At 36.7% G+C, this 288,358-nt stretch overlaps 12 protein-coding genes and 2 pseudogenes across 16 annotated transcripts; 6 read left to right on the top strand and 8 right to left on the bottom strand.

Moving 5' to 3' along the window:
* Positions 1 to 8,208: 8,208 nt before the first annotated feature.
* LOC121736505 lies at positions 8,209 to 10,970 on the bottom strand. The gene is made up of 5 exons (XM_042127738.1): positions 10,837 to 10,970; positions 9,995 to 10,452; positions 9,559 to 9,710; positions 8,806 to 8,992; positions 8,209 to 8,391 (listed from the first exon to the last, which is right to left on the bottom strand). The coding sequence occupies exons 1-5, from the start codon at positions 10,904 to 10,906 to the stop codon at positions 8,209 to 8,211; spliced, it is 1,050 nt and encodes a 349-aa protein (XP_041983672.1). The 5' UTR covers positions 10,907 to 10,970.
* Positions 10,971 to 12,489: 1,519 nt separating this feature from the next.
* On the bottom strand, positions 12,490 to 24,940 carry LOC121739831 (annotated as a pseudogene).
* Positions 24,941 to 25,992: 1,052 nt separating this feature from the next.
* Positions 25,993 to 67,417, top strand: LOC121736511. Its single transcript, XM_042127753.1, has 14 exons — positions 25,993 to 26,115; positions 26,514 to 26,606; positions 29,743 to 29,904; positions 38,229 to 38,345; positions 38,707 to 38,874; positions 46,689 to 46,892; positions 47,155 to 47,343; positions 49,889 to 49,966; positions 50,371 to 50,463; positions 51,483 to 51,644; positions 64,820 to 64,936; positions 65,383 to 65,550; positions 66,526 to 66,729; positions 67,012 to 67,417. Exons 1-14 carry the CDS (start codon positions 26,062 to 26,064, stop codon positions 67,204 to 67,206), a joined length of 2,004 nt encoding a protein of 667 aa, XP_041983687.1. The 5' UTR covers positions 25,993 to 26,061; the 3' UTR covers positions 67,207 to 67,417.
* Positions 35,351 to 35,465, bottom strand: LOC121740165 (annotated as a pseudogene).
* On the top strand, positions 56,745 to 58,511 carry LOC121740031. Its single transcript, XM_042132726.1, has 2 exons — positions 56,745 to 58,055; positions 58,088 to 58,511. The coding sequence occupies exons 1-2, from the start codon at positions 57,199 to 57,201 to the stop codon at positions 58,455 to 58,457; spliced, it is 1,227 nt and encodes a 408-aa protein (XP_041988660.1). The 5' UTR covers positions 56,745 to 57,198; the 3' UTR covers positions 58,458 to 58,511.
* Positions 67,418 to 67,949: 532 nt separating the features above from the next.
* On the bottom strand, positions 67,950 to 85,543 carry LOC121740030 (protein ERGIC-53). Its single transcript, XM_042132725.1, has 12 exons — positions 85,331 to 85,543; positions 82,622 to 82,776; positions 82,031 to 82,203; positions 80,162 to 80,277; positions 79,382 to 79,546; positions 72,497 to 72,609; positions 72,294 to 72,422; positions 71,815 to 71,925; positions 70,992 to 71,077; positions 70,149 to 70,304; positions 69,151 to 69,273; positions 67,950 to 68,425 (listed from the first exon to the last, which is right to left on the bottom strand). The coding sequence occupies exons 1-12, from the start codon at positions 85,536 to 85,538 to the stop codon at positions 68,389 to 68,391; spliced, it is 1,572 nt and encodes a 523-aa protein (XP_041988659.1). The 5' UTR covers positions 85,539 to 85,543; the 3' UTR covers positions 67,950 to 68,388.
* On the top strand, positions 74,123 to 78,070 carry LOC121740029. Its single transcript, XM_042132724.1, has 9 exons — positions 74,123 to 74,481; positions 74,635 to 74,709; positions 74,820 to 75,528; positions 75,602 to 75,943; positions 76,103 to 76,526; positions 76,776 to 77,149; positions 77,223 to 77,430; positions 77,520 to 77,686; positions 77,792 to 78,070. The coding sequence occupies exons 1-9, from the start codon at positions 74,369 to 74,371 to the stop codon at positions 78,011 to 78,013; spliced, it is 2,634 nt and encodes an 877-aa protein (XP_041988658.1). The 5' UTR covers positions 74,123 to 74,368; the 3' UTR covers positions 78,014 to 78,070.
* Positions 85,544 to 88,696: 3,153 nt separating the features above from the next.
* On the top strand, positions 88,697 to 94,091 carry LOC121739902. The gene is made up of 8 exons (XM_042132504.1): positions 88,697 to 88,933; positions 89,225 to 89,322; positions 89,460 to 89,828; positions 90,948 to 91,078; positions 92,138 to 92,228; positions 92,709 to 92,797; positions 93,762 to 93,953; positions 94,000 to 94,091. Exons 1-7 carry the CDS (start codon positions 88,797 to 88,799, stop codon positions 93,942 to 93,944), a joined length of 1,098 nt encoding a protein of 365 aa, XP_041988438.1. The 5' UTR covers positions 88,697 to 88,796; the 3' UTR covers positions 93,945 to 93,953; positions 94,000 to 94,091.
* A 6,381-nt stretch (positions 94,092 to 100,472) lies between these two features.
* Positions 100,473 to 128,829, bottom strand: LOC121736517. The gene is made up of 34 exons (XM_042127765.1): positions 128,627 to 128,829; positions 128,328 to 128,534; positions 127,943 to 128,161; positions 127,632 to 127,755; positions 127,219 to 127,337; positions 126,160 to 126,327; positions 125,423 to 125,546; positions 125,059 to 125,129; positions 124,783 to 124,917; positions 121,912 to 122,050; positions 120,291 to 120,417; positions 119,382 to 120,163; positions 117,589 to 117,840; positions 116,488 to 116,688; positions 114,663 to 114,822; positions 114,244 to 114,450; positions 113,256 to 113,504; positions 111,378 to 111,585; positions 109,658 to 109,749; positions 108,892 to 109,019; positions 108,083 to 108,178; positions 107,869 to 107,948; positions 107,479 to 107,615; positions 106,958 to 107,122; positions 106,470 to 106,542; positions 106,090 to 106,252; positions 105,522 to 105,579; positions 105,215 to 105,434; positions 104,074 to 104,214; positions 103,733 to 103,794; positions 103,362 to 103,495; positions 102,844 to 102,914; positions 101,071 to 101,195; positions 100,473 to 100,713 (listed from the first exon to the last, which is right to left on the bottom strand). Exons 1-34 carry the CDS (start codon positions 128,750 to 128,752, stop codon positions 100,578 to 100,580), a joined length of 5,499 nt encoding a protein of 1,832 aa, XP_041983699.1. The 5' UTR covers positions 128,753 to 128,829; the 3' UTR covers positions 100,473 to 100,577.
* Positions 128,830 to 130,757: 1,928 nt separating this feature from the next.
* Positions 130,758 to 154,044, top strand: LOC121739901. Of its 4 annotated transcripts, XM_042132500.1 has the most exons (14): positions 130,758 to 131,002; positions 143,730 to 143,795; positions 146,175 to 146,342; positions 147,545 to 147,617; positions 148,522 to 148,587; positions 149,435 to 149,545; positions 150,332 to 150,391; positions 150,744 to 150,824; positions 151,278 to 151,346; positions 151,425 to 151,531; positions 151,739 to 151,871; positions 153,122 to 153,204; positions 153,298 to 153,359; positions 153,399 to 154,044. In XM_042132500.1, the coding sequence occupies exons 1-13, from the start codon at positions 130,923 to 130,925 to the stop codon at positions 153,329 to 153,331; spliced, it is 1,131 nt and encodes a 376-aa protein (XP_041988434.1). In that variant the 5' UTR covers positions 130,758 to 130,922; the 3' UTR covers positions 153,332 to 153,359; positions 153,399 to 154,044. The 4 variants fall into 4 exon arrangements, with proteins under 4 accessions (XP_041988434.1, XP_041988433.1, XP_041988436.1 ...); XM_042132499.1 differs by having other exon boundaries at positions 153,298 to 154,044; XM_042132502.1 differs by having other exon boundaries at positions 149,438 to 149,545; positions 153,298 to 154,044.
* A 3,604-nt stretch (positions 154,045 to 157,648) lies between these two features.
* LOC121739900 lies at positions 157,649 to 161,651 on the top strand. The gene is made up of 8 exons (XM_042132498.1): positions 157,649 to 157,779; positions 158,145 to 158,253; positions 158,509 to 158,661; positions 158,953 to 159,280; positions 159,768 to 159,950; positions 160,468 to 160,607; positions 160,675 to 160,738; positions 161,439 to 161,651. Exons 2-8 carry the CDS (start codon positions 158,150 to 158,152, stop codon positions 161,619 to 161,621), a joined length of 1,155 nt encoding a protein of 384 aa, XP_041988432.1. The 5' UTR covers positions 157,649 to 157,779; positions 158,145 to 158,149; the 3' UTR covers positions 161,622 to 161,651.
* A 1,314-nt stretch (positions 161,652 to 162,965) lies between these two features.
* LOC121739904 (40S ribosomal protein S21) lies at positions 162,966 to 164,144 on the bottom strand. Of its 2 annotated transcripts, XM_042132506.1 has the most exons (4): positions 164,051 to 164,144; positions 163,905 to 163,963; positions 163,390 to 163,581; positions 162,966 to 163,034 (listed from the first exon to the last, which is right to left on the bottom strand). In XM_042132506.1, exons 2-4 carry the CDS (start codon positions 163,952 to 163,954, stop codon positions 163,025 to 163,027), a joined length of 252 nt encoding a protein of 83 aa, XP_041988440.1. In that variant the 5' UTR covers positions 163,955 to 163,963; positions 164,051 to 164,144; the 3' UTR covers positions 162,966 to 163,024. The 2 variants fall into 2 exon arrangements, with proteins under 2 accessions (XP_041988440.1, XP_041988441.1); XM_042132507.1 differs by lacking the exon at positions 162,966 to 163,034 and having other exon boundaries at positions 163,386 to 163,581; positions 164,051 to 164,114.
* Positions 164,145 to 166,558: 2,414 nt separating this feature from the next.
* On the bottom strand, positions 166,559 to 183,239 carry LOC121739903 (syntaxin-1B-like). The gene is made up of 8 exons (XM_042132505.1): positions 183,045 to 183,239; positions 179,802 to 179,897; positions 173,046 to 173,139; positions 172,534 to 172,782; positions 171,857 to 171,930; positions 170,452 to 170,589; positions 170,007 to 170,117; positions 166,559 to 166,784 (listed from the first exon to the last, which is right to left on the bottom strand). The coding sequence occupies exons 1-8, from the start codon at positions 183,078 to 183,080 to the stop codon at positions 166,713 to 166,715; spliced, it is 870 nt and encodes a 289-aa protein (XP_041988439.1). The 5' UTR covers positions 183,081 to 183,239; the 3' UTR covers positions 166,559 to 166,712.
* A 4,200-nt stretch (positions 183,240 to 187,439) lies between these two features.
* On the bottom strand, positions 187,440 to 200,663 carry LOC121739864 (silk gland factor 3-like). Its single transcript, XM_042132453.1, has 8 exons — positions 200,586 to 200,663; positions 197,064 to 197,111; positions 190,979 to 191,109; positions 189,868 to 189,957; positions 189,635 to 189,713; positions 189,212 to 189,511; positions 188,745 to 189,130; positions 187,440 to 188,646 (listed from the first exon to the last, which is right to left on the bottom strand). Exons 1-8 carry the CDS (start codon positions 200,638 to 200,640, stop codon positions 188,449 to 188,451), a joined length of 1,287 nt encoding a protein of 428 aa, XP_041988387.1. The 5' UTR covers positions 200,641 to 200,663; the 3' UTR covers positions 187,440 to 188,448.
* Between the last annotated feature and the right edge of the window lie 87,695 nt (positions 200,664 to 288,358).

Genomic DNA, 288,358 nt, shown 5'->3' on the forward strand with positions numbered 1-288,358 from the left:
TGACTTTGCTGCTTCATAAAAGCTCCTTTTAACCTGTCCAATTCTTCATTGACGTTGCTTCATTATTATAAAGCCTACCTTCCAGACAAATAGTATTTGTAACAATAAAACTTCTAAACAATATTTCATATATAGACGTGGTACAAAAAAAATTGTAAGACGGAAATATTTTTACAAGTAATGTTGCGTCAGCCGTCACCCATCGTTGTTATTGTAATTCAATTTCAATAGATACAATCGATTTTCAACGCATCGCTATAAATTTTCTCATGTGGGGTCATGCAATCTAAGCATCTATATTTTTATTTATTGTCAATTTGTAAAAAAAATTAAGTGCGAAAATATAACATAGAGACTCGATGGGGAAATAAGAAATCGGTATCTGGGTGTTTCAATAGCCTTCGAAACTTTGTAGAGCACTGAAAGCGGCATATATTATCTAAGTGAAATTAAATAACACATTCTGCCGCACTCAGAGAGGAATATTAACTACTTAACTCTAACTTAACTTCTAATTCAATTAAGATTTGGCAGTTCTAGATGCCGAAAACGCTATAAGTTTAATCATCAGTGGCATTAGGCATATTAAGATCTAATAATAATAGTAGTGTATATTCTGTGAAGGAAGAGGTAACCGGGGGGGGGGGGGGGGGGGTCACAGGGGACATGACCACTATTGAGTGACACCCCCCCCCCATTTCAGGCTACGACCGCGCCTGTAGGTAACAGTCACTCTTGAATAGAATCGATAAGGCAACTTATAACAGTTGGGTTCTCTATTTAACGTTTAATATACTCGTAACTCTAAAAAGGCTACCCTAAGCGCAATAAACAAATTCGCCAACGTCTCATACAAACAAAAGATTCCAAAAAAGTGCAATGTTGTAAAGTAATTATTATAATTAAGCGATGCTCAATAGAACAAAGGCGACCCCAGTGCGGTTATAATGTTTGCCGCCATGTCGCCCGACGACAATTAAAATCTTGTTAATAGTTAAAATAACAAATGTTATTTATCCCCTAGGACCTTTTGTGGGGAACCCTTGTTGTATTCGCGGTACTGACTCAGTATTCGACATTGTGTGGGTGCATTTACTTAATGCAATACATAATATTATCTAGCTAATACCATAGACGAATCGATGCTAATACTACGTAACGTTTTTTCGAGGGTCTATGTCGCTTTACAGCCCCCATAGACAAGTGGCAAAACGCTAACGCTAACGTTAACGCTAACGCTACAAAATGTATGGATTTGACATTAGTATTCGCTAGCGAAGCGATGACTTATGTCAAATCGCATACATTTTGTAGCGCTAGCGTTAGCGTTAGCGTTAGCGCTTTGCCACTTGTCTACAGGCCCTGAACAACCAAAGTAGAGAAATATTTTTTATTTGCAAAAAATATTACCTGCAAGAATATTTACTAGCAACAATTTTTAATAAACTTATGAACAGGCTTTAGAATAATAATACTATGTATCACATGCATTTTAATACATGGTTAAAAATACATTGACACGATGATCACCCAGCACCATTACATATACCAACTTTATTATATTGTGTTCTGAATAAGTGTCGAATCTCATAACCAAAACTGAATGAAACTGAACAGAAATGTTCTTTAATTTTTGCATGTCCATTAAAAACAAACCGTGATGGTTTTATTGGGCGCAGTTATGACGCGGCATTCTATCACTTCTCGTTATTGTTTCAGCAAATGTCGTTTCCCACTCTGCCTTAATGATTTCTGTAAGAACTGATAATATTAAGAGGCTTAGTTTTTTTGTGAGGTCACTAAGTGTAACTTCATGTAAAACTACTTCTCATGGTTCTTATAGTCGGGCCGGTAAACCGGTGGTGGTTTTATATAGTTGACTCTTCATAATATACGAATTTTATTGTACTAACTTCTGTTGTTGAGTTTTTACGACACAGTTTAGGTCTGTCGCGGAGAATTTTTAAATTTTGGTGGGATTTACGAAAGGTTGTTTCTACAAAATATCGTTGATCCCTTAAGCATAAAAAATACGCCATTTACTTCATTCAGTCACACGCTAATCAGTTTAGGAGGTGGATGTGGGCTGGGTCGTACCAGTTTCCAGTCAGAAACGAAAGAAAACCGTTTTATCACAAGACCCCCAATTTAATGCACTTTTGGTGTACTTAAATTATCCTACTCGTGGCAATAATATCATGTTGTTATTTTGAATATCGGTAGAGTTTTGGTTTGTTTATAGTTAAGTTAATGTGCTATAACTTTAGTGCACGTAGTTTTTTTTTAAAGATTATTTTTCTCGCAAATTCCAATTTTGGTGGGTAAATTTTGGTGGGTAAAAGGGTGTCTACAACATTATTTTTACAAAATACCATTGATTCTTAAAGCACAAAAAATACGCCAATCACTTCATTCTGTCACAAGCTAACTCGTCTAGGTGGTGGTTGTACCAGTTTCCCGTAAACACCTAATCCTCAATTTTGGTGGAAACAAAAATTTCCACCAAAATTATATAAAAAATGCAAGTTGTTGAAATCCACTCTATTATAGTTTTATTTCAATACTACAATAATTGATAAATTTATAATATGTTTCAGAAGAATAAGTTTAAAAATAGTACCAAAGTTTGGAAAAGATAAGACATTAGCAAAGTTTTTCTTTTGCTTGTGTTTTGTTTTTGTAAAATAAAAATGAAAGTTGTTTCTTATCATTGATCAGCGAGATGAGTCGTGTGTTTCTTTTGTGGCGCACAATAAAGCGAACGACGCGCATTGCTGCGTTTGACAAATTACAATAATAAGTCCCCATCATTTTGGTAAAATGACGGACTCCACAGGAATAAGCCGCAGAGATGCATTAAAATTAAGAGTCAGATTAATATCTTCCTAGAACGACAGAACTATTAGCATGGCTAATACCCAAATCTGTGCATATGGGACTTATGCCTGTTTTCACCAACCGCCTCCTAACGCTAAGTGGTCCCCTAGCGGCCATTAAGGGTACATATCCTTCAAGATTTCACGAATTTTTGTGTGTCACGTTCGTCCTTAGGGCGTAAGAACTTTTGCAAAACATTACTTTTTTTAAAAATGTGTTTGTTTTATAAGATCGCTAGGGAACACTTAGCGCTAGGAGACCGTTGGTGAAAACAGGCATTAAGGTACTAAATAACCTCGCAAACTCCAGCTTCAACGTTAATATGTACTTAGGTACTTAATATTTGTATCTAAAAGGTTCATGATTAAAATTTGATTTCAGTAAAACTGGTATTTTTCGGTTTTACTGGAAAAATACAAATACAATAATTAAAAATTGCATCTTCCAATGTTAAAATTTTATAGAATATTATCAATATCTTTTTTGTTATAAGTCTACTATGTAACTAAAATCGTGGTAACCCCATTCCTCGGGAGCGTGCAGCACCGCCGGATGCGCCGCGCCGGAAACTGCCCGATATGTTCTCTGAAACTCCCTCCTAGTTTCACTCCGAAAAAAAGTAAAATTTGTACCATTATGTTGTTTTATGCAATTCATCCATATAACTTTCAGATACTTCAATGTAGAGTTAACTTAAGAAAAAAAGCAATAGTATTTTCAACTATTCTCTGTAAAGCCTTTGCATAAAACAAAAATTTTATGAAGTTAAAAAATAATTATTATTTCATATTTCCCACTATTTACACTTGCTACGTCCATTGCTACGGGCTACGAGCTACGGCGTTACGGCGTAGCACGCCGTAGCGCATTAAGTTACGTAGCGCGTAGCACCTGCTACGTCATACGTAGCATGATTTCAGAATCCTGTAATACAAGCTTAGAATTTAGAAACTGTTTAATGTAAATATTGTATGTATTGCTTTAATGATTTTATAATTACTTTTAAAGTTAATTTTGCAACTGTTGAAACGTGATTTTCAATGTAAGAAAAAAATACTACAACTTTATACTTTTCCAAATGTCTCGCAGTCAAAATTATGAACCTACAAATCGCGGGAACGAATCACGTACCCCCGGTAACATATAAAATATACGGGGAACAAAGTATGTACGGATGATAAAATCTTAAGAAGTTAGCAGTATGTAAATGCGGGGGGCGCTCAATGACTCGTGGCCGCGTAATCGCGGGGGAGTCGCGGGGCGGTGGGGTCGGAGAGGGGGCGGTGAGGGGGCGGAGAGCGGGGGTGATTTACGACCACTATCTGTCTGGGGAGGATTGCTATGTTTTTGTACGGAGTTACATAGGAGTTATGTAATACATAGACTTGATACATAGTTGTTGTTTTGTATGATGACAGATTTGATTGTGTTATTGTTGTTTGGTGTTATTGGATGATAGTAAAAGATTTATTACGTAATTTGTAGTTAAAGGTCATCATGATTAAGTAAAACTCCTAATTACTTTTTAAATCCAAAAATGTTACTCCCATTAGAATGTTAAAATAAAGAGATGTTATAAATATAATTATTAGTACCTGGATGACCGAGCTTTGCTCGGTATAGCAAACACTCATTGACTTCGTGTTACTTATCAACGCCATCTGCTGGAATAGCTTTAGCTGTTGTTGTGTCGTTAACGACAACTAATTGCTTTAAAGCAATTAGTTGCTCATGAAATAGTATTATTATTCGCCAATAGATGTCAGGAAGAGTCATATTTTTAGTTTATCGATTATCGATAAAACACGAATAAAATGACATTTTCTAAAAATGATTCCTAGCTAGATCGATTTATCGCCCCCAAAACCTATAACCTGTACATTTTGTGGTACACTTTACGGAAAAACTATCACGCCTATTGATTTGTGCTTTAACATAGTAATTTTTATTTATATGTTTAGATGTGTCATCAACACATAATATTAATACTTCACGTTTTGGAAGCTGTCTTGTTGTGTGCTTATTGCTATTCAAATTCAAAATATGTAATTGCCGAATAGATGATCCAACAGTGTTTTCAGAATGAACTTAGCCTGCCACGGATTCGGAAAACTAGCCGGATGAGAAGAAACGGGGGCGTGTAAACTCGCTATGATATGAAACTTTGAAACCATTTTCAATTTTTTTTGTAATAAGGGGGCAAACCAAAATGTGTTCGACTACATTCAAGAATTTTGAAAAATTCTTGAATGTAGTCGAACACATTTTTTTTATTAGGGTTCCGTACCCAATGGGTGAAAACGAGAACCTATTCATGAGACTTCGATGTCTGTCTGTCCGTCTGTCTGTCTCCAGGCTGTATCTCAAGAAATTTTAACAGATTTTGTATATCTGTTGCCGCTATAACAACAAATACTAAATGCAAAATAAAATTAATATTTTAAGGGGGATCCCATACAACAAAAGTAATTTTTTGGTCTTTTTTACTCGATATCAATAATAGCAACAGGTAGGTACTTGATATTTTCACAAAAGCCTTAATTATTTATATGTCTACTTCAATATTTAAGAATAATATTAAAATAAAATAAAAAATTAAGGGGGGCTCCCATACAAAAACACAATTTTTGGTCTACTTTTGCTCTATAACAGTACGGAACCCTTCGTGCACGAGTCCGACTCGCACTTGGCCGATTTTTATTTCTATAAAACTATACTATTGTCAGCATGTTACAAGCTGTATTTTATTTTCATCATTATTGAAACCTCAAAATATGGTTATGCCAAAACCCCAAGCCGTAGCTTCGGTGCTTCAGTGACTATAATGACTACGATCATTTTATCCAGTACATATTCATAACTAGCTAAAAGCCGAGATTTGCCGTTTTATTGCGTGGTAATAATCTTTTAGACAGTTTATTTTTATTTTAATAGTAACCAAACCTTGACTAACCGATGATAACACATCTACATAAAAAATACTATGTTAAAGCACAAATCAATAGGCGTGATAGTTTTTCCGTAAAGTGTACCACAAATTGTGCTCAAATTGTAGGACATACAAGGGCTCGCTTTGCTCGCCCTGATAATTCCTGTCATGATAATACTGATGCCACTCACAAGTTATCGAAACTTTATCTAGATAACTGATGTGTACAACAAACATTAATTTGGGCAAAAACTTTCATTGCTTTATATTCCCCTAAAAACTTTACATTTAATAGTTATCCATTTAAATCGAGAAATGAAAAAGTTTTTAATAAAATCATTACAGTTAGGTCGTTACTCGTAATAAAGTTATTTTATTGCGACGCGACGAGAGGGTCTGGCGCTCAGTGGCGCGGAAGAAGCTAAGTGCGGGGTCGGGGTTCGACTCCCGATAACTGAGATTTATATCTCGCCTCATTCGATTACGTTTAAACGTCGACAGATGGCCTGATGACGCTGTTTCATTATGAACGTTTTAAATTTCAGTAATTGTGAGTTATATTTGTGTATTTTCGGAATGCTTTTAAGAATTTGCGAATAGGTTTCTATTGTTATGGTGTTGATTAAAGATATTAAATTATTTAATTAATTTGCAAATTGCTGCTCATAATTTATATGGAAACGATACCATATAAATTCCACCATCCCCGCGTTACACTTGACGTTAAAAACGATCAAATCGCTCAAAATAGAAGGCATTTTGAGCGTATTGAGCGTTTTAAACGTCAAGTGGAACGCGGGGAATATGTGCAATTATTGTATGTGAACACAGCTTAATGCTTTTTCTTTTGCGATCCTTGCGATTGAGTTCCTACATCAACTATGATAGGTTTTAATGAGAATGTAAATAACAGTAACAAAAGAGATATTTTACTAGAATAAATTGAATCTTATTCAATCTTAGTTACAGTTCAATCTTCTAAAGACGCTAATGCTTACTTGAATTGGAAACCATTCAGAAAATTATGCTTGATTATATTATAGCTATACCGAATATCGATTGATTTCTATTATTATACATATCCTTTGTTTTTTCAGAATTTACAAAAAGAGGTTATTGACCTCGACCCTAGATTGGAGACAGTCGTGTCTCGTGTCTAATTACATTTGTACGATTTATATTTATTGGACAGTCCCATCCGCTACCCGATCTTATCTCCAGTAATTGGACTCCATTAACTCGTCGTTTCGGCCGGACTATAAAAGTCAATCGGTTGGCGTAGTGGGTAGTTACGGCTGCATTACGCAATGAATACGAAGTCTGCCAAAATTTTAATGAACAAGAGCAGCTCTTTAAATAATTATGCCGCCAAAGGCAGTAACGAGCCAAATACCAAGTTACTGAATTATTACGCCTTTCATTGCGTAAGATTTTGCTGCTCTATTATTAAATTTTTAATAATTTGGAATCTCACATTACTTTCACATCCACAATCATAATATTATGAGCTTCTATCCTAACTTAAACTTTATAGCAATCCAAGAAAATTCAATTAATGATTTTGAAATCGAACATCTAGATACGACCTAAGCTACGAGTATTTGAGGCTTAATCAAATACATCATAATATTATATTTGAGGCTAGAGCCCCAGTTATAAAATTGAAGTCTAACTACACATAGCAGGTGGGTTGGCCAGGGACCGGCCGGGGTGCGGGGGTGTCGCGGAAGTCTGCCAATCCGCGCACACGACAACAGGTGGGCGAGTGCCCGCCATCTTGGCGCCGCTAAACCTGAAACTTCATCTTTCAGAACGCCATTTTCATATTCAATTTTTAAATAAATATTAAAAAAGACTAGTATTTTAAGTTTACCCGCCACCATCTCTTGCCATGTATAGGTCTACCGGAATCTGAAGGCAAAAAGTGAGAAAATAAATTGACTCTAGCAATACCGAGTTAATTGGAATAAAACATTTTGATCCTTTTTTTCTCCTTATAGCGGCTGATTCTATGTGTGAAACATGCAAATATAAAAATTTATCGAATGATCAAGGATATTTTTTGAAAATCTGTCATCCAAATTTGCCATCAGATCCTGGTAGACCTTATAGGTTAAACGTATGTTTTTTGTTTAACTTAAAAGAATAAATAGCTCGATCCACTATTCTTTTAGTGATTTTTATGAAGTACGTGTAAATTATATGAAATAAGTACTATTTATTTCTAACTTTACTATCTCGTTGACTACTTACTTTGGTAAGAGGTTATTAAAATAAAACTGCGAAAAATAATTTATCGATAAACAGGTATTGAATGGTCTGTGCAAGTCTGAGTCTAACGTTTGCACTAAAAAACACGTTTTACCACAAGTATTTTACTAAAATAAATAAACAGAAAACCATCAGCAATGAAACATTACAATCAGCACGGATACCACATTGAACAGTTGCGGCCCCACGTTGGGCGCCACGTTACACCAGCTGCCGGTGCACACGCACGCGTGAAAACGCGCGTACAGCGATACTCCGCGCGACAGCGGCACTAGTGTCGCCATGGGACTCACGATGCAACCGTTGTCCACCATCTATAAAATTTAAAAACTTAGAAAGAATCTTCATATTTTTTTGATAATTTTTTTAGATAAATATTACTTAAATTAATACTTTTATTACAAACATTAAAGATATGGAAGATGTTAAAAGATTTTGGCGATAAAAAGTTCACAACAAGTAGGTATAATGGTGGTATTCACTTCAGATTTACGGAGAACTTATTGTAAGTGAATTTTGAAAGTTAGGTTATATTTTGTTGAATACTATAGGGAGTAGTAGGTACTACTATGTAATAACATGGAACCTGGCCCTTAAAGTTCAGAGCATATTATTTAGGAAGCCGTAACTTAAGCCGATGGAATCAACATAGTATCTCATTTTTCTTTAGGTTTAGACTTTCGTTTGTTTCACAATATGTATATTAATAAGCTAGAAAGCATAGGTACCCATAAAGCCCTCTCCAGCTTAGCCATGCGTTTGCTGCCGTAATGCTGCCCGACGGACGGTGCCAGGCGGCTGCGGCAGGTGCGCTGCGTGTAGATCCCGCTGAGGTCCACCCAGCGGACCGCGCACCCGCCCGTCCACCGGCCGAAAATGGACCGCGTGTCAGACGAGTTGTACGCGAACCCAGGACTGCAAAATAGCCCCTAAAGCCTAGACTAGGCGACACTACGCTGCCACGGTGCGACACGTCACGGCCACATATACGTAAAATCGTATGAGCTAAGCCGCATTACGCCGCAGTGGAGCTCGCGACACTAAACGTCAGTGATATAATATTATGGAACTATATATATTTGCCTAGTGCGAAGAACCATAACTAATATAAATATTAGTACAGCAAATAATTACTCAAGGTCCGATTGTCTTTGTCTGACATGTTGTAAAGGGCATAATATGACAGACAATAGGACGGCCCTTGAATAATAATTGTACCTGCGTAAATATTTTATTAGTAAGGGGATTAGTATTGCTCCGCCACAAAGATATGTTTACATATTATATTATATTATATTTAAGCCCCGCTGACAGTTATAACGAAACCAATTACCTTATTAATCAAGATTGCAATGGTATTTTTATCGTTCCAATGAAATAAAAATAGTTACCATATAATTTCAATAGTGAATATGATTATCCTTCCTTATGACTTCATTAACATACACGAGTGACCCTAGATATTATAAAACTTTACCTACATATTTTGATATTTGCAGTACTTTCTGAATCTGGATATTTTTGATTTGGCAGTGGGATCGACGGGTACAAGTGGTAGGAAGTCTCCAGCAAAGGCGTCGCCGCAGTGCGCGTGCGCCGGCACCCCGCGGACCTCCAGACCGCATACGAAGCACTACAAAAAGACAAACCAAAGTTATTCAACAAACTAAAGAGTTTGTAGTCAAAAATCAAAATTCGTCTGTTACGACTTAACTTACGAGGGAACTGAGCATTTTTTCCGAGACAATAATTTATTATTAATGATTTTCTGGACATAAAAGTAATATCAACGAAAATATTAATTAAAATCAATCTAGCGGCAGCAAGAGGAGTTAACGGACAGATACACAAAATGTATAGTATGGATTTAAAAACTACCGTACATATTTGAGTGGTTCTTAAAAAATAATATCAAACCTTTGCTACGATAGATCCAGTGTAATTAGCATCATACTCTGAGGTCGTGGTTGGTACTGTTGTGGGCGTACCGCACGTCGGCAAAGACATTCTCTGCAACGTCTCGTTCAGTCTCATTGTTAGATTTGACTCGATATCACTCGTCAGGTTCATTATCAAATTCATCAAAGCGGGTACGTCTAGAGCAGCTGAATTCATCGTATCCATCGTAATTGTATCATTTGGTATTATAATTTCAGTAGTTGGAATAGCAGTACTAGTTAAATCAGCCTCTTCATCGAGAGTTGTATTAAAAATAGTTTCATTTTCATTGTTTACTGTAGTATCTTCTAACTCGGTATTGGTTCTCAATATCAGCTCGTGTTCGGCAAACTTTGTCGTTAGTTTTTCTACGTTATCTTCTGATTCTTTTCCTGTTCTATACACAGGTTTCCATGGGATTCTGTTGTTTATTTCTCCTGTTAAATTAATGTTATCTCAACTACATGTATATCAAATGCCTTATAATGTGTTACATATTATAAGGTATTTGAGAAATATAATTTGTATTCTACTCGGGTAAATGTACAATGATACGGCTCCTACAGACGTGAGCGTTTTCTGCGCAGAAAACGTGCACGTCTAAACACACCCTTAAGCGTTGTTAGTTAAGTTCCATTAAAGATGGGCCCAATGGTTTACCATTTTGGGCAACTTAACCTCTTAGTAATTTTTTTAATACATTATACTCAGTTTCAATTACTGTACAGTGAGACAGACTATTTTGATAATCGGTTAAGTACTATACTTTTATTCAAAAGTTATATGCAAAGCTTTACAATATTGATTAGGGAAAAACTAACGGTAGTTATAGGCACCAACTGCCGTAGATGTCTGAAGGAGAATTAAACAGACGATCATCAACAGCAACATGGTTCTGCACTCAAGAATTTTTAGGACATAATAAAATATGCAGAAAATCGTTTAAAATGGCATGTTAAACATTCTTGATTTTGTGTACAAATAAAAAGCTGACAGAATAATCCATATGTTTATGATAGCTGTCTGTTGTATAGTTTTTTTCAAATAAAATATAGCAATGAATTAGAACGTCCTTTTATTGAATAACATTATATAATTGGCAAATAATTGGGCTCCAGGTGGAAAAATGGGCTGCTATTAATATATTGTAATGTGTATCGTAAAAATTGAGGTAAAAATAAATTGGTTTGATAAAATTGCAAGGTTACATAATTTCATATTAAGAAAAATCTAATGTAAGATATTTCCGAGCCGCCTCTGCAAAAACAGATTTAATGTGATAAAGTTATTTAGTTCGTACATTTGTGGATGGAAACCGTGAATGTAAAAGTTGGGCGATAACCGTAAATTAGCAATAATAGGCTGAATAGGAAGCTCCGAAATACTTCGCCTCCACACCGCAGCCTGGCGCCCGACTGGAAGGCGCCAAATTTTCTTTCGCGCCGTACTAATGCCTTATAAACTACGAAACTCATACCATTCTGGGCCATAACTCTACGACTTAGAAGCGAGTTTCCCTCACTGAAAGCTACGGGGAAAATATTGACGTTTTGCTACATCACAGTTTCCTATTATTTTGTTTGTATCCAGCTAAAACTCACTCAGCGCCGCACTCTGAAAGTGTATTTCAGCTTGCGCCGTCCGCAGAACGGTTGATATTTTACTGGCGTTAGGCGTAGCGATGTCTGGGTGGCGCCAAAAGTAACCGAATTGTATTTATTTTATTTTGAACCATAACGGCAACTTTATTAAGATTTAGTTTCAAAATTTTCAATTTAACTTTATATATAAATACTCGTAAACTTAAACCAAGACAATCGAAATAAAGAAACTTACTTTTATAGGCGTAGGTATGTCGTTGTGATATAAATTGCTTAGGAAATATCCAGGCATGCTCAATAGAGACCGTTAAACTCTAGAATCTAGATTCTAGAAAGATCGACATTCAGAGCAAAACAGAAAACTTGTCGTTAAATTTTGACCTCAAGTAATATTATCTATATTCTATACTTACTTAATATTATAAAGCTGAAGAATTTGTTTGTTTGTTTGAACGCGCTAATCTCAGGAACTTACTGGTCTGATTTGAAAAATTCTCTCAGTGTTAGATAGTTCATATTTTATCGAGGAAGGCTATACATTATCCCGCTAATGTCGGCACTACATAATATTGTTCCAGTAGTTCGTGAGATAGGTTTCATTTGAAAGGGCACTTATTTCACGAACTACTGAAATAGATGGAAAATGTGAAAAAAACGGGGAAAATTATTTAATTTCCTTCGTTTTTTCCACATTTTCCATCTGTTTCTTCGCTCCTATTAGTCTTAAGTCTTATACTACATATAGGCGAACGCGTTGGCCGGCGCGTTGGCCCAATGTGTAGAACGGGCTTTCGCGCGTTGGCGGTAGGTATTTCGCCTGTTGATGATGACGATGCCGAGAATACTTACAAATACTAAAATAAAACAAGTAGGCAATAGGCATTCCTCAAAGCACAACCACCAATATTTATTTCATTCAATTACTGCTTTTCAAACGGATAATACGTAGAGTTGCTCCACCAGATCGGGTTGACGCATCGGTAGTGGACGTCGAAGGCCTTCAGTTGGTCTCTGTCCTGCTGGTCCAAGCTGAAGTCGAAGATGTTGATGTTCTCTTCTATACGCTCCTTCTTAACTGACTTCGGGATCGGCACCACGCCCAGCTCGTGCTGTAGTATGTTTGAAGACGTGATTGAAATAAACATTATATTTTAGTAAGTTGTGTCACGTAGATCATATTATTAGTTATGTCTCTACGTTTCAACTTTCATAATAAATTGTATATTAATAAGATGACACCCGCAAACTAAAAATTTGTTAATCGCCTGGGAACATACATTTTTCCGAGATAATATAGTATCCTATGTCCTTTACCGGGACTCAAAGTATTTGCATTCCTTTCAGCAAAATCGGTTTAGCGGTTTGGGCGTGAAGAAGTAACAGACAGACAGACACACTTTAATATGTTTTATAGCATTGGTATGGATAGACAAAAAAAAATAGTCAGTTTTTTCCATATAATTTAAAAACAGATAGTATCAATACTTTCAAAATTTCCAGAGTCTAGAGGTGGATTAATCGCAAGAAGTGAAGGATCGTTGAACGCAGATTTTTCTTGAGTTCCTAATATCCATTTTTTGTTCTCTTTAAAGTTGTTTGTAGCCTTTATTATAGCAGTCAACAGTTGTTGCCTATAAGGCATAAGCATTGAACGTCCATCTAGTAGTCTAGAAGGTCGGTACTCGGTTCGTAAGTTCCATAGTCCCTTACCAAATATCTCAAGATGACTTGTGCGACAGTCTTCTTGTGTTTCTTAGCCAAGTCCTGCAGCACGGGGTCGGAAGCGCGCGGCGGGGGCGGCGGGCCCACTGAGTAGGACTTGGCGCCAAACACAGAGCCGAACGGCGTGTAGCCCATCACGGCTATGTTATGCTCGCGACAGTACTGCAGCAGCTGCGGCTGTTGCAGGTTCAGGTTTAGCTGAAAGAGAAAAACAGTTTTGTACACACGCGTGAGTTTGCCAACACACGATTGCCAACTTATTAAATATTATATAATATTCAGACTAAAGATGTCATTTAAATTTCGTCATAATATCAGCTATTATATTATGCACTATAAAAATGAACCAGATACAAATCGTTGAAAAACTATTGATTGCTTCACCCGGGCTAAAGCAAACAGGCGGTCGAATGCATGCCGAAACGAACATAGGCCTTGTTGTATAATATTATTTATTTAATTATACGTTAAATTAATATAATAAGTAGGTATATTTTTGAAACATTGCAAAATATTGTACTGCAGGTATAGTTTAAATACATTTAAGGCTGCGTTCACATTAATGCACGAGCGCGGCTGCCGCACTACTCGCGACTTAATGTGAAGGCAGCCTTAGTTAGTAATAATATCACAGAAGTTACTGACCTCCACTTGTAGAACAGCGGGCGCGACGGAGGTGCTATCTATGAGGCGCTGTAGGAAGGCCTCGTTGAAGTTGGCGACGCCGATGGACTTGGCCAGACCGAGTCTCCGAGCCTCGATCATCCCCTGCCACGTCTCCAAGTAATCGATTTCCTTGGGCAAAAGTTGACGGGTTTTCTACAAATTATTAACTTACGTGTTATGATGAAAATGTTTGTTTTTATATAAATGGTAAGTAAGCAGTGAGATCACAAGACTAAAAGATCTAGTAGAAAGTAGAAACTATAGACAGGGTTACTGGACATGAATATACCCAGCTTTTTATAGTAGTACTAGCTGTCCCAGTGAACTTCGTGTCACTTTAAAACCTTCCCTGGACTTCAACGAATATTTTAAGACTAAAATTAGCCCAATCCGTTCAGCCGTTTTCGAGTTTTAGCGTTACTAACACATTTGAAAATCCATTTTTATATATATAGATATATTATTAGGGAACGATCTATAACGTAGACGCAAATGCTTGCTTATTTAGAGGGACAGTCGAAGACATAACGTTTTCCCGCTTTTCGACTTTTCTTGCTAAGATGATGATTTTTTTAAATAATTTTAAACGTTGCAATGGTTGTGAATACAGTGCAAAATATTAAGAAGGTAATAAATATTTATTTAACATGCACTCACAGAGGAGCTGATAGGCCAGTGTATGAGGTAGAGGTCTACGTAGGACAGGTTCAGTTTCGCCAGAGACTCTTTCAAGGTGGGCACCACGTCGTCTTTGGCGTGCGCGTCGTTCCATAGCTGCGAAAGATTTGTTGCTAATTTTAAATGTATTAATTACGGTAAGGAAAGGAGTTCCTAAATACGGAAACAGATAAAAAGTAAATAATTATGTACCTCTACAGTTAAAGCAGTAAACTGTAAAACTATACATAATATGAGTATTTGTATAATTTTAAGTCATGATTATAACAAAGGCAAATCTAATGGCTGGTTTCTGAGTTTTTTTTACAGGAGTTTATCTTTTCACTAGCGTTGTTGATTGGTTAATTTTTTGACGCTAGCCAATGAAAAGCGATAGTGAATAGATAAACTGTGTTTAAAAAACCTCAGAAACCAGCCATGAGTCGGACTCTAATTTAATTAAGTTGTATTTTAAAAGCACAGTCGCAGAAAAACAGGAACTTTACCATTCAGTTAAAAATTTTTGTATCAATTTCTATTAAGTATATTATGAAGTTGTACCTTGGTCGTTACGAAAATATCTTCTCTAGTGATGTCTCCGTCTGTGATTTTTTTGTTAATAGCTTAACCTGACAAAAAATGTAATTTATACTTAATAATACGTTAAACTTACATTGTAAATAAGTATATTTAAGACATGTATAAAACATAAACACATATTCATTTAAATGCATTTCCTTTTTTATTGTTTCGATAATTATGTATTTAAACTGCATGGTACCACTTTATTACTTTGTAAGTATATAAGTAAATTGCTCATATTTTAAATTGATTATGTTGTTGCTGTAGTATATTGTGAGTATACGTTTGTTTCTTAAAACAAAATTTTCTATACTTAAGTCTACCAGAATCTTATTGCAAAAAGTGAGAAAAGAAATTGACTCTTAGCAATACCGGGGTAATTAGAATAAAACATTTTGATCTTTTTTTTTCCTTAAAGCGGCTGATTCTGTGTGTGAAACATGTAAATATAAAAAATTATCAAACGATCAAGGATATTTTTTGAAAATATGCCATCCAAATTTGACATCAGATCTTGGTAGACGTATAAACGGATTTCGATCTTTATCATGGTAGTAGTTTAAGCTCTAGATCAGATATACTTAACCTGCGGCCCGCCGGGACTTTGTCAGTAGCCCGCGTGAATCGATCATATTATTGAACAACATTATTTTTACCCTATTAATTTTGGTTGCGCTTCGCGACACCAGAACTAAAAGATGTTTGTGGCGCGTATTAAAAAAAGGTTGAATACAGTGGTATTATTTTCAGTATAAATACCTACTGTGCCTACTATGTTAGTCTGGAGCAGTGGCTCCAGATTAACACAGTAGGCCGCTATTTATACTGAAAATTTACAGTGCTCCCATAGGATACTCTTATAACTGGACTGACAGTAAAATAGCAATTTTCACCTGCTTTTCAGTATTGTAAAGTGACGCCGTGTCGATGTGTCGGTAACCGGCGTCGATGGCGCTCTCTACCGCCTCCTTTACAGCAGCGGCTTGAGGTTCCTAGAAGAGATAGGAAAAGAAGAATGGCTTGTACCTATACAGAATACATGTATTGCTTAAACATAATAAATCTAATCCCGTAAGATGGCGATTAGCGTTACATGATAATACATAATATATCTGTTCCTAAAATATAGCGGTTAGAACATTTGCCGCTAAATAAGAAACCGTGTCAACGATTCCATACAAATACTTAATATGACCTTGTGTCTATACAAAAAATGCAAATTTGTCTTGCAAAATTTTTGTTCAACAACTTAATACTAAAATGTTTAAAATGGGGTAGGTATAATTATGTAAGTATTTGGTAGGTAAGTTCTTGCTACACTTTTTGCTATTGAGTTATTGATTATAAAACTAATAAAGTTTTTTCCTCGTCTTGGTATGTACCGGTTACTTACAAATGGTTTTGTGGGGTCAGCGTCGCTAAGCCATGTGCCAAGGCCGAAGCTTGGCATTTTCCGTCCATCGTTAAGCTCGATCAAATTTGCTTTGCCCTCTGCCACATCTTTAGCATTGACCTTAGAAACAGAAATAAATACTTAGTAAGTACAATTTTTTTTTTAATGCCAACGAGCAAACGGGTCACCTGAAAGCAACTTCCGTCGCCCATGGACACTCGCAGCATCAGAAGAGCTGCAGGTGCGTTGCCGGCCTTTTAAGAGGGAATAGGGTAATAGGGGAGGGTAGGGATGTGAAGGGAAGGGAAGTACAGTAGGGAAGAGAATAGGGTAGGGGATTGGGCCTCCGGTAAACTCACTCACTCGGCGAAACACAGCGCAAGCGCTGTTTCACGCCGGTTTTCTGTGAGAACGTGGTATTTCTCCGGTCGAGCCAGCCCATTCGTGCCGAAGCATGGCTCTCCCACTTAAAGATTATTACTACATCCATACTAATATTATGAATGCGAAAGTGTGTCTGTCTGTCTGTCTGTCTATTTGTTACCTCTTCACTCACAGGCGGTCAAACCGATTTTGCAGAGTATGTAGATACTTTAAAAGGATACTTTTTATCCCGGAAGAATGTACGATTCCCGCGCGCTAAGCGAATTTTGGCGCAATGGAGTTGCGAGCGTTATTCAGTAACCAGTATCTAGTATATAATCATATACTTAAAGATATCATTAATTAATATTAGACCGGGCTGGAAAATATATCAAACCACGCTAGCCCCGCCTACACACCCCGCTATCCTTTAATCGTCATATAATGATTCCATGAATCGTGCCTGCATGAATTGTACTTTGCGCTACAGCTAATAGTGAACAATATCGCGTAACGACGGTTCCCGCATTATAGCACGAAAGTAAAGGTCGTAAGTCCCAAAAATGTTTTTGATGATTACTTAAAAATTAAATACAATACTAATATTTCCTTTAGCCATTATTTTATAAAGTGTGTGATTGTAGTAGTGCAAGTTATTTTATGATAGTAACTCAATCAGTGTAACAGATATTTGTTGAAAATCCCAGAAAGATTCATAATTTCGAAAAATAAAACTATCGAGTCAAAGTAGGTAAGTGAATCGTGTTTTCCGTTAGGCAAATATCAGATAAATATACAATGATTAAATAAATCTCAATTTCATCAAGTCAATCGTCTTCCGGGATCGTAATACTTATTAGAAAACACAGCAAAATTTTAATAAGTGCACGCACATAATATTACAGTAGAAATAGCTGACAGTGCACTATGTAAAGTTACCTACACGTAGGTACCATCATGTACCATCGAGGAAATTGATTCCTAGGCAGTTGACGGACCTACGTCAGAGTAGACAGAATGATAGAGTATACCGACTTAGAACTGATGTTGAAATTTTTCAATTTGACGTATTATGACGAAAATCGGCGCTAGGGTTGTTAACTTGTTACATACGAATTTAAAACTATGACATATTCGATGGACGTGTTCCTCTTTGGTCGTATTGTTGTTTGTGTTTTGGCACATTAACACATGTGATTAAAATTGTCAGAATCCAATTTTGAAAACTTTATTTTTAATATTTAAAAATGTATTATTCAGCCAGCGCGAGGCACATTCCGTTCATAATCCTAGTGAAACCCGACGAATTTGACAGATATTGAAACCTGTCCGTCTCTTTGCAGTCGAACTACTGGTCGTTATGTCTATTGTGCCTACGTCGTTTGGTCGGCTTATGTCAATTCAATGTTAGCAGAGCCTGTGATCGGTCGTACATGGGTTTGACATAACGCGACCAAATTATGTACTTAGGTCCGCCATCTGCCTAGGAATCAACTTCTCTGATAGTACATGACCGAAGACAGTCCTATTGTGTAATCGTTTTGAGATACTCCGATACTCTTCATAATTTTATATCATGCTGTAATTTATTTACGAAGATTACCTATAATCTGCTTGCAGGGTGATAGGTCATTGAAAACAGCTAGATGCGATGCAAGTAAACTTATTAAGGGATCTTCCTTATCAACAAAGCAGTCGTATAACTCATAAAATACGAACTAAAAGCATTTATAATGGTACAGTACGTTAATTTGACGTTACGGTCAACTGACTTTAATGAGCGGATATGTAAATCAGTTTTTTCTACTAACTTAAAAGATAATCCCACACTTAAAAACAGAAACTGTACAATAGCATTAAAATAATAACATCGCCGCACAAGGCCCTATTTACTTCAGAGGCGGTGTAAGCCATGGGCGGTGTGGGCGACCGCCCACGGCCTCGCGGTTCTAGGGCCACTAGACAGCGCGTTTTTTTAGGATTTACGAGTATCAAAAAAGTATTTCAACAAAATCAGTCGTCTTGCCCACATAAAATTTAATTCTTGCGCCGCCACTGATTTCGTTATTGTAATTTTGGACAAAATGTTTTGATTTAACACGTGCTAGATGGCGTCCGCAAGTCCGTTGCGCCAGAATTCGTTTATCTCGCGGAAACCGTACATTTTTCCGGGATAGAAAGTATTCTAGCTATGTCCTTTCCCGGGACTTAAACTAATTGCATACCAAATTTCAGCAAAATCGGTTCAGTGGTTCGGGTGTGAAGAGGTAACAGACGGACAGACGGATCGACAGACACACTTTCACATTTATAATATTAAGTATGGATAAACTTTTGTGCATTTCTGGACTGTATTTCTCTGCAAGTTATGATTTTGCTGGATATACAATATAGTATCCATGTTAAAAATCGAGACCTATTAGTAATGGCTTATAGGTTAATAGGCTTTTACTAAATATATTGCGCGGTTCCGAGTCACACTTGGCGAGTACCTATTTTATATATGTTACGCTCAAAGACCGGAATCGCTCAATGCGAAGCGAAAAAATGGCTCACAACGCGTTGTGGTCACAGTGAAACAGCCACGACGCGAAATTCGCGTCGTGGCTCTGATGAAAACGGCCACGACGCGTTCTGGCTGATATATGCTATTCGTTTTTCTTGATTTGTTCTTGATTGATTAATCCTCCATAGGTATGGAAGATTATATTTGAATTACCACACGTACTACAAAATATATATTTTTTACTTAATCACTGCATAACGTGTTTATCATTATTATTTATAAAATATCCATAATTCCATACTATCCGTACTAATATTATTACTGTATGTCTGGCGCAACGTAGTTGCGGGCATCAACTTTAATATATTATTTAAATTACTTATATAAATAAAAATAAAACTATTTTTTTATAATTTATTAAGATCAGATTACCTACCTTATATTAAAAAAACAACAACAAACAATAAGGCGTTGCGCCAGACAGACAGACAGTAATAATATTAGCACGGATATTATGTAACTATGGATATTTTCAAATAATAATGAAAAACACGTTATGCAGTGAATTAGTAAAAGAAAAAATTTTTTGGAATACGCGTGGTAATTCAAATATAATTTTCCATACCTACGGACGATTAATCAATCAAGAACAAATCAAGAAAATCGAATAACATATCAGCCACAACACGAATTTCGCGTTATGGTCTTTTTGTGATTGACAGAACGCGTCGTGGCCGTTTTCACTAGGGCATTTTCTCCCCCTAACAAGCCTTTTTTTCCAGTAAAAAGTATATAAAATTTATTTTTTAAGTATCTGTATATAAAATTTCATTACAATCGGTTCGGTAGTTTTGGCGTGAAAGCGAGATAGACAGACAGACAGACAGACAGACAGATATACTTTCGCATTTATAATATTAGTGTAGATTTTTCCATACAAAGGTAAAAAAACTTAATCTTTCAGCGCTACACACACACGTAAAACATTCACACCCTAAATTATTATCACTTAGATTTGTTACACCCTGTATAATAAACGATTAACTTTAGTTCTAGTTATTGTAGCTAGTAACTAGTAGGTATTTTTTTTCGTTACAAAATTAAAAACTTTCGAAGATTTTTCTTTTCAACTATCGTTCCTTTGATAATAATTGAGAATTTAAAGTTTAATTAATTCTCAATTAAGTATCTAAACTTGCAATAGGTGTTTTTTGAAACACTTTGTGCCACCTACTTCACAGTTCACATCACACATATTATTATGATCATAGACAAGGTGTGCTCGATCTAGACTCTACTAGCTACATCTGACTTCAATGACCTCACGTGGATAGGAATAAACCGACAGCAATGTAAAAAATCCGCCAAGTGCGAGTTGGACTCGCGCAGGAAGGGTTCCGTACCACTATAAAGCATAAATACTAAATAGGCTAAACATTGTGTTTTCTGTATGGGATTTTTTTTAAATTTATTTTAATTTTATTATTTATTATTAAAGTACAAATACAACTGAGTATTTTTGAACATTTCAAGTGCCTATCTATGTGTTGCCGTTATTGATATCGAGGAAAAAATAGCAAAAAATCACGTTTTTTGCATGGGATATTTAATTTATTTTGTTTTTAGTAACTATATTATGTTGTTATAGCGGCAACAGATATTATACACATTACACAATCTATTAAAATTTCAGAAGTGTAGAGTTCGGTTCTTGAGTTACAGCCTGAAGACAGACAGACAGACTGAAAAATAGACAGACGGACAGACATCGAAGTCTTATTAATAGGGTCCCGTTTTTACCCCTTTGGTACGGAACCCTAAAAACAAGATCCTCAACGTTACGATACTATAATATAACATACTTTGTAACCTATCAGCTGTATTATAACTTACTAGCTGTTTCCCGCGACTTCGTCCGCGTGGACTTCAGTTTATAGCGCGCGATGTCAACAAAATTGGTGTCAAAAGCTTTTATAAAAAAACCCTGGTACCCCTTAAATCAATACAGCTGTGTAGTGTGCACACAATAAGTACTTTATTTTTTATATTAAACTTTATATTTTATGCCAAATTTCAAAGCATATTTAGCCCCCCAATTACACAACTTTACCCATAAACTATTTATCATTGATAGGTTTAGCCCCAATTTCACCAACGTCTGTTAGTGTTAACAGCTTGTTGTTAGTGTTAACAGCTTGTTAAAATGTCCTGTCTTCTCTTTCATTCATATGAAAAACGAAACAGCTAACGTGATACTAATTCGATCATTAACTTTAACAGTCGTTGGTGAAATTTGGTCTTAAGGTTACGTCACTGCCTGCACAGATAAAGTATTGAGTTATTTAATACCGTAGAATAGATATAACAATCGAAAAAAATCGAGACTTAAATGTAAGATGATACCACCTCTTATAGAAAGACTTTTGAGCAAGCGTCAGCGCGATGTAGAAGACGCACGGCGCCATCTATTATGAATTTTTTGAACAAATTTACGACCCTTACAACCCTTTTTTCCAGTAAAAAAGTAGCCTATGTCCTTTCTCAGGCTTTAGACTATCTGTATACAAAATTTCATTACAATCGGTTCGGTAGTTTTGGCGTTTGGCGTGAAAGCGAGACTGACAGACAGACAGAGATACTTTCGCATTTATAATATTAGTATAGATTATGTGCACACTGCACAGCTGTTTTTGGGTATTTTGATTAATTAAGGGCCGCGCTACACCGGAATGGCAGCGGCGAGGCGAGCACTTTCAGCGCTGCCATTCCGGTGTAGCGCGGCCCTAAGAGGGGTACCACTTACCAGGGTTTTAAAAAGTTTTTAAATTTGACACAAATTTTGTTGACACCGCGCGCTATAAACTAAAGTCCACGCGGACGAAGTCGCGGGCAACAGCTAGTTTAAAATAATGAAATATTATGTGCACCCTGCACAGCTATTTTTGGGTATTTTGAATAATTATTAAGGGGTTACCACTCACCAGGGTTTTAATTTTTTTTTAATTTGACACCAATTTTGTTGACACCGCGCGCTATTAAACTGAAGTCCACGCGAACGAAGTCGCGGGCAACAGCTAGTTATGAATAAAAACATATTATAATAAAGTATGATTAGTTCTGTTACAATAAAGTGAAATATAAAACGCCATCTGTTTTCCTATATTAGAACTAAAATGTTCATTGCATTGATATTTCTGAATGAAATATAGGCTAACACGGTACACTCCGCGTTATCTGGAAATGCAGTAGGAATAGATAAGATAGATTATACCAAGTGATAATATTATTAAACATAATATTCTAACGTATTAAAAATTATAAAAAAAACATTAAGTATGATTAATTCTATATTACAATGAAGTAAAACATAAAACGCCATCTGTTGTCATATATCAGAACTAAAATGTTCATTGCATCGATAAATTATATTTCTGCATGGAATAATAGGCCAACATGGTACACGTACTCCTTTATTTTAGAACGCCATCTGGTTTCATATTTTGAAACAGCAGTAGGAATTCATTTTATCGTTATTTTCATGGAAATGAGATATTTTCCCTCATCAAAATGTAGCCTATGTCCTTTCTCAGGCTTTAGACTATCTGTGTACAAAATTTCATTACAATCGGTTCAGTAGTTTTGGCGTGAAAGCGAGACAGACAGACAGACAGAGATACTTTCGCATTTATAATATTAGTTTTTGGCGTGAAAGTGAGACAGACAGACAGACAGACAGACAGAGATACTTTCGCATTTATAATATTAGTATGGATTAGTATAGAAGTATAGATACATAAAATATATTTAAGTAAAAAATAAAACGCCATCTGTTGAATCGTATTAGAACTAAAATAAAATAAAACGCCATCTGTTGAATCGTATTAGAACTAAATTGCATCGATATATTTCTGGATTTTTTATAATATTATACATATTATACATAAAATATATTTAAGATTTTTGAAATATTATTTTAATACACATCCAAGACCCAGGAACATTGAAAACTTGTTCCGCCTGCGGGACTCGAACCCAGGACCCCCGGGATGAGCGCTGGCCTGCGCAATGCGAATAAATTTTCATCGATATTTTCATGGAAATAAGATATTTTCCCACATCAAAATGTAGCCTATGTCCTTTCTCAGACTCTAGAATAACTGTGTACAAAATTTCATTGCAATCGGTTCAGTAGTTTTGGCGTGAAAGCAAGACAGACAGACAGACAGACAGACAGACAGACAGACAGAGATACTTTCGCATTTATAATATTAGTATGGATTAGTATAGAAGTATAGATACATAAAATATATTTAAGTAAAAAATAAAACGCCATCTGTTGAATCGTATTAGAACTAAAATAAAATAAAACGCCATCTGTTGAATCGTATTAGAACTAAATTGCATCGATATATTTCTGGATTTTTTATAATATTATACATATTATACATAAAATATATTTAAGATTTTTGAAATATTATTTTAATACACATCCAAGACCCAGGAACATTGAAAACTTGTTCCGCCTGCGGGACTCGAACCCAGGACCCCCGGGATGAGCGCTGGCCTGCGCAATGCGAATAAATTTTCATCGATATTTTCATGGAAATAAGATATTTTCCCGCATCAAAATGTAGCCTATGTCCTTTCTCAGACTCTAGAATAACTGTGTACAAAATTTCATTGCAATCGGTTCAGTAGTTTTGGCGTGAAAGCAAGACAGACAGACAGACAGACAGACAGACAGACAGACAGACAGAGATACTTTCGCATTTATAATATTAGTATGGATTGTATAACTTATCATTTTATCTTGTGATGAAAATTCTTCTGTTATTAAATTACGATTGAGAATATTAAATATACAAGGTGTAACAAAAATAAGTGATAATATTTTAGAGTGTGTATGTGTTCCTTATAGAGAGTTCAATGTGAAAGTAGCAGCGCTGAAAGACCAATTTTTTTTTTTTACTTTTGTATGGGGAAACTCGTGACGCTCGGACGCTCGCCTGTACAAAAGTGAAAAAAAAATCGGTCTTTCAGCGCTGCTACTTTCGCAGTGAACTCTCTATAAGGATAAAGGAACACATACACACCCTAAAGTATTATCACTTATTTTAGTTACACCCTGTATAAATACTTTACTTACCCATAAATAATATTCTCAATCGTAACTGGAGGCCTAGATATGCTCGAAGAAATGATTTTTCTCTGAATCGGAATGTAATTCATAAAAATGTTGGCAATTTTTTAATTATTTTTTCTAGGTCAATTAACCAGGCTCATAAGATTTTTTCGTGAATACGGAAGCTCTAAAATATATTATAACAATTACATACCAACAATGCACATAAAAGAAACACACAGTATTGAAACATGCTGCGCGCGCGTTCAGTTGCTTACTAAATAAATTGAGCTCTACAATTATACAACTCACGCGGTCGGTGGAGTTGTATAATATCTAACAACTTGTTATAAGCTTCGGCCCAAGGCCGCGATTGCAAAAAGCATCTTTATGTTTTTATAAAACATTGTTATCGAGTCACAAATTCGTACAATACAAATCTAAATCACGTCTCATGTGACACGTCTGTCTAAATTTTCGATTTTATATTTCATTTTTATACTTGGAAATAAGCCCCGAATTGTTTCATTTTCTAAAATTAGATACTACATTATATTTCCAAAAATTCGATCTGCGCAAAAACACGATATCTTAAAATTTTCTTGATAGAAAAAAATCACAAAAATGCATCTAATTTTCACAAATTTTTCATTTATTGCCATAACCGTGCATTGAACTAAGTTAATATTTTAACACAACATAAAATTCTATCATTGAGAAACCGACCTAGCGGATTTTTAATTTTTTTTTTTTTTATGAAATAAGGGGGCAAACGAGCAACGGGTCACCTGATGGAAAGCAACTTCCGTCGCCCATGGACACTCGCAGCATCAGAAGAGCTCTAAACTATTTTAATACCGAGTTGCAGAGTCCTATATCTATACAAATACTCTAGGCTGAACTCATACAGAAATATCTAGAGATCGTTGCCGTTTCAAATGATGCAACAGTGGCATACACACTTAATACAGTTTATTATATTTACTTTTTAAATTAAATAGGATGGACCATGAAAGACAGTCTTTCTTCCGTGAAATAAACCTATCTAGACGGTAGAGCGCTATATTACATGTTTACAACACCTTTTCTTTTAAGTTTAACCTCGCTCACAGTGGCGTAAGTCGTAATTATAAGGTGGCAGGGTTGGAAAAATGACCTTAAAAGGGCCCCGGCCCAAGAGGCTGTGAGGTCAGCAATTTTTTATACTTACATTGTTTTATTATTAACGTGACGATTTTTACTGTAAGGGCCCCGTCAATTTGCCACGGGCCTCGGATATGTTGCTAGTTACGCCACTGCTCGCTGTTCTTTCAATTAAAATAATAATCATGTATCGGACTCTATACATATTGATTGAATTATTGATAGCAGCACTGGCGTGAAGCGATAGCAGTATATTGGCTCAGTTAGCTCGTCGTAGGTCAAGACACTGCAATGTTTTACTTGCGAATATCTTTGCTTCTGTTTTTAAATCTCATAATTCCTCATGTAAGTGGATTTTAGTATCTTTTAGACCCAGTTTTGCTCTGATATTCTTTATTATTTCTTAGTTTTCACATTAGATATTAGTTATTACTGTAAATTAGTTATCCAGATATCTATTTCTGTGAACTCTTCTCTATTCAATATTCTTCAATAATTGACTATTAATATTATAATATGTTATGTATCACAATTCACATATGAATTTGTTAAATTTTTGCCAACTTGGCGGTTTTCCACGGTGCTACTTATTATCACTTAATAAGTTTTTAAATTACTTAATAAGTTTTAGATATTATAGGAATCTTCTGTTCGTGTGTGTGTGATTGTAAACTCGTTTAAAGAAGTGATCGAATTTGATGAAATGTTTCGTGTGTGTACAAGTTAGTTCGTAACAATTTCAGGAGGCTGCTGTGGTGGTGCCGAGAGTGGAATTAAACGATGGCAGAAAGATGCCCGCGATCGCCCTGGGCACCTGGCTCGGTAACAACGCACAGGTGCATGTCCACCCATATAGCTATGGCACAGATAATAATTTAATTTCGATTAACAACATATATGTATAATTAAACATAACACGGTTTTAAGTACTTACTACAGAGGCCCATTCACGGCAGGACTGAATGGGCCTCACTGATTGGTTCACGCTCGGTGTTGCCGGCTGGAAACACCGAGTGTGAACCTATCAGTGAGGCTCACTGCACGGCAGTAATGCCGTGAAGTCCTGCCGGGCCTCTTAAGTGAATTTCTACTTGACAAATACAATTTAAAAATACATGTGGCATTCGGGGAATATAATAAACTAATGCATAGCATTTTTTTAAACTTACCTACTTGTACAATTTTTTTTAGCCTGTCCAAGCCGAATCGCCACCCCATTTATTACATTCTACAAAAATCGCCTGTGCCGCCCGAGATGCTCGCTACAGTGCTGACAAACTATGTATTTGCAGCAAGCGATTGCTTGCGAAGTTGCGACTGAGCGTTTGCACGGTCGACGGTCAAATTAGTTCCATGCGGCGTAGTCGAATTGCCATTTAGACGGTCGATTTTCACCGTGCGGCATAAAATGCATGATTTACGCCGCACCGTGAAAATCGTTTAGTCACCCGTGTAAATCCAGCTGGTGGTTAAAATACTTTTTATTTCTGTATTTAGGTTATTGATTAGCTTAGGTATTACATACTCGAGACAATTTTTACTTAATTAACTTAATTAATTTGTAAACTGTTCCTCAGTTTACAAAAATCATACGGTAAAAATTGTCTTGTCTTCTAATTTTGCTAAGTTGGCGCTACGAGTATTGTATGTATTTTGTCTTAGAACTTGAATATTACTGTTGAAGAATTGTTCGACTAGTAGACGATATTTTATTTTGTTTTGTATATGAATAATTTTACAATGATTAAACAGACCATCATATCATTGCCATCATAGTTATTATGAAATTTTTATAGAATTTTGAATGGAACAACTTTTTTTAATATTCTTAGTATTTAACTAAGAATAAAAAAAAATCCATAAGCCGTAGGAGTAAGCTCCTACGGCTTAACTTCACGTTCCTTAGGCCATAATCAATAATAGATTCACCTAGTGCGTTATAAAGGGTTAATAAGTTTTTGTAAGAGATTTTCCATCTAATTATGGAAAAGGCCTATGGGGGATTTTGTATGGACCCCGTCCCCACCCTTCAACAGTCATGGGATGCGTCTCGAAAAGTCTTAAGTACCAGTGTCAGTTTCAAAATCAATTGGGTTTATTAAAAAAATAAACTTTTCTCCAAAAAAAGGTGTTTATTTTTTAACAAAAAAAAAAACACTTTTTTCCACAAACAAAAAGCATATATGGGGTTCCGTAGTCAACAAGGAACCCTTATAGTTTCGGTCTGTCCGTTCATCTGTGTGTCTGTCTGTCTGTCCGCGGTTTTTCTCAGAGACTATATAGGGCCTGCAAAGCTTCGGCATGTATGCATATTATCTTAATTATTATGGCGACAAAATGGTATATAATTTTTTTTTATGGAACCTACCAATACACATCAAGCGGGGGTGATTTTTTTCCGCGTCCATCCTATCGTGTGGGGTGTCGTTGGGTACGTTTTTAAAAAATATTATTCAGAGTACCTATTCAAATATCATTTTCCGATTTAAGCCCGTCACAGACTGAGCTATAATATATATTAATATATTTATAGCTCGGCATATTAATATATATTTTCTATACTAATTTCGCGTGACCACACACTTTTTATTTCTGAATAAATTTGAATCAAATATTTTCAGAACGTTGAACTACATGTTGCCTACCACCGGTTCGGGAACTAACCCGGCGAGAAGAACCGGCGTAAGAAACTCGCACGGGGCCACTATTTAGTAAAAAAGTAGACAATTTGTCTTTTAAAAAAATAAAATTTACAATGTAAATAACTTAATCTAAACAATATGAATACACAATTGTAAGTCACATAATTATAATAAATGTAGAAGCAGCCTTGCAAGCAGCCATCCTACTCCCAAGATGTGCTATCGTTTAGGAAATCGTTGACCGTATAGTATAGGCTTTGGCACACAAATGTTCTTTAATTACTTTTTTAAATTTATTAATTGATAGATTTTGAACGTTTTCCGGGATTTTATTGTAAAGGCGTATACATTGACCTTTAAAAGATTTACTTATTTTGCTAAGTCTGATCACTGGTATTTCCAGCTTGTGCCTATTTCTAGTGTTTCTACCGTGACTATCAGTTTTAAATTTAGTTAAATTCTTTCTAACATACAATACATTATCCAAAATGTATTGAGAAACAACAGTTAGAATACCAATTTCTTTAAACTTTTCTCAGAGATTCAAAAGCTGACATTTTATAAATTGAGCGTATAGCTCGCTTCTGCAGCACAAAAATTGTATTGATGTCGGCAGCGTTTCCCCATAAATAGTCTTGCCGTGTCTTCATCAGAAATTTCCCTAATTTTTCTGACTGCATGTGCTGCAGAACTGAGCTTACCTGCAAGATTAGCAATATGAGGACCCCACTGTAAATTACTATCATAAGCTGAGTAATAACTCAAAAATAGTAAATATTCTCGTATGGGAAATGATCTTGGTATTACGTTTGTATGAGAATTTCGATGGCACCCGGACCCTTAAATATAATAAGTTATACCATGCAAGGGCGTCGCCAAGGGGGGGCAGGGAGGGGCAGCTGCCCCCCTTAGAATCTCTAGGGGGGGCCCTAGAGAAAAAAAGTTGCCAAATATGATGCAAACAACGACCACTATAATATTAAAATCTGGTACTTAATTTAAAAATAAAATTAAAATACGCTGCACACGCTGTACACTTATTCAAATTCAAACTCCTTTTTTATTGCATAGTCAAGAGCTCGTGCTCGTGTAGCTTTACACATTGGACTCTGTACTGTCACAAAATATAATTATTATAATATTATGTATATAGTACTAAGATAGGTACTGTTGTTATTACAATCGCTGTTGATGTAAGGCTCGTAGTACAAGTGAAAATTACAATTCATACCTACTTTTCTCATTCATTAATCTGTGGTTATACCATTGTCTTGAAGACAATGAAAATCGAAAGATATACTTAAATATAAATAAATCTTTCGTTTTTCAGGGGCCTATTCAGCCAGTCGGGGACGAGGTGGAGAAAGCCGTGACTTGGGCACTGAAGGCGGGGTACCGGCACATAGACACCGCCTGGGACTACAAGGTGGAGGACCAGGTCGGCAGGGGATTGAACGGGGTCTCTAGAGAGGAACTGTTTATTACAACAAAGGTATGTATGAAGCATACCGTGTCCCCGCCAAGCGAGCCAAGCGAAGCGCAAGGTCACTTACCTTTTCTCGAAGTGTTTCATCGTTTTTTTTTTAATCCCCATCTAGAGTTGGTTTCCGACGTACCTACCAGATAGTTTTTTTTTTTCTCAGGATATGATTTCAATAATAGCTAGACTTATTAAACATACAAAGTCTCAATTGAATAGCGCTCTCTAATATTTTAGATTTTATTGATATCTAAAATACACCGATTTCGTCACACGGCTACTTCCAGAAGTGCTAGAAAGCTGAAATTTGGTATGTAATCGAAGTTTAGTATACAACCAACAAAAAAATCATAAGCTAAACAAAACTAAATAAAACCGGCCAAGTGCGAGTTGGACTCGCCCATGAAGGGTTCCGCAGCAGCAATAAGGTTTATTTCTATGAAATTAAAAGGTTTTCGATTTAATTTTAAAGAAAATTAAATTAAAGAAAATTAAATTAAATTAAGAAATAAAAAAAACCCCCACCAAGCAACTTTAAAAAGTAATGAAATAATATATTTTACTGACTTTAAGTTTAAATAATTCGGTGTGTCGGGGGACCGCCAACAGTGTCTTTTGCATTTTGTATCGCCATGTCACTGATTGTCTCGATTTGGTTCGCTGAAAACTGATCCTTAAACTATAATGTTGTGAAATCAAACATCTACATTAGCGGTCCCCCGACACACCTTGACAACAATTGTGGACTTTACACTTAGGAATTATTTAAACTTAAAGTCAGTAAAATATATTATTTCATTACTTTTTAAAGTTGTTTGGCGGGGGTTATTTAAATTTCTTAATTTTATTTCATGCTTTTTAAACTTGTGTTGGTTATAGTGCAGAATAATTATGTTCTGTTGATAGAACAGGATCATAATATTATATCCCAATGAATACCATCTAGGAATGTCCTTTTGGATGAGGCCGTCAATATGAGTTCTAGCATGAAACCTCCACTTTGGGTTCATATGGAGCTCGGCTCCTATAGAATCCAGGTGATGCTGCAGCAGCAGCATCCAATAATTTATTGGTTATCTACGTCTTACTAGTTGTCGCAATTAAAATGAGCCCAAACACGAAACCATTGCTCTTAGTTGGTGAGGAGCTGGGTATCCTATTGATTACCAGGTGATGCTGCAGCACCAGGTCAACTTTCCATTAATGTGTAAATATTCATAAATGCGTGACATTTATGAACTAGAATGCAATAACGCCCACCAAACGACTGCAAGTTGCTAATCGGCCCTTCACGAACCAGATGAACCGCGATTTTTCAGCACGGAGCCAGCTGATGATGATGAACTATAGCTAAGAACACTCTCAATTAAGTCAGCTTTCAAACAAAAAAAACTAGATCAAAATCGGTCCACCCGTTTGGATGCCACAGACAGACAGACAGACAGACAGACAGACAGACAGACAGACAGACAGACAGACAGACAGACAGACAGACAGACAGACAGACAGACAGACAGACAGACAGACAGACAGACAGACAGACAGACAGACAGACAGACAGACAGACAGACAGACAGACAGACAGACAGACAGACAGACAGACAGACAGACAGACAGACAGACAGACAGACAGACAGACAGACAGACAGACAGACAGACAGACAGACAGACAGACAGACAGACAGACAGACAGACAGACAGACAGACAGACAGACAGACAGACAGACAGACAGACAGACAGACAGACAGACAGACAGACAGACAGACAGACAGACAGACAGACAGACAGACAGACAGACAGACAGACAGACAGACAGACAGACAGACAGACAGACAGACAGACAGACAGACAGACAGACAGACAGACAGACAGACAGACAGACAGACAGACAGACAGACAGACAGACAGACAGACAGACAGACAGACAGACAGACAGACAGACAGACAGACAGACAGACAGACAGACAGACAGACAGACAGACAGACAGACAGACAGACAGACAGACAGACAGACAGACAGACAGACAGACAGACAGACAGACAGACAGACAGACAGACAGACAGACAGACAGACAGACAGACAGACAGACAGACAGACAGACAGACAGACAGACAGACAGACAGACAGACAGACAGACAGACAGACAGACAGACAGACAGACAGACAGACAGACAGACAGACAGACAGACAGACAGACAGACAGACAGACAGACAGACAGACAGACAGACAGACAGACAGACAGACAGACAGACAGACAGACAGACAGACAGACAGACAGACAGACAGACAGACAGACAGACAGACAGACAGACAGACAGACAGACAGACAGACAGACAGACAGACAGACAGACAGACAGACAGACAGACAGACAGACAGACAGACAGACAGACAGACAGACAGACAGACAGACAGACAGACAGACAGACAGACAGACAGACAGACAGACAGACAGACAGACAGACAGACAGACAGACAGACAGACAGACAGACAGACAGACAGACAGACAGACAGACAGACAGACAGACAGACAGACAGACAGACAGACAGACAGACAGACAGACAGACAGACAGACAGACAGACAGACAGACAGACAGACAGACAGACAGACAGACAGACAGACAGACAGACAGACAGACAGACAGACAGACAGACAGACAGACAGACAGACAGACAGACAGACAGACAGACAGACAGACAGACAGACAGACAGACAGACAGACAGACAGACAGACAGACAGACAGACAGACAGACAGACAGACAGACAGACAGACAGACAGACAGACAGACAGACAGACAGACAGACAGACAGACAGACAGACAGACAGACAGACAGACAGACAGACAGACAGACAGACAGACAGACAGACAGACAGACAGACAGACAGACAGACAGACAGACAGACAGACAGACAGACAGACAGACAGACAGACAGACAGACAGACAGACAGACAGACAGACAGACAGACAGACAGACAGACAGACAGACAGACAGACAGACAGACAGACAGACAGACAGACAGACAGACAGACAGACAGACAGACAGACAGACAGACAGACAGACAGACAGACAGACAGACAGACAGACAGACAGACAGACAGACAGACAGACAGACAGACAGACAGACAGACAGACAGACAGACAGACAGACAGACAGACAGACAGACAGACAGACAGACAGACAGACAGACAGACAGACAGACAGACAGACAGACAGACAGACAGACAGACAGACAGACAGACAGACAGACAGACAGACAGACAGACAGACAGACAGACAGACAGACAGACAGACAGACAGACAGACAGACAGACAGACAGACAGACAGACAGACAGACAGACAGACAGACAGACAGACAGACAGACAGACAGACAGACAGACAGACAGACAGACAGACAGACAGACAGACAGACAGACAGACAGACAGACAGACAGACAGACAGACAGACAGACAGACAGACAGACAGACAGACAGACAGACAGACAGACAGACAGACAGACAGACAGACAGACAGACACGTCAAACTTATAACACCCCCCTTTTGCTAGATCTCGTTCGAACCAATTTTCGTTGGCAGTTTTTAACCCCCGACAAAAAAGAATTTTTTGTCGGGGGTTAAAAAATGCATATTCAGAAATGTCACGAACTAGAATGAAATATAAAACCCATCAAACGAATACAAGTTGCTAACGGCCTTTCATGAACCAGATAAACCCTGATTGTTCAGCACTGAGCAGGCTGATGATGATGAATTATAGCTAAGAACACTCTCGATCATGTCAGCTTTCAAATAAAAAAAAACTAGATCAAAATCGGTCCATCCGTTTGGATGCTACGATGCCACGGACAGATACACACAGAGACAAACAGACAGACAGACAGACAGACAGACAGACAAGTCAAACTTATAACACCCCTCTTTTTTGTCGGGGGTTTAAAACTGCCACCGAAAATTACTTCGAACGAGACCTAGCAAGTAGTTTTTTTATAGTCATAAATAGTAAACCTTAATTAACCCCCGACAAAAAAGAGGGGTGTTATAAGTTTGACGTGTCTGTCTGTCTGTCTGTTTGTCTGCCTGTCTGTCTGTCTGTCTGTATCAATATACGTATACACATATTAATGGAAAGTTGACCAGGTGCTGCAGTATCACCTGGTAATCAATAGGATATCCAACTCCTCGCCAACTTAGAGCAGAGGTTTCGTGTTTGGGCTCATTTTAATTGCGACAACCAGTAAGAAATAGATAGACACTAGACAGTAAATATTTACATGCTGCTGCTGCAGCATTACCTGGATTCTATAGGAACCGAGCTTCGTATGAACCCAAAGTGGAGGTTTCATGTTTGGGCTCATATTGACGGCCTCATCGAAAAGGACATTGATAGATGGTAAATACGTTGATAGGAATTATTCTGCACTATAACCAACACAAGTTTAAAAAGTATGAAATAAAATTAAATTAAGAAATTTAAAAAAAACCCCGCCAAACAACTTTAAAAAGTAATGAAATACATTACTATAAAAATAAAATTTTATTTTATTTTTATAGTAATGTACATCATATTTTTTTTAGAATTATCATGCCCTTACTTTCTTTTTTTGTTTCAGTTGGGGACCCCTAAAATTTTAAATATTTTTTTCATTTTTATATCAAAATCTTAATGCGGTTCACAGACTACATCTACCTACCAAGTTTCAATAGTATAGCTCTAATAGTTTCAGAGAAAAGTGGCTGTGACTTACGCACGGACAGACAGACAGACCGACAGACAGACAGAGACAGACAGACAGAGACATACATGACTAATCTATAAGGGTTCCTTTTTTGCCATTTGGCTACGGAACCCTAAAACCTATTAATAAGTACTTACAAGAACCAACTTACAAAAAGAAATGTAATCCCACCAAAAACATTTAATGTAAAATGTTGCCAAGACGACCACATAAGCCCTGTGAAAAACATATTATCTCATGTAGAGCCAAGCTTCTGAATCTAAACGGCATAACTCTACTGACACTAACTTCAACAAATTCTGTACCTATGTCAGTAAATATTAATGGTTATTGGCTTGGCTGTTTTGTTACTTAGTTAAGATCAGAAACTAAATATTCGCATTACCTCCACGACGGTAGCGAAACAGCGAAGCCATACATATTTACTGCAGATAATATGTAGAAATTGTTGAAGTTAGGGTCAATTTATACTAGCGCAGAGTCGAAGCGCATCGAAGCGAATTATTAAAACTGAATATAACAAATTCAACCTTAACTCTAAAGCGTTAACCTTATTACTTCTGAGAATTTAAAAAGGCGCGCGTGTCAGAAATGGCTTGGGCTTGCAAAATAAAAGTATTATATAAATCATAAACACCAGTAATAAGACATGATTTATTACACTAGGAAATACAATACAAACACTTTAATACTTTACAAGTACAATTCACTTAGCTTTTCCTCATTTTCATAAGCAATCAAAACAACTTTTCTGAAAAACCAATTATTAAGCTGAAAAGAACAGATATTAGCACTTTGATTTTAGCCAAAAGGCCTAGAAGCGTTTAAACCAATAAAATACTTTAAATACTTAACTTATAACGATCTTTGTTCGAAGTACTCAGAGCCAATTCACATTGACAGGAGGCAGAGTGACAAGGCTTACGACAAGAGAGAGAGTGAGCCCCTCCATCAGACAACCCGCCTTATTTATAATCCCAATGACGTGTCACTCCGCCCCGCGTCTGACTACCCAGGATTTGCATCTAATATCATAAACACAATGATTTGTAGTTGCAATCATCCTGAAAAATTATCATAAATCAAGTACCTATTCAATTATTAGATTTTTAATTAAATAATTTACTTTTTGTAACAAAAGTATCATAACCGGAAACCTTAATTAATATTGTCTGTTTAAAGATAAAATGTTATAATATTATATATTTTGTCGTCCAAATATCATTAATTTATTAAATAAGGACCATTGTTACCATAAATAATTATTTCTTTTAAGACTATTATTGAAATAACAGCCATTCATATTCATAAATATGTTCAAAAACGGATAATATCTCACACGCGCATCCTCACAAATTCTAGTCGATGCGCCCGGCCAACGCTGATTGGCCTCGCAGAAGTAATATTGTATGCGTTACGCTTTGGAGGAATTCGCTACGCTTCGACTCTGCGCTTTAGCTTAGACCCTTTCGAAAAAAAAAAAAACGACTCTGCGCTAGTATAAATTGACCCTTAGGGTCGGTAGACGGTAGAGTTAGGCCGTGTAGATTCAAAGCTTGGCTTTACATGAGATCTGATATCTTTTTCACAGGGCAAACCTTATATGTGGTAGTCTTGGCAACATTTTACATGAAATGTTTTTGGCGGGATTAGATATATAATTATAATTATTATTCAGAGAAAGTTAAACCGACAAGTACAGATTTTAAAACCATTTCAAGTATATCACCGTAGCAGAGTTTCACTTGCATTAGCAATTATGGCCCAAGATCTGCCTGCTTGATCTTTAATTTCAACAATTTATCATCGTGAGCAACGATGTTGCTGAGAATTGGACGTGTCGCTAATCGGAAACTTAAAATTTGATTTCTTTTTAAATGCTACTCCCTACAATAGGGAATATGCATGATTTTTTTTAATGACTTTAATTAGTACTTTATATATCTATAAATGAGAATAAAACAATAAATAGGCTTCAAAATATTCAAATTATTCTTTAAATTGAAATTTAAAACATTGATTATATTGGTACCGTTCAAACGCCGGCATTTAGCGCGCCATGTTGATGACGTCAGATGTTATGTCCCGCGTTTGTTTCCTTTAGTGATTCAGTTACTTCGTACTTATTTTCGGGTTCCAATTATAAGAATGTACTCTATGTTTTCGGGTTTATTTGCTATTGAGATCATGGAAGAGGCTAAAAAACCTTCTTACAAGTATTGTGTGATACTGAAGTGCAAAAGCATTACTAGAAACACACCTGACAAAGTATTTTTCGTATTCCAAAGGATGTAAAAATACGAGAACCATGGTGTAAGATGATGAAAAGCGAAAATGTATTTCCATAATCGTGTTTATTACTATTGTGATGATCATTTCAACGTAAGTATGCTACGTATATACCATACTTATGTTACTGTTATACATCTTCATGCGATTTAGTCAAAAGTAAATTAATTTTGCAATAGAAGATCTAAAACAAACAAGTAGCTACTTACGTATATTATTCATAATAATTGGAATATCTAATATACATATAAAAATATAAAAATTCTCGTGTCACTGTTTGTGCGTGAACTCCTCCAAAACGGCTAAGCCGATTTTGTTGAAATTTTGTATACTTATACATTTGTTAGGTCTGAGAATAGGTTTTTATTCACTTTTAAATTTATACTAGAAATAATTTATATGGCAAAACAACTTTGCCGGGTCAACTAGTCTAATTAAATAAAATCGTAAAATCAAGATTTGATGCAAGATATTCTTACATCATAAATGCATTTATTTTCGGTAGATAGTCCGATTGTGCTTTGATAAAACCTAAGCTAAGCTAAGCTCCCACACCGGTTTCGGTGACGGTGGCCGGTTTCATTGAAACCAGGCCAGCTACGCAGGAGTAATTTTATGGTGCCCAAGTGTGTGCGCAGTACACAAGAGCACTCTCTATTCCTTTACTCTCATAACCCAGTGGGACGGAAGACCGACACGACCGGTGAGAGATCAGGCGCAGGACCGACTTTTTACATGCCCATCCGACGCATGGATCATCTTACTTGTCAGACAATCAGGTGATCAGCCTGCATTGTCCTAACCAAACTTGGAAATAACATGTTTCCAACGCGGGAATCGAACCCACGACCTCCGAGTCAAGAGCCGCGCTCTATACCACTAGACCACGGAGGCGTTAAACCCTAATATACTCATATATAAAACGTAACATACTCATATAGATTCACTATAAATATAGATTCACTAGAAATCACCAGTTTTAAACTATTTTTCTAACAAATACTATAACCACAGTATGAATATCGACGCCGATATGTAACATCTGACGTCACATTTCGTTTCGACCAATGGTGGCGCGTTTAGTAAGTTTGAATTTCCCTCCATAAATTTTCATTTTTTAAATAACATTTTATGGGTTTAAATGATAACTAATTAAAAAAAATACCTTTTGATTATAATGTGAGGATGTTAAAGATTACAGAAAAATATATTTGAGATGGAATTATTTTTTTTTGCATATTCCCTATTCTTAAAGGGTAAACGCATAATAAAGTTACGTTTATTATGCGTTTATTACAGTTGTGGAATGACGCCCACGCTCGCTCAGCGGTGGTGCCGGCGCTGCGGGCGTCGCTGGACAAGCTGCAGCTTGACTACGTCGACCTTTACCTCATTCACTGGCCCACGGGACAATATGTAAGTACCTGAATATATCTGTAATTTATTCCAAAGGTTTTCTTTTCAACCCCTGACGTAAACAGGGGATTATTGAATTATTTTTTATACCTATTATGTCTGACTATTTGTGTGTGTTACTGTCCGTGGCATAAGGCATTCTATCTTTTAAAATTTGATCAAACGGGTATTTTAACTAGGTCTTTTAAACGGGTGGCCCAAATTTGATCTATGTGTTTGTTTAAAAGCTGATTTTATTAATATGTATTATGATCAAGAATGTTATAATCTAAATTCTAAGTCATAATTATTAATCATCATTAGCTTGCTTACTGCTGGTTTTTTTTTTAATTCCTTAATTTATATCTACTTATTATTTTAGGAAAATGGTACGTACGACTTGACCGACTATTTGGAAACTTGGCGCGGCATGATGGAAGCGAAGGAGCTGGGACTGACCAAGTCTATTGGGCTGTCCAACTTCAACCAGGACATGATATCGAGAATACTGAACAACGGCTTGGAAAAACCTGCCGTCCTGGAAGTTGAGGTAAAGTTCTTCTATGCTATATTGTTAATATCCATACTAAAATTATAAATGCGAAGGTGTGCCTGTCTGTTTGTCTGTCTGTCTGTAACCTCTTCACGCCCAAACCACTGAATAGATTTTGCTGAAATGTATACTTTGAGTCCCGGTAAATTACAAAGTATCCTATGTCCTTTTTATCCAGAAAATTGTACAGTTCCCGCGCGATAGACTAATCTTAGCGCAACGGAGTTGAGGCTGTCATCTAGTATAAAATACAGTCTAGGCCTATCAAGCAAAGACTTCTATTTAAACTGAGGTAGACGGGCCATACGCACCAAATGTTCCGCCGCGCCGTTCCAATAGAGCTAATTCACACCGTTGCAGTCAGTGTTCACTGGCGCGCTGTACGCGACGGTCGTATGCGAGTGTGTACGATTACCAAGGAAATTTTTAAAACAAACTTAGTTTTATTTTCAAATACTAAATGTAATCAAAGGGCAAAATGCTAACTTGTGTTATAAGATTTTGTAAAAAATATACAAATAAATCTTCAGGGATTACCTTTCACAGGTAACTATCATATTTGTTCACTGACTACAGCAAAGCAAAAAGTAAGAGTTATGTGTCTCACAGGCTATGTATGTATGTGTGTATGTATGTATGTATGTATGTATGTATGTATGTATGTATGTATGTATGTATATATGTATATATGTATATATATATATATATATATATATATATATATATATATATATATATATATATATATATATATATATATATATATATATATATATATATATGTATGTATGTATGTATGTATGTATGTATGTATGTATGTATATATGTATGTATGTATGTATATATGTATATGTTACCTTTAATTTGCGTAAGCCAGTTAGAGTACAGATTAACGCGGTATTCTGCAGATTATCTGGGTGAGTCAGTTAAAGTGCAAAAAAATTGATTATATTATTACATTACTAGATAATCTGCAGAATATCTAGGTAATCTGCAGACTACCGACCATGCATAGGTACGGTAAATTGCATAAAACAGGTTCTTGTTTGAATAAATCATATTATTTAGTTGTAGGGATAGGGATTATTGAATATAATTTTTAGGACTTTAACAAAGGAATAATAATTACTTATTAAAATTTAAGTAACTAAAATAGTTTTGCACTGATAAAATATAACAGATCAAATCAACTAGAAAAAACCAATAATAAACAATTAAAAATAGTATAATGTTAGCCATACACGCAACGGTCTACCGGAGAGGTCTACCTGTGCAGGTATGCCTGCGCAAGAAAATCGGAATGTGTGTGGGAATAGACCTGTGCAGTTGCTTGGAACTTCGCATTCGACCGGCGCAAAATCGAAAATCAATTCTTTCGAGTGACACCTGCGCAAGCATACCTGAAGGTGACCTCTCCGGTAGACCGTAGCGTGTGTGGTAGCCATAAGGTTAACAATATGCTTGTCAATTTTTTTAGGACATAAACGAAGGAAGAGTTTAGCCTAGAATGTGAAAGAGTGACGTTCATGTGTTTTGTATTAATTTCCTAAGATTGTTCTGGGTTTTTAATGTATTTTATTGGTAGAATATTAACCATTAGATATTATTATCATGCACAAGTGTAGGCCAGTGATACAACTTCCAGAAACGTGCCTCTTGTGTTCCCTCCTATAAACTCCATCGAAAGTTTTAGTAAAGCGTCTACCATTTTACTGAATCGACCGACTTGAGTCCTTGACTGTGTTGACTTTGACTTTGACTAGACTTTGGACTTTACCAAATAGAAAATCGATGCTAAAAATTGTTACAAGAACATAGTTTTCTCGCTACTTAGGTATTTGACACTGGCCATGGTTATAAAGCTGAAGCGCCATAATAAGAAAAAAATAAACAAAGTATAAAATATTCAATATTGACTTCAATGTTGTTGTTGTTAATGTTACTCCACTGATAAAATATAACAGACCGAATCGTCGAACATAGGAACAGAGGGGTGCAGTCCCAGCGGAGGAGCGTAACAAAAGTGTTTAGTTCACTGTCTTCCGCAATTCAACGATCTACCATTCGTTACTATGCAAACTAACTAGGTAAAGTACAAAAATTAGCGTTTTTGATTTAAATTTCACACTTTACGAGATGGTATCAGGAAATCTGCAGATTACCTAGCTAATTTGAACATTAACGTATTCCGCATTCTAACGCTTCACCCTGACCTCACCCGCGCATGCTCTTCGTAGGTACTATTAAATACCAGTTAATAATTGTAAGTTGTAGTTTAAGTTTAATTAATATTATTACAATATTATTATAAAAATAAAACCGGCCAAGTGCGAGTCGGACTCGCGCACCGAGGGTTCCGTACAAAGATCTAAGTATTTGATATGAATTTCAACTTGATAGCTCTACGCGTTCATGAGGAAAAAAGTAATAAGTTTATATTTATTAAAAAATATATATTTTGTAATGTAACTAAAAATTTAAGGTTTTCGGAATTTTTCCTTTATGTGTGCTATAAAACGTTGCTTCATGCCAAATTTCAAGATTCTAGGTCGACTGGAAGTACCCTTTAGGTTTTGATTCCCTTGCGAGTACTTGCGAGTTTCAAAATATGCAGCTTAAATTGCTGTTTCTTTTGATTGCGTTGACATAGAAGTTTGATTTTGTTACAGCTTAAAGGTATTATAGACCTGAGTATTTGGTATGAATTTCAATTTAATACCTCTACGCGTTTATGAGGAAATGGGTAGTAAGTTTAAAATTATTAAAAAAAAATATATTATGTGATGTAACTAAAAATTTATGGTTTTCGTAATTTTTCCTTTATCTATGCTATAAGACGTTGCTTCGTACCAAATTTCAAGATTCTGAGTTCACGGGAAGCACCCTGTAGGTTTTGATTCCCTTGCAAGTGTCGAAAATTTGCGGCATAAACGGCTGTATCTTTTGATTGCGTTGGCTTAGAAGTTTGATTTTTTCACAGCTTCAAGGGACAGTAGACTTGAGTAATTGATATAAATTTCAGCTTCATACCTCCACGCGTTCCTGAGAAAAAGGGTCTTGACAGACGGACGGACGGACAGACAGACAACAAAGTGATCCTATAAGGGTTCCGTTTTTTCCTTTTGAGGTACGGAACCCTAAAAAACAATAAACTTAATAACAAAAAGAAAATGTTAATTTGTAATAGACTTTTTTCAGTCAGTACTTGCGGGCGTTTGACGGCTATTCTCCGGTTTGGCATTATTTGCCTAATTACCGTTACCATTTTGTTTCTTCGCTAATTTGACTTAAACTCATTAAAATATGAAAGTAATGAAAGATACGAATACAATAATAAATTTGGCGTGATACAGTTAATTATAGATTTTTAGATAATAAGACTTAAAAATTTTATGGGTATGGTAATTAGACAAATGTAAAATGTTATGTAACGGTAATTAGAAAGCATTATAATTCTATTTAAAACATCATAGAAAAACACTGATTAATAAGACGTTTCACATGTATAATTGTCACAAAAGGGGTAGAATTAACGATGTCCTATACAACCATAACCTGCCAATAGTAAAAAATAGACACTTTCAAATAAAATCTGAAAAATGAGAAAATAACAACAAACATTGTTTTAATCGGTAGATATTTATTAAGATCCAGGTACGATGAACCTAAAAATAATTATATTCTAAATTTATTTGGACAGAAAAGCAACTCAAATGTAGTTCACAGCTTTTACAGCTCGAAATTTACTTATTTTTTTTCTCGTAATTTTACAAGTTTATCTCTATTTATGAACACTAATTTCTCGATTTTTTTTCCATTTTTTTCTTTTCTTTTTGTCTTTTGTAATAAGCTCTAAAGTTTAACTCACTTCTTTTTTGAGTTTTCTTCCGCCGTTTTGTTGGAATTTCGCTCATAAGCAGTATTTTCTTCTATTAAGTATACCTTTCTTTCACTTTTTTCTTTGATCTCTGATATAAAACTGGATTATTTCAAATTTTTACTCGACGTTTCCAAGGAACAAGCCTTCTTTTCTCCAATTTCTTCTTCGGTCATCCAAAAAAAAATGTATATAATTTTATGAATACTCAGCATATAGATATCTAAATATTATATATATCACAAAGGGACTAACTGACATAGTCATGTATCAACGCACAGCCCAAACCACTGGACGGATCGGGCTAAAATTTGGCATGCAGGTAGATGTTATGACGTAGGCATCTGCTAAGAAAGTTTTTTTTATCAATTCTACCATCAAAGGGCTATGAAACATTGTAAAATTTAATAATAATAATAATAATAACAACCATTTATTTCGGATCACAGGAAATCCATAGTGTTAGTAGAAAGTACAATTAAAATTTAAATTATGTTAGTACATTACATTGCAATTCTTATAGTATGAAATTATTTATAATGAATGGTAAGGCATTGAAACTATGAATGAAACTTAATCTCTATCTAACATGCACCTCTATCCAATGCCTTATCAAATCATCAAAACTGTCAGTTAATACCCTTAGAATGCTGTTATGACTATTTCTGACACGCTGCATCAATGACGCCACTCGTTTCCTTATTATGGCGTTACAGCCATCAGTGCGCATTTCGGCAAACATACCTGAGGCACTACAGTACCTCGGTAGTCCTAACAGCATTCTAAAGATATTATTGTACTGAACACGAAGAGCATTTATCGCACGCTGGGTGTAGCTCGCCCATAGATTGCATATGTAAAAGGACTGACAGTAAGCTTTAAATAAAGTCACTTTCACCTCTGTAGATCATCTTGTAAATCTACGAGCTAACATGTTCTCACGTACGGCCAACGCCCTTCGCTCTCTCTCAATGTCTACTTCGTCAGTAAGCGTGTCAGTTACCCAATGACCCAGGTATTTGAATTTATTGACTCTAGCAAGTGGAACTTCATTTAGAAACACGGGTGGTATTGTACTAACTTTGTGTTCACGGGGTTGAAAAATAAGAATTTCACTTTTCTTAGAGTTATACCTGAGCCCTTGGGCCTCGGCATACGCTTGACACTTGCCTAGCAGTTTTCTGAGGCCACTGATCGAGGGACTGAGCAACACCATGTCATCAGCATAACTAATGTTGTTCAGCATTACTCCGTCAATGGAACAACCGACATTAGTGCTGCTCAGCTCCTCGATCAGCTTATTTACGTAAAGGTTGAACAGACGAGGAGATGTTAATCCACCTTGTCGAACTCCACACCTTAATTTATACTCGCTAGAGAGAGCCCCAGACCACTTTACAACATAATGTTACGGTACATGGTATACGGACACGTGGTGCCATCTAGCGACAAACCAGCGAAACTTACCGAGGGAGCACAGGCAACATAAATCCCCTACTCAATACTAGATGGCATGAGGTGCGCAAGTACATACTCGAACCTTCTAGAAAGGTCCAATGTGTGTTTACGTGTTTTAATTTAGACCTTATGACTGAGTCCATAAAGTCTAAATTAAATTTGCCAAAAAATTCAACTTACTGCACTTATCGTAAGGACGGCAGTTTTATTGTGGTACATGCTCGAGCCTCCTAGAAAGTTCCCACGGTTGTTTACTTGTTTACGTGAATCGGGAACTTTCTGGAATTCGTCTCGCCATATAAAAAGCCGCAGGCAGGCCCGGCGAGTCAGTTCAATCTGAGCGATCTTCGAGGCGACAACAAGTTATCAATAGTAAGTGAACCAGTGAAACCTGCGACTTGGCTACGACCTAGGACAGTGATAGTGCTTAGTGATTGGAGCTAGTGATTAGTTTTTGGACTTAGTGCTAAGTATTGTGACCTAGTGTTTAGTGCAGTGTTAATAAAGTCTTCAAGAGAGTAACCAGGGCTTTCTCTCCAAATCCTCGAACCCTAGCACGTAACAATAATTTTAAACCGATCGGGCTAACAATTTCCATGCATAAAACTACTATGACGAAGGCATCCCCTAAGAAAGGGTTTTGATAAATTCTACCTCTAAGGGGATAAAATAGGGGATGAAAGATTGTATATAATAATACTTTTTAACGCGGGCAAAAGCTAGTATTATTAAAGACATTCATGATAATAATAATCTGTGAAAACCGCGAGAAAACTTCAATTGATAAAAAAGTACGTATCAACAAGTTAGATTTTCTTGAAAAATTTTAAAAACCGTGTTTTTGAAAAAAACTATGTGTTTGCAAAAACTTGCTTAGGGCAAAGTACGTAGGCCAAATTACTCTCTAGATTGACATGATCAACATACAATCTTATTTAAAAATCAAGTAGCAAAATAAGATTACGGTAATTAGAAAAGTTCGTTACCAAAGCTACGGTAAGTAGATACTCTCTTGCTTCATCGGCGGCACACTAACATTAACGACGTGGGACTGCTGATGGGCCGTGGAACACGCTAAGGAGAAGTGACCCGTGCACTTGTAATGGGCCAAATCCTGTTATTTTTGGGTGGGCAACCGAAAACAGCATGCGTTACGGTGATTAGAACTTTTGATAGGACAAGCGAGTATTTCATGATAACTATTTATAGGCTGGGCCTATTGAGTCGATATTTTCCAATGCGATAACCAATGTTTATGAGCATTTAAAACGATGAATAGATCATGGTTAATATGTATGTTATAAAAATTACAAGCAAGTTTCGAGATCAAGTTGGCGTGGGGACACGTCACGGTAATGAGAAAAACATGATTTTTGAACACGACTTAAATTAATTTCGTCTGAATTACTTACATTAGAAGCCTGTGTTCAAGTTTGTAGCTAGTTACGGATGCTATCTACCGTTTAAAAATATTGCATACCTAAATAAGATAATAGTACAGAGTATACAAGCCCGGGACACTTAAATTTTGCTCTCCTGAGAATGGCCGTTGATCTTTCGGGAAGGCTTGCGTTCGGAATGCCATAGGCCTGCATCCTTGTCACTCTTGTTACCAGCTTCACCAGCTCTAGGATTGTTTCACCCTCCCTCAGGGCTTCGTTGCATTTGTTTTTCTTTGTTGTGGGGTTGTTTCTGTAGTGGCCCTTTTTTATAATTTCGAGCCACATTGACACAGGTGTAGCCGACTAGGTGAACTAGGTGAACGTGGATCTAAAATATAAAAAAGACGGGTAAGCTGGCTTAGAATTAATGAACAGATATCATAACGTCTAATATCATGTTATTATTTAATCTCAACTGCTGCCTAGCAAGACTTAAGCATAATCACTTGAGAAAAGTAAAAGGTGCTACGATCGAAAACGGTTTACACTTTACAGCCTTTCTTTTATTGCCCAGCTGTACCTTATATATATATATATATATATATATATATATATATATATATATATATATATATATATATATATATATATATATATATATATATATATATATATATATATATATATTTTTTTTTTTTTTTTAATAATAAAAATTAACTATGTCATTTATAAAGATTTATGTTGATAAAAGTAAAAATAAGAATTGCTTAGGTACTTTATAGTATTAACAAAATAGGTTGTACATGGTTGTACGAAGCTTTTTGTTACTTTTATTCAGAGTTATCAGCATTTTTCAAAATTTTTTAATTATTCGAATAATATTCGAAGTTTTGTAAAATATTCGAATTATTCGAATAGTAAATTTGTCGAATAATAACATTCCCCTGTATTTTTTAAATAAAAAGCTAAGGCGAATGAATGCCAACGTTGGGGTTTTCCCCATTTGTCTTTGACGAGCTGGATCATTTTAGTATGGACTGTAAAATGTACTCACAACTTTTTCACCCATTACTATCTACATGTACTCCTTTCAGTTGAACCTAAACCTGCAGCAGCCGGCGCTGCTGTCATACTGTCGGTCTCACAACATCACGGTGATGGGCTACACGCCGTTCGGCGCGCTGTTCCGGCACAAGGCGCGGGCGGACGCGCCGCCGCCGCGAGTTGACGACCCACAGCTTGTGGCCGTCGCTCAGAAATACCACAAGACCGTGCCACAACTCGTGTTGAGATACCTGGTATGAGTGTGCAGAGAACTTGATATTTTATATTTGGTCGTGCTATAGCATACAGATCACTACTAACATTGAAATAACGTACCCCGACCAAATGATGTAGATCTACTTCAAAATAAAAACTGCCCATGTCCTTTTCATCTTTGCCAAATAGTCTAAAAAGTTTTGCGTGGCATATACGTGTTAATACTAGATACACGTAAAGTTTTGATATTTATAGTCATATATAAAACTGTTTTTTTTTTTATTCTAATTGTATTTCCAGGTGGAACTAGGCGTAGTGCCAATACCAAAATCGGTCACCAAAAGACGTATAGAGGAGAACATCGATATATTTGATTTCCACCTGCAGGACGAAGACAAGGAACTGTTGAGGAGCTATGACAGAGGGTACAGGAACATACCACAGCTCGAGTGGCGCGACCACCCATACTATCCGTTCGAAAGGACAGCTGTATAGTAACTACATGCCGTTATGGTATCAGAGAATCAAGGTGGGCCTATAAAATTCGGTCGAGCTATGACGAAACTCAAACCGACCCGACAGATTACGACCCATTGTTTGATATAATCCAACTAAATAACCTTTTTCCGCCAACTACTTTTTTAATTTCTCTGACGATATTGAAAACAAAATTGTAATACAGTAAAAACTATTTTCGAAACTAAGTACATACATATCTATATATTATATGATAAAACAAAGCCGCTTTTTTCCCTTATGTCCCTTTGTTCCCTTTAATCTTTAAAACTACGCAACGGATTTTGATGATTCTTTCAGTGTTAGATAGCCCATTTATCGAGTAAGGCTATTGGCTATATTTTATCACGCTAAGACTAATAGGAGCGAAGAAATAGAGGAAAATGTGGAAAAACGGGGAAAATTATTTGAAAGGGCTAACTTGAACGCGCTAATTTCAGGAACTGTCCGATTTGTAAAATTCTTTCAGTGTTAGATAGCCCATTTATTGAGGAAGACTATAGAAAAAATATAGCCTATAGGCTATATTTTTCGACCTTTTCCTAACTCGATAAATGAGCTATCTAACACTGAAATAAGTTTTTAAATCGGACCTGTAGTTCCTAAAATTAGCGCGTTCAAGCAAACATACAATATTAAGAGGAGTCGCCGTTTTTCTATACAAACGTTGTCCCCTGTTTCCTCCCTGGATAGTGCCGGTACAGTTATGATTTTTTTCCTGAATATCTATGGCCACTATTAGCATGTCCTATGTTTTCTTTTTTTCATAATTTTATTATTAAAAAAGATAAGAACGTCCAAAAACCCAACAAAATGGCCAGATTTTCCTCTGTGTTCAAACACCCAGAAAACAAAACTGGCTAGAATATACAAAAAAAAAGACATAGGAACACAGCTCAAGCCTTTGCTTTAATTCTTAATGAAAAAAGTACTTAAATCGGAGAAGGAATTAGCGGACAACGAATCGAAGATTTTCTGTTCTTTTATCAGCTGCAGATAATTTAAAAAAAATGCTTACATTTAAAAATATTGTCGCTGCAACTTACTTCTCAGAAGTAATGTCAAATGTGTGCCTTACGCTCTGGAGTTAATGTTGAATTTGTTAATTCAATTTTTGTGTCATTGGTGACCCTGTCGTGGTAATGATGATGATGACGATGAATGTAATTTGCATAGTAGCATATGCTTTCAGTTCTTAAAACAGCGCCTAAACCCCCAAACTTGTATCTATAAGGAATCCGGAGTTCTCTTAGTATCTTCGGAACCATAGTATACCTCGATGCAAAATCTTGCGTTTTGGTAGCATATGCTTAGGATGCTTCTTCTAAAACCAAAATCACCATATGTTTCCATATAAATTTCGAGGAGTTCCCTCGATTACTCATGGTTCCCATCATCAGGTCACCACTTTTGTGAAAATGGGACCAAATTGGAGTGAAACCTCATACAACAAAACGAAAATTTCGAAAATCGGTTCACAAACGGCGGAGTAAGCGTTGAACATACACAAATAAAAATAAAAATAAAAAATGTCCACAGCCGAACATATAACCTCCTCCTTTTTGGAAGTCGGTTAAAAAGATAATAAACACCATAAATGGTTAGTATAGTTAGGTTAAGCAAGTACTATAATTTTATTTCATAATATTTGTGGTTATGGATAATGATGGAGGATCGGCTGACGGGCGGCGCCGCGCCCCTCTTGCCTTTCCACGGCGCACCAGGGCGCCGCGGCGCACTGTTTGGGAACCCATGCTCTAGGCTGAACTCATACAGAAATATCTAGAGATCGTTGCCGAGTCAAATGCAACAGTGGAATATACAGTTTTTTTTTAATGAAATAAGGGGGCAAACGAGCAAACGGGTCACCTGATGGAAAGCAACTTCCGTCGCCCATGGACACTCGCAGCATCAGAAGAGCTGCAGGTGCGTTGCCGGCCTTTTAAGAGGGAATAGGATAATAAGGGAGGGTAGGGATGGGAAGGGAAGGGAAAAAGGGAGGATAGGGAAGGGAATTGGGCCTCCGGTAAACTCACTCACTTGGCGAAACACAGCGCAAGCGCTGTTTCACGCCGGTGAGAACGTGGTATTTCTTCGGTCGAGCTGGCCCATTCGTGCCGAAGCATGGCTCTCCCACGTTAAAAGTTTATTGTAATATACCTAATATATTAATTACTACACGCTTATTCAATTAAATAGGATGGACCATTTTCTTTTCAGTTTAATCTCGCTCACAGTAAGTATAGGGTGGCAAGGTTGACAAAATGGCCCAAAAGCTGGCCCCGGCCCAAGAGGCTGTGAGGTCAGTAATTTTTTATACATTGTTTTATTATTAACGTGACGATTTTTACTGTAAGGGCACCGTCAATTTGCCACGGGTCTCGGATATGTTATAGTTACGCCACTGCTCGCTGTTCTTTCAATTAAAACAATAATCACGTATCGGACTCTATAATACCTATTGAATTATTGATAGCAGCACTGGCGTGAAGCGATAGCAGTATATTGGCTCAGTTAGCTGGTCGTAGGTCAAGACACTGCAATGTTTTACTTGCGAATATCTTTGCTCCTGTCTTTAAATCTCATAGTTCCTCATGTAAGTGGATTTTAGTATCTTTTAACCCAGTTTCGTTCTGATATTCTTTATTATTTCTTAGTTTTCACATTAGATATTAGTTATTACTGTAGATATTAGTTATCCAGATAACTATTTCTGTGAACTCTTCCAGTGCAATATTCTTGATAGACTATAATTGACTAATATACGCAGCATTAATGTTATGTAAGTATCACATATGAATCTGTTAAATTTTTGCCAACTTTAATTGGCGGTCTTCCACGGAGTCAATTAATATCACTAAATAAGTTTTTAAATTAATAAGTTTTAGATATTATAGGAATATTCTGTTCGTGTGTTAATGATTGTAAACTCGTTTAAAGAAGTGATCGAATTTGATGAAATGTTTCGTGTGTGTACAAGTTAGTTCGTAACAATTTCAGGAGGCTGCTGTGGTGGTGCCGAGAGTGAAGTTAAACGATGGCAGAAAGATGCCCGCGATCGCCCTGGGCACCTGGCTCGGTAACAACGCACAGGTGCATGTCTATCTGTATAGCTATATGGCCTATGACACAGATAATAATGTAATTCCGATTAACAACATTAAAAATACGTGTGGCACTCTTTTTCAACTTATACAATTGTAATTCGCATACGTCTAGTCGCACGCACACAAACACCGTGCCAAAGTCACTGCATTAGAACTAAATTTCCAATTAATTAGGAGTATTACGACGCTTATTTTTTAATTCAAATCTAATCTTTAATGGGTGACACTGATGTTTCGGCTAATTTTGTTTTTTTTTTAATGAAATTAGTGGGCAAACGAGCAAACGGGTCACCTGATGGAAAGCAACTTCCGTCGCCCATGAACACTCGCAGCATCAGAAGAGCTGCAGGTGCATTGGCGGCCTTTTAAGAGGGAATAGGGTAATAGGGGAGGGTAGGCATGGGAAGGGAAGGGAATAGGGGAGGGTAGGGATGGGAAGGGAAGGGAAAATGGGAGGGTAGGGAAGGGAATATGGTAGGGGATTGGGCCTCCGGTAAACTCACTCACTCGGCGAAACACAGCGCAAGCGCTGTTTCACGCCGGTTTTCTGTGAGAACGTGGTATTTCTCCGGTCGAGCCGGCCCATTTGTGCCGAAGCATGGCTCTTCCACGTATAGTTCGTATACATATGTTTTCTTGTTTTGTTACACCACTTTATATATCACAACATCCCACGGGAACGTGTCATGTGATAAAAGGTTTTCTGCCTGTCTCCAATTTTCAGCTAAATCGATTGAGCCGTTCGCTTGAGTTATAAACAGTTTAATAAACACGGACATATTTAATAAATATACCTAGAAGAAAAAGACATACCTACCAACAGATATAATATATCTGTTGGTAGGTATGTCTTTTTATTATTAGGTACTCTGTATCCGTTGTACTTAAAAATAATAAGTTAAACCATAGTCCATACCTTAATCTGTGGTTAAAGGGACCTAAGTACTTAAAGACAATGAAAAACGAAAGATATACTTAAAGATAAATAAATATTTCGTTTTTCAGGGGCCTATTCCGCCAGGCAAGGACGAGGTGGAGAAAGCCGTGACTTGGGCACTGGAGGCGGGGTACCGGCACATAGACACCGCCTGGAGGTACAAGGTGGAGGACCAGGTCGGCAGGGGATTGAAAGGGGTCCCTAGAGAGGAACTGTTTATTACAACGAAGGTATGTATGAAGCATACCGTGCCCCGCCAAGACGAGCCAAGCGAAGCGCAAGGTCACCTACCTTTTTCTCGAAGTGTTTCGTCGTTTATTCGAATCCTCATAGAGTTGGTTTCCGACGTACTAGAATATACTTAATAATCGATCACTGCGTGCACTGTGTACTTTGTACTCTCTCCTTTACTCTCCTAGCGCTCCTCCATATTTGTCGTCCCACCTTGAATTCTTCAGTAATACCCATAGTACGGAACTACGATCATCCAAAAACTTGCGCCTCCACTGTCCTTCTCATAATTCCAGCATTGTCCACTCTTCCTTTCTTGTACAGTCCATCCTCCTTTGGAACGCCCTCCCTCAAGAAATCAGGATGTCCCCTAACAAAAATATCTTTAAACATAGAGTTCGTCAATTATATTTACAAAATCAGTTGAATGATAATAAGTAATTAGATTTAGTTTCCACAGGAATTCATATTTAACAATTTTTTCCATATTTTCTTTTGGTAATTTAGTATTTTATTATGAACATATATTTTATGTAGGTATATTTTTTAATTATTTATTTTAAATAATTATGTATGGTTTTATCATAATATTATAGTGTGTACTAGTATGTAATAGGTAAGTACGGTATAAGTAGGTTTATTATAATAAAATGTATTAAAATAAAAGTTATCAGACATTAATGTTTATAACACTATTTATCACGTCATATTTTAACTAAGTAATATTGTTTTAGAATGCGCCTATTCAACATTCTCATCATCACCCTAAGGTTGGCTGGTAGAGAATGCCACTAGGCATTAAGCCCGCCTATGTAAATATTTGCATGAAGTGTTTAAATAAATAAATAAATATACTTAATAAACATACAAAGTCTCAATTGAATAGCTCTAATACTTTAGATTTTATTGATATCTAAAATACACCGATTTCGTCACTGACACACTAATGATCATCAAAATGTTTGGCTTTTGGCTACTTCCTGAAGTGCTATGTAATGTCAGTTTAGTATAAAACCAACAAAAAAATCATAAACTTTATAACTTTCGCCCCCCATCCCCTAAAATGGGGGGGGAGGGGATTTTATGAATTGGGACATGAAAGTTTACACGGGACTGTAGATAGTAACTAAAAAACCTATTAATAAGTACTTACAAGAACCAACTTACAAAAAGAACTGAAATCCCACCAAAAACATTTAATGTAAAATGTTGCCAACAGTCTGGGTTTGCGCCCGTCACGTTCGGACGCGCTCCGTGTTACGATCTCTGTGACGTCAATTTTCATTTCATATTTGCGAGTTTTTTTTTGTTTCCGAGTTTAAATATTCTAAAGTATGATTATTTCGTTTATAATTATTAATAATTATCAAATCAAAAGTGAACTTGTGTGAATAGTTTTGTTTCCTTAACAAACTTTCGTATTATTATTTTTTTCGATCTACCCGCATTGTGTTGTAATTATGAGTGAACCTGAGGAAGAAGGTACGATGGAGCCTGCACTCAATGAGATGGCTGCGGAGGCTGTTAACATAATAGTGCTGGAATCTGGAGAATATGAAGGAGAGGTAGACTTAGAGTGGGATGATGCAGGTATGTCAGTAGGTCATAATAATCTCGACGATGTTGGAAGTGAAGCGATGTTGCAGCCAGGCAACAAAAGGCGACTAGCAGGTAGTTCTCCAGAGCCGCTAGCTGATGATGGCTTTACACTGGTCACGAGATATAAGCGCAGGAACCTGCAGAGAACCCCTCCATCTGCATCACCTAATCCGCCAGCTAATTTACGTAATAATTTTGAAGTTTCTATAACCGCCAAGACCGATTTTCTACCGAAGCAGTTAGCGTTTGCAAAACTATTGGCTAAATACAATATTCAGGGCATAGAAACTATCAAATATAAAAGTCCTTTCAAACTTTTAATTAAATTTAAATCCGAACTAGACGCAAACAATTTTCTGAATAATAAGATTACACAAGATTATGAGTGGGTTTGTAGAAATACTAATGAGTTGCATTACTGTTATGGCGTGGTCCGGGATATTGACATTGATATAGAAGATAAGGAATTGAAAGAGATTTTCGAATGTGACACGAAGATTTTATCCATTAAGAGGTTGTTACGGAAAGATTCGGATGGTAAATGGATAAAGTCTGAAACCGTTCGAATAGGGTTCGAAGGTTCAAATCTTCCAGAATTTATAAAAGCTTATGGGTGTCGAATGGCCGTAGATTCTTACATGTATCCTGTGACTCAATGCTCTAAATGTTGGCGATACGGTCACGTCAATCAGATTTGTCCATCTAAGACCCCAATTTGTCCTAAGTGTAGCGGGAAACATGAAAACTGCGAAACGAAAAGTTATAGATGTGTTAACTGCAAAGGGAATCACTTATCTTTTATGAAATCTGCTTGTCCTGTATTTAAGAAAGAAAGAAATATTCGGATGTATATGGGAAATCATATGTGCTCTTATAAGTTTGCATTAAATAAGATGAAGGAAGAGACACTGAATAAGACTTCGACCAGATTGGAACCCGAGATGCTTTTTGTTAAACCTATTATTTCCCACGCCAGGACCGACGGGGCTTCGGCTCCCACTTACAGAGATGTTACTGTTGGCGACTATGCAGCCGTTGACACTTTACATGATAGTGATGATGACATTTTGGAATTAGATGAGTGTGTTTCTTCGTTGCCTAATCAAGAGTCGTCTACCACAACTGAGTTCAAGAAAAAGAACAAAAATAAATCAAGGAAAAAAAGTCTAGACGTCAGACGCGATAACGAGGATGTTTTTCATACATTTCAGATAACTAGTGCTGAAATCCATACTGAAAATAAGCAAGTTGAAAAGTCTAGCTCTAGTACTAATCGTAAGGAAAGGAAACGTTTGCTAGAAAGGATTTTAGATAAAATAAGAGAAGTTTTTGTAGCAGAAGGAAGTTTAAAAGATAAGTTTAAAATGTTGATTGAATTTTTCTGGTCCGAAGTAGTAGATGTTTTACAAGAATATTTGAATTTTGAGACGGTGCTTAAGTTTATGGGAAGAAACAATAATGGCCAGTAATATCAATTCTTTACACAGCGGTATCAACATTTTTCAATGGAATGCTAACAGTTTAAAACGTAAGGCCAGTGACTTTGAACTTTTGATGTCACAAGACAAAATACATTTGGCTTTTGTGAGTGAAACGTGGCTTTCATCTAGTGTAAGCCTGAAATTTTCTGGTTATAATATAGTGAGAGCAGACAGAGACGATTCATATGGTGGTTTGTGCGCCATAATACATAAATCAATAAAATATTCTGAACGAGTTTCTAATATTTCTAACTCTGATATCCAGATAATCAATATTGAAGTTTTTAACGTACCTACATTAAAGCACGTGATTGCTGTGTATTGTCCGCCTTCAATTTCTACAAGTCAACAGGATTGGGATGCGATTTTCAATACATTTAAAACAGGTTGTCTTATAATCGGAGATTTTAATGCGCATCACACTCTATGGTCTTGCAAGTCCGATAGAAGAGGTGAAGCTGTTTATAAAGCTATGTTTGAAAATGATTTTATATGTCTTAATGACGGTGCGCCTACTAGAGTGAAGTGGGTTAACGGTAGCCTTCAAAAAACCTCGCCTGATATATCATTTTCTTCCACAGACATTGCTGTCAATATGAGTTGGCAGGTTACAAATGAATCCTTAGGCAGTGATCATCTAGTGTTAAAGTTGAGTTGCGGTTTTTATAAAACGAACAGATACATTAAAAAAAGAAATTATAAAGCAGCTAACTGGGTAGAATATACTAAAGAAGCAACGACAATGTTTATTCATGAAGAGGTGAATGATGTCCAAACGAGCTATGATAGTTTTACAAATCAAATTAAATATTTGGCTGATAAGCACATCCCTTGGATTAAAATTTGTCAAGACCCCACATCTAACTTCAAACCCAAAAATTATTGGAATAAGGATCTTTCAAAGGCAGTTGCTGAACGGCGTCTTGCATTGGCGCAGTTACGGCGTAATCCTACACCTTCTAATTTGGTTCTATGGAAAAACAAAGTATCCCAAGCCAAATTACTTATAAGAAAAGAAAAATCTAAGTCGTGGAGAGAATTTTGTTCCAGTATCAACCACGAAACATCAGCATCCGTTATGTGGAGAAAGATGCGATGGATCAAAGGCAACACTGGACGCAGAGATACTGTAGATCCTGTTAATGCTGAAAAGCTATTGCATTCCTTGACCCCTGATTATGTTGCCGAGCAGGAGCCAACTTTGCCAGAAAGACAACCTTCCATTATAGAATCACCCATTACTCTTGCGGAGCTTCGTAATTGTTTAAAAAAGAAAGATACATCTCCAGGAATGGATAATATATCATATACTATGATCTATTATCTTCCAAATAATGCTAAGTGTATGCTTTTAAAAATTTTCAATTTAATTTTAATGTCAAGTAATGTACCTGATCAGTGGAGAGACATACAAATAGTCCCTATTCTTAAACCGGGAAGGGATCCCACTCTTGCCTCCTCATTACGTCCTATCTCATTAATGTCTTGTCCGTGTAAGATATTCCATTTGATTCTATTAAGAAGATTGGAGTGGTTTATTGAAAGCCAGGGCCTCCTTCCCGGCACGTCGACTGGTTTTAGACGTGGACAATCTTGTGTTGATAACCTAGCTTTACTTACATCTCATATACAATTAGGTTTTGCCAGAAGAGAGCCAACAATCGCTTGCTTCATAGACATTGAGAATGCCTACAACAATGTAAATATAACTGCATTAATTCATATCTTGCAGGAAATTGGAATCGGTAATTTTATTTGTAAATATTTATTTAATTTTTTGTCTAATCGTCGTTGTACAATTGTTTTAGATGATCTTAGTAAAGTAGTAGCATTATTAATTAGATGTACAAACCAGGGACTAGCTCAAGGGGACCCCCTTTCTCCTAGTTTATTTAATATTGCAACTAGAGGTATTTCTAGAATTATTGTAAATAATAATGTTTATAACTCCCAATACGCTGATGATTTTGTGTTATACAAAACAGTTGTAAATGGTAATACTCTAGAAGCAGTTTGCTCTCTTAAATTAGCTATAAAGGCCGTGATTAACTATTTAGATAGTATTGGTCTCCAATTATCCGTATCTAAATCTAATATTTGTGTATTTAATAGAACTAGAAGAAGTTTTAATATTGATATTGAGATTAACGGTTCATCTCTTAACGTGGTGGATAAAGTTAAATACTTAGGTTTATGGTTGGACTCGTCCTTAAGATGGAGTCTTCAAGTAAATGAATTGTGTGCTAAAAACTATAAATGTTTGAACGTCTTAAAAGTTCTATCGGGTAGGTCGTGGGGAGTTCACCCTCAATATATTCGCCGTCTTTATATTTCTCTTGTAAGGAGCCGACTGGACTATGCTAGTTTTATATATGGTAGTTGTGCTAAAACACATCTTAAAAAGCTCGATATTCTACAAAACAGAGCGTTGAGAATATGTGGCTCTTTTATACGTAGCACTCCAGTGTTTGTTATGCAGAGTGAACTCTCCATTCCTCCCTTACATATACGTAGGTACGTGTTGGCGAGTAGATTCTTGTTTAAATTTAAGTCTAGACTAGGCAACGATTTGTTATATTATTTAGATCAGTTAAATTTAGTACGAAATTATTTTAGGAATACTAATCTCCCAATTCTAGCACAAATTAACTCTGAATGGAGTAATATGAATGTATATGTAAGTGAAAAGTTAGAGGCGTATTCGTTAAACACATGGGTGTCTTCAATAGATGTCGAAGAACTCATTGTCGATAAAGTTGGCGACATGGCTCCAAAACGGAGCTTATCTGATTGTGAACTTAAAAATTATTTTTTGCAATTCATATCTGATAATTATTCTGATTGTTATAAGTTATATACGGATGGCTCTAAATGTACTCAAGGTGTCGGAGCTGCCTTCTTCGATCCCCAATTAGACGTTTCACAGAAGTTTAAATTACATAGAGATAATAATATAATGACTGCTGAACTTCTTGCTATTAAGGAATCACTAACTTATGTTAATAACTTGAACAACAATAACAGTATAGTTATTTTATCAGACTCGAGAAGTGCTCTCCAACACCTTCGTCGGTGCGCCACGAAGCAACGTGGCTCTCCGATAGCCTTCGAAGCTTTGGATTTACTCCGGCATGTTTCTGGAAAAGTTTCAATTAAACTGCAATGGGTTCCTGCCCATGTCGGTTTGATTGGAAACGAAACTGCGGATGCGCTTGCCAAGAGTGCAGTTATGGATGGTCCCGTGGTCTGTTCTAAACCTTTTGTAAATGAGCTTCGTCATCAGATTAAGGAAAAGGCGCTCGAGAAATGGGAATACCATTTCGGCGAGGAATTACAATTTTTTTTTTTATTAAATTACAAAAATTACAAAGAGGTGTTGGAGTTTGGTACGGAACCATCCAGAATAAACCAGTATGGGAGCCTTGGTTTATTTCGTGTAATTTATCGAGAAAGTTGTTGGTGTCAGCCTTTAGATTACGATCTGGGCACATTCCAGCAAATAAATTTTGCTACTTGGTTGGAATTAAGCCTTCGCCTAATTGCGATGTGTGCGACAAGCCCGAAGACCTGTATCATGTTTTGCTGGAGTGTGCTCGGACTGCAGAGCTAAGATCAAGGCTCTTAGGTGACTTTGGCTGCCTGCACAATGGACGGATCAATAGTGTACTTTCGGAGCCGTTGTCCCCAGAGGCAATAAAATTATATAGTTTTTTGGATCTGTCCCTTATGTAGGGAACACTGTATTCACCTATGAGGCTGACATTAACACTGAGTGTTAAAAGCCTCTGTAAAATAAAAAGATTAAAAAAAAAAAAAAAAAAAAAAAAAATGTTGCCAAGACGACCACATAGGGGAAGCCAGCCCAAAGTGGCCACCTTAACTGCCAATTTAAAAAAAAGACGAAATATTATATATTTAAAAATAAAAAATGTACTACCAGATAGTGTATTTATTATATTTCTGTTATGTATAATTCATATTGACCCTAATCTTAAAATTAGCTCATGATTTACATATTACGACAATCTGTCAAAAAACCGCTTTGCCCGAGGGCCCGCCTAAAGCGGCCATAGGGGTAAGGGCAAAGTGGCCAGCCCAAATGTTCACAAGAAATGGATTTTTTTTCTTATATTTAAATGTAATTTTTTGGTAAAATGAATACAAAAAAGGTAGGTAGTAAAAATTTTTGGGGAAATTTCGTTAACAAATTTACCCCACTGGGGTTATTTCGAATGTTTATTAAAAATCATAGCTAGAGCAACATAACCTATTCTTAGGAAAGCAAAAAACGTCAAAGCTTCTTTAAAACAAACAAAATATTACGTAACTTACCTAATTTCTGTGTAAAACAAGTGTGGGGTAATTTCGATAATTTCGAAAATCCCAAAAAAATCATAAAATTGCACTTGGCGCGAAAAAATGAACTTAGCGCACATACACTGCCGGCTGACGGCTCGAGGGAAAGGAAGTGGGGGAGGTGATTAAATTGGCGTCTCGGTTAATGTAGCCAGAGCTCAAAATTACTTTCTGTTTGGTAATTATTTGCCATTTTCGGAATATCCCCATTTTTTTTTTCTTCCGAAGTTACCCCAATGCACCTTAAATATATTTCCATTGTCTGGTACCTGAAACACAAGTCCTTAAATTACATAGCACGGGGCCAGACTGACGTGGTGTGAAACGTCCATAGATATTATAAAAAAATTTAAATATAAAAATTATCATAGAAAACTATATATAATGGTGGACCGGGCAAAGCGGCCAGGTGGCCGCTTTGCCCGGTCCACTTTGCCCTTTGGGAACAGCCCCTCTATCATGAGCTCTTAAAGCCAGCCAGAATACTGACTGGCTCGCATTTTGGTACCATGACCTCTATTTTCCAGCCAGTCAGTGGTCACGTGACACAAAACTCACTTCTCCATTGTTAACTGAGTAATAATTTCGAATCATGACAACACTTCTGACATAAGCTCGCTTGCTTTTACGTCAAATACAGCAATTCAATAAACACCAACCAACGAGTAGCTTTTACTGAATAGTTTACATTTTAGTAATTTTATTTATTAATATTACATACTTTTTAGTCTTAAATTATATTGCTATTTAGTTGGTTAGTTACTTAATAAGTTATATTTTAGTCTATAGCATATATTTTAGTGAAAATAATTCGTTATTAAAAACAAAAAACTAAACATTCGAAGTGTCCAAATTTTTGGAAAACGATTAAGTAGGTATTCTCAAGTTAATCACGAAGTGATACATAAGAAACGTAGAGACCTTAGTAATCCATTTAGTGTTAGTGAGGTTTCAGAATAATAACATAAGTGAGGTGTAGTATACCTATATGTCTAGTCAACAATAAGGTTTGCATTTGTGCGATGAGCTAAGACTGCATTGATTTAGTACACAAGAAACACATACAAGGTATAAGGAACACAACTCACAAGTGTTGTGTATAATTACTTACTGTAAAACAAGTATGAATTTTCACCAAAAACCTACAGGTACAATCTTATAGTTGCATTGTAGGTTTTTGTGTTATTTCACAAACTATTTCCTTGTAAATCTGAAGTATTATTGGTATGATGATAAACACTGAACCAAAGAGGTAAATTCAATATTACTTACTTTTAACAAGAATTTTCAGAACACAACCTTTTAAACTTTAGATGTATGTATAACATGCTCCGGATAAACATTGACACACCTAAACTTCTAGAAAAGTTAAATAATTGATAATATCATAGAATCCCAATTAGCTAAATTCTCATATGAGCACTTTTTCATTTAAGTATAACTTCTTCTCTTGACTACAATATGGTATTATATGATGGGAATAGTGTAAATCACTAAATTTTACTCAAAAACAAAAACCTACATTATAGTACTTTTCCAAAAAAGACTTACTTAATAAGAATTGCATAACAAACATATGGAACTTATTGTTCATAAAACATAATATTATCATAGGAACATATATTATTATGTATTACCAAAAATACTTTTGTACTTACCTCAATAATAATAATAAGTATTAGTTTTATATTAAATTAAAACTTAAAATACATGAGGACTTACTATGTACTTCTTAGGAACCTATCTTAGGAGCATTTCGTACAATCTTTTGATTGCAGTAGGTCTTTGTGTTATTTCACAAACTATTTCCTTGTAAACCATGCATGATAAACGCTGCACCAAAGAGGTAAATTCAAAGGTATTACTTTCTCAATAACAAGAATTTTGAGAACACAACCTTTGAAACTTTAGATTCATGTATATTCACGAATAAATATTGACACACACACATACACCTAAACTACTAGAAAAGTTAAATCATTGATAATATAAAATCCAAATTAGCTAAATTCTCATATGCACTTTTTCATTTATAACTTCTCTTAACTACAATATGATATAATATATAATGGGAATAGTCACTAAAACTCAAAAATATAATCCTACATTACTTATAGTACTTTTTCCAAAAAGACATAACAAAAATTGCATAACAAACATACTTATTGTTCATAAAACATAATATTTTCATTGGAACTTATATTATTATTACCAAAAATTCTTTTGTACCTCAATAATAATAATATTAGTTTTATATTATTACATTAAAATTTAAAATACATTTTAAATTTTAATGTAATAAGGACTTTAGTAAGTCCTCATGTATTATACATTTTAAAAAGATGTGGTCGTTTTAGGGACCTATCAGACAGAGTGGTCACGCATTGAAGCATTTGCGTTGGAGCAGTCAGTGTGTGACTGAGGAGCAATTCTGACACATTCAGAACTCCTCCTGTGTGAGTATATAGAGATACTCACACGGGAGGCATTCTACAACATAATACAACACAAAGAACACAAAACCCTTGACCGCTCTCTGTCTGAGATATCCCAGGCAATTTCCCATAGTTGCAACTTGCAATGCAGTTTCTAATTGTTATTGGTTTGCCAAATAAAAGTCTGAAATTATAATATTGTTTTTATCTTTCATCAAAAGTTGGTATTTGAACTCCTTTAATAATAATAAATTAATATTTACACAAGGGATATTTGATTCATCTTCTTTGATTTTAAGTGACAAGACCTTGTTTAAGATTTCCGCTGTATAAATATTTTTATAAGTATAATATAAAAGAGATTTAACACTTGCCTATCTGATACTAGGTTGATAATAAGGTTTAAGACAAATGTAGTACCTATTGATGAAAGCTGTGTATGAATATGTATCTAAGGTAGGTATATTTAAGTGAGAAAATAAATAAAAAAACATTTAAAAACGAGTATTTATTAAATTTCTTTTAATTAAAGCTTTTGAGTGAATATATATTATCTTCCTAGGACTTCGTCATCATTACACTTGCAATTCTTTATTATAAAATGTAGTACTTATAGTATCTCAGTGTTAGCAATCATCCTTTATCCTGAAAAATATTTGGTTCAGCGTACACAGTACTAATAATGTAAAATGCCTTACAAGGCACGAAAAGGGGATTATTAAACTTATAAATTGCCTGTTTATGTTACAATAATACCTATTTGAAAGCTCAAAAAAACGTAGGTGTTCAAGAATGAGTTCAAGTTCAACAAACTATGTTCAACTCATGACATCAACTCTGTTGTAATGCATGTAATTGTAATCCACAAGTTTGATGCATTTCTAAGACTTTTTCATGGTAGATTATTTAGCGTAGGTATCAAATAGGTATAGGATATAATAAACTTATCAATTTCTTGCTTAAAACATAATCTCTATAAACTTAATAACAATATCTAATTATCTTTTTTTTTTGTCTCCTTCTTCTTCTCTTTTTTAATTGCCGACTCAGTTAGTTGCCAATGTCAGAGAATTCTTTCTCCTCTAGATCGCCATGCTTGTGATAATATAAACATGAAGGAGTGTTATTTTCTCAGTGTTTTCATAAAGGGCTTATAAAATACCAAAAAATATAAATAAAACCATTTACACATTTATAATAATTACCTTTAAATACAATAAATCGGTGCAAAAGTAACTATTCCTACATTGACCACGTTATATATTAGAAAATAGTATATTTTATAATAAAAAATATCAATCTTTTTTTAAACTATATTTTCATCTTGATTTACAATTTTTCCGTTAGTCGTTATGGCTAAGCCATTTCAATTCCTAAAAAAAAAAAACAATTCCGTTAGTCAAATTTGACGTTCGTGTTTGACATTTCTTAATCCAGTTCAGAGACAAATATTACAGGTTAAAACCATTCAGAAGTTAAAGTGCAAATGATACCGAAACAGAACCACTCACTTTACAACTGTTTACATACCTGCACGGATTAGCTCAGGTTTTGACAAAGTTAATGATAGGGGTCCTGTTCTGTTTTAAACATAGTTTTCTCTCACATTTTTTATCATACTCAAGAATAAAAACAATATACATAAAGCTTAATAGATAAGAAACGACACCGGGACAACAGAAGCATTCAAACATACAAAAAAAAAATGAAAACAGGAAGAATTTACCTTGCATTTTTTTAATAAAACGTGCAATTCTAATGTTTTAGTCACAACAAGCGCGAGCCTTCCCCAACCGCTCCCGCGTCACTGCGCGGGGCGGGCCGGGATGTTCACAATGCGTAAGAGCGGAAACGTCGCACTGCCTTCACAAATAACCGAAATATTAAGGGTGGCCACTTTGCCTCCTATGGCCACTTTGGGCTGGCTTCCCCTAAGGTTTTTACTGTGAAAAAGATATCATCTCATGTAGAGCCAAACTTCTGAATCCACACGGCGTAACTCTACTGACAATAACTGCAACAAATTCTGTATATCAATAAAGTAGATGTCCCGCGCGGCTTCGCCCGCGTAAATTAGGAATTTTACGGAAACCGTACATTTTCCCATAAAAATTGCTTATGTCCCTACTCCCTTCACTTGGTCTACTCTAGATCTGTGCTTAATATTGCCATAAAAACTGCTCCAGTAGTTCGTAATTTCTAATATTTCCCCCGTATTTCCCACATTTTCCTGAGTTTCTTCGGTCGTATTAGTCTTAGCGTGATAATATATAGCCTATACTTCTCTAAGTCTTACTCGATAAATGAGCTATCTAACATTGAAATAAGTTTTTAAATCGGACCTGAGATTAACGCGTTCAAGCAAACATACTCTTCAGGTTTATAATATTAGGTAGGTATAGATTTTTTAATTATCGCTTGCCAAACTCGAGTCTCGATCTAAAAGACTATGAAAAGTAGTAGTAATAACAGGGTCATTATAGGCTCATAAGTCATAAGTATGGGACGATGAATGGTATAATATGGTAGTGATGATGATGATGATGAATGTAATTTGCATAGTAGCATATGTTTTCCGTTCTTAAAACAACGCCGAAACTCTCAAACTTGTATTTATAGAGAATCAGGAGTTCTCTCAGCACCTTCCGAACCACGGTATACCAGGTATACCTCGGTGCTAAATCTTACTTGTTGGTAGCATATTAGCACACTTCTCACGAAACCGAAGTCACCACATGTTTCCCTATAAATTTTGAGGAATTCCCTCGATTACTTATAGATTATTCATCAGATCACCACTTTTGTGAATATAATACCAAATTGGGATGATACTCTATATACCAAAAGAAATTTTTTGGAAATCGGTTAACAAACGGCGGAGTAATCGTTGAACATAAGAAAACGAACATAACACCTCCCCTATTTTGAAAGTCGGTTAAAATTGTAGCCTATGTGTTACTCTGATGTATAAGCTATATTATTGTAAAGTTTCATGAAAATCCGTTCAATAGTTTTTGCGTGAAAGAGTAACAAACATCCATACATCCATAAATCCAAACAAACTTTCGCCTTTATATTAGTAGGATAGTAGGATATGTATGGCTATTGGCTTGGTGTTTCGTTACTTAGTTAAGATCAGAAACTAAATATTCGCATCACCTCCATGACGGTATCGTAACAGCGAAGCCATACATATTTACTGCAGATATGTAGAATTTGTTGAAGTTAGGGTCGGTAGACGGTAGAGTTAGGCCGTGTACTTTCTATAGTTAAGAACTTACGTTTATTATGCGTTTATTTCAGTTGTGGAATGACGCCCACGCTCGCTCAGCGGTGGTGCCGGCGCTGCGGGCGTCGCTGGATAAGCTGCAGCTTGACTTCGTCGACCTCTACCTCATACACTGGCCCTCGGGACAATATGTAAGTATCTGAATATATTCTGTAATTTATTCCAAAGATTTTCTTTTCAACACATGACGTAAACCAGGGATTAATGGATTTTTTTTTTTATATTATGTCTGTCTGTTTGTGTGTGTTACTGTCCGTGGCATTCTAGCTATTAAACGGGTGGCCCAAATTTGATCTATGTTTTTGTTTAAAAGCTGATAATATTAATATGTGTTATGATCAAGAATGTTATAATCTATAGTCCGTCATGAAAGTGAAGAAATTAAAAAGTGGCAACATCGTAATGTCATCCCTTTTTTCTTAAATTGATTTGAAAGGGATGACACTACGATGTTGCCTCTTTTTAATTTCTTTACTTTCTTGACAGACAATAAGCCATAATTATTAATCATAATTAGCTTGCTTACTGCTCGGATTTTTAAATTCCTTAATTTATATCTTTTTATTTATTATTTTAGGAAAATGGTACGTACGACATGACCGACTATTTGGAAACATGGCGCGGTATGGTGGAAGCGAAGGAGCTGGGACTGACCAAGTCTATTGGGCTGTCCAACTTCAACCAGGACATGATATCGAGAATACTGAATAACAGCTTGGAAAAACCTGCCGTCCTGCAAGTTGAGGTAAAGTTAATATCTTATAGTATATAATTATAGTTTAAAGCTACGTTTAAAGTCAATATCCATACTAAAATTATAAATGCGAAAGTGTGCCTGTCTCTTTGTCTGTCTGTAACCTCTTCACGCCCAAACCGCTGAATAAATTTTGCTGTAATGTATACTTTGAGTCCCGGTAAATTACAAAGTATCCTTTTTTTTTTTTTAATGATAGAAGGGGGCAAACGAGCAAACGGGTCACCTGATGGAAAGCAACTTCCGTCGCCCATGGACACTCGCAGCATCAGAAGAGCTGCAGGTGCGTTGCCGGCCTTTTAAGAGGGAATAGGGTAATAGGGGAGGGTGGGAATGGGAAGGGAATAGGGGAGGGTAGGGAAGGGAATAGGGTAGGGGATCCTTTGTCCTTTTTATCCAGAAAATTGTACAGTTCCCGCGCGATAGACTAATCTTAGCGCAACGGAGTTGAGGCCGTCATCTAGTATAAAATACAGTCTAGGCCTATCAAGGCGTTGTAATATTTATTTAATTAAGTACATTGTGTTCCAAACGGTCTATTCTTCAGAACACCACTTAGGCCTACTTTTGCCAATCTAGTAATGCCAATCATTGTTTCTGAAAATATAATACCTAATAATAAATAATTAATTAATCCACGTTTAACCTAGACTAGACACGGCAGCTTTTTTGCAATCCCACGAACTTAGTACGTGAAATCTTTGCTTTACTAAAGTGTTTTAAGTCCTCAACAATTTTCTAAATTGAAACACTATTTTTTGGCACTTTTGGGGATTCATTTTACAGAAAATTCTATCCTATTACAGAAATATTAAAGTATTTTTTAAATAAAAACTAAGGTGAATGAACGTTGGCAACGTTGGGGTTTTCCCCATTGGTCTTTGACGAGCTGGATCATTTTAGTATGGACTGTAAAATGTACTCACAACTTTTTCACCCATTACTATCTACATGTACTCCTTTCAGTTGAACCTAAACCTGCAGCAGCCGGCGCTGCTGTCATACTGTCGGTCTCACAACATCACGGTGATGGGCTACACGCCGTTCGGCGCGCTGTTCCGGCACAAGGCGCGGGCGGACGCGCCGCCGCCGCGAGTTGACGACCCACAGCTTGTGGCCGTCGCTCAGAAATACCACAAGACCGTGCCACAACTCGTGTTGAGATACCTGGTATGAGTGTGCAGAGAACTTGATTGACGCGGGCCTGCGTTATTACTTATTTGGTCGTGCTATAGCATACAGATCACTACTAACATTGAAATAACGTACCCCGACCAAATGATGTAGATCTACTTCAAAATAAAAACTGCCCATGTCCTTTTCATCTTTGCCAAATAGTCTAAAAAGTTTTGCGTGGCATAAACATAAAGTTAAAACTAGATACACGTAAAGTTGTGATATTTATAGTCATATCAAAAAACTGTTATTTTAAAATTCCTATTGTATCTCCAGGTGGAACTAGGCGTAGTGCCAATACCAAAATCGGTCACCAAAAGACGCATAGAGGAGAACATCGATATATTTGATTTCCACCTGCAGGACGAAGACAAGGAACTGTTGAGGAGCTATGACAGAGGGTACAGGACCATACCACAGCTCCAGTGGCGCGACCACCCATACTATCCGTTTGAAAAGACAGCTGTATAGTAACTACGTGGTGTTATGGTATCAGAGAAATCAAAGGTAGATGGTGGGCCTATAAAATTTGGTCGAGCTATGACGAAACTCAAACCGACCCGACAGATTACGACCCAGTTTGATATAACCCAACTAAATAACCTATTTCCGCCAACTACCTTAGCATCAATTTCTCTGACGATATTGAAGACAAAATTGTAATACAGTAAACTACTATTTTATATCTCAGAAACACAACTCTACAATTACTATAATACCAACTTGGGTATGAAAATGAAACGATAAAATGTGACAAATATAATTTACTAGAGACAGATATTTAAAAAAAAAAACATTTATATTTACAAAAACATACATCCCGTACACGTCACACTACTCACGCGCCCGTGTGGAACCCCCCCCCCCCCCCCGCCTCGCCCCCCGCACCCCGCCTCTAACACTCTACTCTATGTTTAGTTATGTACCGTTACACTTAGTACTTTCACAACACTTAAACAATACCTATCTAGTACAAGATAAATCTCTTTACATAATAAAATCAGTCGAAATATTAGATAGATATATAGAGTTGCTACGACTAATATAATATTGACATGTATATGTTAGGTCTTGAACATTTAGTATGACATTAAAAATGTGTTGTGCATGATACATAGTTTTTTAAAGATGGAAGACTAACAGAAACATACATTTTTAATTTTTATATACAAAGTTAATACATTTTAAATTCAATACATTTCTTACAATAATAAAATTATATTTTAACCATTCTTTGAATGTTAGAATTATTTAATACGAATTAGATTAAATTCGGTCCCTATGTAATCTTTGCCGCAAGGTTTGGCTAAATTTGGGTCGCGGGAATGATTTTAACAAAAATTATTTTGTAATGCAACATACACTTATTTGTCCCCAAAACTTAACATAGAAGAGTTGATCTTAGTCATAATGTAGATTATGTTGATCAACATTGGAAATAAAAAATTCACATAAACGTCTGGACCAACCTGGACGGCATTAAAAAAAATATAACTTAACAGTTACGAACATGATTGGTTCAAAAATTATGTGAACGTATCAAAAAGTGAAAGAAAATCGAGCTCTATACAATATTATTGTGACAGAATGTTGAACAAATGCAGAAGAGCTTACAATGTACCGCAAGTGAGTAGTGTCCACACATCTACGGACTCAGAAGAACTTTTTCGCTTGCGCCTCCTTCCTTTCTCTGAAAAAAATGATAGTAACTTGTCTTTAATAGAGATTAATCGCACATAAAAATGTTACTTTTTAGGTATTTTAGGCTAGGTCCGCGCCGATCCGATCCGTCGGCGCCGATATCGAAATGTATGAAATATCAGCGCAGACCGCTAAGCGTTATTCGAAAACGCTTCCTACAATTTTATACATCTCGGGCCATCAGCGCTGACGGTGCGCGCGCAGTCAGCGTGACAGGAAAATCAGCCTCAAAAACATGTTAACGCTGTCACATTAACACGTTAACTGTAATAAAGATTTGCAATAATATCTAGACTAGCATCTGATTTACAAAAGCAACGTGGCTGACAGAGCTGCGACGTAACTTACTTTGCACCTTAGAGCGCTTACAGACGAACAGCACTTGTCGACAGCACGCGTCGAGTCGACAAGAAAAATCAATGAAAAAAATCCAGCGACTGCCGTCGACGCGTGCCGTTCGTCTATTGCTAAGTACTCACATACGGTTTTGCTCGATAGTTTTACTCCGAATCGAAGGAAATGACATATTTGACATATTTAATTCCATCGAGCCGGCTCGAAGCGAGCTGTCAGTTTTGCGGTCCGCACAGTGGTTGTTGCTCGATTTGGAGTAAAACGATCAAAACAGCCAAACCGTATGTGAGTACTTAGCATTAAGGAAGCCATCGAATTTTCTAACTATCGATGAGGTCCAGTAAGGAGCACAATACTAACTTGTAGAGCGCGTATAGGAACATGAGGATGAGATGACCAACGAGCAGCGTGAGCAGCATGCCGGTGGAGGCGCACGACACGCTCGGACACGACGACATCGGCGCCGCCTGCGGCATGTTCACCCTGAAACAATTACCACAATTAAACACGTGAGTGGAAGAACCAGATAAGTAGCAGTAAAAAAATTGCCGATTTTGGACCGAAGTTCCTTATTTTTGCATAAATGGAGGTTTTAAGGCTGGAAAAATGATTTGATATAAAAAAAAACTGCGCATTTTATGTGTAGCCACATATATAAGCCAGGTGATGAAGTAGATATGTTACAAGGTTTATTCAAATTATAAGGGAAAAATGAGTATTTACTCATTTTTCCCTTATAATTTGAATTGTCCATATGTTACAAAATGTTAGCTATTGTGTTCTTCCACTCACGTCTTCATTATTAGTTTAAAAAAGTAAATAGTGAAACCACACTACCCCGGCTATTATTATGAATCGTTTTCTTCAATTGAAATCAGATTAGTAGTATAGTTGTTAAGTTAAAGGAAACATTAAAGTATGGTCGCCTAATAGGGAAAAATTATCGTATAATATAGCTGCTTGTCTCAATCACACACGCATGAAAGCTATTTAGCTCACATACTTACGCGTCAAACGAGATACTATGAGAGAGAAAAGCAGCGATAGATTAATAAACGATGTGACCATTTCTGACAGGGGGTCTAAATATCATGAAAATCGTATGACATACTTTATGGATGGTCCCTGATTTATGCACAGAGTAAGAAAAACAAACGAGTGTGCTTTAGACCACACAACTGAAGTAAAACCTCTTGAGCTCCATCTATAATCTATATGTATGGTATATTAAAAGAAGAAGATGAGCGCACGCCGATCACATATTTCGTACGTTCTCGTCACGCATTTGCCAGCTCCCCAAGCCAAACGTGCGTAAAGAAGTCGTAAAGAAGTTTTACTTCAATAAATATGAGACATACCTCTGCTGTACTCCAGCGAGGGTGTTTTTCAGCTGGCTGAGGTTGTCGCGCACTTCGGAGAGGAACTGCGGGTTGACGACCGTGCCCTGCACCGTGCCGCCGCCGCCCGCCGCCAGGATCGCGTCAGACTTGCGCGTCACGTCGATTATGAAGCCCCTGGAACGTATCGAAAATTGACAAAAATAAAAAAAATCAGTGTGGCACTCGGGGACTGCCACGTCAAAGCAATTGCATTTTTTTATGAAATAAAGGGGCAAACGGGTCACTTGATGGAAAGCAACTTCAATCGCCCATGGACACTCGCAGCATCAGAAGAGCTGCAGCTGCGTTGCCGGCCTTTTAAGAGGGAATAGAATACTTAATAGCGGAGGGTAGGGATGGGAAGGAAAGGGAATAGGGAAGGGTAGAGAAGGGAATAGGGTAGGGGATTGGGCCTCCGGTAAACTCACGTTTCACGCCGGTTTTCTGTGAGAACGTGGTATTTCTCCGGTCGAGCCGGCCATTCGTGCCCAAGCATGGCTCTCCCACGTATATACTACTCCCATAGCATTTTTATAAACTTATGCAATTATAGTTCGCATATGTATAGTCGCACGCACATAAACACCGTGCGGAGTCTGGCAACGCCGCCTGTGCCAGTCGGAGTGGGGGTGTTAGGTTTTGTTTGTTACGGAATTTTTGATTCGGTTGCTGCGCTCAAAGCCCGAGAAAAAAGTTATGTAGTAGCTTAAAAAATATTATGTCATTTCATTTCTCCATACCAAAATATATCGTTAGTAAAGATAATAACGATATATTTTATAACTTTTGTTAGTCTGTTTAGCTAATGTTGCGTGTACTCACTTGAGCTCGGCGATGGTGTTGATCATGAGCTGGTTGTTGGCGGTGAGCACGTCCCAGTCCTGACGGGTTATCGGCATGCCGGGGAGCTGGTACAGAGTATTAAATAGTTAAGTAACGATAAAAAACGTACTGTAAACTGTAGGGTGTATGTGTTAAAAGAGTTACTTTTTTTATTATTCTATGGGCAAATTTGTGCCATTTCTAATAATAATATAGAAGTCAAAAGTAACACTTTCGGTGCTGTTCGGTGTATTTTTACAGTGAAGTCTATATTATGGCCTTATATAGTCTGCACACACACCTGAAGGTGACAATATCACTTTCAACAAACAAATATTTATTTCGCTTAAAGAAACTTACCGCTAATCTACACAAACTCTGATCTCCATACTAGGAGTCCCTGTGTCATGGAGACCAGTCTCTTCCATCATGCACATAAATACTAAGCATAAAGACTAAGATAGTGCCGTTCCCGTTCATGTCTCCTTCCTTTGGTCTGATTTTACCACTTTTTGTGACAATGCTTTATTAATTTCCTTACAGCATGTAATATCGAAAATTCACATTCAGCATTCAAGTACGAAATGATCCCTTCAGTACGAGGGAGCTCATGTATTTTGAACGAAGTTCCTAATCGCGCGTTGCGAAAGGGGGTTACTTTTTGCTATAGTAGTAAGCCGTGCGGCGTGCGCGTGTTTCTCTGTTTCTTTTTCTCTCCTAGAAAGCAACTTGTTTGCATCCGGGTGTCCCTTGCAGCTGTCAATTTTTTTTTTGACAGGAATACCTATTAAGTAATATAATTTATTATAATTAATTGAATCACCTGCTGCACCTGTCCGGGTTGCGGCGGCTGCGCGGGCTGCAGCGGCTGACCCTGCGTGTGGCTGTACACCGCCGTCAACATCGACAGAGAGTTCATCTGTTTGCCGATCACCTGCGAACAATAAATGTTGCTGTAAAGTATGTTGGCGCTAAAACGTTAAATGAAAAATGTTAACATTAACTAATTACAAATTATATTCAGTCAATTTGATATAAGTGTGTACTGTCTAAATTACAATGTCATCAAAAATATCGTTTTGTCAGACGGACAGACCAGAACCTAGATTAAATTTACAACTAAGAATAATACGACCCGAGAATAGGAGACAGCGCGAAAACTGAACTTTGAATTAAATTATTATTTTTATACACGCTTTAATTTCATACAATACAAGACTATTTCTCAAAAGATTACACTTACAAGAAATACATTTTGTGGCTTATCAGTATAAATTATAAATCTACTCATTTAACCATTACCTCGTCAACTTTCTTGTGCAGGTCCCTCATAACGTCTTGCACTTGTCCGAGCCCCTGGAAAATCTGCCGCAACTCCCTCTGGCCGTCCGATTCGAACCAGTCCTCCATCTCGCCGTCTCTGTCACGCACCTGCAAAAAGAGATGGATAGTAAATATAGCTTACTCCTTTTTTAAGGATTTATGGCTAAAACTATAAGACATACTTCATCGGGATGCTCTTTCCTGTAGTCCTCTTTCTGTTGCTCCAATTTCTTCTGATACTCCTGGTATTCTTGAGACAGTTTCTGCTGTTCATCGCTGCTCATTTGCTGGCCGCCTATAAATGTAAAAACAAAATATATTTATGGTGGCAGTTCACTCTAATATATCCATTACCATCTCGTCTTTACTTACGTAGTTACTAGGTACACGAAACATAAGAGCGTGATAGTAACATTTACATAGGCGAATGAATTAGATACAAATTAGGTTAATCATCATAGTTTGTGCGTTTTAAGATGAAATGCGTGACACATTATAATTGACAATAGTAGGGAAGTTACCTAAAAAATTATTCGATAATTTAAAAATATCGAATCACTTCGTAAAGGAATTGCAATCGAAATTGTCGATTTCGCACTGACGTTTCAGAGTGGCGCCGGCGATTTTAGGTGGCCGCCCTTTTTCATCGATTTGATTTCGATTCAACATTGTCAATCTCTATCGGCATAGGTTCCGTTTCATGCATCTGACATTTTTCAAATATTTTCGTAACAATAATTCTATACTCCTATTTCACAGTTAATATTTATAATTTTATATTAATAAGTTAGCATTTAGCAACTTTTCATTTTTATTTATTTACAGTTATAGGAAATATTTGTTTTGGTGGATGAAATATAATTTATTACATTTCGATTTTTTTTGTTTTCTTGAAAAATAAAACCGTAGCAAGGAACATGAGAACTGTCACCCATATCATCATATAACGCACAAACTATAGTGTGCAAATTTTATCTCGCAAAATTCTATAGATTGGGTACATGTATATCGTTTAAGGTGGTTCGTTTTCCATAGTAAAGTATTTTTCCATTTACGGACGAATGGAGCATAACCTTAAACTGAAATTATATAATTTGGCATTTATTATGATGTTTATTCGCGGCAAATTATATTTACTAGACAAAAATTGTATAATAATCGCATAAATCAGTCGAAAATTCAGTTCAATTTTGTTAATGTGTGAGTGTACACCGACAGTATCGTATGCTAAGTTACAAGTTTAGTTGTATGTCCGGCTACGTTGCCAGCTCGCGCCTCGCTATGCTCGTTCCGTACACTGTTGCCGTTCTTCTCGACGATCACTTAGATCTTCAAATTGTAATCGTGGGAGCTTGTTTTCTTTCTGCCACTTTTTACAAAGGTGTTGCCAACTTTGCACTTTTGATGCTAATCATTTTCATAATTATGCGTAGGCCGTAGCCCCATTTGATTTATATTTATAAATAATAGTTATAACTAATTACCATTATATCTAGCTTTATATCGTTATTATAGTTATTTTTTGGGGAAATGTTTCTATTGAGCATGCAAAATATCGCGGATGATGCCGAAATACAAAAACCGTTTAAATATATATTTATGTTGAGAGGAAATTAGGGTCCAGAGGGAAAGAAAAAGGCCAAAGACTATAAAAGGGGAAATAGCGGGAAATAATACTGTATAAAAAAAGAAAAAAAGTCCTAAAAGGGGAAATCTGAATTGGGGCGAAACGAAATCATTATAGTGGAAACACTGGACAGCCGGCCGGCCGCCGGTGTCAACTTTATATTATGGCGTTCCTGGTTTGCTCTGCATCACGCATTGTTTTAATCAGAATTCCATATATCATTGATTTCTTTGTAATTAACTGCTATAACGTTGAGTCGAGCTCTGCTCCTCCGTTCTAAGTGTTACAAAGTTCAGTGAATCGTGAGATAGTGACTGCGAGATAGTGACTCTAACCTTACCTATTATATTTTGTGTTGTGAGATATTGGACTCTTTGAACCTCCTGAGTTGAGTGGTTATCTGTTCGTGTTAGTGCACCGACATAAAATGGAGCCACGAACTTCGCGAAAAGACTATAAAAATCACCAATATTCTGGTGCAAGAAAAAGTCGCAAACGAGTTCGTGGACAAATGAAACGCCATCACGGAGAAGTAAAAAGGTAAGAAAGTATTCTCCTACTGATTTGTGGATTTAACAGTACTCATGAAGTACCTACTCATTATAATTATATTGAAAGTTCAATCAGTATATCGTCTTAGGTTTTGTTTTTGAAAGTATAGGTACCTAACTAACCTTTTTTTACTTGTTGCAGTCGTAATGAATTGTGGTGTAAAAGACCGAAATTAGACGATAATGACAAAAAAGAAAACATTTCTTCAAGTTCTATGTAAGTGCACCATCAAATTCATAATATTATGTAGACAATAACTTTGAATTCCTCATGAGTAAGTATTACTTATCCACTAATTACAAAAAATACTTTATACCTAACTACAGATTGAACAACACTGTCAAGACGTACATCACCAAATCGAAGAAGTTTAATGTAGAAGCAAATTATACTCAATATGAACAATTGGAGAAAACTGAAAATGAAACCACAGCAGCAAAGCCATTGGACATAAATTGGCCACTTATTGATCCCACTGTTAACAGTCACGAGTTGACTGTTGAATATGTTTCACCAGATAATTTGACTGGTCTTTCTGGAAACAGAATTGTGGACCTAGTGCACGTCCTTCAGTGGGCTTTCAGACTGGAGAGACACCGATCACAATGTAAAGGAAGCAGTATTTTATTTATAAATGAATTGAAAGATGGCTTCAACAGCATATTTATTTTCAAGTGTAGCAGTTGTTTAAAAGAATTCCGGAACAGCAATGAAATAGTAGCCAAACACAATAAAGCCTTTGTATGGGGAACATTAACAGCTGGCAGTTATTACTCCCAATCTGCTCACATAACCAACTTGATGGACATCCCTACCATGTCACCTAACAAGTTTCGGAAGACAGAGAAAATATTAGGTGATGTCTGGCAGGACCACCTAACCAAAGAAATTAAAAGAAATGGTGAATTAGAGAAAGCTCTTGCCTTGGGAAAACAACATATTGATGAAGATGGTGTGCCATTTGTGACTGTGTATGTGGATGGTGGCTGGCCTAAGCGATCATATGGCCATGACTATAGTTCTGCATCAGGAATGGTTGGTTGGTTTAGTTGATAACCTGTATTTCTTTTTTTTGTGATTGTTTTTTATAACTTTTGTTATATTACAGGCCTGCATTATTGGTAAAGAGACGAAAAAATGTCTCTTCATAGGCATCAAAAATAAATACTGTTACCACTGTCATATTTATGAGAAAACAAATGAGCCAGTGCCTGAACATACTTGCTTCAGAAATTATGAAGGGCCATCGACAGGAATGGAGTCGACTATTTTGATAGAAGGGTTTCAAAAAAGCCAAGAAATGCACGGAATTAAATATTTGCAATTTGTTGGTGATGGAGACTCTTCAGTTTTTGCACAACTCAGAGAAAAAGTCTCATATGGACAACAAATAAAGAAGATTGAGTGCAAAAATCATGTAATCAAAAACTACACTGGTGCATTGTACAAGGTAAAAACATTATTTTACAGCCATTGCCTGCAAATTTATCAGACTACTGGCCAAATTTTTTGGCTAAATAACATAATTTTTTGTTAATTTTTTACATTATAATATGTTATATAATAAAATAACTATATAATGTCTTCATTAATTTGTATTCATTTTCAGATTCTGGCAAATACAAAATTGCCATTACTTGGCAGAAAAATATTGAAGCCGAAAGTGCAAAAACTTACTGCTGTGGCACGAAAAATTATAATACATGGTGATCGTAACACTTTTAGAGAAGATTTAAACAATGGCCCTTCTCATGTATTTGGATGCCACAAAGATTGCAAAGAGTATTACTGCAGATTCATCAACAGTGATGAAAAGGACACAGATCTTTCACAAGAATTGAAAACAAAGGCACCCACAGTTTGGGCTCTCATTTGTGCAGCAAAAGAGGCAGTCATGTCAAAATGCCATCGACTATCAAATGACACAACAAATGTGGTGGAAAACTTTATGAGTGTCTTGAGCAAATTCATATGTGGAAAAAGATTGAATTTGCACAAAGGTGGCTCATATCAACGCAGAGTATATGTTGCAGGTAAGAATTGAATAATGTATAACATAAACACAACTAGCTTTTGCCCACGGCATCGCATGTGTAAAAGTATACATAAAAACCTTCCTCTTGAATCACTACTCTTTCTACTAAAAAAAACTGCATCAAAATCCGTTGTGTAGTTTTAAAGATCTAAGCATTTATATTATATAGAGACAAACAGACACGAAAAGCTTAGTTAGTTCTTAGTTTTACTTTATATTATTTCAATATTACACTTTTTTATTTCAGGCCTTTCACACACTGCTGGTGAAAACTGGCATGCAAGCGCTTGGAAAAGCCACACAGCATGTAGCCCTGGGAAAACAGTAAAAAAATACATTGCTCAAAAAGGAAAATGTCAAGAAAGACGAAAAAACTACACCCGCAGGCGGCTTTTTGTCCCCAAATGTAAACCTGACCAGAATTATGGTCCAAAGGCACAAGAGGCAAATGAACCAATTGCAGAGACAGATCTGAAAGAAGCATGTCTTCTAAAACTTAAAGAGTTTCAAAAAACAGATCAGGAAATTGAAGATATTGAACACCTGACCATTGGGCAACATGAAAATGATGTGTATAATACACATAGATGTAACAGGCTCACTGCCAGCCAGTTTGGAATGGTAAATGGCAATACTCTAGTTTTGTAATATACCACAAATTAGCACATTATGCTCAATTTGCCCTCTGTTACAGATCTGTAAGCGAAAATCAACAACACCCTGCCACAACCATGTCAAAACAATTTTATATAAAAACAATATTCTGACCAATGACATGTCGTATGGTCAACGCAATGAGTCTGTGGCAAGGACATTATTTACAGAAAAAATGAAAAAAAACGTGCGACCAGCAGGCCTCTTCATTGACAAAGAATTTGGCTTTTTGGGTGCTAGTCCGGATGGTATGTGGCATAATTCATTTCAAATTATTGTTTTTCTGTCCAGATCATTTGTGAATATATTATTATTTACTGCAATCAATGAATTTCAGGGGTTATAGAAGAAGAAAAGTCTATTTTGGAAATTAAATGTTTCCCCTCATTGGCTCGTAACAATCAAGACATGAATGCTGCTGCTAAAGATAGAAAAAACTTCCCATTGTATATTGACAACAATGGGAGTTTACAAATAAATAAAAAACACAACTATTACTATCAGGTTAGTACCAATTACATGCTGTTGTTGCATGCAGTAAACAGAGATCACCTGCTGTGCTTTATTTTACTGTTTGAACATTTTTACACCTACCTATTCTTGTTACAGATTCAGGGGCAACTACGAGTTTCTCAAATGAAGAAATGTTATTTTGTGGGATATATTTCTCCAGCTCATGATATTACAGTACTAGAAATCGAGCGTGACGAAAATTTTATTTTGGACATGTTACCTAAATTGGTATCATTTTATAAAAATTCTGTTTTGCCAGAGGTGGTACTTCGAAAAGTAAAAAATAATCAAAACTGCATAGATGTTTCACTGTGGTAGCACATTTATTATTATATTACTTCTCGAATAACCGCCTCTGTAGTTTAGTGGTGGTTATTCTTTTATAAATGACAATTTTATTGTAAAATGTTATTTTTCAATAATGTAATAAATAATAACTGCAATAGTAAAAACCTGATTTTTATTTAGAACTCGGGACAAAAATACATTATATTATATTTCACGACTAAAATCTCTTATTATGTAATTTGCATAAAATTACAAAAATATAACAAAAAAAGTTCAAAAACGGTATGTCGGTCTAGCGACACGAACCCGATACCTAACGGCCGTTCCCAATATTTGATCCATCTCTGGTTTTGCCCTACTAGAGATAGGAATAGCTCACAATTGACATAAAATATATGTCTCTAATGTCTAATGTGAGTTATTCCTATCTCTAGTAGGGCCAAACCAGAGATAGATCAAATATTGGGAACCGCCGTTAGAGTACAGACCAAGACGCTTACACATTTGGCCAGATCATGCTTTGCAGAGCAGACGAAATTTAATAACGCTTCCGTTTACTATGAAATCTTTGTATGTGTGTGTGAATCACTCGCGCGCCGCTTCGCCGATGCTAAATGCACAAATAAAGCGATTTTAACACTTAAAATATTATTTAAGTATTGTTAGTTACATCAAAAATATTACGCTATTACCGGTAAACACTTTACTTTCTAAAAATTTGTTCTATTTAGTTGAAAAAAAAATAAAATAAGCTCTATTAGGACATTAACGCCATCTAGTGGCGCGGCAGTGCCTAGCTGACCGTGACGAACCACCTTAAAGATTACAAAGCACAGAACGATGCTAACACGTCATGTGTCAGCCACGTCTTCGCTGCATGACCATCCCGCCTCAAAGCCGCTCGCCAAAAGTACACTAATGAACTCCACAAGTAAGCTACAACCCCAAGACCTTCTTACCTTGTAACTTCTTATATTGTATGTATATGATATACATACATACAGGGTGCAATTAAACCTTCCTGCCAAATTTTTTCAGGGCTTAGGTATCACTAGGAGAGTCCATTTAACGAAAAAAATTTGGGTGTTATTTTTTTTCAATGGCATATTTTATCCTATTTAAAATCGTTGCAGAACGGTCACTCGCGGCGCGGGGGAATGAGAGGGGGTAGCGCGGGGAGAGGCGCGCGCGCGGGGTCACATCACGCGCGGGCGACGGGTCGTGTCCATTAATTGTAGTGCTTTTTAGGATAACTTTCGGAAGCTATTCCTCAACATTTTAGTACTGAGTGATTATAAAAGAAAAAATACGAGTATTTTTATTTTTAACAAGGATCAATATATCAAAATTTGGCATGAAGGTTTAATTGCACCCTGTATATTATATATAAGTACATACCGGGCTGCTGCGTGGTATGCAGCGAGGTGGTGAGCAGGTGCACAACGTCGTGGTCGTCGGCGAGCCCGCCCGTCGCCGCCGACAGCCCCAGGTAACCGCCGCGCGGCAGCACCACGTTCTCAGCGCGGAAACACAGCTCGTAGTCCGCCTCGTTGTTCGTCAGACCTGCACGACATTAAAGATGTTAGCACGGCTCGAATATTATAGATATAGTAAACACTTCAGTCACTAAATATCCTCCACCACTATCATGCAGTAGCGATGCTGTTATATAAATAAGAGATAGATTAAAGGGCGTGGCCAAAAGTGTCAGTCGCATGCAGTTTTATTATACGGCAAAGTTAACATCTATATTGACACTAGCTGTCCCGGCAAACATTGTTTTGCCATATAAATAATTTTTGGTATGAAAAATAGATGTTGGCCGATTCTCAGACCTACTCAATCTTCTCAGAAAATTTCATGAGAATCGGTCAAGCCATTTCGGAGGAGTATGTGAACGAACATTGCGACATGAGAATTTTATATATAAGATTAAGATTATGTTCTGATTTGTAGTTGTATGAGAAGCTGACGACATGGCCTCACGGGCAAGCGGCACCTATAATTTCTTTTTATATCTGTGAGTATGATTGCTATATGCTGGACATTGCGATAAAGCGATAATGTCGCTGAATCCAGCGCTAGAATTCAGTAACATTAACGCTCAATGCCGTATCAGTATAAATCAGCATTCAGCAGTTATCCTCATTTAACATTAATTGTGGTTGCAGTACATACCGTTGTGGAAGTATACTGTGAGGGTGTTGAGGTAGTATTCGATGCGGGCGCGCGTCGGGTACGGCTTGTTGCGGAAGTCGCGCAGGCAGCCCGACAGCAGCTGCGTCGACCCGTCACTAAACATACAGATTATTATTAATTAATAATAATAATAATAATAATAATAATAATATCTATGGACGCTTCACACCACGTCAGTCTGGCCCCGTGCTAAGTACCTAAAGGACTTGTGTTACAGGTACCAAACAACGGAAATATATTTAATACTTTTATACTATACACATATTTAAGATTTTTTATTATATCATACACATATTTAATACACATCCAGACCCGGGAACTTTGAAAACTCTTTGTTCCGTCGGCGGGATTCGAACCCGCGACCTCCGGCTTGAGCTACCGACGCGCTCACCACTGAGCCACAGAGGTCATCAGAATATTTTGACTTTTCATGTAGATATTTTATAGGGTAATTAAAAAATGACATATCGGTTGTCTGACTTTCGTATAGCCATCGCTCTACTGCAAATAGACTAGCTATACGTGTTTCTCTTCTTCGTAACACCAAAACGGTTAAATGTTTTAAATATAATCTAACAGTAGTTATAAAAATTATTAATTTTCTGCCCGAATGTGTGTGAATCATTAGATTATACTAGACGACGCCCGCAACTCTGTTGCGCCAAAACTCGTTTATCGCGCGGGAACCGTACATTTTTTGGGACAAAAAGTATCCTATGTCCTTTCCCGGGATTCAAAGTATCTCCATCTCGTTTTTCAGCAAAATCGGTCCAGCGGTTTGGGCGTGAAGAGGTAACAGACAGACAAACTTTCGCATTTATAATATTACAATTTACAAGCTTTTGCCCGTGGCTTCGCTCGGTTTAGAAGTATTATTATATACAAACTTTCATCCCATATTAGAACCCCTTGGGGTTGGAATTTATCAAAATCCTTTCTTAGCGGATGCCTACGTTATAACATCTACCTGCATGCCAAATTTCAGCCCGATCCGTCCAGTGGTTTGGGCTGTGCGTTGATAGATCACTATGTCAATCAGTCAGTCAGTCACCTTTGAGTTTTTTATTTATAGATTATGTCCAAAAGTATGTGTATTTAAGATGACCTTGTTACAGTATGACAAAACAATAATATTTAAGTAAACAGTCCAGAAAGTTTACATAATATTATAAAATAAGCATACCTGCACGCAACAGCGCGATAACATGTCTTTGAACATTCTGTAGGTCAGTTTTGTTGTTAACTTTGATATCAATAAAAGATTTTACCGCACTTTGTTATTATTACTTTACATCTCGACTCTCGAGTATATCAAAGCGGAACTGATTACCTTTAAAATTGGAATTAGACATGGAGTTAGTAAATTAATAAACATGTTTGTGAAATAACCTCTTTTTTCATTGAGTTTAGAATCATAAAATCAAGTTAGGAAATAACTAGGTGCAAACCCTTACCAGTTTGGACTTTCAAACAAGTAAACGCAAGCTCTCTAAGGAGCCTCTGACTTATTTGCAGCTCCTGTAGAGGCTCCTGTAGATGGCCATAAGATATTATGTTTGCTTTTAACTAACATTTAACAGTCTTGAAAGTATAGCAGGTTTGCACCTTATTGCAATTATGGTATAGTATGTTGCGGCAGCCACAATACGAATAGTCTAAGCAGCTATTTGAATTTTGAACGGACAATAATAATATCGAACTCACCAGGGTCGGATTTATATTTTTATGAGTATAGGCCACTTAAATTTTCGCCGCCCCTATGAATGTACGAAATCTGCCTCCATCCTAGGACTCTGCCGCCCTTAGGCCATGGCCTATATTGCCTATAAATCCAGAGCTGGTACTCACCTCTTATGATCGAAGCTCTTGGTGCCATCGTTGACGACGGCCATGATGTAGGGGTTGTTGTGTTTGTTGTCGTTATCGAAGGAGTCGAAGATGACGCCGAGGCCGTTCCAGCGGTCCGACGAGCCGAACACGTCGCCCGTGTATTCGCCGCGTTGCGTCGTGTACCAGAACGCCTGAGAGCAAATATTTATGTTACTGTGAGCGAAAAACTTTGGATCCCTTTTGACGAAAAATGCGGAAACGTAGGTGAATGAAATTTTGCACATTTATAGTTTATATGGTGAAGGAGTGCATCAAGCTAATATTATTTTGAAATTATGCTTTTATCATACATTTTTTTTACAAATAAAATATTACACACACTACAATGTGCACACTACCATATTTTTGAGTGACAAGTCTATACGTACGAATTATACTCTTTTGTTTATAGTTGAAGTATGTTGTCAAATTAAAAATGGATTGTTGTTTTTTATTAAATGCTATTAGATCGTTTCTTAAAAATGTATGTTTACTGTCCATGAACGATTGTTATAATTGTTTACCATCAGGCGATTTTTTTAGATCGTTTGACCATATTAAATAACACACCAGTCCATCAGCACCGATCCTGCCGCGACCGGAGATCTTGAACATGACGTCGACCTCCCACCAGTCGAAGTTGATGGGGTTCTTGGTCCATATCGCGCCCTTCTGGCTGCGGAGCGACGGCGCTAGACGCACGCTCTCGCCTGACGCGATGGCATCTGAAAATTTGTTTTTTTATTATTATTATTAGTTTCATCATCATCAGCCTGTTGCCATCTGCTGCTGAACATAGGCCTCCCCCAATGAGAGCCAACCATCCCGATCTTGGGCAGCCCTCATCCATCCGCTGCCATAGCCTTTCTTTAAATCGTCGGTCCACCGTGCTGCAGGTCGTCCAACACTACTTTTGCTAAGTCGAGTGGCGACGCTTTTAATATGTACGTAAATTATATTAATAAACTGCAAAAAAAACATTTGTAGGAAGCTTATGCCTACTGATCTGATAATAATCTACCAATCAATAAAAAACTATTAAGAAACCATCCAGCTACAATAAAGATATGATAAGATAGCGATTGGTAATAGCTTAAAATAACCACCTCGCACAATAATATTATTTCATCGATTCTGAATTAAATTACTATGTGGCATAGCGAAATTTTTGATGGAACCACGAAATTTAATGGTTATTGTTTCTACATCAAAAATCATTGACATTATTGTAGTAGATACACTTGTGGAGGTGTTTCCATGTAATTATTTTTTGGATAAACTAAACATAATTTTTACTGTCCTCAATCAAGAAAAAAAATTAAAACTTAATACTTTGAGAGTTGAGAATTTAGGTTATAGTTACGTCTCAACCTATCTCGACACTCTTTATATAACAGCATTATACTCTCTGTATCAATAATAATATGCATATTGCATACAGTAAACTAATAATGATAATATAATAAATAATAGGTAAAGACGGGAAGACAGACATTGGCACTATGAATTGATCCAAGACTGAGTCTTTATTTTAAGATCCAAGACAATAATTTATTTCTGAAAACAATGAAAGTGGAATCCACCACTATTTTGTAGTTAAAAAAATAACACTTGAAAAATTATCAGAAATATAATATATTAATATAAAAATCCGAAAGCATAATCGTCTAAGACTACATTAACATTAATTAAATATGAGAATCATGCAAATATGAAATACTCAAAATAAATATCAATAAAGTTGTAAAGATTATACATTATGAACATGTAAATGATATCAACCAAATAACCTAAGTATTGATAATTATATTTTTTACAACATTCTGCTGGCTTCTTGTGATGGTACTTGAAATTATCATCATCCTATCTAGGTATAATGCAACATTCAAGAAAGTAAAAATATATTTTAATATGAAAACTATAGTTTTGCATCTTAATAATTGTTATTCTACCTGCTAGTTGACTTTAACCATCTTAATTATAAAACATCTGCTATGTTTATAATGAATTGCATACAAAATAAGATATAACAGTTACATGAAATAGAGTACTATGGCATACTTGAGTTTAATTTTCTTTGAGAAACAAAGATAAACTAATATTATTTACCCTATGAAATTAAAATATGCCATAAAGTAGCTTACAAATTAAAACAGTGATCATTATGATAATAATTATAAAATGTGGGTCAATCATACCATATACCTCAGTCAGCATTTATCAGATTATTTAACAATTTACTTTGTCAGCTTATGTCATTGGAGCATACATAAGCACAATATTCTTACCTATGTAATATAAGCAACATATTGATATCTTCAAGTTAAAGCAGTGTTTAAATTCACATTGCAATACTTTTAAAGCTTCTGTTGATTGTACTAAATATGTGTGAAACAATAAATACAATGCTTATTTGTTTTGACATTTTTAATTTTAAACTACTTAAGTTTTGCTCATTTAACTGTTCAACATAATCCATGTTGTTATGTCTTTTTGATTTCGACTTTGTAGTTTTAATTTTTTTTATTAAAACTACAAAGTCCATTTTTATGAAATTTGCATGTAATAATATACCTATTATTAAATATAATTATGGACCCTTTCCCATGGAATAAATTTGGGCCTATAAATTCTAACATGGAACCGTATGTCATGTCTAGTACAATATGTGCAATTTATATCCTTTAAATATCTTCAAAAATGATGGTTTTTCATTTTAACCCGTCAATCGTGGAAAAACGAGACACAATAGAATTTCTATTGTGTCTGGTAACCGGTGACCGCATGGGGCTTGATGAATAAAATTTCATTAACACCCAGTGTTTTTCCCTGGGTATTCTGTATTATTGATAAACAATTTCTGTGATATTGATTTCAACAAAGAAAATATAAAATAGAATTATACACTCAGGAGCATTAAATCTGTTAATATAACCGTTTATTTCCGCGTAAATGTGGCAAATATGCTTATAATTTCAGTTTTACTTTGAACCACGACTCACGGGTGATGTCGTGGACGGTGGAACTAAACAAGAAATATACCACTTGCTATCCCCCTCGCACCTACGCGTTTACACATATTTTATCTCTGTCGGACTTGACAGATTTCACTGACGTGTCGCTGTCATAGGCATAAAATCGCAACAAGAACCTATTTTACTAATTCATAAGATAAAATATTACTGAAAAGGCGAAAACTGAAGTCCTACTGTCTTACAAATAACTAATTTAGGACTTACAACAATTGCATAGCAAATAAATACATAGAAAAATACTTACTTCCACCGTATTCCCAGAAAGGCACCGATCCATCTTTTTGGGCTAAATATGGGGGCTTAAATGAGTATTTATATTCAAAACGTCTATGAACTGTTTGCGTATTTGAAGAAACTAGGACACATAGCACAGTACACACTAAAAGATTTAAATTTAAAGAAGACATGTCGGTTTTGGCAGCAAACCGCAACATCCGACCAAATTCAACCATCAAAAGAAAGTCAGTTTTGTTGACACTTGACGTTGACAGTTTTTTTTCATCTATACAGGGTTAAAGATTTTCTTCTTCTTCTTTTGGCGTAAGCCTCCCCATTTAGGAGTTGCCAGCGTCAGAGTTAAAGTGAAAGATGTGAGCAGGTGCCTTACTCCCGAAACTGATGCCTTACTCCCGAAACTGATATCAACTTGATACGAGTCTGATTTCGATTTCGTTTTTGATGTCATTGTAACGCGTAGGAATTCCGGAACAAAATCGTATCAAAATCGAGATGTTGCTATGGCGTCTTGTCAACGTCGTTATGGCAACGTTGTATTGTTATTTAAAATTATTAGAAGGTTACGAAAAATATGACATACTACCTGTTGCCCGCGACTTCGTCCGCGTCAACATAGTATAATAACAAAGATGGATAGTCCGCTAACAAATATGAAAAAAATAAAATATAACCTCCTCCTTTTTGGAAGACTCCTTATTACATCAGCTATCTGCCAATAGAAGTCCCGTCAAAATCGGTCCAGCCATTTCGGAGATTAGCCGGAACAAACAGACAGACATACAGACACAAAAATTCTAAAAATTGTTATTTTGGTGTAAGTAGGTACCTTATAAATATTCATATGCATGTACCTAGTAAAAAACGGTTATTTTAAAATTACAAACAGACACTCCAATTTTATTTATATGGATAGATATGTATAGATGTATAGATTATGTAATGTTTGTGTTTTTTCCTCATACCATAAAAATACATTTCTTTAGAAACTTTAGATAGATGTGCCCATTTTCTACTTTACGAGTAGTGGGTTTAAAATGGTTATTTTCGATAAGGAACATCTTGACATTAAACAAAATATATGTAAATTCTCTTTTGTAGACTTTGTAGTTACATTTAACATTGTCATAAGTATACATATTCTAGTATTTGTAAAATTTGTATCCCTGCATGCCGACATTAAAAGTTAGTTTTTATTTGGAAAATAATGGTCCGTCCAACGCACCTTACTTATTTATACCAAATCAAAATACTGTGGCCGGTCCGCCATTTTATGTTCCGGTTCTCCAAGGTACATAAACTGTCAAAGTGTCGTATTATAGGGATGTCGAAATTGAAAGAAAATATTGATATATCGATACATCGATATTTAAAAAAATATCAATATTGGTATCGCGAAAAAATATCGATATATCGGTCAAATTTTTTGACCAATTTGCTTTTTTTTAAATTAATTTATAGTCCGTCAAAACAGTGAAGAAACTTAAAAAAGTTTGTCCTTGGATCGGTATGTTTATATTTTTACTAAAATTTTTGTTATTTTACCGATGGCTTGACTTCGTATGTGCTAATTTAGTTAATAATTAGACCATAAATAAGATTTGTGATAGAATAGAATATAACAAGGCTTGATTTTCGATATTTAATCAACATAGAAATATACTATAATACATAGAGACAAAATAGGCAAAAATGTTTTTTTTATTTTATAAATAAAATGAAAAATTATTTAAAATATTTTTATTAAATTTATATAAATAAACGTTATTTAACATTCATCAATAAGAAAAACACACTTCTCCATACATTTTTTTTTCAACCCACAAGCTTTACAAAAAACAAAACTCGTCAGTACGCGCGCGATTTTAAGACAAGGGTCAAGTTTGAAACTTCTAGCAATCGTCGTGTGTTTTAGAGCCATTAGAAGTGACTATAGCCCGTCTTTGTTATATTACGTACATTTTGTGCAAGTTAGAGCGGTAAAGATATAGTTTACGATATACTGTGGTTAAAATAAAACACGAAGGTGATAATCGAGCTCCAGGAGCGCGGTCCACAGATGCGCGCATTTTTGACATCGAGCTCCTAGAGCGTGGTCAACAGTTAAAGGGATAATATTATTAAAAAAAAATCATTTTTGATATCAATATTATAATATATAATATGATAGGACGCTCACATAAAACATCTTAGTTTATCGATATCCTCGACAAATATCAACCGAGTGTCCCATCACTATAGACCGCCATGTTTAGTTCTTGGCAATATGGCGCCGGCCACACTTTTCTGTAGTTATGTCACTTCCATCCGTTTCCTTAATCACTGAATGGCACAAAAAAAAGTGGGTATCATAGATCCAGCCACAGAGTACTTTATTATATACTGATCCAGCGTACTTGTATAATGGAGATCAGTGCCCGACCGGAACGAATTAAAAAAAAAGCAGACAGCAGATTTCAAATTCAAAATTTGTTAAAAAATAATGGTACAGTCGGGGCAATATAATAGGCCACATTTGACATCTGTCAGAATAATCTCCATAGTGAGGTAAGCTGCTTAAAAACATCGACCAAAACGAATAAATCGATACGGACTTGAAATAAAATATTTGAATTTATTATGTTATTTATAAAACCAAAAACGAATTCCTGTCCTATTATTACTTTTTCTTTTGTAAATTCAAGGAGCAAAATAAGACAAGTACATAATTTACTAGAAAAATTGCATTTATTCACTTGAAATATCAAAACTGTTAAATTTTGTATTATCATTATTCATTTCACATGAATATGTGTTACTTTTCACAACGTGGTTATGAATTTATGGGGATATATCGTTACAACTAATCAATGCATCTGATTCTACTTATTCCCTTTCGATTTTTAGAGTAACATCCCTAGAGTTTAAAAAGAAAAAAGGTCAGCTGACGTAACATTGTACCGACGTTCAGTTCTTTAAATCATAATTTGTTTTTTATGTCAAAAATTGTTTATCAGTGAAAATAAATAGTAAAAGAACTCGTATTGGTTATGTTTATAATAAATATGTAATCGTTATTAGAAAAAGTGAATAAATTGTGCAGTAATAACAATGACAAAATATTTATTTTTTTATGGCGTCGTTACAAGGCTACCAGGCTCAATTTTGTTGAACTGTCAAATGTGGCCTATTAAATTGCCCCGACATAGTAGGTATCCCTAAGTAGGTACCTACCGTACCTGCAGTTTAAAATCAAAGAGAATGTATATAATAAAGTACTCTGTGCGTACCTAGTCTGTGAAGAAATACGGGTAATCGGGTATAGCCATAGACATAATATATATTATGTCTATGGGTATAGCCTATGCCCTATAGGTACCTATACAAAGTAAAATCGAATCTGAATACCTATATTAAAAATAATTTTAAACTTCATAGGCTCCATAGAGGACCAAAAAATTCACGACTATATCAGCACAACAGACAAACCAAATAAAATGACTTCCTGTAAAACAGCTGCAAATCTTACAGCAATTTACAATTTAAAGTTTTATAGAAAACAGAATTGTTGGAAACTGAATTCTCCTATCAGCAAGGAAAGAGAGCAAAAAGAAAAGTTATCAACTTCATTGAGGTAAAATATGTATGGAAGGTTAAATGCTATGATAATTATAAAAATTTGCATAGTATGCATAAAACCACAGAATAGATAATAAGTAGTACAATAAAACACTCTTTTTAAACTGCACAATATTAACATAGTTCAAAATTTAATATGTTTACAATCTTTTAAAACTAGCTGTTGGCTGCTATAGGTTAATTATATGAAAAGCTGTATGTTGAAATTACAAACAGGCAATTTTTCTATCAATACTAAGTACTAGCAATTTTTGTTATACAGTACCTGTATTTTTTATATTTTTAGAACAAAACTAAATGATACTTACATTATCACTGATAAAGTTCGTGATGAAAGTCCAGAGATAGAACCTCTGAATGTCGCTTTCTTTGAATCAGAAAAAGGTATGCAAAAAAATATTTTATCCTTATACTGTCTCTTGAAAAGCTGCACTCCATGCAAAAGGGTCTAATTGAATTGCTCATAATTATAATTGTTTTAATGATAACAGTGCTTTCTTCATTAACATCATTATTCTTAGAACAAGAAATCTGCGACTCAAAACATCCTTTATCTCAACAATGGCTGGAACCAGTGAATATATGGCCTGCTACTATTACAAAATCTGAACCAAATGTAAACACAATTATGTCTATTGAAGAAGAAAATCAACAAAGTAATAAAAAGAAAGCCTGCATACATGAACGCTTAGAGGTCTTATTGAAGGCAGCCAAAGAGCATGAAGATGCTAAGTCAGAACCAGCACTAGGGGATATAGCTCGACAGAATATTCCAGAGAGTTATGACTTCAATATAGAAGAAGAGTATATAGGACATAATTGTATGCCACCAGATCTACAGCAGACTGTGAGATCTGAGCCATGGATAAACCCTGTTAATGTTTGGTTGGGTATGTATTTTGTACCTAAAATATAACTTTGAAATAGGATTTTTATTATTTGTGCATAATTTCTGCTACTCTAGTTTGTCACACTCTCTAATCACAGCCATGGTCAATGCCATATGATTGATGCATTTCAAAGCACTACAGCTGCTATTGGCCCTCATCCACAAACCCTCAATATGAAAAAGTCCAGTATTATATGAGTTTTCTACATAAGGTTCCTTTTTTTTCAGTTACAAAAGGGACAAAAAGGATAATAATCATAATAATATGTTAACGTGATATTTTGCAATAAGTATAGTTATAATTTATAAATATTAGTGATGGTAGCATAAATATATGTTTATGTCACATAAAAATGTATATTTATTATCATTAAGTTGTAATAAACCGTAATAATTATTTTATTTGAGTACATTTAATTCCCGGCTTATGTTTAAACACAAAAGTATATCAAATGTTTATACACAAATTTCGATTGAGATTCTTTACAGTCAGAAATTCGATCCACATATTATTTGATAATATATTCTGCTTAGAATTGTGGCGTCGGTATATAAAAATACACCGACGCCACAAGCTGCCAATAAGCTGCTGCAGATCTACAGTCTCAATATTTAACATCAGTGGGTAAATCTCCCTTTTACGAGTTTTACGCAAACTGTCTTTTTCGTGGCGTGAGTCATGAGTCGTGATGCACTTGAATTGTGCAAGAGCGAGATGTGACAGCATACTCATCCCAATGACGTTTTATCGAGAATAACTGAATTGATATTCAGATTTGAAGACCACACCGAGACCACGCGATGCGGCGCTGTATTTTAACGCTTTAACTCCCAAGCGGCCACAGTGGCCGCGAGAACAATAGATTTCCAAGAATCCGCGATCGAAGGATGGCGATTCAAAATTGAACCTCATTAATTATACAAAAAGCCTGTTGCAATTAAACCTTGTGTCCAAATAAGTGTTATAGTTAAGTTTTGAATAGCAATCTTGGCGCAAGACCCTCACAATGTTTCGTAAAATTCGTATACTAAGCATACTCCTTAATATTAAATCTAATATTGCTGCGGGTAGTGTCCCCAGCCGGGCATGGTCAGTTTAAAACAAGATATTTATTTATAGATCGCGATGTAATTGATGGGCTACACCAAAAGCAAGGAAGGCCTGGTGGAGACTGGGATAATGCTAGCCATCCCAGCCAAAATCTTGCTAGCCATGCCTTCTTCCATCCACCATCCACCGTCTCACTCAATGTAAGTATTACATAATATAGTATTATATATCTCTTATACATACAGAATATAATATTTACTTCATATTCGTAATTAGTTTATGAACTGACTACTTTTGGCCGGCCACTGCAAGGAATGCGTGGGTTCACTTATTATAAACTACTATCTGAGAAATCAAATTTTTATTTCATTCATTCAAAGACAAATGGCAGACCTAGGTAATTTAGTTTATGTTAAGCTATAATCCAACCAAATAAAATATATCTGTCATACGCCTATGAATGAATTCCTCTGATGGTACTTTGCAAATCAGCTTAGTTATATACTTTAAACTTTAAAGAATGTCATCCGAATCTCTATGTATAGGCATAGACTAAGGAAAATATAGGCAGGCCTGTCCCACTCACGCGTGTAGGTATAACTGCAAGTACCCCCCAAGAGGGGCAAATCACTAGGGACTCACAAGCGGAGGTGACGCACGCGCAAGATTTTTCGTCGCATTTAACTAACCGCTGTGACAGAACCGTTACTAAATCTGATAAATATGAGCAATTAAAAAAAGGCCAAAGAAATATTTCAATAATTAATTTTAGACTTGAAAATGCAAAAAAAGATAAAAAATACATAAACATTGCAAATAAACTAATTTCACACAAACCAAAACATACAAAGTAACTTGTGTTTAACAAGTTACTTTGTATGTTTAAGTTGTAAAAATTCCTGACCAGCTCCTGCACAATAATCGAAAAAAAACTATTATAAAATATAAGTTGGTTTACGAAAAATTTGATTATTACTATAAAAAAAAGTTTGCTATTAGTAGCTATATTAGTAATAAAAAGAAGATTATTTTATTTTCTAAAATTTATCGTAGCATGAGTCGTTATTTCTTTAAACGGGTTTTTGGAGTGTTTCTTCTGTACTTGTACTAATATGTATTCTGTGGACTGTGGTATAGGCTAGGTAGAAATTCAGAGGAAGCCCTAGCCTAGGTTTTGACTTCCCCTTTAAAAAGGCTTTGCCACTGTAAACCATATTATTATTGTCTGCAGCTTATTTCACATGTAAGATTGTATGTAGGCCGATGCTGACAGTACATGCTCGAGTGATTTTATGCACGGGGCTCACAACGCACCTCACTCCTCCGAGATAGAAATTTCGTTACCGCCAGGTAAATAATTATACATTTTTAGCCAGGTATGTCAGAGGTTACACGCTCAGTTTCTCATCAATTGATCCATCAATCTGGTAAAGATAGACACGAAACTGAACATCTAACCCACGGATTGATGGACTGATAATAATTTTTTATTATTTACTTTTTAGTCATCAATCTGGTTCTGGCGTCAATCTCAGATTGATGGACTAAACTGATGCCAGATTGACTGTGTAACTTACGGCTATATTTTTAGTTAGAAAATAGAACAACACGATTTAATATGCATAAGCTATTAGGAATAGCATTTGTTCACGTTTCCCAATGGATATAAATTAACAACTTTCGTCCCTTGAGTATACCATAGCTAAGTATGATTAGTGATTACAATATGTTTTTCATACATTATTTCATATATTTAAAAAAATATATAATATATTATATACTTATTGCTAATTAAAAGTTTTATTACGGGTTTTATTATTGCTATTTCAGGGTTTACTATCGAAACATTGAGCCCCAATATCCTGCAAAACCTCATGAACTCCAAAATGAACGTGAGGCTGTTCACACAAAAAAAGAAGGTTAGTTAAAATCTTGAAAATATTACAGCAAAAACAGCCGAACATGTTGATAACAATTAAAAAGAGCAAATGTATTTTGACATTAATTCATTAAGCCCCATACGCTCACCGGTGAGCGAGACACAATAGAATATCTATTGTGTCTCCTTTTCCCACAATCGACGGGTTATGTATAAGTAACGAATAAGCAGTTCTTGATTTTAACTGCTAAGCCCGCTGCCGAGAATAGACCAATAGAATCGCTTCATTGACGTGACCTTGCTCAGCGCAACGATTCTGATTGGATCTTAAACGCAACCTAAAGGAGTGAGCACACTGAGACGGGCCGTGCCGGGGCCCAGCGTGCCGGGACTCATCGCAAAAATCCGCCTCCATACAATTTGTATGGAAGCGGATGCGCGTATCGCACACTGTGTCGGGGCGCAGCGGATTTCCGCTTCCATACAAATTGTATGGAGGCGGATTTTTGCGATGAGCCCCGGCACGCTGAGCTCCTTTAGACTGCGTTTCTTCCACGCGCGCACATTGCTCCGGTTGTTAGTCGACCGACTCGACAGTAATCCGAATCGTCGAGATCATCGCGAGAACCGCGATTCCTTTCCGATTACCTACAAATTAAAAAGTTGTCTAATAATGGAACCGTGCGAGAGCAATCGGCCGACTGTTGTCTAGTCTGCACTCATCACCAATCCAACTGTTTAGTTGGCGTAGTGTGCGCGCTAACAGCCCAACCCGACCAAACTATCGGCCGATAGAAAGTATCCTTCTCCTAAAGCAACCGCAACCTAAACTCCATAGTTGCTGGTCGTTCGTAACCAGTGGTACTCAACCTTTTTTTACGCAGGCCACAAACACGTTTTGGCCTTTGTGTCGCGGGCATACTGGATATAAAATTATGTTTTACAAAATTTACGATTTAAAAGTGGAATCCATTTTATAATTTTTAACGATATAATTTTTGCAGCCTGAACGTAGTTTTACGTCGGACGTGGGCAGCTACGACGAGTACCCGACGAGGGACGTAGGGCTGCTGCCACTCGACGAGTTCGTGGCCGGCTCCAATTTAGGGCTGTACAGAAGAGTCGACCACAATCAGTTAGGCGGCAGAGGTAGGGGCAGGCTCGTACAAAATTACCAACGATATTAAAGTTGAACAAAAAAATCTACGTTTTCATAGTTTTTACCTTTTAGTCGTAAATTGCAAATAATATGTACTCGCATTTAGCATTATAAGACCAGTATACGCCTATCAAACAGACTGAATTGTTCCTAAAATTAGCGATAAGTGAATAAAAGTCTATTTTTGTTAGAATGCTCAAATTTTTATGTAGTATGCATTAAGTTTAACCGAAAAATGAAAATTTTAAGTATGTGTTATATATTTTATTGTATACGATGTTGAAAGAATAATTCACATCTAATTTTATTTGTTATTTCGTTTGAAACTAATATAAAGTGTCTAAAGTACTTAACTCTAAAGAGTAAAGATATAATATTTTTGGAACGAAGTTCCTTATCGCGCGTTCGGCGCATAAAGTTTAAATATGTATACCTAGCAGAATAGAGAAACAAAGGCCTGAGCAAGCGAGATGTCACTATCAGTAACACTGCGTGGTAACAAGAGACGCGTGATACATGACAGCAGAACACTTTTCTTGACGTCCAGTCGGCACTTATTGGCACGTTGACAATTTAATCTCATAGAATAGGGATGATGATATCAAAGATTAGCAGATTTTTTAAATAAGATAAAGATTTACAATGGTTAAAAAATAAGTATTTCCAAAATTTCAGCCTCATAACTTTTGTATTTTTTTTTGTTATGAGCCTTCAAAGTTAGATAAGTCGATTTTTTTACATAAATTAACCAAATATTTATTTATCATTCGATAACTTATGCAATTTGAAGCAACATTTGTTATGAAACCACTTTCATAAACGCAATATAAAATATACCTATCGAACAAACTTCTCTCTCGATGCGTACAAACTACGAAAGAGTGACGTCATACTTTCGTAGCACTTTGTATGGAGCATTTCTACAAGGTTTATTTTATTAGATTTTTGAATTGTGATATCTTGGAAAGTTTTTAAGCTAAGCAGAGTAATTCTTTCACCGATGTTTCTACTTTTGAATGGTCCTTTTAATCAAAAAGAAGAAAAAAATAGTCATCATGCCTATTCATATTTTCATATTCAATCGAATGCTTATGTAAGTGTATATAATTATGTAGGTACACAAATTTTTACACACAGAAGTAAACCATTTCGGTGTCGTTTGACAGCTCGAGATTGTTGCTCTATTCCGCTAGGTATAGTCTGTCAAGAAAGTGAAGAAATTAAAAAGTGGCAACATCGTGGTGTTATCCCTTTCAAATCAATCTAAGAAAAAAGGGATGACACTACGATGTTGCCACTTTTTAATTTCTTCACTTTCTTGACGGACTATATATTAACTTTATAGTTCGGCGTTGCGAAAGGAGGCTAGACGGAACGACACTTGACCTCGACACTTTTTTTAGTAGAAGTAGTGGCAGTAGGGGTAGGGGCAGATGGCGTTGATAAGTATATTGAGATTTAAGTGGTACTTAGTACCACTCAAATCTCAATAAGTATACCATAAAGTTAATATACCTAGCGGAATAGAGAAACAAAGGCCTGAGCAAGAGAGATGTCACTATCAGTAACACTGACAGCAGCACTCTTTTTTTGACGTCCAGTCGGCACGTGCCGCACGTTGACAATTTAATCTCATAGAATTCATGTTCAATCATGCTTGTGTAAATGTATACATATATACACATATTTTTCACATAGATGAAAACCAATTTCGGTTTCGTTTGACAGCTCGAGATTGTTGCTCTATTCCGCTAGGTATATTAACTTTATGCAGTATACTTATCCTGTGTAACCGTGCGTCAACTAGATGCCGTTTTTGAGAATAAACAGCGACATCTACCGGACGTTTAAATAAATTTTATTACAATTCCACAAGTGTCGTTGTTAGTATTCCTGGGCGTCAATATATGGCGTTTTTTTATATAACTTCGTTCCATCCGGGTGTCCCTTGACATCTCTCAAGTTTTTGTCTAATTTTTTACTTAAGTCTTTTTAAGGTGTTTAATTACATTATGTTGATTGTGACCGTTTTCGGTACTCGCTAAGATAAGGCCATACATACTATAAAATTTATTCTAATGAATAAATTTCGTTGTAAAATGTAAGGACCAAATATATTTTCCATTATATCCTCTTAAGTTTTATTTTAAAGATCCTGTCGTTTTTTTTTATGTGAATCAAAATACCTTAACTAATAAATATTAAAACAAAATTTCAGTCTTCAATTTATTGCACCATTCGTATAAAATATATACAGTGAGTCCCGATACCGGTGTCTGATCCTTTAATGCATACTTTATTGACAAATTGGCTTTCAAAAATATTTTTTCTCCAACTTTTGAGAAAAAAATTGGCTCTCATACTTATCTGACCAATATTTTCTATTAACTTCAAAACTGTCTGACTTAGAGCATAGAAGTAAAGGAATTTATTTAAGATGACACCTCTATCTTTTTAAAATAAAAAATAACTGGTTTAATTATAGCTAGATTTTTGACAAAAAGCCATTTAATTAAAAAATACATAATTTTTTTTCCTTAAACGTTGGTTTTTCTATGTTTAATTCCACCAAATTTATAACATGCCTGTGTAAGTATCAAATAAGACCTTTTTTATCTTCTTAGGATTTTTACATGAGAAAGCCCGAGAAAATCTAAAATGGCTGCGATTTTACAACCGTGAGAGAGAGAAAAAAAATTGAGAGCCAATTTATCAATAAAATATGCCATAGATCATGACATTAAAGGATCAGACACCGGTGTCAGGACACATTGTACACAAAATTAGCTCAAATTATATTTTTTAAAACACAGGCACAAAAAAGTTGCAAAACAGTTTTTTGACGAAATTGTTCACTTAAAACCAATCACAGTGAATATAATATAAAACATGTTTTCAGTGAATTCATTAACGAATAAATGAAATAATATTCATACAATAACTGATGCATTATTTTTCCATCAACTTTGACTCATTTTGTACAGAGATAAAAATAAGAACTGCGCCAATACTTTTAGTTGCCCACAGGTACAATATTACTAATAGAGGACGGATTCATACAAAATCTAAGTGCTTCGCGACCAGACTAAGGGTCAATTCAGACCGCAACGCGACGCGTAGATGCATTTCTAAATTTGTATGGATTTGACAGATTTCAATTGCGTCAGACGTCTTGCGAATCTGTCAAATCCATACTAATTTAGAAATGCGTATCTACGCGTCGCGTTGCGGTCTAAATCAACCCTTAACAAACAAATGACATATTTGAAACAAACCGTGAAACGAAACAAAACTATATGCACGATTTCACTACAATATATTCGTTATCTAGCACATCTAATATATTTCACATAAATACATTATCTATACGATTATTAGCACCATGGAACTTGTGAATAGACGCGCTATTATTTTACTAAGCTACTTACAAAAATATTTTGTGCTAGGAGAGCTTTAAATAATATTATTACAATTTATTTTAATTATACACATAAAACTTAAGTAAACACGTCAAGATATGTTTTGAGCCTACGTTTGAGCAAACAAAAATCTAGTCAGTTGAAACTTGAAACTTCACATCTAAGTATGAATATAGGAATATTACGCAAAGGGCGGATTGTAGTTCGCTACTAGCACATACAGTAAATAACTACGAATAATAAAAACTAAGGAATCGTAACTCCCATACTATTACCGTTTTAAATTTGGTTTCTTTTTGATCTGTCATGTATGATGTAACGTCAGCCTAGTACCGCTCAAGGTCACCTAAATATTGCAAATCTATTGAAATGTGTACCTAAGGTACACTTTTTTGGCAAGTATTGTGGAGCATGTTTTTTGACGGAGTTACTTTCCCTTAGTTATTATTATTCGTAGGCAGGGCTCGGAAACCTGGTTAATTGTCGCGATCCTGTTCGTGAGAAGCGCCATATATTTTCAAAAGAGCGTTTTCATTTCGATTCCGCTCTGAACGGACCGAAATTATTTCTGGTTTTGTTCTAAGAGCAAAATAAAATCGCTCACTGCTCAAAATACCGGTTAGAACCGTTCGCGATATCGCTCGCCTCGCCCACTCACACACACTACAATCCTCACCCACTCCTTTTAAAAACTAGCTTTTTAGTTGAATTTATTCTTTTCTAAGATTAAAGCCGTCCCGCGAGCAAACGACTTTGACCATACATTTTCCGCGTTGCCGAGGTCGCACCAAAACCCTATTTTTTTACTTATCTTATGGCTCATTTTCATTGGTCGATAGGGCCCGCATGCGGGGTGCGGGAGATTTCTGGAACGCGTGCCACAACAAGGCCCGCAGGGCTGGGGAGAACCTCTGTGTTCTTCGCCAGTTACAGACGTTCTTGCCATGGAACAACAATTGATGTTACGCGGAGCAATTTTGCTGTCTGTGATTTATTGAAGAAGAAACTATTGGCGTCACTGAAGGAGAAGAGAAAAAGATTTTGGGTGCGAACTTTACTGAAAAATAGAAACAGGCATGGCGCGTCAGAAACATTGTGTAAGGAGTTACAATTGCATTTGGAGTATGATACAGTAGAAGATCATGATAATTTTTTTAGATTATCTAATGACTTATTTGAAGATTTACTTATTAAATAAAATAGAAACACGACTTCAGAAAAAAGACACTCAATTTCGTGAGGCATTATCTCCAAGATCTCTGCAGTAGTATGGCGGCCATTGGGAACTGTCGGAAACGTGGCAACTCGCATCTCGCAAGCTGTATATCGACCGACGAATTTCATTGGTCGATATCACGGTCGGTATAAAGCATGCGGGCAATCCCCGCAGGTGGTGTAACGAACACGTATCGACTTGTAACTTTCATTGGTCGTTATCTCGGCTGTGGGGACTGCCCGCATGCTGTATAACGACCGACGAATTTCATTGGTCGATATCACGGTCGGTATAAAGCATGCGGGCAATCCCAGCAGGTGGTGTAACGAACACGTATCGACTTGTAACTTTCATTGGTCGTTATCTCGGCTGTGGGGACTGCCCGCATGCTGTATAACGAACGAGTTAACGACCAATGAAAATGAGCCATTAGTTCAAAATTGACCTAAAAAAAATGAAAACGTGAAATATGTAGTTTATGATATTGTCGATCTATTGGCGTGTTTCAAATAAAAGCCATTTGTAAATACTACGGAGATGCTGAATGTTTTATGCTTGAATTTCATTAAATTGGTTTTACTTTGAAAGCAAGCGAATCATATCATAAGTATAATAAACAAAAATAGAAAATTTAAAACGTGGAAAGGAATGTTGATATATACTGAAGATTATTGCTGTATTTTTTTATTATAGCTTTGTAGCTTTCAATTTATGAGTTTATAAGGCTCTAAATATGGTAAATTATGGAATCTCCGTAGGGGAAGGGCCTTAAAGTCAAGCAGGACGTTAATTTTCAAACGATACCCAAGAATATTATAGTGTCGCCACTCCATCGAAATACAGTTGTAGTACACAGTTATACAGTTGTAGTGTAGTGAGGGAACTTTTGAGATTGACAGCTCCCGGACCATCAGTATTCCTGGTATGCTATTAATGTTATGTTTTTTTTCATTTTACATAGTAATAAATTATATCCGTTTTGTATTCGTCGTACTATAGATTTCGGTATTGATTTAGATTTAAAAGCTAGTTTTTTTTAAACAGGGAGTTTAACAGGTATCAAGTATTTACATGTGTTTCTTTTGCTAGATATATTTTATAATAGTATTTTTATTGAATTGAAAATAGTTATGGCCTTATGGATGATATTAGACTTTTTCCGACCCATTCTTTTTAATCACAAACAAACTAAATTCTGATCTGAACACTTTACTACACATTCAAAACAAATAAACAAGTAATGGCCTACTGGCTATTAGATGGTGCACTAGAAAGGGAAAGAAGATATCACTGCACTAGTTACTTTCCGCGAGGAATTAACCAGGTTAATGTCAGAAGCAATACCGCTCGCATCTCGATTTCGCTCCGAGCGGACACAAATCCAAAAACCGCTTAAAGAGCGCTTTAACCTGGTTAAAAAAATACCGGTTCCGAGCCCTGTTCGTAGGTAAATAATCACACCAAAATCCGATATGTTGTTGTCATATATAAGAATATTGACAGAAACGTTGTCAAAAATCAAGCAAAACTTTTTGTGGTTTCCGCCAAGAGCGGTGCCGTCGTGTGGCGGCCATAAAGTTAATATACCTAGCGGAATAGAGAAACAAAGGCCTGAGCAAGAGAGATGTCACTATCAGTAACACTGCGTGGTAAAAAGAGACGTGTGATACATGACAGCAGCATTCTTTTTTTGACGTCCAGTCGGCACGTGCCGCACGTTGACAATTTAATCTCATAGAATTCATGTTCAATCATATATGTGTAAGTGTATACGTACACATATTTTTCACACAGATGAAAACCAATTTTGGTTTCGTTTGACAGCTCGAGATTGTTGCTCTATTCCGCTAGGTATATTAACTTTATGGTGGCGGCCGTGATTCATCGGGAAATACGACCGTTGCCGAAAAATTACGAAAATTTCTATGCGCGATATCACTTTGGGAGCACTGTACTTTGTTTATTGTGGCGCTACAGTCGGAAACCTTTAGTAGAAACCGTTAAATTCTGCTCAATTGATGCTATACTAATCGTTTTCTTTACTTCCGGAGCACGAGCCGGACTGTTCAGACTCGTTAGCGGCTTGTTTGGCGATCGCCGTGGTATTCTCCTCGCTGTGCGGCTCCGTAACATTGGGAACGGATATGTCCTCAATCAAATTCCTGTAATGATACACTTTTTTATCAGAGAACATTGTTATATTAATCTTAATGAGGTTTACCTATAAACTCCCCACAAAGCTTGTAATGCGTCAAAAATACGAATACAGAAAAAATAGTATTTCCACAAATAAAGTTGCAGGTAACATATTTTTTAATTTCTTGGTTTCTGTCAAAGTAACAGATAGAACAAAAAAAAAAACCGTCATATTTTAACACTTGACACAGCTATCAGTATTTCAATTATTTTCTATCCTTTCACAGCACTGACCTCCATTATACAAGTACGCGTACTTGTATAATGGAGGTCAGTGTTTCACAGCCATACAAAACCAGACGGCAAACATACACGATACTTACTCTATGTCATCCTCGACTTTACTTTTCTTTCCAAGACCTAACAAGTCGTCAAGGTCTAAGGTGAGATTACTGCGCACGATCAACTTTCCGGGGGCCTCACTCGGACTATCGTCTGTGTGCTCCACCTTGAGATAAAGAAAATTTTGAGTAGTATTTATAAGGAGGAAATACTCATACTAATAAAAACTGTGTAGTGTTTTTTACATGTGTTGCAACATGCAGCATTAAATTTGTCGAGAAGTAAAGACACAACACCTACATCAGCATAGAAGACAACCATGGTGAAGATGTTACGTTTCGGATATAAATAAATAGCACAACAGATAATTTATAGTAAGTAGCCCGCAGGAGTAATTTTATAGTGCCCAAGTGTGTGCGTAAGAGGACTCTCTATTAATTTACTCTTAAAACCCAGTGGGTCGGAAGACTGACACTCACACTAGCGAGAGATCAGGCGCAGAACCGACTTTTTGCCCATCATTTGACATGCCCATTTTTTTTTATCATCACCCATCATCTTAGTTGTCAGACAATTAGGTGATCAGTCTGCATTGTTCTAACCAAACTTGGAAATGTTTCCAACGAGGGATCGAACCCACGACCTCCGAGTCAAGTGACACGCTTTTAACCCTTTAGCCGCCAAGGTCGGAATAATCCGACAAATATTTTCGTGCCCATTTCGCCAAGGTCGGATATTTACGACCAGTACCACTACTCGGTTAATCTGCCTTTTTTGTTTGATAGCACTGTATTATATTAAAATAATATTTATACTTGGTAAATAGTTAACGAAGTAATCATTTACAATTTTCTAAAGTTAAATAAATTACCGAAAATATTCTTAGAAAAGTGTATTGATGTCCAACGCCCGAGTCGGAAAAATCCGACAGTAGGGACGGGACATAAGCAATGATTTACTGATACAAAAATCCACATAAATTAAAACATTTCTGTTTTTACTATCTAATTTATTATAAAACAAATAAAGCAATGGTTACTGAACAAATAAACGTGTTTGTTTTACTTAATTTATAATAAATATAGTATAAAAATTTCAGTGATTGAATTGACGATTTCCATCCCTAGCCTGCATATTTAGAATCGAATGTTGTCAACACACTCTGCGCCACGGTCGGAAAAAGACGACCGCTTCTGACGTCATAAGCGAGTGCCGCCTTCTAGAAATTTCCACTAGTGTTGTTCTTATGATGATGCTATCGATAAATGTGATTGTAGTGGATACCTACTTAAATTAGAAATAAAATTACAATAAATTACAAAGTAGCGCTTTCCTATCTGTCTGTGTCTTTCCTATGTATCTGATGAAATTGTATGCGTGTAAAGGGTATGGGATATCGATATACTATTGAAAATCTATATTTGTAGTAGGTTATATATATTTAAACAACTCAATTATTTAAACCGTGAAAACTATGAAATTAATATTATTTGAAAATATGTAATAACAAATATCGTGAATTATGTCACTTCACTATTCAAGTTGTTTTTATCTAATGTTTTGCCAGCGTTGTATATTTACTTACAAATACTAGATATCAGTTTATACTTTTTAGAAATAAATTATCGACATCGAAAAAATAAGTATTGCACATCACTATTTGTTGCAGGTATACATTTTTCGATTTATGGTGCCGGCGCTAGAGGCACGACAATTGATTTTAAGCTGGGCGGTTAAAGGGTTAACAACGGAGGCGTTACATTTGCAATACAAGTAAAATAATACATACGTTAGAAATTTAGAATACTACGTACCTTTTGGAACAGTCGATGTGCTTCGTTCGAGTGTAGCTGTCGCGGTTTTCCGTCACGCAAGTAGGTTACTTCTGCAAAAAAAGATTTCACATGAGTTATGAAAATATAGCAGCGATGTTTTATTTAAATGTAAAAAGCACATAGAAAATATGTAAATAAACAAGCGCTTCCAACCAAAATTCACTTGAACAGAAAACCGGCGTGAAACAGCGCTTGCGCTGTGTTTCGCCGAGTGAGTGAGTTTACCGGAGGCCCAATCCCTTACCCTATTCCCTTCCCTTCCCTTCCCATCCCTACCCTCCCCTATTACCCTATTCCCTCTTAAAAGGCCGGCAACGCACCTGCGGCTCTTCTGATGCTGCGAGTGTCCATGGGCGACGGAAGTTGCTTTCCATCAGGTGACCCGTTTGCTCGTTTGCCCCCTTATTTCATTAAAAAAAATATAGTTTTGGTTGATCCCCAAAATATGATTAATGTAATGTTTTCTTTCAATTAAAATATACTTTTGAGGGTCTCACCGAATGGCCAGTTTTCGCCACTCTCTTTTTCGGCCGTCTTTATTGCTGTTTCTGTGGACGCCGTCAGGACCACATTTGAAATGTCCTCATGAGACGTCTCCTCTTTCGACGTTGAATCATCTGGTATAGTTTTTCTGGTAACATAAAATTAGGCTCGATTCATGTAGGTCCGCGCGAACGAGCGGTTTGGGCGCTACACCACGAGACCACAAGCAATTGGAAATAACGAGTCATTTAAAAAGCGGGCGCCCGCCATAATTTCGCGGTGTAGTGACTGAACCGCTCGCGCGCGGACGCATTTAATCGAGCCTTCCATACATCATAAGAGAAAGATGAATTTTGACTAACTAATTAATTGAAGTAAAACTTACAGTTCTTTAGTTCTGGGTGGTTCAGTCGTATGCGGTACTTCCTTCCATGACTTTATCAGCTGCTAAAGACATAAAGTTAGATTTAACCAGTGTCATGTTAAAAAATAGAGGATTTTAGGAAAATCCCGTCAGCATAAAGCAACAAGCAGGAATATTCTCGAACCGATGAAATAAATTCTTGGCTATGCTTATTACGGACATACACACATATCGGTTTTGGGCTTAATCATACCTATCTGTAGTTATCACTTATGAAAATAAACTAATGTATGCAGCACTGGACCTCATCTCGTTATGTAAATTGTATCTTTACTTATTTGCTAAAAGAAAACTATACAGACCACTTTCTCAGTGGTCGCTCTGTCTCTCTCGGTCGCCGGTAGTCTCGCTCGCAGCGCCTTGTCTCGTTCCTCCTGCTGCCGCTCCCGTGCCGTCAGCGGACGTACCGCACTGTGCTCGAACACACGCCCGTTGTTTATCACCTGTGATTTTAAACTTAAATAATTAAAAAATAATCATTTCTAGCTTCACCCGACTGTATTGACGGCGCAGAACGCTCGACGAAATGTAAAGGTGTTATGTAACTTATAACACAGCGAGCATTCGTGCTCGCTGTGTAATAACTGTATCCGTAGTGCCCGATAGTATCGAGTATGCGTATCCTAAGCGTGGACGCCTATTTTGACCATAGCGTATCTTTTATCGCGTGAGCCACAGTTTGGTCAAAAACCACGCCCACACTTATGGAATATAGATACCGTATCTTGATCGCGTATCGTCTCGCCAATCCTCGTTGATTCATTCTGTCAAGAACTCCCAGAGCGTAGACATCAAAGTGCGTCCACACTAGATCTTCTGTCGATCATGATACGCGTATCCGATACGACACGTATCAAATACGCGGTTCATAGCGAGGGGTGTATCATGATACTAAGTGTATCATGATCGCGATCATTTTCGCCCGCACTGGCAAACATGATACGCTTCGATGCTACGCGACGGAGATCTAATACGCGAAAATGATCAAGTGTGGACAAAGCCTAACACGATGTATTGACTGCACGAATGCTCGCTTTGTAATAAGTTACATTACAACTTGCGTAACGTTGGTCAGTAGTCAGTACCCACTTTAAGGGGAAGGCGCAGTTTTAGATTATTTTTTAGATTTCGGTCTCTTTGGTGCAGGACAGAGCGGGGCGGGTTACGTATCAGAGGACATGGTAGATCAGTAACCAGACGGGTCCTTATTGCCAACCCACAATCAGACGGTGGCACTTTATTTTTACATTTTGATTAAGTAGTACTTATGTGTTGGGTACGTACTATTAGAGAAGTTGATTCCTAGGCAGATGGCGGACCTAAGTAATTTGGTCGCGTTGAGTCAAACCCATCCGACAGATCACAGCTAACATCGCATTGACATAAGCCGACCAAATTACGTAGGTCCGTCAACTGCCTAGGAATCAATTTCCTCGATGGTACCTTTATGTTCTTAGCGTTGAGCATCTTCACGAGATCTCTCACTAAGGTGTTGTTGGGGTACAGCCGCTTGTGCTGGCAGTATATATCGGCCTCCAGATGGTCTTCAGAGCCGTTCACTTGCCGTATCATCTTCAATATAAACTTGTTCTTCACTTTTCGTTTCTTTGGAGTGGCTATTATATTTTGCTCAGTGACAGATTTGAGCGAGCGGGCGATACGCCTAAAAATTTGTAATTATCTTTATACCGGTTTAAAAATAATAAAATGTTATAGACAACATTACATTCTCTATAAAATAAGAACATACCTCTGCCCGCGAAGTTTTTTCAGACGTATTTCTTGCTCACTTGGTTTTAACGACTCATCTAAAACAAAGTATAACAAAGTTTAAAAATATACTTATGATAAAATAATTTCTTTAGGTATAGTCCGTCAAGAAAGTGAAGAAATTAAAAAGTGGCAACATCGTAATGTCATCCCTTTCAAATCAATCTAAGAAAAAAGGGATGACACTACGATGTTGCCACTTTATAATTTCTTCACTTTCTTGACGGACTATATGACCGCATAAGTGGCAGAAATTATTGAGCGGGTGCGTGGCCACGCCCAATTGCCCAACGACGCCACGCCCAACTGCTCAACTACACCCCGCTCTTCCCCACAACTTCTCTTATAATTCTTCGGAGTCGGCGTGATATAGACTCCTCCCAATAATGGATCAATACATTCAGAGAAGTTGATTCCTAGGCAGATGGCGGACCTGAGTAATTTGGTCGCGTTATGTAAACCCATCCGACAGATTGAATTGACATAAGCCGACCAAACGACGTAGGTCCGTTAACTGCCTAGGAATAAATTTCCTTGATGGTACATACCCAGCCTAAAGTCATTCTGCTCGGAGTAGTCAATGTGCCACAGCTGGAGGGGCGTGGCGAGGCAGGGCGCGATGCTCAGCAGATCGCCCGCTCGCCCGCCGCTTGTGAGACACATCCCGCTGTCTACGTGCTGCAGCTGTGAGGAGTCCAAGTACCGCCACTTCTGGAAAGTTCATAAGTATACTTACTTACGGAACGTGGTTCGAATGAGAGGCTGACTGATTTAAGGGCTCACATGTTAAACGACAATGCGTGCAGCTCGCTCTACATTTTTTTGTTGCTTACCAGGGGTAACGTGTTAAAAATGTCTAGAATTAGACATTGATCGCACCATCCCACGATTATTATTTTAGTAAGTAAAGTTTAATGACTCAACTAACCTGCCCTCGCTGGCGGCCATGACAGTTGACCATCACCACCTGCTGGGCGCTGTCTGCGCCACTCGGCGAACGTCTGTAATAAATCACTTGTTTAGCTCCTTTCGCATAATAAGGCACACATTTATATGATTACACGGATCCAGCTAACTCAAGAAGCCGCTATTTCTTTGCTAGATATTTTTTCATAAGTGTAACAATATAATTATGTGACACGCGACACATCACGTTCCATAGCGCTGACGTTTTGTGTCACGTAGTTTCGCTGTCGTTAAGTGCGGCTTAGTTATAAGGACTTCATACGAAGAATATTTAGCCGTCATGTGTCGCGTCGTTACGCTGCAGCGCAGTGTCGCTTAGTGCGGGTTTCACCTTTACTTATTCACGTCCACAGTAAAATGATTTTATATCGAAGCATTTCATGGTGATCATTATATTGAATCCCTTTATTATTATAAGTGTCAACTCTTCATCATCATCATCATACGTACCGCGGCTCAGCGCAGCGCTCCTCGTCTCGCAGCTCGCCTCGTAACGACAGAGCAAAGTGCTGCGTGGGCTCGAGGCGGGTGTGGCACGGGTACACGCCCAGGGGGGCGGAGTCGCCGTCATGCTGTAGTGTGTCGATGCACATGCTCGTCGACGGGTTCTTGAACCTGAGAAATCAGGGTTATCAACGTCGCAAAGTTCTAGATCGATTCTGCTAAATAAAGGTGATCGCACATTTGTCAGCATGCACGCGCCGTACGCGCCGCATGTTTAAATTCGTTGTATGAAATGATGTGAATCCTCGAACAGTGAGGGTGTTTCATAGAAATACATAGAAACCAGTAGTGTCGCGACGACACGTCATCTGCTGCCACTTCATGTAGCCGGCTTTCAACTTGTATGTACCTTTAGTCGTCTCCAGGCCTACAATAATCTCTAAGATACAAAGCCTAGACAGCAAAATATAAACATTGAAGCAAGATCAAGATGTCTAAAGCCATTACATGAATATGGAAATAGTCACCTTCCAAATCCAAATACGTCCCTTACGGGTACGAACTTCTCTCGGTACACATTGTCGAGGTACCACTGGAAGCTTTTACACTTGAGCTTTTCGCGGAGCACGCGGCGGTGAGTGACGTCACCGATCTTTGGACTTTTCTAAAACAAATTGAAGTCATATCTTGTTATAATTGCTTTATGCTTTAGTGTTATTATTTGAAAATATAATACGTGTTTTAGAGACAGTAAATATTACGTAGTACTTACAAACATAGTTCATTTCTAAAATCTTGCGTCTGATCAGTGATCAGACCTGTGATCCTACCGCTGCCACCAATAAATGCTGTGTCATTGGTGGCAGCGGTGGGATCGTTGTTAGTCCTTATTTGAGCTAAATATAAAAAATGAATACCCTAAGGTCGGGTCGGTGCAGGTAAAACAGTTCAGCGTAATCGTCCATCCACACCTCCGCCATGCGAGCCGTGTTGATTCCTGTCAAGTAAAATTTTTTTCACTCAGAAAGTTAAACATACTTACAAACAAATAATTATTTGTTTTACGGCAAAAAATCTACATTAATGTAGATTTTTAAGGAAATCTTTTGAAAAAATACATCTATTTCTCACCGTGCGTATCCGTATTAGCTGGTAGCCCGTACGGATGGAAACTGCGGAACACGTGGCCGACACGTGAGCACGGTATTGTCTCTAAAGTACCACCACCTGAAAAATAAAACAACATTTTGGTAAAATTGCTATTCCAATCTTTAGAAGTACTTTTATGCTAAGTTTAGACGGGAGTCGGGACGACATGAATTTTCAGCAAATAGCGCGTCGCAAGGAACACTATGAAATTCCCCCGCTAGCTTCATGTCGCTTCGTGTCTGCCTGTCCGTCTGTCTGTCTGTTAACTCTTCACGCCCATAACACTGAACCGATTTTGCTGTAATGGCATGGGAATACTTTGAGTCCCGGGAAAGGGACATAGTATACATTTTATCCTGGAAAAATGTACGGTTCCCGCGAGATAAACGTATTTGGCAGAACGTAGTTGCGGGCGTCATCTAGTAACTAGACGTTCCGCGCGGCTTCGCCCTTAAATTAGGAATTTCACAGACAAATTACCCCACAAAAATAGCATATGATCCTTTAAGTGGTCTACTTTTTATCTGTGCCAAATAACATAAAAAACCAGTAGTTCGTCAGATAAGCCCTTTCAAATTTATTAATTTTCCAGTTTTTTCCACATTTTCCTGTGTTTATTCGCTCCTTTTAGTCTTAGCGTGATAATATAATATATTATATAATATATTATATAATATATTATCACTATACTTACAATAATTTTTCAAATCGGACCAGTAGTTGCTGAGATGAGCGCGTTAAAAGAAACAAACTCTTCAGATTTATAACATTAATATGCATTTAACACTTACACTGCCATATCCGGAAGGACATCTCGAGGTTCTCGCCGCCCCAGCCGCCCATCTGCTCGTCGTAGGAGCCCACCTCCCAGAAATACTGCCGACTGATCGCGAACAGACCGCCCGCCATCGTTGGCGACCTGTAAACAATATTTAATTATTGCAACAAAAATTAATAGAGCTTTTTAATTATGTTAACATGTTAATTGTTAAGTCATAGAGATCTTATTTAAGGACACGAATCATGGACGTAGCCAGGATTCTATATAGGGAGGGGGGGGGGGGGGGGGGGGCGCAGATTATTTTAACATATTAGTATATCTCACAATAGTCTTGAAGGTGAGGTAAAAATAAAAAAAAAATTGATTAAATGCCTCCCCTCTCACCTTTTTCTGTGGCAACCGCTAGGTGTCGTAGTACAGTCACAACTCCACCTTATAATAAAGTCTACACCATAAACTTTTAATATACCTAGCGGAATAGAGAAACAAAGGCCTGAGCAAGAGAGATGTCACTATCAGTAACACTGCGTGCACACAGCAGCACTCTTTTTTTGACGTCCAGTCGGTACGTGTCGCACGTTGACAATTTAATCTCATAGAAATCATGTTCAATCATGCTTGTGTAAGTGTATACGTACACATATTTTTACACACAGATGAAACCAATTTCGGTTTCGTTTGACAGCTCGATATTGTTGCTCTATTCCGCTAGGTATATTAACTTTATGGTGTAGACTTTATTATAAGGTGGAGTTAGTTATTCAGATTTTTCTTACCAAGTGGGCGCTATGTCTGAGCCGCGACGTTTCTTTTCTCTCTCTGGCACGTCGATCCACGTAAAATGGCCCATAAACGTAAAGCCACCCACCTACAAACACCACATAATACATATTAATTTTTTAAGGTATGAATAGTTTCTGCTGATACAGAGAAGTAATTAAGTTAATTTTCTTAAAAACGAAGGAAGATTTCTTGTTTTATCATCTAAGGGACATTTTTACTGCCAGTAAAGCTGCTGAATAAACAATATTTCTATGATTTAACTCGCATCTACTATTTCATTACCACTACTTTTTTTTAATTATCAATGAAATTAACAACTAAACTATATTAATATGAACTACTCGTAGTAACATCCAACATGCACTCAAGAGTTAGAAGGAAATGTGCTATTATTTAGTAGTTAATAGAAGAAGATCCCTGAAATAAATGAACAGAACACACAATTTCCATACAATTATAAGAGTTTCTATGACTACAGTCTACAGAACCAAAAGATAAGTAAGTATATTCAATTTGGTCTCGTAAAAGTATGATGCAGGTTTAAAAATGTTTATTCTTTACTGCTTTATTTTACAAACATAACAAGATTACAAGTTGTAAATATGGCACATTATGAAAAGAATGCAAATAAAACAACATACGCCATTGAAATGCCGTTTTACAGTTACGATTGATGTGGCTACAATCTGTTTCCGACAATCCATTGTTCTTCTGTAATAGCTCAATCAATTGATATCAAATTATACACGCGCTACTGTTTATATCATTTGTAGCATTTCTATTATTTATTACTGTTGCACATTTTGCGATTTATTGTAGAATTCTGCTCATAATTCATTTATTTTCTTAGGAAAATTACAGCATTTTAAGACAACAGTAAGATACATGTTAAGTACCTACACAGCGATATGCCAATTACAAGCTTCCACTAGTGTATTATAAGTTTAAGTTAAATCTAACATATCAAACATCAAATCATGACGAACACAAAGTAAGACCTAAAATAAGCTACATAAATTTTAAAAAGTGTAGGTAACAATAAGCAACAAAAGCTAATGAAACCAATGACTTTTAGTCAAGCTCAGGGTTTACGTTATCGTAAACCCTGCCGTCTATTGGCGTCTGGGACATTCGTTGCCTTTATTTCGAGTTAAACTCCACACTTGTTGATTTCTTAAAACCTATGGAGATGATAAATTATAAGTAACCGCGTTAAAAGATGTGTTATGATTATGGTCTATGGATACAGTTAACATTAGTTATAGGTAATTGGGGCTCGAGAAAGATTTGGGGTAGGTACTAAAATATACATCATCGTCAGTGCCGTAAATAGGGCGGTGCCACCGGTGCCCAGGCACAGGGCGTAGACTCTGGGGGGGCCGCAAAAATGGCCAAACCAGGCAGGAGTTTTATTTTTTCGGTTTGCTCCCGATAATAGTTCCCGCTGCGCCCCTAGAGCAAGATTCCAACAGTAAAATAGACCTATCATTGCTTTGGGTAATATAATATCTAAAAAAGCAAGGGCGCAGTTGTAAAAGCTCGCACAGGGCGCAAAAAAGACTGTTTACGGCACTGATCATCGTAAATCGTAATACTCGATTATACTCTTTCTTTCACTCTACACCACTATGGAATTAGTATCGTGTTAATACATATTAATTCAGTCTAGCAAATCCGATACCAATGTTAGTCGAGTTAGGATCAGCTGGAGACCTGAAAGTTGGGTGCGGCCTGCAGTTCGAAGGTGGTCTGGTCTATGACGTCAATGAGCGGCGTGACGGCGACGTCGCGCTTGTGCCGGATGCGCTGCAGCAGCGGCCGCAGCCAGTCCGCGCTGGCTTCGCAGTGCGCGTCCAGGAATACCAACACGTCACCCCGGGCGGACCGCGCACCGCGGATACGAGCGCGCATCAGACCTTGACTAACCAGGGTTCACTTGACGTTCATCTTGTTTTGACACAGCAGAAGCCGAGAGGTTTTTTAGTGAACAAGGCTTCAAGCAGGGCCCGATCTAGCAAAGATCATTTTCGCCGCCCTTTACATTGCATATAGAAAACCATATACTTAAGTAATGAGCTATTTTTGGGGGTAAAGGGGGGGGATAATTAAGTAAAATAAGTCTTGAATATTTCCTATACTTGCAACCTGAAGTAGGTTGGAATCTAAAATTCTGAAACTTGAGAGGTGGACCGTGGATGGCTAATGGCTAGGTTGGATGATACGATTTTAGTCAATGCCACCCCTAATTTTTGCCGCTCTGGGCAAATGTCCGGCTCACTCCCCTTAGATCGGGCCCTGCTTTAAGGTTTCTACTGCGCCTGAACAAGTAACTAGGAGCCTTAACATCAATACAAATAATGGGCATTGTCCAAAAAAAATCACATGTACTTTTTATATTTTTTTGTTCGTTAAAATAGGGTATTTTAAGAATATAAATTAAATAATTTTGAAATTCATTGGCTAGTTTTTTCTCAATAAATTTTTAAAGTTTCGCTGTGACGTCATCATCGGCGGACAATTGACCTCTGAGTATGTTTTAAATTTCCTTTCAATCTTATTTAGAATGGCTGTTTCGTCAAATGCAAGTTCTCATTATGTGAAAGCTGATACGAGAAGCTTACCAAAAGTTCGAAACGTAATGTTGGTCGAATTTATTGCTAATTTAACGCCATTGAAGGTCAAACAAAGGTTAAACATATTTGTTCAAAAATATAAGTAACTAATGGGTATTTTTTTCGTTTATACACAGAAAACCATCACTGACCTTATTCCTCGAAATATTTTTGTAATGAGCGAAATTAAAAAAAAAAATGGACAATCCCCATTACCGTTTCAAAATATTTTACCTAGACTGATAATTAAATCGAAACGAACCGGCTGCATACAAAATAATATGTCAAAGGAATTCATTAGTAAGATCATAGACTAAGGAAAATATGTACGATAGAAGTAAGTATCATGATAAAGCAAGTTAATTATTTCTCATAACAGCTGACATAACTGCGAGGGCACGAGTGAAGGGAGGTTTGAAGTAATATGGGCTAGGCATAACTGTGTGGGTAGAATCTAGTTAGACACTAAACTTGACCTGTCCGTTGTTCGAGTTTCCCTAGGAGTAAGATAACGTCTGACTGGACTCCTTTCTAATCAGAAATGTAGTACTACATTTATACATATTTTCTATTACCACCTAAAGATCAACAGGTTTTACAAATATGCACAAATAAAGGAAAGTTTTCAAGTGTACATTCTACGAAACCTTATCTAAGCAATAACACCGATAAAAACGTGATAATAATAGCTCAGTTCAAAAAAAGCAATAGAAACACACAATGCGTTAATTTACAAGCACGTGATCGCAATCAAAACACAGAAGTCACAACACAGGTATTATAGAAAACGTGAAAGACCCGGGGCGATAACGTATCTTGCGACGGCTAAGCAACAGGCGCTAGACAGCAGCTAATGCACTACATCTGCTTATTTGTTTACGAAAGTTTTCTGCTGTCAAACACCTGTTTCATAAATCATAACTGTCGCAAAACAATCCCCCTGCTGCTGAAGATGAATGCCACGAGGTGCAATAGGGACTTTTGAGACACCTGGAAGGTGATAGGGTCTTGAACGCTGTAGTAGAAGCTGGTTGCCTCTATGACGTCGATGATGGGCACTACTACGGCGTGGGAGCTGTCCTTGATCCGCTGTAGCAGCGGCCGCAGCCAGTCGCGCTGCACCTCGCAGTGGGCGTCGAGGAAAACGGTCACATCGGCCGTAGCGACTTTCGATCCCTCGAGTCGCGCTCGCGTCAGCCCAATACTGTTCGTTACAATTTCGTTAGCCCTTGGTGGTCAGCAAATTTAGAGCTATATCGCCATTTATAATGCTTTGTTTAATATACAAATAGTTAATGGAATCAGGCGTTACTTTGCGGAAATCCATAGTTTAAATTTAGTTTGTAAAGTAAGTTGTAAGTGCTGTACGCATGCCTATGCGTACACTCACTGTAAAGGTGGAAGTTGTTTTCGCGGAATATTGCTAAAAATAATAACAAACTATTTTTTTTTTTAATATACAAATGTTATAAATATTATAATACGACAGTGTGTCTGTCTGTTGGCTCTTCAAGTCTTTACGGTTAAACCGCTGAAGCGACTTATATGAAATTTGCTATGGATTTTGAGTCCCGGGAAAGGGCATGCGCAGGATAGACGATATAGCTAAGATATTTTATGATTTACACGCGATAAGCGCATTTCTGGGCAAACACAGTCCGGGTAACATTTTTCTCTAAATAAATGCGAGACTACTCGTAGGGATTGTAAGTGTAAACCGAAATATACGTCTGTTTTGTTACAACTAATAGAAACAACACAAGTGATACGAGTGATTCCAACTGATACCTACAGATGAAGACGACATAAACTCACTACAGAAGAAAATATTAGGAGACTTGAATACTACTAGGATAATTAATAAGTTAAATCTTAATTCCGAATTTTAATAGGGTTTAAGCTTAGGACATTACTATATTATGTTATGGCTCACACCAAAACGTTACTGATAGGTCATAACCTGAAACTCCGTAATATCTCCTGTTTCATACTCAAATGTGTCTTGTTCCAACTGATCTATGATCGGTGTAACAACGGCCGTCCTATTATCTTTTATGCGCTGTAGCAGAGGCCTGAGCCAGTCAGTATCACATTCCGAATGGGAGTCTAGGAATATGAGAACTTCTCCTGTGGCTGAGCGACTACCGGCCAGCCTGGATTGAGTCACACCTACCCTATATATTTTTATAATTTCTTAAGCTTGTAACTACAACTTGTTAATAATAATTTTATAGTAAGTACATGAACATTTTCCGCCCAACTATGAGGCAGTGATAACGTGACTATTTTTTGTAAATTGTTATTGACATAATATATTTATCTAATCCAGAAAGTTTAATCCATTTCTTATCGTAACATTGAAAAAATAATACAAGGAAAAGCTTACCGGCTTGGAAGTCTAATAATGCGGATTAGGTCCGGCGGCAGACGACTTCTTACATAGTAGTCAAGTTTGCCTTTTAATTCTGGTAATGTGGAATTGTCATCAACTAATATAATTTCCTTTAAATATACAAAAGGTGAGGATGGATCCTGTCCAGCATAACCTACAATAAGTATATGAAAGTATTATTTTAAATATCAACATCAAAATTTTGCCTGTCTATCCCATGTTTATTATCTTAAGACAGGAGTTCTCAATCTTTTTCAGCCTGCGGCGCAGTTAGGGTTGCCAGATATCCGGTATTGAAGTGTACAGTCCGGTATTTTCGAGGCCTGTCCGGTAAAAAATAAACGGTCATACTGGACAGAACAATGTCCGGTATTTTGAGGAAAGTTGGTGTTACTGGTACCTAATTTTAGGTGATTTTAATTTTTTTAGAAGCTCCTACCTTACCTTTATTTCGTGAAGTAAGTTATAGTATACTTATAATGGCGACCACAACCGCATATAATGGTGACCGCATTTTATAATAAAAAAAACTGTATTTTTGCGACCTTCCAACCCCTCCCGTTTGGACATTGGGTTTGTTCGGTATTTTTTCGCGACTCACCTGGCAACCCTAGGCGCAGTTACAATATTTTGTCCAACGAATTTTGTCACATCACCCGACTCTACCTTATAGCTATCAGAAAAAGATATGTATACTTAAATAAATGCCTTTAACTTTAGGAACCCCTGTCTTAAAGACATAACAGACAGACACGCTTAAACTGCTTCGCCAATTCAAAAGGGTGAATGTGTAGATACCTTGAGTCCTGGGAAAGGACTTAGGTAAGTGTCACAAAAAAAAAGATTATTGCGTAATAACATAGCAGCATGGGACGAAGTTGTAAGACTTGTAAGTAATATCTAGTGTTTTAACACTGATTATTAAATCATTGACGTTATAATAATATGAATACCGGAAATAAAAATCGGCCAAGTGCGAGTCGGACTCGCGCACGAAGGGTTCCGTACTGTTAAAGAGCAAAGATAGACCAAAAGTTGTGTTTTTGTATGGAAGCCCCCTTAATTTTTTATTTTATTTTAATATTATTCTTAAATATTGAAGTTAACCTAAAACATTGGTGTATAAAAGGGTTTAAGTCCCTGCCAGTGTGCCGCCAGTAATGTTATGAAAATGGTGGACATATAGCACCTGTTGTTGTTACCGGTTTTGGGAAGAAAAAGACATTATGAAGCTATTTTAAACAGAATAGTATGAATAATGTTTTATTGCTTTCATTATTTTTACTTGGTATTTTAATATGTTGACTCAAAAATTTGATAACTATGTTGTTTTTAGTTATTTACTTATATAATATCACGATTCACGTCAGTAGTCTTTGTCTTTAAATGTCAAAAGTGCCAATTTACCGAACAAACATTGGAACTTAGATCTTTATTTAAAACATGATGAATGGCACGTAAAGCCTTATTTTAGTTAGTTTGAATTGGACTTACGGTTTTCTATATATATTGTCAATTAAAATGTAATTTTAAAGTAGTAATTGATAAGTAAAATACTCGTTTTTTGTACACAAAAATTTTATCGTAATATAAGTATTTCCCTTAAAAAAATAAACAAAATTTATTACAAGGATGACCTACTATTTTGATCAATAATTCCTCCACATTTTGTTTTTGGCACTTACACCTTTTTTATTTCCGGTATTCATATTATGTACTTACATTATTACCTACAGAAAAATCTAGTGTTAAAAATCATCAGTTATTAATTATAATATGTACAATAAGAAAATTTAAGCATATTTATTATTTAACATACCTAGTTTCATGAGTTTCCCAGTCTCTCGGTCCAGATAGTTGGCTCTAGTAAACCACTCTCTGTCTCTTCTAGCACTGTTTATCACGCTCCAAATGGTACGTACAACCACTGAATATGGCTCATTGTGAAATATAAGAATAACTGATGCTGATGGTAATTCGGCATCATACACCACTCGCTCACAGGCAGGATTACGGTGATCTAAAAATATGCAAAATAATATTACATTTATATACTTACTTACTTTTAAAGTTTTTTTATTTAAGTAGTAGGTTTTGAGAATTCAAAACTATGGAAAAGATTTTTTTTTCTTTATTCAATACCAACAGCGTATTACAATAATTTAGAACTTAACACTAAACATGTAACAATCAGGGCGGCCATGCCGACTGTATGGGCGCCGCAGACTCGATTGCACAAAAAGTCTGTCGTCTGCGATCTCCCTCAGTATGGCCAGTAATAGGTATTACATTGTTTGACAAATAATAATGCTATTTAAAAGAAGAAGATTTTAAATATATTTAAATTAAATACTGCAACAGTTAATAAAATAATAATAATATGCTATTTCCTAATATTGTCAGTATTATGGATATTAAAAAATATGAATTAAGTGTGCAGAATTATGCAAAATACTGAATTCATACAAAACCAATTTCTCATTGGAGCATAAAATCATTAAAAATGTAAATTGCAAAGTAACGGTATAAAATAATAGTCAATTTCATGGTCCTGCAAAAATGTGATTGTTATTACTATTCAATGAATTTGCAGTTAGCTGTTGGCTGAGTTATGACTTATTGACTTAAATAGGTCAAAAGTGGTTACATGTATTATTTGTATTAAGTATTATGATTTTAAAATTTATGTGATTTATCCCCATATAATTTTATTGCGAGGAAGTTTCACATAGTGAATTTTAAAAATAGTAAACAGATTTTATATGTAAATTCTTCAAACAAAACTGTGCAATGACAAATATAGTTCATTAGTCTAATTTCTAACGGTATCTATTGTGGTCAATAATATTCAAGCCAGGAAGTCAGCATCGACTAATAACAGTTATCGTATTATTATCGAGTACTTAAACATAGTACATACCTTTCAATGTCCTATTATAGGAAATTCGATCACTTAAATATACGTTTATTGCTAGTTTCTTCTCAGACTCTTCACCCAATCGTTTATCTTCCCCCGTCAGCTCTGCAGGCTCCCCGTTTTCCCCTAAGCCGGGTATGATTCTGGCTTCATCTTCCCGAATTAGTTTTTCGTATAGCTCTTCTTCGGGACTATGTGCTCGTGCTGTACGTTTTCCACCTCGCCATTGTTCGAATAAAGTTAAAACTACTATTACTAAAAAAAGAAAGAAACCTACTTTCGCCGTATGATAGCATTTACGAACCGGCAATTTCATTTTGTTTACTAGAAAATTATAGAAACGCGCAACATACTCAAGCGCTCGTTTGACACTGTTTGACAACGACGTTTTATCTTGGGTTGCCAAGCCAATGCAATTCGAATTCCCCAATTTGGACAAAAACTACATGAATCATGATACAATTATCTAGAAAAAAATGTTTATTATCTAATAAACACATTTTTAATTATTGTTATGATATCCATTTGTCCAAATAATATATAAACTCGCGTCGTTGCGATAGAAACAAAGACAACTTGTCGACCTCAACAGACAAACTGGGACCTTACAAATTAAACTGATTTTAAAAATGTCTAAGATGTGAATGATCAAAATAAACTAAGGGAATAAAATAATACGATGTCAAAATTCTCCCAACAAATACCCAATAAACTTGAGAATCTCCGCAGTTTCAATAAATCCACCAATAACTGGCAACCCTGCTTTGTTATGCTGACACTTGTTTTTTTTAAACATTGATGGCCTATAATTGTAAACATCACAATCGTCTATTTTCGATCACAGATTTTTTATTTCCCCAATCATAAATTATGACTGGGGAATTGCTGGGGAAATAAAAAATCACCCTTGAGTATCTTGCTCTTGACTCTTCAGAAGATTGTTCTCTTATTGTTCAGAGTCATAATAAGAGAACAATCTTCTGAAGAGTTTTTTGATTTCGAATATTATGTTCAAATATAATACTTCTAACATCTGGATGAACTGATTTACGAGTGCAGGATTGTCATATAGTATACCTACATCAGAGACTGTACATATCTAAATAAAAAATTAAAATAAGGTTGTATAATAAAGTTTTTTATTAAATACAATTACCTACATAATTGCTACATAATTGTTTAATTTTTCCTATATATACAATATCAAGTTATAATTTAGCAAATAAATAACATTATTAAGGAATGTAAGATAAGTATTGTGTATAGTCATACTTTCATATTTTATAATTTAATTTCCCTCACTCCACAAAATTTAGCTTATTCTAGTACTTATTTAAAAAAAATCAGTGACTCGCTTATAGTGACTAAATCAGCTATCATCAACCCGCGGCCCGCCGCGACTTTATCAGTGGCCCGCGTGATGTTAAACCATTTTGAAAATCACACCCACCGGCAAAATAATCGAGTCGTCGTGAAAGACGTAAAATTTTTTCCACTTTTTAACCGTTAATTTTGAAGAACGGTATTTTTTATCCCTAAAATATTTTGATACGGCCCGTGACACCAAGACCAAGACATGTTTGTCGCCCGTATGAACAAAGGTTGGGGACCACGGGACTAAATCATTAGTAGTATATTTAGTGCATTAATTTATGTGTCTTTCCCAGAACTCAAAGGACCAAAATTCATAAAAATCGGTTCAGCGGTTTAAGCGTGAAGAGGTTAGAGCCAGACACACTTTCGCTTTTCTAATATTATGTAAGGATTTTATCTCACTTCATTTTCTTACTTGCTACCCTCGTTACTAGCCGACTTCGAGGTCTCACGAAACAGGGCATCTAGAGAGCTCATCTGCGTTTTTGTGAGTTTAGCGCCTTTCATGTCCAATACTTTGTGGAACTCAGCTACTGTGCTCTCAGGGAGGAGCTGCACGAACTGAGCTACGAAACCCTCGAGGTTTCCATCGAGAGGCGCCATCACCAGCTTCAAAATCATTTCGGCCTTGGTCATTAGCTTTATGACCACTTTCGTGTATGTCGTCGGCGCCTGCCTTTTCACTTCTGAGCCTATGGATGGCAACTCCAACAGCGCAGTCTTCAACATGTGAGTATCTAGCAGTAGCTGCTCCGAGCCCACCGTAGAGATCGGCTTGCACTTGTAAACGTTCTGTATGAACTTGGGTATGAACGAATTAGCGAATCTAATGCAGAACTGAGTGAAATATTTCCTAGAGGAAGCTAAATTGTCTCTCAAGTTGGGGACGGTGTTTTTGAGGTGCATCACTATTTGCGTGACGTAGGAGCTCTGGTCGCCGACGTTGGAGAAGTGTAGCCAGGATATTTTGGTCATGGCCTGGAGGGCCGGCTCGCAGGCCAGCTCCAGGTCTTGGACTAGCAGCTGGATGCAGTTGTTGATCATCTTGTGGAACAGCTCCTGCTCGGGGGCGAGGTCTATTTTGTCGGCGAGAGCTGGAGCCACCTTCTCCTTCAGTTTCTGTTCTAGATGTATGGTGGTCTCGAGACAGTACTCCGATGTTGTGATGACGCTGGTGATTTTAGCGATCTCCTGCTTAGTGTACCTGTAAACCAATAAATTGTATAAAGAAATCCATCAAAAATATTGTGTTCATAATTAACGAAACACACACAACAACATATTTAAACAACATATTATGCTTATAGCATAAGGTTGATAACAGCACCCACCTGGGCGAGTCATCCTTGAGGAACGGCGCGAGGTAGGGCGCGGCGGCGGGCGCGGCGCGGGGCAGCACCGCCTGCAGCACGCCACTCGCGTACTCACGTAAGTACTTGCCGAACACACCCGCCAGCTCTGGTAATAATAAAATCATACATAATATATCAAACTATAATAATAATAAAATCTGATTTTTAATTGCAGCACTAAATGCTGCAATTAAAAAACAGTGTGGCATGACGCTCAATGTCAAAGTACCTAATTCACATTCCAATAATTAATCATTAGCACTTCGGCATTATGCGTCACTGATTCGCATTAAGCTCTGCAATTGCAAAAAGACCCAATTCTATTATGTTCCACTGCTTTACTATTGTTGGCGATGCGACCGCCGCGCCGCCGTACTGCACTTTGCCACATTTTAGAAATGTAAAAAAAGGTTAATGTCTATGTTTCTCAGGAAAAGGAAGTTACGTTTTGTCTATGGCTAAGCGACGCCTCGAAATTCAACTGTTTTTTCGTTGTTATAAAAGAGAATAATTTCGGCGGATAATTTTAGTTTATAAAAGTGTATTTTGTGTTTTTCGTTAATATAAGAGTTTTCTCGTACATCCAGAATTTTATTCGAAAATTCCTCCTCCCTTAGCCTACAACTATTTCACTAAGCAATGTTACAATTATATAACACTTAAAAAGTCGTTATTAATAGATTTTATATATGTCGCAGGCGGATTGTATATTTAGCCGTATTACATTACGGCTAGCCGTTTTAAAAAACGGCGCCGTTTTTTAATGCGACGTGTCGACGTTTAGCCGGATTGAATGCGGCTGAATAAAAAACCGCCGGAATGCATTCGGCGCTATACATCATTAAATACGGCTAGCCGTAATGTAATAAGGCTACAGACGATGACATAAGAAGTGTTTCTTATGTCATTGGCTAGAGACTAGTCGCCTTTTTGACAGTTTTAGTTTCGTAATTCGTTTCTTAACACTCGTGGCGCTGCCCGAGTCACAGATTAATATATGAGAAGTAATTAATTGCATATGCCATTTAAAAATTTGGTTTGCGAGAAATAACAGCTAATAAATCATTTTGTCAGCATACAACGATTTTGTTAGCAATAATTAAAATCACGTATTCTGTTGTAAATAATCATGACAATGGTCAGCAATTTAAACACATAACTGGCAGCGAGTTTTATTATGTATCTGCAAAGTAAACAGTCACTCGGCAGAATTACTTGGTCGGCAAGATTATACATTCGGTCAGCAGAGAAAACATTTCAGTATTTTATTTCATTTCATTATTAATTTATTTATTTTATTAATTAATAAAGACTTAACAGAAGGCCTACATACCACGGATGGTCACCCTATAACTTACGTAGGAGTACGATGCGGCTAAACGTGGGCCGCCTTATTAAAGAACGTATCGCAATTACAATCCGGCTAAACGTCGACACGCCGCATTACAAAACGGCGCCGTTTTTTAAAACGGCTAGCCGTAATGTAATACGGCTAAATATACAATCTGCCTGCGACATATACATTATAAGAACAAAGACTTATTTAATTATTAAACAAATAATATATACTTTGATAGTAAAAATTGAAATATAATATTACCCAGCATCGGCTCTCCCGTAGTTAGGCGCGCACACTGCGCCAAGCATTTCTTGTAGAACAGGAACAGATCGGCGCAGCTCGCTATGACTGCGCCCGCGCCGCTGCCGCCTTCCCCCGCGCCGACCTCGGATTTTGCGTCCTGTTAAACAACAATTATAATCATTATTATTATCATCATGAATGTAAAATTTAAAAGCCAAATTGAACAAATAGAAGTCACTAAAGCTCAGGGCCGGACTGTGAGCTTACGAGGCCCTGTGTTGAAACTACTTAGGGCCACAATATTTAACTGTCAGTTCGTAGTACCAACTACCAACACATAAATCCATACTAATATTATAAATGCGAAAGTATCTCTGTCTGTCTGTCTGTCTCGCTTTCACGCCAAAACTACTGAACCGATTGCAATGAAATTTTGTACACAGTTATTCTAGAGTCTGAGAAAGTACATAGGCTACATTTTGATGTGGGAAAATATCTTATTTCCATGAAAATATCGATGAAAATTAATTCGCATTGCGCGTGAGCAGCGCTCATCCCGGGGGTCCTGGGTTCGAGTCCCGCAGGCGGAACAAAAAGTTTTCAATGTTCCTGGGTCTTGGATGTGTATTAAAATAATATTTTAAAAATCTTAAATGTATTCATTTATGTATAATATTATAAAAAATCCAGAAATATATCGATCCAATGAACATTTTAGTTCTAATACGATTCAACAGATGGCGTTTTATTTTTTACTTTATTGTAACATAGAACTAATCATACTTATTAGTTAGTATGTTTTTGTTTATAGTTTTTAATACGTTAGAATATTATGTTTAATAATATAATCACTTGGTATAATAATAATCAATCTATCTTATCTTATAGAACTCCTACTGCATTTCTAATATATGTAACAAGTTGACAACAGAAGGCGCTCTAAAATAAAGGAGTTCGAGTGTACCGTGTTGGCCTATATTCCATCCAGAAAATATATCAATGCAATCAACATTTTAATTCTTATATATGAAAACAGATGGCGTTTTATTTTTTACTTTATTATTGTAACAGAACTAATCATACCTACTTTACTATATAATATTGATTTATTCACAACTAGCTGTTGCCCGCGACTTCGTCCGCGTGGACTTTAGTTTATAGCGCGCGGTGTCAACAAAATTTGTGTCAAATTTAAAAACTTTTTAAAACCCTGGTAAGTGGTACCCCTCTTAGGGCCGCGCTACACCGGAATGGCAGCGCTGAAAGTGCTCGCCTCGCCGCTGCCATTCCGGTGTAGCGCGGCCCTTAATTAATCAAAATACCCAAAAACAGCTGTGCAGTGTGCACATAATCTATACTAATATTATAAATGCGAAAGTATCTCTGTCTGTCTGTCTGTCTGTCAGTCTCGCTTTCACGCCAAACGCCAAAACTACCGAACCGATTGTAATGAAATTTTGTATACAGATAGTCTAAAGCCTGAGAAAGGACATAGGCTACTTTTTTACTAGAAAAAAGGGTTGTAAGGGGGTGAAAATGCGTAAATTTCTTCAAATTAAGTTAGTTCCAACAATTCATAATAGATGGCGCCGTGCGTCTTCTACATCGCGCTGACGCTTGCTCAAAAGTCTTCCTATAAGACGTGGTATCATCTTACATTTAAGTTTCGATTTTTTTCGATTGTTATATCTATTCTACGGTATTAAATAACTCAGTACTTTATCTGTGCAGTGACGTAACCTTAAATCTATTAATGATAAATAGTTTATGGGTAAAGTTGTGTAATTGGAGGGCTAAATAAGTTTTAAAATTTGGCATAAAATATAAAGTTTAATATAAAAAAATGAAATACTTATTGTGTGCACACTGCACAGCTGTATTGATTTAAGGGGTACCAGGGTTTTTTTATAAAAGCTTTTGACACCAATTTTGTTGACATCGCGCGCTATAATCTGAAGTCCACGCGGACGAAGTCGCGGGCAACAGCTAGTTGTATAATAAACCTTGATCGTAGGATTCTCAGGGATACCAACAAAAATGTAGTAAAATTATGAATTCTTTCGCATTATCGTCTTTTTCTGACTTGACTTAGCTCATGAGGCCCTTGAACTCATGGGGCCTTGGGCTTAAGCCCAAATAGCCATATGGTAGATCCGGCCCTGCTAAAGCTGTAGCAAACCGTATGTATTCGGCACTGTCTACTGAGTAACGGGTGCGCCATCTAGTACCGAGTAACGAAACGTTCGTCACGAATGCGTTTCTTTACTCGCAGTTTTCGTAGTTTGGACTTTGGATACAACTGTTTCGCTTCTCGCAAGTACCGTTGATGCGTGTATTGAAACGGTTTGCTGATCGTGTGTTCATTTGGCGAACGCGTTGGGCCAATGTTTCGGGCCAAAATTGTGCGTCCCAATGTTGCTGTTTACACATTGGCTTACGATCATTCTTCAAGTCAATAAACATGGACGTAGACATTGTTGCAGCCGCGGCTATTTCGTATTCCATGATATTAGTATAATAGTTATTATTATTTAATAATGTTTTTGTAACAGAAAGAGTTACTTAATGCCACATTCTGAATAAATTTTATATGCGTTGTATACTATGCTGTGTTATGTATGAGGTATCAAAAGTAATGAGTAACGATACGATAGTAACGAGCACTAACAGTTAAAGTAACAAATACATATGGGTACTCATTTTTTCGTTACTTTTACACCTCTAGAAGTCACGTCTCAAGAAAGCGAGAGCCTTACGGTTTAGCAAACAAGTTCAGCAAAGTACTTTCGTAGCCTGACATAACTATAAAGAAAACTGATTCATAGACAGTTGGCGCCTGGCGGGCCTGACGGATTTTCCCTCTATTATCTATGATCATGGTCATAATACCTGTAGGAAGGTGTCCATGAGTCCTCGGAGGTTAGTATCGAGGCTGGTGATGTACAGCGACAGGTGGGGCTCGAAGCACGCGCCGATTGCACCCACCCACGGCGAACCCCGCGCCGTAGAATCGCCCTCTGTTATCTATGGCCAAACATAGAAATGTTAGGAAAAAAACTGAAAACACATGTAGAATTTGTTTTACTTTATAGTGCAAAGCGATTTAATATTTTGCTTTATTGAATTATATAAAAGAAACAAGGTGCCGTATATTTCAATTCTTACCTCTTTTCCATCTTCCTCTAAAGACATCGGCTTCACTGATGACTCTGAACCTTCGGCTCCTAACTCCGTACCTTAGAACATATTGTATAATAATAAACCTCTCGCAAATTATCAGCCCAAAATCTGGTAGAAAGTTTTTCAATACCTTTTTGGGTAATTTCAAATAGCAAATACTTTCAAAGTAAAGAGAGATTGAATTTTATCATGGACATTACTGAACTAATTCGATCTATTGTAGCTTTAAACCAGTGTTTCCGAACCTTTTTCAGCCATGGACCACTAGGAAGTCAAACACAGTTTTCGCGGACCCCCTAATTCGCGGACCACAGGTTGGGAAAGGCTGCTTTAAACATGAAATACTCACCTACAAAACGTTTGTGCAGTAGTAACTCGAAGTTGTATGTCTTCTGTATAGCGTACAGCAGCAACTTGACGTCTAGTTCATTACGTCGCGCTGCCATCAGCTCGCTCAGATCTTTACGGGTCACCTGACAAAATGTAATGTAAGTGTATACAGTGTAAGCTTTGCTTATATTATGTCAAGAAGCGATTTTTTTTTCGTCTGTTTGTTAAAATCTTTTGCCTATACATACATAATATATTTTTGTAAGAAGTAATGTTTTTTTCTTTCCATAATAAGCTTGTTAGGCCTGGAGATACTGACACAAAATTCTTGGTCATTTGTACCAGTATGGCTGTTTTACAGGGGTATAATTACGTAAAGGCAAAAAGGAAAATGATGGTCATATCGCTCGCACTGGCAGCCCAAACGCGTAGGCGTTAATCGAAGGTGTCGGATAAATACCGAGTGTCGAACGATTTGTTCCACAAAAATGCTTGTATTTTCAGATAGTCGAAAAAAAAAATAAGTAGGCGAAAGCGTAATGCCATACTTGTCGGGCGCGGCTTACAGACCGCCATACCGACGCGAATACGTTAATTTTAATAAAAAAATTGAACCATTTGTACCAGGCTAATTTTTTCATAGCTAATCATCGTCGAGTAGCCATTCACGAAAATCACCTTGCCATACTTTTCCGACAGCGCCCAATGGCCGCCATACCACTGCAAAAGTGTATTTTTTTTATGTTGCTTATTCACCTTGCAAAACTCCGAAGCGATAGTCTCGCTGAGCCTCCAGGCGGGCGGGAATATATTGGCGAGTGTGTCCTCGAACGCCAGGAGATGGCGCTTGAGCCACGCGTACCGCCGCTCCACGTGACCGACCCACGCGCCCTCCTGCTCCGCACTGAACAGGTGTATGTACTCCTGTGGACATTTCAGAGAACACAATAAAAAAAAAAGATATTACTTGATAAGTTCAAGGAAAATATTATATCGTCGTTGCGCTTGCCTCCTCTATGTGTATTTAGTTAAGTTTGCAGGGGTTGACAATAAACAATTTATTGAAAGATTGATGGACTTATCAATGAATTAAAAAGTCTCAATTAATACACATAGAGGAGTTGGGAAGCGCAACAACGATATACAATTATGTGGTCTTACAGCTTACAGCAGTTTCTCCCGCATAATTTGCCATCCTCACTGACGTCAGTCGTAACTAAGATTGCCTGGTTTATGACGTTATTCAGGAGTTTATCTTTTTAAGTGTTGTTTATTGGTAAAAGTTTTAACAGTAGCCAATCAAGATACCTAGTGAACAAATAAACTCATTTAACTCTCAACTTTGGTTGTTTTCTTACTTTTCAGACAAATGTAAGACTCTTGTTAGTATTTGTGTAAGCTGAGGGCATTTCCCAATTACACAGTTGCATTGATCAATATCGGCCAATGAGTACAATTTATTTTTTATGTAATAAGGGGTCAAACGAGCAAACGGGTCACCTGATGGAAAGCAACTTCCGTCGCCCATGGACAATCACAGCATCAGAAGAGCTGCAGGTGCGTTGCCGGCCTTTTAAGAGGGAATAGGGTAAATTTATAGGGGAGGGTAGGGATGGGAAGGTAATAGGGGAGGGTAGGGAAGGGAATAGGTAGGGGATTGGGCCTCTGGTAAACTCACTCACTCGGCGAAACACAGCGCTAGCGCTGTTTCACGCCGGTTTTCTGTGAGAACGTGGTATTTCTCCGGTCGAGCCGGCCCATTCGTGCCGAAGCATGGCTCTCCCACGTATACATAATAGAGAAGTCTGCACCTACTTGTAGTTGTAGATTGACGAACCACTTGATTAAATCTTGTTTGACCTTTGGTTCAAGTGCATCCACTACACCACACGCCTCCGCCAATGTCCTCTGGGATACGCCACTTTTACTGCCACCTGCAGAAACATAAATAATAATGTTTTATTGGCAAACATGTAAGAAATGAACACACTATGCCGATTTTCCGCGGCGGAAGTTCATCTTGATTCCACCTGTAATGTATTTTAAATTACCGATGACACACCATGCCGAAATTCCGTCGCATTATAATATTGTATGCGTTTGACATTGCTGACATAAACATACAGAATTTCCGCCGCGGAACTTCAGCATAGGGTGTAAAGACACTTACTTTGCTGGGTTATTACCTACTTCATCACCATTGATAGACAATCAAGAATGCATAGTACCTGTGAGTGCTTCCTTGAAATCAGTTAGTATCTGTTCTGCCAGTTGCACCCTGATGGCATGCACTTCATCCCTTAGAACACTCAGCTCTCGAATGTCACGGTAAGACTCAACTTGCTCCAGGACCTATTAAAAGATTGATTTAATGGCTAATATAACATACAGGAGAAGTGATTACTGAAAGTAGCTCTAACAATTTTTTTTTTATTGACTCTTTTTTTCTTTCTTAACTGGGATACATAAAATGTTTTTTTTAAATATATTATTTCAGTTAGCCTACAAACTTTGCATAATTATTATGTTACTTAAATACCTCCATTATAGCCTGGAGTGGCAACACTAGCTCTTTATACTGTCTCCTCTGTGCTAGGTCTCGCAATGTGGCCACACCTCCAGCCAACATGTGAAGATGATTGAGTGCAGTAATTGCAGCCGTGAGATTCCATTTTGCACAGTCCAGCTGTTTGATTTCTGCTGTAATCTCGCGAACCATACTCTCGCTACGTTCTGCCTTCTTATTTATGTCAGCTACCTGCAAACATATTCGGATTCTTGGAAATCTATTGTTATTCTATTGTTATCACGGTTGCATGCAACCACTTGGGACTTGAGTAATTTGTAATTCTTTTAACCTTATAATCGAAAAAAAAGATGTATGAAATTTGCATTTATGCATCTGTCATAAATGACTTTAAAACCTGCAATGCCAACTCAGCAATACACTGTTGGGCCTCCAAAAGTGCTTGTTGTCCAGCAATCCTTTGGTCGTGTTGAGCTCGGACTAGCCTCTGTATGTCATGTCTAACGCTTGCTAGTTTGTATTCACATCGAGATGCAGCAGACTCTACTCCCGATAGTGATTGCTCCGTAGGAAAAACTCTATTGATATAAGCCACAGCATCGAACTAAAAAAAAATTGTTAACAATGTTGCGCTCTCAACATCAGACAAAAAGTTGCTGTAGTAGCATTCAATACAAACAATTTAAATAAACTTACTTCATCATTGTCGAATTGCTCAGTTCCACCCATCAATTCTTCAATTCTGCTCATTACAGAGCTTGGAAAATTTAGCTGAACATCTGGCCCACTATCTTTATCATCTAAGTTTTCTATCGAATCCATTATTTTGTATCTAATAAACCATTATTTCGTAAAAGACAACGTAAACCTCACATATACATTCCCATTTTTCAAGCAAATTATTTGGGTGTGTTCGGAAACTCTAACTTGATAATAGCTAGTGCGATTTGACGAACATTGATTAGCTATAGAGATGTCAGATTACTCAGATGACACTTACCAGTATACTGTCTAGTGTTTAGAAACATAATATATCACTCACTCCTGTCAAGTGTCATAATTCAATGTCACCGCTGACGTCGTTTTGAAGTTTGAACACAGATGATATAACCTCATTGGTTTTGAACAAAATATGTGCGTAACATCCGGCAAAGGTGCCAATGTTGAAAAATGGTCAAAAACGGCAGAGAAAAAAATCGATTTTTAACCAATGTTGCTACTTGCTAATTTTAGCCAAAGAGAATGTCATATACTACGTAACAATTTTAGCTTTACCGTTTACGGCCTGTAGACAAGTGGCAAAGCGCTAACGCTAACGCTAGCGCTGCAAAATGTATGCGATTTGACTTATGTCATCGCTTCGCTAGCGAATACTAATGTCAAATCCATATATTTTGTAGCGCTAGCGTTAACGTTAGCGTAAGCGTTTTGCCACTTGTCTACCGGGGCTGCACAGAGTACTTTATTATATACTGGAATAAGACCTCACTCTCTTTTTTTTGTGGAAACCGCAATAAAGCGCCATCTGTAACTTTACAACGGTCTAGTACCGTCGTAAAGTTACAGATGGCGCTTTATTGCGGTACTATGGATTCTAGTATTACTATAGGTACCTAAATATTTATAGAATATTAGAACATTTAAAACTAAAATAAAACAACAGAATTTTTAAAATTTTATTTATTACAAGAACATTATTTTACCACAACACTTCTACAAAGTACAAAGAGTCCTATCTCAGTTCTTGCACAGGAGCAATCTCACAGCACTTACAATTTACAAACACACAAACCGGAAGAACGGAGGCTCTACTCGACGGACATATGCACAGAAACAAACAAATTTCTCCGTAATTCGTAAAAGCGTAGACGCTTATCTATGACAGATAGCACCACACTCTTCTTCTTCTTCTTCTTTTTAATAATGGCTCCTTGGTGAGTTGCCAATATCAGAGTGAGTGGCAAAGACTCTGTGTTGAAGAAGGTATAATGCTTAAACAAGTGTACGGTGTACTACTTTTATAAAATGAGTCTGTTGAGAGAACCTAAAACAACACAAACATTTAGGGTTAGTAACTACTAACTAATTACAATTTTATTTTATTAGTAAGTATCAATAAATGTACATAACACTTTAACAAATGACGTATTTACAAAACATAACACAGATTTAAAATTGATAGGACGGGGAATGGTTGCGGGGAGAAGATCATATAGGGAACAATGGTTATTAGGACAAGAGAAAAATATATGATCCAAGGTACCTTCGTCTAGCCCACACTCACAAAGGGAACTATCCCTTACCCTAATTTATGCAAGAAAGACAGGCAAGCAACAATGTCCGAGCCTAACTCGACAAATTGTAGAGCACACTGTTTTACATGCTTCTTTAGCACCACACTCGAAAGCAAAAAGTTTGATTGACTTTGACATCTTTGTTGGGATATTTTTTATCGATGTTACCAGAAGGAAAAATAATATTATAGCTGTTATGTTACAAAAATATTTTATTTTAAAGTATTATTTTCATAAAAGATTCTCAAATTTTGTATATTTACATATGTATTTTAGTTACAAATAACTCAGTAGTGACATCTAGTACAATTTATGATAAAATCTGATGCGAAAGCTTTACAAGCGCCATCTCTTATTTTTCGACGGAGCTATTAACTATTATTATCCTACCAAATTAAAAAGTAAGCATTTCATGACAATAATTGGGTACTTGGCTGGTCTTCTTTATTTTGGAGGTTTAAAATTCTTATGTTACCGTGTCAAACATTCAGATTGTACTCCCTGACGAACTGTCACTTAATGACATTTCACAATTCACATTAAGTTTTTTAGTTTTTCCTGCGCGCTCGGTACGAATTGGTGTGTTTTTAGATAAATGTGATTGTTATGATGAGCGGCCACATCCTTTCTCCGATTTAAATTTGTCGTAAATTGTGTTAACTGTTGAACAAAGAGTTCGAGTGAAGTGTACGGTCGCCATGGCTCGTCTAACAGAGGAGATGGTGATCGCTAGATCAAAACAATCTGACCTTTCGGCTATAAAGAAACTGAATTGCTGGTAAGTACCACGGAAGAGTGACTCAGGGTGGCTGCACTTAGACAGCAGGCTTAAATGGAATCTTATCTAATACTCTTTCCTTTTTTTTCCAGACCTTGCTCTAAAATAACCCTAATATTTCCAAATCAGTTGGTTTTCACATGTGACTAAAAGATCAAACAGCTGATTTTAGTCATAGTGTATTACAATGAATAAATTTGTTATTAAAATAATTATTTAAATCAAATTTATAAAGAGTAACCACAGTTATTTGTTATGGATGAAATTGTTTGCTTTGATATGAACCAAGTAATAAATGAAAATCCTTTGTTTTTTTATAAATGATAATAAAGTGCCAACAAATAAGACACAAATTCATTTGTGGTACTCTTTATTTGTTAAAATAACTCAATTTCAAGTTCTTTACCTACCATTCCTCGCTACATCGATTTAACACCCCCGAAACCCCCTTAGATAAACTAAATTTCATGAAAATCGTTGGAGCCGATTCTGAGATTCCAATTATATATATATATATATATATATATACAAGAATTGCTCATTTAAAGATATAAGATAAGATTTATTGTGAAATTAATAGATAGTAGAAACTGCATGCTTTTTGATTTGTAGTGGTCACGGGTCATGATGACAATATGTAATTGATTTTTTGGTTGTATTCAATATTAGCAGTTATAGAAAATTTTGCTGTTTAAATCATATTATCAGTTAGTGATGGTTCAAACAGTTTGTAGATTTAGGGCAGTTTTGTTTTTATATTTCACATTTCTGACTAATATTTCATCATTCATCTCAGACAAAAAACTGTTATTGTGGGATATCCGAGATCTAAGACATATAATATGGTATATACCATATCTAAGATATGGTATATACCATAGCAGAGTTTTCTGTAGACCTTTTCATTGTGTACAATACTTAGTACAGGACACATTCCACTCAACAAGTTTAATTATATGATAGGAAAGAAAGAGTCCTCTCATTGTATTCATTGTAGGGTTACAGAAGACTTAAGGGGCCGGGTGCCATCAAAATTCTCATACATATGTAATACCAAAATAATTTTCTCATACGAAAATATTTAACATGTTTGAGTTATTTTTCAGCTTAAAATAGTAATTACCTCGGTTCCCGCTTAAAAATTTACTACAAAATATTTAAACTAAAAAATATTTTTTTGTAAGTATTTAAATATTTTGTAGTAAATTTCCTATTTATTTTTATATGTTTTTAGTGTTTTACTACTTATATCTTTTAGTGTTTAAATATTTTGTAGTAAATTTTTACGCAGGAACCTATGCTGAAAAATAACTCAAACATCTATCTATCTACACTTATAATAAAATTGTAGAGGTAAAATTTTTGTACATTGAATATAAACTTGAAAAAACGAGTCAGGGGGCATAGTAGAAGAGTAATAGAACACATTTTAACTGTTTTTGAAATTTTTGTTTCTCTGTCTGTTTGTCGGTTTGTCTGTTTGTCTGTTTGTACAGGCTAATATCTGAATCCGCTGGACCGATTTCAATGAAATTTGGCATGATGATACCTTACATCCCTGGTCAACATCTTAGATACTTTTTTTAACCGACTTTCAAAAAAGGAGGAGCTAATGTTTACTTTGCTGTTTGTGGTCAGATTTTCAAAATTCTTTTTTTATTGTATAGATTGCCCGAATTTGATACCATGTTAACAATAAAATCGGCCAAGTGCGAGTCGGAATCGCGCACGGAGGGTTCCTTACAGTTATAGGGAAAAAATAGGCCAAAAGTTGTGTTTTTGTATGGGAGCCCCCCTTAAATTTTTATTATATTCTAATTTTATTATTAATTATTAAAGTACACATATAATTAAGGATTCTGTGAAAATTTCAACTGCCTGCCTGTTGTCATTATTGATATCGAGCAAAAAAGGCCAAAAAATCATGTTTGTTGTATGGGATATTGATTTTATTTTGTTTTCAGTATTTGTTGTTATAGCGGCAACAGATATACACAATCAAGTAGAAATTTCAGAACTCTAGCTATAACGGTTCTTAAGATTCAGCCTGGAGACAGACAGACGGACAGACAACGAAGACTTAGTAATAGGGTCTCGACCGTTTTTACCCTTTGGGTACGGAACCCTAAAAACGGTGACTTGATAAGTAATGGAATTGAAGAAACTCCTCGAAATTGTGGTTTAATTGTAGATTATGAATCTGAGAATAAGAGGTAGGTTAAAGAGGGATGCCTACATTAAATCCCGTCTTCTATAGTCTATCCTCTATCTCCGTCACATGTTCCTTACCCCTGTCCTGTGGCCCTACCCCCTGTCTACGCCAAGCGGTCTTCGAAGAAAGGATTCTTCAAAACGATAAGTCATCGCCAAGTTAGTTTTACTTTGTTTTTTTTTTTATGATTATGAAAAAAGTATTTTGAGCTTTAGGTTTTATCAATGGCTTTTTAGATATTAAAAAATATGAAAGATAACCTCCTCGTTTTTTGGAAGTCGGTTAAAAAGACAGCAAACTTCGAAGATCCAAGCAAAAATGTGTCTAAAGCAAGGTTTTTTGTAGAGAATAAACTCTTGAACATTTTTTCAGTAATCGTGTTTTCGTCTTGAGCATTTAATCTTCATGAACTGAAGTTACTTGTGTAAAAAAAATCTGTTTTCTAGACCTTACAGATTTTGAGATCTAGGTTTAAGTATGTAGTCAAGTTAGGGTCAGGTGCATTCTTGATGCACTTGTTGGTGGATTGTGGACAAAACCGTGATCTCAGAAGCCAGTTGTTGGCAAATTAATATTATTTTAGCGTCGTCTCTTTCGCAAGAGGCCCGTACTTTAATCAGGTTCTATCTATGTATAATTGTCAATGAAGGGTCGCATTATAGTTTAATTTATTAATTTTTAAACAAATTTTGAATAATATGAGGCTGGCATAGATGCCAAGTGAATTTTTTAACCTCGTCAAAAATTTTGAATAAAAAAAAACCTTCCTCTTGAATCACTCTATCTATTGCTATCTATTAAAGAAAACCTCATCAAAATTCGTTGCGTAGTTTTAAAGATTAAAGGCTACAAAGGGACATGAGGGAAAAAAAGCGACTTTGTTTTATAATATGTAGTGACTGTGATAATAAAGAAGATTTAGACCTAAGTGTCTGAAACTTCTTTCAACATAAGAACATCCAAAAGCAAGCAAGATCAAAAACATTATTGTTCTCGGGACCTGAGGCCTGAGGGCCTAGACAATTAGCGGCAAGCGATTATCGTAAACGCCAACGCCACAAAATGTATGGGATTTGAGTATTCGCTAGCGAAGCGATGACTTTGCTGCTGATAGACAAGTAACAAGCGATGAATCGCTTGCCACTTATCTATTGTCTACTAGGGCTGGTACTTGGTAGCTCCCATTATTTCAGTATGAGTAACTGACGTCGCAAAAATCGATATTTTCAGGCCAATAAACCTATAAAGTAATGTAATTCGAGTCATGAAAAGCTGAAGGATGTAAAAGATAAAAGATAGAAAGTAGTGGCGGTGGCGCGAGTCCACGCGGGTTACATAACGCTAATGTATTAAATTCTATTAACAAACATTCATAATATCTTATAACGGGCGTTAGAAGCACCAATGCACTTTCTAAACACACATCGACCGAACTAAAAACAGTTCTCAAATATTTAATTGATCAAGTTTTTTGAATGAAAGCTCGAAAGGTTTATTGCACTTTCAATTCAACATCAACATTCAAGAAAGTTGCAACAAAAATCTATTAATTTATTATTCAATAAATTATACTGAAACAAAACTTTTACGTACCTAATAGTGAGGAAATATTTGATTAGTTTGATAATATCAGTAATCGAAATCCATTAGAGGTCTTTAGACCTAGACCTAACGTTATACTAGGAAGTACGCATGGAATGTTAATTAACAAGCTCCTAGTCATGAAGTTTCGGTATTGCTAGAATTACAAATACAAAATACAAATATTTATTGGCCAAAAAATTTAACATAATATGCGATAATGGATCCCCACACTAGGCAATGCCTGTCCTGTGGGGACGAAACGAAGATAAGAAATTCCAAGAAGAGTTTCAGAAACAACAGTCTTAGCTTTCATAAAAGATAACTTATCAATTTGGCATAATTTAATAAGGTTATTGTATATGTAAGGCAGGAGAAATAAGCCAAATTTTCGAGCGAACGAAGTTTTGACGGCGACTGCGGGAACTCTAAAAGACCGTTGTTTCATTAGTGTTATGTAATGGGAGGAGCTAAGGATATGCTTGTGCATAGCCACTCCTGCTCTTAGTATGTAGAGTTTCCTAACACTTAATACACGAAATTCTTGATACAGAGCAGAGGAGGGATATCTTCTCCTCTTGTTCAGAGCAACTTTAAGTAAAGCACGCTGAGCTCTTTCGGCAGCGATAAGGGTGGTAGACGCTGCACCTCCCCACACAGGTATGCAGTAGTTTATGATAGACTGACAGAGTGCTAGGTATATGGTTCTTAGTAAGTGAGGGTCCGCTGCGTTGCGTAGATTTCTCAGAACTGGTATTATTTTTCGAATACGGGAGGTCAGTAGGCAGATATGTTCCCTAAAGGACAGCTTCTCGTCTAAAATTATGCCAAGATATTTCAAGTTTGGTTCTCTTTGAATTTGGGGACAGTTACAGGACTCTCGCTCATTGGCAGAACAGCTATGTATACTCAAATAAAGTAAGGGTTTGCAATTTGATGGAGCTGTTTTATTATAACGAAAGTTACACTGGAGCCAATTAAAATCAAAATGAGCCTCGTCTGCTAAACAATCGAGTCATATTCATTATTCATACAAAATTATAAGCGAAGTTGTCGGCTCTACAAACGACACAGTTTCCGTTATCAAGTTTACCATCTAACGGTAAAGTTAGACGTTTAACAATCACACCGAGTTCTGAAAAAGGTGTTGCATTGAAAACTGTGGCAGATCATACATATAATAATACAGTCCACAGATTGGACAAATGGAATCTATTCATTCGTAGAATCCCATCGGATTTGACAAAGACTTCATTGTTCAAAGGATGCGCAATTTGGTTCAATCCATGATGACTCACCAGTCATCGTCATCAGCTTTTATTTTCAGTTTGCTTCTGAGTGCATAATATTTCTACATATTAATAGGCATACTGTTAGCATAATATTATGCTATCTTTATGGCAACGAATTCCGTAGTAGAAACAAAACATAAACCACACGAACTATTTTGTAATGAGGACAAAAGAGTAGCGAGGACATACCTACATAATATAATGAGTACTACCTACGTCATTTTCTTGTTATACTTGGACAAACATATTCTACGTGTGTATTTGATCGGAAATCGATATTTTTATGTATATTGCTGCTTTCAGTTTGAACACATAGAATGTTAATGATAATGGAAATTGGAAACCGGTAGCCATTAATAACCACCATAACACAGTCAAGGGCAGCATATTTTATACAGGCGGATCGGCCCATTTATAGATTTCATGCCATTAATGTTGGGTACTTAGTACTTACTATGACGTATTTGCTATAAAAATTGGTGATGAGAATACAATAAGAAGATGTTCCTAATAGGAAAATTTTCAAAAACTGTCTCCTCGCGAAGTCTTAAGTTGCTGGGGCCTTAGGTCTTTCCACAATGGTTTTGGTGAAAAATGATTTTAGTTTCAAAGGAATTTCACCAGTTAGTGCCTAAAATCGGCTAGTGTTTTTAACTCAATTTCTTCTATTATAGTCTATACTGTAGTCTATACTCTATACTCTATAGAGCCTACGTAAGAAATGAGATAGCTTGGTGGAGTGTAATCGATACAATCTACGAGTGGTATTGTGTAGAATAATATTATTTAATCTTCCGAAAGCGCATTTTCTGACTTAATTCTTTCAGTTCTCATTAGTTAAATTATATAGGTACTTATTTTGAATAGACGTATATTAAGTATTAAGTGACCTTGTCATCTGACTCCTAGCTGAATCAGATCCGTTGCACTACGCAAATAATATCAGTATTCAGTAAATAATACCACCTGAGAATAGTAGTAGTCACACGTATATTTACACGTACACGTATATTCTGCAGAAAATTTTTCAATTATTTATTCCGAGTTGTCATGTTATTTGCACTGTACTTACTTAGTTATTTTATCGAATTTGTAGATATTTCTCTACATCACCTAGGCCCTTAGAATTTAGTACCCATAAACAATAAAAATCCAATCTACTAAAATGTTTGTCGGAGCCTTGTCAGAGCATAAACAATATTATTCATGTAATTTATCCAGTATCCACCTACGTCGCTATATAAGGCTGGGACAGAGTCGACCCACACAAAGATCCATATTATGCGATCTCGAATGCCTCTGAATATTCATTTGTTTATCAGCCATTGAGTAGTGGTATAAATATTAAATATACATATTTCCAGCATAAAATATCTTAAGAGGGATTCTATAAACCAGCTCATAAAGTCATGTTTTCGAATGAATTCATACATTAGATGTTATATTTGTCGATTCTGGTGCAAACGATAACGTAGAATAAAACAACGGCGTTGTTTTGTATTAGCACTTACGTAATCCTTATCGTGATATCAGAATTTTTCACAAGACCTTAGTAATTAGCTGCTCCAACACTTACATATTCTAAGTATTGCCGAGATTATAGAAGGAGTAGTCAAAATAACAGTTGCATAATAATATTTAAGATCGCTAAAAATGCAAGAAGAAGCTCACTCACAAACGTCTATCCATCTATTAATTGCCTATTTAAAATTGGATAATGTCTTAGAGATCAAATTTATGATCCCATAATGGACAATTGATAAAGATGGTATAGCTTGCTCGAGATAAGGCATTTGTGTAGACTGTAGACCTAGATCTATACTTAATATTATAAAGCGGAAGAGTTTGTTTGTTTGAACGCGCTAATCTCAGGAACTACTGGTCCGATTTGAAAAATTTAAAATTCTTTCAGTGTTAGATAGCCCATTTATCGAGGAAGCCTATAGTCTATTATTACATCACGCTAAGACTAATAGGAGCGAAGAAATAGAGGAAAATGTTGAAAAAATGGGGGAAATTATTTGAAAGGGCTAAATTTGAACGCGCTTATCTCAGGAACTACTGTCCGATTTGAGAAATTATTTCAATGTTAGATATTTATCGAGGATGGCTATAGGCTATGTTATATCACGCTAAGACTAATAGGAGCGAATAAATAGAGGAAAATGTGAAAAAAAACGGGGAAAATTATTTGAAAGGGCTTATCTCACGAACTACTGGAGCAATTTTTCTGTTATTTGGCACAGATATTAGAAGTAGACTACGTGAAGGATCACAGGCTATTTTTGTGGATTAACTTGTCTATGAAATATCTAATTTACGCGAGCGAAGCCGCGCGGAATGTCTAGGACTCTAGTCTATTATAACAGCGAAGCTATAATTCTACACACTATCTTCAGTGGACAAACCTTCTTTGTGATAAACGACTTAGTTCCATATTGATTTAAATGATAAGGTAGTCCCCTCCCACAGAACCACATTTAGAACTTACGTACAGGTACTGCATCGATCCGTTTAGTTTTTATTATGGTGTCCACGGACCATGACCGTCAGACGTGGACGTCATAAAACTTGTGTTAATGCCTCGCCTACCTTGAAACTGGAAGTGGCACGGTTACTGTCGTGTCGTGCTACCGACTCGACAGGATGTAGTCCTTCGTTCCCATACAAGATAAACTTGATTTACTGCCTTTGCATGTAAAGATGCCGAGACAACCTTAAGGCGAGGATAAACCCCAATTTGTTATTCCGTGACTCCCGGTTTACCTAGTTCCAATATAATAACGAAGTGTTAAAAAATATGAGATATAAAGCACAATATTCAAAATACCTTAAACCGTAAACATTTTAATAAAACGTAATACTTTGGCTGTAATTAATTTACAAACTTACCTCCGAAAAAACTCTATTTCATCGAAATATAAGTATTAACTAGGATAATTGTACATTTTATTTGAATAAATTGTTAGTAAATCTATATTAAAAATTCTTTAACCGAACAATTTTGTTTCTTAATATTTATTTCCAAAGATATTTAAAAAAAACATGAAAAATAGAGAAGATTCGCCCGAGAACCTATAGTTTTATGCTAAGCCAAAATGAATCTTATTGCGATGCCTATATGCTTGGTCTTTGGTTGTGTGCAAGGTTATCGTTTTTGATTGAGATTAATCCCCGCCTTAAAAGAAGCCTCAAGAATTTGTGACCTTGGTGGTTATTAAGAACCGTTTTGGATGTGGCCTTTCTAAATGGTACTTCTTGCATCATATTCGGAGGTTTTATAAGCTGAGAGATCGTTTTAGGTTTAAGCTTTCTAGCCAGACGATCTTCGTGACCATATTGTCTCAATTGGCTGATTCATGGACCAGTGACCTCATGTAATTAGCCGTGACCGCCCCTCCGATGGTGCGCTAATGTCAAGATCGATTTTACGTGTTCGGCTATATTTAGAACACTCGATGTTTACGGGAGCTCCATAATTGGGTTACGGTTTTCTTATCCGTGTCTTATTGAATATTTAGGCTCGTCCAATATTTTTATGTGGCCATTGGAGACTGCGTCACGTCGGTAGGACTAGATCTGTTACTTTTATTACTACTATCCAATATTTGATATTTCATATACTTTCATAGAAATTAAAATCGTTTATTTGGCTTGAAGACATTGAATGCTAAAAAATAGTTTAGAAAATTATTGATGCCTTGGTGGCCTATTTGCATACTTGATGTTACATCAAACAATACAACTTTATTTTCCTACCTAATATTATGATTTTTGACAAATCGCTTTCTTGATAACTGTCGCAGTTTGTTGAACTACGATCAGTTGAACAGTTAAGCGAACCATTGCCATGTAAAGCATGGCCCGTCGTGGTTCGTGATAGTGGCTCGTGACGGTCCCGTAATTACCAAGTGCACGAGTGAAACTAACCTAACAAAGGGCAAAAGGGTTCAAAGTTCAAATACTCGTAACTTAGCTGTTGGCAAACGAGTAGTAGTAACTTTTTAGCATCAACCGTCGGTAAATTCTTAGAAAATGCCAGCTTATCAGTTATTTAATTTAACTTTAAGAAGTGCGATAAGGGATTGGGGTTCGAAGGACCTACGTCGACAAGCTTCGCTTCAACTCCCAAGCGGCCATATATTTCCAAGAATCCGCGATCGACAGATTAATATAGATTATAGATCCGTCAAACGTTATTAGGAAATGCTAACATCAGCTATCAAATATAGCATTAATTGCGAAAAGGGATTTTATTTGTTTAAATTAAGGACACCAAACAGTACATACATACATTAAAACCTTGTTATACACAATAATGGTAGTAATTTGTACCGATGCATGTACCTTAACAGGCGACACAGCATTCACGATTATAGCTCTACAAATACAATATAAAAATTGATATTTTAACAAAACACAATTAAATCGATAAAATATGATTATGAATTAAATAAAATTAAAATTTCATGCAAATCTATACTAATATTACAAAGCTGAAGAGTTTGTTTCTTTGTTTGAACGCGCTAATCTCAGGAACAGTAGTTCCTGAGATTAGCGCCTATTTCCAGCATCAAATCGGACCAGTCGGTCCGATTTGAAAAAATCTTTCAGTGTTAGTCTATAGCCCATTTATCGAGGAAGGATATAGGCTATATTTTATCACGCTAATACAAATAGGAGCGAAGAAATAGAGGAAAATGTGGAAAAAACGAGGAAAATTATATGAAATCTTATGAACTACTGGAGCAATTTTCATCTTATTTGGCACACATAAAGAATAGACCACGTGAAGGGACATAAGCTATTTTTGCGGAAAAATGTACGGTTTCCGTGAAATTCCTAAATTACGCGGGTGAAGCCCCGCGGAACATAGTCAATTATAATTTATAACATTAATAACAAACTAAATTTTATATTAATAATAAATAACTTAAACTACGACAATACAGGGATTCGGGGTCTCGAAGAAGCTTTTCCGTCTTATCTCTCCATGAATCGATTTTCCCACAGCATTTGGGGTAATTATAGGTTGTCACAGTGTCGATAAAAATAGACCATTTTCACGCCACCATTAGAAAGAAACCCAACGGTGTGTTTTAGCTTGACAGTTGACACACATATTCTATCGATTTTACACCGCATACCACTAGGAATGGAATCGTGTCAACCACCAATTTATGTGATACTAATTTTACAAATAACAACATGCTCGCTTCAAAATTTTCTGGATACGACTAATGATAGAGTTTTGAAAATGCTTTCGATTGTCCATATTGTTCTCTCATCTAAGTAGGAGCTTTTCAAGATTTTAAACTTGTTATACATGGGATGTTAAGTCAACTAACTAGTTGATATGGTAAACAAATGGTATTGCGTGAGGCACGCCATCTCCAAGTCACCGCAACTCCACAAGAACTGCCGAACTTAAGGAACTATAACAATTGTTCGCGGCGCCAGCGGATTAGGCAATTGATTTGTTCTATGAATGTCTACGGCAGTTTACGAACTTTTATTTACTTCTAAAAGAAAATATAATTTAGAACCGCTTCGGGGTTTGGAACAAGTTCTTGTTATAAATCTGTAATGGCTTTACATTATTTTGGATTACTGTTGCTAATTGCCATGGCGTACCCATCTTCTGTTTGTTTTATGAATTAAGCAAAGTGCCAGTGTGCTGCCAGTACCCAGAACGTACGTGTAATGTGTGATTAGATTACCACTTCTGAGATAAATGTTTTGAAAATGTAGAGTCCAGATGGTGATTGACAATTCTTAGCTGTATCTGCTTTATTCCTGCATGAAGCTGCTATTAACACCTGTTGTTACACAAATGGACCTCAGGGCAGTGGCCGGCGGCGCGGCGTCAGGCGTCGGTGTTGCAACAGACAATAGCGTGACCGACACGCGTTTGCGATAACGTGCGCCAGTGAAGCAATGTTTGGTTGGAGTTTGTTGGTTTTTGTACAACGCACCAATGTGCCAAATGGCAAATTTTTGGAATGGCTCCATATCAAATATGAAGGCTTTTCATCATTAAGACTACTGGCAGCGACTACCTAGCAGCCAACCAGCCTCTTAGCAAAATATCAATAAAGCTCCAATTGACTTTGATTCCCTGGAAATAGTCAGATTTTCTCGAACAAGAATTTTAATGAGTCATTATATGACTAAAGACATTTTTCAGTCTATTTTTAACGTCTTCTGCTTGATAAACGTCCGGTATACTAGGCCACCCCGAATTCCCTTTGGCAGTTACACCGCAGTGGCCAGTGTCGACATCCTATCTATTTAAGTGCTGGCTCTTGTATGTGTATCACAAATGTAACATATTATCGAGTCGAGTGGGTGGCATATTTAAATTTATTCAAACACATGTAGTCAAGGAGGTGGTCTATTATTTTCGAGAAACAAAAGCATCAAATCGTTCGTCGCTTCATGGTCGAATCTTACGAGACTTAGTTGTTGAGATTTTATAATGAAAAAAGTTTTAATTTTGATTTCGGTTTATTTCTTCATTTCATGGTCACAACATTTCTGAAAATCTATGTAGAGTCGATGCTCGACGTAATCTGCTGTGACATCAACTATCATTAAATTATGTTTACAATGAGTCGGTGTTTTCAACGAGGGCGTCGGCGATGACTCGGGGTGACACGCCCTCAAGGGCGCAGGCTGACGAGCCCTACCACTTAAACTTATTAACTAGCTACGTCGTCATGCCTTTTGAAACGTGGTCTAGATAAGCTTACTTTGTCGCAATGGATTTTATCAATTTACTTAAATTGGACGAAGGGGCAGTTAATATGGGCAACTTATGCATAGAGGTTGAGAAGGATTGCTAACAATCTTCCTCATAACATGATGTCATTGAATGGTTGCCATTGTTGGTGTGGTTTCTGCTGATGATGAGCAGACTGTGGTCACAGTAATTGCATTCCGAACGATTGCAATAATTAGGAAAAGCCGTAAATGTCCGGAACAGTTACCGCCAAGGCCGCGTGCGTGTGCGTTACGTCTTATATACCATAACGTGCGCGCGTGCTTGGCCTGACAATTAACGCGTGATACGCTTTTCGCATGCCTTAATCACTGGTATAATACCACAGGTAATAGGTGTGATCTATCTACTTATTTATTATCGATGAATTTTAATGTACATGGATTACGTGGTTACTGATTACGCTTATCGAATCCGCGACCTTCATCTTGATATTATCATGTCTCATTAACGAACGAACGAACGCAAGTGACTAGTGTTTGTGTGTTACTTTTATCAGCGTGACAATGATTTAAAATTTGATAACATTTTGTGGCGTGCCGCGTGGGTTTCTTCTAACTCCGTTTCTTTCTGCTTTTCTCACCTCTTAAGTTCTTACCTACTTTTAAGAAGAAGATTGTCTACTAAGTCCCGACTAAGTACAGAGGTTTCTTTCTGAAATAAAACCGGCCCTCGCCACTTTAATATTCTTTGTTTAGATACTTGTTCAATGAAAGGATTCTCTAACTTTAAAGACACGAGCAAAACTTGGGCAATATGCATATACCGCAAAGTAATTAGAACTCAAGGATACTTATAACTGGAACCTCAACTCTTTATTGTGTTAAAAAGTTTTCTTAAATGGATTTTGTTTGTTTTCAGGGGCGCAGAGCTGGGTGACGTGAGTCTTCTGCGGCGAATGCCCAACGTCGAAGTGCTGGCGCTAAGGTAATTATCTTTATTTATCATGAATCATGATTGTCAAATACTCAGGTGCCTGAGTTGGTGTACTGCATATTGTTATTATAACTATATCAATATTGTTGAAGAGCGCGAGCGGTTGGTTGGTAATAGCGAATTTTTGGTGTCATCTACTGTCTTTATGTAAACTTAGATAATACACGTTGAAAAGACTTTCCTACTTCTTGATTTTATTGTAGGGATACAAGAAAATGATAAAGACTACAAAAGAACATCTGCTCTACATACTGTTTTTAGGGTTCCGTACCCAAAGGGTAAAAACGGGACCCTATTATTATAGTTCTTGCAATCTACGAGTGCGCGGCGCTCACTCACACAACTAAGGGTAGTTGTGTGAGTGACCATATCTATACACGCATACATGGCTCGCTCGCTACTGACTGCTCCGTCAGGTACGCACACTAACGAAAATGTCTATATTACCATTACAACTACAAATAAAGGCTACGCGCACTCGTAGATTGCAAGAACTATACTAAGACTTCCATGTCTGTCCGTCTGTCTGTCTTCAGTCTGTAACTCAAGAACCGCTATAGCTAGCCTTCTGAAATTTTCACTGATTGTCTATATCTGTTGCCGCTATAACAACAAATACTAAAAACAAAATAAATTAAATATTATATTACACAATTTTCAGCCTATTATTGCTCTTTTGTGGTACGCAACCCTTCGTGAGCGAGTCCAACTCGCACTTGGCCGATTTTTTTTATCATAAGAATATAAGGGAAAGGATTCCTTTCAAAGATATAATAGGATTTGTTCGTAACGACCAAGATTGGGCTTAGATAATTTACTATAGACTACTTCACTACCTCCCTAGACCCTAGGTCACGACCTGTCTCGAGTCTAGACTTCAGACATTTTACTGTAGGATACCTAGATACAATAGTTAACTTCAAAAGGCAATAACTAGAAAAGTTCTATCGACTCTTGTAAAGGTTTTATGGAGAACGAAAAAAATCTAGTACCTAAGTAGGTGAATGTAAGTGTTGCGATAAATTAATTAATTAATTAAAGCAATTCGGAAGCAATAATTAAAAGTGTTGTAACAAGTATAAATAAATAACAATAACCGTTGTAACTTGTATGCAATTCCTTCGTAACCACGATATGAGTGTAAAAAAATATATGTGAGGTATTTCTCTACCTTTTAACAACATATTCATAAATACTCCAGTTTTGGATCAAGTATTACAAAGTTACCAAATTAAGAAGCCATTTCTTCGTGTTTGGACATGAATAAGCTCGTGAATACACAAATAAGGTGGATGTTGCCAAGAGTGTTCTAAGTTAGCGAGCAGGGAGGAGTGAGGATTTCTATTGCGACTTGCGGCTTGCGAGTGATCTCATGCCACATGGTGGCGCAATGCGGTTTATTATTGTATTAGGTATTTAATATAATCGACATTGTTGACTAATACCATAATTATAGAATTGCTTCAAGGCCAACTCCAAAAAACAAGCGTTTTTAAAAACAAAATGAAATTTTCCGTAAACAGAAAATTGATCACGCGAAATTCATACATTGTTGGGTAAATAAAACAAAAAACATTTAAAATTGTTATGTTAATTTCACTTTAGTAAGTATATGAAACAGTTTGCAGTAGTTGTATGATTAAATACAAATACATAAATTCCTAGAAAGAAATAGTAGTAGTCGTATTTTGAGGATGTCCTGTTTTGTAAACTCTACAAATTGGTAGAGTTTTCAAAATAAAACAGTAATGAATAGGTATTGTAGTCCGCTATCAGATGGCGAAGGAGGATTTATTTCCCAGCGTTGCTTGTCTTTTAATTTGCTCTATAATGAGCGATCAGCGAAGGTGTATATTTTCGTGTGGGCGTGTGAAAGAAGAGCAAGATCGTTCAATAGAATAATATCGAATTGCTTCCGAAATATAGCACAATGTTAGATTGATTTTGTCCCTCTCTATCTTCTATCTCCTTTTAGCATAATGTAGGACGATATTTTGTTCTCGCTATTTTTTTTTATGAAATAAGGGGGCAAACGAGCAAACAGGTCACCTGATGGAAAGCAACTTCCGTCGCCCATAGACACTCGCAGCATCAGAAGAGCTGCAGGTGCGTTGCCGGCCTTTTAAGAGGGAATAGGGTAATATGGGAGGATAGGGATGGGAAGGGAAGGGAATAGGGGAGGGTAGGGAAGGGAATAGGGTAGAGGATTGGGCCTCCGGTAAACTCACTCACTCGGCGAAACACAGAGCAAGCGCTGTCTCACGTCGGTTTTCTGTGAGAACGTGGTATTTCTCCGGTCGAGCCGGCCCATTCGTGCCGAAGCATGGCTCTCCCACGTAAAATCTATAGTTATATTCTATCTCTTTCCAGCATAAACAAGATCCGGTCCCTGGGTGACTTCGCTGGCTGCCGGCGGCTGCGCGAGCTGTACGTCCGCAAGAACGAGATCCGCGACCTGGCCGAGATCCGCCACCTGCGCCACCTGCCGGACCTCACCAGTCTATGGCTGGACGAGAACCCCTGCACGCACCATCCTGAGTGAGTCAATGTCTTGCCCCTGCACGCACTATCCTGATTGAGTCAATGTCTTGCCCAGTTATCCCCACAGGCCGTCGTGAGCCAATCTGGGTTGATGCTTATCCTGAGCCAACTCACCATCCTTTAGCTGGACCAGAACAAAACGACGGCTCGTTTGGTATCCTGGGTTCATCATCATAATCATCAGCATATATAGCAACTGCAGACTGCTGAACGTAGGCCTTCTCCAATTAGCGCCAACCATCCCGATCTTAGGTTGCTCCTTTGTAAAAATATCATGATTATGATCAATATTCAATATAATGTCGCTTTCATATATGCGTAGAACGTAAGTAATAACATGATACTTAATCCAGGGTAACAGCTGTAATCCAATCTGCGAAAAAGGGCTTTAGATGTGAAAGTAAGAGTTGTGCAAGGACTGCGATATAGACCTTATCTACGTACGGACCTGTCATATACCTGACATATCATATGAACCAACTATACTACTCGCAGTAGTAAAGTTGGAGGAGTCAGTACCTACTTAAGATGCGACACGGTCTCAAGACGCGGTTAGGCTCTATGATTATTCCAAATTTTTACAGCCAACCAATCACAGAGCCTGAATCGTGTCTTGAGACCGAGATGCATCTTGAGTACTGACTATTTATACCATAAAGTTAATATACCTAGCGGAATAGAGCAACAATCTCGAGCTGTCAAACGAAACCAAAATTGGTTTCATCTGTGTGTATAAATATGTGTACGTATTACACTTACACAAGCATGATTGAAGATGATTTCTATGAGATTAAATTGTCAACGTGCGGCACGTGCCGACTGGACGTCAAAAAAAGAGTGCTGCTGTCATGTAACACACGTCTCTTTTTACCACGCAGTTTTACTGATAGTGACATCTTTCTTGCTCAGGCCTTTGTTTCTCTATTCCGCTAGGTAACTTTATGATTTATACGGGCCTAAGATTAATTATATTTTATCAATCCCACGGCCCGCCAGAACCAATGTCCGAAATCTGGATTTGAAAGCAGAGTTCTAGTTGTTTAATAGAAAAGTTGACCACTTACCACCAAATCGGTCATTAGCTATTAATCACTTTTTGTTAGCAGATCCATCATTTCGTTTCTCGCATTCAATAGCGGCATTAAATATTTAAGTAAGAATCAATAGCGGCGATCTTAACCGTCTCAATATGTTCGCAGGTATCGTATGACGGTCCTACGCAACCTGCCCAATTTGGAGAAACTTGACAATGTCGTTGTTCACCCAGAGGAAGTAAGTTTGAGGAAGTTACTTTATAAAACTACTTTTACACATTTGAGGTTTATTTGTATTACGATTTCCGGTGGCTTACTTTACACGGCCACAGGAAATATCCGCGAAATATTTAATTACTACGAGTAACTCGAGTAGCTAAGAGAAATCACCGACCTTGCGTAAACTTGATATAACAAATCGTATATCGTTGGGTTATTGTATTAGTTGGGTTAGCGGCTAACCTAATGACACTGAGATTGACAAGAAACTCGAGTTGGGTTAGCCGTTAACCTAAAATTTTAAACTAACGATCCACTCGTTGACGACACACGGGTTGGGTTAGCGGCTAACCTTACCAAACGACCCATTACATCACCCACACATTTAGGTCATTACTTATTGAGTAAGGTTAGATGCTTGCCTACCTGCCGAGCTAGCACGGCCACCAGTAGAAATGCGAAAGTATAGACAAACTGTGGAGATAAACTTAAGGTGAAGTTCCGATCTTTTTTCGTTCTGAAAAATTCAATTAAAAATGCCACTTTATGACAGACTATAGTCCTAAGAATTCAAATAATATCCTACTTTATTACAAATATTATAGTCTATCATAAAGTAGCATTTTAATTGAATTTTTGTTGGTCGCGTTTAGCCGCGGTAAAGATCGGAACGGACCTTAAGTTTATGTCCACGGTTTGTCCATACTTTCGCATTTCTACTGGTGGCCGTGCTAGCTCGGCAGGTAACAAAAACAAATTACTCTCACATGACACATCAACGAGACAATAAGGTTGGGTTAGCGGCTAATCTGACCCACACATTGTCGACACAATCAGATTAGGTTAGCGACTAACATAAAGTAACATATTATTTACAAAAAATTGCATGATATAACCAATTGATAATTTTCTGTTTCTTTCAGGTGCAAGAAGCGATGCGGCGCGGTGTCCACATACCTGACTCAGATGACGAGGGATATCCACAACAGGTTTGACTTCTCAAATAATTGCAACAATACGTCAAAGATCAAAGAGGAACGTTTTGTCCTTGTCTATTAGGTTGGTTTCAACTTCCATTCCAACACGCTTCATAGACAAGACCAAAACATTGTGTTGCCTTAAGCATTATTCAAACATTTTTATTTGTAAACTTGCGACCCGCCCCGGAAAAAAGAGAACAGTTTCTTTTTCTAGGCGAAATCTTCGATGGAAATCTTTGCCTCTTTGTGAGTAAATACGGGACCCTAAACATATCGGTCCGTTCTACAATCCTTCTATAATACGAGTCCGAACTAATGTATTCGATAATTTCTTTATCATCATCAGATAACAACCACTGATTTATCATGGTTAAACACAAAATAAAACCGGTACCTATTACTGAACACAACAAACTACATTTAAGTCATAACCGAAATATCTCAGTTTTGATATTACTAACCCAGAGTTAGTTGATTTAACCCTCCGACATCAGTGGTTAAAAATTTAAAAAATTAACACGAGGTTAACTCCTAACTCTTGGTGGTGCAAGACATGATGTGAATTTAAATTCGAAGTATAATTTAACTCAGAGTTAAGCGTGTTAACCCAGTCTGGCGCAAGTGGGCCTTAGCGTAATAAAATATAGCCTATAGCCTTCCTCGATAAATGGGCTATCTAACACTGAAAGAATCATCAAAATCCGTTGCGTAGTTTTAAAGAATAAAGGGAACAAAGGGACATGAGCGAAAAAAGCGACTTTGTTTTATAATATGTATATCTATACATATTATAAAACAAAGTCGCTTTTTTCGCTCATGTCCCTTTGTTCGGGTAAAGTATAAGTTTAATTTCCAGCAGGAGACATACGGTCAGTACCGACGGCAGCGGTCGTGCGAGTCCAGTCCGGAGCGCGAACCCGAGCCCTACTACGGTCGCGCGCCGCAACCGACACAGAGGCAAGATCAGGTAAATATAATATTATGTATGTCTGAGTGTATTATACGCCACGGACAAGCTTTGAGGAAGCCCTGAGCCTGTTAGCCAATACTTTTTCTTTATCGCTTTATTATAGAATCGTCGATCAAAATGTATGGAATTGACATAAACGAGTCGACCATCAACGTCATAATAACGAACGTTTATGTCAATACCATATATTTTGATCGGCGATTCTATAAAGAAGCGATAAAGAAAAGGACCTGGCTAAAGGGCCTGGTCCTCCGTTGATAGACCCCTTTGCGGACCCAGCGAGAGAATTACCCAATAGAATTTATAGCCTGACCTTGAATATTGCATCAATGTGATCTGTTCGTTTTACTCTTTCATGTTGTGTCAATAAAATTACATTTCTAATTTCTAAATCATTAATAATTATTAATTAATCATTTAACATGGCGTTTGATTTTCGTTTGTCTGGAATTTCGTTTGTGAAAGAGTGTGAGTACGCCAGCTTGCGTCACGACGCTCAACCGTGCGTGCATTTTGCGTTCGTTATGTTTGCTAATGTGTAACTAATGCATTGTTCCTGGAGTTTTTGACAGTATTTTATCTATTACCGAAATTGATTAACTGACGTCAAACTTGGCTGTTGAATAGATAGATAGTATCATCAACACTGTTGAATAGATAAGCTCCTGTCACAAAACGTCTAAAACTAAGCTGTTTATTTCATGAACTACTTATGTGTGTCCATAAAATTATCTATTTAACTGTATGTGTGTGAGTATGTAACTAACTAACCCGGCGTCGCAGGGCAGCGACAGCTCGGCAGAGGTGGAGCCGGCGGAAACGTCGCATTCGCCGCCCGCGCAGGTACTCAATACTGATCCTTATTTACTAAATAATAGAGTCAGAAATCAAAGGACAATTACTGTCTCTTACATTTTATAGATATAAAGAGTTACAATATTTTGCTTTTTGATTTCTACTTTGTCATACTAATTACACTAAATAAATATTACAATATAATATATTAAACTTTAAACATACGCCAAAAGGACCTTGCAACTTACAAGTAGGTATGTATGCAAATGACAAATTGTAATCTGTCAATAGTCTTTACAGTCTTTACATTTACAGACAATATACGGATGTCATATATAACAAAAACTATTATAAATATACTATTGACTGTACTTATTTGTTGTGGCGTAATGTATTTCAGTGTCCGGTGTCCCCGCGACGCGCGTCGCCGGAGCCCGACGAGCGGTACGAGCATCCCGCCATGAGCTCCTCACATTATGAGGTAAGAACTATATGTACAAGGTACAAGACTAAGCGATAATACTTTGGGTTTGTATGTGTATCTCATCTAGAGTTCACTGTGAAAGTAGCTGCGCTGAAAGAGCACATTTTTTCGTGATTTGTATGGGCAAGCGCTCGAGCGTCATGAATATTCCCATACAAAAGCAGAAAAAAAGTTACTCTTTCAGCGCTGCTACTTTCACAGCAAACTCTGTATAGGGGACCCATACACACCCTAAAGTATTATCACTTAGTTTTGTTAGTACACTGCTTGATCTATAATATTGTGCATTCTCATTAAGACAAACCAGCATGCTTAGCATGGCCGGGCTCGCTACAAAAAATCTCAAAATTATTCTACGGAAGAATAGACAAAGTGGCATTATATTTTCTACTGACAAAGTTTCAGATTTATATACTTATTTTGAAACTGATCAAGAAAATCCTCTTTCAGCCCCGGGGCGGCCCACGTTCCCCAGAAGCGGCTTCGCTACGGCATTCAGTCTCCGCTCAAAGCGTCAAAGTAAGTTTGTCTTTAGGACAAAAAAAAAAACAATGGATTTCTGAATGTTTTATAACTGCTTGTATTTATTATTTTTAGGACTATACGTACGCGTCAAATGGCGAATGGCGGCACGCGGCGGGCCCGCCGCACGCCGTGACGTCACCGCAGACACACGACAACGATAGATGCTGCGATAGAGACAGGTGCGTTGCATATCATGTCTATCTCTTTTTGGTTTGTTTTTTCTTAATTACTATTGTAATAAGATTTGTGTCAACCTTTTGATTATTTGCTTAACTGGTATTATTATGGTTATTAAGTAAATAAAGGTATTATATAATAAAATTTTATTTATTTTAATAGAAAAAAAAATGTTTTGTGGTCTTAAATCTTCACTTTACCATTTTCAGGAGTGAAACATACTCGACGCGGGAGTGGGAAAGGGATCGGGAGAGGGAAAGAGAACGAGAGAGGGAGCGAGAAAGCTATCCATCAGCCGTCATGGCGGAGCATAGAGGTTTTACGAGAAGGCCAGTTGCGAGGGTAAATATATTATTTTATTTTAAGCAATAATAATTATTATTGACACAAGATTTAACTTTATCTCGAACTAGCGACCCGCCCCGGCTTCGCATCGGGTATAAAATATATAGCCACTGAAAAATGATTAAAATCGATTCAGCAGTTTTGACTTGTATTCATTATTACTATATGTGGCCCGCATTGGTCGGTACCGCCGCAAAAGCTCTTTCCCGCAATTTTTAAATCTGTAATATCTTCGAAAATATTCATTTAAATGTATCATCAACAATGTATTTAAGTCATTTAATTGGATAAGGATTAATGCTGTATTTATTATAATTTCTTCGAAAATTAGCCATTATTTGTCGTCAAAAGAAAATGACAAAAAAATGTTATTGTGGGAATTCCATAAGAGATAGACCATCGCGGAGTTTTCTGTAGACCTTTTCAATGTGTACAATACTTGGTACATACATTATTTTTATAAATCTCGTAGGGTTCAGCCTGCGTTTGCAATGTAAAACCGGCGTAAAACAGCGCTTGCGCTGTGTTTCGCCGAGTGAGTGAGTTTACCGGAGGCCCAATCCCCTACCCTATTCTCTTCCCTGTCCTCCCCTATTCCCTTTCCTTCCCTCTCCTATTACCCTATTCCCTCTTAAAAGGCCGGCAACGCACTTGCAGCTCTTCTGATGCTGCGAGTGTCCATGGGCGACGGATGTTGCTTTCCATCAGGTGACCCGTTTGCTCGTTTGCCCCCTTATTTCAATAAAAAAAAAAAGATGTAATTATTTACGACATCATATTAGAAACCCCAACAATAACAGTATTTCTCCACTATTTAATGAATGTTATTATACCTATAACCTTTCTTTTGAATCACTCTATCTATTAAAGAAAACCGCATCAAAATTCGTTGCGTAGTTTTAAAGATTAAAGGGAACAAAGGTACATGAGGGAAAAAAGCGACTTTGTTTTATAGTATGTAGTGACTGTGATAGTACTCGTAAAGAAGATTTAGACCTAAGTGTCTGAAACTTCTTGATCATAGATGTCATTTGGAGGTCAGCGTAAATTTTTTTCACACAGATGCCATATAGTTTGGTTATACCCTATGGCGTTTATTATTTATTACTAGAAGTAGAGCTCTGAATAGTAATTACAACTCATCATTCGAAGTTCAAGTGCCATAAAACTTAAAGTATTATATATGTTTAATATTATATTTACTATGCAGTTATTGAAGTATGCTAAAAGTATATAATTTTGGACAGAACTCGAATCTGCTGTCGGCTGTGCTGTGTTTGGTGAAAGAGCTGGATTATCCGAGTTTGGAGGTCGCAGAAATGGCTGTCAGGTAACTAAATAACCTTTGACATTTCAAAAATGGAATAGGCAAGATTTTTAAACTTACCTCTTTCATTTATTTGAATTAATTTTATTCTTCTAGATGTCGTATGGACGAGCTCGCCAACAGTCAGTGACAAAATGCCGACACCGACCGCTGAGTTTGACGGGAAATGCGATCTTACACTCGTGCGTTTAAAGCACGATATCGCGTAAACGTTTCGTCGCAATATTGTGAGCGCACAGGCGGTTTGAGAGACTAAATATTGTGTGATATTAAAACTGCCCTTGTTATGAGATTATTTGCTCTGTTCCTGCCTTTTGTGTTATTTACGTGTTGACTTAACGCAGTTAGGATTTGAAAATGTCTAGTGCAAAATGTAATTCGATGTAAAAATTGTTTTGATTATATATGTATTAGTGGTTGTAGCAGTGACATTGCGTGAATGTTAAAGAGAGAGAAAATTGTAGTTCTCTCTTTTTCATTTGTGGTGTCTTCAGCGGTGTCACTCCAGACTTAGCATAGCCATTAGCGACAGTAGAAATGCGAAAGAATAGAAACATAGACTGACTGATTTTAGGGAAAAACTTACAGATTTCCTTTGTCAATCTGTAACTTTGTCTATTCTACTGTAGAACGAAGCCTATTTAATGCTGGCCATGCTAAGCGTGCTGATTAATAATGTTATAATCTTTAGATGATAACGAAATAATGCAACAATTAACTGAGCTTCGTAAGTACGTAATCTCATTAAATATTTCTAACACATTTTATTATCGACAGTTTTTGACTGATTAATAATTAAGATGAAAATCTTTTTTCGGTCTATAGGTACATTACATAAAACATTATGAAAAAAATACTTGGCTGTTTTTGTTTATATGTGTTCATAATAGCTATGTTCAAAAAATGTATATATTTTACGCAATGAAATTGATGATGACCTTACGAAATTTTATTTGTTGATTAGAATATTATTTTAAATTTTTTATACTTTTTTTACGAATTTTGTATTGTTATGAAGTTTTGTACAAATGATATTCAATGTGTTCAATTGCAGCATGTAATTATTACGTTGACAATTTGTTTATAGTCCGTCAAGAAAGTGAAAAAATTAGAAAGTGGCAACATCGTAGTGTCATCCCTTTTTTCTTAGATTGATTTGAAAGGGATGACACTACAATGTTACCACTTTTTAATTTCTCCACTTTCTTGACAGACTATATTTGGAAAGATTTTTTTATAACATAGTACTAAAGAGTTTTTTTATTAAAATGTCTACCAACACATTTATTTTCATAGACTAGAGTTTTAAAAAAGCTTTAAAATATATAATTCTAAATAAACTCACTTTACAGTAATAATATACACTTTTCATGCACTTTTTCCACTTTTATTAATAACAATTATGTTTTACACGACCGGTTTCGATAAAATCATCATCAGGTGTGATGATGGATGGATGGAAAGAGTGCATGAAAAGTGTATATTATTACTGTGAAACATGAATTTCCACCAAGAAGTTACGGTACATTCAATATCATAAACTCACTTTATAGATCTGAACAAATTCATGATTTTGTTAATGTCAAATTAGAGAAAAGTGTTTTAATTTGTAAAATACTTTGTCTTCTATAGACCAGATCATGTTTATACAGCTTAAAACTAAATCAATCTGTCTGTTTAATCCTCCCCTTGTCTGACCTACAAAAGTCTTTATAAAAACTTTATGATCGATTCGAAGCAGCATACATAGGAATTATTAGGGTTAAGTAAGACTAACGCTAAGAGTCTGTTCAAACCGTGACGGTAGAAACTTATACATACAAAATATTTAGAACATAGAACGATATAATCAAGTACAGAATATTGTTGGAATTAGGTAAACAAATAATACTGAATTACTTTATAAGAGGCTTATAGAAACAATTATGTAACCCAAAGATTAAAAATCCTCATTTCCATAGTAGCATTAATATTAATGGATAGAAATTAAAGTAATTGTAAATAGACGCCTAATATTGTAAAAATTATGTAACGAAACATATAACATATTATGTTGTATGAAATGTCAAGGTAAAATATCTATTAAATTGGCACACAAATAATTCCTCTTATTAATACTTCGATCGAACAAAATCTTATATCTTGTATATATATATATATATATATATATATATATATATATATATATATATATATATATATATATATATATACATATATATATACATATATATATCTGGTACTGTTGTTGAAGTGACCATTTTGGTGTTTTACCTTATATCATAAAATATACATTTATTAACGATTTAACGAGTAAATTGTTATTATTAGAGCCGTGGTTTGTAATATGTTTTCTAGCAGCTTTATAAGCAGCTGCACTGTTTATATATGAAACAAATGATAATATATCTGCTTAGATATATTGAGCTGATAAAGGTAATAGAACAATTATTATAGCTTCCATAGTCTCTATAGACAATAGACAATCATAACTATTATTAATAAACAAATAGATGTGTATTTTATTTCTTTTGGTAATAAATTGACTGTAAAATAAAATAGTATTAACTGACTAAGGCCGGCCATAGACAGACGGCGGCAGCATTTTGCAGTCGAAACCAACTGCAAAATGCGGTCGCCGCACGGCGATTTGCAGTTTTCATACTAAATTCACACGGACTGCTCGAGCAGTTTTTGAGCGGTCGGTGCCAATTTCAACGCGGCCGCTCTAGGGCAGACCCGACTGCAACTTGCGCCTTGCGGTCCGTCTATGGCCAGTCTAAAAATTTGGATGTAACAAAATATAATAAGTCGTTTAAATCATCAAAATTATTTTCAAAATGTATTAACTTTCGTACAGATAGCATTGTTTTAAATTAGTAGCTTATGTTTACCTTAGCGTACCAATTTAGGACAGCCTAGATGTTATAATATGATATTATTGTAAATTAAAAGTTCCTTTTGTAATCTAGCGAATAAAGGTGCCGGTTGGCAGCGGACGACATGAAGCAACCACAAACGAGGTGTCGTCGAGACACGTCATTTCTATGTATATCATAGCTTCGTATGTCGCTAGCTGCGCAGGGTATAATATCATAATTCATAGAAATACAATCCAGTAGTGTCGCGACGACACGTCGTCTGCGGTTGCTTCTTGTCGCCCGCTGCCAACCGGCACCTTAAAACAGTCAATTAGAATACTATAGCAACATTGGTGTTATTTTAAATGGTAACACAAACTTCGTTCTGCCGGTCCATAATAGCAAGCTTGTGAAATTTACGTAGAACTTGCACTTTAAATATTGCACTAAAGATTGAGCTATTTTCAGAATGACATTGTGGAATTATAACTGTATTATGCAGTTTCAGAAATGTTACTTTTTGATATTACATCTCTTTCTTGCTACTGTAATCAGATAAGAATAGACCGCTTATTTTGTATAACGTTTTCCAAATTATGCTGTTCAAAATATTATTTAAATGTATGTAATAGTCAGCTACTACTTACTAGAAGAATGTCGTAAGTCAATGGATGTAAATATTTTTCATTTTTGACAGCAGATAGGACGATATGTACGATAGTTAAATAATAACCGAATACAAATTAACTTGCCGTAACCAAAATGTAGTTTTATTGACAACCTTAGTTAAACACCTAAGGCTGCAGTCTCGAAATCAGCGGGAAGCGGGGCGGGAGCGATGGCGGCGGCGCGGCGCGAGAATCCGTCTAGTATGCCGTACGCCGCGCCGCTGTGCTCATATAAAACGGAACGCGCTGCTCCCGCGCCGCCGCCGCTCCCGCCCAGCTGCCCGCTAATTTCGAGACTGAAGCCTCAGACTACTTCTATATATAATATTATAGTGAAACAATCAGCTTTAGAATTTGAATACAAACAGGTAACAACATAGTACATACCACTGCACTGGAACAAGTTGAATCAACTTGTCTTAAAGACGACACATCACACAACACGTCGCGATGATTGTAAAACGTCAGATTTACGTTTATAAAACGTCAGTTCTATGGAATTGATGTGTCGCATTATCATGTCGCGTCGCTTTAATGCGGTCTCGGCTTATGTGAAATATAAAGGGACCGCACTAAGTGACACTACGGCCTACTAGCGACGCGACGCGACACTTCATGTTCCATAGCACTGATGCAAGTGATTATATTTTCTTTGCACTGATGTACCGTATACGGCTTAGCTCATACGATTTCATACAATATGTATTTGCCCGTAACGTGTCGATCCGCTGCAGCGTAGTGTCGATTAGTGCAGTCTCGCCTTAAAACAAGGACATTGCCACACAAGAAAACGTTCTTGAAATCAAGTATTAAAACGAAAGTCAAAGGCAAAGAAATGCAAAGAAAAAAATTACGAAGTCATCTCAACCGTCACGCAGGCAGGCAGTCAGGTAAATAAACAAACATTACTTTTTGGGATCTAAATGAATTTTTTAAAAGTATTTTCATAACAGTTTAATTCGAATCATGCTATTACATTTCCCTACAGTACGATGATTTCTGTCCCGTCTTTCAAAATTATTGTGTGTGTTAAATTTTGAGTCACAACAGTAAGTGATTACATTTTTACGTAATAGAAACTGGTAACTTCCAAATTCCAATTGCATGTAACAATTATAGTCTTTCGCCTACGTTTCTGACCACTCGCAGTCCCTCCTATAACATCTTCAGTTATTTTTATTTAGCACCCAACCGATCAAGTAAAATATTCGTTATAGTAAGATCGCACTCGGCGATACGCAACGACGAGACTGCACTATGCAGCAGCAATGGGACGCATATATTTTGGAAAGCCGCTTATCGAGCATACCGCTGCAGTGCGGTTATATCTACGCATTCATGAAGTTTAAAAAAATTTATTCACTACGTTTGTATATTAAGTATAGTGTATATCATCATTATTTTCCCTACTCAGGGGCGATGTCGTCGGACAGTTTTCACGGCCCGCCGGTGGACATAATCGACCTGGACCGCTACATGCGCGTCTCCGTGCTGCCCTCTCGCCAGCGACATGTGCAGCGCTGGTAAAGTCCTTTATTTATCGTCAAAGTCCTCCCAAAATCAAATGAACTTACTTTTGATTACTACTTACTCTCTACCTTGTCTATTGGGCGTGCGTAATTTTTTTGGCCGTTCCTTGCCACACTGAAAAGTTCTCGCTACACTTCGATGTGATCATAATACATAGCACAGTCATCGTTTAGTTGAGTAGTTATTTAATATAAGGTTCGCACATCACAAGAGAAAACATAATAATTGTTTAATTAAACATTTTCCAGTGGCGACCTGATAGTAGACGCGGGCGGCGCGGGCGTGCAGCGCGCGGTAAGCAGCGGCGAGGACTCATTCACGCCCGCGCCGCAACACAAGCGCTACTCGCACGACTCCGGCGTCTCCGATGGCAGCTATATCAAGCGGCGACAGCGACATAAGTGAGGCTCTTATGTTAAAATCGCAACACATACTATTTCCATTCTTGGATGATTCGTCGCGACTTTAGACCGAAATATTATATTAGGTATGTACCTACTTGGCAGTGGTGTATTTACTGTGCATGGCCCGGGGCCGCAGGCTATAGGGGACGGCGAAGTCATACTTCGCTTCGCCGCGAAGCCTACTCTACCTATGGATTTCGACTACGTAGCTTATTCTCAAATTTCGCCTTGTATCTGTACCTACTTAGCTGGACATTCTTTATTCATTCCATATTTCTTACATTTCAGACATAATGTCGAGAGAGACAGATCACGCGATCACAGCCGATATGAATCTGCCTCCGCCATGTCACAGTTCCGAGTGAACTGCGAGCAAGCGCTACTCGAGCAGCAGAAGCAAATCTCGCGACTCGCGGAGCTGTGCGAAAGACTAGTGCCGGAAACAAAAGAAAACAGCGATACAAATAACCGCGTTCGGAGCAAAAGCTGTTCGAATAAAGAATACTCCCGTGCCAGAAAAACTATACCCGTGCGAACAAACCAACTTGTATCAGAGTCAAGCGAGACCTCAATCAGTAGTGAAAGCAGTAAGGATGTGAGGCGGAAAACTCGTAGGGTATGATGGCAACTTATCTAACGCTTACATAATAAGTGGCTATTGTCTTCATTACAAACACATATTATAAATATTATAATATGTGTTTGTAATGAAGATCCTAATTATTTATCTACATCAGTGGTCCCCAACCTTTTTTTCATGCGGGCCACAAACATGTTTTGGTCTTGGTGTCGCGGGCCGCAAAAAATTTGTAGGTTTTAAAAAATAACGTTCTTCAAAATTAATGATCTACAATAATTATTAGTGAAGAAAAAATTCACGACTTTCACGATGATCACTCGGGCCACAAATAAAGTCCCGGCCGGCCGCGGGTTAGGAATAGCTGTTCTACATGTAGCCTGCAACTTCGTTGCGCATTAATTCCTTAATTGCGTTTGAAGTTTTCATGACAAAACCAATGTCTTTTCGCGAGACAAAAATACTTATAAATGAATGATACTTTTTCATTGGTCATTGCGATAAATCTTTACCTTGCACATTTCAGTCGGAGTCCTGCAAGACGTACAAAATAATGATGGACCGTCTGGAAGACTTGAGCCGCGTGTTGACGAACCGGAAACCACAGACTGCAGTTGTGTCGAAGCCGTACCCCTCCTCGGTGGTGGTGTGCAATAAACTTGTCGCCACAGAACCCGACAGATTCGGAAAACAGTATACTACAGTGCGGGTAGGTGTATGTTATTAGTAGGTACGATATAGATACTGAAGCTTGTGATCCACACTGTGTAAACAGATATAGCTACACGATCAGATGTCAAAATATTGTACCTCGTGCGTGAGTAAGAGCAATGGGTCAATATACGAATTTCTACGTACTCTGCGACCGTACATGCTCATCACATCCATGATAGCATAGAGTGGCTATGCTTTCTATATACTGTGACTGCATCAGAACTCTTAGATTTACTGATAAAATATAGTTTATCAGTAAATCGTATCGCCGCACACGGGCCACACGCGACAGCCACTAACGCCGTTTTAAGCTAGTCTATTGGTCGTAAAGTGAATCGTTGTAGCGTGTGACGGTCACCGGCGTCAACCGTGTGCATCTCATCATAATATTATCTATATGATATAAAATGTATGAAAACTACAGGAAATATGCCGGTAGCGGCGTTTTGTGGTTGTGGCCGGGGGCCCGTGTGCGGGAGCCCTAAGTGTTCTAATACAGTCTTCAATTACAGAAAATCGTATATGAAAACGGCGAGTCAGAAAGTCTTGAAACAGAAAGATCAAGAAAAGAAAGACTTTTAGGGGCGACGAGAGCCCAGGTGTTGGATATTACACCTGCTTTGGTCGAACATACAAATATGGCTACCGAAAGGTGATGTTTAATATTTAACATTTTAATAAGGTTTCTACGGTCTAAATAAATGAGATATTTTTTTCAGAGTTATTCGACGCAGCAGCTCATCAGGGACCATAAACCATTTGGATTTAGATAATCCAATACACGTAAGAAATGTTTGTCTTAATAAGGCTGCTGGTTGACTGCTTCTAAAATAACATAATTTATAGCTTAACTTAACTATTAAGCTGCGCGTCCACTGGATCGGAATCGGAGCGTACGGAGCGATGGGGTGCATCCACTGCATTCGGATTCAGCATCAGCAATTTAGTTATTTTAGTCCGTCATAGCCTGGAGGATAGTGACGAGGATATTGTTGTAATTAGCTGTATTTTATCAGAACCACTTTCATTTATTATATGCCCAATTTCATCCCAAATATTGTCTCTCCTCAGTTGATTATGATAATGTTGATGTTTTAGATTGTAAAGTTCTTCATATTTTCCACTTAAGTAATTAAAATATCGTCATTGAGCGCGAATAAGTATTTATGTATAGCCGTCGCGTCGCGTCGTCGCAAATACGTCAGAACTTGAAACCTTCGGAATCCGAATGACGCGTTCACTGCGGTCATTGTCTCGGCAGCAATACCGGTCTCAGGCGCAGAAATGCCGATCCAATGGACGCAGTACCATAGAAATCAATACAAAGCAACAAATGCGTACTCTGCGTACGCTCCGATTCCGATCCAGTGGACGCGCAGTTTTAATGGAATACGAGTGAAATACCTACCTAAGCAGCTGATCGGTCTATTTTATTTATGTAAAATAAATTGTGTCGCTATTGGGTATTATTAATTTATTTCAGTTTTACGAGCAAGCAAAGCGTTTACAAACTCTGCACACGTCTACAAAACATCACGGCCACCGGGCGACGCTGCGGGTTACAGAATCCGTGAGCGAGCGGGACGCAACGCTTTGCGCTCTCTGTCGCACGTATTGGCGTGCTGTACGCAACTGCATCGTGCAAACATTTGGATCGTATACGTAAATTTATACTTAATAAAAGTGCTGTACATAGTTTGACGAGTTTTACTTCTTTGCAGTTTTTTATATTCATGATGAGAATTTTATACTCATGATGACCCTTTTACGCAATTTCTACGGCTCATGATTCATGAAACCTTTTTAAATCACTTCATAAGGCTTTTTTCTCCTATGTCAATGGCTTTTACAAGTATGACATTAATCAGCTATGTAAAATAAATAGAAGTTTTGTGGTGACAGAAGAATATTGTATGAAAAATGAACAAAAAATTTGGAGTGGAAACAAAATAGAAAAAATATGTATTGAATACCATAAAATCAAATGGTGAACAAAAATGAAGAGTGATCTTCGCCTATGGTTCCTACTTATTCTGTTGATACAGGTATCTTCATTCCATCTCATTAGGTAGGACAAAGTTTTAGAACCAGTAATGGGAAAATGTATTTTCCATTACTTGTGCCAAGAATCAATCCTTCTAACTTGTGCTTTACAAGCAAAGGATAGCCTTATTGGTTTATAAAATATAGCCTCTAAAGTAGAAGAATGCTACATAATAATTAAGTATGGTGATTAGAAATTTTTAATAAGCTGAATGGAATTATAACTATATGACGCACTTATCGGGATGGCGCGCTTTGCCACACTCAATATACTTACACTGTGAATATTTTGTACCATCAGGTTGTTAGTGCACTTGCATGTACAAAGAAGTCGGCGTGCGCTCCTCCACGTTGTCCCGGGGGGTGTAGACCCAGATTTTAGTCAATAACGAAATTATTTACAAAAACGATGGTAATATACAAGAAATCATATTATCGTATGTATCGTACACCCAAAGACCTTACAAATAAAATGGAACAAGTTTTTATAGTTCATTTTGTCAGATCTCATGACTTTTAAAGTTTTTTCAATATGAACTGCAAATAATTTTTCACTAATACTTATTTTTAATAATTATTTTCCATTTAAAACAGGTTAACGAAAGTATGATGCATTTTTGGTGGTTTATGGTTTGGTACCTACTCAATTTAGTGGTGGGAGCGTATGGTTGTAAGCACAAGACTATCTGCAGACCACCAGTGGATGGCAAGTCTGGCTGCGGTGGACGTAGATAAATTCTCAAAGGTATAATATGAACAAAATTAGGTTGGATTTATTTTTACATTATTAATCATTATTAGCATAAAATATATTTTTTACATTATAGCATTCTCCCTTAAGTTCTTTTGCATGTTGTAAACACAAGTTATTATTATTAGCTTGTTCTTTTGAAAAATAATTCATTTAATATTTTTTCTTTATTTTCTACTAGCAAATGCAAAGAACGTATTAAATAAAAGAAAAAAATGTTTTGAATTTTTTTTATTGTTTTTTTTAGAATATTTTTACTTATTTGTTACAAGACTTCAGTAGTTCCTGGAAAAAAATATTATGAATTAGTTTATTTTTTGAATATCAGCCCTAAAGCAATATTAAATAAGTATGTTATACAGCCTACAAATAATAAAAACTAAGGAAACTTAACTCCCATACTATTAACATTTTAAATTTGGTTCCTTTCGAACTGTCATGTAACATCAGCCTAATACCGCTCAAGGCCACCAAAATATTGCAAATGTATTGAAGACAAATATTGTAGAACATGTTTTTTAACGGAGTTACTTTCCCTCAGTTTTTATTATTCGTAGGATACAGCACAGATTTGGAAATAAATCAAGGTACTGCATACCTGAAATTGCTTTAAAAGTAGGGAATGCAACATAACACTCACTTGGTTAATATACCATCCCTCTTGGTCAGCCTCACTATGCAGTCGTCTGACTCTCCCATCCGCCTGATGGCTCCGCAGATGACGTACATCTTGCTGGCGTCGGTGGCGCGGCCGGTGGCGGGGTCCACGTCGGCGATCACGAGCTGCACTGAGGCGTGGTCCTTAGCATGGATCAGACGGTTGCTGGCCGAGCTGTAACATATCAAATGGGAACTTTAAATTGTGTTTTGGATTGCATTAAATTACAGCTGATATTGGATTGTATTTACAGTAGTTTGTTCTTTATTGTTTTTACTGCTTAATAATTTATCAATCATGGGTATATTATCTACTTTGAGGTTTGGAAACACCTATGGCTATAATAGTTTAGTAATAGAAACTATAACATTTAGTAGAAAGAATTAGCATGCAATATGAAATTATGCAAAAATTGCAACTAATAAACTGTTTTATAAAGAGTAATCATTAAATACATCGAAATTCAAGTAACCTAACACATGGACAATGCAACTCACCATTTCCTCGGGCAGTACAAGTCAACAAATTCACCAGCGTCGTTCTGCATTTTGTTTATCTGAAAAAGTATATTTTAATGAATATCACTGAACTTTTATCCTTTGCTTTGATTTGATATTTTTAACATTTCTACAAATAAACTAACCTACAAAAGCACGCGTATCACGCAAACGTCAGAATCAAAAAGAAAGATCTTTGACATTTAAATGACATTTCATTATTTGACACAAGATGGCTGACATATTTTTTTCTTGATAAACAAAGTTATGAGGCAAATGTTCTAGCGGCGCGGTGGGGACTGGGGACCACAGAGTACTTTATTATATGCTGGGGACTAAAGCAAACTAGGGTAAAACCAGTGACGGATTAAGACTACTTGATGCCCTAACCGTATGTTAACTACAATCGGTCTTTATATTTTTACCACCTAAAAACATTAGTTCTTTTTGGTGTCGTTTTTGGTGACGTGAGAGTGAGAACTGAGACGTGATGCCCTAAGGACGGATGTTTTTTGTCCTTTTTTTTGGTGCCCCTCAGACGTGATGCCCTAGGCAATTGCTTAATTTGATTAAGGGTTAATCCGTCACTGGGTAAAACACACAGACATAGATCGTGATAGATACCGCTTTGCGTGCCATATCGCGCTCCCAAATGACGAGCTCGTCTTTCGAAAGTCTGTTCTTTAGTCTGCTATCGGAATTGGAAGTCAATCGGAATTTTAAAAATGCCTAAATGCCTAAAAGTGCCGTATTGAGCTGTAGAAATTCAAATAGAAACGTTGGCCTAGGCCCTAGACAATGGGCACTTTTCTTATCATCGGCACGCTCGTTTTCATACAAATGGAGCGACATGCGGTATCTATCTTGATCTATATCTGTGGTAAAACAGCTGGAGATCAAGGGTACTTTACGATCAAACTTTTAAGTTTTGGCTAGTATAGGTCTACCATCTACCAGGATCTGGCTTTGGATGGCAGATTTTCAAAAAATATCCTTGATCATTGGATAAAATATGTTTATATAAATTGCATGCGTCACACACAGAATCAGCCGCTATAAGAAAAAGGGATCAAATTGTTTTTGACTATTAAGAGGAGTCCACACCGCTCTTTTTTCCATACAAACGTTGTCCCCGGTTTCCTCCCTGGATAATACTAGTAGAGTTATAATTTTTTTCCTGAATATCTACGGCCACTAATACAATGTCCCTATGTTTTCTATTTTTTCATAATTTAATTATTAAATAAGATATGAACGTTCAAAAACCCAAAAAATTGCCAGATTTTCCGCTGTGTTCAAACATCCAGAAAACAGATTTGGCTAGATTATACAAATAAAGTAAAACATAGGAACACAGCTCAAGCCTTTCTTTAATATTTAATGAAAAAAGTACTAAATCAGTTAAGTTTTGGAGGAGTCAACGGACAACGAATCGTTGATTTTCTGGATTTTCTGCAGTTGTCTCTATCGCGTTCTGCGGTATGGGCTATAGGTAAGGGTTGTGCCGGGCGGTGCCGGGGCTCAGCGTGCCGGGCCCGGGGCGCATCGCAAAAATCTGTCTCCATACAATTTGTATGGAAGAGGATGCGCGTATCGCTCACTGTTTCGGCGCATCAGCCCGGATTTTCGCACGGCAGATCACCGTCAAAGCGTTATGCGACACGGCCCGGCAACAGTGTGACCTGCACCTTTAGTATATTTCCATTACTTTTTAGTAGATTTGAGGTCAAATTAAGGGAGATCACAGACGTCACACTTCTTGTGTGATCGAGTCTGCGGCTTACATCGCCATGCAGACTGTATGCGATCTCCCTAATGACGATTTAGTAGATAAAAAGGTATTTAGTATAAAATCGATAATATAGAATAAATAATATAAAAATATAAAAGAGATCATGAAGACAGTCCATAATATTATAAGCATTTAATTTTATTTTAGTTTCAACCACGTAGAATACATTGATTAATAAAGGTAGATTTTCGGGTATAGAAGCTAAAACACGGTCTAGTAGATTTTAGTAGAAAATAATATTATGTAGTAACGTTTTTGGTATATCGAGTTTACTAGAGTTATACTGGAGCTATCCAAATTCCAAACGTACTCAATCCGGCAATACGTTGCGACCCGACCCGGCAATGGTGTGCTATAACCGACGCTATAAATCGATCTAGCTAGGAATCATTTTTAGAAATGTCATTTCATTCGTGTTTTATTGAATACCGAGCAAAGCTCGGTCAAATAGCTAGTTTTGTATAATACTAAGTATAAAACTTAATCTGTGGTTTTATTCCAATTACCCCAATTGCAGAGTCAATTTCTTATCTCACTTTTTGCCATCAGACCCTGGTAGACCTATAATACTAAAGTCTAAACTCCTTATTAACTCAGAGATGATGTTAATAATTAGTAATTACGATTTTGACATAATATATCCCATACATTATATGTCAAACTCTACATTAAATTAAAAAATTAATCATCATTAAAATGTCTCTGAGCGCGGTGCGGCCGTAAGACTAGAGTCAGCATATTATTAGGTTTAGCAGGGAAATAAAACAGAAGTGGCAGTTAAAATAAAGTATATTTCATTATGTACAGATTTCCTCTTAATCGTAGACAGAGCAAAAGTCTCATAATAAATGAATAGTAAACAGTAAACTGCCAGTAAAATATTAATTGATTTATTTATTAATTATTTTTAAAAACTATTTTATTTAATATTATTATCATGACTAGCTTTCACAATGACTTATTAAGTATTCTATGATAAATTATGGATAAATCATTCGAAGTCATCAACTTTCTAACTACGTTAAAAACAGCACCAGAAATACGATGAGGATGCCGCTCACGAGGCAGATGATCAAGCTTATCTTTTTCTGCAAGAAAAAAAATACGCATATTAAATTTTGGCGGGAGAGAAAAAATAATTAGGGAGTGCCTCCGCAGTCCGCTGCCGGCGCCGGCTACCAAAAATATCAGTAATGGCATAGACTATAGGTAATATGGGCATTTTTCAAATCTTTTGACCAGTTACTAACCGGAATGTCATTTTTTTGTGTATTAATTATGGCAATTTTTTCATATTGTTGGATAGCTCCTTTAATAAGCTTTTTATCGATGCTAATTATGCTATATTTGAACGAGCAATTAAATGGAAAAATGTGTTTTTCTAGACCCCTTAGAACAAAAGTCGTTCCAATATACTTAATTCCAAAAGAAACAATTAAGTATATTATATTTTTTTGTATTTTTTCGTATCAATTTTATCAGTTTCATTGACAATGAGAGCAAACAAAAACAATTTTTATCGTTTTTCTATAAAATAATGATTAAATTATCTCCAATTAGTAACATTTGTTTCATTTTGTACCCGAATTATACTCTGTTATTAAAAAATCGCAAGGTATACGACAGTCTCTTTGTGATTTAGATGAAATAAATCCAAATAAACAATATTTATTTATTACTTCTATTCATTTTCTTATAAATTAACAAAGAAAAATAACATTTTCTGGAAAAAATCAGACTGAAAAAGATTACTAATTGGAATTCTTAGTTACTAATAGGAACATAAAGTTGAGTTCACAATTACAACTTTTTTTATAAACTTGTCTACTTATTACAATTTAATCAGTCTTAATTAGAATCACAAAATATCAATCACAAATGTTATATTAAATTAATAACACAGTGTTGGCGAAATGACGCCATATAACTTTGTAATATATATTACAAAATTATACATAAAAGTATGATATTATCACGTATATACATATATTATATGTACGTATCAGAATGACCGGTCAAAATAACCACTCAGCTGTAAAATATTATAATACATTTTAAAACTATTTGATGCCTATGTATCACATGTGTAACACATAATAAATAAAACGATTAATTTCCTAAATTGGCAGTCGTTCTGATGTCGGAATTACTGACCACATTAGATTCTCACGTGAGGGGTTCGAAATATCCATTTAGAACCTATTTAGGCCGCATTGCACTTCATGATAAAAAGGCTGAAAACGCTCCTTTTCGTTCCGAAAATTGAGTGTTTTCAGCCTTTTTATCATCAAGTGGAATGTGGCCTAAATAGGTTCTAAAAGTTATTTAATGGCTGATTGATATTTCGTACCCCTAATTTTTTTCTGGCGGCTAATTGAAATTTCAAGGTAAGTCGAGATTCCAAATGTGGCAGTACCTAATCGTGACTGCCTATTTTTTAACTAATTGTCTTAATTATTATTTAAGTATCAATTATTTAAACAAAGGTATCATTTTATAGTATCAAATAGGTCTAAAATAAAAAAAATATCATTTTTATTACATTTTAAAAATCCGTAAATTTTTTACTGAGGACTCGGCCTTATACTTCCAATTAGTAACAAAATCCATTCCGGTTATATGTAACGTTATTTACATGACGTTACTATAGTTTGTGCGTTTTATGATGATATCCGTGACACATTAAAATTGACAATAGTAGGTAAGTTACCTAACAAAAATTAATCGATAATTTAAAAATATCGAATCACTTCGTAAAGGAATTGCAATCGAAATTATCGATTTCGTACTGACAGTTCAGTGGTGCCGGCGATTTAAGATGGCCGCCCTTTTTTATCGATTTGATTTCGATTCAACAGAGTCAATCTCTATTGACATAAGTATCGTTTCATGCATCTACTTTTTTCAAATGTTTTCGTAACAATAATTTTATACTCCTATTTCACAGTTAATATTTATAATTTTATATTAATAAGTTAGCATTTAGCAACTTTTCATTTTTATTCATTTACAATTATATGAAACATTTGTTTTTGTAGATGAAACATAATTTATTACATTTTGATTTTTTTGGTTTTCTTGTAAAAAAAACCCGTAGCAAGGAATACGAAAACTGTCACCCATATCATCTTAAAACGCACTAACTATAAAGTACATATCATGAGCTTAGATTACAAAATGTTCTATTTAACTTACTAAATTAAGCAATTCAAATAAACTTTTCTTATTTTTGGATACTTTATACGCAACTTCCTATAATTTTCATCTTAAAACAATTACATTGACCTATTAAATATCACTCTACTTACTGGAAGATGTTTTCGTGGACACGTTGCTCGACGACGAAAGTAACGAATTTTACTAATGACAGAGGCCCACAACAGAAACAGTAATGACGTTAACTGTCAAAAAATAGTTGCCACATCACAAAAAATACTAAAATTGCTATGATTTCTTTTTGGAAGTCGATAAAAAACGACGTTACCTACCGGAAATTCCGGTTTTCTCGAAATCCGGGACAAAACAAAATTTGATTTATTTTCATATTTTTATATAACAACAAATAAACAAAAGATAATAATAACAAAATTATTTATTGTGTTACTAAAAAATTAAAGATATTAATATAAGTTTCTAAGAATATTTCAAGATATGGCATTACAAAGTTAAGAAGGTGTACAGGGGACATGGTGAAATTGGCACACCTGTTGTAAAATTTTGTTATTTTATTTAAATTATGATTTCTTTTTCGATCACTTTTCTATTTTATATTACTTTAAATGAAATTTGCTACCGATTGCCATTTACCGCGACATTTTTACTAGTTCTCTTTAAATAATATAAAAGCACAAAGTCAGGGGACATCTTGTTTTCGCCGTGGTCAAAAGATTTGAAAAATGCCCAACTAATTACTGTCGGCAGCCGAGATAACGGCCGCCGCTCAAAATGGGAACCGGTGAAAATGCGTAAAACGCTTATAGGTTCCAGTGCCGATAATCAAATTTTAAAAAGAAATAATTATACGTAATCTCAAATATTCGACTTCTTAACCGACTTCTAAAGGTGGAGGTTATGTGTTCAGCTGTGGATATTTTAGTTTTTGTGCTGCATTTTCATCTACCTTAGCTTTACTACATTTTTTCAGCTACCAAAAAGTAAGATTTTGCACCACAGTATTATACCCCGTGGACCCCGTGGTATACTTCCGAAGGTACTGAAGAACTTCGGACTCCTTATACATGTTAGATTTTAGAGAGTTTCAGCGTTGTTTAAAGAAGCAAAGATCTTTATTTTGTGGCAAAGATTCACACCTGTCTGCTTTTTTCCGAATAGGTTTTGCCTTTCAGAAGTTCATGGCCGCCGATCTCCACGAGGTCTGCCGCCTGCCGCGCATAGTACTCGACGCTGTCGACTTGCTCTTGCTGGAAGAAAAAGGCCAACATAAATGGGTATATTTTGATTAGATTGTTTTGTTAATATCACAGACAGATAACTAACCAAGCTAAGATGGGCAAACGAGCAAACGCGTCACCTGATGGAAAGCAACTACCGTCGCCCATGGAGACTCGCAACATCAGAAGAGCTGCAGGTGCGTTGCCAGCCTTTAAAATGTGCGAAATCTATTGGCCCCATATGGACGCTGCAGCCCCTAGGCTGCGGCCTATACGGCCTATTTATCAATCCGGGGCTGGTGTGTGGTAGCGACTAACGAGATACCTCAAGGTGTAAGTGTGAACTACTCAGATGAAGACCTACCTGTGCAGCCACCAAATGCGCCAGTTGGAGGAAGAGGTCCCTGACGCCGACCAGGGACTGCTCCACCCTCAGCAGCTCGTCTCGCCTGACCTCAGCTTCCCGCAGCGTCCGCCGCGCCTCTGCTGTCTCCGCACGCAACTAAAAAAAATAAAATTACTACAGTATTTTAAAATGATAAAACGGCTGCAAAATGGGCATTGTCCAAAAAAAATCACATGTACTTTTTATATTGTTTTTCGTTAAAATAGGGTATTTTAAGAATATAAATTAAATAATTTTGAAATTCATTGGCTAGTTTTTTCTCAATAATTTTTTAAAGTTTCACTCTGACGTCATCACCGGCGGCCAATTGACCTCTGTAGTGTTTTAAATTTCCTTTCAATCTTATTTATAATGGCTGGTTCGTCAAATGCAAGTTCTCATTATGTGAAAGCTGATACGAGAAGCTTACCAAAGTTCGAAATGTAATGTTGGTCGAATGTATTGCTTATTAAACGCCATTGAAGGTCAAACTAAGGTTAAATATTTGTTCAAAAATATAGGTAACTAATGGGTATTTTTTTCTTTTATATACAGAAAAACGATCACTGACTTCATGGGCGTACCGAGGGGGGTACTGGATCATGTTGACGTCCCTACTAAATACTTTTATCTATAAAAATTAAAAATTAAGAAAACTAATTTTTGCCATTTGTTTGCAATACAATATTTTTACAACTAAAAATTATGAATTTTTTATTCTTTATAAGCACCTAGCTAATGAAAAATCTGATTTGCCCCCCCCTGGCCCAGAACCTGGGTAATTTGTCCCCCCCCCCTGGGTACGCCCATGACTGACCTTATTCCACGAAATATTTTTGTAATGAGCAAAATTAAAAAAAAAAAATGGACAATCCCCATTGTACGTAATTAAGAATTAAAATTCCGTATGTATCTCAAAAACTACTGAACCGATTTTGATGAAACTTGTAGTATTCCTTAAGTTAAACCATACCTAGTACAATAAAAAAGAATTACTCGAATCGGACTAGTAGTTCCGGAGATATGCGAACACAAACATAAAAACATACATACATACATATTATAAGTATACATATGTATACATACACTTTTGAAATTTGGCACATTGACATATACGAAAACTGGGCAGTTCTGCAAATATTACATACATACGCGTCGTTTTTTTTAAGTCGGTTAAAAATTAATATTATGAAGGTAAGAAGTAAGAACACAGCTAAGAAGCTAGCAAAATTGATAGTACTACTTATTGAATATTGATAATACTTATTCCTAAATTTTTAAATCCCGTCCCGCTTCGCTTTGAGTGTGTGATATGTCAGTGAGTTAGCGATAGGTAGATGATTTTTATAAGAGAGAAAGAAAAGAATGTAATAGACGTACGTACGTTATCCACAAAAAGTGCTACGTTGTTCGTCTCTAGCAGTAGCTCGCATTCTTCGTCTGTAATGCTGAGGTTTGCTGAAATATTTAAGAAAAATTACTTAGTACAAAAATCGTATTTCTGGATGACTGGCTGACGTAAAACAAATAGGTATGTCCAAAATAGGAATTAAGCTCGATATTAAATTAACAGAATAATAAGAGTACTAAGTTATGAGGTTATGCCGAATGATATTTTGAAATTTGGCCCAATAAAGCAGGCCATTTTCACGGCGCGGTGCACGGTGAGCAATAATTTAGCACGTGTGTTGTTTAGCACTCGTTTACACTGCGTATGCACTGGCTGGTTCATTGACACAGTTACACCAAATGAGATCGAACTTCAGCAGAATAACTGTATCGGTATTTCATAACTCGGATGACGTGTTATAACGGAAAACGCAAAAACGGAGAAATATTTTTTCCGCTGTCATGGTTTTTTGAGGGAGACAAAGAGACTAATTATATGACAACAACTGATAACTGGCCTCCAATGCCAAATGGCTGGCTAGCCAGAGTTCCTCAATGTGGCTACATTGAGGAACTCTAGCGCTGGAACTAGTTCTAAAGCATGGCTGACCGCGTTTACTTGTAGACAGACAATGGCATCAACAGGCAACAGCCAATTAACCTTATACTAACTGAGTTTGATCTGGTCCTGAAGCAGTCTGTACTGGTAGTCCCTAAGCAGCTGCAGCGAGCGTTGATGCTCCGTTAGCGCGTCAGCATACAGCCTCCTCGTCACGGCGAACTGCAGGCGCGTCATCCGCGACACCGCGCTCAGGCCGGAGGAGGACCGCACTCGCGCCTCCAGCTGACGCAGCGCACCACATATCTTCAGGCCGACTGCGTTCGACTGCGTTACAACCGCATCTAGCTGGTCTTGAAGGTCTGGAAGTATGTATAAATGATTGCCTAATTTGACAAAACCGTATCTGTTTAAATCTCTACCTTTTGCAATTTTCGTAGTTTTAGTTATTATTAAAGCCACATGGGTCATTGGTAGCATTCGAGATTCTTATAGAATCAAGACTAGATAGAGTTATGTGAATAGGACTGATAGGAACTTATCATACTAGTAAGGAATAGGAATCTTATGAAATTGATACAAGTGGGTGAACTATGCTTAAAAAAATATATTTGTGTACACTTACGTTTATTTGTATGATAGGTTGGATCTGAATGAAGTCTTCTTATGAGCTGCGTATTTCCATTGACTTCGTGTATCCATCCGCGTATTTGCTCTACCTGAAACGAACATTAAAATGTTACTCTTATATGAGGAAGTACATTTTAAATTCTTAACTTCGGTTTTATCAATAATAAATTTAAAAAAAGTAATTTAGCTTTGTCCACACTGTGCATTTTTCTGTTCGTCAAGGGCATGCGTTATAGTACTTATAGTGCAGTCAACAGCGAACGTGAGGCATGCCCGCGACGCATGCCCTCTGACCGTATCCAAAACTTTTGCATTGTTAATAAAAATGACCAAAACGAAAGTTGAATGAAAGAAGATGACGAAAATTGAAGACGAAAGCGCATCGTGTAGACATAGCTTTTAGGTGTTCAACTAAAACTGGGTGTAAAACAAAAATTATATTATATTATAAAGTAGCCTCAATTTAAAAGTCACAGAATATAATCGCGCATCAAGCTTATCATATTTTAAACATAATGTGATGTCACCGAGGATTACTGACAGCATGAGCATATAATATGGGACCTTGAGTGTTGCCTAGACCTTCGCACCTATTAGCGCTAGTTTTGTCCACAACCCGCTACACGATAATGTAAACCGACAACTTATTGAAAAACACAATGAAAAACTTGCATTAAAAACAAAACAGTGAAGTGATTATTTTGAAATATTATGGAAGTGATTTGTGTTATATTATAGCATATAATTTTGGTTATAAATATTAGAAACATACTTTTATAAACTTTTATTATTCAGTCGCAATGGATTGTATCTAATGTCCCGAAATAATTATTATCCTTGCATCATTTACCGGCGTGAAACAGCGCTTGCGCTGTGTTTCGCCGAGTGAGTGAGTTTACCGGAGGCCCAATCCCTATTCCCTTCCCTACCCTCCCCTATTCCCTTCTCTTGCCATCCCTACCCTTTCCTATTACCCTATTCTCTCTTAAAAGGCCGGCAACGCACCTGCAGCTCTTCTGATGCTGCGAGTGTCCATGGGCGACGGAAGTTGCTTTCCATCAGGTGACCCGTTTGCTCGTTTGCACCTTTATTTCATAAAAAAAAAAATCATAAGATTATGAGACCTTGCTACAGCTCTGAGTTCTGACTTAAGGGGGCGACTAACCCTAAAGTGTCGATTTTATAATTCATTTTTATACTTGAAATTTGAAAATAAGCCCCGAATTGTTTCATTTTCTAAAATTAGATACTACATTATATTTCCGAGAATTCGATCTGAGCAAAAACACGATATCTTAAAATTTTCTCGATAGAAAAAATCACAAAGATGCATCTAATTTTTCACGAATTTTTCATTTATTGCATTAACCGAGCATTGAACTAATTTAATACACATTGTATAAAATTCTATCATTGAGAGATCGACCTAGCGGATTTTTAAAATGTTGTATATTTATCGAGTTATTGAGAAAAAACTAATTTGGCGATGAACCCGCGTCGTTCTTTTTCACCTGGCATATGAAAGACGGGCGTGAGTGTGAAGAGAGAAGGACGATGTTTGATTTTTGGGGTTAGTCGCCCTCTTACACTCTAAATATATTATTATTATTATGTAGACTGTATTACTATACTCGATAGACTTGAAGATAATTATTGGCTTAGGTAACCATAAAGCCTTTGAGATTTAATAGAATTCAATATTCATATTTTGACCCTGTTTTGAATTTTGTGTATAAGGATAAGAGAATGAAGTTCATAGGCCGAGATTAGCTCTACAATCTACATAGATTATAGGTACGTCTACGTATCATAGTCTTTTGTCCGTGTCTGTCTAATGGCCGTACTCAAAGACATTTAATTTTATCTTATATCTTTAAACGAGCAATTCTTGTATATATTACTAGCTGTTGCCCGCGACTTCGTCCGCGTTAGTATAGTAAATCACGTCCCAAGTATTATTTATTGTACAAAAATATTCCCCCGTTTTTTCCACATTTTTCTTTATTTCTTTGCTCCTATTAGTCGTAGAATAATAAAATATAGCCTTTGGCCTTCCTCAATAAATAGGCTATCTAACACTGAAATAATTTTTCAAATCGGACCAGTAGTTCCTGAGATTAGCGCGTTCAAATAAGCCCTTTCAAATAATTTCCCCCCGTTTTTTTTCACGCTTTCCTCTATTTCTTCGTTCTTATTAGTCTTAGCGTGATAAAATATAGCCTATAACCTTCCTCAACAAATGAGCTATCTAACACTGAAAGATTTTTTAATCGGACCAGTAGTTCCTGAGATTAGCGCGTGCCCTTTTATAAAATTTCTCCCATTTTTTCCACATTTTCCACTATTTATTCGCTCCTATTAGTCTTAACGTGATAAAATATAGCCTGTAGCCTTTTTCGATCAATGGGCTATCTAACACAGAAATAATTTTTCAAATCGGACCAGTACTTCCTGAGATTAGCGCGTTCAAACAAACAAACAAACAAACAAACTAACTACTAACAAACTCTGCAGAATTATAATATTAGTATAGATAGTTTAATGAAGAGCTTGTCAGACAATATTGTATGGAACTTATGTCAAAATCTTAATTTAAATACAGTTATGTAAATATTATAATTTTCAGTTACGTTTAGCAGTGGACGGCAATAGGCTGATGATCATGATGATGGCGATGAATTATAACATTCGTCTGTGACTGAGTGCGGCAGCTAGAATGGTAAGAAATTAAGTAAGAATAAGAGCAATGAGAGGCAGAGAGTTGCTCTACAATCTACATTAGAGATTTTACTTAAGTTCTAAGGTAGTTCCCCTTTTATTAGGCTCATGCCTGAATTCAGTTTCGATTGCACTTCTTAGATTTTTTATTACTATTACTTCCTAATATTGGGTAATTTATGTACGGTCATCCAATAATGTTTTGTGAGTAAATATGGATTTTGTACCCGGACGTATAGTTTTTGTGATTTTTTTGCTGTCAATGATTGCATTGCGGTGTATATGAAACGTTGCAATGAACGCACGGCTAATGAGCTTAATAGAAGCAACTGATGCGAAGTGCTACCACTAATTGATGTACCGTTGTCGCACGTTTCAGATGTTATTAATTAGGTCATGCCTGTTGTCCAGACATTATTATTATAAAACAACCGTAAATATAAAGTAACGTAAACGTAATATAGTTACCTATAGAAGAAGGAAGTAGTAACTATCTAATCAATTTGCATTTGGGCGGTACATTCTTAAAAATGTTGAAACACAAAATATGATCCTATGATCCTATTTTGGTTAGAATTAATAAGTGGCAAGCCCGCCTTTAAAAGTAAAGCTTGCTTCTGTTATAACTTACATAAAAAGTAAAGCTCATTTTCCAAGTTTCAAGCAGTAGACTGTTCCAAGTTCCAATCATAGTGCTTCCGAAAGGAAAACATCGTATATACAATATACATAGTACCAGGGCCGTCTTTAGCCCATGTGGCGCCCGTGTGCAAATATAACCCAGCGCCCCCTAGCAAGAGCGATCAAAATGAAGTATACAGTTTGCCCGGCCGCTTAAGGGTGAAGACATAGGACCAGTGCCGGTCCAAGTCAAATTTTCAGGTGGTGCGAAAACCAAAAGTTGCGCCCTTCTAAATAAAAAAATCGGCCAAGTGCGAGTCGGACTCGCGCACGAAGGGTTCCGTACGATTATAAAGAAAAGATAGGCAAAAAATTATGTTTTTTTATGGGAGCCCTTAAATATTTATTTAAGTACAAATACAATTAAGTATTTTGTGAATATTTCAAGTGCCTACGTGTAGTCGTTATTGATCTACGATTGGTCTGTTATCCAGACGACACTTACATGCTGGCCCACGGAGACATGTTTGAGGAGACAATACGCCTGGCGAGAGTGGGTGTCGAGTCTCAGGTTGTGGCGTTTATAGAGCGTTGGGGCTGCGAGTTGCAGTCGAAAACTTAGGTAGGCCATGTTTTTCTATGGGCCCCGGAAGCACCGCCCCCGCGCATCGCAGAGATGTGGAGGAGAGTGTGCCGATCGGCGCTGAAATGCAGTACTTGGGTTTGCTCCTGGATTCTGAACGGATATTTACCCCTCGTTTTCGTCGATTGGCACTAAAACTGAAGAAGATGGCCATGGCCCTGAATCGCCTTCTGCCAAAATCTGTGGTTCAGGGCCCACCTGCAGACTGCTTTATACAGGGGTCCAGGCAGTCCTGTTTGAGCGTAACACATAGGCGCCTGGAATAGACAGCTGCTATCGAACCATTAGCTGGCGAAAGCGGCGTTGGCGCTGTCCGTGGGATCTGGAGGCTCGCGTGTTGTCGGAGGGTTTATGTTGGCGCCACCTGCAGACGCATGTCATTACAATACGCACCAAGCAAGCAAGTCCTCACTCCCCAACTGCCAACTGTGAAAGCGATCTAGTCGATACTACAACAGTGGATGGCACATTCAAGGGGCGCACTTACCTTCGGTCATTACCTGAACCATACAGACAGGAGGAAACGATCGCCTAGGTGCCACCACAGCCTGAGAAAGACAATACGGTGCAGTATACGCTCATTGAACGCTCTGCATGGGCTGAACAACGGGCTGAGTTTTGCGCCTTCCTTGGATTGGACCTTACTGCTTATTGGGAAGCAGTAGCTTATACCCTCTGCGAAACTGTTAAGTCGCAAACGGAGGCTGCATAAAGAGAGCAGGAAGCAAATTAATACGCAGATCCCATGAGAAGGAGGCACGGAGGGTGTAGGCTGCACGGCGCCCGCCACGACCGCAAGGGCGCCGTCAAGAGTACATTTGTTTGTGATCTTGACGACAAAATATCGTCTTTTATATTAGAGATGTTCCGATCATGACTTTGGCCGACTAGCCGACGAGCCGATTAGTCGGTAGCAAAGAAGCCGACTAATCGGCCGACTAGTCGGCCAACCGATCATGGTTTTAGATGTTTTTGTAACGCTTTGTTTACTGCTGATTCGCGGGTAAGTCGCATACGCCGCCTGCGAACGTACGAACGTACCGACTAGCCGACTAGCCGATTAGTCGGTAGCAAAGAAGCCGACTAATTTTTATTATAAATAGAATGAAGAAGATATTATGTTGTTACTAGCTGTCCCGGCAAACGTTTCTTTGCCATATAAAGTATTTCACCCGTATTATTTTATTGAAGTGACTAAATAAGTATGTCACCATGGCAACGTCCATCGCTATCCCGTCGCACAAACAATGGTCGCTGTCAGTCTCGAGTTGTAATAATTTACTATTATTTATTCAACAAATGCACTTATCAATATAATAAGTACCCAGTAGCCGATTCTCAGACCTACTGAATATGCATATAAAATTTGGTTAAAATCAGTAAAGCCGTTTCGGAGGAGTACGCGGCCTAACATTGTGACACGAGAATTTTATATATAAGAGTTAATAAATGTCATAGATATTTATTTACAAGCAAGTAATTTGAGAAACAATTTACTTAATTTCTTAAATGTAAAAGGTTTTTTCTTAAATGTAATATCAATAATAGTAATATAATAAAAATCCAAATAGTCGGCGCTTTTTGCCGACTATTCGCCGACTACAAAAGTGGCCGGATAGTCGGCTTTACCGACTAGTCGGCGAATAGTCGGCACATCTCTAATTTATATGTTTTAAGGTTCATTTCACCTTGAAAAATAAAGTTTATATTTATGTTTCAAAAGCCGAGCCGCTCGTGGCGCGCCTTGCTTTGCTGTAATTCGACAAATATAAGAAGAGCTCCAGATACTACACAAAATGTAAATGAGTTCTTTTTACGTTGGTCATTATAGCGAGGCGGCCGAGTGGGGCGCGCCGAGTGGAGCTCCCTTGCGAGCGGCGCTCGGCGCCCCTTGGACCGCGGCGCCCGTGTGCAACGCACACCCTGCACCTAAGGGAAAGACGCCCCTGCATAGTACATCGTACCTACATAGAATAGTTAATTCCAGTGCAAGGATAAATCATTATACGACTACGACAATTTTAAAATTACATTCTTCATAAATGTTGAGTTTATTAATATAGCCTAGAATGTATTACAGAATAATGGACAAGGTAGCGTACCTCTTATCTTTTGTACTAGAGTTACGTTATAAACGTTATTAGTTATTACGTGGAAATGACGTATAAAGGTAGAATACGAATTAAAATTCGAAGTATAATGTGATTCATTAAATGTTAATTTATTTTATTTGTAATATATACCCTCTAGATATTTACGCAGGGTATAACTTTTAAAGATTGTTAGTGTCTTTGTCTGATATGATTATGAAAAAGCAAGCTGACTTTTTTGTTATCCGCTGTTCTTATTTGCTATTTTCTCTGCAAATGATTTTATCAGTAAAGTATCGTTTAGTCTTCTTTTTTTTTTTTTCTTAATGAAATAAGGGGGCAAACGAGCAAACGGGTCACCTGATGGAAAGCAACTTCCGTCGCCCATGGACACTCGCAGCATCAGAAGAGCTGCAGGTGCGTTGCCGGCCTTTTAAGAGGGAATAGGGTAATAGGGGAGGGTAGGGATGGGAAGGGAAGGGAATAGGGAAGGGTAGGGAAGGGAATAGGGTAAGGGATTGGGCCTCCGGTAAACTCACTCACTCAGCGAAACACAGCGCAAGCGCTGTTTCACGCCGATTTTCTGTGAGAACGTGGTATTTCTCCGGTCGAGCCGGCCCATTCGTGCTGAAGCATGGCTCTCCCACGTATGAAAATACGAACTAATGAAAATACGAACCTCTTTGCATAGTTCGTCGATATCCTCGTGATTTTTCTCGTAACCCAGTGTCGTCTCGACCACGGTGTCGTGGTACACACCTGCTGAATTCGCCAACTGGAAAACAAAAATATTTGCGTTATAATATAATAGTTTAATTTAATAAATAGGAAAAATATATAGATAAAAGGCTTGTAAGGGTTTAGCTAACAAGCTCCTAAAAATATCTTTAAATGTAGCATAGTTGTTAAACAGACAGTAAAGAGTATTTAAATAATAAATAATTACATTTAAGTAAGTGAAGTATTTTAAACGAAGTATTAAAAACCTTTTACAATACAATATTTAGTTTCACGTCTAATAAAGGCAGCGAAGGGTAAACTTTTAAATGATAATTATAAACAGTTACAAGACAACCGCAACGTGTGTTTTGTTAAGTTTTAAGTTTATACGGTAGCATAAATTCCTTTATACTTACTACCGTATAAACTTAAAACTGAACAAAGATTTTGGAGTAGGATTTTTGAAAGTTTGAAGATTTCAGATTCATTAAAATATAAACAAGAGTAAAAATATTGGTATTGTTTAATTCTTTTATTTGGGATCGATCGATGCTCTTCTAGTAGGCAATATTAAGATTTAAGACTTGCGAGTTGCGAGATGTCCATTGGCACTTGGACGCCTCCTGGTTAAGAGCGTGGCTCTCGACTCGGAGGTCGTGGGTTCGATTCCCGCGTTGGAAACGTGTTATTTCCAAGTTTGGTTAGGACAGTGCAGGCTGATCACCTGATTGTCTGACAAGTAAGATGATCCATGCGTCGGATGGGCATGTAAAAAGTCGGTCCTGCGCCTGATCTCTCGCCAGTCGTGTCGGTCTTCCGTCCCACTGGGTTATGAGAGTGAAGGAATAGAGAGTGCTCTTGTGTACTGCGCACACACTTGAGCACTTTTTTTTTTTAATGAAATAAGGGGGCAAACGAGCAAACGGGTCACCTGATGGAAAGCAACTTTCGTCGCCCATGGACACTCGCAGCATCAGAAGAGCTGCAGGTGCGTTGCCGGCCTTTTAGAGGGAATAGGGTAATTGGGGAGGGTAGGGATGAGAAGGGAAGGGAATAGGGGAGGGCAGGAAACGGAATTGGGTAGGGGATTGGGCGTGAAACAGCGCAAGCGCTGTTTCACGCCGGTTTTCTGTGAGAACGTGGTATTTATCCGGTCGAGCCGGCCCGTGGCCAGCCGGCCGGCATGGCTCTCCCACGTTTAATTACTCCTGCGTACCTGGCCTGGTTTCAACGAAACTGGCCACCGTCACCGAAATCGGTGTGGGGAGTATTATTATTATTATTGGCACTTGGCAGAGTTTGTGATTTTGTGCTAAGTTTTATAATTATTCTGTTTAATAACAATCTAAGTATACATAATATAAAACAAAGTCGCTTGTTTCCCTCATGTACCTTTGTTCCCTTTAATCTTTAAAATTACGCAACGGATTTTTATGATTCTTTCAGTGTTAGATAGCCCATTTATCGAGGAAGGCTATAGGCTATATTTTATCACGCTATTAAGAATAATAGGATAATGTGGAAAAAACAGGGGAAATTATTTGAAAAGGCCTATCTCGCGAACTACTGGAGCAATTTTTATGTTATTTGGCACAGATAAGAAGTAGACCACGTGAAGGATCATAGGCTATCGATTTTAATCATAATAGCTAGTAGAATACTAGAATTAAGTGTAAAGATTGTTTGATTGAATTTTTTATCAAAAGATATTTTAACATAACAACACCCCTCTACATAGGTACAATGGCGATAACATTGAATAGAATAGAATATATTTATTGAATATATTTATATAATATAATATTTATAGAATATATTTTGAATCATTCAACATTTGAAGCTTTTATTAGCTGCTATTACTTACTAGTTATTCTTATTACTTATGTATGCAGATAATAAATTCTGCCATAACATGCCTGATTACACACGTAGAGTCGATAATTTTACCTTGTTTGAGAGCTATGTAATTATGGGGCACAAATTGCTGTTGTTGCCTGTATAATGTACCTGCTTTATGAGGTGCCAACTGCCAATCTCTGCCAGACCCATAAAGCCCCATAAGGACTCCGGTGACCGCGACAACAATTATCATAGATTTCCATTTTCCAGGAATCCGCGCTCGAAGGATTAATATTATAGTAAAAATCTTTTTAATATCAGATAGGTACTATCGACAAAGTTTGGATGTCGTTTATCGTTTATATGTGGAAAATATTGTAGTTTAACCTAATACCAGCTATGTCTGTAGTCGTTGCGGTCACTTCCCTAAAGTTTGTTCTTTGAGGGGTTCTTCGAGTTTACTAGACTAAGGCAAACTTTTATGTCTTTTCGATATCATGCACCCCCTGCCCCATAGGTATACACTTATTGTTTAAAACTTCAAAATGTTACTATTCAAAAAAAGTGATTCTCAAAGAAAATAACCTCTAGGATAAACCACAGAATATATAATAGTACTCCGGCTAAACCAAGGTGTACCTCCTAGCGACTCGATTGAAATAAGTCGATATAGAGTTTCGTAGAAAGAAACGTGATTTTATGATTCATCACTATTGAATATTGATATTACTTACCGCGTAAAAATACAGGCAAAACCGCAATCAGGCAAGTAATTCTTAAATTGAGCTCCTAATGTGTGTTAATAATGTGAACAACACGGTATAATATGATGCTACATTTAACAAAAGAATTACCTTTAATATGCAAAGAAAAGTTTTACTTTATCTATAGGGCAAAAGTCCCCTAATAAATTAACATAAATAAATTCGCAAGTGAAATAGTAGGTATAACATTTTTACTGTTGTAGTACGACTAGGTACATAACAAATTCTAGGATACCTAGGTAGGTACGATTTACGAAGAGCTAGATACTCAAAATTATCCGATAGGTATAATATTATTATTTTCCTCTATGCTCAAAATATTACACCTTCCAGAACCAAAAGCACTTGATCATTTTAACTTTCCTTTTAATAATAAAACTAAATGTGACAAAAAGTACTCGAACCTCGCATTGTGCCGGCCACTTTATTTTCTTTCATACGGCGTGAATGCGAGTGATTTTCAAATTAGGGTCACTGAGAAGTCAAACATTACAAAGAACGTTCTAACAATGCTCGCTCCCAACAAGAATCGTTTATAAACTATATTACACAGAGATATTTTTGACGGTTTGTTTGCACGGTTTATCTTCTGAACTTACTTGTCTTAGTTCATCTAGCCGGTCTTTGCTCCGCATGTTTTTCTTAGGTCACACACCTCTTCTTCCTTACTCCAACCACACTGAGCACTTCCCACTTATTCCTCACACTAGTCTTGATTCTAGATTCTTAGTGTATCTAGTACTCAGGTTGGACGCGGCCGTGCGCGGCGGTATCTAATCGCGTACTGATAAGCGACTGATACCACGTTAAGGCCAAGCTGCAGTTTGCGATGCGCTTATTTCTTATTAGTCAGTTTTTGCGAGTTTTGTGTTCGTTAATGATTTTTTGTTTTGTGTTTTCTTACTCACCTTGTGTTTTGATTCCGTTAGTTTAGTCTTTTGTGCTTCGTAAGCCTTGAAAATAATGTATGAGACAGTTTATTAATAAAAACGTCATGCAATTAATTTGCTTTTTTGAGTTAGAATCTTCGTGTACTTATTTTAAAATAACAACTAGCTATTTGACCGAGCTTTGCTCGGTATTCGATAAAACACGAATAAAATGACATTTTCTAAAAATGATTCCTAGCTAGATCGATTTATCGCCCCCGAAACCCTCTATATACTAAATTTCATGAAAATCGTTGGAGCCGATCCCGAGATTCCAATTATATATATACAAGAATGGCTGGTTTAAAAATATAAGATTCTAAGGTCCTATTAAAGGTTTAGGATGAACCTAAACTGGGATATATTAGGATCACCTAATTCCTGTTCCTCATATTTTATGGTCTAACTATAAGGCCTCGGCATTATTATAGAGCTATAAATACCATCATCATTATTTAAAGCAGCTGTATTAAGTACACATGTAATTTTCATCTTCTATTTACTGAAATAAAAATGAATTTCAGTTCTCGAGAACGCCTGAACCGATTTGGCAAATTTGAGTCTTGAAATATTTGTGGAAGTCCAGGGAAGGTAATATACGAGGACAAAGAGGTAAGTGATACGAATTACGAAGGTCACCGCCCACCGGGTCATCTAGTTTATGTATACATAAAATGCAATGCTTTAATTGCATTAGGTATATAATGACTCAAGACAGATCAAAGGTGTTTTCGACCATAAACAAACGATAATGAGTTCACATCAGTGGTACCAACAGTCTCTATTAAAAGTATTAATAGCCTTATTGCATGTTTAACGTTCAAGGTACATAACATTTTATTATTTATGAAAATATTACAGGTACTTATTTAAATTAATGGTTAGCTAGCTGTGCGTATAGCTTGATAATTAAAATATGAGTCCTCATATTATTACGTTTTCTATTGTAATTTGTAACGAATGTAGTAAGTTGGTGCGCCTTTAGGAAAATGTAGCATTAATGTGATGAAAGATGATCAGCATTTTTGCTTATTATACAAGTAGGTCACAGACACATTTGTGTGCACTTTAGAAAAAATAAGCACATTTTTGACACCTTTTTACCGCGCACATGTACGCGCATGGCATACAGTTCGATAAGGCTTTATTTGAACGTGGGTGACATTGACGGGAGCGCTGTTGGTAAAGGAGAACTGTCAAACACATGTCAAAAATGTCGTTTTTCTATGTTAGAAGCGTTTAGTTCCTTTTCTCGCCACGTTCAAATAAAGCCTTGTCGAACTGTACCTTTTTTTATGAAATAAGGGGGCAAACGAGCAAACGGGTCACCTGGTGGAAATCAACTTCCGTCGCCCATGGACACTCGCAGCATCAGAAGAGCTGCAGGTGCGTTGCCGGCCTTTTAAGAGGGAATAGGGTAATAGGGGAGGGTAGGAAATGGAGTAGGGGAGGGTAGGGAAGCAAATAGGAGAGGGTGAAGGAAATAGGAGAGGGTAGGGAAGGGAAAAGGGTAGGGATTGGGCCTCCGGTAAACTCACTCACTCGGCGAAACACAGTGCAAGCGCTGTTTCACGCCAGTTTTCTGTGAGCCCGTGGTATTTCTCTGTGGTACCTATTGTGAAAAAATGTGCTTGGCCTTAATAAAAATGAATTTCAGTCATCAGTTCAATGGCTCAGGTAGTCCGTGTGTAGCAGAGCGGTACACATACGCCATCTTGAGGTTAACTGCACCGGTCGATTTTATGATTAACAATTACTTATATGGTTGCAGAAACCACAAAAGCATAACGCGGATCCATAATAATTAATTAAAGATTTTTACTGAAATTATAGCTGTTATTGAGGCCATTTAAAATAGGAGAGGGTAGGGAAGGGAAAAGGGTAGGGATTGGGCCTCCGGTAAACTCACTCACTCGGCGAAACACAGTGCAAGCGCTGTTTTACGCCAGTTTTCTGTGAGCCCGTGGTATTTCTCTGTGGTACCTATTGTGAAAAAATGTGCTTGGCCTTAATAAAAATGAATTTCAGTCATCAGTTCAATGGCTCAGGTAGTCCGTGTGTAGCAGAGCGGTACACATACGCCATCTTGAGGTTAACTGCACCGGTCGATTTTATGATTAACAATTACTTATATGGTTGCAGAAACCACAAAAGCATAACGCGGATCCATAATAATTAATTAAAGATTTTTACTGAAATTATAGCTGTTATTGAGGCCATTTAAAATAATTAGAAAAGGGACATCTATCTAACTATTTATGAATCAAAACATGTTAATCCTTCTAAGTTAGTTCTGCCAAATGATAGCAGATGGCGTTAAATTTCACAAAAGCAAAAAGGCTGCTATTTTGTTCAGTAAGCCGCATCCGTAACCGAAACCTTTTTTTTATTTGACAAACCGCCCCCTAACTGGGTCATTGCTTGTTTTCTGCTATACTTCTAATTGTTTACTAATTTATTCAAGTAAGTACAGTTTTATAACCAATAAAATAAATACTTATACCTGTTTTACAAAATTCCAATTAATTCATCAAGCCCCATACGCTCACCGGTGAACGAGACACAATAGAATATCTATTGTGTCTCGTTTTCCCACGATCGGCGGGTTAAAACCAAATTATATAATACAACAAAAGATAACCGAAAGCTTATCGGCATCATAATTAATTAATAATATGTGTACGAATCTTTTGCACTCAATCTATGGGAATCGTATATAATTTTTAAGGATCGTATTTTTTCTGTCAAACTACGTCCCGGTCCCAGAAGCTCAAAATATTTATGTACCATCGAAGAAATTGTGCGGGATGTTGTTCTTCTAGTCTTTAGAAGTTTAGAGCCTATGAAATAATGAACCGATTACTATAATAGTAATACATGATTTGTAACATTTCAGCCGCTAATACTATACAGGGTTTAAGTTGTAACAAGACAAAGTCATAATACTACTTTTGGGCGTGTATACAGTGCGCTGTGCGCTGCTATTTTCACAGAAAACTTTATACAGAGGACTCATATTATACATAAACATAAAAAATTATCATTTAACACTGAGGTAGTAAGTACTACGTACTAGAGCAGCTATTGCGAACAAAAAACATGTCGCACTTGAGGCATGAGCGGGGTGGGAGGCGAGGCGGTGATTGCTATAGATCAGTACCGTACCGCAGAAGTGACACAGTTTAGTGCCTACACTCGAATGAATGCAGAATCTATTTGAGTAAGTGGATAAAATAAAAATAAAAATTCACTTTTTTATAAAATTTATAATTAATATGGATCCATAGTCCACTATTATAGCTAATTACCTTATTTAAATTACTTAAATATTTTCAAATATGTACCATAATAAAATTATTATAATGTACGCATGTATAATGTACGTAATATTTTAAATACATATTACAAAAATACAAACTCGTCTACGTGAGTAAGTACTTCGTCTTATCATAGATCTGTATTCTGCCTACATTACACTCTGAATCTACTACTCTATGACAATGCAAAATAGCGCGCGTCTTCGCCTAGTAATTGAATGTTCGTATTTTAATTGAAAATAATTAAATAAGAATGTTAAAACCGATGAAATGTTATTCCGTTGCATTTGGAAGTGTTACTGGAATCATTTTTGCAGTATCTTAACCCACAACTAGGCATTTTTGCGACTTTTTTTGGTTTCGTTTTTGATTGTGGTACGTCTGGCGCGCAGAAGAGCTCGCGGGCGACTAAGTGCACTGCTGCTATATAGATTATGTTGAATGTGACCAAGCATTGCGTTGAGTTGTCGAGTCTAGTACGTAGTACATACTATGTCAGTGTCATTTAAAGTATTATTCACTTTGTTTTGAAATTCCCTGTAAATAATAGTCAGTTGGCAAAAGTAGTTTTCCTCCTTATCCTTTCAAAGCTTTGTAACCTAACTGCTACCAAGAGCAGTATAGTTATTGTATTATTGTAAGAATCGTGATTGATGATCACTGAATGTTTATTGTTGATGATGATGGTGATGATATACTAGGACGTTACTAATAAATAAAAGACTTAATACGTATTCTATCATGTTTTATTGTAACATATAGATAGTTCTACACATCCACCTTACATGCGCATGCGCTAAGTGATATGGGTCTGTACACGGCGCTCTCGCCTCACATAAATAAACTTCACAATATCATATAAACTTACGCTACCACACTACGCTACCTTAAGCTACTCCGGCCGCGCGCCGCGGGCGTCGTTGTATCGGACCACGGAAGTTCCGGTTTCGGTTCCGGTTCCGGTGTCGGATACGCGACGACGAAGTCCGTTACGGTCATACATTACACTATGTCTCCGTATACTATGATACATAAAATAATTTATATTTTATACATTACACATGTTAAACAAAACAACATAAATTAAAACTTAATATTTAAATTCAATATAATCGTAGAGCTATGGCGTCGATTACATTCGTTCGTTTCGCAGGAAGTTATCCATGTATACTTAATCAATAAATTAAAATGCATGGTAAGTGTGTACCTAGTTTTCACGGTAGCACATAAAATACATGTGAGACCGTTCTGAATTCTAAACTTCTGCAAAACTTTCAAATGTAAAAGACGCGTGAATTAGTATTCATTTTATATCAACTGTAGATCGAGCCAAAGATCCTGAGCGCATAATAATTTTAACCATGCCTTAGAAAAAAAACGTAGCTTTTCAAAACTTTACGTGGTTCCTAAATCTTTTCAATTTCAAAAGATAATAGAGATCTAAACACTTATACAATGTCGTATACTCAATCAGTGGCTTGGATCTTTCTCGCACGGCTAATTAAGGAGCTCGCTATATTATAGTATAATACCGAGAACACTGAATAATCTTTTACTCATTATTTACAAACTACTAACAAAGAAACAATAAAACGGTGTGACATGTTCGTTTCATAAATCTCACGTCTCACTATCACCCCAGAGATCAGTTCCGAGCGCAACAGAGCTCGTCGTCTACCCGCGGCGCACGATCACTTACAACGACATTGTTATGTACACAGTCTGTACAGGCGGCGTATTTACACGATATGTTGGCGTCAGTCGCGGGGCGGCCGCGCCAGCAGCGCCAGGGGCTGCAGCGCGGCGGCCTGCAGGGCGGCGTGCGCGGCGGGGCTGTGCGCGTGGGCGTGGGCGTGCGCGTGCGCGTGCGCGTGCAGCGGGTGCATCGGCAGCAATGACCCGCCGCTCGGCGACGACGCTCCGCCCTCGCCCGCCGGCGGGTTTATACGCTTCTCCTGGTAACAAAGAAATTAAGGTATATTCGTATGTACCACTTACAAGATTTAAATTCTAACTTTTAAAATAAAAAAAATACTAGCGATAGTAATGATACCTTTTGTCTGCGGTTGCAGAACCAAACGCGCACCACTTCTTTTTCCATGCACAAGGAATCAGCCAGCGCGGCGATCTCCTCGCTGGTGGGCTTGGGGTTGTGCAGGAAGGCCTTCTCGAGGGCGACCCGCACGCCCGACTCGATGGACGTGCGCTTCTTGCGGCGGCGGCCTACGGCCTCGGCCAGCCCCGCGCCCAGCGCCGTGGAGCCGCCGCCGCCGCTCAGCGACGAGTCCGCGTCCTCCAACCACTTCTGCAGGAGGGGCTTCAACTTGCACATATTCTTGAAGCTCAAGTTCAAGGCCTCGAATCTTGAAATTGTGGTCTGCGAGAAGTCGTTCCCGTACAGCTTGCCCATAGCGAGACCGACGTCGCCCTGTGTAAAGCCTGTAACAAAATTGTGGGCGGTAATGTATCGTTCGAGCCGCGGTAATAGAATTTGATGATGTATTCATTGTTCGGACTGACCGAGTTTGATTCTTCGTTGTTTGAAGGTCTTGGCGAAGTGTTCGAGCTCCTCGAGGTCCGCTGTGTCGTCGGCGGGGTCGAGCGCGCGCGGCTTGTGCGCGTGCGCGTGAAGCGGGGAGTGGGCGGGCGCGTGCGGCGAGTGCGAGTGCAGGCCGTGCGGGGAATGCGCGTGCGCGTGCAGGGCGTGCGCGTGCGCGTGCAGCGCGTGGGGCGAGCGGGCGCGGCCCGGCCCGGGCGTGTGCGGTGTGAGGAACGCGCCCGCTCCTGGAGGGGAGCCCCGCGGCGACGGAGATCTCGCCTCTGTAACACAAAATAATGTTAGTTTCAATAATAATGTAAATAATTGAAGTAGATAAAAACATACTTAAAAGTTAAAACATGTTTTTAACATTATGTAGCTCTATTTAAATAAAGCATTCCTACCAACAGTAGGCTGAGCGTTGGCTCGCGCCTGCAGTTGCTGCAGCTGCTGCGCCGCCGCCTGGGCCACCGCCTGCTGCACCTGCAACGAAACGAATTTGTCTAAACATGTATTTTCGAAAAGCGACTTTTCAATCTTTACTTAAATAACAATATGTAATACTGTGTAATAGAAAGTTGAGACTACTCTGCTTTTATCTCTATTAAATCATTAATAATTAGCATAAGTTAGATACCTGTGTGTGGAGCAGCAGGGAGTGCGCGCCGTGCTGCGTCAGCAACAGGTGCTGCAGCTGCGCCAGCGCGTTGCCCGCGCCCGCCGCGCTCTGGAATGTAAAAGTTATTGTTAGTCGCTGTTAGATTTATCAATTATCTTTATCTCTCAATAATATTATAATTTATGAGTCTATATCTCAGCTGAGCTGTGAGAGATGGAAGTTGGAACGGTGAAGCAAGATGAATATTATATCTAAGGTTCCGAGTGTATTGTTACTACTCTTGTTATCTATGACATAGTTACTGTTCTATAATTGATAATACTTCTCTTGTTTTGTTGTCGAAATTTTGCTCTACTGAATTATCGCGTCCTCTATTCTGCACTAGCAAAACCTTGTACAAAATCAAAAATGTACTCGTAAACGAGCAGGCGTATATTATATCTGATAGTAAATAATTGATAGCCGCAGCCCGTAAAGCATGCCTGTAGTTATTTCGAGTTGTGTTCCGTTTCCTAAAATTTACTTAAGCCTCCGGTTACTTAATCCACTCAGCGAAACACAACGTAAGCGTTACCTTAAGCCAGCTTTCTGTAAAGCCTAGGCTTTGGTAAGTCAGTCAAGCCCATAGCTTAGGATAAAGGACACGTATTTTACTGAGCAGACATTTAACAACAATATTTCTATTTACATTGAGTTTTTCATATAATATCATTGTATTTACGGTGTGTGTCAGTCCCCTGTAAACGTAGCAGCACTTAAAGAGCAATTATTTTTTTCTTTTGTATGGGAAAACTCGTGACGCTGGTGCGCTTGCCCATACAAATCACAAAAAAATTGCTCTTTCAGTGCTGCTACTCTCACAGTGAACTCTCTACAAGGTATACATACACACCCTAAAGTAGTACCCTGTAGAAACAAGTAATTCTGGAATGAACTATCAGCAGTAGTATCTCCGGACCAATACAACCTGTAGGTAAACCTTCAAGAAGAGAGCGTATTCCCTTTAAAAAGGCCGGCAACGCACCTGCAGCTCTTCTGATGTTGCGAGTGTCTATGGGCAACGGTAGTTGATTTCCATCAGGTTACCTGTTTGCTCGTTTGCTCCCTTATTTTATAAAAAGTAACTCACGAGTACGGCGGCGGTGGCGGCGCTGGCGGCGGCGTGTGTGGGCGCGCGAGGCGGCATGGGCAGCGCCAGCGGCTCCGACGACCGCTCGTCCCCGCTCGCGTCGCCCTCACCCTCGCCGCTCGCTGAACCATCTGGAACATACATACATAATGTAAATAATGGTGGTAAGGGCAGTAGCGGCGTTAGGGGGGTGCGATGCTGGGCGACTACCCAGGGCGCCGAATAAAAAGGGGCGCTGAAGGCGAACAAAAAGGACGCCAACTTTATCAGCACTACCCTGAGCGCCGAAGAATTATCACCCAGGGCGCTGGTTATGCAACCGGCAATGGGTATGAGGTAAAACACTAAATTATTGGCACTATAGAGTTCCTAATCTAATTATTATTGGCATTCACAGTTATTTTGAATCAAAAATCTAAGTAGACAATAATAAAATGAATGATAATGTTGGGGTAGTTTGCTCTATCTTCATGTTAGAAGTTAAGATTAGTGTGATTTCCACTGACCTCCATTATACAAGTACGCTGGTATGATACCCTTTGAAATGACAGCTATTTTTTGTGCCTATTTCAAGCGGAATCAGCGCCCCCAATGCGGGGAAGAGAACTAATTCTGACTTAAAAATGACGTTTGAAAGTCGCCATATTGGCGCTGATAGCAGTAGTGGGAGTACTTGGAACTAATACTAGTTTCTACAACCAATAGCGATTAAGCGGCCATTTGCAAGTTACGTCAGATTTAGTTCTCTTCCCCTGCATTGGGGGCGTTGATTCCGCTTCAAATAGGCACAAAAAAACAGTTGTGTATCATAAGTCCAGCGTTTCTTTTTTTTTTTTTTATGAAATAAGGGGGCAAACGAGCAAACGGGTCACCTGATGGAAAGCAACATCCGTCGCCCATGGACACTCGCAGCATCAGAAGAGCTGCAAGTACGTTGCCAGCTTTTTAAGAGGAAATAGGGTAATAGGAGAGGGAAGGGAAGGGAATAGGGGAGGACAGGGAAGGGAATAGGGTAGGGGATTGGGCCTCCGGTAAACTCACTCACTCGGCGAAACACAGCGCAAGCGCTGATTCACGCCGGTTTTCTGTGAGAACGTGGTATTTCTCCGGTCGAGCCGGCCCGTTCGTGCCGAAGCATGGATCTCCCACGTATAAACGTACTTACGTATTAGCGTACTTGTATAATGGAGGTCAGTGGTGATTTCAGACTGAAGTAGCAAAACGATGTTGGCACGCTGGTGCAATTTCTCTCTGTGTATATTTTGCTGAACTCAAAATAGATGAGTCAGCTCTGTAAGGCTGTTAAGATCGGCAAAAGGTTTATTTGGTGACTTGTAACCCCACGTACATTATGTCGCAAAACAGTCGCTTCCTATATGAATGAATTATTATGATTTATGAAGATGGTGAAGAATAGAAAAGAAGTTCAAAATAGTATAAAAGTTATCCATATCCGTACTTTATATACGGTACTTTATAAATACTTTATCCATTTCATTTTTAGGGTTCCGTACCCAAAGGGTAAAAACGAAAATAGGGTCCCTATTACTGAGACTTCGATGTCTGTCCGTCTGTCTATCTGTCTCCAGGCAGTAACTCAAGAACGGTAATATCTAGAGAGTTGAAATTTATTTTACAGACTATATATATCTGTTGCAGCTATAACAACAAATACTAAAAACAAAATAAAATTAATATTTAAGGGGGACTCCCATACAACAAACGTGATTTTTTTGGCCTTTTTTGCTTTATATCAAAAATGGCAACAGGTAGGTACTTGAATTTTTCTCAATGTACTTAGTTATTAATATTAAAATAAAATAAACAAATTAAAGGTCCCATAGAAAAAACACAAATTTGGGCCTAATTTTGGTCTATAATGGAACGGAACCCTTCGTGCGCGAGCTGACTCGCACTTGGTCGATTATTTAAGCAAATACGCAGTAATCTAAAGTCAAGTATATACGGTAGCGGCTAAATGAGACTGCGTAGTGTAGTTTTCTCTAATTAATTCGAGTTGAGTCATACATTTTGATAGCTGATTTTATCTGAACTTTAATCGGAAACTTATGTTTTTAAGTGAAATTCTTGTAATGAGGTATTAAACCTCGATCATTGGAATCGCAGACACAATAGATTTTCAATTGTGCGACAGCCGGATGCCGCTTGGAGATATAAGAATAGAAGGAGCAGGATATATTTTAGCATCTAATGCTCAGTTTTTTTTTTATGAAATAAGGGGGCAAACGAGCAGACGGGTCACCTGATGGAAAGCAACTTCCGTCACCCATGGACACTCGCAGCATAAGAAGAGCTGCAGGTGCGTTGCCGGCCTTTTAAGAGGGAATAGGGTAATAGGGGAGGGTAGCGAAGGGAATAAGGTAGAGGATTGGGCCTCCGGTAAACTCACTCACTCGGTGAAACACAGCGCAAGCGCTGTTTCACGCCGGTTTTCTGTGAGAACGTGGTATTTCTCCGGTCGAGCCGACCCATTCGTGCCGAAGCATGGCTCTCCCACGTGTATATGGTCGCTGTTAAGCATTAGTGTCCTAACCCACATTTTTTTTTTGTCGTTAAATTTTGAATGCAGTCTTGTTCTAAATCATCTACAGAACATAACTGCATTCATAACTCAATACGTAATTTTTGTGTGGGTTAGTACACAAATGCTTAACAGCGTCCATATGTAGATGAGGTTTTTGGCAGGTTTATCCTTTCAATGGCGTTATTTATTGGTTAAGAATAATCATCGAATTTCTCTGAGTGCGGTCGTCATTCTCGAAAGTTCTTCTAGGTAATTACGAATCAGTGATGCTAGGTTTGTATTCGTATTTACAAAGGATAGTTCTGCGTTAAACGGCAGAAATTGATGGGAAATTTTCGATGAATATGAAAACGGTGGTTTGAATAAAAGATGGGGAGCGTGAGTGAGCGGCCGCGCCGGATATTACATGTAGATGGCCGCACACTGCCGACCACTTCAACGGTACTTTAAGTTTAGTAGTTTAGGGTCCCCGCAGACGTACAATTTAAAGTTGGCCGACTATCGTAAAAACCACAGAGATAGATCAAGATAGAAGCGCCATACGCTCGTGTTCATACAAATTGGAGGGGCATGGCCCTTCTATCTTGATCTATTTCTGTGGTTTGTACGATAGTCGGCCAACTTTAAATTGTACGTCTGCGGGGGACCCTTAAAGGACTAAACAAATACTAGAGAATTCTGATGTGAGGCGACGGGAAGCGGTATTTTCTTGTTGTAAACAATATAAAAAGAAACGGACCTAAATCGGTTCCGTTTTAGGGTTCAGTAGTCAACCAAGTTTTGTTGATTACAGAACCCTATAACGGAAACCTAACGAGCAGATTTTTTGTATATTGATAGATTAAGGACCTGTTTCACCACTTTCTGATAGATTCTCCATATTTCATCTGTCAAGTTAAGTGGTGGAAAGCCTTTTCGGTACTAATCAGGAACTAGGAAGTGGTGAAATAGGCCCTAATAGTCATATAATTTAAGAGTAATATAATTGTCCTACAAATAAAACAGTCCATATTTTAGGACCATCAATTCAAAGTATGAAATCCTTTCTAATCTCTGTTAGCTACCACTTTCGAGATTTTTCGCAAATAAAAATGTTGTTTGTCTTATCAAAATGAAGTTACTCACAAAAAATTAGCTTGATAGTAATAAAAAAAATTTAGGGCTCCCGTACTACATCTTTCTGGAATTAAAAATTTCCCATACCAAAACCGGATTATTTATGAACAAAATTATAAGTTCGACTCAGCAGTTTAAGCGTGAAAAGTTAACGTTTCCGTACGTTAACTTTTCACGCTTAAACTGCTCATTTCATGCAAAAAAAGACATATTTCGCATTTTTTATTAGATATTATATTATGATGAATAAAAAAAAATTACAGTAAGTGACTGGATTTCCCAAACCGCTTTTTTGCGCGGCAAGGCTGAAATCTATCTTATTTTTTCAAGATATCGTTTAAATTTTTGATTTTAAAAGTAAAACTTAACGCTTATAAATTGGGCCTTTCCTAATTTTTTTTTAATAATTATTATTTTCCAAGAAAATAAACATAAATAGGCGATTTCCAATTTTGGTGGCTTGTCGCCGAACTATTTTACTCAATATCTAGACCGATTAACAGAAAACTTAATACTGGATTAGATTTTTATTTTTATGTAGTCGTTTTATATATAGTTGAATCTTCATAATATATGAATTTTATTGTACTAACGTAACTTCTGTAGTTGAGTTTTTATGACACAGTTTAGGTCTGTCGCGGAGAATTTTTAAATTTTGGTGGGATTTACAAAACGTTGTTTCTACAAAATACCATTGATCCCTTAAGCATAAAAAATACGCCATTTACTCCATTCAACCACTCGCTAACCAGTTTAGGAGGTGCCTGTGGGCTGGGTCGTACCAGTTTCCAGTCAGAAATGAAAGAAAACCGTTTTATCACAAAACCCCCGATTTTATGCAATTTTGGTGTACTTAAATTATCCCACTTGTGGCAATAATATCACGTTGTTATTTTGAATATCGGTAGAGTTTTAGTTTGTTTATATTTAAGTTAATGTGCTATAACTTTAGTGCACGTAGTTTTTTTTTAAGATTATTTTTCTCGCAAATTCCAATTTTGGTGGGTAAAAGGGTCTGTAAAACATTATTTTTACAAAATACCATTGATTCTTGAAGCATAAAAATACGCCATCCACTTCATTCTGTCACAAGCTAACTCGTCTAGGTGGTGGTTGTCGTACCAGTTTCCCGTAAACACCTAATCCTCAATTTTGGTGGAAACGAAAATTTCCACCAAAATTATATAAAAAACGCAAGTTGTTGAAATCCACTCAAGTACAGTGTAATAATTTATCTTAGTCAAATTGTTGATTCTTCACGAACTTCACGCCCGCTTATAAACACGACGAAGATAAGCTAAGGGTAGGGATCCCCTAAGACACAAAATAATTAAAAGATCATTTTGAACGCGTGCAACACAATGTTGCGACAATTTCACTTTCTAAAGGCACGCGATTCTTTAACCCCTTTACCTCAGTTTTTTGCACCACGCGCCAAACCTGCGCAACCCTTCGTCTCGTGCACAAGTAAAAGTGTTAAGATTAGGGTCTCATTGTAGGAGAATAAAGAAGTCAATATACGATACTATACTTTGTCAAAGCTACAGATGTTTTATTTGAAAGTATATTGTAACGTGCCTACTGCCTACCGAATAATTAATGAACTATTTTGGAAAAGAAACAGCAATATTTTATATTAAGATTTAGCATGAATAGTGTTTCGTATGTAATTTAAATTACTTAAATATTATTATATTTTATTAAAAATACATACGAAATTTGAATTCACAGCACGTCAAGTTGTGCTGTAAATCAAACATCGCATTGCACGGCCCCTGCCGGCAGCGCGGACGCCGGACAGAACGTTTTACAGCAAAACGCATGTAGGTACTCTAGTCTCTAATTTAATTGTTAAAACATTTTCGTCTAGAAATAATTGGTTAACCGCGTGTGAAATACCTAATCCTAGAGATCTTGTATCGAAGAGCTAGCCAGCTGCTGTATCCAGATTCCAGACGAAATAAGGACAATGGACATTCTGGACTCAGAGACTATAATTTCAGGAAAAAAACATAACTTTTTGTACATGAAACATAGCCTATGTCACTCAGATACACACCAACTTTCTATCAGCTCTACCTTACCTCCTACAAACAGTAGATTACCCCCTACAAACAAATATAGTTCATGTTAAAATGCCGTTAAAATACTAGGTTTTTCATCAACGGAGCTGTAATCGTAACGAAAAAGCTACTTTTTTAAATAAAAGTAGCGACGTTTTCATTCAGAGAATAGAATTGTTGGCTTGATAATTCCAAATTTTTGTCAAAATCCCTTTAGTACTTTTTGCGTGATGAACTAACAAACTTATAAGTTACAAAGTTTTGCCGTTCGCAACTTCGCGGTAGTGTGAATTGTATTTAAGTAAAATAGCCTTCTCTTTTGAAGTGGGTAATAAATAGGTATATTATGGTATGTACTTACCGTGGCTGGGAGGCGGAGAAGGCGATTTAATTAAGTCGCCTGACTCTTCTGCAACAACGGAAAACAACTATTAATTACATACATACATAACGTAGTCAAACATTATGATTAACCTTAATATGAATAATTATGTAAATAATTACTACATTTTTAGATTTTTATCTTGTATGTACCAGCAATCATCTTAGAAAAGCTGCTACAATTATCAAACTAATTAAATAGACTCAATAAGAATTGATTGAATTTTTGACCAATCCATTCACACTTGAAACAAAATTTAAAGATCTTTTAAACCTGTAATTTCTTCTAATTATGCTAAACTGAATTTCTTTATAATTGCATAATTAAAATATTTGACATTTAAGGACAACTTATGAATAATGTAAATTATTAATTAAAATAAACGTCGATCTGCAGTCCTCCCGACACGCGTGCTGCGTCAGATATTCATTCATTATTTTTTTAATTAATATTCGTATTTTGATATACTTATGATTTATGAATTACTGAATTGATAAATAAAATAACCATTATTTATCCCCGTGCATAACCTAAGCATAATTATGTGTTATAACAGAATAAAATGAGAACGTACCTATACTGCATCTATTCAAAGTTCATACTGGCATTTATTATACATATAGATAGCCCTTTTGTAACTTTTTTAGCCTGGAATATTCTCATTAACACAAAACTTGCTGAGCAAAATATATTTTTTTAAATCACAACTCTGTAAACTTGCAAGTCACATTCTGTGAATTTCAAACCATGGTTTAAATTATTCAGGCAATCATGAAAACGGGCCATAATTGCCGTTTTAGCGCCCCAAAAGCAATTCTGTGGTAGGTAACTAATTTGATTAATTCCTAAAATCCTAAACAGTTTTGACGGCTCATTTTTATGTGCTGCTACCATAAATTACATATTTATCTCGTGATGTATACCGTGAAGTGGGTAATACATTTGTAAATTATGATAATAATCGTCAATTAACCTGCCTTACGCTTTAATTAAACTATGGCCAATGGTTTTCTGCTGCGAATCATTTATCATAATTACAAATTTTAATATGTATCTATTCTCAGTCAAAAACAACAAACATTATTCCCTACTTGTTTTTTAAAACAAGTTTTGGCTACCATAAGCTCACCTAGTCTAAGGAAATATATTTAGTTGCAGAAGAGTGAGAAAATAATATTTTAGCGCCTACCGGATTTGTTTTGATTGTAATTTTAGTATTTTGTTACATCTATTGTGATAAACAAAATTCGCAAGAAGCTTCTTCTTATTTATGATTTTAGATCCTAAAAAATAAGATTTACAAACAGGAAGTGAAACGCACAGTACGTAATGATATTGTACGCGTAAGGATTCGATATATCTCATTAAGTATATTAATGTAATTTAAGAACGGGATTTTGATATCGAGGCGACGGCTAACTGGCTTATAATTATACCGAATTAGCGGCTTATCCGACACGAGCAACGCCTGTCCGAGGTGACGGATCTTGTATAAGAAGCCATTTGTGATACCTCATCCAAATACGGGAGCTTTTGGTGGAATTCGACACTTATCGGTATAAGGCTTATGATAAAAGAGCAAGTTTTGTATGTATTTCCTTATTCTAGACGTAGGTATTGAACACGATACTGAAACTTTTTATAAATTAAATAAAGGATTCCTGAAACTCACGATTGTCCCACGTAAGGCTGGATAGATTAAAGTAAGTCGTAAAAATTGTTTATCGGCTATTTACATTAACTTTAAAGTTATAAAAATGTTTACAATAGTTTAAAGTATTTTTGTAAAACGGAGGAGAAGTGAAAACAACGGATAGAAAACAAAAGATGGTTTAGAAATTGGAGTTTTTTGCTATTCATTCTGATGTTAAAGTAAATAACAAAATGTCACTTGCGATTTGGACGATTGAGATGGGTCGAAGAATAGTCCAATCAGAAAAAAATTGAATCGGTTAACATTTTACGCGTCGCATTTTTGTCAGATTTGCAAAACGCACCGTGAGAATTGTACCTGCAAGAAGCCTGCAAGTGAAGAATACAAATGTCTCGGATAAAAAGGATTTGCATCGGGGATAATCTCGCATTCAAATCCTGACGTGGGTGACGCAAAAACTCGCCCAAAAAACTGTTAAAAAGCTCCTGCATTGTAGGAGTATGCGTTTATTGAAACATCAAGTTTTTGCGCAATATCCCGCAATCGAAAAGGGTACAATCGCAGAAATAGACTCGCATTAGATAGGAATATTTTTTTGTCGAAAAAAACGGCAGTTGTCCATTTTTTGCTCGAATCCTTCTTTTAACGAAATCTAAAATTACATCGACGTATTTTTTGGTTTCCATATTAAATAACACATGAATATGTTAGTTTTTTGTGGATTCGAGGATAGAGGTTATAAAATTGCTATAGCGTGAATAGTAATTAACGGATATTAAAATTATATAAATATTTGATTTAAAATTATATATTATAAATATTAAACATATTTTTACTTAATAAGAAACTATTTTTATAATAATTCATATGTCTTACTCATTTTAGTCCTAAGACGAAATACGATTTTTAGTATTTACCAGACAACCAGATAATTTTTGATATTTAAGTTGGCGATAAAAAGTGAAATTTAATTAATTAAAAAATTAAAAACGTTTAATTCTTTTTTAGAGAGGTAAAATTTTGAAAAAAATTTTTTATACGTCGGTTAACGAGCTATAGGCATTAGGATACTACATTTATATTAAAAAATAATAAACTTAATTCTAGAGTCTGTTAAGGAGAAATTGAACTTTTATTTGGAATAATATTCTGAATTATAAACTGAACGCATTAAAGGGAATATAGCAAAACCATATTTTGATTCGGAAAATTTATTACAACGAAGGTATAAAGTACGTCCGGTGTAGTAAGTTGATAACTTATAGACGTAGAGATTTTTTATTAATGGTATCTTGGAATATAAAATTGTACCTACAATTAACATATTATTTTTTATTTAGATTGTGATCAATACTCGACTGTGCAACAGTTTTCTTTCGGTTTTTTTTTCAGTTTCAAATTCAGGTTATTTACATAGATCATAATAAACAGAATACAAACAAGGTTTTTTTTGTTAAGTTAGATGAAATGCGCACTAGGCAAAATCAGTTCGTAATAATTTTTTAAATAAAAAAACAAAATAGAAATACATATAATTCATATGCAGCTTGACTAAACAAAAAACATATAAATATAGCCTTATTAGCGAATACTTAAGTTCCCTTCAGCAATACTATGGCAGGCGATAGTTAAAATAGATAAATCAAAATAACAGTTGAAGAAAATAATTGCTTGATTACAAATTGTAAATAGAACTGTACACACATTTTATTCGGAGAGCTAAAAACAACAATTTAGTTATAATATACATTAAGGCTTAAATAATTAAGTTAAAACCAAAACAAATGAAATTCTGATTTAATAATAAACGAAAAGAACAAACTCTTAGTACAATGTTAAGTACTCACGGTAAGATGTGCAAAATCTTCGCGAAGGTGCGCGCACGCACGCCGTCAGCACCATCGCGCTGACGTTCGGTACGATCGACTGCGGAGCGATCACGAAACGATCACGATCCGCCCTCGGCCGAAGACGGGGCGAGACTGAGCGAGCGTGGAGCCACCCCGCGCCGTTCCGTTCCCCGCTCGATTAAAAATTTCAACTTTTTTATCCAAATCCGTTTCTTTTTCCGCCCTTAGTGAATTTTTTTCGCGCGTCGCCATTATTTCGATTACCTGAGATGGAAGTTTTTTCGATGCGTGTTTAAAAGCTGTTTAATGTTTTTTTGTACGAAAGGGGAGCGACGGGTTCGAGCAGCCGATGCGCGAATTCCGATATCGGGTTTGATTGTTAAAAAAAACCGTCGGTTGAGGCGAAACAGCACGCAGCGTGTGCCACGCCGGGTAATAATAACCGCCACAATACTTTCGCTGCGATGTTGCATCACCGAGATTTGGTTTCGTCGTCGGTTGGCATTTAACGACATTTTTAATCCACACTTTTTATTTTTAGGTGTAAATTAATTACACAAGAAAGTAAAAAAAAAAAAACGATTCCTCATCGGTTAATCCTTCTGCAAACGAATTTTGGATGCGTTACATACATGGGAGCTTTATACGTCGTGTTATGTTTACCACTTAATTTTATAGAGAAAAGAATATTTCGTTAAATCTAACTTTATTTCAGTTTTAGTATATGTAGAGTTATTTCAGATGAAAGAATAAATGCTCCCGGTACCTGCCGATAATCACATTAACGGTCAAATCACGTCGCTGGAGGCTACCCGATACCCACATTTTTAATAATAGGGTTCATTCTAAGGGTCCATTCTTCAATTGCCATAAAACTTTTACTAGTCGTTTAGATATCAGTGTAAGTTTAATTTATGTAAAAAACGTGGAAACATTGTAGGACATACATTAAATCGTGACATTTAACGCTGTATTCATTCTTCAGCTTAATCTCTTCTTCCATGGGGAAGGTAAAGAAGGTGATCAGGTAATATTGGAAACGGTTCCAATATAACCTCATTCGAATTTGTATTTTTAAAATTTAAATTGAAATGCGGTGAAATAGCGGCGAGTGGGCAGCACTTTGAGATGTAAATGCGCATGAAACATGTATGCGTCCACTTTGAACTGCGACTGAATGTTTGTTTAGGTCCGCATAACTCTGGAACCTCATCGCTTTATTTCGCGATGGGATGGTAATATCGGCAGGTCAGTGGTGCGGGTTCGGATCATTTGAATATCGATTCTATTGCATTTCTATGAGAAACATCTGATGCTAAAAATCAGACCCTCTGTTAGTATAGTGTGCTCGTAATGTTGATGTTCCACAAAACAAAACGTTCGAAAACGTCTTATATTCATTTCTTGCCATGATTTGAGAATTCTTAATAAGTAGAAGTATAATAATATCAATTATTTCATAAAATAAAATAATTTTATTGACAGTTAATTTACTGCAAATTATGCGATTAACGTAGCTCAAGATAGGAATCATTGTCTAAAATAATTATAGAACCTTTGAATAATAAATAGTGAATTTCATGTTTCGGAAACATTTATCAATTTCGAAATAATAGCCATTTATTATTCAATAATTTTTATTGATTGTTCTATGCATTGTAACTTGAATAACTTGACTGCAACTTTTCTCAGCAAACAATTAAATACTTACAGTATTAAAATAAGGAACTTCGTGCCAATAAAATGTTTTAACTTGTTTTATTTTTTATTTCGATGTTTGCATTATCTTGTTACGTTTTTTGGAAATAAAAAATATCTAAAAGAAAAAATACTCTGAACCGTTATTTTAGAAAGAGTGCTACGACCGTAGCGGAGTGCTACGCCATTGCTACGAGCGTAGCATACACAAAGCATACAATAAATTAAGCTCTCTGATTTTATGCAAATTAATATTATGTTTCGATAGTTTTAAATAAATAACTATGTAATACTAATTTAATTAAAATGTAAAGCTGTTTTTATTATGTTTTTAATTTAAAAAAATGTAATCAATTTTTTATTAAAAAAAATGATAATGACGCCTTCTGAACTTTAATTATCATCAGCCAAACTTAAAAAAATGCAAAAAATTCGTTCTTATTTCTTAGCCCACAAAGTATAAGGCAATGACAACATTAGACCCTAAATAAGTGAATTTATAACGCCCCCTAACCCCCCGGCGCCCGCGTTTAATTAAAGGAAGGGTTAGCTACCATAACTCAGGAGTAATCGCCGATCGGGGGTGGCAGTGCCAGTGTAGTGATAGATCGTATTAATATTATAACACAAAATATAGTGTCACATGATTAGCTTTTTATTACAGCAAAGATTGCATTTTATTATGGCGGGATTCTGATACTGCGCCGATTTTTATTAAAATTTGATTATGACAAGTAGGCCACGGAGAAGATTCCTGCAGTTGCGAGTCTATTCAGTTTTTGATATTAATATAAAATCTTCTGTCGACTATATACTAAAATTATTATCTTCTTATATATAAAATTCTCGTGTCACAAAGTTAGACCGCGTACTCCTCCGAAACGGCTTTACTAATTTTAACCAAATTTTATATGCATATTCAGTGGGTCTGAGAATCGGATACTGGGTACTTATTATATTGATATGTGAATTTGTTGAATAAATAATAGTAAATGATTACAACTCGAGACTGACGGTGACCATTGTTTGTGCGACGGGATAGCGATGGACGTTGCCATGGTGACATACTTATTTAGTCACTTCAATAAAATAATACGGGCGAAATACTTTATATGGCAAAGAAACGTTTGCCGGGACAGCTAGTTATTCATGAAATTAAGCGTACCGTAACTTTGATTACTAGTAAAAAAAAGTTTAAGTACCATTCAAGTCTTTTTCTAAAGCTTCTTGTCTTGTCTGTGCATTTGTGGAGGTTTTTAATAACATAGTCTTTGCTTAGACCTTGTAACATGGAGGACATACATCACGGCCCCGAGAGACCGGCAAAGTGGACATGCAAAGTGTCAGCGCAATACTCATAAATCCTCGATCCCAGTGGAGTCGCTGGACAGTTCTGCTTAATAGATCTTTAATGTAGTGTTGTTTATAGGAATGTACTTTGTTTTTTTAATCAACATTAGGTTTTTTAAACTTTTGGTAGTTTTGGTAGTCGAGATGTATTTTGAGATATAAAATATAGAACCAAAAAACGAAATGTGAATTAGAGTTATGTACTCGTACTCGTATAATAATTATGTGTATAATATTTAAACTAAAACATGAGAGTCAAAACTATCTCGGGACAAATAGTATCAGAATTCAAGTGATAATAAATCAATATAATTAAGTCAAATAAAATAAGAAACGTTTCTCAACTCAAATGCACTTTAGCTGGCATTTATGCGTTATAACTGTATAAACTATACATATATAACCTAGTTAATAAGTCAAATGTTATAAGACGATCGACCGGCACGCTATCAACAGGAAAAATCGTTTTTAAAATACAACCGTAACCCGTAACCGCATAAACTTTGACTTTTAATAATTTTGAAATCTATGCTACTATTATCATAAATGCAAAAAGGTTTTGCCTGTTTGCTAAGTTAAGTTAGGCCACTTCAAAATATACGATGAAAATGTGATTTTGATGAAAAATCTTATTAGATACTTTGAGTCTCGATAAAGGACATAAATAAGTTTTTGTGACATGAATTTCTGCCGGAACAAAGTTACAGGTAACATCTAGTATTTGATAAAGTAAATAGGTAGACCTGCCCATAATATTTTCCTTAAAAGTACGGGTTACGAGTACTTTGCAATAATCATAGCTACTTGATTAATTTTATGGGCGATAAATATAAAATTTCATATTAGAGAAATGTGGAATATGCGAATATTTCGAGTACGCTAAACTGGTACGCGCGGCTCAATGACATATATTAATTATGATTCATACATTAATATTAAACATAAGAGGAGTAACTTAGGCTACTTTTTTAACGGACTTCAAAAAAAGAGGAGGATACATTTTACTTTTTATATTAATTGTTAGTGGATAACTTCGCTGTTAGTGGGATGTTGACGCGGACGAAGTCGCGGGTTACAGCTAGTATTAATTATAATTCATACATTCATATTAAATTAAGAGCTGTTAGTGATTGAGCCCTTTTGATGTTAAACATCAGATAAAGTAAAAGTGGGGTTAGCTCTCCCTATCGCAGTACCTTCTGCTCAGAATGTTTTCGCGCAATAGTTTTGTCTCCAGTACCTAAACTTAAAAGTTGACGTGGGAGAGCCACGCTTCGGCGCGAATGGGCCGGCTCGACCGGAGAAATACCACGTTCTCACAGAAAATCGGCGTGAAACAGCGCTTGCGCTGTGTTTCGCCGAGTGAGTGAGTTTACCGGAGGCCCAATCCCCTACCCTATTCCCTTCCCTACTCTCCTCTATTCCCTTCCCTTCCCATCCCTACCCTCCTCTATTACCCTATTCCCTCTTAAAAGGCCGGCAACGCACCTGCAGCTCTTCTGATGCTGCGAGTGTCCATGGGCGACGGAAGTTGCTTTCCATCAGGTGACCCGTTTGCTCGTTTGCCCCCTTATTTCATATAAAAAAAATGTTGTCACTTGTCACCTCTGTATATTTTTCTTTTAAACTCTTCATTTTATTAAAGCAAATATTAAATTAATTTAATTGCGTCCGAGTATGTTTTAAATTAACAATTTATTAAAACAACGAAAAAGTTTTATGCTTAACCTTGTTGCCAACAATACACTATTCTGTTTTTATGCCTTTTCTTACTATTACTTTGTAAATTTGGTACGTATATCTCATTGCTACTGTCGTGCCATATTCGGTGACTGGCCGTGCTTAAATTTTCCATAGAAAGGATAAGTGTAAATGTCTTATTAATTTCCTAATGGCGCGTTTATACGTGTTATAGGCTGTTAATAAACTGTTATGAGGCATTGACATGGAATAATTCATGAGGAACAAAAACAACGGCCTGCCGCCGCTTTCACCCGCTACTAACTAGTATCGGGACACATTTCCCGTCTACGACTGCCCATTTATTATTTGTCATTTAGAAACATACATATTTTGTCTTTTTATGTAACAGAATTATACTGCAATGCTTAATATTGCAATTATTTAGCTGTAAATATGAATCAAATCTTACGTAGTTTTGTAATGTTATTTTATTAGCTCTAACTTGCTATAGTACTGCTGCTATTAAAATGTAAATAATATAAATATTAAAAGTATGATGTAGATAATAATTATTAAAAAGACACAATATTACACAGGAAATGTACCCAATCAGTATGATTTGCAAATTCCAAGTCAGTATGATTTGCAAAATTCGACGCGCGATCTTTGAGGTACCTAACGGCTAACATAATGGCATTCAACGTTTACGAGTTGAATAGTCATCTATCACAAGTAGCGGTCTTTGTGGCTTACAAAAACAACAATATTATTTTTAAAACGTTCTTGGTATTAATAAGACAAGTTGACGTAGAACTCTACCGTTAAGTTGTGATCTAGGGGCACAATTCAAGTTCGGGCGGTTTAACCCCAAACTTATTCTAATCCAAATGAAATCTGTCCGGCTGATTGCGGGCGTAATCGCGATCGATCGGCGGCCATGTTGGATTAGCTCTATTTGCATTTTCAATTCGGCCAGCTCGGGCAAGGGTAGCGCGTGCCCGTAATCCTTTTAGCGGCACATAGCCGTATCAACGCTCGACCCGAGGGGCACCGCGCTTTAAACTTCCCAATTTACAATTCTCCCGACTGCATCGTTGCGATATAAATGTATATACAGTTGCCGTTGTATTAGGGGAATAAATTTTGTTAGATTACCATTCGAATTTCAAGATCGATTGTTAGCGGATTAGAATACTCGCATTGTGATTGTTATTTTTTCTCGAAATTTGCTGACGCAAGATACGTTACGGCGTTTTTTTAATGCAATATTGTCATTCTTGAATAGACCGGGAATAGAATCTTTTATTGGTTTTTTGAGATTCGTTTTTTAAATCTGCATCGCACACAAATACAAAAGATTATATAATGTATTCCCATTTCGCATAATCATTTTTTACGAATTTCACGTAAAAAGCTGAGTTGGCAAGCTCACAGGGTTTTTGGCAGATAATAATGGTTAGTCCGTTGAAGGCAATGTAAATAAACGACAATAATAATAATAATAATAATAACAATGATAATTATATTAATCAAAAATTATTTCAGAATCATAATGAAATAAAAATCAACTATGTAATTTTAATTTAGTTTCAACAATTACAACTTTAATTAATTTAAGTGTCGGAACCATTGTTGAATCGAACTTTGAAACTCTACTCATAGATTTATTGCGATAGAAAAGTCTGGAACGTGCGCTTTTCTCAGATAGTTGGAGTCATTAGCGGGGTGGTGCGTGGGCGGCGGCGGGGGTGAGGCGGGGGGGCGAGCGGGCAGAACGAGGGGGATGGGGAGGGGGTGAGGTACAATCAATAGATGCAGCTGCAGGCCGCTAATGCCTTTGTCGCAATGTACTTTACCGGCGAAAATGTAGAGTCATGTTAATTTTTGCACTCTCTAAGTTTATACCAATATTTTCTCAATATTTCGGATATAATATGCTGAAAGTGTGTAGTATGAAACAAACTTGCAGTTATTACTCATAGTATTCAATTTATTTTACATTGTTGAGTTTTAAGTGCAAAATTTGCACGTAGTGTCGGCGAATAGCCTCACAAGGTAAAGCTGTTATTTAGATTAATTATAATTAATTATTCTGTATGTATTAAGCGAGTAGAAAATAGTCACCTCAATATTCATGACGTATTTATTCATAATAATTCATAACCTAATATGAGAAACATAATTGAATATATTAAAATATATTTCATTTATAAAAATAGAAAATGCATTACATCATGTATTGCGAACGTTTTTAATGACCTGCATTTATTTATAAATTATTATAATACAATTATTTATCACGATTATGTATCAAAAGGTATAAAAAAACTATCATTGTATTAGGTTTAATAATATGAATAGTAATATGTAGGTTAAGTATAACAATTCAAGTATCATAAGAAACTAAGGCGATTTATCTAAATAACCAACTTTAATGTAAGATATTTGTATTAAAAATTAAAATGGTTACGAATAGCAAGCAACCAAAGACCAGGATTTAGGTGCATTTAAAAAATATAATAACTAGTTTTTTTATTTAATAATAATTTTTTAATAGTTGTGTATCAAGCGAACCAGTAAATGAAATCTCAGTACATAACCCTTATCACCCCAGACCTTTTTACTCGTGTTAACCCTTTAAAAAGCGATTTGAATGCATCAGGTAAGGGGCGGGCCGCGCATGTAGATTTACCTACATCTCCATACATTAACATACGCGTCCGGATTGGTCCGAGCCCCGGAAGGGTTACCCTGATTTGCGTATGGAAAATCTGAATATTCCTCATCGTGTTTTGTGTGTTTTATCCACTAGGCTTGGGGTTAAGTTATGTATTGAACCCACTTTGGAATACATGTAGCTTTATGTAACGTTTCAATATTGCACGGCCCCAATTTAATTTAATGATTACTTACATTTAATTTAATGAAGACTTTGATGGAACATTTGTAAAGCTTATGCCAAGATTGCCAAAAACTATCAGGTTAAGTTTATAGGTACCGATAACTACTGATGCTTTAAAATATGTATTATAATGCAACTATGGTGGTTTAATGAGTCAAAAATAAGGGAAAGAAGAAAACCTTTTGATTATTACTTAATCTTGATCGTCTTATCTAAATTTTATTTACAATACTAAGGGCCTGATTCACCACTTTCTGATAAAGTGCCGAATAGGCTATTCACAACTTTTTTGACAAATTCTCCATACTTGATCTGTCAAGTTAATTGATAGATAGCCTTATCAAGAAGTGGTGAAACAGGCCCTAAATATTTCTGATAACAGAAAAAGTTGATTATAATAATCGAATTTTATTGTGATATACTTAAAATACGCTTTCAGATTATTTACATAATATATTTGAATAGTTAAAAATGCTTTAACTAGCACCAGTTATAATGGATCAGATTGGTTAACCCTTTGTATTCAAATACCCCATTTACATGTAAGCGTCCCCCGATTGGCGCGCAGCTGAAGGGTTAAACTGATTTACGATATAACGCGACGTCCCGTTACGGGTTAATTTAAAATATGATGTATCACCAGCACGTGGCACGAGCTCTAATATTATATTTTATTGCAAATTACCACTACCCAATAACCGTTAATTCAAAATATCGACGCCATTTTGAATTTAATAATCTAAACTTTTTCATTCATGAAATAACGTTGTAGTATAATACTAAACGGCGTACGTACACTGTACAGTCCTAAATCTGGTTCAAAGCCAACAAGATGTTATTTTTTTTCCACACACAAACAAAAAGGAAAATATAATTAGTAAGAAGAGAGCGGTTTATAAATAGAAAGCTATTTTAGAAGTAAAAACTTTAATTTGAATACATTATGTTTTATTTTTAAACCACAAACAGTATTCAAGTTTACTTGAATACTGTTTTTGAATTAAATGAAGTTTAATAATAAACAATTAGTATAAATAGAAACTTATAATGTTAGAAACTTGATTCTCATATTTTTGTCATAACTCAGTCCATTTTTTTTGTTTACGTTCGTACTGAAACTAATCCCAATCTAGAGGCAAAAAAAAACAGAAAGTAGGTACTGAAAATTGATCTCAGCTAGGCTTGAGTTGAAAATACGAGTGGGAGAGTCGACTCAAATCAGACAATAGGATTTTTCATCGGATTTTGATTTTTCAGATTTAATAGTTTGAGGTGCTCGCTTCAGCCTTGCAATACTGCCTTAGATCTAAACATACTACTGACACCGCAACGCTAAATAGAGCAAGAAATACATAAGGACATCTAAAATTATGCATGTAAATACGATTTTATTATTCGTGTCTTGTGTAACTGTACATTTAATACATTTTTATGCAAATATCGTTCGACCGGACTTAATGTATGTGGGAATTAGTACTAATGCAACGGACAGACACCTGTACACCCTACATCTAGGTTATTCAGTAAGGGCCGGCGCATATTTTTTATTCGCTCTGTCTAGGTTAATTGTGCTTAATGACGCTGAATAAAAACTGAATTAATAATCGATAGTGCATTAGTTTTCATATTGAGGTTAAAATGATTCAATGTTGGTATTTACTTATTTACTTAGCAAATATCAATAATATTATGTATGTAACCTACAGATGGCTGGTTTGGGTACCAAAAACTAGTTCTTTGGGTAGGTACTTATCAGTTATCACGGGGCGAGATCGACATGGTGTGAAGCATCCAAAGGTATAATATTTTTATTATATCTCTACACAAAAAATTCAAAACTATATAATATTTGATTCAAGAGATAATATTTGCAAGTTCTTAAGCAACCTCATGTTTACAAAATAATAATCAATATACAGCGGTCTGTAAGTAATTCAAATGTTCCTTATCAGTTATCATAAGCTTACACATATGGCCAAGTGTAGCAACACTGTATGTCTGTAACTCATTATTACCTCACGATAAGTAATTACTGTATCATAAAATTGACCAGTGCCCTTATATGCCCAACGCCGCTCTAAATCCGATGCAAAATTTATGTCATAATTTGTTTTAATTTAAATAAATTAGCAATCACTTGCTGATTAATTTATGAATATCAAGTGTTTTAGCGGTAGAAATTATGGGAGACCTGCCTGTTTCTTGTGAAGTGTGAGTAATAGTTTTACATCCTAAATACATAAGTAAGTGAGTCAGTATAGAATTATTCGAGATATAAGATGGACTATAACCAGTACAAACATGGTTGATATCGGTTATTATTGTACTAAACGAAATTGCATACAATTCTACCCTCTTTGCCCCGACAATATGCACCTAGTTATAATAAAGTTTGAGAAAGAAAATAATTTAGGAAAAAGCTCAGCCTGGGGCCTGTATCGGAAAGGCTCGTTATGAATTTATGACAGTCAACAGAAACAAGGTAAATAGTAATATTAGGTAGTAGTCAAACATGAGCAGCGATTGTTTGTGCAGCAAACACGCCCGCCCTACCCGCCCTAGCCCGCCCCAGGGACACACTCAAATCAAATTCTGTAAAGTTGTCGAGTGGAACAGTGGAATATTGTTTAAACGTATTGATTGTGTTGGTGCCATTAATTTTTCTTGGGTCCTCTAAGGGCTAGTAGTGTTCCCTTCAAATTAGAGAAAAATTTGCTAGATTAGTTGCCAGCATAGATGAGTCAATCTCGAGTATTTTTGTAAAGTATTTGTGTCCTAACCCACAAACATTTTTTTTGTTGAATTTTGAATGCAGTCTTGCTCTAAATCATGTAAAGAACATAACTCAATACGTATTTTTTCTGTGGGTGAGAACACGAATACTTACGCCAAATATATATACATAGTTACAAAAATTAATGCCACAATTGTTTACCAATTAAAGTAAACGTTTATTTAAATACAGTATTTTGGGTAGTGCAGTATATTTAGTCTCTGTCACAATAAATCACTCTGTGCATCTGCGCCGCGCGGCACTCGGCACTCGGCAGTCGTCACGCCAAACTCTACATCAATTCATCACGCCGCAAATGTTCCAACGTCTAACTTATATCATTTGCCAGGAATACGAAAATGCAAAGCTTCGAATTTTGAATTCTTAAAAATTTGATGACAACTATACAGCTATAATAATTGAAGAATTGAGTGGATTGACAGCTACGAGTATGATCTTGCATGATTTTTAGTTCATTGGAAACTTATTTTTAAAGATTTTATTGGTTACAATATTGTTTAGAACAAAAGGTTAGAATAAATATATTTAAATTATTGTTTTTTTAACTTTGGTGGTTTGCCTATTGTGAAACAGCACACACCACGAGCAGGTAAATCAATGTAACAAATGTAAGCTCAACAATCGAGTCACGACGGCTGTGTTTGGTATCGAAAGTGCGTTCCTCAACCCTTTGTGCGTTTTCAGCGAGCACAAAAGGCGAAATCGAATTCGGAAGTGCGCACGCGCAGCGCGGGGCGAGGTGAGGCGGGGCGGGGAGCGGCGCGGGCGGCAGCTGCGGGCCACGCGAGCGGCGCGCGTCAACCCTTCCGCCGGCGGCCGCGTTAATCGCTCTTTAAACACCTTCAAGATGCACGATAACGCACGGGACACATCAATCTATTAACTTCTCATAACGTTTACTTTCAACGATTGACGATAACTTCGAGCTGCGATCGACTATCATCAATTTAAAATTTATCAGTTTTATTCAACTTGGGTATACGGTAATACTTTTTGTTCTTACATATTTTTTTTGCTAAATGGTGGAAATCATCACTTAATTATACATGAAAGATGCAATAAAATATTCAAATACAAAGCTCTTCAACTTAGTACAAAGAGGGTTGCTGAGATTTACCAATACATGGTGATGCAGATGTTTTGCAACATGCTTAGCACAATATTATAATACTTATAAAAGCTGATTATAAAAGCAGCAAGCGTTAAAACTTTGGTAAACAAAATTTTCCCACCATAAAAAAATAAAATTTTATATACATACATATTAAATGGTAGACAACAAATCAGTCGTAATAGATAAAGAAATATCAGTTAAAAGGGGTAATGTGATATCAGTTGTAAATAGTGGTTGAAGTTTTAATTAAAGTAAAAAGCGGCGTGTGACATGCGGGCCCTAACGACCCGGCGGCGGTCGGCGGCGGTCTCGGCGACCGGCGACCGGCTAAATTGTCCTAATCGCGTCTAATGACGTCCCACAATCGTACATCATCAGTAATGGGTTATGGACCCAGATATCGTTTGATACGCTTTAACTTTATAATATATCGGTTATTGATTAATCAAATTCTATGTACTGTATAGTTGTGGGGTAGGTGAGTACCTACGTAAATAACTAGCTAAAAGCCGAGCTTTGTGAGGGCTCACGTCGTTTTTCTGCGTGGTAATAATATTTAAGAGGATTCCACACCGCCATTTTTTCCATACAAACGTTGTCCCCTGTTTCCTCCCTGGATAATGCTAGTAGAGTTATAATTTTTTTCCTGAATATCTACGGCCACTAATACAATGTCCCTATGTTTTCTTTTTTTTCATAATTTAATTATTAAATAAGATATGAACGTTCAAAAACCCAAAAAAATGGCCAGATTTTCCACTGTGTTCAAACGTCCAGAAAACAGATTTGGATAGATTATACAAAAAAAGCAAAACATAGGAACACAGCTCAAGCCTTTTTTTAATCTTTAATGAAAAAAGTACTTAAATCGGTTAAGTTTTGGAGAAGGAATCAGGGGACAACGAATCGTTGATTTTCTGGATTTTCTGCAGTTGTCTCTATCGCGTTCTGCGGTATAGGCTTGAGGTAAGGGAGACAGCTATATATATTACACGTACTTTTTTTTCATTTCTCTAGCCGCTGTGGTATCCTCTTAAGGCATCTTTTTTATAATTTCATAGTAACCAAATAAAAAAATCTACATATAAATAAAAATTACTATGTTAAATCACAATTCACAAATCAATATGCGTGATAGTTTTTCCGTAAAGTGTACCATAACAGTGCTCAGCTTGCATAAATACTAAATAGCTGGTTTTGTGTTAAATTTGATTATAATAAACTTAAACTCCTAAAGTTTGTCTTTATCAGCGTGAGACTTTAGACTAACGTTACTAGATTTTGTCCGCGAGATCGTTACGCCAAAATTGTTTCCCGTACCGTATTTATTTGGGGATAAAATCTACCCTATGTCCATACCAGTTACTCAATGTATCTTCTTACCAAATTTTATTAACAGTACTTCAGCTATTTGAGAATGAAAAGGTCACAGACACCAGACTTTCGTATTCAATCTCATCTAACCTTGTCCTGTTCAAAGCTACTATTCAATTTCCTAGTATTTGAATACCTATATTGAATTGAGGGTTTGAATGTATTGGGTTGTGTGGATAGGCGAAAGTCAGTGAACCAAGAGAGTGCTCCGGACAGCGGGTCTGTCGAAGATCAAAGCTGGGCCCGTCCGGCCTCAGGCCTCCTGCTCCTGCATTGAGCTGATTATATCTTTTTATCAAACGTATAGGCTTGTATGTAACATACTTTTTAATGATTTGTATACATGCATAGTATGGCTATGTAAAATGTTTCAGCTGTCTCTCTAACTGTCTGTTCATCATCATAAATCAGTGAACCGATTTGACTTAAATTTTATATTATGATGATACTTACTATGAATCTTCTTTTATACGTGGGAGAGCCATGCTTCGGCACGGCTGGGCCGGCTCGACCGGAGAAATACCACGTTCTCACAGAAAACCGGCGTGAAACAGCGTTTGCGCTGTGTTTCGCAGTATACCGGAGGCCCAATCCCTATTCCCTTCCCTACCATCCCTACCCTCCCCTATTACCCTATTCCCTCTTAAAAGGCCGGCAACGCACCTGCAGCTCTTCTGATGCTGCGAGTGTCCATGGGCGACGGAAGTTGCTTTCCATCAGGTGACCCGTTTGCTCGTTTGCCTCCTTATTTCATAAAAAAAAAATCTTCGAAAATGATTCAGTTTTTACTACGCGACTGCCAGGAGGGTTATGCTTTTATAGCAGATATTGTAGTTTCGCTATATATAGCAGATATTGTAGTTTCGCTTATAAACTAATTTCTATAAAATGAAGTGCAACATCTAGTTCTGAACAAATGTTTGAATCTAGTCTAAGATTAATTCGTATAAATACAAAAATATGGACAATCTATATTTCATGTAGATTGAGATATCGAGAATGATTGGGATTAAACTATTAATAGGAATAATAATAATAATAATAATAATAATAATAATAATACATCACCATTCAAAAGGCGGTAATCCTCAACACATGTCGAATCGTTAGAAAGTTTTTGTCTATTAATTAACTAACACATTATAACTTACCTGAAGTTGTTTGGCCACAAGCCCGCAACTTTGGAACAAACCCTTATAAAGGAGAATAGAAAACTCTATACAATATCAATAATAATAATAATAATAATAATGCATGCTAAAGGAGTGATCACAGTGAGACGGGCCGTGCCGGGGCTCAGCGTGCCGGGGCTCATTGCAAAAATCCGCCTCCATATAATTTGTATGGAAGCGGAAATCCGCTGCGCCCTGACACAGTGTGCGATACGCGCATCGTCTTCCATACAAATTGTATGGAGGCGGATTTTTGCGATGAGCCCCGGCACGCTGAGCCCCGGCACGGCCCGTCTCAGTGTGCTCACTCCTTTAAACATCTAAAAATTACAATTAGCTTTCAGAAGTAAGCAATGAGCACGAAATGAGCGTGCGCTTTAATACATACCAGCTATTTTTCATTCATGACTACATTGGACTATTGCTCCCGAATTGAATTCGAGTATTTCAATGTAAATAATGCGTTCTTTGTGTTATTTCAGTTCGCTGGACAGTATGTAAGACGCCCCTTTACAAAAGACAATTTATAAAACGTATTAGGCAGCGGCAGTCACTTGAGAGGTAGAAAATGGATGCACTTGAGTGTCGAGTGCAGGACAAACTCAATATCGGCCCCTTCTCAATCTCGGAAGTCGGAGGGCTTTAAACTCCCAAATGCGTACGTTCCAAATTAGCTGTTGTGTCATAATATGTTCAGACTTCAGCATTTGTTTTGGTGCATAATTTGAGTAATGATAGAGGTACATAAATATTGTTTGGAGCATTATAGAATTACAGTTGCTTATAATGGTTCAAGCCACAAAGCGGTAACGACAACAATTATTCATATTAAAAGTCAAGAATGAAATTTGTGACCTGCTTTTGTTTTGGACGATGGATCAAAAATTCCTTATGATCTATAGGAAAGATATTTTCAATAAAATACTTACTATATTCTGTTATTAATTTTATACAATCTTTACTACTTTACAGAAAAAATATAAGGTACCTTGAGGAAGTTAAGTTGGAGGAAATCTTCATAAAAATTAAGTATCAGGAATGTTAAAATATTTAAAACTTTTAAAGTAGGCCATATACTTTGTTACCTGCAATGTTGTGAACATAATATTTTAATTAGTAAGTACCTAATTACTTCTGCTTATTAATCTACATAGTTAAATAGGCCTCAAGCTTAAAAGTTTTATAACATGAAATTAAAGAAACGAGATTTGCAATTTTATTTATTTTTAAGTATCTACCTCGGGAGTTGTTATTATTTATGAATATGTAATTTGTTTTAATGATGGCAATAACAATTAGTTAAAAATTTATGGTTAAAATTAAAAGTTTGTAAAAGCAATTTAAGTTGCGAGCTACCCCAATTTTATGCTCACGTTACAAAATACGTTATCTGTCCTGAGCGTGCTCCAATAAATATTTTACAGCGACGGAATAAACTTACACATGTTAAAAATAATGTTCATGTATCGTACGCGGGAACAATAGTGTTTTTTTTATATGGAAAGTGTTGCACACACATGGTAGCACGTGCACCGAGCCGGCGGCGAAGGGTTGCGCTTGCGCAGCGACAATACCGTTACCCCTCACGCACACAAGCGCGGCCGCGGTGTGCGCGGTGGGCGGGGCCGGGGGCGGGGCCTAGCCTACTTTGCATACCGCACACTAGCGCGGCCGTACACGACGCGGTACGTAGTAGCGCTCATTTACATAATCTAATGAAATATTCGCCAATTAATATGTCGTCGTTGACTCTTCGACTCTCGACTTGACTAATGACTCCTTTTAATTGTCTTGCGTAATTGATTTGTTAGTGATAACTGATATGTTATGTTCTATCATCCATATGTAATATAGTATGATCCATGCGAAGATTTTTTTTCAATAATAAAGCATCGATAAATTAAGAATCAATATATTGATGATATTGACAGCTATCCAACACTTATCTGCTACAATCGTTTAACTTTTGAGCTACATCATACTTATTTGCAATTCTAATTTTCATATTATGTATTTTAAATAGATAGGTATAACTGACCTTGATATGTACTATACATTAAAATTCATGTAAAAGTTTTATGTATAATTGACATGTATCAGCTGTGATTAATGAACCGTTAAACCACTGTTGAGCCGCGTAGACCGTAGACATACCCAAGGCTCATTGTATTCGTTATCTATAATACATTATACAATGTTTGTAGAGCTTTAAAAAGCTTTCAAAGCAAGGAGTATAACATGTGCTCTATATATTTCTATAGCAATCTCTCTTAAATCACACTTTTCATAAAATAGATCCTATCAGTATAATGGTTGCAAGCAACAGTTTTAAATCTGAAAGAGACATTCTCGAAACTGAACCTTCTCCACTTTTTAAACATTTGAATAAAGAGTTTGTTTGTCGACTTGGCTCGCTTCCGTCACCTCCGTAATTAGCTGTAGCCACTAATTAGTATGCACGGGAAGAGGTTGGTTATTAACGCTGGCTAATTGTGGCTGACAGAAATCTTGATTATCATCAGGTGAAGGGGGGACTGATAGGGCTGTCACACAAGCAATAAAATATCAATTAACATATTTTTTTAATGTTTGGTATCTGCTACATAAATTATTATAGTTGTAATTAGGTAAATATAACATGACATTAAAAGTAATCTATCGGACAGCTAAGCTGAACATTAAATGGTTTTATTTCGACACAACACATAGCTCAGTCAGAAGCAATAGAAAAGAAATTGCAGAAATTGATGCAGATTGCGTACCTAGGTTATTTAGTCGGGCTATGTCGAGTCAACGTATCTATCAGCTGAGCTTGACATAACCCAACTAAATCATGTAGGTTACAATACCTATGAATCAATTTCAGTGATAATATTAACTGGTGAGTATCAGCCCTGCGCGGGATTCCCGCATATAGACGGAGGCGGTCAGGCGTGTAACCAGTCGGAGTGCCAAGAGGTGCCTCCATGAAAATTGTACAAACTGAACATAAACACTTTTTGTTGTAGGCTGAGTACTTGACACTTTTGCGATTTACATGAGTTTCATATATATTGAAGTTATGACAAGTTAGGCCTTAGAGCTTTTGGAACTTCTATTTTTAACCGAATTCAAAAAAAGGAGGTTATCAATTCGACGTGTATGTATGTAATATTTCCAGAACTGCCCAATTTTCGTATATCAGCGTCTGAACAAATGTGCCAAATTTCAAAAGTGTATGTATGTATGTATGTTTTAATGTTTGTGTTCGCATATCTCTAGAAATACCATTCCTATTTTAGTAATTATTTTTTTGTTGTACTAGATATTGTTTAACTTAGGAAAAATGCAAGTTACATCAAAATCGGTTCAGTAGTTTTGGAGATAGAGAGTTTTAATTCTCAATTACGTACAATTTTAAAGTCGGTTTTATCTTTTTAAAATACGTTAATTTAACTGCGGTAGCGTAAAATAAGTCTTCATCTTCAAGAACTGCTTGAGAACGTCGTATTTTAAATAAGTAATATTTTTGCATTGTATTTTTAAATGTATTTTAAAATATTTATATTGTATTAGGTAAGTAAAAACAAGCATTTCCATACATAATAAAACATCTGAAGTAAATGAATAAAATAATAGTTTATTTAAGCATTATTCAGACAGTGTAATCATTTTCTATAAATTACCCTTAATACCAAAGAAATTGCCTTTTACCTAGCAAAATATAGTGAAATTATTCATATTTTATTCATTCGATATTTTTTGTTGAATTATTTTGAATTTGTCAAGTTTTTGTTGTATACAAACGAGAATAACCTTTTTATTAATCGATCCATTGCGTACGGACGTGCCGTAAAAACAAATGAATATGTATGAGTCACTACATTCATGGAAAATGCACGGATATGGTTTATACAGTGTTAGGGAATACAGAAGGAGATATTTAAAGTAAAAAGGTCTTTTCTACGGCCGGCTATTAAAACATTTATAGGCGCAATCGTCTCCCAGCTGTGAGCGACCAGTTTTATAAAGGACATAATTAAACGTTAAAACATTGCAACTGAAGTAATACAGTTTGATAAATGGATAATAATTATGCATTTTAGTTAATAATGAAGTTTATTAAGGATGCATTATTATATTTAAGTAGATATTATTATCGACGAGAATGAAGCGCGCATATGCGTGCGCGCCGCTTGATCGCGCGCCGACGCATAACACAACATTGTTATAGATGATACACTCATTACCATATTGGCATCCATCAAGATAATTTGCCTATCGTGCCCATCAATATGTTTGTTCACGCTCGTGCATTTTAAGTGGGTGTAAAATACCTAATACTTTTGAAAAAATGCATGCCAATGCTGCAGCGTACGCCGACAGAGAGATTCTCTTGAATGTTTGCGTTCGTTTTATTCATTAATTTATTCTGTGAATTGACTATCCTCGAGGTGAACTGAGACTAGAGATTTATTTGCTTAGTTTATTGGTTTCAATTAAATAATATCATAAATATGTCTCCTAATAGGTGGCGTCACGAATCAGTATCATTATATTTTACCTAGTTCTCGTGACGTGTCAGTGCGTGCGGCGCGGACCATTACCGCCAGTGGGTCAGTGGCGCGGCAAGGGTTGTCAGCCGGCGCCGCTCGCATACAATCGCAGCTAATTCCCCAATTTTTTAGCAAAAACCGTTATTTCACCCATAAATATCACCCTTCCAAAAATACGAATTTCAATATCCCCGGGAACAATGAGCGCATCGAATTTTTTACACTCGATGCTTTTTAAAAAATATGGGGTAATGCACTTTTTATTGCAAAAATTGTGAGCTTTTAGCGGAGAGTCAGTCGTTATTCCTTCCCACGGCCGGGAAATGGGTCACGCATTGTTCGGCTCCTTCGTTTTTGCGTTAAAAAACAGATTTCGCCGGAGACGCGGGCCGGGACCTGTCGGCTCCCCGCACCCCGCGCGCCCCTGACACAGTTTTTTGGGGTAAAAACATAAAAATGATGTCGCAGCTTGCGCTCGAATTTTCTCAGGAGCCGTTTTTTTCGCGATAAATCTAGATGCGGCGTGTAGTACAGGAGGCGTAGCGGCGCAAGGGTTGGCCGACATCTGTCGCGGCTGCGTTTACCCGATTTCGAGTAAATTCGAGGGCGAGGGCATAGGGACGCGAGAGGGAGCAATAAAATGATTAGGTAAACAAAGCGGAGGGCGCGGGCGGGGAGGCGGGGAGGCGAGGGGCGCGGGGAGGGCGGCCGGTCGGAGGAGATTACCTCCGTTTTAACGCGTGAAAGATTTCAAAGGCGACCCCGGCCACTTCACAAATAATCCATCAACAACTCGTCGGCGCCGGCCGAAGGGCGCAAATTCGATTCTGAAGTAGATTGGAGTGCATATTCAGCTAACGAGGTTTGAGAGGAGCGGCCTCGTGTACCTGGCCTCGGGAGTCTCCACGTAATCAGTGGCCCTCTTATGGTCGCCTTCTGGCCTTCAAATGTCGTTAAAGAAATTCGGTTTCCGTAACTGCTAACAAAGATTTTTTTCCAACGGTGCTATTAAATATTATGAAAATTACTTCAATAGTGTACTATTGAATATTTCCTTTTAATTATGTATTCGTTCATCGATATAATGATGCAACTTTTTACATCTATTACAATATCTATTTCATAGTAACTTAATCTACCCTTAATAGCAATGATTACGACTGTAATAATATTAAGTCTTATTTGCCTTTTTAATATGACGAAACTCTTTCCCTTTCCTTTTAATAGAAGCTGATATAAGTGGGTGAGGTGGATAAATAACATTTCAAATCATAAGGGCTATTACTCAATTTTTTCATTATAATTTTAACAAACCATGTATTTTATCGTTTACGTACTTTAACATTTCACTAAATACTAATAAATTATCTGGATACATATAAAATCTAATTTTTTATTTCAAAACATTTTTCCTAAAGCATCCATTCATGTAAACAAATAAGAAGATTTTCGAATTGTTACTTAGTCACTCACGTCACCAATTAATTATCAACTCTTATTATAAATAATAATTCAATTAGAGTTTGTTTGTCGAACAAGCAATGTTTTTTTGACCGACTTCCTAAAAGGAGGAGGTAATACGTTCGGCTGTATGTATTTTTTGTTTTTAAATGTGTAGGCCAGTCATATTGAGAAGCAAATCAGTGAGTAGCGGGCTTCCTGCGCACACCTGCGTTTATTCACTAATTTGAAGCTTTATTATATTCGCCGGTACAAAAAATATTAAAATATCGTGTTTCTATCACAAAAACTCTAACGGTTACGGTAAAGGTGCATCCATTGTTTTATTGGGAACCGAAAACAGTTGAATTTGAAACGAATTAGGTAAAACTTTTGACTTACAAAGTTAGGTAAAACATTTCCGTTTAAATTGTGTTTAAACTGAGAAAAACCTTCCTTCAGAAATAAACCTTCTTTATATTCTGAGCATTACCCCCTAAACTGCACTGCGAGTAATATGCTTTGCATTTTAAAAGCTCTATAAGCTCCTGAAGTCATTTAAAGGTAACAAGAAGTTTCTGGCGTAATTCCTTTAGCTAAAATGCTTACATAAATGGAACACGATTTTTCAAGTTGGAAGGTACCATCCAGGGAAATTGATTCAAAGGCATTTTGCGGACTATCGTATTGGGTGGGTTTATGTCAAATCCGGCCTGACCGCGACCACACTTATCCTAGCCCGACTAAATAACATAGGCCCGATATCAGCTTATGAATCTATGTATCTGATGAACTATCAGAGAAGTTGGTTCCTAGGTAGATGACGGAGTGCGGGCCTAAGTAATTTGGTCGTGTCTTACTCATCCGACCGATCACAGCTAACGTTGAATTGACATAAGCCGACCAAACGACGTAGGTCTGTCAACTGCCTAGGAATCAATTTTTTCAATGGTACATGAAAGGTTAAAGACCAATTTCTAAAGATTCTCGAATCAACGAAGAAGCGTTTAATAACAATATGATGAAGTCTACTTAGCATTTAATGTCCCAATAGTATTTGCAGTTCCCAGAAGTGGCATAAATATGTATGGAGGAATCAGCTATCCGTGACAAACTAATAAATGCATTAATTAAAAAGAAAGTCTAGTGTGAGGTCACGGGAGCTTCCAAGTTCGTTGTCGTTTTTATAAAACGGCTTTCATCATTACTCTACACTCTATATTATTATAGTGCGTAGCTTTGCTGTTAATTAGGTACTGGAAATACGGATATACAGCATACCGGGAAATCTAAAGTAAAATAGTATTGCTAAATGGGAAAATGTCTTTACATGCTGAATTAGATTTAGATTTAGGAAAAGGACATAGGACAATTTTTATCCCGGAATGTAAACGTTATGAGTCTCACGCGAAAAACGAATAGCGAAGCAACGGAATTACAGACAAACTCTAGTTTTTTATATTGCAGCAGTCGAAACGGCCAAGGACAATGTAACGGCGGAGGCAGCGGTCGGAACGGCGCGGGCGCTGCACTGCCATGGCGACAACAATATTGCAATTACACCCGCTGTCGCCAGATCTTATCCAGCTACTAATTATACTTCATTAACCTGCGTGTCACGCGCTTGTGGACCCTCCTGCCCACGACATAAGGGCGGACGAGCTGGTGTCATGTGTATTTGCATCGCGCATGCGTGATGCGTTCATATCGTTTATTGCGCTTTCTCTTAGAATTAATCCGCTTTATTATTCTTTTAATGGATGGTGGATTCTTGGTTTTTGGAATTCGAGAAGCGGAATTTATGATTGCAATTACGAACGCGAAATGGAATAATTTTAAATACGTAACGTCGAAACGGTTATGCATAGGAGGTATCATGACTGACAATAAAGCGCGCTGAGTGGTTTTTTTAATTACTGTTATCGTTAAAGTTGAGTTAACGTCAATAAATTTTCATTACTTAAGAGGTAATTTTGTAATATGCATGTCTTAAGTGAATTACTTTAACATTTAACAAATTTGCTACAGTCTGTAGACTTCTAATTTATTCGCAAAGTTATAATCAAAATTCAACACGACCTTAAATGCTGTTAACGGCTTACTTATTAAGATTAGCTCGTCCATTGGGCAATACGCACTAAAGGTATTATGATTTATGAGTTATTGATATTACAGAACTTTGCACTTTTGTTAGGTGGTTTTTTGTTGTAACTTGTATAACAATATTATTTTATAAATGGAGTTACTACACACATTTAAAGTACGTCAAGAAATCTCGCGGGGAGGGCAATAGATTTTCCAGCGCCAAAAAGTACTCTATGGTACTTTTTCGTAGTCAGTGTAAGTGCTAGATTTCTTTAAATCAGTTTAATAATTTCACACCGAATCAAATTTCGAAACAATCAATATCTTGCTTCGTTATTGTATAAATATAGGGTAGAATATATTTTAGTAGGTATAGCAGGTACCTAATATGGACTAAAATTAATATTCTGTATCAAATATGACGACTTACGAAATTCCGTGCTTCGGTTGGTACTACTAATATATATTCTGTGGCTTCGGTTCGTCATTTTTATTATAGAAGTAATACTTAAAGCGTTAAATTCATTGACTCTACCTGTGCCGTTACAAAAGCGCTTTATTCGAGCATGATCGGCTTTAGACAATTAAAATCTACTACTAGGTAGGTATACAAATCACGATCCACGCTTCCGACCGTGGCCCGTTCGATTCCACTCGATTCCGCTCCGATTCAATTCGGTAATCGATTCCGAGACGCGAAAGAATCCATTGTTCGGCCGAAATATAAAATTACTTGTCATAACGATGCTATCGGGTTATTTTAAACTATAGACTAGGTATTGTCGGTCCGCGCGGAGTTAAGATGTTTATTCAGATTTCTTTGTTTGCATCTAATAAATAGATCGAGCAGATACATTATCGACGATCGACGTTGCAACACCAATCGGCTAGGTATAATAAGTCGGTATGTTTTAGCTTTAAACAAAAGAGCGTTTTGTACTCGCTTCGCAACGCAAGGATTTATATTATTAGATAACGCCTTGATATTTTATCCGAAAATGTTGCTTAATTAGTAGAACTAGAGACAGCCCAATGGTCGAAATTTGACCTTTAGTCCTGGCCGTGAGATTAAACAAAAAAAAAAAACTATAATCAATTTTCGATTCGACAACAAATTTCACCAGAAATAAAAGAGTATAATGGGCATGGTCCAAAAAAAATCACATGTACTTTTTATACTTTTTTCGTTAAAATAGGGTATTAAAAATAATTTTGAAATTCATTGGCTAGTTTTTTCTCAATAAATTTTTAAAGTTTCGCTCTGACGTCATCATCGGCGGCCAATTTCTCCGCAGTATGTTTTAAATTTCCATTCAAAATATACTGCGGAATAAAATTAAATTATAATGGCTGGTTCGTCAAATGCAAGTTCTCATTATGTGAAAGCTGATACGAGAAGCTTACCAAAAGTTCGAAACGTAATGTTGATCGAATTTATTGCTAATTTAACGCCATTGAAGGTCAAACTAAGGTTAAACATATTTATTCAAAAGTATGAGTAACTAATGGGTATTTTTTCGTTTATATACAGAAAAACGATCACTGACCTTATTCCTCGAAATATTTTTGTAATGAGCAAAATTAAAAAAAAATGGACAATCCCCATTCGTGTGCATAGGTTTGTCATTCAAAATTCCTAGTGTGTGTGTTGTAGTATGTGTAATGTTTTATTTGTTAAAAATGTATGATAAAAGCATAATTTCAAAATAATATTAGCTCGATGCACTCTTTCACCATATAAACTATAACTGTGCAAAATTTCATTCACCTGCGTTACCACATTTTTCGTAAAAAGGGTTCCAAAGGTTTTCGCTCGTGTATTAATATATAGATTAAGACAAGAACATACTATTCAAAAGAAAGATGCTATTGCTATTCTATGCCATTTCTGTCATTATCATGCCATTTCTGTCACTATCAGGATTGGGGTCAATACCCGAAACCGATACGCTGTCAGTGTCCGCGCGGGCGCAGTCACGGCACGAGCGGCGGTCACGAGCGGCCGAGATTTGAATACTAGATAATTAATATCGCTTTATTAGTGACGCGGCCGATGCCCGATACCGGCTTTGTGCGAGCCGACATTGTATTTGCATTCCTCGTATTGATTTTTAGTTTTTACCCGAATACGCCAAAAAGAAAGTTATGTTTTAAGATTTGAGCTTTACAAAGGATTTGTAAGCTTGTTAAGTTCTTATGAATGTTGGAAAATGTGGTGCAAGGGGTTCCTAAGGTTCAGAGCATACACAGTTCTAGTCTCAATAGTGTATGAGGTAACCCCACAGTCCCTTGAGCATATGAGCTTTCAGACTAATTTATCAATACGGTTCTTGAAGGAATGGATCCTGGCTATGCTTAAAAAACTTCACGCAATGCCGCGATTAACATATCAGTTATTGAACCTTTTCGAATTGAAATTCTCCTGTCACATGTATGATCTGAATAACTTACAATAAACCAATACAGAGGCACATAAAATACCAAACTTATTCACCGTACGTGAATCTCAACAGGTTGTGACATCTGAAAATGGCTAACGAGCGTTGAATATAAACACCAATTGGAAGGTATTAGTAAAAACCACTAAGGAGTAAGGACTATCGCCCACTTGAGTCAACAGTCTTTAGACCGTGAAATTGCAATCTATATTCTATACGCTTATATTATTACTAGCTGTGCCCCGCGGTGTTACCCGCGGTTTAAGTGACATTAAATATAATAAAGGCTATGAAAAGTGCTGATAATAGGGTCAACATGGTTTATGGTAGTGATGATGATAAATGTAATTTGCATAGAAGCATAATATTATGCTTTCCGTTCTTAAAACAACGTCGACACTCCCAAACTTGTATCTATAAAGAGTCAGGAGTTCTCTCAGCACCTTCCGAACCATGGTATGCATTGGGTGCAATATCTTACTTGTTATTAGGAAATGCTTAGAATACTGCTCACGAAACCGAAGTCACCACATGTTTCCATAGAAAAAAAATTTGAAAATCGGTTCACAAACGGCGGAGTAATCGTCGAACATAAAAAAACGAATATTACACCTCCTCCATTTTGAAAATCGGTTCAAATTGTTATTCTAATGTATAAGCTATATTATTGTAAAGTTTCATTAAAATCCGTTCAGTAGTTTTTGCGTAAAAGAGTAACAAACATCCATACATCCATACATACATACATCCAAACATTCGCCTTTATATTATATAGTAGGAAGTAGGATAAAGCTGATTTTTTGAACGCGATAATGTCACAAATTACTGGACCAATCTCAATGTAAACTACAGGGAAGGACATAGGCTTTTGATTCCCACAGATTTACTTACGTCGTCTGGTACAAAATATTAGTGTGTGCGCAACACCACTTGATTTGCATACCTTGTTGTGACGTCTTTAGACTGTCTCAAGTGAGCTAGAGCCCTAACATATGGTGTGGGACTGCGCATAATTACGCGTGTGTGCGCGGGCGCAGATAGCGATCTGTCGCCGGCATGGCAGGGGAGAGGAGGGGAGCGGCGGCGGGAGGGGTGTCAGGTCCGCATCGGGAAACCTGGCGAGATAACATCAGATCAGCCGATCGATCAGGATCTCTTACCGATGCATATCAAATTATTTTTTTATTCGAAAGCCCTTTATTTAAAATTAATTTTCCAGCGTCAACGGCGATAAAAAGATTTATGAGTAATTAAAAGTCCTTAGCTGGAAGTACTTTGCCCCTTTAGATTTTAAGTTAAGTAACTTGAATTGTTCAATTTGGTTGTAATCTTCGGTTCAAGACTTTCTCAAGTACATCTTATATACGAATCTCGAGTTTGTGCGTGAACTCCTCCAAACGGCTCAACCGATTTTAATGAAATTTTGTATGTACATTCGTTAGGCCTGAGAATGAATTTTGATTACTTTTTATATTGATACTAGAAATAATTTACATGGCAAAACAATGTTTGCCGTGTCAGCTAGTCATTATAAATCCCTTATAAATTACAGGCTTACAAATCCCAGTAGTAAATAATAAATATAGAAATAACACAGACTATAGTTTGTCGTTGTAGACATATTATTGAAACTAGGTACTGTGGTATAGATCGTCGATTATCCGAACCAATTGAAAAACATGGGTGTTCAGAAACATGAAACATACAAAACCATATCTATTCTGTGACAAAACTTCCTAGCTAAAATCAAGGCCCCCATGTAGTTAGTAAATAGGATATCCCTGCGTCTCTGATCATACAATATTATGGTTCCTAGTGTGTTCGGGAGGGTGCTCTTGTATCTTGCGACAGTAATGGAACATACCATTGACAGCAGAATTTGTGCTATATCTATTGTTACAAGATATAAACCCCGCTGATGATTTTGGATAATAATTTCGATGCATGGCTATAATTTTATTTCGAATAATCGAATTTATCTGTGCATAAGAATCGACTTTATAATTGTACGTAATTTGTGAATCGTAAGGTTCACCTGTCTGCTCACAATAAACCGGAAGGAGGCCCAATTTGAATATCGAACACGTCCATTCAAATTATGGTTTTTATGATGATCGGTATAATTTTAATTTTAGGCATTTTCTTAATTATTGAAATCACATTAATACAAGTCTGATAAAATATCAGTCTTGAAACTTTTTTAATATATTAGTTGTTTAATATTATATAACTAGCTATTTGACCGAGCTTTGCTCGGTATTCGATAAAACACGAATAAAATGACATTTTCTTAAAATGATTCCTAGCTAGATCGATTTATCGCCCCCGAAACCTTCTATACACTAAATTTCATGAAAATCGTTGGAGCCGATTCCGAGATTCCAATTATATATTTTATATATATACAAGAATTGCTCGTTAAAGATATAAGATATTATTATGCTTACTTAAAATCAAGTAATTAACGTAGACAATATTGTAAAAAATAAATATATTTGGTTTAAATATCGAAATCTCTTTGCGCGGCCGCCTATAAATATATTATGTATACGAGTATGTATATCCAGCCTAAGATCGTGGTTGACACCGAAATCATTGAATTTTTAAACATGATTAAATTATCAAAACAGCTGTATTAGTATAAAGTATCGTTAATCTTAAGTTTCATGCTTAATTTTAATTCTGAGTAAGTAATAAAAAATATTAAGTTATTTGAACATTTGCGTGCGTTGATGTCTAATACTAGTTCTTAAAACTTAACTAATTTAAATATTTTTAACGTGCTTAACAGATGATTATTATTGATTAGGTTTGAGTTTATACTTGATATATGCGATTTCCAGTTTTACACGCATCCATACTAATATAATAAATGCGAAAGTCTGTCTGTCTGTCTGTCTATCTGTGAGATCTTCGCGTTCGATCCGCTGAATCGAACTGACGAAATATTTTGTTAAGGCGAGGATAAACCCCAATTTGTTATTCCGTGACTCCCGGTTTACCTAGTTCCAATATAATAACGAAGTGTTAAAAAATATGAGATATAAAGCACAATATTTAAAATACCTTAAACCATAAAGAAAAGATATTGCATAGTTTCTATCATGAAAAAATTGTGCGGACCATTGCGATTTGCGTTATAAAAAAAACTGCGCGACGTTAAAACAATATTAGCTTTGTCCACACTGTGCCTTTTTTTGTTCATCAAGGGCATGCGTTATAGCGCAGTCAACATCGCACGCGAGGCATGCCCGCGACGCTATGATACTTTTCTTTCCAACGCGGGTGGATTTTGACGCATTCAATTATTGAATAATATGCCAAACGAAAGATGAATAAAAGGATGATGACGAAAATTTAAGACGAAATTGCACAGTGTGGACATAGCTATAAGCTATTTGCTTATTAGATTGACGTTCTTATAAGATTCGGAATTCTTTTTCATTCGGAACATGTTTGTCCTATAATAATTATGGTGTTGCGACTTGAATATAATAAGTAATAACTTATAAGAGCTATAAATTACAAGACATAATATGTAGGCCAATTCGTTAGTTTTTATGTCCATATTAATTGTTTACCTATACAATAATTAATTGTTTTTCAAACACAATTAACTTCAATGAACGAACAACATATTATCATCTTGATGTCTTTATATTTTAATTACGTTAAAATACGCAATATCTATAGAAAAGATGAAAGAGACATAGTATAATACAGTAGACCCCCGCTAATCCGGCGCCCCTTGTAATATTCTGATCTCAATCTATCTTATCAGTTAACACTTAATATTATACAAAGTTTCTTATTGTTAAGTTTTCTTATTCTTCTACGAGACGATTCTTCGTACTAAGCAAATTTTGAGCACAAGTAGTATGGAATGTATAATTTATATGGTATTTATTAGAGGAGAGGATTTTGGAGCAATAACTTCGCTAATTAGCAGGTATCTATAATATGATACATCGGTGGCCGCGGCGGGCGGCGCGGACGGTGCGGGCTCCTCGGCACAAACCTTGGCATTAATTAATCAATTTGAATGCGAGAGGCTCGCGTGCTGATATACCTTGTTTGTTTTCATAGTCACTAACTTTAATTGCCCACTCCGACTCGTAATTACTGATACTTTTTGCTCGAAACTGAACCTTACGGGGACGCAATAGGGCGCGACGGTCGGTGCAGGCGCGCGATTGTTGGTGCAACAATAGCCCGGATTAGCTGAGGACGGCCTAATAAGACTCCATGACGAGGCTTCCTACGAAACATTTCTACTCAATGTTAATAGGAGAAAATTATTGTTGGGGACTCGACGTGGCCGGCGAGCTATCGATCACAAACTTGAGAAACACATCTCAGCTACCGTTGCATCAGACGAGGATGAAAGTAGCATTTTCGGAGGGCAATGGATAAAGGCGCGGGTGCACGGGCGAGTCGGCTTGACCAAAGGCGCGCGCCCATAATAATTTAGCAGGCGATGATGTATCGGGAGCGTGGGAGCGGCGGTGGAGCCCGGCCATTAGCGGCGCCGCGCGGCAGGGGGCGCACGACCAAGATGGGCCACCGACGTATTTGCATCTTATTAATAAAGCTATAGAATGGAGGTCGCGGAAGAAACAAAAAACATATTGTTCCACCGTGTCAAGTACACTCTCCGTATTTTGTGATTTACAATAGTTTTATTATTCACATATTATCAGGGTACATATTTTGTGTTTTGTTCCCATATCGTCTTAAGACAAAGTGTAATTATTTATGCAAGAAGATATAGGTATTTATTTACTACGACATAATATATAGCCCGGACATCATCCTTAGATGATGAGCATAAGGAGTATCATTTAATACAGCAAAAGCCCGTTGAATACATATAAAAGTTAGGTGAAGTTGCTTCTTCATAATATAATTCATTACAGTAGGTACGGTATCGCTGGCCTATGCAGTGAGTATCATAGTCCATTATATAGTCCATACCACGAGTCACGAGCTGGCCGGTAATTACAATATTTTAATATAAAAAGTAATTAGCGAACGATACAAGATAAAAATGTACAACCAGTAGAGTCCGCGGGAGCTCTATGAAATAATAACGCGCACCCGTTGCGTGCGGGCGGCGGGCGCGCATGCACGCATACCATTATAGAAATAAAATTATGCTTTAATGTCGGCCGCCACATCCGTGCGACCCGGCCTAACCTTTACTGACCTCCGAATTTTCGATTACGCCAATTATTGACCAAATAAGCCTTAATGGTGTGAAGCTGCCCGCCCTTTGTTTTGCCATAGATCATTTTTAGCCCGCAACTACAGGACAAACTGGAGAAACTGTTGCACTACTACAAAGTCGATAAAATGCTTCAAATTCAATATACCATTTGAAACTATTACCTGGTAGCCATCTATTTTCACAAATTGGATTACGGCTCAGCTCACCTTCATCGGGAATTAAAGATATCATAAATATTATGGTAAGTGCGCGTTCCCACGGCGGTGCGGCGTTCAATATTAAATAACATGACGAGCGGCGACGACGGAGCTCGCTCACATGCCGCGGTACACTTTTTCCGCCTATGATTGGTGTAATTTTGTATTAGTTTAAAAAATTACTGCGCTTCCCGGTTAAACGAGATCGTGGGGTTTTCATCACGATATTCCAGTTCGTCAGCTGATCGCGGCTTCTGTTCGGGGTCAACGTAAACGGCAACGATAAACATTTGCAGCGTAATGGAGACATTTTGGACAGAGAGCTATCGGTCGAAAAGGTCGTCGACCTGTCTACGTTAAGTTTCGGCAGTTGCATAATTGCAGGCGAGGATGATGATATCTGTCATCCCACCGCGGTACATTCCACGGCCTTATCGGCGAACTCGCCCGGCTAGCCGACGTGAATCTTCGTTATTTTTTGTCCGCCCGCGTCGCCTTTGTTTTTGAGCGTAATCACCCCCGCGAGAGTTTCGGACGTGACTTTTTGCGTTATTTTTGAATTTAATCCCCCGTTTTCAGGTGGCCGGAGGCTCGTTTGCGGGAGATAAAAACGGTTTGGTATTCCGCGCGTCGATCGTGAAATAGTGTGTCAAACGGCGGACCGAAAATAGGCGCTCGATTGGGTTTTTACGCGTGGCTCGGCGGGACCGCTAGGAATTTGCGGGCCGGAGGGGAGGGCCCCAATTTAAAATTTAGATAAGCGGAATAAACGTTCGCCCTCGGAATGCGGCCCCGTGCCCCGCGCTCGCCGCTCATGCAAACTCGCTACCCTCCGCCGGCCGCGAGGGTCGCATACAAAAGCAAATCTCATATTTACATGATGCATGTAGTTTGACTTGTGAAGTTCGTTTTAGGGTTAGGTACCGATGATAAATCATCCCGAGTGCATTTCACTGAATGTGTTTCTATTAATTCGGTAGGTTTATGGACACCAAAGAAGTGACAGAAGCTAAAACATTTTAAAATTGTGCTCCTCCTATAATTATCACAAAAAGTAGTTGTACTTAAACATCCGTTGCGCCTTCAGAAAAAGTAAGCACATAATTAAGTAGTTAATGTAACTGTATGTAACGCAATGTCTAACACTTATCTAATAAGAAAACTCGAAGGCGTACCCGCTAACTACTACAGAAATCGAAACCATGAGAATTGAGATGCTCGGCTTTAGTATAACTATTAAGTAGGTAGCAAATTAAAAATTGCCTATAATATACATATTAATCGCATTATCTTAGTCAAAATATATGATAAGCTCATTAGATTAACTTATACGAAAGTTCCGAATAAGATTCTGAACAAGATTGTAATCAATGCTGCAATATTTGTACACCCGTGTTCATGAGATTTTTAATTGATTTATCTTTTGATTGATTACATCAACATATTAACTAATCAATAACTGGTTGAATCGATAAACTCCTGTCAAAAAACCTTAGAACGAGCGGCAAAAATAGCAGTACGTCACGTACCATGACTGTTCAGTTTCACCTTTGGAATGATATAATATTATTGTGATGAGTGTGTATTAGAATACGGCGTAACAGAAGTCGCATTATGTACATGTCGCTTGTTAGTGCTGCTTGTGACGAACGCGCGCCTAATAAATACTATTAGTAGACGAGACTGCGCATACTACAAGCTTCGCGATACAAGAGCTGTATAGCTTACGAATATTTATAATGAATAACATATATTTTGTAGTCTAATCTATGTTGTCTATCAATCTATTTATCCATGTAACAGCTGTTGTGTCTTGTGCTTTTTAGTAGTATTTACTTTAATCCATACTAATATTATAAATGCGAAAGTATCTCTGTCTGTCTGTCTGTCTGTCTGTCTGTCTGTCTGTCTGTCTGTCTGTCTGTCTTGCTTTCAGGCCAAAACTACTGAACCGATTGCAATGAAATTTTGTATACAGTTATTCTAGAGTCTGAGAAAGGACATAGGCTACATTTTGATGTGGGAAAATATCTTATTTCCATGAAAATAATGCGCGCTATAAACTGAAGTCCACGCGGACGAAGTCGCGGGCAACAGCTAGTGTTAATATAGCACTTTTTTACTATACACAATTTACTTTAATGTAAATGTATTAAGTATTACAGAACGTACGGACACCTAAATCGAAAAAATTGATGTAGATAAAGTACGGTAGAAAAATTTGTCTAGAATCTAGAGAAAAAAGTGCTAGTTTCTTACGCCGGTTCTTCTCGGCGGGGTAGTTCCCAAACCGGTGGCAGGCCTCATGTAGACACGACGTTCTAAAAGAGTTAACTTTGTTAACCTATTTGGAAATAAATATTTTTGATTTTGATTTTTGATTGACAGATTCTGAGTTTTGCCTAATTGTATAAATTCTTATAAGATTTATTTTCCAATTTGACTGACGAGTTACCCATAGACATGATACAAGTAAAGAGGGGATTGAAATATGAACTCTGCAGTTATCGATTCAATACCTCTATCGCAAAGCTTGTACTGTGCGTTGGCACGAATTCGTTTTGCATTAGCTCCAGTTCGCCGCGTCGCCTCTGTCACTTAAACTATCACATCGCTAACACAACAATCGCTTCCTTATCATACGTTTAACATAGAAAGTTCTCAGGGAAAATGTGCATAATATTGTTATTGCATTAATAAGACGTAGCTTAGTTTTATGATATTCCTCTAATATTTTACTTGAAATGTATAATACAGTCTTTAATTATTTTAAACCCGACAGAAATCTATGTTTAAGGTTCATAGTTATTTATAATTGAAATATTGGTAAAAGGAACGTAATATGTAGGTAGGTGTCTTTTTTTATGAAATAAGGGGGCAAACGAGCAAATGGGTCACCTCATGGAAAGCAACTTCCGTCACCCATGGACACTCACAGCATCAGAAGAGCTGCAGGTGCGTTGCCAGCCTTTTAAGAGGGAATAGGGTAATACCTTCCCTACCCTCCCCGGGTAGGGAAGGGAATAGGGGAGGGTAGGGAAGGAATAGGAGAGGGTAGGGAAGGGAAAAGGGTAGGCGATTGGGCCTCCGGTAAACTCACTCACTCGGCGAAACACAGCGCAAGCGCTTTTCACGCCGGTTTTCTGTGAGCCCGTGGTATTTTTCCGGTCGCGCCGGCCTATTCGTGCCGAAGCATGGCTCTCCCACGGAAAAAAGTACTAAGTAAGTAAGCCTAGTTACAGAAATGGATATAAACCTAAAGCAAACTTTACTAACTCAACCAAAACCTAGCGTAGCTAACCTTCGTAGCTCAAAGGTACACAGTTAACAGTAATATTGTTCCTTGCTCTCTCGACTTAGATTGGATTTATAATTTATAATTATGCGTCCACGTGAACGAGCGGTTTGGCCGGTACGCTGCGAGATCACAAGCAATATTGTATGTAACGACTAGCTGTCCCGGCAAATATTGTTTTGCCATAAAATGATTTTCCCTGTTTTCCTGCTTTTCTCTTGAAGTTTTTTCTGATATTTTTTTTCTACAGACCTCACGGAGCCCGAGACCTATCCAACGAATACAAAACCGTGCGTTCGTGCGTTCTGGAGTTATAGCGTCAGGAAGGAAAACCGGACTTATTTTTATATATTAAATTTAAATAGCGACGCGATCACACCATCATATAAGGGGTCCCATACATTAACAGTCTGCTTCCAGGCTCTGGCCGGCAGGCTGCCTGACAGTCATTGACCGTCGATACAAAATCAACAAAATTGTCAGGGGAACTGTGAGTCTGTGGTCTTTGCCTGGCGACGGCCTGCCGGCGAACTGTTAATGTGTGGGGCCCTTCGTCTATTTGCTTGTGATCTCAGTGTAGCCCCCGAACCGCGCGTACGGGCGGACGCATATAAATCGAGCCTTTGGGTCCAGAAAATGGGCGTACCGAGGGGGGGGGGCAGGGGGGAGGCAGCCATGTACGCCCATGGTCCAGAATCCAGATATTGGACACTTCTACGTACTAATTTCGTATAAGGAGGTTACTTAGACTACCTCAAGCTAATTACGTATTCTATCCTAAATTGAAACGGCAGGAACTCTAATTATTCAGAATAATGAGTGGTTATAACAAGTGGGCAGTGGCACATACACGCTAATTGTATTTATTTTAATTAAAATCCGACTTGACGGATTTTTTATATTATAAGTTTACTATGTTGAAATTAATTTAGTACCTATCTGTCTATGATTATTTAATGTTAGGTATTTTTTATTATAATATAAAAGCGAAATACTGAAAAAATATAAAATAACAAGAATAAAATAAATGTAGATACCGGTATTTTTTCTAAATTTGAATCTATTCGTGACAGGCTGTTGGAAAAAAATTACCACAAGACTAGAAAAAATAAGGTATAAGAAAGGTCGCATAGATATCTATTCTGTAACTAGGTATATTACATCGTGCAACGTTACATTTCAGAATTTTCAGAAATCAGAAATAATATTTACGTACTCCAACTTAGACGAGTTAAATATTCATAGATCCAAAATTTCACAATCAGTGTGCTAAATTCGTACAACCTGCGTCATACATGTTACTGACCTCGAAAACATCAAACGTTTGTAAAATTTAAATTAAAGGGTTAAGCTCGACGAGTACAAAACGTAGCTACATGTATCGATATGTATTTACATAAATATCACATTACGAATACAATTATCATGCTAATTAGCTGGACGATTTGCATATTCATAAAATTAATAAAGAAGTTGCTACAAACGAGGCGATGGAGTGATAACCCTTCAAATTGAGGTACGCGCACCTTACGACGGGCCGCATTATCCGTATAATCGAGTACTCGGTAGCACACGGTAATGTCTGGGTTACACGGTGCGAGCTGACATTCGAGCTGGCCTAATCTGAAGTGCAACCACTTGCACCGTGTGTCCGCATCATACGAGTTACTTTCATGTGCAAGTTCAGTTGAGGGGGCAGTTGCTTGCGTGCGAGTTACCACAACATTTTTTGATTTCACTCGCCACTCGCCCTCCCCCACCACAGATAAAACTCGAGTAGGCGAATTCACCGGGGCAGTACCTATCTACTACGACGTCAGCAGCGTGTATGGTGTGACCTAAGGAGGCGAGGCGAGCTGCTCTCGTGCGAGCACACAGGCACTGTGGCTGCCTACTGTCACTTCAGTTGCTCGCACGGTGTAACCTATCCTTAGCTGTGGCCCGGCCCACTGCGCCCCGTCGTAACGTGTACGTTTAAGGCTGTATAATGAATCTCAAACTAGTCCGAACTACTTAAACGTGTAATGAGTATTTCTGGCGAAGTATGCAAATAACTATTATACGCTAATTATCTGTTGCGCTCTGCCGCCCTTCTGAAGGACAAGTAAAGAGTTATGATATGAGGTCTGACTGATAATTTTATCAGTCAGTCGCTCATTTGAGCGATCGCGCCGCTATTTAAGTAAATCGTTATGTACAATTGCTTTCGATCTCGCAATTTAGCCGCTAAACCGCTCATTCGCGCGGACGAATATAAATCGAAGCCGCAGCGGCCAGCGTGCCTAGCATACGCCAATGAGATATCTCACTCTCGAGATAATTAAAGCGACCTGGCCGCTAGTGCGCGCCTGGCCTAAGAGCCCCCGCAGAGTGCAGATTTTTGGTCGGCCGATAGTTTGATCGAAAGCTTAATCAGTACCAAGATGTATGAAGGTGCGCACAATAAACGTTTTGTATCGGCCGATAATATTGTACTGAAACCCCAATTTGGTCAAACTATCGGCCGACAGTCTGTAGTCTGCGGGGGCTCAGTGTGTTACACAAGCTAACGTTGGCACTCCACCATTTTAAGTCATAACTGCACTTAGTACAATCGCATAAATAATGAATAATTTATTTATTTCTTTCATTAGATGCATATCTAATGAAAGAAATAAATAAATTATTATAGAGCAAAATATCTAAAATTGTCAAATACCGTTTAAGGTAATATCCATACTTCCATACTAATATTATAAATGCGAAAGTGTGTCTGTCTGTCTGTCAAACCGCTGAATCGATTTGGCTGAAATACTGGAGGTACTTGAGTCCTGGGAAAGGACATAGGATACTTTTCGTCCTAGAAAAATGCACGGCTCCCGCGCGATAAAAGAGTTTCGGCGCAACGGAGTTTCGGGCGTCAACTAGTATCTTATATTTTCTAATAATGTGCAAACATTTTTAATATATTTTTTTAAATATTCGAAGTACATACATCACCATACACCAAATCGTGAAAAAACCCTCTTACCCTAAACAGTATTTGGATGCTTAAAATGCTTTCCAAATACTTCAGCTCCCCCACGCTTAGAGTAAAAGCCTTTTCAAGAACTTTAAGTAGCATATGCTCCTACTTCAGAATTCCCAATTTAGTTGGACTATTAACTTAAAAATACTAAATTCTTTAGCGATATTTTCCTTATACATATTTAGCTTATTCACATGCTTACTGACAAGGAAAAAAATAGTTTTTTAAATTATATATACTTAACTTTAATGATGTTCATGATACAAGTAAAGTAGCGTCACAATTGGAACACATAATATTTTAATTTTCATAATACATTTATCAAATTATTGTTATGAGCAGAGCAATATGAAATTCAGTGTGCTGACTCCTGCAACTACAAGCCATGAACAGTAGTGCTTCTGTTCGAAAGAGTATTTTATCATCATAATTTTGACTAATGTTTGCTTGGAGTTTGTATAAGTAAAGAGATAATTGTTCAACGTTTCGTTGTAAATAGTCAATAGTTATTAATGTTGTAAGACGTTGACTCACCATATGTAAAGATAATCATTAGAAGCAATTTACGTGAATTGAGATTTGTATGTACGGAACGTTGTGAGATTCTGTATAAAGTACTGCCTGTATTTGTTATATTATGATATTACTTTGCATTTTTGACCAAGAAGCGAAAGAACAGAAAATGCTAAATATATAAAATAATATGTATAATTTTGAATAGGCGAATATCGGCCACAAAATATTTCTAGTCACTTCGATTATATCTATTGTAGTTTTATAAATCAAACTCAAAGTCAAACTTTACTTGTAACCAATAAAATCAAAATATATTGACAAATACAACTTATGCCTTGTTCATCATTCAATAAAATAATAATAATAATAGCTCCCACACCGGTTTCGGTGACGATGGCCGGTTTCATTGAAACCAGGCCAGCTACGCAGGAGTTATTTTATAGTGCCCAAGTATGTGCGCAGTACTTGTGTACTGCGCACATACTTGCTCTTGTGAGCACTCTCTATTCCTATACTCTCATAACCCAGTGGGACGGAAGACCGACACGACCGGCGAGAGATCAGGACCGACTTTTTACATGCCCATCCCACGCATGGATCATCTTACTTGTCAGGCAATAAGGTGATCAGCCTGCATTGTCCTAACCAAACCTGGAAATAACATTTTTCCAACGCGGGAATCGAACCCACGACCTCCGAGTCAAGAGCCGCGCTCTATACCACTAGACCACGGAGGATTCAATAAAAAATAACTCTATGATCAAAGTCTGTCTATAAACTTGTTGAATAAACAGAACAAACAGGAGAAGTTTCAAAAGTTAGTCAGACCTCTGAGTGTATTATGTAAATGGTGATTTTGGGTTTTAAGTTAAATGGCACCTGACGGCTGACAAGCAATAATTACTTCTCATTAAACGAGCGCAGGCTCACGGCCCAAGACTATCACGCATCTACATGAAAATCATTTTAAATTAATGAACTCCTATAAGAATTAGCTATGGAGCTTCCTGCTTAGCTTAATTTAATATGCTCAATTACTTCACATGTGATTATTATCGTAGAAGAAGCTCGGAGAGTTGGGGTTTTGTTATACGACATGACAGTTACAGTCAAAACAATATACTCATAAGTCATAACTAGACATCGGATTATATGCACGATCAAAGTGCCGAAATATGCATGCAAGTATGCACGATAAATTGGCCGAAATATGCACAAAATATACATAATCAAATGTCACTTATTATTAAAATTTATAATTTTTGTGAAGAGCTAAAGCGTCAATTTTATAATTTCATCAAATCCAGGATTTTTAATTTTTTAAACAGCACCAATAATAATTTTCTACCAACATTTTCCGATTGCAATCTTAATGTACCTACCATGGAAGTTTAAGAAATCAGTAACTACTTTATTCCAATTTTTTACTAACGTTGCCAAATACAAAGAAAAATTTTGTTTCTAGAAAGATATTGTACCTATCGGGCGTATTGCATTCTTTTAATGGGGATGAAGCCACATATTTGAAGTGTTTTTTAATCTATACCTCTGTTTTGTGGCCTCGGTGTGTGTCAGGATAGCTAGTTTGAAGACTGCGAGGGCATAACACTACCGAAATATGCACTATCAACGAAAAATTGCCAAAATATGCACTAACGCCTAAAAAGTGCCATTATATGCATTTGCATATGCAAGTATGCAAATGCATATAATCCGATGTCTAGTCGTTATGACTAGACATCGGATTTTGGATTACCATAATAATATGCTAACGGCCGCACTCAGATATATTAAATGATGATTAAACTTCTATTTAATGAAGAGTTTGACAGATAACGTTTGGGGCTCATGTCAAAATCTTAATTTAATCACAGTTAAGTAATTAATTCGTCTCGGAGTGCGGCAGTAAATGCTCAAAGATATAACATATTACATATTATTTTTAAATCGATTGATCTAGATCGTTTTTAGGGTTCCGTACCCAAAGGGTAAAAACTGGACCCTATTACTAAGATCTAAGACTTTGCTGTCTGTCAGTCTGTCCGTTTGTATGTCTCCAGGCTGTAACTCAAAAACGGTAATAGCTAGAGAGTTAAAATTTTCACAGATTGCCGCTATAACAACAAATGCTAAAAGCAAAATAAAATTAATATTTAAGGGGTGCTTCCATACAACAAACGTGATTTTTTTTAACCTTATTTGCTCTATATCAATAATAGCAACAGGTAAGTACTTGAATTTTTCACACAATCCTTAGTTTTATATTACTTTAATAATTAATAATAATATTAATATTAAATAAAAAATTAAGAGGGCCCGCCTCCCATTCAAAAAATACAAATTTTGGCCTAATTTTGCTCTATAATGGTACCCTTCGTGTGCGAGTGCGACTCGCACTTGGCCGATTATTTCTTAGACTAAGGAGTAAGGACAGTATTAAGCATGTTATTTCACATTACTTAACACTTTTTAAGGAACTTCCAACAGTAGATTTTTAATATTTGGAACCATCATAGACCACACACCACCATAGTCATCATTCATCACACATTAAAAAATTATTCGCCCATGTTAGTAAATACGTCCATGAATTCGCAAATTCTAACGATTCAGTATTTACCATCTCTTTGCTTTCGGATACCAGAACTCGATTTAAATACAGATAGACGGAAAGTTTTTGTTGTGTATTTGCATAAATGTAGGCTATTTATGTATAATAAGTTACTAGTTGAGCTCTCATTAGAAAAACAAAACATTAATTAATAATTGTAGCGGGTATTTTGAGTAAATTATGTAAATCGTCCGACCCGGGCTGCTTGCCGCGCCGTCAGAACTGACATAATACAAGCGTTTAAATTAATTTTTGACCCATTATAGCCAACTTCACATCAATTAACCGTACGAAGCAATCAAAATGATTTATCGCCGGATCGGTGATTAATTTTAATTTTGATTATTTGATAGATCGTATCCATTCCGGACCTATTATATGCGTCGATATTAATTTAGCACACGTAGAGCCATAAGGCAAGCACTCTCTTGGGAAGTACCATAATAATTTCCTAATTTGTAAGTACAGTAGACTTCTTCTGTAGCATTGCTGTCGGTACTGCAACGATGACCTAGGTCGTCAATGAGATGATCGACAGGAAGGTGGCAAATTGTAGTCGACACGCACCGTCTAGCCTGCCGCCTGCAGCCGCCTGCTGCCTGCTGCCGGGCCCACATCCGACACTGTCGCAGACTATAATAAACCAACTCCGGAATCGAGATATCCACAGGAAATACAGAAAGTCACTAATTTATATAAAATACGCTGATTCACCGGTTGAGACTTAAGACCCAGATCTTTCGAAGATTAAATAATCGGCCAAGTGCGAGTCAGGCATCAGGGTCACGCACGAAGGGTTCCGTAACCATACATAACCATAAACTATTATAGAGCAAAATCAGGCCAAAGATTGTGTTTTTTGTATGGGAGCCCCTCTTATTTTTTTATTTCATATTAATATTATTATTAAATATTAAAGTATACATAAAACTAAGGATTGTGTGAAAAATTCAAGTACCTACCTGTTGCTATTATTGATATAAAGCAAAAAAGGCCAAAAAAATCACGTTTGTTGTATGGGAGCCCCCCTTAAATATTTATTTTATTTTGTTTTAGTATTTGTTGTTATAGCGGCAACAGATATACACAATCTGTGAAAATTTCATCTCTCTAACTATTACCGTTCTTGAGTTACAGACTGGAGAGATACAGACAACAGACGGACAGACGGACAGACAACGAAGTCTTAGTAATAGGGACCCGTTTTTACCCTTTGGGTACGGAACCCTAAAAATGACTAAACAAAAGTTGAGTATTCTTTCCTAAAATTAAAACAGTTTAATTTTGCTACAAATTTAGTTAGCCTGGTTTTTTAAATAATTTTAGGGACTCATTAAAATTAATTAGGTAACCGACCTTTTTTTACCTTATAAACAATTTTACCTATATTTACATACACCAAATTCTATCATAAATTATGAAGTAGATTAAAAAACTAGAGCCCCTAGCCAAGACCTTTTCTTTATCACTTCATATTTAATCGCCGATCAAAATGTATGGAATTGCCATAACATGAGTCGAATGTAGACTTTGTATTATCGAACGCTTATGTCGATTTCATACATTTTGATTGACGATTCCATAAAGCTGCGATAAAGAAAATGTCTTGGCTAAAGGGTCAGTCGTAAGCCATTACATGATCGTTACATAAAAACTAATAGGTGTTATTAGATTAAACACAAAAACGTAAACAAGAAGTACCTACTAGGAAACGTTTTTGTATGCAAATCAATCACAGTGGAGGAAAACGCAGTTGGAACGTGTCACACGTTGGTTAAGGTAGCTACTGCAATGTACAATGAGCAATCTAAATACAATGGACTATCTGTTCACTAAAAGCAGAAAAGGCTGAAAAATTAGGTAAAATTAAAAATAATAGCAGCAAAGAATTCTAGATTATACAAACTGTATGGGCGTATATAAGGGGGAGGCCTGGGGGTCCGGACCCCCCCATTACTTGCCATCTTACTTGTGAAAATAATTGAGTATTATTATACTGTAGAGCGTATTACTTTATTTAAATAAATAAGAAATATATTCAACATTCCTATATTCAAATTTTTTAAAATACTTTTGATTTCCTAAAAGTCCGTTGGCCGTTTTTTACGTTAGGACTCAGGCGGGGGCGCCTTACCAAAGCTATATAATATTATACGCCCGTGATACAAAGAAATAGAGTAGAATTATCTTTCAGGACAATTCACCAATCGCAATATAGCTCAAAAGAGCAAAAAATAAAGATTGGAGCGAAAGAGTTTGCTGAACTTTCATAGTTTATTGATATTAAAAAGTGAATGAAAAAATGCAATTACCCTCGCAGATGCACCATAATTTACGACCTGCGCACGCGCACCTTAATCTCGAACGATTAGATAAGGCGACCTCGACCTTGCGCTCACGCGTGCATGTGTGTGCACATGTGCTCGTTTGTGCACATGCGCATGTGTGCGTGTTGCGTGGCAGGTGTGCTGTGCGTGCGTGTTAGTGCTAACTCGAGTCACTCACCCCCTGTCTATGGGCGCACCGTAATATCCTAATTACTAATTAATATCGACGATAACGAGCACAAACAAATTGAACTAAACGGTATTGTTTGTCGAACAGAAGTGTTAATTAGTGACATAATAGAGGGTGACAGGGAATATGTAAATCAAGATTCGACGGAAACAAGTAGAGTACAGCAGGTTTAAAATGGCCACTTTGAGTGAGTAATGTTTTGAAAACAGTTCTAACCATTCACCTAATTGACATTGCAGCAGAATGTCAATTGAAAACTCCCAAAAAAAATTAAAACTGTCCACTGATGTTTCATTATATTTCATCTGAGAAGCGAGCGAAGAAATTTTTACAAAATCTGAAATGAAACATAGTATGATGAGCACATCACTTTGAGTATGAATAGCCATTTTAAACCTACAATTCTCTGACATAAGGATCAAAGTTGGTTGGCTGGAGCGCGCGTGGGAGCGCTGCGCGGGCGCAAGTGGCGATTGGTGATTTGAATGTATCGCACGTATTCTAATAGTGTATTAACGCGGCGCATCGATCGGCCACCGCACCCAATCTCCGCGGACCCGAGCCCTGTAATAACGAGATGAGATGCACGTCCGTAATTGAGGACACGAGTGGATGAAGTCGGTAACTAACATTTTACAACAAAATTACTTATTTTTCCCTAATGTGAACAAACCTTGCAACTTACCTACTTTCTCATCTAGCTATTATAATATCTATCTATACATAGAATCCATATGTTTTTAATTTTTTTATTTCAAATCATTTTCCCGGTCCTAAAGCCAAAAACTACAGATTTCAAATTGTTAGTTACCCACTTCATCCAATCGTGTCTTCAATTCCGACGCCAGCCATACTTCACTTATTACATTACAACAATTTGATATCGCGATACTGACGATCAGTAGTAACTATTTTAACACCGTTTCGTGATGTTATTAGGTTCGATTTCAATAATAATTTGACTAGTGAATATCGTTCTCAATTCTCATGCTCAATTTTTTCAATCGTCGGAATCTTATTTCGAAAATGTACGCCATTCGTTTAAGGAATCGTGTTTTAAAAATTTCGTTTATTTAGTATTAAAAGTTTTTTTACATTCGTCTGAGAGTTAGATAGCAGCGCTCCCATAACCCATTCCGTTAGGGCCGACATTTGGAGCGGCTATTTAATGAATGCGAGCGGCTAGCGGGACCTTAACGTGCGCAGGTGTCCAACGGGATCGGGACTCAAAGGTCACCCTGCATGTGTTACCCCGTTACCCGCGCCTCCGTTACCGTCACCCCCGTTACCTCCGCCCCCGTTACCCGCACCGCACCCCGTTACCTATGCTTCCGTTACAGTCACCCCCGTTATCTCCACCCCGTTACCCGCACCCCGTTACCCCGTCAGTCCCCACGATAAATCGCGACGATTTGGTGACCCCCAACGTGAAACGTATCACATGTTAGGCTTACGGATCCCTTAACCTGAAACTGGACCCCACATTTGTTACAGTAAAGATGGACTAAAAGTTTCGTAATACGAAATCCTACCTCTTACTCATTGATTCTTTGTTTACACTAAATTCTCATCTCCCTTCAAACTTTGTACGAAAATTCCTAGTTTTTTTTCTCATGCATAATAATATAATGTAATAAATGAATAATTTTATTAATATTATATTCTACTAGCTGTTGCCCGCGACTTCGTCCGCCTTAACATAATAATATAATATAATAACAAAGTTCGATAATTTTCCCCTTTTTGTGGTTCCTTATACAAAGGTTAAAACGGGACCCTATTTAAGCAAACGTCAAACGCAAACGTCAATAAACTTTCATGTTTCTAACTCAAGAAATGACGGACTTTCATTGAAATTTTCTACGCCAATTTCACCCCTTCGGGGTAGAATTACCAGAAACGCTTAAATACGTATCCATTCCTTTTAATCAGTAGCACAAAAATAAAGTTTCATGTTTCTAAAATCTAACTCAAGAAATGACGGACTTTCATTCAAACTTTCAACCCCAATTTCACCCCCTTGGAGGTAGAATTTCCAAAAACGCTTAAATACGTATCCATTCATTTTTAATCAGTAACCCAAAAATAAAGTTTCATGTTTCTAACTCAAGAAATGACGGACTTTCATTCAAACTTTCAACCCCTATTTCACCCCCTTCGGGGTAAAATTTTCAAAATTCCTTCCTTAGTGGGTGTCTACTTAATAAAACAACCCTACTCACCAAATTTAACAGTTTTTGCTCAGCGATGATGAATCAGTCAGTCAGTCAGTCAGTCAGGACATGTAGTTTTATAAGTATATAGATAATGCAATTTTTTTTCGCAAAGGTGCTAAAATATTTCTCAAGTCGGAGCGAGGAGCGCTTTAAATTAATTATATATTAATGATGACAGGTGAACTGATATAATGTGCCACAACATTTAATATCAAATAACAGGCTATAAATAGATGTATAAAAATAGTTTAGTAGACAAAGTTATTTTTATAACTCTATTTAGTATTTACTACAGTTATTTTTAAGTCAGTAGCTAAGTGAGTAAGTATAGCTTGTTTACAATAATATTTTATAACGGACAAATGCTCGATCATATTCGTCTCGTGTGGCTGCAGTAGGTGTGTGTGACCACCTTCACATGTGTAACGAGCCTACCTAATGGCTACGCATTTGACTGATTATTACTTTGGTACGGTCCACTTCGCAAGTGAGTCACCATAAGTTAAGGAAGTAATCTCGAGATTAATGGTTGAATTTTGCAAAAACCCAGAACCTTCTCCAAACGTAGCACGAAACAAAAGAAAATAATGTCTTTCCGCACGGATTGCGCGTACAACTCGGACCGAAGGAAATAAAAATTGTACAAAATTAACTTTTTTACTTTCACATTTCTTCGAATGATCATTGTTGGAGTGAAAACTTTATTGCGCTTATTGTTAGTAACACGTAAATAAACAAAACAATCGAATACGACAAACACAAGTAGTAATTGTTAGAATTAAAAAGCTTAAAAAATACGCACAACGATGTTCGTTTATTACTTGCCCTTTCCTAACGGTGCTGGATTGTGCAATTTTATTTTTATTGCTTTCTTTTTGTTTAAAAAAATGTACCGAAACAGCAAATTGAAGAGACAGTACTGTTAATTGTTTTGTTGCTGTTTTAAATACCGTACCTGCTTACTGTTAAAGAAGTAATAAAAGAGTCAACTGCTTATAATATAATAACATTTATTTTTTTATTGCGGTTGTATTTAAAAATAAATAGTGAAATGTAAAAACAAATACATTATACTATTTTAAGTAATTTAGCACTAATGTTTCAGAATGAGCGGTAGTAACAATAGTAAGGTTTTCGAACGGATAGAACATGGGGTCAACTCTATCGCCCGCTAATTATACATAATAATATTTATGGATGAATATCAATAATATTTTCCTACAAAATAAACGATATGAAAATAAGTCAAAATAACGTTTATTTAAAATTATTTATACTCATATTTACAGAAACATAAGTATGTATAATGCCACGAATAATAAAAACTAAGGAAACGTAACTCCCATACTTCAACCGTTTTGAATTTGGTTCCTTTTCGCACACTAAAATATGGCAATAGCAACGAAACACTAACACTCAAATTTACGAAATAATGCCGTTGATATTAAATGTCACTTCTTTATTTACACAAAATTGTGTACCGAATACATGCATGAAGTATGTGTGTTTTCGGGTCACATTTTGTAGACTCGTGGACAAATTTTTTGACACAGTTATTCTTCCTTAGTTTTTATTATTCGTAGAGATAATCATAAAAACGTTGTAAAACATCGCGTCTAGAGTATCCATTACTATACAGAAGCAGTAATACGAACAGATGTATAAAATATAATAGCTGTCTGCTGTATATTAGATACTGAAAATATGTATTATCTTTGAAAACTATAAAAATGTTATGGAAACTTCAAAATATACGAAGTATCTTCGTATTCTCTACATAGAGACATGTTACTTCTTTGTGATGTATGCGGCCTGGCAGATATTAGGTTTGCTCGGATTTAAAGGAAGCAAAAATAAGATATAACCCAAATCCCAATGCGTTTCTCAGTGATAAGATAGAGCTTTTTGACCGACTTCCAAAAAGGAGGAGGTAGTCCGTTCGGCTGTATGTATCTTTTTTTTGTATGTTCAACGATTATTCTTCTACAACCCCAAGCTGACAAAATTTTAAGGAAATACTTGCAGCCGTTGCCGTAAAACCAATAAATATACATATTATATTTCAATGTCTCGTTTCAAGAATAAGTCTAGTGTGGTAGACTTGAAAACTAGCATATTAAGTGCATTTAAAAAGAAACAGGGAGAGACAAGAAAGGGAAAATTTCAGTTTTTAGGGTTATTGTCTGAACCTTAGCTACCCCAGCTTGCCTGTTCCTAACTCTTCGATCGTGGAAAAACGAGACACAATAGAATTTCAATTGTATCTCGGTCACCGGTGACCATATGGGGCTTGACGAATTAATTAAGGGATTAAGGGAAAGTTAAACTAAAAATAGGAAGGGCAAATTAGACGTTATAGTCATTTAGAAGAAAGCTAAGTTATGTAAATGATTAGTTATTAATAGCGGCGACACAATAATTATGTTGAACTTTAAGCGACGCCCGCGCAAATGACATGTTACTGCTACACGTAGACCGTAGTTTAGTTTACTGAAGAAGTACTTAGTAACTACTTACTATATAATATAACTGAGACCGTTAATAATGATATCAACTGCATACATGGTTTGCTGTTTCTGTCTGTCATGCAACTGTCGCAATGTATCAGTCGAAGACAACATTGTAAAACTATTTGCTATAAGAAAGTATGTATAATGGATAGTTTAAGAAACTTGATATTAGGTATTTGCAAGCGTGACAGTGTTCAAGCTTAAGATTAGATCTATTTTTAATCCTTTCAAAGAATTGAGGGTTGGATCCAGTCCAGACTCCAGTCTGGACTGTTAAATTAGTAAAAATAAATTGGTAGAGCTAAATATGTAATATTTAGAAAGCTCTACAATTTTCTACTCAACGGAAGGGATAGAAAAGACAAACCGAATAGTTATCAACATGGCAGCGTATCAGTGAGGGTAGTTTGAATAAAAACGAGATTTTTTTTCTATTTTAAAATCGATCGATGAGTGGTGACAGAATCCCAAAATCAAAGTAGTAAATATTAACCGAATGGTTATCAAGATGACCGCGTGTCAGTTAGGGTAGTCTCAATAAAACTGATATATTTTTCTATTTTTAAAATCTGTCGGTGACAGACACCCAAAATTACCCAAAATGCTCAGCTTAGCCAATTTTGGGAGGGCGTGGATATAAAATGAAAGCTCTCACCCGAGTACATTGCGCGGGCGCAGGCCGTGGACACCCGACTGAAACTACCCCCAGCCCGGGTCTTAGTCACCTCGGGCAGAAAAACTGAAATGTCAGATAGGGCGCGAGTAACGGGACTCCTCGTGAGCAACGCAAAGGTCATCGCGTTACCGTTGCACTTCAAATTAACGCTTTATTGTTTTTGTCTGACGCGTCGCGATTAATTGGGTAAAGTGTAGAAAATATAATATTTATTGTAATAAATGTAGAAAAATAATCTATCAAGTGCGAGTTGGACTGGCGAGTCGCGCACGATGGGTTCCGTGCCATATTATAGAGCAAAAATTGCCAACAAAATGTGTTTTTTCTATGGATGCCCTTAATTTTTGAGTTCATTTTAATTTTACCATCCATACCTACCATAGCATAAATACAACTGAGTATTTTGTGAACATTTCATGAGTCTACCTGTTGCCATTATTGACATAGAGTACAAAATTGTAATAAAAATCACGTTTGTTGTATAGGAGCCCCCCTTAAATATTGAATTTATTTTGTTTTAAGTATTTGTTGTAATAGCGGCAACTTTGAACTGACATACATTTCTGTGAAAATTTCAGAAATCTAGCTATAGGGGTTCTTGAGATACAGCCTGGAGACAAACAGACGAACAAACAAACGGACAAATAGACATCGAAGTCTCAGTAATAGGGTCCCGTTTTTACCCTTTGGGTACGGAACCCTAAAAACGAAATTAAAAGTAATAATTCTTACAATTTTTGCCATAATATTATACTGTTCAAGATGCTTAGACGAATTGCGTTCGGTAGTTTCGATAGCGTAGCTAAATATCACAGATGTATGGGTTTTGGCACAACCTGCATAAGCGATCGCAAGAGCCAATCCATTTTTGACATCTATCTTTGCTGTCGAAACTAGCGTATGTATTACATAATTATTACTTATATGACTAATCACAGAGACTGGCTGTTAAATTCGGTAAAGTAGGAAGTTTCTCGTAAATCACTCCAGCATTTTCGGAGAAGCTTAGCCACAAACACCGCGAGTCGCGACGCAAGAAGTTATTATATTAGATTTTATAATAACATATATTATAGTGCAGATACACATGTGGCGCGTAGTCTCAAAATATATTGTGATATAGTGGCGGTCACTTTTGTTCTGCTTAGCCATAAAGTTCACGACAATTATGCAAAGTCAATAAAAAAGCGCCAACCTGCTCATATTAACTTCAATGGATAATCTTGGCTTACCTAATATTCAATTAAGCGCAGGTGTGCATTCTCCTCACGAATGTTTTTGCTGTCGGCGAATACCGCGGCCCTTTGTACCGAATACTTTCATCGGGATGAATTTTAAATAGAATTCGTAATAAAAATGGTACTACACTTAATTACCATTCCGTTAACGTCTATGGCCCAGTTATGGTGCACGTACACTGGCAGGAAGTGATCACAAATTTAACACCTGTAGGTACTTTGAACTTTTCAATATTTTTCATTAAATTTACCTACTGTTATTTATTATGGATGCGAAAATGTGGACGTCTACTATCTTTATGTGTGGAGATACTTTGTGTCCCAAGAAATACAGTTTACAAATCTGCACTAAAGAATTTACTTCTTTATGTAATTTGTTAAGAACAAAATGCTTACTGGTTAATTCTGTTAGCAGACTGACTATGTCCAATTAATTTTATTGTCGGTCTCTTTAATTAAACTGGCAAATTAAAATTCATTAAAAATGTATTTCATAACTAGCTATTAAAATATTATAATATTATCTTTTACCAAAAAATTGTCTATTTTGTTTTAATGCTCTACATTTTTATGTTAATTGTGCTTTTGGGTGCCAGTGCTTTCTTTTTAGTTTTAAGTTAGTAGTTCTTGAGTTTGCCTGCTGTCGAATGTTGTTAGCCCACATATACTACGTACAAAACCAAAGGGGTGAGCAGGAGTTCAATCTATACTAGTCTATACTAATATTATAAATGCGAAAGTATCTCTGTCTGTCTGTCTGTCTGTCTGTCTCGCTTTCACGCCAAAACTACCGAACCGATTGTAATGAAATTTTGTATACCGATAGTCTAAAGCCTGAGAAAGGACATAGGCTACTTTTTACTGGAAAAAAGGGTTGTAAGGGGGTGAAAATACGAAAATTTGTTCAAATTAAGTTAGTTTCAAAAATTCATACTAGATGGCGCCGTGCGTCTCTTACATCGCGCTGACGCTTGCCCAACATCTTTCTATAAGAGGTGGTATCATCATACGCTTAGGTTTCGTTTTATTTCGATTGTTATTTCTTTATTACGTTATTTAATAAGCCAGTACATCATATTACATAGGGTGACGTAACCTTAAACCTATCAATGATAAATAGTTTATGGGTAAAGTTGTGTAATTGGGGGGCTAAAGAAGCTTAAAAATTTGGCATATTATGTGCACACTGCACAGCTGTTTTGATTTAAGGGGTACCAGGGTATTTTTTATAAAAGCTTTTGACACCAATTTTGTTGACATCGCGCGCTATAAACTGAAGTCCACGCGGACGAAGTCGCGGGCAACAGCTAGTACTTAATAATTTGATAATTGACAGCACCCCTACATTCGACAATTGGTATTTGGTAGCGTTCCGTTTATGGAATGCTGTTATTATTCGAATGTATTTGAATTTTATTTTGGAAGTATTTAAAAATATTTGAATAATAACATGGCCTAAATTTACGTTGCTGTCCATTAGGAACTCGTACTCACCTCTCGTGTACGTGCTCTTTTTGACTTAATTAGACGTGGGAGAGCCATGCCTCAGCACGAATGGGCCGGCTCAACCGGAAAAATACCACGTTCTCACAGAAAACCGGCGTGAAACAGCGCTTGCGCTGTGTTTCACCGAGTGAGTGATTTTACCGGAGGCCCAATCCCCTACCCTATTCCCTTCCCTACCCTCCCCTATTACTCTATTCCCTCTTAAAAGGCCGGCATCGCACCTGCAGCTCTTCTGATGCTGCGAGCGTCCATGGGCGACGGAAGTTGCTTTCCATCAGGTAACTCGTTTGCTCGTTTGCCCCCTTATTTCATAAAAAAAATAACTTTTAACTGTTCGTGTTATTGACTTTAGTTTGTCAATCACACTAATATGCATCCTCCACCCAATTTCAATGTATCATGATTTCAGTGGTCCTTAGGTAGTGCCTACAAGGTAAGATGTTTAGCGATGAGGCCGCCAGAGGCGCCAGAATGTTCATTTACTTTGCTTTTATTGTTTAATTTTGTAACTTTGTGGTCTATATTACAATTATTATAGTGGCTTGTCTCGTCTAGTCAGTAGCGTGAGGGCATTTCATTAATCGTGGATGTAACTTGTACGCAAATGAGCAGAACGCTACCGGTGGTGTACGCGGCGCGGTGCAGATAAAACGCGTTATCTGCATCTCCGTTTGTTAACATGACCACTGCTAATTGCGTGTTTGACTAACACTTTTATACTTTATTCCTATTCAATTTAGAAAATTTACGGTACTAACGCAACAACCTTTTTGTAGTATATAAAAAGTTCTAACACTTTGCGTTGGCTCTGAAATCACAAAATAATTTGAACATTCTGTACATAACGATATACAAATATTATCTATGTAGAGTTGTTATTTTAATCTGCAAATAGGTGATGATGATGTGGAGCACAAATAACTATATATTATAGCGACAAACCCACGTGTAATGTAAAAAGTACGATGAAAGTGCGCGGTCGTCCGTAAATCCTGCTTTATTGGCACCGGTCACCTCTACGACTCCAGTCCACGTACAGACAGACTCGATAGTCCTCGATGAGCCAAGTTATTGTTATGCTCAGTGTTTATTATAATGAGAAGTCTGCATATCTAACTAAAATTATTGAACGCGCAAAAAACGAGTTTTCTGTTAAAATCTTCCTCAACATAACATAAATAGTGCTCAAAGTTTATGTCATCAGTTTAGAGCAATAGTTATTATCTTTTCTCAAATTTGGCATAAAATAATAGGCATAAAGGGCATAAAATAATATGGACGTGGTCATATCCTGATCCTTTATTACTTGCTGCTTTATTATAACGCGTCCGGAATCATAGATCAATCGAATGGCATGTAAATTTTGTAAGGTACAATTAGTTCGAAATTCCTTTCACGGAAAGGTAAGCTAGTCCCGGAGCCGCGGGCGGTAAGTCGTAAGGCATGATTGATTTTGGGAGCTCGGGAACAAAAACGCGCGCAAAAAATTATACTAGCCAACGTATGCAAATCTATTGTTGAGCGGATTTCACGTTTCGCACACGATTTTAAACTCAATTTGCATAAAAATAATCACCGTTTTCGCGTACCACCGCATCCCATATATTTCCGTGACCACCTTTAAGACGTAATCTATAATCTTAAGTGCGCTTGTAAACTAAAATATGCATCGGCTTTGCATTTTTGTTATTCCCAGAACCGAACAATAGTCGGTGTTATATCGTGATCGATCGAACTAACCTTACATGGAGAATTTAATTATCTATTTATTTATGTTTTAGTATAGGTTATAAGAATGTTTTTCTTTGCACGTGTTTCTTGCAATTGATATGTTTTTGAATCTAATATGGAATGAAGATGAAATGAACACCAGTCGTAGGACCAAAATGCCAATCTTTTAATTAAAGTAATAGAAAATCTAACATGACTTATTGCATACTATTAGCAAAACAGATTTCCTTATTTCTTGACCGATGTGAAGTACTGCCGCTTACATCATTTTCTACAAAGGTTAATGAGTGAAATTATGGAATAGCAGCGATGGCGGACTTTGCGATACAAAGAAATAGTTCTGAATACACATACATTAATATTGCTATTAAGCGATATCCGAGATATAATAAATCTTTAGCTAAAATTCACAAAATGCAGGCCGTGGTTATTGTGTGCGTCGAAGGTGAGGCGCAAAAAAAAACACGCCAGATGCGTGCGCGCAGTGCGCAGGTAGCGCCGACGCATGCAAATGTGACCGCTTTCTAGCGCCCTGCCAAAGACACCGTTTTCCCGCGTCGCTTCTCGGCGCATTTCTTTCACCTCTATGCAAATGAGACAGGAAACGCAAATAAATTGCATTAAACATACTCCATTAGGTATCATGCTTTTATAACGGTGTGTGTCAGTTAATGAGACTAGAAGCGTTACATCGAATCCTAAGAGAAGTACTTAGAGGGATTTCAAATGACTCTACAGTGCTCTCAAAGTGATAATGCACATAGAAATTTTCGTAATCTTTTGGCAACGAGTGTATTTCCCGAGCGTCGAAAGACGTCGCTGTAAGCGCTGTTTTAAACTTAACTTTAGAAAAACAGCGCCTTGCAGCGACGTAGAGGCGCCTGACGTTGCTTGGACGTTACCATGGTAACGGTGCCGGTGAGTTATATGACCACGTTATGACGGACCGGCGACAGCGAACAGCCACCGGCTATATGATATTTACTTCTATTTCCTTTGAACAAGGTGCAAAATGCAAGTTTCATAGATTCGGGTGTTTCCGTGATTACGACAATTAGCGAAGATTTACATGCGCATTATTAATTTGGGAGTATTGTACTTAGCTTTGGCTCTACTTTACGCTATAACCAATTATGATAGTTATGTTTACACAATCAAAAAATAATCATAGGCATTGACTACAAAACCCAACCGAACCTCATCTTTCTTGAAATGTAGAGTCGCTAATAATATTATTCTTAATTATACTCTACAATATCCATGCATTGATTTTCGATTTAACCTTTTAAGTTATTTATAATTTATGCAAGTTACCAGTAACCATAGAAAATAACCGATTTTACCGGTGATTATGGAATATATTCAAAACTGCAATCGAATCGAATTTGGGTCAGGCCGCGTGCACCCGCGCTTACCTGCGCCTGCGCAAAAAACCAAGTCTATTCCAAACTGTGATTTATTTGTGCATGTGCGAATGTACAATAGAAATAACGATGACTTGTCTGCTAGATATAGAGGAGGTATATAAAAAGTGGGTATTGCGCATGCTAATAAAGGTTAAAAGGAAAGGGCTTTTTACTGTTTTCCATTAGACTTTACCGGAATATTTATAACGTTCATGTAGAGTACAGAATGAATACTATGTATGTTTGTAGGTTATGCGTTTTTGTGTATTATAATATATGTCCTAAAAAAATGTTTGTAGTATAAAAATATAATCTGTCAGATATAATTATATAGTAAGATGGCACAAAAACCAAATCAGACCCATTACCCAATCAAAAGTGTGTCCCTCATAAAATATTCGTGTGTAATTTTAATTGGATTTAACTATACACGGTTACAATCTTACCACTAAAATAACTCAACAGAATCGATGATATCTGTTATAATTATATTAGATTATCTCACATCTCATTATTTCAGTATTTTGAGGTCGATGGCTTATCACTGTGCTATAAAAACCGCGCCACAAAAACCGCGATTACGAAGATCCAGCCACAATAGATTTATGCACACGCATACTAATAAGTGGCCATTTATGACTAGGAAGTGAGTTTTTGTAATGCTAACAAGAACTGTTTATACTGGCCATATGATTGAACATTACAATTTAAGAGTGAAGACAAGTAGGTTCGCTATTGATACAATTAACTTCTGCCCTTTCTAATTGCTAAGTTCAAATTTTGTTTAAAATGTTAAGCGCGTGTATAGTTTGACCCTAGTAATCGACTGCACATTTATATATGGTTTAGAACTAAGACAGACACATAATACTATGGTAATTAAATACTATAGAATATAATAGAGCTTAAAAGAGTAAACATTGTTCAGCTCTACAATAGTGTAATTTTATATTGTCTATCATAGGTGTTATTTTCAGTGACACCAACTTGGTCTTCTCGCACCTAATATGTCCCCATACGACTGTCATGTCTGTAGAAACATCCTTGTAGATGTGACAGACGATTTATCATTCGCCAGGATCGTTGAAATGCATGACGCGACACCGCGTTACGCTGACTCAGCCGCGTCGCGCGTCGTCGCCGCTCGTGCGGAACACACTTTCCACCGTCCTTGTTTTGAGTTAGTTAATAGCTTTTAATCAAATCTGAATTTTTCGAATAAATTAGATTCGCGTTAGACTTTTGTTATAAAAACAGTTTTCGAAACTTTACGTAGAGTTAAAGTAGTAGAAATTAGTGTTTAAGATTTGCTAGTTTTTGACCCCAAATGAGGTTAAATCAGAGGAAAAGATTCTAAGCGATTCAGGCTTGTATATGGTTTTAAATTATTACCACTCCTTGATGTAGTTTAAATTTTTTATTTACCCGATTGCAATAAAATGTAATTGCGTCAAAATTCTCTTCTGCGTACTCTTTATTAAAAACCGATATTTAATGTATGTGTGACGAAATCTCACGAAGTGTATGTTGATTTGATTGTTTTTACGCTGGGAAAAATGCGGTGCATGGTTCCTCGTTGGCGGATGAAAAACTGTCGCGATCCGGGCAATGTATGCAGCAGCGGACAATTCGGTGAGCAATGTGGTGGGACAGGCTACGCAGGGCGGCGTGGGAGCGCTTTTTGTGGGACGGCCGAGGAGCACCATTACAATTATTACGTATGATAATGGTGTATTAAATCAGATAACTATATTACACGAAATAAGAAAAGGCACGTTTTGCATTTTCGGATTCGTATGTGTGACATGAAATTTTAGTTCGTGATTATCTTACAAAGGTCCAAACCTCCAATGAAGGAGTCAACTAACATAATGTTTTTGTTATCGAAGGTATAGATTTCTTTTAGTTTCATCTAGTTAACTATCTACACAGTAGCCTAGAATCTAGGTAATAATGAAAGTTATGAATCGACCGAATCATCGTGTTCTGTCACGGACGGCTCACAATTCGGCGGCCACGATTTGAATACGCGGTCGGCCATAATGGCGCGGTTCCGTGAAGCACGCGCGACAAAAACGCTCTGTCCGGCCGGCCCATTCACTCCCGTAATTGTCCGCGACAAAAAACCCTAGACGAAATCAAAATGTCTCGCTCCGTAAGAACCTTAGCGAACCTCGAATAATTAGATTAGTGGTTTGTCGCGGCTGAGCGCTAGTAATTAGTCGGAACCGAGCACCGCTGCTTCGCTCCCCATTGATTACGCTGACTACAGTACTTGGAACTTGGAAGTCTAGGTGATTATTGACCTGAGGTATTCTAATGTGATAAGGAATCAAGAATCAAGATCATTTATTCATAAATATGTAGTCAAAAGGGTAACATGCTTATAATCGTTCTAAGTTCTAACATATCCTACCATAACAATGAAACTCCTCGTGATTCGAACATTTCGTTAACAGCTAACGCCACGTAAAATGAATATCTAAGAAAATGTAATTTAATATATTTTATATGTCGTTTGTGATTTTATATTGCGCATGTATTGTTGCTATGGATTTATAAAGCATTCAATATTATAGTCTCATTGACCATAATATTTCATGACAAACTCAATTTTTAAGTTTGCTTTTCAAAGAGATTTGAATGATATCCGACAATAAATTTTCAGGCCGCAATTCTATTCTAATATTCTATCCTCTATCACGTCATAATAAAACGTAATCCGTCTTGGTATGTCAGAGGTTAATATAATGGCGTTAAAGTTAATTGATAGCTTACGAAACAATAAAAACGACAGCTTTGAAGGAAACTGGTGAACACACGTGTAAGATCGACAAATTAACGCAAATTACATAATTTTCCATAGTTTTTATAGTGTTTTACTTTAGATGTATATTTTTTTCTTTGTATCGTTTCTATACACTTTATGAAACGGTCAAATTGGAAAACATTAGGTTATGTTATTGAAATTAAATGGTTTTTATGTAATTTCATTACAATTTGTCGTGACGAATCTTTGAGACTGCGGCCCACCTCGTAGGAGGCACGTACAAAAACCTAATGAGATAATTTAGGCACAGCACCCGTATTCAAATGAGAGAGCTTGCCGTTCGATTATAAACTGTGATTACATACCGTTAAAGTCGAGCATCATCTGTGTGTTGAAATATCCGCTGACGTCACCGCGGCCCGACACTGTAACAACATAATGTAATTAGAGACCACAATATTTCATTGAGACTCGTTGTGGATCTTGACCCCTAGTCCAAATGTATTCGCCAGATTCGAGAGCGAAGTTACCTTTTTTTTTTAACATGGGGAAATGCTTTACGCATCCCCGGCAAATTGGGGATATCGGCCGGGGTATGTGGGACTCCTGTCTACCCACTAAAACCCCATGGTGCTCCACTCATCGCTTAAGGCAGAGCTGCGGGTACGATAGAACCAACCGCAACTCTACCAGCAGAGCGAAGTTACCTAGGTATCAATAATTTATGGGATTTGAGTATTTGATATAACGCATCGCAAGCGCGATGAGTGTTGACTGATGACATTTTAAGCGGTGCGTCATGTCAAAATCCATACATTTTTAAATCTAACTTAATAACTATTGAAACTGGCGAATGCATTTTGATTAAGCACTCTGAAATACATAGTTCCTTTATTATCAACGATCAAAACAACAAACATTGGCATCGCACACTTTAACCTTATCAAAGTTACCAATAAGGGTCAATTCGGACCGCAACGCGACGCATAGATGCATTTCTTAATTTGTATTGAATTGACAGTCTTGCATGACGTCTCACGAAATTATTGAACTCTGTAATCTATAAACTTAATATAACTAGCGGAATAAAGAAACAAAGGCCTAAGCAAGCGAGATGTCACTATCTGTAACACTACGTGGTAAAAAGAGACGTCTGATACATGACAGCAGAACTCTTTTTTTGACGTCCAGTTGGCACTTATCGGCACGTTGACAATTTAATCTCTTAGAAAGATGCTTGTGTGAGTGTATACGCACGCATATTTTTGCACACAGATGTAAATCGATTTCGGTTTCGTTTGACAGCTCGAGATTGTTGCTCTATTCCACTAGGTATATTTACTTACGAACTTTATGGTTAAATCCAAAAAGAAATGCATCTACGCGTCGTGTAGCAGTCTGAATTGACCCTTTGTAACATTAAATTAAATAAAAGTAATATCTGTGAGAGGCCAAAATTCTGCTTCAAAGACTTGATAGCTACTACCAATGTCTTCTTCGCTAGTTGTTTTGCTCGTTATTATAAAATGAACTGGCATTTTTTATTCTTACTCTATTGGGAATATTACGCAAAGGTCAGAACTAGTCAGAAAAAAGTCAGGCTAGCACATACAGTAAATAATCCGACCAAAACCTGACATGTTGCACATGACATATCAGAATAATGACGGAAACGTTGCCAAACGTCTAACAAAACTTTAGTTCACCGTCTGTGCTAGTGCTGCCATCTAGCGTGAAAACATTGCAGTAATATATCCTATTAGGTATTACACAGATAAAGTTAATATACCTATCGGAATAGAGAAACAAAGGCCTGAGCAAGAGAGATGTCACTATCAGTAACACTGCGTGGTAAAAAGAGACGTGTGATACATGACAGCAGCACTCTGTTTTTGACGTCCAGTCGGCACGTGCCGCACGTTGACAATTTAATCTCATAGAAATCATGTTCAATCATGCTTGTGTAAGTGTATACGTACACATATTTTGTATACGTACACGTTTAGTCAAACGTAACCAATTTTGGTTACGTTTGACAGCTCGAGATTGTTGCTCTATTCCGCTAGGTATATTAACTTTATGATTACACATCCATCGAACAGTTTAAAAATGAGGTAATAAATAGAATAAAACTATATTAAAACTCACTCCGATTTTTACGCTACACATTTTCATCTGCGAACAAGCTGTTGTGCTATACAGAATACTATGTACCCTATTATATTCAAATAAAAATATTTAATTTTAATGTAAACGATCTACACGACGGCTAATTTTAGCTCCAAGATATATTTTTCTCCAACATTTTATGCAAAATTATCTATTTTTTTCCTGGAAATGATTGTGACGTCAAGAACAGTAGTGGGAAAGGTACATAATGGATTGTTAGGAATGTTTAACTTTTGTTCCCGAATATTTAGTGCTTCTTTTATTTATGTTACTATGTGGTTTATGGGATAATATGTCTACTTAATGCTTAAATAAGTTAAGATTAACCTAACGGTAACCCGTGATTGTGACCGTTAAAGCATATTCTCTACATGAACTCTACAGTGTTTTGACTCATCTCGTTGACATAATGAACACTAATTATTAGAATTTCGATTTTACTGAACTGCATGAGATATCATACGTAAGGTTATGATATACATGTAACATGCCAATATAGCATTTTGTGTTTTGTATCTCGGTTTTGGCTGCACACGGATATTACAATTTTCAAAAATACAGTAATTTGTCACTAGAATATGAAATAGTATAGAATACTATTTGCTACCGTAACAAAGTAGAAAGGATTAAAAAATTAACATTATGTAAGCTAAGTATTGCACCCGTGCGAAGTCTTATCACTAGATAGGTACGTAATAAAGACCAAACTCTAAGGGCATGTTTCACCACTTCCTGATAAATTACGGATAGGCTATCCACCACTTCACTTGACAGATGAAGTATGGAGAATCTGTCAAAAAGGTTGTGGATAGCCTATCTGGCACTTTATCAGGAAGTGGTGAAACCGGCCCTTAGTCTTAGAGTCCATCTCTAAGACTTAAAGTTTTGTCTCACCATCTCTCATCAATCTCTAAAGCCCGTATAAATAGTCAGTACTTAAGATGCGACCCAGTCTCAAGACGCCGTTCGGCTCTGTGATTGGTCCAAATTTTGACAGCCAACCAATCACAGAGCCTGAACCGTGTCTTGAGACCGAGATGCATCTTGAGTACTGACTATTTATACGGGCCTTAGAGCCTAAGAGATTGATGAGAGAAGGTGGGGTGTCGTATTTCAATGTTCATTGTAAGGCTAGTTCGATGGAGTAATGATGTAATGAGCAAGTCATCTCGGTCAGTTTTTACGGCGAAATCGCTCGCGTGGATCACCCGCTCGTGATCTCCGATAGTCCCCGGTTAGTTAATATTCAAATACGGCTTTGATGCGCCGACATTTTGTGGTCACGGTTATCGAAGTTTATATACATTTTATTTTGAATATAGTGGTTGATTATATTGATATTTGGCATTTTCGAATGCTTGTCACAAAAGAAAAGTTTTCAAAATTAAACAGCCTTAAAGGGGTAAAAAAGGGAATCAATGTTTGCTTCCCAGGATCTCAGGAGCCCTAAACGCGGATGAAGCCAAAAGACAAAGTTTGTAATAACACGGGTAATTGGGCATCATCATCATAATATGAATACGCGAACGAAAAACTTTGTAACCCTTTTTACGAAAAATGGGGAAACGAAGGTGCATGAAATTTTGCACAGTTATAGTTTATATGGTGAAGGACTGCATCGAACTAATATTATTTTGAAATTATGCTTTTATCATACATTTTTATATTAAATAAAACATTACACACACCACAACACACACACATGAGAAATGACAGATTTTTGAGTGACAAGCCTATACATACGAATTATATTATGATTGAAGTCTGTTGACAACAAGTTGACAAATTGAAAACGGATTATAGTTTTTTTATTGAATCTGATACTATTAGACAATGCTTACACGGCCAGTCTGAGATCAGCTAAGTACCAGAGACAAGAGTTGAAAAAAAAATGATAAAGTCAATATTTATTACAAAATATAGGTAGTAGTCCTAATGTCGTTGAAACTAAGGTCGAATTTCGACCATTGGGCGATCTCTAGTACTATAATATATACTAAATATATATTATATAACGCGTAAGTTTTCCTGAAAGTTGAATAAAGAATATATTATATTCTCGGAAATGCAGTGACTTGTAAATTCTATTAGCTACTTGTTGCAGCAAAATATGTTTTTTATGATACATTTGAACCCTCCGTGGAGCTCCCCTAAAGCCGCCCTTGTCCTGTTGATAGCTGATACTGCTTTACCATTAGCCCTTTCAACAGTACCTACTATCGAGTGACGGTGATGACATTCATATCGAGTGATGTTAAATAGATTTTTTATAGGGGTGTTATTACCGCTCGTGTAATTTTGATTCCTAGAGAGTTAAAAGACAAATACAATGGCAAATTAATTTGGTCGGGACTCGGGTCTAATTGGTTTTTGACATTTCAACAGTATCAATTCTTATTCAACATAAAAGGCGTAAAGAGGTAGTGCTATTAGGACTATGTTCTACCAAATTGTGATCGTGTAAATGGGTTGTCAATGTTGTAGGCATTGGTGCATGACGAATGAGTGGATAATCCCGGTATTAGCATGCTGCCAGTCCGCACGAAGCACGCAGTTTCTAGCATAACATTAGCATAGAAATTTCGTAGCACATTCGTACGCACACAAAATATTTTTAGCGCGATCGTTTTTGTTCGCGTGCGAACGCGCCGATTTACATGAATCTACACAAATTAACTCGAAAGCAACTCCATATTTGGACATTATGCGCCCATACAATCGAGTTTCTATATATCGGCTACCTATATGCTTTAGATCCTTTACAAACGAGTTTGACTCGCGAATTTCCGAAATTTGTTTTGCATGGAATGTTTTCTGCATACATATTTGGCGTCATTGCAAGTGCAAGAGAAATGTTCAGAGTATCAAATCGGACGAGACGAATTAGTATTCGTCTTGTTTTGAATATTTTTTCCAATTCGTCTAAATTGCTGCTTGAATAACTTCAATACAGAAAGGCCCGTTTTGTCAAAAAACTAATTCGATTAAGTTTGTATAAAAACGCTCGATGGCTTTGTAATAGAAGTCTCACTTTTAGTCAACTTTACGTGAGTAAGAAACATTACATCGCAGTAACTTTCGACTAAAAGACAAAAACCAAGACCCATTTATATTCTTTCAGTTCTCTTACCATGGCAAAAGGTTAAAAAAATAATAGTTACTTTTACATAAGGCCTGAAACCAATTTACACTATGGTCAGAACCACCCATAAATGTCAAAGTTTGATTAAATGTTCTAACTCATCACATGATTCGAACCATAAGTTGTTTAATCAGAACATTTTAATATCCTATATACCATTATACCTACCTATCTTTTGCCAAATCCCTCTCACCAAATGTGAAGACAACGAAATAGCGTAATGTGGGTTAAGAGTATCTGAAAGTAATATCGCTATAATGTGGTCGGCGACCCCTTTAAATTGCGTTTAAACCTGGCGGAGCGCAGTCTCCTGGGCATACTGTAGTCGCGTAAGGCCGTATTTCACACGGGGCGATTTATGCGCGGCGCTGAGCGATGCCCGCTGACCGGTCCCTTTTTAATACGATGCTATCTTTCGGGATTACGGGAGAATAGGAATTTCCAACTATTACTTATTCCTTTGAAGTCGAGGCAACAATTCTATTAGTCCGGACCCTCCCCGAGTTTATTTCGAATGAAAATCTTATCGCTACGTTTATTCCTCCAATACTGTTTTGAATGGAAATTGTTGTCGTTACGTTTTGAAATGTCAGCTTCGAACCCGAAGCCTTTGAGGTTTTAGCTTTTTGAAGTAATATTTTATCGGTTGTTTATTGTAATCACCAATCGGTTATTATAATTTGTAGAATAATAGGATAAAATTGTTCGGCGTGCATCCGTTGTCTGATTGCCATAACACAAGTTTTTACTTAGCATGGGATTTGACGACGTGATGTACGCTACCTAGCTTTTATACTATTGTATATTATTGTATGCTTAATAAAGAATTTGAAAGAATTTTGAATTTGTAGAATGCTAATATTAATACATGTTTACAATAGTTTTGTTTTAAATATTATGATTTTAAACGAATGGGAACTTTTGTGTACCGGCTTATTTACTCACGTTTGAAACCTTAATTGCAGTAATATAAATTATAAAACAAATAAAAACTTTATTGTCGCTGCACGAAAGGCGAACCTTTTAAAGAGTAAATAGGATCATTATAGGGTAAGTAAATTAAGGAGCATTTAAATCGATTTAATTATAATAATTAGTCCTTTCCATAATCAATCAGCAGATGAAAGTAAGTATAGGTAGGTAACATTCATCCAAAATTAGCCGTCAGGTTGTTAAGCCATTAATTTTTTCTGACATATTTTGTCAGCTGTCGACCAAAGTGTTTTCGCACGAGTTCAAAGAGACGGACAATTTAATAATTCATGTATTTTGGCGTATGATAAATATAATAACGTAATTTATATTCTGTCAGGGCGTCTAGAACATTAAAATACGACAAAACACAGCCTTAAGCCTCCTTTAATGTTAATATTCATCTTTACAGAGAACTGGTAATGATTATCTGCGACGATTGCACCAGTTTTTACAAGCGAAGTTTAACTTAGTAGCCACAAACATTATTTATCAATTCAGTAGCCATTGTACACTGACGTTCGCTGCGTTACTACTTACTGACCATGTGACCATGTTCATGCTAATAGCTCGCTCGCCACTCGCATTATGTGTAAAAGCTCTAAAACAAAAACTGAAAACTGCAACTGCAAGAGGTTTAACGATCATCATCTCATTAATATTATACTTTGCAAGAAACTAATTCAACGCGTCTTTGCTATCGTTAACAAAACTATAAAATTATTTGTATTTTAAAGACATTAAAAATTAATCTTATGATACATTATGATACATGTTACTTAGTTTACTGTATGTAAATGTAAATGCTGTGGGTAGTTATTTTATTATACTAATAGAATAAACTTCATTTAAAATATTTGATTGCAGTATTTTCTCTTTATTCGTTTAGGAATTATCTTATTTTATTATTTTACAAGGGGATTCATCTCCCTGCAATCTGAAGTATGAGACAGCTCCTAATCAAACAGTTCATAAGATAAAAGGATCTATGACTGTGCTAATTCTGGAAGCTGAATGAATATCGATCCGGCGGCGAAGGTCATATCGCTACGAGATAGTGAGGTGAAACAACTCGGCTCATCTCGCAGGACGCGGGGTGATTGACCGCGGGTGGTTAATTGCGTCTTGCTCGTCTTGCTCCCCCTACGCACCCCGGTTCCCCCCGCATCCCCCGCGTGCACCCCCGCCGCGGGGTCACGCAGACCTTCACACGACGTCGCGCCGTAACAAACATTGCCCTATATTCGAAAAATCGATGGTCACGTAACAGGAACAAGTTCAATTGTTTTTTTTATGATGCGTGTTGAACATGTGGCTAGGACTGACAAGTGACAGGAGTAAAAGTTGATCTACGAGTGCCAACTCGTTAGGGCCCACGCGCTGACGACGCGGGTTTCTGATGCGCTCGTCTTCTGCGCGTTTTCATCGCGTTTTGGCAGATATAAAGTTTAAAACTTGTGGCTTCCTTGCGTTTGCTGAGCGTTCAACTTGTGTTTGTATCGATACAAACGAGCGTAAAATAAACGTCGTGTGGAAGAGCCCTTAGTTACAGGTGAAAAGTTAGAAAATATTACCTAAACAGCTCAATCTGCTAATGCGATTTGAATGAAATTTGCTATGGAGATATCTTGGGTTCCCGGGGTAGGACATGAGTTTGAATTGCAGAAAATGTGCCATTCGCAAAAATTTACTACTGATTGCTGTTCAACAAAGTTGAGGCAACATCTAGTTTGAAGTTAGTAAAACTATTTAAATTGACATCAAAATGTCGTATGTAAACAACACTTTAAATATTCCTTCTCGAAACTAAAAGAATACGTTCCTTATATGCTGGTATAGTGTTTCTCTGAATTAACCAATTACCCGGGCCCCGACTCCTGGCATATCAAGTGCCGTTTACGCGGGTGGAGGTTCCGAGTATGTTAATATTTATAGATCAAAGGTATGCTAATTTGAAGGCCCTATGGTGTCCCTTTAAGGCACTACCCTCGTTCGCGACTTCACGCTGCGACCACAGTATAATACGTGTAGTAAACCATCTTAAAACCACATTGCCTGAATTAAGCGCATGAGCGTGATTTTAGGTCACTACTAGCTGAACTTTGTTTTAGCATAATATTATGCGTTATTTCGGGTTTGAAAAACAAATGTTGACTGATTATATTATTGGACCCACCCGATAAGCACACAAATTCCATTAAAATTAATCTAGCCGTTTCAGAAGAGTTTATAACAAACATCACGACACAATACATCATAGAGAGTACAATAAGCGGTGCGTGTAAAACTTGTCTCTGTGTTGCACGAATTTGATTTTAAGAAAACTGCTAAGTTATACTACCGTAGTCCGTATGCATTGTGTCTTTCCTGGGCTCAGTATAGCTTTTGGCCTGCTTAAGATACTGCCGATTCGGATACATGTCTCTGCTTTGCAATTATACTGATGCCCCTTTTAAGTGTCACAATATTTTTTATAATTTTATTAGGCTTTAAATGAAACGAAGTTGAATATTTTTGTACTTAATAGTTTTTTCGGGAACGTCTTAAGAATTTACATGAAAAAAGACCTTTGAAAAACCGCTCAATTTAACGTTATTTTAGGCAACTCCATATCGAAAAATATGATTGGAAACTTTCACAAACGGTACAAGAAGACATGAGCTTGCTCTACATGCTCGTAGACAATGACACCAGATTGATGCACATTATACAAATTGGCAGCAAACGTGAGCAGTGAGCAATGTGCGCCCCGCCCACATGCGCCCGCGACGTCCGGTGCATTACTACATTAAAATTATCTTAGATTTGCCTGATTAATGCAAATTCCTGATAAAGTACGTCCCTATTTTAGAATAAAAAAAATAAAAATAAAAAATCTCTACAGCCGAACGAACATCCTTCTTTTTGGAAGTCGGTTAAAAATAGATTTCACATTCATGTACTTAATTCATATTTAATTTATTTTACTAATGTAAAACTGTAGAAAGATTAAATAAGACCTGTGTGGAAAACATTTAAAACATTTAAAATCATCTTTCTAGCTATAAAATATAGTAAACTGTTTTAAATTAGGCAATATTTGTCTAAGCAGATTCATATTGTTCTTTTTAGCTTAATGAGCATGAAGTTTTAATAAAAAGTTATGCATGAAACATGCGCTGGCTTAAAAAATAGGCCATAAAGTAAACGAATCACTATTTTTAATATTAAATAAATTAATTTACGTAAAATGTTAAATATAAACTTTTGCAAACGAGTTTGCACACATTAACAATATAATATAGTGTAATACGGTAGTGTAATTCGTAGGACGACGGCGCGGGTACAGGCGGTCGCGCACCCGTAACACAGATTACACGGCTCGATATAATTTTAAGTGAGCCCGGTATTTTAATGATACGCAATAAGTATGATAATGAAACAATGTATTATTCAGAATACCCCGCATATTCTACCTCACTAATTACTGTGAGATCTGAACGCTGCTTCCGCGGGTCACAAGATCTATGCGACTCGTAGCATTATATTTTGTAGTATTTTACCTAATCCTAACCTAATAATAAATCTATCAATTCTGATGGCACATTATGGACTAAGTTACAAAGGGACGAAATTTTACTTCGGGGGAAAACACTTTATACAAAGTAAAATAGTTTTTTTTGCCCGCAGGTCTTGCGTTACTTCCAAATACATTCATTTTCTTCAGTCTAAATATAAGAGATGTAATAATTAATTTCGAATTGTCATTAGTCGTTTACTGACTTATTCAATCACACGTAACTTCCGGTTACAAAACGGAACCGGATAATGGGCATTGGACAGGTATTCAGGCGGTCTCTGTCCGAGTTCATAAAGCTCGAATACATTAGCATGATATGCAGATAGAAATTAAGAATTAAAATAAATATTATTTTAAACAAAATTGCAGTACGTAGATTTATACATAAAATGTTTAAAACAAAAGAAGTGCACAAAATAACTCATAATATTGTTTTGTAAGATCCCTTACAGTTTGAGGTAAGTCCGTCTAGTAGCAATATAGCCCTAACTTGTGAAGTAATATTATGCATGGCAACGGTTTCTAGTTCAGCCGCAAAACGGCCATTCATATGTGTTTAAGGTGTCGTTAATAAGATTCGCATTTCAGAGAAAAATAATTTTATATCATTTTAAGGCAATCATCGTAAGTCTAAGTGGTTGCAAACATTTTCATTGAAATTGTAGCGATTTTTTCTGTCGCCCTTGGACACCTGTAACACCAGGGGAGTCACAAGTGCACTGCCGACTTTTTAAAAAGGAGTACGCTCTTTTCGTGCAATAAAAATTGGGTAATGCTATGATCTGGTAGTCCTATTTTTTAAGGCAAATTAACAATAAATACATGTAGGTTTGAAAAGGTTGACAATTCTGAAAACTGATTCGAGGCAAGACCGGTATAATATTATGATGGCCTTTCCTTATGCAAGCTAGACGGACTTTCCAATTATTGCAATTTTAGGTTAGACATGTTGCAGGTAATAATAACAAAATTAAAGCAAAATTAAAGAATTGGACACCAGTAATAAGTAAAAGGATCACTAAATTACTCATGTAATCCAAGAAACTCCAAAAACTCCTTCGTATTTCCACTTTCTTTTATTATTTTTTTGGCAGAGACTTACACTCCGACTACAAGTACAAAACGGAAAAAAAATGGCAGATCGTTTTTTTCGTAACAGGTAGTTAGTAGCGACATGTCTGTTTTTTAGATTAAACTAACTCTGCAATATTGTTTTACCCACTGAGCCATATGAAACTAGTCGTTGCAAATATGAAAGTTACTGCCGATAGACGGTCTTACCTCCCAGACGGACTTCCACACATTGACCTTAATTTTAGAAATATCCAAAACACCTATTAAATATTCATATTATGTGACTCACATAATCTTATTTAGTTTGTCTATAACTAATAAAACTAGCTTTTATTTACTAGGCACTATGTTATTTGCATAAAAACACAAGAGTTATGAAAATTGTATTATATGGCAAGTTTAAAATTTTAACTACCTATTCCACTTTACATTAAGTATTTTAGGTCTACCAGGATCTGATGGCGAATTTGGATGGTAGATTTTCAAAAAATATCCTTGATCATTGGATAAATTTTTATAATATTTGCTTGTTTCACACTCAGAATTAGCCGCCATAAGGAAAAAAATGATCAAAATGTTTTATTATAGTGCTGAAGTCAATTTCTTTTTTCACTTTTTGCCATCAGATTCTGGTAGACCGATCTGGTGACAAATTTGGATGGCAGATTTTCAAAAAATATCCTTGATCATTGCATACATTTTTATATGTATTTGCTTGTTTCACACACAGAATCAGCCGTTTTGTGGAAAAAAAAGGATCAAAATATTTTATTCCAATTACCCCGGTAGTGCTAGATTCAATTTCTTTTTTCACTTTTGCCATTAGATTCTGGTAGACTTATAGTTAGTTTATTGTTCAAAAATTAAAGTGAGTACCTTAAAAACATACCTTATTTACTTATTACCATACATAAGGTTTTTAGCTTTCGAAAAGCTCTCATAGGACGGGACCCTAGAACATTTTTTTTATTACTATCAAGCTAATTTTTTGTGAGTAGCTTCATTTAGATACGACAAACAACATTTTTATTTAAATCTCGAAAGTGGTGCTAACAGAGATAGAAAGGATTTCATACTTTGAATTGATGGTCCTAAAATATGGATTGTTTTATTTGTAGGACAATGTTACTCTTAAATTATATTATGACTATTAATATATCAATATTAATAGTCATAATATATACAAAAAATCAGCTCTTTAGGGTTCCGTATAGGGTTCTGGATAAAATTGAACAAAGAGCGGTGATAAAGTTACCTCATAATATGAAAGGTATAAAGAGAAGAGATATCTGTGACGAATTAAAAATATGTTGGGTAAATCTGCTTCTTCTCATGCCACAGTAAAAACTGGGTGGCTGAGTTTAAATGCGGTCGTACATGTGTCAAAGATGAAGCCCGCCCCGGACGTCCAAAAAGCGTCTCAACTCCGGAAATGGTCTTGAAAGTATATGATATGGTTTTAGCAGACGGATAATTCAAGTTATCTGAAATAGCAGGCACTATAATATAGGTGTCTCAAAAGAACGGATACATCATATCCTAAGTGAGGAACTAAATATGAAAAAGTTATCAGCCCATTGGGTGCCGCGAATGCTTACGCACGATCATAAAAGAATTAAAGAAAATCATCGAATTAAAATATTATCTGTGGCCCCCGCTACTTCATTAGCCTGATCTAGCGCCATCAGACTTCCATTTATTCCCTTAGATCAAAAGTTTTTTGGGTGGACAGAAATTTGCCACAAATGATAAGTCAGTCGCTGTAGAGGAGTATTTTGCAGAACTTGAAAGAAATCATTTTATGGAAGGCATTACTGCTTTAGAACGAAGATGGAGTAAGTGCATAGAGGTTTACAGAGACTATATTATTATCGAAAAATGAAATTAATTTTAACACCGATTAAGTTAAGTGATCTAGTATTAGCCTAGTTACTTATCATCGTAATTAAAATAGCAATTAATTGTATGAAACATAATACTATACATACTCTCTATTCAAATAAAAAATAAGCTAAAAACAAAATAATGTTTCAGCTTAAAAATTAATGATTCTTATATTTCATATTTATGGTGGCTCAGGGCAAGTAAAATTTAATTTTAAATTCGTGAATTTTTGACTCTATAATTATGTAATCTATACGTGACTTTATTTTTTTACCGGAAAAAGTTTTAACTATTATTGTATGTTGAATTAATGATGGGTGCTAAACCCGCCGACAAATAGTCATGTTTTGCATGCCTTACTGAAAAATCTTTAGAGGCGAATGAGTGGTTAACTAATTTACTAAGTATCTACGAAAATTGTCTATAAATAAAATTGAAAACATCATTTTGACACAACAACGATTTTGACATTAATTTAAAAATAATAGGCACCATAGAATATAAAATTACGTACTTTATACGATATCTAGTCACGCACAATCTACGGCTTCTGAATGTTTTAGGTAACACCTAATAAACCTCTAATCAAATTACCCCTAATATGTTTGACATTCAATAGCGGTCTCGGCACACGAAAATACGCCGTCCGCGTCTAACTTTACGTGTCGTAATCGCTCGAAGGCCGGTGTCGTGTGAATTTATCTGTCATTAGGTGAACCTCCTGTGTTTTATTATAATTTGATGATATTTTGATAATGTCGTTATAGAGCTATTGTTTAGGTGTAAGCCGTAATAGCGGCGTGATTGCGATCGCTACCGTAACTTTGTTTATTGTAATCATAGGAAAAGTTACACGGACCGCTTTCACTCGCATTATTTTATTACGTGTGATTGTGATGTGCTCAAATTGGGCGCCATATCGAAAACTATCTCATCAGGCGTTTATTTTAGAGCCCCTAGCAAATACGTTTTCTTTGTCGCTTCTTAGAATCGCTGTTCAGCGGGGCTAAAATAGTCGCTTTGGAGAATCATATTATCAATCATAATATGATTCATTTTTTATTTTTGGTCACTCTGTTTGCAATTAATTCATGTCTTGTAATTCGTACTAATTTGACACTCGTCAGTTTGATAGTTTTCACAATTAATTTGCTGAATTGATCAAGAGTAAATAAACTGTGACCATTTCAGCCCCGCAGGTGTATGGGATTGACGTTACACGAGATGAACGTCAACTTCATTTTATCGAACGCTTATGTCAATTACATACATTTTGATCGGCAATTCTTATAGAAGCGATAAAAAAACGTCTTGGCTAAAGGGCCATTACTTTAGTTACAGTACAAGACGTGCGTATGCGCTTGGTGTAGTTAACGGTAAAGTGTAGTTAAAGATTAAGTAGTCGTTATTAATTAATTATTACTCTTTTAATATTCTCATGTTCGAACCATTACTAGCTGATGTTGCTAATCGCTCGCAAGTCGCAACTTCGACGCGCCGAATAACCAAAATTATATCCCTTCTGGGCTCAAAATATCACCATACCAAATATTATTTAAATCAGTTTAGTTATTTAAGCAATGAAAACACGACAAACAAACAGACAGACTTAGACTCATTGATAAATAATATGAGTAGGAAAGTATTAAAATATTAAATTCTTTACTGCAGACCAGCTTCAATTTAAAAATTAAAAAATCAGAATTATAGTTTAATTACGAATTTATAGTGCAAAAACAGTGTATTGTTTAATAAACCGCAACAATTGTACTGCAATGATAAATAAAATAGTTTATTTATGTCCAAATGCTTTTATTGGCTATTCTGTTTCATTTTTATTGCATGTAAAGTGTCTTTTATAATCAAAAAAGTTTTAGCGGGATTCAATTTTTTCAATGAGTCTAATAAAAATTTTACAATGTTACTTTGCTGTTGAGACTGAGCCGAAGCTCTACAATCCGCATGTTATTTCTTAAGTAGGCATATTTTTTCAAGAAAAAAGTAGCTCTTCCAGAAGAAAAAAGCATTTTACATATTTTTCCTACATACTTTAGCATTTAGCATTTGCACTGGCAACTTTGTAATTTATATGGCTTAATAACTTGACGTCGAGTCAATTATATCTAATAATGGCTACGTTTAAATGTTTTGACAGTTTCAAACTGTGTTTGTTATCAATAGATATTGTATGAGATAGGACATACATAAATTAGGGCTCGGCTGTATATTATAGCGCTACCTGTATAGCGATAATTATTTATTACTTATAGGTATACAAGATATACAATAATTAATTAAGTATTTTGTACTTTGTTCAAATTATTAAAGCTGAATTTTTTTTTAAATTTTATCATGCATTGTAAATTATTTTTGTGAGAATATTTTGGATTTTAGTAATTTATATACTACGGTATTAAAATTGATTAAATTATGTAATTTGACATTTTTTTAACGCTCTATTTATAACGTGACGTTTTTTAAAGTTTATAATCATCGGTATGCATTTTGCTTTTGTTATTATTTAAATGTCATTAAAAGAAATTAAAAGATTCTTGTGTATTAATACATATTTACAAATACAAAGCGTTTTGTGTAAATAATTTCCTTAAATCTGCAACAAGTTTTAGATGCGATATTCCATTGACTAGTTATATGTACTACATTTTTAATGACATAGGTCATGATAATTTTATACTTATTAATTACATATTATGTTTGAACCAAGAAAGTAAAGTTGCTATAAGTAACTATAAATTTAATAAAATATATTGACATATTGCGGGACAAGTAACACAATTTGCACATAAATGTAGAGATAAGAGCAATAAATCTCAGTCCACCTGCCGGCCGACCAGGGGACAGTGTATCAGCAAGTCGCAGGGGACGGGCTCTATCAGCAGCACGAGTCCATCACATTTCGGCTCATATTATTAGAGAAAATTGAATGAGGGCTCCCCGCGGCCCGCGACACAATAAAGAGGTGAAGTGCACTCGGGGCGTGTCAAAGGAATCGTTTTGTCGAGGGGCCAACCCTTTGCCGGCGACGTTACCGGCTTGTCGACACGTCCTCGGCCGGGGGTCGTGAAATATCGTCGGCGGCATGAAAGGTCAATATTAATAATATTGAGGACGCGAACAGGCCGAGGGCCCATAAAAAATTGCCCGGATAAAGGGATGACGTTTCGACCCCTCCGACACCTGTTCCTTATTACGTCGTAATGCGACTTTACTTGTTTTCGAATAAATGTTCGGCTCGTAAAGGAGATGTCATTTTGTTATTTATAGGTTACTAATAGAAATGTTTTTATTTTTTCGGATTGTTTTACAATGTTAGGCTGACCGAAAAGGCGCAATATTTTAAACTCTCTGCAACCGAGGATCTAGCTGACCGCGGCTGGACACCGTGTAACAAAAATATTCTACTTACTTTTCAGAAGCATATCAACGTAATTCATAAAAATGTTACGAGCGTAAATTAACAAAAATCAACGAACACAACACAAACGCACCGCGGGCCTCGGCCCCGAGTATCGCAAATAAATCGGAGTGAGCGGGCACGTGGGGTGTCGTCACGTGCGGCGTGTCGGACTGACCGGGGGCGCGCGGCGGCCAGGCGGGCGGGTCGCGCAGGCGCATGGAGCAGTCGAGCGGCTGGTCGCGCAGGGCCAGCGCGGGCATGGCGCGGCCGCGGCCGCCGGCTGAGGGATCCGTAGCGAGCGTCCGCCCACCGAGCGCGTCCGTGAGGCACTGCCGCGCGCCGCGGCCGGCGGCGACTCGCGCGCGGGGCGGGCCGGCCGCGACCAATGGCGGCGCGCCCACACCGCTACACCCGCCGCTATTTACGTGCCGTATATTAAAAGGGTTTTCCGCGGCCCGTTATGGATTTTCCGAGCCGCTTTACATACGCCCGCCGCCCGCGCCGCCTGCTCGCCTCCCGCGAGAAAACTTCGCGCTATCCGCCGCCTCCTTCGTGCCCGAATACTTTAACTCTATACGCTTGAAGTTTTATACTCATAGTAGTCGTGAAGAATTAAGTTAAGATAAATATTTAAAGTTAGGTAGAGAAAGATGTGTGTCTCCTAAAGCTACGAATTCTGCTACGAGCTGCTACGAAGCCTTATCTCATGTGCTACGGCCTACGAGGCTGTTATTGTACGTCATATTACTTTGATTTATATAAAATTATTATTATTTTTCAATCATATTATAGCACCTACTATAAATTATGATCTTTTACTTGGTTTTTTAACCTAAAATATTTTAGGCTTTGTGAGCCTAAAATATTTTAGGTTAAACAACCACTGATAATAATCTGAGAAAGTTTAAACTTTTTTAAGCAGTTAAAACTCATAAATTTTAAAATTTTGTAGCTGATGTCAATTTTACTTTTTAAAACAGTTCTTTAGTTTATTATATTATATTATTAACTGAAATTTAAGTAGGCTTACAGATAAGAGGTACTGTGTTAAAACGTAAATCATTACGAATTACAAAACACAAATACAGTTTTCGTCGTCAATAGAAACAAACACTTATAAAAATCATAGATATTAAAAGGTACATTATTAATATCACAATATTATTCTATTCTTATTAATTATATGCCTAAAGTAAACAGTGTCGTTGCCCTCGACCGACGATTAGCGAAGGTCACCTTAAGGCGGCTCAGGGCGGCTCAGGGCGGCCAAGGCGGCGAGTTTCGGGAGAGCTTGGCCGTATCTTACCCGTATCAATGACGTTGTATTTCTTTGCTTTCATTTCTATAAGTGTCTTTGTTTCGAATAAAATAATGTTCTAATGACTCAACACTACGAATTCACCAATACGTGTTTAGTTTTACATTTGGTAATAGTACTTTAGGCTTGATTGTAAACATAAAATTAAGTATTTTTGTATAATGGCTGTTTGTTACTTGAATAAAATAAAATAAAAAAATAAAAATAAGTCTTTGGTGAAACGAAAATAAATTACGTCAGCTTGCTTACGGAAATTTATATAATCAACAAGTTTCTTATGTTTTATAAAATCGATTGAAAATTGCTTCAGAATATTGTTTATGTTGTCTTGATTGAAAGATAATATTTTACTTGTACTTAAATCGAGTTGAAGAAAATGTTGTTAAACTGGCTCTATTTTTAAATGTGTTTAAACTTCCAAATTGCAAAATTGTTACATTGTTAGAACTTAAAAAAGCTTTTTAATTTTCCTCCTAATCTACTAGTAAATATAGTACTATACAAATTAAGAGGAAGATGCTTAGTTTAATAGACTTTTTAAAACTTTTAATGGCTTATAACTAGCTTTAAGTACCTGTCGAGGTTTTAGAAAACGACGCACTAAACAACTTGGCACAGTATTTGGCCGTGCAAAAAATTACAAGTTTTTTTTACCATCTCGCTCTTTTATTTAATAGTCTTTTTTTAATAGTGGCAATAAAAACTCAATAGACTAACCGGCATTACTTTTGTAAAGTTTGTGTTACAAAGTACGTACTACTTTTGCCCACACAATATTATTGTATATATTATTTTGTTTTAGTTACCTGCTTAATGTAGCTGAATCCAACGATATAAAATGAAATGAAAATATTTTATCTAACAAATTCGTTTATCGCGTAGGAACCGTACATTTTTCCGGGATAAAAAGTATTCTATCTCCTTTCTCGGGGTTCAAAGTATTTCCATGCCAAATTTCAGCAAAATCGGTTCAACAATTTGAGATAGACAGACACACTTTCGCATTTATAATATTAGTAGGGAAGTATCATATGGATCTACTTACATATTATATCTTTGGTAGATTGGTTGTTCAATTGAATTGTGAGTCACTAGCTTTAGGTACTGCTGCCTGTCGGTAAGAATCCCCTCAGAAGGTTTGCAAAATGCAACCAAAACTTGTCAAGACACTCCATAAGGCTTTTATAGGCTATAATATATTTACACCAACAGTCTAATATTTTCTTGTTTTTTAAAGTTAATAGCGCTTCCTAAATATTATTTTTACAAAAAATGTAGTGTTGATAGTACATAATATTATGCTCTATAATCTTTAACATGGTTGTTTAACTCCAGTCTCCAGCTAATCCGCAGTTTGACTCGTTAAAATGTGCCAACTGTGATAGATAACGCCGACACCTACCATTTGGAAAGGTTTTATATTTATTCCAAATGAAATGTGTGTCATTAATTTTAACGGATCGAAGTGGAAATCAACAAAGCATTGTGCGTGGAGGAGCAGTTGACCCGTGCCATATCGGTGCGGGGGTGTGGGCTCTACGCCTGTAGGGATAGGGGTGGTTTCGGCGCGGCGGGGGATGTGGGTCAGGGTGACGTCACGGACATCTGCCGCCCCCGCACCTGGCCGTCCCCCCCGCGGCGCATGCAGATTTATAGCACCACACAAATGCGACACGCACCTACAGATGCTGAATGTGGCTCCCATTTTATCTTGAACTTGTTGGAATTAACAGGTACTATCGGAGAAATAGAAGGCAAATAGCGGACCTAAGTAGTTTGGTTGCGTTTTGTCAAACACAGATCATTGAATATATTAATTTCTTCAATGTTACATAAGTCACATTAAGCCTTGATACTTCATACATAAATATTAAATATTAATGTCAAATTAATATTTAATATTTACGTAAATTTTAATGACGTAAAACATAAATCAAAGTAAGTCTCATAATCTTGCATTTCAAAAATGTCTCAGAGTTGTCGATTATCCAGTATACTGAATCATCATTATAATAATAAAAAAAACTAGGCCTTTATATCCGTTGTGGATAATTTATACAGTATTTTTCAGAGCGAATTAACCACTCCACAAATACTGTAGTGCCTGGGACAAGATTTTTAAATGACCGTATGGTTGCCCAAGCGCATACGGCCTCGCATTATAGTCGGCCTAGTCCAGAGGAAAGAACTAGTCAATACGTCTGGGACCAACTATGTGCGGGTTTCCTCACGATGTTTTCCTTCACCGTACGAGTGTCCGTATTATGTACTTGAGATCAGAAAATGTCTTATAGGTACACGCCTCCACCCGGATTCGAACCTGTTCCCTCTAGGAGTGCGAACCGAAGGTCTGCCCAGGCCACGGACGCTCTTATAATAATACAGTTTCTATAATACACACATACAGTTTTAATGCAGTCTCGGTGTAGTAAAACTCCAAAAGTATACTCTCATAAACGTCAAAAGTGGTTTGGTTGGTCAAAACTTTATTATTCGTAGGTCAAAACTAAAAAAAAAAACATTTGCGTGACGTTTGTTTCACATAACAATTAGTTGAAAAAATACTAATTCGCAGTTTGAATCTGGACTTGTATCTATAGATTTATTAATTGTTCTGAATGTTGTGCTATGTGTTCCTACTTTCGATAAATATTGACAACATTATTTTTCTAATCCCTTAAAAAGAGGCTCATCTAGAGCTCACAGATCAATGTCACAGTCAGATGTGTCCATCTCTCCGGCTGGCGCGCGCTCCCTCGCAAAGGTGCTCTATGTAGTGACAACTGACACTTCGCAATTAGCTCTACCGCGCTATCTCTATTATCTCATGCCGGTGCAATTTATTGTCAACCCCTATCACTAAAATATTTTATGTTTTGATTATTTATCTCTATATTTGCGTTGGTAGAGTCAGGGCTAAAAAAAAAAAATTGCTATTTGACATCGCTCCCAAGACGTATATATAACTTTAATTTAATGAAAAGTTTGACAGAAAATGTATGGAGCTTATATCAAAATCTTTGTTAAAAAATTTAAGCTCGTTAAAATTAATAAGTTATCAAATATCCAGTGCAGCCGTACACAAGTATACATCTATACAATTTATAATAATAATTAATGCTGTAAACATATAAAATAAGTTAAAAGCTAGCCTGGGTTAAATCTAATCCTTGATTTAGTAGGTATCAATTTTTGTCTCTAGTTTTTCGTAAATTTGAAAAAGAAGGCATAATATTTTATCACAGGATTAGTTAGAAACTATGACGCAATGTTTGGCCCTTCTAAGATATATTGTGTATCATTGTATTTAGATGTTTCCATTATAATTACAGTTCTACGTATCAATTAAAATGTCGTTACGACAAGGACATACCGATACAATGTTTTTACCGAAAGGAAATAAGGCACGGCGCTTTACACTGTAATAGCTTAGCAGCCAGTCAGAAAACTAGATATTTAAATAAAACAGCCCCCCTATCATTAACTTTGTCAAAACCTGAGCTAATCCGTGCAGGTATGTAAACAGTTGTAAAGTGAATGGTTCTGTTTCCGTATCATGTGCACTTTTACTTCTTAATGGTTTTAACCTGTAATATTTGTCTCTGAACTGGATTAAGAAATGTCAAACACGAACGTCAAATTTGACTAACGTTTTTTTTTTTTTTTTAGGAATTGAAATGGCTTAGCCATAACGACTAACGGAAAAATTGTAAATCAAGATGAAAATATAGTTTAAAAAAAGATTAATATTTTTTATTATAAAATATACTATTTTCTAATATAAAACGTGGTCAATGTAGGAATAGTTACTTTTGCACCGATTTATTGTATTTAAAGGTAATTATTATAAATGTGTAAATGGTTTTATTTATATTTTTTGGTATTTTATAAGCCCTTTATGAAAACACTGAGAAAATAACACTCCTTCATGTTTATATTATCACAAGCATGGCGATCTAGAGGAGAAAGAATTCTCTGACATTGGCAACTAACTGAGTCGGCAATTAAAAAAGAGAAGAAGAAGGAGACAAAAAAAAAAGATAATTGGATATTGTTATTAAGTTTATAGAGATTATGTTTTAAGCAAGAAATTGATAAGTTTATTATATCCTATACCTACTTGATACCTACGCTAAATAATCTACCATGAAAAAGTCTTAGAAATGCATCAAACTTGTGGATTACAATTACATGCATTACAACAGAGTTGATGTCATGAGTTGAACATAGTTTGTTGAACTTGAACTCATTCTTGAACACCTACGTTTTTTTGAGCTTTCAAATAGGTATTATTGTAACATAAACAGGCAATTTATAAGTTTAATAATCCCCTTTTTGTGCCTTGTAAGGCATTTTACATTATTAGTACTGTGTACGCTGAACCAAATATTTTTCAGGATAAAGGATGATTGCTAACACTGAGATACTATAAGTACTACATTTTATAATAAAGAATTGCAAGTGTAATGATGACGAAGTCCTAGGAAGATAATATATATTCACTCAAAAGCTTTAATTAAAAGAAATTTAATAAATACTCGTTTTTAAATGTTTTTTCATTTATTTTCTCACTTAAATATACCTACCTTAGATACATATTCATACACAGCTTTCATCAATAGGTACTACATTTGTCTTACACCTTATTATCAACCTAGTATCAGATAGGCAAGTGTTAAATCTCTTTTATATTATACTTATAAAAATATTTATACAGCGGAAATCTTAAACAAGGTCTTGTCACTTAAAATCAAAGAAGATGAATCAAATATCCCTTGTGTAAATATTAATTTATTATTATTAAAGGAGTTCAAATACCAACTTTTGATGAAAGATAAAAACAATATTATAATTTCAGACTTTTATTTGGCAAACCAATAACAATTAGAAACTGCATTGCAAGTTGCAACTATGGGAAATTGCCTGGGATATCTCAGACAGAGAGCGGTCAAGGGTTTTGTGTTCTTTGTGTTGTATTATGTTGTAGAATGCCTCCCGTGTGAGTATCTCTATATACTCACCCAGGAGGAGTTCTGAATGTGTTAGAATTGCTCCTCAGTCACACACTGACTGCTCCAACGCAAATGCTTCAACGCGTGACCACTCTGTCTGATAGGTCCCTAAAACGACCACATCTTTTTAAAATGTATAATACATGAGGACTTACTAAAGTCCTCATGTATTTTAAATTTTAATGTAATAAGTAATATAAAACTAATATTATTATTATTGAGGTACAAAAGAATTTTTGGTAATAATAATATAAGTTCCAATGAAAATATTATGTTTTATGAACAATAAGTATGTTTGTTATGCAATTTTTGTTATGTCTTTTTGGAAAAAGTACTATAAGTAATGTAGGATTATATTTTTGAGTTTTAGTGACTATTCCCATTGTATATTATATCATATTGTAGTCAAGAGAAGTTATAAATGAAAAAGTGCATATGAGAATTTAGCTAATTTGGATTTTATATTATCAATGATTTAACTTTTCTAGTAGTTTAGGTGTATGTGTGTGTGTCAATATTTATTCGTGAATATACATGAATCTAAAGTTTCAAAGGTTGTGTTCTCAAAATTCTTGTTATTGAGAAAGTAATACCTTTGAATTTACCTCTTTGGTGCAGCGTTTATCATGCATGGTTTACAAGGAAATAGTTTGTGAAATAACACAAAGACCTACTGCAATCAAAAGATTGTACGAAATGCTCCTAAGATAGGTTCCTAAGAAGTACATAGTAAGTTTTAATTTAATATAAAACTAATACTTATTATTATTATTGAGGTAAGTACAAAAGTATTTTTGGTAATACATAATAATATATGTTCCTATGATAATATTATGTTTTATGAACAATAAGTTCCATATGTTTGTTATGCAATTCTTATTAAGTAAGTCTTTTTTGGAAAAGTACTATAATGTAGGTTTTTGTTTTTGAGTAAAATTTAGTGATTTACACTATTCCCATCATATAATACCATATTGTCGTCAAGAGAAGAAGTTATAAATGAAAAAGTGCTCATATGAGAATTTAGCTAATTGGGTTTCTAATTGGGATTGATAATATCATATCAATTATTTAACTTTTCTAGTAGTTTAGGTGTGTCAATGTTTATCCGGAGCATGTTATACATACATCTAAAGGTTAAAAGGTTGTGTTCTGAAAATTCTTGTTAAAAGTAAGTAATATTGAATTATTTACCTCTTTGGTGCAGTGTTTATCATGCATATACCAAAATACTTCAGGTTTACAAGGAAATAGTTTGTGAAATAACACAAAAACCTACAATGCAACTATAAGATTGTACCTGTAGGTTTTTGGTGAAAATTCATACTTGTTTTACAGTAATTATACACAACACTTGTGTTCCTTATACCTTGTATGTGTTTCTTGTGTACTAAATCAATGCAGTCTTAGCTCATCGCACAAATGCAAACCTTATTGTTGACTAGACATATAGGTATACTACACCTCACTTATGTTATTATTCTGAAACCTCACTAACACTAAATGGATTACTAAGGTCTCTACGTCTTTACTTATGTATCAGTTCGTGATTAACTTGAGAATACTTAATCGTTTTCCAAAAATTTGGACACTTCGAATGTTAAGTTTTTTGGTTTTAATAACGAATTATTTTCACTAAAATATATGCTACAGACTAAAATATAACTTATTAAGTAACTAACCAACTAAATAGCAATATAATTTAAGACTAAAAAGTATGTAATATTAATAAATAAAATTACTAAAATGTAAACTATTCAGTAAAAGCTACTCGTTGGTTGGTGTTTATTGAATTGCTGTATTTGACGTAAAAGCAAGCGAGCTTATGTCAGAAGTGTTGTCATGATACCAAATGATACGAAATTATTACTCAGTTAACAATGGAGAAGTGAGTTTTGTGTCACGTGACCACTGACTGGCTGGAAAATAGAGGTCATGGTACCAAAATGCGAGCCAGTCAGTATTCTGGCTGGCTTTAAGAGCTCATGATAGAGGCCCAGGCCTTGGAAAAGTATAGTACAACGAAAGTACGCGAAAAGTATAGTTCGAATTGCTACGTATATATCTTTTTGGATATGCATTTAGATGATTCAATTTCTGGGTATACAGTTAAAGTGTCGTTATGGTAAGGACTCACCAACATACTTTTTTCTGAAAGTTTAGAAATTAGAAGACACGGACTATGATAATCTAGATTGGGTCGAATAACTGCCTAAATAATACTAAAATATACATTTTCTCAAGTCTTATGACTGGTTTTCACCAACCGCCTCCTAACGCTAAGTGTCTAAACACACTAGGCCGAAAAAACGCGGCCGAAGTTCCGCATGATTACGCCTGAAATGTATTTTAAATTACCGATGACATACCATGCCGAAATTACGTCGCGTTATATTGTATGTGTTTGATATAGCTGACGTATAAGAATTTCCGCCGCGTAACTTCGGCATAGTGTGTTTAGACACTAATGCCTGTTTTCACCAACGGTCTCCTAACGCTAAGTATTCTCTAGCAATCTTTGGGGTCAAATATCTCTTAAAACAAACACATTTAAAAAAAAGTAATGTTTTGCAAAAGTTCTTACGCCCCAAGGACAAACGTGACACAAAAATTCGTGAAATCTTAAAGGAGATGTACCCTTAATGGCCGTTAACCACTTAGCGTTAGGAGGTGGTTGGTTAAAACAGGCATTAGTGTTTTTTTAAGTAACCACTAATTTTTGTAAGTTCCCTACGTTTTTAAGACAAAAAAAGTAAAAACTTTTGTAAAAGAATTAATATTTTATTTATAACGTGTTTGTTTTAAAATATACATGACCCCAAAAGACCGTTGGGGATTCATCGTTTGACCGTCGGATATGCATGACGTTGCAATAGATGATTCCGTTTCTAGGTATCATTAAAGTGTTGTTACGGCAAGGACACGCACTCGCTGTACAAGTGACATTTGAGGCGAGCATCGTCACGTGACATCACGAGTCGGTCAGGGCCAGGGTTGATTTTACGACCTCCCGACTAATCCTGTGATCCTCATTCGGTTTCCTTATACTTAGATATATGTATTTGGTGTAAAGTTTCTATATGGTTAGCCAGATATGCTTGGTGTACGGTTTTTGGGGTTAGATAAAAATGTCTGCGGCAATATTCTTATACTTGACTAGGTAGGCCTGGTGTTTCTTTACTTCTAAGCCAGGTATGCTTGATTTCTTTTATTATAACAGGTACCCTTGGTATTCCTTTATTCTTGGCGTAGTATTTTTTGATTAGTACTTATTGACTATTTTGTTAATCTTATCTGGAACTGCTTGGGGTAGAAATTTAATATTTTTAGCCGGAGATGCAGGGTGTGAAGTTTCATTTTTATGCGTACTTTAAATTATAACAATATTATCTTGTTCTGAAAGGTACGTTGTAAGGCAGTTAAGGCAGTTAAGTTTCATAAGTTACGTAGCCGTACTTTATATTATATTATTATCATATTGTTCTAAAGATTTAGATTAGGCAATTATGTTTCATAAGTTATTAATCATATCTGAGGCAAGTTCGCGTCGATCGTGGAAAATCGAGACACATTAGATATTCTATTGTGTCCCGTTCACCGGTGGAACGTATGGGGCTTGATTTTTTTTTATGAAATAAGGGGGCAAACGAGCAAACGGGTCACCTGATGGAAAGCAAGTTCCGTCGCCCATGGACACTCGCAGCATCAGAAGAGCTGCAGGTGCATTGCCAGCCTTCTAAAGGTTAATAGGGGAGGGTAGGGAAGGGAATAGGGGAGGGTACGGAAGGGAATAGGGGAGGGTACGGAAGGAAATAGGGGAGGGTAGGGAAAGGAAAAGGGTAGGGGATTGGGCCTCCGGTAAACATGATTGATGAATTAATTTACATTTTTTTCTAAAATGGTCAAAATAACAAATCATACTTACAAAGTAGGTAATAAATATATTATATAATATTTTATTCTATAAATTGTAACTTATTGATTGACCTATTTTGTAAGAAGGTAAACATAAAAAGCTGTTAGGTCGTTAGGTAATTGTTATCTCTACATATGGAGCAAAATATTTCTTTTAATTATCGTGGTTAATTCTCACGAGAAAACAGCTGTTTTGCGAATAAGTGTAATGAATAAGTTGGTAATGTCTCTATGAACATTTAGTGCAGTTTATCTGGGGACATAATTGCCACAACGGCGGTATCTTTATATAAAAATAAAAATAAGTTTCTTAAACAGGATTAAACTAACACTGGAGCGAGTCTAAATTATGAGGCCGCGGCGGTCCGTCTGTACAATTTAGCTAATTAAAACAGGAATGAATCCGTTGACATTGACATCATAACATACTAAACTACGCTCGGTGCATCGCCTAAAGTGTCCTAATTGAGATTTTTGTATAGAGCTGTACAATAGTACTGCTCGGCGGTTACCAAGCGGGGCAAAGCCTCTTTGGTGCTGCTTTCATGCTGATTTGTCTCACAGAGTAAATAGTATTTTATGTGTGTCGAAAAATACATAGTTTAACCATCGCCAACATTAATTCTCTTTTGCTTTCCCTCTACTTTTCTAATCCATTAATCAGTAACTGTACGTAAGCATCGTTGATGGTGAAGTAACTAAGCTTTTCTCATATAAATATTAAGCAATTGGCATAAAAACGAGCATTTGAGGGTTTTTGTGAGTGGCGCAGTCGGGAGGACGTATATAGCGCGGGTCTTGTAGGGCATAATGATGTGTTTATTAGGTGACGCGACGGGATGCGTAAGGCGAGGAATGTGCGCTCCTGATTCACCGACTTTCTTGCGATATGGCCGCGATATGGCTACGATCTGGCTATGATACGGACACGATATGGCCGTATATTTTGATACGCGGGAAACGAAACTGAATTATCAAGTGGTCGAAGTCATTTTCGTAACGGGCGCGTTAAGTGGCTTCTAAGAATTTCCTCAAACTTTTGAAAGACGCAAAAAATTAATGCTCTAGTTCTCGATCAAGCTTTCTATGACAGTTATTGAAAAGTTGTGTAGTTATCATTCATTATAGTAAACGTAAGATACGCAGCATATAAGTAATTTGGCTATAATTTAGTGGGAAGACTAAATTACTTAAAAAACAGCAGTTTTAAAACTGCCACTTTGATTGTTTCGACTTTCGTATATATTTTCATTTTCATAATTATTAGAAGTAACTGGCAAAATAACTCACTCCCTAAAAATTGTACCATCGAGGAAATTGATTCCTAGACAGTTGACGGACCTACGACATGCGGTCGACTAAGGGTCAATTCAGACCGCAACGCGACGCGTAGATACATTTCTAAATTTGTATGGATTTGACAGATTTCAAAGACATCTCACGTAATTGAAATCTGTCGATTCAGTACAAATTTAGAAATGGATATCTAATCAACGCATCTACGCGTCGCGTTGCGGTTTGAATTGACCCTTATCTCAATTCAATGTTAGGTGCGATCAGTCGGATGCGGGATGGGTTTGACCTAACGCGACCAAATTACCCAGGTCCGCCCTGCTACGAATAATACAAACTAAGGAATCGTAACTCCCATACTATTACCGTTTTTAATTTGGTTCCTTTCGAACTGTCATGTAACGTCAGTGTATTGAAATGTGTACCTAAGGTACATTTTTGACAAGTATTATGGAGCATGTTTTATGACGGAGTTACTTTTCCTTAGTTTTATTATTCGTAGGCCTTCTGCCTAGGCATCAACTTCTCTAATACATAGACCTACTATGTATACCTACCGTCAGAGGAGTTGATAGGCAGATGGCGGACCTAAATGTTGGTCGGGTTATGCCAAGTCAATGTCATCTTAATATATAAAAATAAGTCAGCTTTTCCTTCCTGAGCCTGTAGACAAGTGGCAAAGCACTTACGCTAACGCTAGCGCTACAAAATGTATGCGATTTGACATAAGTCATCGCTTCGCTAGAGAATACTAATGTCAAATCCATACATTTTGTAGCGCTAGCGTTAGCGTTAGCGTTAGCGTTAGCGTCAGCGTTAGCGTCAGCGTTAGCGTTAGCGTTAGCGTTAGCGTTAGCGTTAGCGTTAGCGTTTTGCCACTTGTCTACGGGGGCTGACGCTATAACTCCAGAACGCACGAACCGATTTCCACGGTTTTGTATTCGTTGGAAAGGTCTCGGGCTCCGTGAGGTCTATAGAAAAAAAATCAGAAAAGCAGGAAAACAGGGAAAATCATTTTATGGCAAAACAACATTTGCCGGGACAGCTAGTTAGTAATATAATTTACCTGCTTTGATGTCATGTATGTAGTCGTGTGGTGTGCAGGCGCTGCGTAGAATGCTGTGCAGCCGCGACTCCGGGTACTCCAGCCACGACCGCGACTCCCGACCTCTCTGAAACAATTATACCCGTCTTTAGATATCTATTATCTAGTTTTCTCTAATAATTCCTAATAGGTATAGGTAGTATAGCTCAGATGGATAGAATGAAATACATTATCCAACATACTGGCAAGAAAAACTCTATCAAATTAATAAAAAAGTTAGTATAGTAAACATAATAATATAATCTTATTGTTCCGACGACTTATTTGTATGGATTATACGCGATAACATTCGTTACACGTAATTTAAAAACAATCAACTCTATATTATATTGTCGACGTCCATCATAATAACAACAAACGCGATCTAATAAATCTATTTTCATAAGTGTTTCACGCCTATGATAGCATAATCATAAAATTAGAAGTGCTAATGTCTAACAAGAAACTAAGGAGGGTACATAAACAGGCGCGTGGCGTGCTCAGGTGGCGTTAGACGCAAAAAACGTTAGAAAAACCACGCAAGGTCGCGCGCGCGACTTTGTCGCTGCGGTTTTTGCCAGCACCGGCCACCAGCCCTCCGGAACCGACCGCGGTTCCCACATTACGCGTTCATATTACGTCTAATCGTGACCGACGGAATGTCGCGCAGTCATTTTTTAAATTAGTTATTGGTAGCTGATTAGTTTAATTGCGATTAGCTTACGTCAATGATGATTGACGCAGGACGAATGTCGTCGAGCGTGATTTTATTATTCATAAAAGCTCATTACAATACGTTTATAGACGGCTTATATAATTAAATCCTATACGACAAGTGATGTAATAAGCCCCCAATGTACTCCATCTCACATGATGGGCCCGAATACAAGATGTAGAGTGAAATTTAATAAACGTCTCGAGTGGCAATTGTGGGAGTTAAGTGAATGCGAACTGGGTAGATAGAAGCAGCTTATTAAATAGTCCGAGTGGCACATACGCTCCCTTTTTCAGAATGGTAATGTAAAGTGTAAACTACATAGAAGTAGGCGGCGCCGGGACGCTCTCCGTCTCTGTCGGTAATGTATTCACATTTCCCGGCTAGTCATTTTTTATCGCAGTCGCGCGGCGCATTAGAATTTCCAGGCGAGAAAATTTCACGCACACCGACGCCCGGGGAAAACGTCGCTTGGAAATTGAGTTCTACCGCGGAGGAGTTAGGGATAACATTTCTGTGTGAGCGCGAGGGCGGGAGGCGAGCTCGGTGTGAGGTGGGCCGGGAGATCCGTACATTGTAAATTCTAGCGGGACGCGCAGCGGGGAGGGCGTGAGGGGTACGGTAGGGGCGAGGGAGGGAGGTGCGGCTCGATAAGGCTCTAGCGTCTTCCGCTCGGCCGCCGCCTCTATATTGACGTTTCAACTGCAGCGGCGACCGGCGACCGGCGCAGGCGGCCGCTGTCAGCTCCAGCCTGAATATATTAAGCATTAATGGACTCCAATCAATAACGGCTCCAAAGACAGATAAGCGATTGCAAGATGAAAGGAACCGCCAATCTGCACAAGGAATGATGTAGCTACCATAGAGCTACTTCGGATATTTTAATTTTAATTTTCTTCTTCAGTTGATAATAATATTAATAAATATATTGAACTAAGAACTAAGTATCTTTTACTGCTGTCTCTTGACATCGAGTTACAGTTACACCGATTTATAAATCTCAGTATAAAATAAGTGTCAGAGTTTATTATCTCCGAGTGGCGCGGACCCTGGCTAGCCCCCGGTTTCCGTCTGCCGTCCTCTGATATCGCACCACTACGCGTACAATAAAATTTTCCAACTCAAAAAACAATTCCCTCTCCTCGAGAGCCGATATTGGGGTTAATATTATGATCATCTTACACGAAATACGAAAATCGGCGATATTTTAAATATTTAAATAAAAAATAAAAAAAATCAAATTCAAGAAAAATAATTAAAAATTAAACTTTGTTGATAGTATCAGAGCAGTGGTAAAAAGTTTATACTTTAAAGCAATGGTATTCTAAGGGCATACTTATTACTTACACAGTGCACGTTACTCGTATTTGCAGTAAGTAACTCTGCCAAGAATCAAATATCAATCATTCAAATTCAAAGCTATGTCAATATAGACTTTTAGCTCTTTATTTAATTGCTTTAGGTGGACCAATTTATTAATATATATTAATTTGAGTTTTTTGACAACAGTTGTTACAAGGTGTAACAAAAATAAATGATGATAGTTTATGAAATCATTAATGACCTTATAAGTAATCGGCTTTAGCACACAAACGCTCTTTGACTACTATTTTAAATTTATTAATGGAAAGATTTTGAACGTTTTTACAATAAAATCCCAGAAAACGTTCAAAATCTTTCCATTAACAAATTAGGTCAATATAATTATTATTACCATAATTTAAATCAAAAATCAAAAATTTAAGTCAATATAATTAAATCTATACTAATATTATAAAGAGGTAAACTTTGTTTGTTTGTTTGTTTGTTTAATTGTAATGAATAGGCTCAAAAACTACTGGACCGATTTTAAAAATTCTTTCACCATTCGAAAGCTACCATTATTTACGAGTAACATAGGCTACTTTTTATTTTGGAGAATATAGGGTTCCGAAAGATATTTCAGTTTTTCGGAAACAACCAGAAAAATTACTTATTTTGCGTACGCTGCCTAAACTATAAAATATAGAACTATACAATGTTCTAAGTAAATGTAGATCTTATAAATATCTACAAAAATGTCCGCGACACACTATACCTATCTATGTCAAGTGAGGCATAACAACCATTTTCTTATTTAAAAAATATAGATTTTTTTTGGACTACATTTAAACGAATTTATTTTGCTTATGCTAATGATCCTTATCAAAATAAATAATTTCATCACT

The sequence above is a fragment of the Aricia agestis genome, chromosome 2 (genome assembly GCF_905147365.1).
Source record: "Aricia agestis chromosome 2, ilAriAges1.1, whole genome shotgun sequence".
Lineage (NCBI taxonomy): Eukaryota > Metazoa > Arthropoda > Insecta > Lepidoptera > Lycaenidae > Aricia > Aricia agestis.

Excerpts from the sequence above, each read along its gene's own strand:
- LOC121736505 (XM_042127738.1), bottom strand. The coding sequence starts at position 10,906 with ATGTTGCTGTTGATGATCGTCTGTTTAATTCTCCTTCAGACATCTACG. Across the intron at positions 9,711-9,994 it reads CTGGATCTATCGTAGCAAAG|TGCTTCGTATGCGGTCTGGA; the intron begins GTTTGATATTAT and ends GTCTTTTTGTAG. Across the intron at positions 8,993-9,558 it reads TACTGCAAATATCAAAATAT|TCCTGGGTTCGCGTACAACT; the intron begins GTAGGTAAAGTT and ends GCTATTTTGCAG.
- LOC121736511 (XM_042127753.1), top strand. The coding sequence starts at position 26,062 with ATGTTTTACTTGCGAATATCTTTGCTTCTGTTTTTAAATCTCATAATT. Across the intron at positions 29,905-38,228 it reads AACTGTTTATTACAACAAAG|TTGTGGAATGACGCCCACGC; the intron begins GTATGTATGAAG and ends CGTTTATTACAG. Across the intron at positions 65,551-66,525 it reads CTGCCGTCCTGCAAGTTGAG|TTGAACCTAAACCTGCAGCA; the intron begins GTAAAGTTAATA and ends TACTCCTTTCAG.
- LOC121740031 (XM_042132726.1), top strand. The coding sequence starts at position 57,199 with ATGCAGAGTGAACTCTCCATTCCTCCCTTACATATACGTAGGTACGTG. Across the intron at positions 58,056-58,087 it reads GAATACCATTTCGGCGAGGA|ATTACAAAGAGGTGTTGGAG; the intron begins ATTACAATTTTT and ends TAAATTACAAAA.
- LOC121740029 (XM_042132724.1), top strand. The coding sequence starts at position 74,369 with ATGGAGCCACGAACTTCGCGAAAAGACTATAAAAATCACCAATATTCT. Across the intron at positions 74,710-74,819 it reads AACATTTCTTCAAGTTCTAT|ATTGAACAACACTGTCAAGA; the intron begins GTAAGTGCACCA and ends ACCTAACTACAG. Across the intron at positions 75,944-76,102 it reads ACACTGGTGCATTGTACAAG|ATTCTGGCAAATACAAAATT; the intron begins GTAAAAACATTA and ends ATTCATTTTCAG.
- LOC121740030 (XM_042132725.1), bottom strand. The coding sequence starts at position 85,538 with ATGGTTGAATTTGGTCGGATGTTGCGGTTTGCTGCCAAAACCGACATG. Across the intron at positions 82,777-85,330 it reads TTTCTGGGAATACGGTGGAA|ATGCCATCGCGTCAGGCGAG; the intron begins GTAAGTATTTTT and ends ACAAATTTTCAG. Across the intron at positions 70,305-70,991 it reads AACACCATCGCCGAGCTCAA|GGGCTTCATAATCGACGTGA; the intron begins GTGAGTACACGC and ends GATACGTTCCAG.
- LOC121739902 (XM_042132504.1), top strand. The coding sequence starts at position 88,797 with ATGACTTCCTGTAAAACAGCTGCAAATCTTACAGCAATTTACAATTTA. Across the intron at positions 89,829-90,947 it reads CCCTGTTAATGTTTGGTTGG|ATCGCGATGTAATTGATGGG; the intron begins GTATGTATTTTG and ends ATTTATTTATAG. Across the intron at positions 91,079-92,137 it reads CATCCACCGTCTCACTCAAT|GCCGATGCTGACAGTACATG; the intron begins GTAAGTATTACA and ends GATTGTATGTAG.
- LOC121736517 (XM_042127765.1), bottom strand. The coding sequence starts at position 128,752 with ATGGATTCGATAGAAAACTTAGATGATAAAGATAGTGGGCCAGATGTT. Across the intron at positions 122,051-124,782 it reads TCATGGACACCTTCCTACAG|GACGCAAAATCCGAGGTCGG; the intron begins GTATTATGACCA and ends GTTGTTTAACAG. Across the intron at positions 107,616-107,868 it reads TGCACCGACCCGACCTTAGG|AAAAGTCCAAAGATCGGTGA; the intron begins GTATTCATTTTT and ends AATTTGTTTTAG.
- LOC121739901 (XM_042132499.1), top strand. The coding sequence starts at position 130,923 with ATGGCTCGTCTAACAGAGGAGATGGTGATCGCTAGATCAAAACAATCT. Across the intron at positions 151,532-151,738 it reads AGATGCTGCGATAGAGACAG|GAGTGAAACATACTCGACGC; the intron begins GTGCGTTGCATA and ends TACCATTTTCAG. Across the intron at positions 151,872-153,121 it reads CGAGAAGGCCAGTTGCGAGG|AACTCGAATCTGCTGTCGGC; the intron begins GTAAATATATTA and ends AATTTTGGACAG.
- LOC121739900 (XM_042132498.1), top strand. The coding sequence starts at position 158,150 with ATGTCGTCGGACAGTTTTCACGGCCCGCCGGTGGACATAATCGACCTG. Across the intron at positions 158,662-158,952 it reads AAGCGGCGACAGCGACATAA|ACATAATGTCGAGAGAGACA; the intron begins GTGAGGCTCTTA and ends CTTACATTTCAG. Across the intron at positions 160,608-160,674 it reads ACAAATATGGCTACCGAAAG|AGTTATTCGACGCAGCAGCT; the intron begins GTGATGTTTAAT and ends TATTTTTTTCAG.
- LOC121739904 (XM_042132506.1), bottom strand. The coding sequence starts at position 163,954 with ATGCAGAACGACGCTGGTGAATTTGTTGACTTGTACTGCCCGAGGAAA. Across the intron at positions 163,582-163,904 it reads TTGTACTGCCCGAGGAAATG|CTCGGCCAGCAACCGTCTGA; the intron begins GTGAGTTGCATT and ends GATATGTTACAG.
- LOC121739903 (XM_042132505.1), bottom strand. The coding sequence starts at position 183,080 with ATGCGGAGCAAAGACCGGCTAGATGAACTAAGACAA. Across the intron at positions 171,931-172,533 it reads TCAGGACCAGATCAAACTCA|CAAACCTCAGCATTACAGAC; the intron begins GTTAGTATAAGG and ends TAAATATTTCAG. Across the intron at positions 170,590-171,856 it reads TAGCACTTTTTGTGGATAAC|TTGCGTGCGGAGACAGCAGA; the intron begins GTACGTACGTCT and ends TATTTTTTTTAG.
- LOC121739864 (XM_042132453.1), bottom strand. The coding sequence starts at position 200,640 with ATGGTGCTGACGGCGTGCGTGCGCGCACCTTCGCGAAGATTTTGCACA. Across the intron at positions 191,110-197,063 it reads TTCTCCGCCTCCCAGCCACG|ATGGTTCAGCGAGCGGCGAG; the intron begins GTAAGTACATAC and ends TGTATGTTCCAG. Across the intron at positions 189,512-189,634 it reads CAACGCTCAGCCTACTGTTG|AGGCGAGATCTCCGTCGCCG; the intron begins GTAGGAATGCTT and ends TTTGTGTTACAG.